General features: G+C 43.0%; 1 protein-coding gene and 1 long non-coding RNA gene across 8 annotated transcripts; one reads left to right on the forward strand and one right to left on the reverse strand.

The window, feature by feature from the left end:
- Positions 1–45,569: 45,569 nt before the first annotated feature.
- LOC118701480 (transportin-1-like) lies at positions 45,570–221,730 on the reverse strand. Of its 7 annotated transcripts, none has more exons than XM_036406109.1 (26): positions 221,652–221,730; positions 199,086–199,225; positions 198,768–198,881; positions 195,767–195,842; positions 188,043–188,192; positions 137,920–138,026; positions 137,258–137,391; positions 122,257–122,338; positions 121,422–121,544; positions 114,561–114,679; positions 109,502–109,562; positions 108,657–108,831; positions 105,078–105,230; positions 103,701–103,926; positions 102,591–102,762; positions 101,056–101,142; positions 100,193–100,300; positions 99,813–99,971; positions 99,629–99,716; positions 98,635–98,733; positions 98,330–98,425; positions 95,463–95,538; positions 94,578–94,677; positions 93,058–93,132; positions 86,402–86,544; positions 45,570–46,576 (listed from the first exon to the last, which is right to left on the reverse strand). In XM_036406109.1, the coding sequence occupies exons 3-25, from the start codon at positions 198,870–198,872 to the stop codon at positions 86,437–86,439; spliced, it is 2,679 nt and encodes an 892-aa protein (XP_036262002.1). In that variant the 5' UTR covers positions 198,873–198,881; positions 199,086–199,225; positions 221,652–221,730; the 3' UTR covers positions 45,570–46,576; positions 86,402–86,436. The 7 variants fall into 7 exon arrangements, with proteins under 7 accessions (XP_036262002.1, XP_054373723.1, XP_036262000.1 ...); XM_054517748.1 differs by having other exon boundaries at positions 45,570–47,187; XM_036406107.2 differs by lacking the exon at positions 45,570–46,576 and adding an exon at positions 60,585–62,169.
- A 39,875-nt stretch (positions 221,731–261,605) lies between these two features.
- On the forward strand, positions 261,606–269,891 carry LOC118701557 (uncharacterized). The gene is made up of 2 exons (XR_004982556.1): positions 261,606–261,848; positions 269,231–269,891. It is a non-coding gene; the product is annotated as an uncharacterized LOC118701557 (long non-coding RNA).
- Positions 269,892–288,358: the final 18,467 nt, after the last annotated feature.

Genomic DNA, 288,358 nt, shown 5'->3' on the forward strand with positions numbered 1-288,358 from the left:
AGGAAAATGAAAACTTCACAAATACATCTCCTCCTCCTCCCCACCAAATTCCCAATACAATACATCCCCCAAATCATCGACTCTCGGTCCGGCACCACCCTTCAGAATACTCAATCCTCAGTTCATCAAGAGGAGAAGGAGTCCTTCTTGTGCCAATGGTGACCTCTTCCTTTCATGTCCAGTGCTCTCACCACTGAACACAGACCAGAGCTGCTTCTAGGGTCGACTTTTAAGGATGCTTCGTCCCACTCCAAAAAGGCACAGTCTCAACTTTGGGACATCTGTCCCCCCATATTTTTCACCCCCTGGGGCCGAGGGGTACCCACACCGAACCCTCTTGGTCCTGAGGCATTGCCTTCCCCTAGAATGCAGTCCCTGTATCACAAGGAAACATGGCTCTGTCCATGGCTACACAAAAAGAGTCCAGCATAAGCTACTCCATCATCTCTTCCACCTGCGCTCTTCTCTATTTGTCTCGTGGCCCATTTCCTCTTATCTCATCTCTATCTCTCTTCTCATTCAGCTCCAGGAGGATTAGAATTGTAAGGTTTCCATCATCCAAGAAAAGGGTAAAAAAATCTGAGGCTCTGTCTGTCCGGAACTCCCACAGCTGCCCAGCCGGCAACCTTCTCGCACCCCTCCTGGGGGGGGTGGCTGCCCGATGCCTCTCAGTGCTCCTCCACCCTTCCTTCCTGCAAGGGCCTTCACCTCCCTTCTGTCCAGGGCCCTGGCCTACCTCACCCAGCCGCATGGCTTCCCCTCCCCCTGCCCAGCCCGCAGCCGGGCAGGGGAGATCTGAACCTTTCACTGACCAGAACCCAAGAGAGCCTCCCAGGGGAGAGCCCTGCTTTTAACCCCGTGTTCTCAGAGGCGGATCCAATGTCCCAATGGCCACATTAGGTGACAATATTAAAATCTGAGCATCCATTGGCCTAACCACAGCATCCCAGAAAACATATTTCCTGTCAAACCACCACAAGAGGCATAGGTAAAATTGCTAAAGCAGAGTTTAATTTCGGTACGGATGGAAAAATCAGTAATGTCAAAATGTGATATCTGCTTGAAAAACAACCCAGTGGCTAGACGAAAGGCACAGCTAGGAAGAATTCGGATAGGAATAGAGCAAGGAGACTATTGGCAGGTAGATTTTGTAGAATTGCCAGGAACTCGAGGATACAAATACCTGTTAGTGGGGGTTGACACATTTTCTGGATGGCCAGAAGCCCTTCCCTGTTGCACAAACCAAGCAAAGGAAAACGTTGAGTGGTTACTACAGGAGATTATTCCCAGGTTTGGGGTACCCCTAGGGGTATCATCAGATAGGGGACCCCATTTCATAGCTACAATAGTAAGAGAGGTAAGTAGATTGCTGGGCATAACCTGGGACCTCCACACACCGTGGAGACCCCAGTTGAGTGGACAGGTAGAGAGGATGAATCAGACACTAAAAAGGCAAATCAGTAAAATATGCCAAGAAGCCAAATTGCAGTGGCCCCAGGCTTTGCCAATAGCACTGTTGAGGATTCGGATAAAGCCATGGAGTGGGATGTCAGTCAGTCCTTATGAGATATTGTATGGGAAACCATATGAATCTCCTGAGCCTAACCCTAATGTACATGTCACAGGAAAGAAGGAAGCGTATAATTATGTTCTGTCTCTCGGGAAAACTTTAGCTCGGCTCTGGAGCATCCTCGTGTGGAATAGACCACTGACTTTCGAGAACCCAGTTCATAACATACATCCAGGAGACGAGGTGTCTATTAAAAACTGGAACGAAGAACCGCTGAAAGAAAAGTGGAGTGGACCCCATCAGGTACTACCGACCACCTTTACAGCAGTCAAAGTAGCCGGTGTGGACCCCTGGATTCACTATACCCAAGTGAAGAAAATTCATCCTGGATCACGGACTGTGTAAACTGTGGAACCAACAAGGCTGCAGATAAGATGTGTTTAATTACTTTGAGAATGCTATCAGTAATTGTGCTAACGTTATGGTCATTAATGTCTTTGGGATGTGGAATGCAAAATGATCAACTAACCACTCTTCATTCTAGAATGAAGAGAGAGGTACAAGCAGAAACACAGGTGATAAAGGTTTCTAATGCAGTTCAGGCTGAGAATGTAATGATCGGATTAGTCAAAGATTTTGCCAAAATGCAAAACACCAGTAGAATAACTGCCTGTCTGCCGATACCAAAGGCAGCAGGAGACCCAGTAAATTGGGGAATCATAACATCAAAACTACCTGAAATACAAAAGAACAAAACAATTACATGTAAACAGGTACCCGAATCGAGGCAAGTAATCAAGGAAACTTGGGAGAAAATAGGAACATGGATGAGACCCATGGACCAGAAAGACTGTATTCTAAGTGATGGCATAGTAGGAACCCCTATGGGAGAATCAGGAGGCATCACACAATGACAATGCTATTTACCACACTATAAAAAGATTATAGAAAATGTTACAGTAACCACTCTGGTATGGAAGTGTGAGGCCAAGGATCAAAAAGATCAGAGAGAGCCTTGGGACAGTGCGTGGTCTGTGAGTATTCTTCAAGGATTCCAATATATGGCAAACACCCCTTGGTGTATTAAGTGGGAAGGCTCCGAGAATGAAACAGATCTAACAGTAACAAACACTGCCACTAGTAGCAGAATGAGGGCAGACAAAGTAAGTTGGTGGGCATGTAATAAAACTTATGACTGCACTTCTGATGATGCAGAGATAAAACAGATGCCACCCCTGTCAATAGCCCTACAAATTGGTTGTGCTTGCAGAGGGATCAAACATAAACAAGGCAGAGTGAATTATAAAGCAGTTATAGGATGTACCAGGAGTACAGTCCAAAGTCCAGGACAATTTGTATGGGCAGCAAGCAATGGTACCTGGACAACACATCTGCCTGTAGATGGGAAAGTAAAGGAAATTACTTTGGGCCTCCCAACCTTATGTCCAATTTGGAAAAAGTCCCCATTTAACGGAAAACATGAACTTCTGCAGATAAGAGCAAGACGGGATGTTCTAGACAATGAAAATCCAGATGACACTTGGCAAGAACCGTCTGGTGGAGTGAAATTTGGGTGGGCCCTAGAGTCATTACTTGGTCCTATAGCAAACTATCAGAGTAGAGAGATGCTGTACAAACTTACAGGTCAGGTAGATAGACTGGCAAGAGTCACCCGGGAAGGATTTAAAGAATTAAACCTACAATTACAAGCCACCACAAAAATGACTTTACAAAATCGATTGGCCTTAGATTTGTTACTCCTGAAAGAGCATGGAGTATGTGGATTTTTAAAGGGACAAGTTGATCCTTGCTTCGTCCACATCCCAAATGTAACTGCAGATGTAGAATATGACATCAATCAGTTGAGACAAATAGAGCATGAAGCACAAGAAGAGCAAAAGGACTTGACTACAAGATGGCTAGGCAAAATCTTTAAAGGGTTAGGGTGGAATGTGAGTTCATGGATTAAATCTATCATTGGGAGTGTGATAATCTTACTAATTGTATTCTCAGCAATTTGGTTAGTTTACAGCATCTTAAAGGGAGAGATACAGAAGAAAACGTCCTGGAACCAGAAAATAATAAAGGCACTGGCACGAGATCCACGCCCACCATCTTCTGCTTCTCCAGTTCCTGATAGCATCCATGACAACGTTTACATCAACCATGGATTTGAACAACATCAAGTATAAATTGAGAAATAAAAGGACTGTATCAAGTGAAAACATTTACACCTATAGTGAAGTGAAAATGCTTTCAAAAGGGGGAGAATGATAGTGGGGCCCTGGAAAATGTTAAAGATAGACTTTGAAAATGTTAGGCTTTGTGTTTTGCCAGATCATTGCACCTGCGTAAGCAGTATGATAAATGATATAATTGTTAGATGTGATTATTGTTTAGTAATTAAATATAATCATTGTATAATCATAAAAAGAATCATGAGAAACTTTGTTAGAAATTTAAGGGGGGCCACGAGGAGCCATGCTTGACTGAAATCTATGTATACAATAGAACAATATAAGTTTAATAATTAACATGAAAGTTATATAATATAAAAACATGTTCATCCCGAACCCATGTCGGAGTCAGATTTGGGTTGATACCCCTTGACACCCAGAGTTCTTCAATAAAAGTACCTACATATAACATATAACATAACATAACATAACATAACATAACATAACATAACATAACATAATTATATGTTTCTGAATGCTAACAGAAGCAGAGCTACCAATCTATTTCCTTTCAACATATCCCTAAAACTCATTCCCTTTTATTCATAACTAATGTATAGCCACCAGTGCAATCATGAAAAGATGAAACTTACTGATGTCAGCAAGGGAAAGATTTGAAAGAACTATTCCCATTAATCATCATCTAGACAGTAACTCTAACATTAAAATCGGAGCCCTTTTAGTAAGTATCCCTTGTGTGAAACTCAGGACTCCTGGACAACGGACCAAGAGGATTAAGCAGAAGCCGTTTATTGTTGACATGATGCACTTACACATTCTGACTCTCTGCACACGCTAGTCCCGCATTTCTTATTAGTGCCTTTGTCTTGTCCACACATTCTGCGTGCACCTCTCAGAAGATGTGTTTGGTTACCATCCAGGCGCTTTGCTGCCCCCCATTATCAAGTTCTTGTGCTCTTGGAATTTGGTTTCTCAGCTTCTTCTTTCTTATTTTGGCACGGCTTATGTCTTAGTAACCTTGATGAATTCCAGAAGGTCCGGAGAAAATTCTGATAAGAACAGTTCCAAGCTGGATGGCTGGTGCACCCTGTAGTCTAAGTGGTTCAGATACATTGCTACAATTCCCCCTTCTTCTTCTTGCACCATCCAGATCCTTTCCACCGTATTTTCTTCCAAGAGGCTCACCAGTTTCATGATGCATGGAATAACACAAAGCAATATAATATTGACTACAAGTGATAACAAAGCGCCCTTTACGAGATCTTTCAACCATCCAGTTCTTTCCAATCCCTCAAACCATTCATGCATACCCCACTTATTTCCAGTCAATTTCTTCGTTATCTTGTCGTTGTTTGAGTTTGCTGTGAATGACTGCAGAATGGACACAGAGGTTCATACAACACATTCCTTCAAAAACCTAACACTCGTGCCCATGTGCTAACAACAATAAATAGATAGAAGATCTATTTTGCAGGGTGCCATGTCTAATGGTATGTACGCCAGTGAGAATCTGATGTAAAATAGCTGACCTTACCTTTAATTGTTTGACCATCCAGCATCCCAACTTATTAAGTGCAGTCAAAGCTTGACCAGCAGCGACACCTGCCGTAAGGACTGGCACTATTAATCCAGATGGAGTGCCCAAACCACTACACAATTGTGGCAATCCGGTCTTAAGCTTGTGCTTCTTCTTTAAGTACCCTGGAGACAAAAAAGCAGCTTCTTCCCACACAGAGCATTGTGCTGGTCGCGTTGCTCTCCAGAGGGAAGCTTCTGCCAAAAGACGCCTGGGACTGGTGCTTAGCTTCGGAAAGCGCCGTGTCTCCGTATTTAGCGCCTCTTGTCGCCTACATCTTTGCAAAAAGCTTTTCCACAGTGTCTCGCAAGGAGAAACTGTGCCAGTACAGAAAACATCCCCCGATCTCGCCCTAGAAGTTGCAAGGAGGTCTGCATAGTGTTTAGAAAGAAGCAAAAGAAAGTTGTCCAAAACTCCTTCCATTTGAATGTTAATGTGAATGGAAAAGGCAGGAGAGTGGTAAAGCACTGTCCTCTCTCAGTTTGAAAGCTGTGCACAGAATGCCGGTGTTGTGCGGCTTCCTTCTTCGCCTTTCAAAAGCTGCCGCTCTCTCTGTCTCCCGAAGGTGAAGAAGCGGCTTCTTAGTGCACAGAGCATTGTGCTGGTCGTGGTGCGTTCCGGAGCGCAGCTTCTGCAGAAAGAGGCCCGGGACCAGCGCTTGGCGTCGGAGAGCTCCATAACTCCGTCTTTAGCGTGTCTTGTTGCCTACATCTTAGAAAAAAGCTTTTCCCCTATGTCTCGCTCGGAGAAATTGTGCCAGTACAGAAAACATCCCCCGATCTTGCGCTAGAATTTCCACAGAGTGCTGCATAGTGTTTAGGAAGAAGAAAAAAAATTGTCCAAAACTCCTCCTCTTCGAATGATAATGTGAATTGAAAAGGCACGAGAGTGGTAAGGTTCTGTCCTCTGTCAGTTTAAAAGCTGCGCGCACAATCCTGGTGTTGTGCAGCTTTGTTTTTCGCATTTTGGAAGCTGCTGCTCTCTCCGCCTCCCGGAGGTGAACAAGTGGTTTTTTGGCGCCCAGAGCTTTGTGCTGGTCACAGTGCGCTCCGGAGCACAGCTTCTGCTGAAAGATGCCCAGGACCGGTGCTTAGCTTTGGAGAGCTCCGTATCTCCGTCTTTAGTGTGTCTTGTCGCCTGCATCTTATCAGAAAGCTTTTCCACTATGTCTCGCAAGGAGAAACTGTGCCAGTACAGAAAACATCTCCTCATCTTGCCCTAGAATTTCCACAGAGGGCTGCATAGTGTTTAGCAAGAAGGAAAAGAAAATTGTCCGAAATTTCGTCCATTCGAATGTTAATTTGAATGGAAAAGGCAGGAGAGAGGTAAGGTACTCTTTGCTTTCAGTTTGAAAGCCGCGCACACAATCCCGGTGTTGTGCGGCATCATTCTTCGCCTTTCAAAAGCTGCCACTCTCTCCGTCTCCCGGAGGCAAAGAAGAGGCTTCTTTGCGGACAGAGCATTGTGCCGGTCGCGGCACGCTCCGGAGTGCGGCTTCTGCCGAAAGACACCTGGGACCAGCGCTTAGCTTCAGAGAGCTCTGTATCTCTATCTTTAGCATCTCTTGGCACCTGCATGTTTTAGCCAAAACTAAAGCTGCCAGCAATTAGGACCCTGAACGAATTTAGAGCCCTAAAAGCCACCTTTCATCCGATCCCAGGACCCTCATGAAATGACTACTTTTTCCTGTAGAAAATGGCCTCTCTTTGGGGTCAATTTCCCTGGTTGACAGGGCGGTGCCAAGCTAGAAATTGGCAAACTTTGCTGGGTTTGTACAAAGTAAAGCTGCCAGCAACTAGGACCCTGCATTCCTTAGAGCCCCAAAGGCCACCTTTCATCTGATCCCCAGTACATGGGGAAATGACTTCTTTTTCCCATGTAAAATGGCCTCTGTTTGCGGTCTCTTGCCTTGGTCGACAGGGCGGTTCCAACATAGAAATTGGCAAACTGTGCTGGATTTCTCCAAAACTACAAGTGCCAGCAACTAGGACCCTGCAATCTGTAGAGCCCCAAAGGACACCTGGCATCTGATCTCCAGACCCTGGGGAAATGATTTCTTTTTCCTATAGAAAATGGCCACTGTTTGTGGCCCCGCACTGCGGCCGAAAGGGTGGTTTTAGGCTCAAAATTGGAAAACTTTGCTGGGTCTCTAAAACTAAAGAGGCCAGCAACTAGGGCCCTGCATTCCTTAGAGCCCCAAAGGCCACCATTCATCTGATCTCCCGACTGTGGGGAAATTACTTCTTTTTCCCATGGAAAATGGCCTCTGTTTGCAGCCACGTGCCCTGGTTGACAGCGCAGCGCCAGGTTAGAAATAGGCAGACTTTTCTGGATTTCTCTGAAACTAAAGCTGCCAGCAACTAGGACCCTGCAAGTCCTACAGCCGCAAAGGCCACCTTCCATCTGATCCCCAGACCCTGGGAAAATGACTTCTTTTTCCCATGGAAAATTGCCTCCCTTTGTGGCCCCTCGCAATGGCCAACAGGTGGTTTTCAGCCTAGAAAATGGCTAACTTTGCAGGATTCCTCCAAAACTGAAGCTGCCAGCTACTAGGGACCATCAAGTCCCTAGAGCACCAAACGCCACCTTTCATCTGATCCCCTGACCCTGGGGAGAAGACTTCTTTTTCCCATGTTAAATGGACTCTGTTTGCACTCTCACCTTGGTCGAAAGAGCGGTTCCAAGAAAGAAATTGCCAAACTTTTCTGGGTTTCTTACAACTAAAGCTGCCAGCAACTAGGACCCTGCATTCCTTAGAGCGCCAAAGGCCACCTCTCAACTGATCCCCAGACCCTGGGGAAATTACTTCTTTTTCCTACGGAAAATGTCCTCCGATTTGGGCTACGGGCCCTTGCCGACAGGGCAGTGTCCTACTAGAAATTGGCAAACGTTGCTGGATTTCTCCAAAACTAAAGCTGCCAGCAACTAGGACCCTGTAAGTCTCTAGAGCCCCAAAGGCCGCCTTTCATCTGATCCCCTGATCCTGGGAAAATGACTTCTTTTTCCCATGTAAAATGGCCTCTGATTGCGGTCTCTCGCCTCGGTCGAAAGGCCGGTTCCAACCTTGAAATTGGCAGATTTTGCTGGATTATCTCCAAAACTAAAGCCGCCAGAACAAGGACCCTGCAAGTATTTGGAGGCCTAAAGGCGACCTTTATTCTGATCTCCCAACCCTGGGGAAATGACTTCTTTTTCCCGTGGAAAATTGCCTCTGTTTCAGTCACTCGTGTTGGTTGATATGGAGGGGCCAGATTAGAAATTGGAAAAACTTTGCAGGATTTGTCCAAAACTAAAGCTGCCAGCAACTAGGACCCTACATTCCTTAGAGCCCCAAACGCCACCTTTCATCTGATTCCCAGATGCTGGGGAAAAGACTTCTTTGTGCCATGGAAAATGGCCTCCATTTGTGGCCACTCGCTCTGCCCGACATGGCGGTGCCGGGCTCAAAATTGGTTTAACTTTGCTGGATTGCTCCAAACCTAACGCTGGCAGCAACTAAGACCCTGCAAGTATTTAGAGCCCCAAAAGCCACCTTTCATCTGATCCCCATACCCTGGGGAAATGACTACATTTTCCCATGGAAAATGGCTTTTTTTTTTTTTTTTGTGGTCGCACCACCCTGGCCGACAGGGTGGTGCCCTGCTTAAAATTGGCAAACTAAGCAGGATTTCTCCAAAACTAAAACTTCCAGCAACTAGGACCGTGCAAGTCCTTAGAGCCGCCAACGCCACCTTTCATCTGATCCAAAATCCTTTGGGAAATGGCTTCTTTTTCTCACGGAGAATGGCCTCGGTTTGTCCCCACTCAAACTGGCCAACCATGTGGTGCCAAGCTAGAAATTGGCAAACTTTTCTATTTCTCCAAAACTACAGCTGCCAGCAACTCGGACCCTCCAAATCTTTAGGGCCACAAAGGCCACCTTTCATCTGATCCCCAGATCCTGGGCAGAATGACTTCTATTTCCCATGGAAAGTGGCCTCCGTTTGCGGCCACTCACACTGGCCAGTAATAGTGTGACAACATAAATCTAGCAACCTTTTCTGGATTTCTCCAAAACTACATCTGCCAGCAACTAGGACCATGTCTGTCCTTGGAGCCCCAAATGCTGCCTCTGAGCTAATACCCCGACCCTAGGGAAATTACTTTTTTTTTCCCATGGAAAATGGCCTCCATTTGCAGCTATTCCCACTGGCCATTGATAGGGGCTAAACGAATGAATTTGCAAACTTTGGTGAATTTTTCCAAAACTACAGTTGCGCACTGTGGCCGCATTTCTCTACAGAGAAAATGCCGGGCCTAAGTTCCCAAGCATATTTCTGGGATCACATTTTTTAAACCTCCAAGAAAGAAAAAACAATTCTTATCTCATTTGTTCTCCTGTGTCACAGACATCCTTTTATGAAAATCCTTTCTTAGGATTTTTTCTTCCTGAGAAGCTGAGAGGCTCCAGGAACAAAATGTAAACATTGGTTATCGGCTGCTGTGGAATGCAACAGGTGGATCCGTGATTGGTCTCGTGTGGATGTTTGGATTTAGTGACCAGTCACGGCAGAGCTGGCTCTCTCTCTCTGTCCGAGCCAGCTGCATTATTATCATTCTTATCCTTTCTATTCTTAGCTTAGCTAGCCTTCTGAGATGAAACTTTTCCTTCTATTTTTTTAGTATAGTCTTAATGTAATATATATCATAAATAATAAATCAAGCCTTCTGAAACATGGAGTCAGATCTACGTCTCTTCCCTCATCCAAAGACCCCTGTGACCACGGTCACACTCCTGTGTTTGGGATCCATGGGGTCATGAGACAGCCTAGAAATTCTCCAGAGTATAAATCCATTTTGATTTAGGTGAAATGTACATCTTTGAGTCTGTGGTTAGAAAACATAGCTATGTAGCCTGACTGCAAAGCCTAGGCTCAGGGATACTGATTCAGTGAAGGACAGAGATAAGGAGGGGGAGACAGAGGGTGATAAAGAGAGACAGAGAGACTGCTGTGAAAGCAGGTCAACCTGACCTAAGAATTCTTTCTGATAAAGAAGAACTAGCGGCAAATGTCACGCGAAATTCATAAAAATGAATATGTATGAACCTATTGTGAAATTGTATGCATATGTATTTGAGAGGGGGATAAAAAGGGAGCTGAAGTTTCCAGAGGGACGCATGTCTTTTAAGGAGTGTAATCTCCACATGCGTCCGGTGCTGTAATAAACATACCGGCTTTACAACTTTCACAAAGTTGTGGAGTTTTTGGCTATCTCCGCAAAACATTCTGGCGAGCCAGACAGGAGGAACTGTCTATGCCCCTGCAGAGGCAGGGGAGAACAGACAGACTCCTAGGCACGTCCCGGGATTTTCCTGGAGGAGCTCCGGTCGTCTCGGCTTGCCTCCTGCGGAGACAGACAAGGACCTGCTGGTGTGTGGTGGATACGTGTCGCAGGCATCTTTCATGAAAAATCCTTTCTTAGGATTTTTCCTTGTGAGAAGCTGCAGTTGCAGCAACCAAAAGTAAACAATGGTTATCTGCTGCTGTGGAATGCAACAGGTAGACCCGTGATTGGTCTCCTGTGGATGTTTGGATTTCCTGACCACTCATGGCAGAGCTGGCTCTTGCTCTCTGTCTGAGACACAGATCTTTGTTATTCATTCTTGTCTATTCTTAGCTTAGCTAGCATCTGAAGAAACCTTTTCCTTTCTATTGCTTTTTAGTATAGTCTTAATGTAACATATATCATAAAATAATAAATCAAGCCTTCTGCATTGTGTAGTTAATGCATTGGGTTTGTAATCATGTGAGTGCATGGTGTACAAAAGAGAGTATATCTACAGTACGGGGGGGTTTCTACCCACAACTGAAGGGGCTGAGTGAAGCCTGAGGCACCGGCCAGGGCAGGCTGTGGGGGCAGGGAGCGCCTGGCAGAGAAGTAGAGCAAGTAGTGGAGAAGCATGGGTGAAGACGTTCATTGAGTAAAGGTGGTGAATTGTGGTGTAGATTGTGCACGCTTTTTCCATGGCTAGACGAACCCAAGGGGTTCCTCTGCCCCGGTGGTTTGGACTCGACCCCTGAGAGTTTGTGAATCCTGTGAATTATTGGATTGATAGAGGAGACAAACGAGTTCATTTAGAAGAGCTTTATCAGACTTCAGCTAGTACTATAGTAAGTCTAGACTGAGAACAACTTGCCATAGAAGATTTAGAGTTCCCTGTAATAAACAGAATAGCCTGCCTCTTTGGGCAATTCCTGAGAGCCTTTGGCGCATCAAGAAGCTGGCACGCTGCATAGGTATTATTGCATGCGGGGTTTGTGAGAGACGCTGGTATTGCTGTTCTAATAAGCATCAGGGCACATGCCCCGAGTGTAAATTAAAGTTTCCTGATCAAGCTGATTCAGAACCTAAGATCTTAAAGCTTGTGTGTGGGAAATCACATCTGATACCTGCCACCTGGAGCTGTGTGTGGGAGGAAGACTGGGAAACGACTGTGAAGCTCTGTGAAGAGAGGTTTGGGTGGAAGTGAGATAGAGCAAGGAGAAGGAGATAATAGGAACTAACCAGAGCAAGGAAGTTCCTCGGGCTAGCCCCTTGGGGTGCGTCGTGGCCCACTGGAAGGAAGTCACCAGTAGGGGGGGCTCTGAGAATAAAAAAAGATCTAATCCAATACTGCACGCGCTGGTGGCCATTATACAGGTTAGAGGATGGAGCGAAGTGGCCACCCACTGGAATTTAAGATTATAATCCCTTACTGCAGTTAATGTTGTTTTTAAGACGGGAAGGTAAATGAGATGAGGTTTCATATGCTGACATGTTTTTTGTTTTAAGAAATCACCAAGAATGGCAAAGGGACTCTGAAATCAGACTGCCCTCAAACCCACTGGTCTTGTCCCTTGAAAAGGAAAACAAGGCAAAGAGAGGGCAAATCTAACATTGTTGTTCAGCATGCAGTATAAGTCAGCAGTGTATGAGATCAGACAAGGTTTATCATTCTGAGGAGCAAGAACGAGATACATTTGAGTAGATGAAAGCTCCTCCTAGGAGGAGGGAGGTTGAAGATGAGAATGAAGAGGAAGGAGACTTCCCCAAAAAGGAGGAGGACTCAGGCTAAGAAGGCACATCCACTAGAATCCACCCCCCCTGATGGTCCAGTTGCATCTAGAACTAAGAGGCAAGCAGTGTTACAGGCCCTTCTGCAAGAGGGCATCTAGAACTAAGAGGCAAGCAGTGTTACAGGCCCTTCTGCAAGAGGCAGTGGGACCAGAAAGAGGGAGATTAATGATTAAAGTGCCATTTACCACTCTTGATTTAGACGCATGGGAAAGGATTGCTAAAAATTATTGTATTGATGGGATAGTTACTCCCAAACGTCTATGATATGTTATCAAGCAACACATTCCAGATTGGGCTGACATTCAGTTACTACTGGATGCTTTCACTGAAACAGAAAAACAGCTGATCTTAAAGACAGCAAGGACTTTGGCAGAGGATTACTGCAAGAGCAAACAGCTAGATGTAAAAGAATATTTCCCCCTCCAAGACCCAGAATGGGATCCTAATGTATCAGCAGAGGTAAAGAAATTAGCAGATTATCAAGAGTGGATAGCAACAGGAGTGGAAAGAGCTATTCCAAAAACCATAAATTGGTCTGCCTTATATTTCCTTAAGCAGGGGCCTTCCGAGACTCCGTCCGAGTGTCTAGAGCGTTTAAGGGATGCTATGCGTCATCATACATCATTGGATCCGGGGTGTGAGATAGGGATCAATCAACTAGTTAATTCATTTTTGGGGCAGTCTGCTAGAGATATTAGATGTAAACTTCATAAAATTTGGGGACCGGAAGAGAGAAATCTCGAAGTCTTGCTAGAGGAGGCCTGGAAAGTATTTAGTAACCAAGAAAAAAGATATAAACAAAGAATGAAAAAGTTGGTAGCAGTGGTACAGGAGGAAAGGCAAAGAAAACACAACCAGAGACCACCCAGACAAGGACCACCTCGGCTGGGCAGGAACCAGTGTGCAATCTGCAAAAGAACTGGTCACTAGAAAGATCAATGCCCAGAACAGAGACGAGGTGACCAAGAAGTGGCTGCACACGTACCAAACAACTGAGGAGGACCAAAGGATTCTGCCCCAGCAGATCCACTGGTTTTAACAATGAAGCTAGAAGAAGAAAAGGGTGGAATTTTTGGTTCATACAGGGGCTACATATTCAGTTTTAAATAAAGCTTTAGTACCTGTAGAAAATGATTATGTTGTAGTGCAGGGGGCAACTGGCCACTCTGAAAAGGAATATTTTTGCAAACCTTTAAGGTACAAATTGGGAAAACAATGGCGTATTCATAAATTCTTGTATATGCCCAATTCGCCAAAGGCACTTTTAGGGAGAGATTTATTGGAGCAGTTACAAGCAACCATTACATTAAAAAATTGAGAGGTTACTCTGGAGGTGAATGATCAAAAGTACATAGAGGTATTAAGTTTAACCTTAACAGCTATTGAAATCAAGGAGGAAATTGATGAAGAGATACTAAGTCAAGTATTTCCCAGGGTATGGGACTCTGATGTACCAGGGAGGGTGAAAAACACCTCCCCTATAGTAATTAAACTCAAGCAAGGGACACAACCAGTGAGAATTAAGCAGTACCCCCTAAAGAAAGAAGACAGGGAAGGAATCAGCCCAATAATTGAAAATTTTCTGTGGTTAGGGTTACTGAAAGAATGCCAATCTGATTTCAATACTCCCCTTTCACCTGTTCAGAAATCTGATAAGTCATACCAGATAGTACAAGATTTGAAGGCTGTCAAGAAAGTAACAGAAGATTTGTATCCTGTGGTAGCCAAACCATATACTTTATTAACTTGTCTAACACATGAGCTAACCTGGTTTACTGTTTTAAACCTAAAAGATGCCTTATTTTGCCTCCTCATCCATGAAGCCAGCCAGAAAATTTTTGCATTTGAATAAGAAAGCCCTAAAAGTGGGCACAAAACCCAGCTCACATGGTTGAGATTGCCCCAAGGCTTCAGAAATTCCCCCACTCTGTTTGGGGAGCAACTTGCAAAAGATCTGGAGTCCTGGGAAGTTCCACAGGAAGAAGGGAGGCTTTTGCAGTACGTGGATGATCTTCTAGTAGCCACTCAGACGAGGGAAGCATGTGTGGCCTGGACGGTAAGCCTTTTGAATTTCCTAAGACTCCAAGGATACAGAGTATCAAAGAAAAAGGCACAAGTAGTGAAACAGAAGGTAATCTACCTGGGGTACAAAGTGAGTGCTGGGCAACGGACCTTAGGGCAGTCTGGCAAGGAAGCCATATGCCAAACCTCAAAACCCCAGACAATAAAGGAACTCCGAACCTTCTTAGGCATGGCAGGGTGGTGCCGGCTGTGGGTTTATAATTATAGACTACTCGTCAGACCCCTCTATGCTCTTATTGCCAATGGAAACAGAGATCTCCAGTGGACAAAAGAAGCCACACAAGCCTTTCACCAGCTAAAGAGTGCCCTCATGTCAGCTCCAGCTTTGAGACTTCCAGATGTAAGTAAACCATTCTTTCTATTTTCCCATGAAAGACAGAGAATTTCCCTGAGAATACTGGCTCAGGACTTGGGTCCATATTGGAGAGCAGTTGCTTACTTCTCCAAGCAACTAGATGCAACAGCCAAGGGAGGCCAGGTTGCCTCAGAGCTGTAGCAGCAGTTGTGCTGAATATTCAAGAGGCACGCAAGTTTACCCTGGGACAAAAAATGACTGTGCTAGTGTCCCATACAGTATCTGCAGTACTGGAAGTAAAGGGTGGCCACTGGCTTTCACCACAGAGGTTTCTGAAATACCAGGCCATCATGGAGGAGCAAGATGATGTAGAGATAGTGGTGAAGATGATGTAGAGATAGTGGTGACTAACATTGTCAACCCAGCTTCCCTTCTCAGTAGAAATCAAGGAGAAGCAGTACACCACGATTGCCTAAAGACCATTGAAGCTACCTACTCCAGCTGCCCAAACTTAAAGGACACTCCTTTAGACGATGCAGAGACCTAGTTCACTGACAGGAGTAGCTATGATGCCAATGGAAAGCGACATGCTAGGTATGCAGTGACCACCTGCAGAGAAGTAATAGAATCTAGACCCTTACCAACAGGTACCTCTGCACAGAAGGCCGAGATAATTGCCCTGACCTGTGCCTTAGAAATGGCAAAAAGAAAGAGAATAAACATCTATACAGACTCGAAGTATGCATTCGGAGTCATACATGCACATGGAGCCATCTGGAAAGACAGGGGACTGCTGACCTCACAGGGAAAGAACATCAAACACGCACAAGAGATAATCCAGCTGCTAGAAGCAGTTCAGCTGCCTGAAAAAGTAGCAATTATGCATATTAAGGCACACCAAAGAGTAAGCTCAGAATTAGAAGAAGAAAACGAGCTAGCAGATAGAGAAGCAAAAGAAGCAGCAAAAGGTGAAGTAACTACTGAAGGAGCCCTAATTCCAGATGGACAAACTTCCCTTGAAAGTAAGCCAGAATATAATAGGAGAGATAGAAGATTAATTGAAGATCAAAGAGGGACGTATAACCAAGAAGGGTGGGCTACCATTGAAAAGAAGCTAGTAATCCCTTCCCATTTATTGTGGTCACTAGTAAGGGAAGAACACCAGAAAGCACACTGGGGAATAGATGCCCTATACAACTACTTGATTGAAAGAATCGTTGCTAAAAATTTATATGCCACTATTACTCAAGTGACCCGACAGTCTGATCTTTGCCTCCAGACTAACCCCAAAAATACCCCCAGGCCGAAACTCAGTCAGATTGGGAGAGGCCATAGGCCTGGACAGCAGTGGCAAATTGACTTTTCAGAACTCCCAAGGAAAGGGGGGTATTGGTATTTATTAGTATTGACAGATACATTTTCAAGGTAGCCAGAAGCATTCCCCACCAGAACTGTCAAAGCTCAAGAGGTAACCAGGGTATTATTACAAGAAATAATACCATGCTTCAGGGTTCCAGCCACAATATCCTCAGATAGAGGATCACATTTCATTTCCAAAATAGTGCAAGATTAGTAGCCACCTGGGCATAGATTGGGAACTTCACACTCCATACCGCCCCCAATCAAACGGCCAGGTGAAAAAAATGAATGATTTGATTAAGCAGCAAATTGTAAGACTAGAGCAAGAAGTTAATCTACCCTGGCCCCAAGCTCTTCCACTGGCACTATTGCGAATTCGAACTAAACCTCAGGCTAAAGTAAAGCTGAGTCCTTTTGAAATACTTTATGGAAGACCACATAGAATAAAAAGAGAATGTCCACCCACACTGAGGAGGTAACACTGGCCACCTACATGGTGGCTTTAAGCAAACAGCTCAGAGAAATTGAGAAACACGTAGCTAGAACTCGGAGCAAAGAGTTAAACGGGCCAGTACATAACATACAGCCTAGAGATTATGTATATGTTAAGTCTCTTACAGAAAAGACTTTAGAACCACAGTGGGAGAGACCATTCCAGGTGCTTCTCACCACCTTCACTGCAATCAAGATCAAAGAGCAGAATGCCTGGATCCATCACTCTCAAGTGAAGAAGGCCCCAGGAGCCCCTTGGAGAGTAACACCAAGAGACAATGAACTGAGATTAAAACTTACTCAAGCAAAATGAGTATATTGCAGTCAGGGGTGGTTCATACTTTGATTTACAGAATTGTTTTGTATGTAATTATAACTGAAGTTTTAGAACTAGAGAGTACCTCTATCCAAAGCGATGAAAAATGGCCTTGATCCCGAGCTTTTAATCAGTATACTGGATCCATGAGAAAACTTTCTGAAATAAAAAATTTAAACCTATCCACTGTAGTAATCCACAAGAATCAAGTATATGAGGAGCAAGAATAGCAAGAACAAGAACTGTAGACACTTCAAGAGATCAGAAGAGAAGAAATCAAAGTAAGGTGCCGAGTAGTCAATGGAACAGTTTATGAGAAACCAGATGCAATTAGTGTCTCAACCTCTCCTGGTGTATACAAACACCAGGAAGTTTATGATAGCCTAAGTGAATCAGACTGTTGGTGTAATTTCACCTTGATACAGCCTGTAGAAGTGACCTGCCTTTAGGCTCGAGATGCTATCAGACTCTCATTTAAATTTAAAATAGACACTGTACTTTTTACAACAGCAAGACCTTATACAACCCACACCAAGACTCAAATAGTTCAGACTCAACCCAAACTTAAACCTGAAGTGCATGAAATAGGCCCCTACGTAGTGAAGAATGTGAGTGAACAACAACTGTTGTTCAATCCAGAATAGTCTCTCAAACGTGTTGAGTTGCTAATGCAAATTAACATCTCAGAAATCAAACCAGCCTGCTCCTCTTTCCTAAGAACATCCTTTGAGGGCTGGACAATGTAGTTAGAAAGATAAGTATACCTCAAAAGCAGAATAAGAAAGGATCTAACTTAAATATTAGAGACAAGATAAGGAGTTTTAAACAGAATTGATTCAGAAATACTGATGAATAAACTGGCCACTGCAGCAGGTAGCCTAACAAAATTGAAGCGGCCTTTACAGTCATCTCTATTAGCATTAACAACTAGCCAGTGGCATATTTCAAAAGTACTGCCAAAGTGAGAAAAGACCAAAGACCAAGACCACAAATTAATAGTAGAAGCACTCAGTACAGTTCAAGATAACGTGTCTTTAGCATTCAGTTGTATACAAGCACAGTTATGGATGCAGGCAACAGAAGCTCTGATCATACGGGAAGGGGGTGAAAGTAATTTTCCAGCTGAAATTCAGAAAATTGTCTGAGATAATGCGATTGATTTTGAAAAGAAGTTTCAGTCCTGGTGGACTATGGTAAATTTCACCTATGATCCTGCTTCTAATGTGGCCACTGCCTTTGTGCTTACCATACATAATGCCACTGTTTATGTTATCCATCCCATCATTGCACTAGGATTAAATCATGAAAAAACGGTGCTCTACCCTTCAGAACATAGAGTGTGGGCACGAAAAGTGAATGAAAAGTGGCAAACAGTAAACTTAGAATCCTGCATTACTAGAGAACAGATAAGATTCATTTGTGAAAGCAATACTATTAATGCCCAGGATGTGTGTCTAGACACTGAACAGAGTATTTGTCACTTTGAAGTTCATCCAGTCACTGACCAGAAAACTGTGCTAGTATATACTAGAAAAGAGTGTGTGTGCCTGAGAACTGCCTGTGCTACTGTAAAAATTGATAGCATCGATGTTATTTTGTGTAGTAGAAATCATTCTAATTTTTGTATTTCTAATTTTGTTAAGATTATCGAGTGTGATTTTTCGTACTTCTTCCCAGTGACATCCCACCAGCTGATTAAAACTAATTATACAATGTATCACAAACTATCACCTACCCCTATTGAGATGGACCTTACATTGGTAAAACAATTAATTAAACACCAAGACCTACTAGAGATCTTGAAAGAAATCCAAGAAAGCAGAACGAAAACCTTAATTACTGTCCAACATGATACAAAAGAAATAACCAGAATTCTGCCAAGAATAAGACAAAATGCAGATGATCACTGGTAAGATGTGATCTTTAAGTAGTCACCAACTGCAAATGAAATCTTTAATAATTTGTGTCATCCCATTGTAGTTTTGTTAATATTAGTTGGAATAAGTTTAAGATTATCCATTATATTGCTAATTTGGAATTAGAAAATACGACAGTGAGTAGCTGTGTTAACCCCCTTATCAAAACATACATGGTAAAGCATGAAGAGACACTTATTGTCGTAAAAGTTTGCATTAAGTAAAAGAATTTACTTATTTTCTAGAAAAGGGGGGAAATGAGACAGAGTAGAAATTCTCTAGAGTAGAAATCCATTTTGATTTAGGTGAAATGTACATCTTTGAGTCTGTGGTTAGAAAACATAGCTATGTAGCCTGACTGCAAAGCCTAGGCTCAGGGATACTGATTCAGTGAAGGACAGAGATAAGGAGGGGGAGACAGAGGGTGATAAAGAGAGACAGAGACTGCTGTGAGAGCAGGTCAACCTTACCTAGGAATTCTTTCTGATAAAGAAGAACTAGCGGCAAATGTCACGCGAAATTCATAAAAATGAATATGTATGAACCTATTGTGAAATTGTATGCATATGTATTTGAGAGGGGGATAAAAAGGGAGCTGAAGTTTCCAGAGGGACGCATGTCTTTTAAGCAGAGTAATCTCCACATGCGTCCGGTGCTGTAATAAACATACCGGCTTTACAACTTTCACGAAGTTGTGGAGTTTTTGGCTATCTCCGCAAAACAGTCATATGGATAATTTCTCCCCCTTGTTGTGGGTTGGCTTGATTTCTGATGGCATGCAACTAGGACTGTGCTTGCCTTAAAATCCAAAATACCACTTCTGAGCTGACACCCAGAACCCTGGGGAAATGACTTCTTTTTCCCATGGAAAATGGCCTCCGTTTGTGGACACTTGCACAACCCCATAATAAAGTGCCCATGTAAAAATTTGTGAAATTTTCTGAATTCCTCTAAAACTAAAGCTGTCAGCAGCAACGACCATGCATGCCCTAGGAACCCAAATTGCCACCTCTGAGCTGATACCCAGACCCTGGGGAAATTACTTCTTTTTCCCAGAGAAAATGGCCTTTGTTTGCGGCCACTCACACAGGCTAATAATAGGCTGAAAACCTAAAAATCTGCAAACTTTGCTAGATTTCTACAAAACTAAAGCAGCCACCATCTAGGACCATGCCCTAGGAACACCAATCTCTACCTCTGAGTTGATACACAGACTCTGGGGAAATGACTCCTTTTTCTTATGGAAAATGACCTCCATTTGCAGCCATTTGCACTGGCCAACAGTGTGGTGCCAATTTAAAATTTGCAAACTGAGATTGTTTTTTTCAAAACTTAAGTTGTGTGTAACTAGGGATGTGCATACATTAAAATCCGAAATGCTACCTCCACACTGATACCCAGACCCTGGGGAAATGACATCTTTATCCCATGGAAAATGGCCTCTGTTTGCAGCCGCTCGCAATGGCCAATAATAGGGTGCCATCATAAAAATTTGCGAAGTTAGATGATGTTTTCCAAAGTTTAAGCTGATAGCACATAGGACCGTACATGCTTTTACAATCCAAAACACCACCTCTGAGTTGATACTCAGACTCTGGAGAAATTACTTCATTTCCCATGGAAAATGGCTTCCTTTTGCAGCCACCCGCAGTTGCAAAACTGGGGTGCCAAACTAAAAATTTGCAAACTCACCTGGATTTCTCCAAAACTAAAGCTGCCAGAAAGTAGGAACTAGCCCATACATAGATGTCCAAACTCCACCTCTGAGCTGATACTCAGACCCTGGCGAATTTGCTTCTTTTTCCCATTGCAAAGGGTCTCCATTTGTGGTGACTCGCACTGGCAGACAGTGGCATGCCAAGCTAAAATATTGCATTAACTTTACTGGATTTCTCCAAAACTAAAGCTGCCAGCACCAAGGACCATACATGCCCTAGGAGCCCCAAACGCCACCTCTGAGGCGATACCTAGACTGTGGGGAAATGACTTCTTTTTCCAGTGGAAAACGGGCTCCATTTGCAGCCACTCGCACTGGCCGACAGTGGGATGAAGACCTAAAAATTTATAAACTTTGCAGGATATCTCCAAAATGAAAGGTGCCTTCAAATTTGAATATGCATGCCCTTAGAGCCTCAAACATCACCTCTGAGCTTATACCCAGTCCCTGGGGAAATGACTTTTTTTTTCCATGGAAAATGGCCTCTGTTTGCAGCCACTTCCACTGGCGAATAATAGGGTGACAACCTAAAAATTTTCAGACGTGTCTGGATTTCTCGAAAACTTAAGCTTCCAGCAATGAGGACCCAGCAAGCCCTATAGCCCCAGACGCCACCTCTGAGCTGATACTCAGACCCTGGAGAAATGACTCCTTTTTCTCACAGATAATGGTCTCTGTTTGCGGCCACTTGCACTGGCCGACAATGTGGTGCCAACCTGAAAATTTTATACATTGCTGGATTTCTGAGAAACTAATGCTGACAGCGACTAGGACACTGAACACCCTAGGAGTTCCAAATGCCACATCTGAGCTGGCCTCCAGACCCTGGGGAAATGACTTCTTTTTCCCATGGAAAATGGCCTTTGTTTGAGGCCACTCCCACTGGCCCACGCTGGGGTGCCAAGCTAAAATATTTCAAACTTTGCTTGCTTTCTCCCAAAATAAAGCTTGAAGAAACTAGGACCAAGAGAAGACAATGAGACATGGAGAAATGACATTCCTTTAAAGTCCCAAATACCACCTCTGACCTGAAACCCAGAGCCTGGAGAATTGACTTCTTTTTCTGATGGAATATGGCCTCTGTGGCCACTCGCCCTGGCTTTCACGGGGGACCCAACCTAAAAACTTACAAATTTTGCGGGATTCCTCAAAAAGTAAAGCTGACTGTAATTATGACCCTGCAAATCCCTACAGCTTCGAACGCTTCCTCTTAGTTGATACCCAGACCCTGGGGAAATGACTTCTTTTTTCCATGGAAAATGGCCTTCATTTGGGGCCACTCACACTGGCTGACAGTGGGGTGCCAAGCTAAAAATTTGCAAGCAAATGCTGGATTTCTCCAAAACTAAAGCTCACAGAAACTAAGGCAAAGCATTTCCTTACAGCCCCCATCACCACCTTTCATCTGATACCCAGACCCTGGGGAAATGACTTCTTTTTCCCATGGAAAATGGCCTCCGTTTGCGGCCACTCACCCTGCCCGACAGTGGGGTGCCAAGCTGAAAATTTGCAAGCTTTGCTGGATTTCTCCAAAACTAATTCTGACAGAAACTAAGACCTTGAATTCCCTTTATTCTCCAAATGCCACCTCTGAGCTGATACCTGTGGGAATCCTTACAATTAGAGACTTTTTTGAAAGCTGCAAAAGGCAGGCCTCAGTGACAGCAGAACTGTGATTAGAGCTAAGCAGCAGCCATAAGATTTTTCAGCAGAAAAATTATATAAGAAGTAGAAAGTAAGGACAAATAGAACAATGGTCTGTGTCTTAACGCTTGGCTAGAATAACTCCCTATGCTACAGAAAAGTATATCTAGCAAGATATTAGGAAGTTCTAAACTTAATAATGGAGCTCTGTGCATTGTGTTTTAAGACTTGCAAGCAGTTATTGTATTCGAAATAAGCAAGTATTGTTTTAACAAAAGGTATGTGTTCTTATAGTGGTTGGATAGAACTACTGTCAGTATGTTTTTTGTTTGTGTGATTGGTAAAAAAACTTGTCAAGTAAGTTGTAACATTAAGTTCTTGGTCTGCTGCTGGGCATGTGAGGTGCTGGCATTTTCCCATTTTCATAACCACATAATGAGACTGATGCTAGACAATAAACAGCTTGAGATGTGTTCCTCAGCTGTCCTGTCCCTTTTGTGATTTGTACATAGACCCCCATTTGGCAATAGGATTTCTTTGTTTCCTTTTCAGACATAAACCTCTGACACAGAGGATTAGTTTTCCTAACAAAATGGGAACTCATTAAGGATCCTTTTCACCATCCAAGGGGCAGCAAGGGGAGCTGAAGGTGCCCCTCACTCAGTTTTGGTGACCAGTTCCTTTTGGTGGAGGCCAGCACTGGGCAATTGATTGGGTACCTGATAGTGTCCACTCACTCGAGACAGACAATTGATGGACCAGGGGCTCCATGAAGAGTTCACAGGGAAGGACCACTGAAAATCTCACCAGTCAATGGGATTTTCAGGGACTAAACCTGAGAGAGCACCCATGGAGGGTAGCACAGGTAAAGCCAGGTCCTGGCAAAAGGCATGCTGTTCCCAAAATATCTCCAAAGAATCCCTTGGGAGAATGTTGAGGTAGTTTGTACATTCTTGCAGAGGTAATTAAAGACAATCCACACCCGGGGAGGCAATAAGGAGAGTCAAGAAGGGGTCTCCACAACAGGGGTCAGATGGTCCTTGTATGTTGGGAAAGGATTGGTTGAAGTAGAATGTGTAGGAATATGTTTAAGGCAAGCAGCAGCAGAAGGCATTTATCCTCAGAATTTTCTAGCTGATCCAGGGCCATCTGCAAGGGGGCCATGTTTGGACACATGTTTGGCAGGATGGGGACTGGGTCTAGAATATAGTTTATGGTGAAAAGGGTGAGAACAAAGATGAGGAGCAAGAAATATCTGGGAAATTAGGATTATAAATGGAAGAGTTAGGATTTTCTTTTAAGGATTTGATTTGGGTCACTGGAGAAACAAATGATTTTGAGCTGTGCTAGAATGAGCACCCACAGGCAGTAGTGGGGCTGGGGGCTAAAGAAAGGGCAGAATAAAGCTCCTGGATGAACTGGTTAGGAAGATACAGCAAGTGTATGTAAGAAGGGATGAGGAAAAGGTGAAGGCAAAGGTGATAGCAGAGTTCTTACTGCTGTGGAAGGATACACCACAGGGCTCAAGGGGGCATCCAGGATAGAAGGGATGGGATTGCCCAAAAGAATGTGGCAGAGGCATTCCCTCCTCTGCAGAGAAGAGCCGATCCAAATAGCATCTTGGATGGAAACAGTTTACTATCTGCAGGGACACTGGAAGTGAGAATGTCTGCAGAAACAACTGAATCCTCAGGAGGATCAAGTCCAGCGATGAATGGAGATGGATTTTTAGGGGTGTCAGGGGTTCCCATTATACCAGGGACCCACCACACTGCAGCCTTTGATAACATTTAAGGTGAGTCTGGATCGGGAGGAGGTGTTTCCTGATAGACACAGGGGCCTCTCAATCCATTTCGAATTTTATCCCTAAAGGGAAAAATTGTCAAGAAGTTCTTTAATTCTTCAAGGGTTAAGTGGAAAAGAGGTGGGAATGTGTTTCATTCTACCACAATTAGTACATGGGGGGGGGGTTAGGTTTGAAATGCATGAATTTCTGTTTGTTCCTACTTGTAAGTTACTGGGAAGGGATTTGCTGGCTACATTTGGAATGCAAAATAACATTGTAAAAAGTGATACATAAACTAACACTATTGGAACTTTATGTCAAATGTCTGAGAAGGTCTATGCTGCAGTAAACCCACAAGTGTGGGCAGTCCCAGGGAAATCTGGAAAATTAACTCTGGAGCCTCTCCAAACTACTTTGAAGCAATCAGGACAAGTGGTGTCTAAAAAGCAATATCCTCTTTTCAAGGCAGGGAAAGAAGGGCTTACAGCCTGTTACTGAATCCCTGTTAAAGGCAGGTCTTCTGGAGCCATGCATGCCTGCATATAATACTCCTGTCCAGTCAGTTAAGAAACTGCATGAATGGACACCAGATAGAAAGCAGAATTTTAAAGAGTTAGAATATAAAAAAAGCAGATTAACTGAAGCTCCTGGTCTAGCCTTTCTGTACAGGGAAAAAGAATTTGAATTATATGTGGATTTCAAACAGGACCATATGAAAAGGATTTTAGTATGGGAACACAGGGGAACACTGCAGCCTCTTGCTTACTCTTCTAAGATGTTCGACCCAGTGGCCTGGAGGATGGCCTCATTGTCTGCAGAATTGTGCAACCATGGTAACCATGTGCTTTAATGATAACTGAAGCCTGAAAACTGATGACAAGCGATTGTTTTATTATAAAAGTCTCACACCAAATTAAAGTTTTGTGAAGCAAAAAAGCCTCTAAGTGGATGTTCAGTTAATACAATTTAAAACTTATTTAATGGAACAAAAAGGTTTAGGATTGAGAAGTGGGGAAGGGTTTAACCCAGCCTCCTGTTTAAATAGTGCTGGAGAGTGGGCCAGGAAGAAAACCATGACTACAGTCAAGTGACAGATCTCCAGACCTGGGCTACGGAATATTTACAAGACACTCCCTGGCCTAAGGGAGAAATGTGTTTATTACTGAGTCTTCAGGGGTAATAGAAGGGAAGTGAGTAACAGGAGACACTGTTATTAAGGGAAAGGAATTAGAAGAAGGGAGGATGTTGCTGCCCACATGTCCAGCTCAGACAGCACAGCTGTAGGTGCTCGTAAGAGCCTGGGAATTGACATTGTTACTGATTTTTAGTATGCATGTGGAGTAATTCATGCATTTAGAAAACTGTGGGAGGAAAGAAGTGTGGGGACCCTGGGGGGCATCACCTAGGTTAGGGAGACACAAGAAGCTTCCCTCAAAAAGCTGTTAAGATCCCATTAGCTTCTTCCCTTGTTCCTATGTCCCTGAGCCACTCCCTTCCTATTCCTTGATTTGCCTTCATCTTTGTACTGCCCCAAAACCAGGTTCACCCTGGGGTCCCTTGGGAGAGACAAACCTGGAGTCTCCCCTTGAGTGTGCCTGGGGATTCTGAACATCTGACCGTGCAGCTGAATTAAACATCTGTGGATACTACACAAAGGCCCTTTTTACTTCTTTACCCTGGACTTTACTAGCAGCAATTCAGGCTGCAACAAAGAGGTTTATTAACCTGCAGGGGAAAAACATTAGCTCATGAAAGCTTAATTACTTGTCTATCAGAGGTGGTGAATTTACCAGAAATGCTGGCAATATTGTATGTTAGGGGACATTAGGCAGGGTACTCGTAGGAGACAATAGGTAATTGATTGGCAGATGAAAAAACTCAGAAAGGAACACTTTTGCAAGATCCTCCCTTTGCTCCCAGTGACTCAATCACTGCCAGAGAAACTGTCTTTTCCACCAGGGGAGCTGGAGATAGTTAAAAATGGTGGGGCAAAGAAAAAAGGGATAATTGGTTTACAAGGGATGCCAAAGAATACATACCAGAAACTTTGGCCATACAGGTAGTGGAACAACTCCATGAAGGCAGTCATTGGAGTTCTTGAGGACTGGCAGAAGCCTTCTTCAAGATGTATGTTGCTGTGGGTCTTTTTAGTCTGGCAAAACCAGCTGTTGAAGGTTGCTTGATCTGTGCTAAAGCCAATAACAGGGTTACAAAGAAAGCTGCCAGGAGAGGGAGGCCTTGGGCTGTATGTCCCTTCTAAAGATGCCAAGTGGATTTTACTGAGATGCCCCAAGTGGGAAAGCTTAAATATCTTCTGATAATAGTATGTCAGCTAACAAGGTGGCCAGAAGCATTTCCATCTGCTTCAGCAACTACAGCATCAGTTATTAAGGTCTTTTGGAACAAAAAATTCCAAGACATAGGACTGTAGAAGCAATCGACTCAGATAGGGGAACCTGTTTTACAGGAAAGATCCTTCAAGGGGTTATGGCTACTTTATAAAAACAATGGATCTCTATACCCCTGGCACTTCCAGAGCTTGTATTCAGTAGGAAAAAAAAAAAAAAGAAAAGAATAACTAACAAAGAAATACCTTTTGAAGCTGGTAATAGGTAATAGAAACCAAGATGCCACAGGTAGCATTTTTGCCATTGGCTTTGGCAAGAATGAAGGCCAGACCCAGAAGAAAGAATCAGTTCTCTTCCTTTGAATGATTTTTTGGAATTCTTACCCAGGTAATTCTAAGCCTAGTGGGGTGTGGAGATAAGTGATGCATATTTAAAAGGATATGTGGCCAGGATACTCTCTCTTGTGAAATTTCCTTCAACAGGAAGCTCAGCCGGCACAGCCCCTGCCTTTGGACTTTGCTGTTCATAGCATCCAACCAAGGGATTTCATTCTGGTTAAGGAGTGGAAAGAAGCACCACTGGTGGCAAAGTGGCATCGGCTTTTCCAAGTGTTACTGACCACAGAAACGGCCATCAAGACAGCTGAGCACAGGTGGACCCATCACACTCTGGTCAAGGTCTCTAAGACCACTGAGATTTGGACATCTCAGCTGGAAGAGAAGGACAGGAGGCCGTGACTGACACTCTGCAGGAGTGGACTGGAGTAGCTGCCAGTTCATCGACACTGGGGGAAGCCCCATGTGCCTACCCACAGACTGTCTCCTGAAATAGAATCTCTACTCACAGGGGTACTACTACTTGCTGTCATTGTTTTCTTTATCTTAAGTGGTTTCTGTGCCATCACTTCCCACAGGTGGTGACAAGGTGAAAATTAGACTAGGCCATTAGAATACTATAAATATATTAGAATATTTTCCTTACTAATTCTACTTTTATATTGTCAGCTAAGTTTAGGCCAGGAGTGGTAGAATCAATTTGCAACTTTAGAAGAAGAAGCAGCAAGAGTTGCTAACCTTAGCTATTGTTGGGTTTGGGGAGAGCCAGGAGGATCTGAAGAGTTGCCATGGGTGCCTAGTCCAGTTGAAACTAAATGGTGGGTAAACACCCTAAGTGAGGTCTAAAGAGAGATAAAGGGAGCAGGGGGTGAGGGGGAGAAAGAGAGGGAGAGAGAGTAGCCCCCAGAATCAGAGATCAATCCTCATGAAGGTAATGATCAATGCTCGTTTATTGCAAATCTGAGGGTACATTTTATATGGTAATGCAGGGTTCAGCAACATGAGAACACGTGATTGGTTACAAAGTACTTTGTATAAGACAAAGAGCTAACATATCTTTGGTCACGTAGCATAGATTGGCAAAAGTGTCAGCAGAACATCTTGCCCCATATCTTCTCTTCACATCCTCAGAACATCCTGCTTCACATCCCTTTTCCTTGGGTACATCTTGGCAAAATTCCTTATATTGTTTACCCAGGAGCAGCATGTCCCTGCTATCAGGCACGCATGCAGGGTTGTGCAGCCTGCCTCTATCCAGTGTCTGCTCAAAATGCTCTCTACAGAGATCCATAATGGGATGGAATTTGGGGACAAAGGAAATCCATGGGAACTTCATTCTTCTGAAATAGGCACTTATAGCTTAAATAGGATGGGAGGATCTATGTAGGAAAAGCATTTGTAAAATGACTTCTCTTTGGGTTAAAACAATTGGGTTTGGATTCCCAATTACCCTCCTTACAATTGTTCCAAATATCAAGGCAAATGCAATCAAATGCCTGTTTAGCTCACTAATGCTAGCTGGGTATAGAATATTAATCCCAATATATTTCCGGGTGTGACGTGCCTGGCTTCTTCTGGCCCTCGCTGCTGGACCAAAGGCGGCAGCTGTGGCGTTTTACCTCAGAGATACCTTTGGCTGGCTGGGTGCTGCAGCTGGGCACTCGGAACAAATCCAGGCAAAGTAGGAACTCAGTTTACCTCTGGTGGAAAAGGTTCAGGCGACAGTGAAGAGAAAGGAGCCAATTCTATCGTAGAGTCTTAATCCAGAGTTTATTTCAGGATGGTAGACCTCTGAATGTTGTAAGAGCTCGCAATAGAATCCCAGCCGCATAGTCTCGTCTCCTTTTAAACCCCGGGCACAGGGGGAGGGGAAGGGACAGGTAAGGGCCAACCAGGTGGGAGGAGGGGAAGGCTCAAGGGATATAGATGCTTGGACAGGCCAATGAGCCCGGACCTGAGGGGAATCTTTTGAACTTCTGCCAACCACACGATGCCCTTGCTGGAATGTTAAGATTGATGGACAGCTCTTAGCAGGAGGGCAAAGGGGAGGGGAAAGGTTGGCACACCTGAGGGGCATCACACTGCAACAGCTGGGTAAGGTGTTTCTACGATAATTGATGAAAAGATTTTGAAGGCTGTAATGCAGTGGGGAGGGACAAGGGTTCTTTTGACCACCTGTTTTTAAGCTGCCCCTGAGAAAATTCCACAAGTAGAACACATGTTGTTTGCAATTATCAGTGGAAATGGCAACACCAGAATGGAACTTGAACTTTTTTTAGTGAGTTTTGCTCCAAAATCAACCAAACATCTTGCAGATGTAAATGTAGATGGGAACCCCAGGAGGGAGCTTGGAAATGGAAATATTGTGACTCTTATGGTAGGGCAACCGCTGTTGGAGGACTGTTAAGGCCAGGAAACAAGCTACATTTTGGCCCACCAATTGATGACAAAGGGTAGGAAGGCCCCTTTGCTAACAGAACGTGGGCTTTGAAAGGACATTATTGGGTTTGTGGCCTACATGCTTATTGCAGATTACCTCAAACTCCTCAGGGATATGTTATATGGGATGTATTAGACCATTGCTCTTTTTCCTACCACATGTTCAGGGAAATAACTTAGGAATCAAAATATATGATGATTTAACCAGAGAAAAGCAATTAATTGATGCAGCACTGGCTGTAGAGAGTACCCCAAATGGGGAAAAGATGAATGGCCACCAGAAAAAATCATACTGCACTATAGACCAGCCACTTGGAATCCTTATGAATTAATCAAGTGCCAGAGAACCCATTTATAATTTGAATGGGATAATTAGGTTACAAGCTGTCGTTGAAACAATAACCAACCAAACAGCTACAGTTCTTTACCTTCTTGCTGACTAATCCACTCAAATGAGGAATGCAATATTTTAACATTGGATAGTATTACATTATCTATTAACAGAAGAAGGAGTTTGTGAAAAATAAATTATTTAAACTGCTGTTTACAAAGAGCTGGCAACGGAAAAGTGGTCAAACAAATAACAAAGGAAATCAAGTCAGCTTGTGTACCAGTCCAAACATGAAAAAGATGGGAATGGGACATGTTTTGGTTCCCTGGCAATCTGTGGGTTAAATGAATACTATTTTTCCTCTTATGTGCTCTAGCAATTCTAATCTTTTTACCATGCATGACACCTTGCTGAGTGTAACTCTTTCAGCAGGTGTTCAAGGGGATGCAGGTAGTAGCTACACCTAATGGTGCAAAAATGATTAGAAAAGGATGGAAAATGATGTCACTGCAAATACTTGAAAAACCAAAGAAGACCTGGGAAGAAAAACTTAAATCAATGGTAATTAGGGTCCTTGAAGACAAATACAGAGAAAATAAAAAGAGGAGGATTGAATGCAATAAGAAGATGAATGAGTCTTTACAAACAGACTGTGTGAATCAGCTTGTAGACAAAGGCCGGGAACTTCTAGACAGTGAAGTAACAGTGAAGAGACACTCTAAAACTCAAAGACAAAATGAGTTTTAAAGTAGGTACATTTTTATTCAGCCAGACGCATGTGGGATATCTCCACAAAGGCATGTGTGCCCCTGTTCACTCATGTTGTCTTTTATCCCCTAGAATGTTACATATGCATCAAGTTTCACAATAGATCGTTTCCTGGCTCCCCTCCCTCTTCGCTTTGTAGGTTAATCATCTTCTCAGTCCTTTGTGCCTGCGCAGTTGTCTCTGGTGGTCGTCTTGGGGGTCCTTGGGGGTCATAAGGGATAAAGTAAAGTTGTCTTCCTCAGGGTTTACTTTCTGACCCTGCTGCCTTGTGCATGCTTACTGATCTTTTGGCCACTGTCCAAGCCAGGAGTCCAGATTCATCTGGTTTCAGGCGCCCAAGGACACTTGTTATCTCAGTATCCTTGCATACTGTATTCTATTCTTGATAAACATCCTTCCCCTTATTAGGCATTCTTGCATTCTTTCTTGCTGTTTTGAATGTAGTCCTTTCTCATGCAAATATTAAGCAATGTCCATCATTTATGTGCCTTTTCTTAATCAATGCCTTCTAATTTCTATGATGAATATATATCCTTGTTGGGAAGGATGAAAGTTTGACAAGAAAGTCTCACAGACATGTATGCTTAGCAGAAAGATTTTTAAATGTAGAGTCTGATGAAGGAATAGAGTTGGAAGCAAGTTTTGATTTAGAAGAAAAGAATTACTGAGCCAGTCTTACTGGATAACTAAGAAGGCAAAGTGTGACTGTGGTCACAAGGGTTTTCAGGATGAAGAAGAGACGAGAATGTTGACTCCATGATCAGAAGGCTTGATTTATTATTTTATGATATATGTTACATTAAGACTATACTAAAAAGCAATAGAAAGGAAAAGTTTCTTCAGCAGCTAGCTAAGCTAAGAATAGAAAAGAATGAATAACAAGGATCTGTGTCTCAGACAGAGCAAGAGCCAGCTCTGCCATGAGTGGTCAAGAAATCCAAACACCCACAGGAGACCAATCACCTGTTGCATTCCACAGCAGCAGATAACCATTGTTTACTTTGGTTGCTGAACTGCAGCTTGTCACAAGGAAAAATCCTAAGAAAGGATTTTTCATGAAAGATGTCTGCGACATGTCACCTTTTTTTATTTAGTTAAATTAAAAGGAAAAAGTGTTTGTAATTTTCTCTGCTGTACTCATGCCGAAGAAAAAGACAAACACTTGACAGGTTATCTGTTGCCAATCAAACTCCACTCAAGTGCTCCTGTGGAATGCACTGGGAATTTCTTCACCTGTAGAACATAAAATTCTATCATATTACTAAAACAATTCTATAATATAAGAAAATGCAAAAACAATGCAAAGAAAATTCATGTCCAAGCAGCTGAGTTTCAGGAAAAGTCCATGGCTTGAAGATGTTCCTCTTTGCCATATCTGAAAGTTTCTTTTGGTCCTGAAACAGGCTTGCTACAGAAAGGTCCATCAATATTTATCAAAAGTCCATTGACAGTCTTCAAACAATTTTGAGAAAATTAGAAAATTTTTGAAATGTCTTGCCACAGCCCTTCATTGAACAACTTGGGCTGAAGCCAATCCCTGGCTCCTCAATGCCTCTGAGCTGCTGCCAGCTCTTTCACCCTTTTTTATTCAATTTAATTTTTTTTTTTTTTTTTTTTTTTTTTTTTTTTTTTTTTTTTTTTTTTTGTCTTGTCGGAAAGAGCAGCAGCAGCAGCAGAGGAGCCAGAGAGAGGCCCTTGGGGGCCCTGGCCCATGTGGAAGGATCAGGAACCCCAGACCTGGCCCACTGAAAGGTGGCCCAGGACCAGAAGGGGGAAGCAAAGCCCCCAAACTCAACAGGAGGCTGGGAGGTGGCCCTGGCCCAAGCAACCAAGGCAGACAGCCCAGGCCCAGCCCCCGAGGGAGGCTCTGCATTGGCACAGACCCGCACCCTTTTGCCAGTACAATGGCAGAAGGGGTGACCAAACGCTTCCTTTCCCCAAAATCACCGAGGCATGCCGGCAATGGGAAGACAGAAGCTGTCCCGAGAAACTTCGTCTCGGGTCTGGGGATGTCCTTTCCCCACAGCAGACAAGCGATGCTCGCTTCCTGCTGTGCCCTCTGCCTCTGCAATGCAAATGCAACAGGTGTTCCTCCCATCTGCCTCACGGCACCACCGCCACCCGCTCTGGGCTGGGGACCAGGGGCAGAACTTTCGGGACCCACCTTCCCCTCGCCGCTGGGGCGCGCGAGGGGCGGCAGAGAGATTCGCATCCCCCAGGGGGAAACCCCGGACCAAACACCCCCCAACCCGCCAAGTATGCTGATCTTGAAAACAGGCAGTCGCGCTGCGCCCACAGCCAGCTGTCGGGCCATGCCTCCTCCACGGAAGGACAGGCTGACGCCCTCTTCCCCTGTCCCAGCTCCCCCCGTAGGGGCAGCCCCGGGACAACCCGAAAAACTCGGGGAGGAAGTCACACTGGATGCAGGAGGCGCCTCTGCTGCTGCCGCCGGCTCCAAGGCAGCCTCTGACGCGGACATGGAGAACGGAGTCCCCGCAGGGGCGGGCAGCGGGGCCGCCTGGGGAGGCGGCGGGGGCGGCGGGGGCGGCACGGGGTCGGCAGCTTCTTCTGCGCCGGACTCTGACATCGGCCGCGGAATCGCAGTCGCAGAAGGCGGCGGGACGGCCGGGGGGAGCGGTGGATCGCTGTTGCCCAGCAACATCGGCGCAGCCGCGGGAAGCGGTGTCTCTGAGATAGATGCAGGCAGGGAAGCCGGTGGAACCGCGGCTGGAGCGCCCACAGGCTCCCCCGGAGGGGCGGCCGCGGGACGGGCCGCGGGGGGAACCGCCCGCACCCGCGGGGCGGGTTGGGCCGGTGCCCGTGGCGCTGGCCGGGGCGGTGCCCGTGGCGCTGGCCGGGGTGGTGCTCGCGGCGCTGGCCGGGGCGGTGCCGCCCACTCCCATCCCCCCTGAGAGCAACGGGAGGGGGGAACAAACGGCTCCGTCTGAGCATGCTCCGAAGACGCGGTAAAAAAAACTTCGGCTGCGGGCGAAACTTCGCCCCCCCCCTGTGGTTCAGGGGGGCTGGAAAGCAGCAGAGCGTCCCCCTCCAAAGGGTCTTCCCCCGGAATTGGGGGGAACGGGGCTTTCCCCTTGCAGTTAGCAATCCAGGGAAAAACAGCTGCTCTCCGTTTCAAGACTAGAAAGAGCTTCAAAAAGGTTGGATAAATCGAGGGGCATCCGAACCCCCGGTATAAAAAGAATTGGAAAATGGAGCCCATACACTCCCAGACAAACATATCGAGGGCATATAGCACATTCGTAAAAAACCCAAAGAGCTTCGCCCATCGAAAAAACTCATAGAGATCTGTCTCCAACAGGAGAATTCTGTCCTCTTCACCCCATTTTTGCCAGAGGGCAATAAGTTTCTCCTCTGAAGGGGAGAATGGAACCTCATCCTCTAGGGGAGGAGTCCTCCAGATGAGCAGCCACAAACTGCGAATGACCTCATCTTTAGGAGGGGAAAAACCAACAGTACCTTGTGACAGTGTCCAGGACTCTCTGGCTATCTGCATGGTTCTGCTGAGCTTTCCGAACATCTTCCTGGAGGCTTTTCAGAAGGTTCTCTTTGTGGTCAGCCTTGCTGTGAACTCTGTCCAAATTCGGATCTTCAGTTCTTCAGCTCCTGGCTAGAATCCACTTCTGTGGTCACTTGTGAAGCAACCATCAATGCCACACATTCAGGGTTTACCCAGTGCAGCAATGCTCCTCTGGTGGTCTCACCAAGTGATGATTGTCCTCCTCAGTCGGGGGTCACCAATTGTGACTGTGGTCACAAGGGTTTTCATGATGAAGAAGAGACGAGAATGTTGACTCCATGATCAGAAGGCTTGATTTATTATTTTATGATATATGTTACATTAAGACTATACTAAAAAGCAATAGAAAGGAAAAGTTTCTTCAGCAGCTAGCTAAGCTAAGAATAGAAAAGAATGAATAACAAGGATCTGTGTCTCAGACAGAGCAAGAGCCAGCTCTGCCATGAGTGGTCAAGAAATCCAAACACCCACAGGAGACCAATCACCTGTTGCATTCCACAGCAGCAGATAACCATTGTTTACTTTGGTTGCTGAACTGCAGCTTGTCACAAGGAAAAATCCTAAGAAAGGATTTTTCATGAAAGATGTCTGCGACAGCAAAGGGTATGTTAGTTAGAAGGGGTTTTTATGACTTAGAGCAAAGGATAAACCCACCTCAAACAAGAAGATGTTTTTACCAAGCAGAAAGATAGCACAGGCAAACAAGCCTGCCGATGTTGCAAGCAGAAAAAAGGTCTCAGAATTTTCCACTGCAAGAAAACTGAAAAACAACTTCTAGCTTAAACTGTAATGTATTAACTTTTAGTGATTAGAGAATAGTAACATGAATATGGTAATTATAGTAGTTATGATAGGCTATAGATAATAGTTAAGGTATAGATTAGTTCTACTGTATTAGGATGCTCAGCAAAGAAAAGTATATAATGCATTGTAACCAAAACCAAAGGGTCTCCAGGCCTGCCTGCAGCTGGAGCTGACAGCTGTAGGCACAGGCTCTGTCGCCCACGACCCTGGACTGCTGTAATGTCTTGGATGTAATAAACTGTATTTTGGAGAGCCACCTGGAGTCCCGCATCCCTCATTTCAGCTCTTACATATCCTCTAGTTTCTGACCCCATGTTTCACTCTTAGTTCTAGAAACTGTTACTAAGAAACACGGACTGTTGCTCTGCAAGGCTGTTACATTCCTGAACCTAGAGCAAGAGAAGATAGACTTAACAGAATTAGGAAGAGTTTCTTTTTCTTTCTTACATATAACAAAAGTGGGAGTGCATATTAGAGTGCAGCATAGAGTAGGCTCTCAGAATTTCTGCTAGTCAGAGTGACCCCGAGATGCGTTAGAAAGTCTCTTTTCCCAACCTGGCAGTCGAAGAAGGAGTCAGAACTCTTCTATTCTTGTTCTCAAGGTTGTTTATTGTTTCTTATCTATAAAATTCTTTCTCCAACCCGCCGAGGTCTGTCTGGCAGGTTGGGTTGAGGCACACTGCCCGCCTCAGAGGCAGTGTTATCTTTTTATGCTAAAAACGACGTGTAGATTATTTACCATAACTTCCCAATACTTATCATCTATGTTAGACAGTGAGCTTCTACTCTAAACCAATCTAAAACCAACATTACCCAGAAGATGGAGGCTAGGAAGAAGAAGGAAAAAGGACAAGGCACGCCCAAATTCCTCCATCTTGGGACCCCGAGCCCCCATTCTAAAAACCTCAAAAATCTCTTTTTTACTCCATGACAAACTAACTATTATTCTACCTAAACTTTCTTGACTTGTAATTCTTCATATAAAGGTTGGTAACTGTTATAAACAAAAAATCTGCCAATTTTTTTGGGGGAAAAAAAGAGTTGCAGAACCAGTTGGACCAGTTGTTGCCAAGGTGGAGTTCTACCCGTTTGTTATTGTAATCACCAGTCCTTTTAGCTAATTGCTCCATTGCTCCTTTTGTATCAGTATGGCCCTGCCTGGGGCTAAGTTGTCCTCCCCGGTGAGAGGAGGGGACATGGCGGGGGGGGGGGCATCAGAGAGAATACAAAACAGCCTCGAGACCAGCATGCCATGGGAAGGAACTCCACCAAACTTACCGAAAAGACCCCAAAAACAACTAGCCAACACAGAATTAAGAGTTCAGAGTGATATCTGGACTTGAGGAACAAAGTACCAAGCCTCCAGAGATGCTGAAAACCTTTGTTGCCCCTTGCCCTAAGCACGAAGACTTCAGCTGAGGCCAAGACCCTGGATGGCAAACCCGGAAGTTGCGACATACGGGGTATAGCCCCACAGCTCTCGTGAGGAAGGCACCCCCAGCTCTGCCCCCTAGTGGACAAAGCTGCACATTCCTCCTCCTCCGAATCACCCTGGGAGTGGCGACAGCAAACTGCGGACCCTTTGCCCATCGAGCTTCCCAACCTTGAGCTGATCACTTTTAATAAAGGCAATAAAAGGACAAAAAGTCTCCTGCCCTCTTTAGTTCAGTAATTATTTTTTTCTAAGGGCTAAATCAAAGGCACAGGGGTTTTGGACTCTGTGCCAAGGTCTCTGAGCCCCCCCGGGCAGGGGCTTGAGCCCTCCAGGGCAGCCAGAGGAATTTCCTGGGTTCCCACAGTAGGCCATTCAGGAAGTCTGTACCTCCCAATTGCCTCATCCAGTGGGGAAAAAGAAGAGGGTGATGCAGTGAGAACTTAGGATAAAAAGGGGGCTGCGTCCACAAACCATTTCAGAGACCCTATGGGAAATGCCCCATGACCTCTTCCTTTATTTGAATAAATTTACAGGACTCCTCTGTCTCCTTTTTGGACATAAAAATTTGGCATCATGGATTGTCGCAGACATCTTTCATGAAAAATCCTTTCTTAGGATTTTTCCTTGTGAGAAGCTGCAGTTGCAGCAACCAAAAGTAAACAATGGTTATCTGCTGCTGTGGAATGCAACAGGTAGACCCGTGATTGGTCTCCTGTGGATGTTTGGATTTCCTGACCACTCATGGCAGAGCTGGCTCTTGCTCTCTGTCTGAGACACAGATCTTTGTTATTCATTCTTTTCTATTCTTAGCTTAGCTAGCTTCTGAAGAAACCTTTTCCTTTCTATTTCTTTTTAGTATAGTCTTAATGTAACATATATCATAAAATAATAAATCAAGCCTTCTGATCATGGAGTCAACATTCTCGTCTCTTCTTCATCATGAAAACCCTTGTGACCATGGTCACAATGGATGAATTTTTCTAACATCAGCAACTTGCTGTGGGGTCTCTGTGTGCCCCCGAAGCTCTGCGGGAGGTGTAAAATGGTTCCCAGTGGCTCCCCGTGTGGTACATACAGCTGTGGGGCCCCTGGGTTGCCTGCAGCACTCCATCGCCTGCCCAGGGCTGCCCGCAGTCTGTAGAGCCACCTTGCTACAGGCGCGGGCAGGGCTGGGGCCCCCTCTTATCAGCAGACGAGGGAGTGTGGAGTGGGCGGCTGCGGGACCATGAACTATTTTATGCTGTGTGGTGCTGCCTCCTCCATCTCTCCATCTCCCCTTCTTCTCACCCTTGGGTGCCCGCACACAGGCGTCCGCGCTCGCCGTCCACTCAGACTCATCAGGACCCCACCACTCCCATGGCCCTTCTGGCGGAGTCACGCCCCGGCTCCGCCCAGCTCTCGGCAGGGCCTGGCAGCATGTGTGCCACGCGGTGTGGAGCACACACATTGCACGGTAGGCCATGGGGCAGGCGGTACGGGCTGCACGGTCAAGGTAGTGTGAAGAGAGGACCCCCAATGCGGCACGGTGAGTGGTGCAGCGCTGTTCATTTCTGCCTTCGGTGGCTTGGTGGTCGCCCCCAACAGTGGTCCAGCAGGGGCCGTGTGACCCAGCAGAGCGGCACAGCAGGCAGGGCGGTGCACAGCCAGGTGTGCGGCCTGCAGCAGCTGCAGCAAGGGGCTGCTGACACTGCCAGTGCCGGTGGTGAGACAGGAAAGCCTAGGCAGGCGTTGCCAGGACAATGAGGGCTGGCGGCCTTTGCCAATGTGAGAGACAACTGCTCACTTAAAAAATTTTAAAGGGTTTATTAAACCTTAAGAAAAATACAACAGAAGGACTAAATAAGGAAAAAGTTGAAGAGCTGAACTCCCTTTGTGGCTGCCTACCACGTGGACGGTTTGTCTTCAAGATGGATGCTCAGTCTTTTATACTCCTGGGGGTTGCATCAGCCAAACTTGGTCCTTCCCAAAGTCTGTCAGTTAATTCTCCTTTGCTGTTTATTGGTGGAGACTGCCTTCTTGTAACTTGGTTGGAGGGTCAGGTGTTGTCATGCCACGCTCCCTTAGCAACACGCTTTTCTATTCCCAACTGCCCCATGTAAGGGACACATGTGCATGCCTTCTTTCTACTTGTCTTAGATAATGTTAAAAACACCAATCACTTGTTTTTAAAACTTTAAAAGTTTAATAGTAATAAAATGGTTATAAAAATAGTAATACAATTAGAGTAATAATAATTTGGACAATTTGAATTAGGACAATATGAGACAATAAAGACAAAGAGTTACGGACGTCCGGGTACCTTTTTCTGGGCAGCACGAGCCTGAAAAAGGACACCCGTTAACAAAGGATTAACCCTTAAAAACAATAGCCTGTTGCATATTCATACACTTCATACATGATGCATAAATCCCATTCAAATACAGGATTCTGTCTGGTCATCGTCAACTTCTTCCTCCAAATCCTAACAGTGCCTTCGAGGTGGGAAGAAGTTCATTTTTTCTGATAAGAGGGCCATAAATTCTTCTTCTCTGAAAGATTTAGATGTCCTGTGGCTGCTATCTCGCTGCGAGTCCTTTCTTTTAAAAAAAGTATCCTACATAGCCTCGTTTCTCTTTTAACAATTTTTATAACCTAAAACTATATTTAACACAGTACTTAAGAGAATTAATACAGCATTACTTTCTAACACAACACATATAATATTCATTTTAATATTTGCGAAAAGCCAATCATAAAATACATGAATTTTTCACAGATAACACAGGCTGTCTGATGGTAACAATACAGAGGAAGGGGAAAAGGGAACTATGGGGAGAACAGAGGACATGTAAACTACAATAACATAACTATACATCACTAAAGCTTCTCTTAATATTCACGCAATATTTATCCTTTAATTGCGAGAGCCAATCATCTCATTATCCATCTATAACACCGTAGTGTGGGCAAGTCACAGGTTCCTCTTTTCCTCACAGCTGAAAAATGAGACAGGGGAAGAAGAAATGTGGTGCCAGAGCTGTATCCCATCAGGTTGTGTTTCCCTCCTTCCTCTTTCTGTCTCTGTCTGTCGGAGTTTGCCTTAGAATCCCAAGGCCTTTTCCTGTGCAGGGTTTGGAGACAATGGTTGCTCTCAATCATTTTGGTGCCGAGTTAGTCTTTTGTATGTGTTCTGTGTCAATTTTCCCTCTTTCTTGTGTTGTCCCATGGCTCTGGTGGAGTGGGGGGTTTTTTGCTCCATACTGGGGGAATTGCCAGCTTGGGAATCTTTTCTAGAAATCAAAACTAGGCTGGCTTTTGGTGTTTCTGCAGGTGAGAGCAGGACTTGTACTCCCAGTGAGGAGTTGGGATTTGTTGGTCAGGGAAGGCACAGAGGCTTTCCTGCCTTCATTGCTCCACCCTTGAATCTGTGTTGTGTGTGGCTTAAGTTGGGGTCTGTGTTTGATACAGGAGTTGAGAAGTTGCATTCTCTTCAGGAGGTGTTGCTGGTCCTGCATCCCTGCCTGGAGCCGGGGTGGAGGGACACAAGAGTGTTTTTGTTATTTCAGGCTCCTCCATGGGGAAGGAAGTGACAAACTGAAATGCCTGCAGGGAAAGCTGTTTGAGCCCTGTGATGTGGTTACATGGTAAGATGAAGGCTATGGGAAAGTGGGAAAGTAGCTGGACTGCATGGGATGTTGAAGATGTTAATTAGCTTTTACCTTGAAAAAAACGGCAGGGAAAAAAGTCCTTTCATGTTTGCATTCTTGGCTGATTTATGCAAGGAGTTTAATACTAGAACTTCTGTGGAAGTTGCCATTGAGTTCATAAGAGCTACTTATGGGAAGTAGAGACAGCTTTTGAGAAGAGTGAATTTTTTTGTCCCACTTAAGCTTTCCTAATTTCAAGGCATTCAGGTAGCCTCTGGTTCCCTGTTTGATGTGTCTGGTTGATTAACTTTTTTCTGAGATGGTCCCCTTTAGCAAATAAAGAATTGCCTGGCTTAAAGGTTTGTTGGGAATTCTTTTGGCTGTGGAAGGCTGAAATGCAGGAATGCCGCTGTACTAGGCTCCTTGGTTGCTTTTTGTGGAGAACTTTAAAAGCATCATGTAAATTCCAGTGTTTTTTGGAGAGAGCAGGGCAGGAAGGTTGGTGACAGAATGGGCTTGTCTTCTGGGAGCTTTTAGCCATGTGAGCACATATGAGATGCAGCTATGTGTGAAGGCCAGGAGAGGGTTAAAAGTATCAGTGGGAAATGCCCTTTGGAGGTGGCTGCTGCTTGAGCTGCTGAGCCCTGTGGCAGGCTGTGGGGCCATGCTGCTGCTCAAAACAGATGTCAGGAGTGTGACCAGAGTTCAGCCCAGCCCAGCCTGGCTCCACTGGTGCTGGGTGATGGGGGCAGGGACCAGGGGATGCTGTCCTGGCGGAGGGGTGTCTGTGTGGGATGTCTGTGTGGGCTGATCCTGACCCAGGCCTGCCATGATCCCTCTGCCTCCAGCAGGAGTTAAAGCTGCCCAGCCCCAGGCAGGGCAGTGGTGCCTGAGGGGAAGGGAACTCACAGGGACAGAGGGGCTGGAAAGGGTGTGTGAGACCCTCCCTTAGACATCCCCTGTCGGGGAAGCTCCTGTATTACATTACAATCGTAGGATGGAAACAGACACACGACAGGACTCGCTGAGGATCATGTGGTAAACAACAAATATTTATTATGGCTGCCCCCTTTTATAGGGGGTTCAAAATTCCCACACCTGAACAACTGATTGGTCGGGGTCTCAGCACCGCCAAGGCCCCTGGCCAATGATATGTCTGCATTCAGGATTGAATGGGATTGGCTGGAGTCCCCTGTTTGAGTTCAAATCCATCCTATTGTTAGTGTTCAAAAACACATAATCACATAAGCGATTATATGTGGTGCTTTTTATTTAAGAGCTCTGGGAATCGGGGTAGTTTCCACCCAAATCTGATTCCAACCATACATTCGAGGTGAACGTGTTTTATACTCTATCATTACATAACTTTCATGTTAATTATTAAACTTATATTGTTCTATTGTATACACAGATTTCAGCTAAACATAGCCCCCTTTAAATTTCCAACATAGTTTCTCACGATTCTTCTTATGGTTATATAATAATTATATTTAATTACTAAACAATCATCACATCGAACAATTATATCTTTTATCATACTGCTTATGCAGGTGCAGTGATCTGAGAAAACACAAAGCCTAACATTTTCAAAGACTATTTTTAACATTTTCCAGAGCTCCACTATCACTCTCATTGCTCACTTAGGGACTTGTTTACTTCTTTTATACAACGAACTAGGCCTGCTGAATTGGATTTCTTTTTATAGCCAGATTTATCTGTCCAGCTACAGACCAGCTGTGCTATGACATTCCTGAACATCAAATGAAACTCAGGACATGCTGGAGTTTGTTTGTTTTTGATTTGGTGCTATGTTTTTGGGGTTTTTTTACTGGGACAAAGGCTAGTTAATTTTTCTTGCTAGGAGGAGCTTTTTTCCTTGTCTCAGATCAGTCATAAGATGTGATGGTTTTGCATCCAAAATTTTTCTGCTAGGTGCAGTATTTGATGCTTTTGTCAGACTCATGTAAATTGTAAATTCTATTGTAAATGTTGTTTTGAGTTCTTGGGAACTATGTTCAAAGGCACACAAGTATTTCCTAGTCTATGGAAGTTTCTTATGATTTTTCTTTCTGTTTGGTTTTGTGGAGCAAGATTGGTTTTTATTTCCATATTTTGTAGTTCAGCGCACACGGGAGGTGTATTGAGCCTTTGCACACCAAGCGGTGTGAGTGCACAGTGGTTCATTGGACTTAGTTGTTGTCTGAAGCATAGAGTATTAAATTTGTTTCAGCTTCTCTTGGTACTCTGTCAGAATTTGCTATTGCTATGTCTGTGTGGCTCTGTCCACGCTTGTGGAGACGTAAAAGAAGCCCTTGGATCATCACTCTGGATGCAGGATGTGAAACACGTGTCAGGAGAAGCCTGTCCCTGTGCATACACTGCCGTTCTCTTGCAGCTCCGCAGGGCTGCTAAGTTTGGCATAGTGGAGAAAGGACAAATGTGAGAGCAGAGCAGGGAAGGGCCAAATCAGCTCCAGCAGGGTGAGGAGTGTCTGCTGCTGTTTCTGGGAGGCTGCACCCACCAGTGAAGCCAAAGCCTTTGAAGGTCATAATCAGGGGTAACAGCTGTATCTTTTTTTCCTCTCAAGGTTTCTGGCAAGTGTGGGACAAGAAGGGAAACAAAACTTCAGGCCCTGGCAGAGGAGAAGCAGCACCACATGTTGGGAGAGTTTGGATCAATCTCTGTTTGCGAGTCTTGTTTGGTGCTGTCCCTCAGTCAGCTCTGGAGGTGCTCCTGGAGCACATTTGGGCTGTGCCACATCTGTGCCCAGCTGGCTGCAGGCGTTTGCCCCTTGGCAGCCCCGGTGGTTGAGAGCTGCAGCTGTCCTGCTGGTGGCAGAGGAGGCATCAGCCCTGGCATGGTCTGAGACTCCTGGTCTGGGAAAAGAGAGAGAAGAGAAGGGAGGATGAGAAACTTATGAATGTGAAAGGTGAACAGATTGATAACCAATAGGAAACCAAACAGTAAGGACTGTGTAACTTGTGATGGAGGAGCATTGAACCAATGAATTTCTCTGGGTTTTGACTGCATAAGTCTGTGAAAAAAACAGTAAAAAATCCTGTGCGATGGAATGATTTCCTCTGCACAAGCTGGGCAGTGTGTGGATGAAACAATTCCTGTTGCACATCCTGGCCAGAAGAAAGTCACACCTTGATTCTGTAACACTAAAAAAATGTTGCACTTTTTTGTTTTTCCTGCAGTTTTGGTGACACAAGCTGCCTTGTATTTTAGATTCAGCCTTTTTTTTAGTACACTTTACTGTTCAAAAGATCAAATACAGATTTCCAGGGATATAAATCAGCCCAACTGCCTGTTAGCCAGTGGTGACATAAAGCTGGTAGCAGAGAGGAGAGGTGGGAGAAATGTTCCCCAAGAGTTTTGAAATTGAAGAAGCTGCAGAGTTCTGTAACAGGGATGTGCTCATTTTCTTTTAAGAAAGAAATACTCAATGTTTATGGAATAAATGCTGCTCAATCCCTCTCCCTGTTCTCTGTCCTGCTTTTTCTCTCTGTCTCCCTCCCTGCCCACATCTGTCTTTCCTTCTTGCTTTCTCTCCGTTTTTCTTTGTCTTGCACCATGACTGTATTTCTTTGTCCCTCTCACTGTCCTTTTGCCTGTACCTGTCTGCACCTGCTGCCCAGTCCTCCTCCCTCATTGTACCCTTCTCTTGGTAAACCTCTGTCCTGCTGGCTGTGCCTCTCTGTCTCCATCCCCGTGCTGCGCCTTGCCCATCTTCCCCCACCGACCTGTATGTACCATGCTCATTTCTTCTCTCAGTCCTTGTTTCCCTCTTTGTCTCTGTAACCCTCTGTCCTTGGTGTGTGTTTGGCACTCTGTCTTTTTCTCTGTCCTTCTCCATGCCTCACTCATGTTCCTTTTTATTCTCTGTGGCTCTGTGGTGCTCCCTGTACCATTGTTTCTCACTGGATCCTTGCGTCCTGTTCCCTTTCCTGTCTTTCGTGTTCTTTTTTAATCCCTCTGTCGTGCTGTCGTGCTGCCCATCCCAGGTTTTCCTTTTTTTTTTTTTTTTCTTTTCAGTTTCATCCTGCACGCAGTTCTTCTTTCTCTTCCCGTGTCCTCTCTGCGGCCACTCCCTCTCTCTGCCTCTTGTTGTATGTCCCTGGTGCTCCCATCCCAGTGACAGACGGGTCTGTGAGTGCAGATCGGAATGCCTGTGCTGTAGTCTCCCAGAGGGCAGCAGCAGCGAGGTAGGGAAGGGAGGAGCCACCTGCTGCCAACGGCCGGAGCGGAGCGTGAGTGGGAGCCGCGACACCATCCCGGGCCCCGTTGCCCCTGTGCCGTGGGGAGGAATTTCAACACTTGTGGGGGCTGCTCCCCTTTCTTGTTTCAGCAGAGTCCCTTTTTAGGGGGATGTACATGTGGAAAGGGCTTGAATAAAGCACCGTGCTGCTGTCCAGGGCAGTTTGACTCATTCTGTGCCTTCTTTGGGGGTGAAGAAAAAGGCTGAGGGGGAGACGGTGCAGACTTGGGGGCTCTGATGTCATTTGGGGCACCCCAACAGCCCTAGGAGAGAGAGCCATGCTGCGGTGGAGGAGCAAGTGAGTGGGGAATGAGGGAGGGTCATGCTGGGTTCCCTCCCCCAGAGGGACCCATAGCTGCCAGAAAATTCACAGGGAGGGGTGGGTGTAGAAAACTAAAATCTGCCAAGTTTTTCGGATTTATATATATTGGCGAATAATAGAAATTTATCTCTAAATTCTTTTGGAAAGAAACTCTCTTTATCCACTCTATTGTACAGGAATGTAGGAAACTCTGACTCGAGATGGGTAGTAATTTTGAACATAATGCCATAATGTTTTTATCTAGGAGTGAACCAATCAAGTGCCCTGAAACCACAAGGACAGATGCCAGGGGATGCTGAAGGGAATAGAACGGGCTCTCTGGCAACTTTTGCCTCCGTTTTCTGCTTGTCCCCAAAGCTCATCGCAGCCTCAGGCTGAACTTGGAGGCAGTGCTGCTGCCTTATGGACAGAGAGCAGTACTGCCGCCCCCCAAGCCAGCACCCTGCCCCTAGCTGCTGGGTGATGCTGGATAGCGGCAGGGGCTCCACGGCTGCCGGGTGTGGGAAGGGTGAGGGGCGGCAGCAAGCAGCGAGTGGGGCAGTGTCTGTAGAGGGGAGGGGTGGAGGAGAGTTAGGAGTGCAAAGGGACACAGCCAGGCTTGAGTGGGGGGCCATGGCGCTGCAAGGAGTGGCCGCCATGTGGGGTGGTGACTGAGAAGAATGACGGGGGCAGGGGCAGCCCAGGGGGGTCAGTTTTGGTGGGCGGCGGAGGTGCAGTCACAGTGCACCATGGGCCAGGTGCGAGCAGGGTTGAAACAGAGCTGCCCATGCACGTACCCTTCCCAAGATGGTGGAAGTGACCACATGCCAGGACCCTGCAGGAGCCAGGTCAGGCTCCAGCTACACTCAACATAGCTGCCGCCACAAGACTATGGCAGAGGTGTGAATGCTGCCACCTGCTGCCACCCGGCTCCGGCATCACTGACCACACTGTCTGTTTCCTCACATCGGGAAAGGCAGTGGAAAATTGCACTCAGAGCATGAGATTGGCGTCAGGGCTGGGTTCAGGCGGCCAACTAGACGGACGCCTTTGTGAGGAGCAGGGGCTTGGCTTACGCCGGGCATCGGAGGGACCATTTGCAGGTTAACTCGGCAGGGGAGGAAAGCCGCGCCCCCTGCGGCTGAATGGCAGTCTGGTGAAGCACCTACCCAGATACCCTGCAAATGCCAAGAGCACTGAGCAGCTGAGGACAAGCACGCTGCTGCCGAGGAAGCAGAGGGAGACCAGGGCCATGGAGAACAGTGGCCTTGAGTCCTTGCACAGCAGCATCAAGAACATGAGGCCGGGGCCAGGGCCAGAGCTGCTAGGGACAGGGTGGGGCCAGCACGGCCGCAGGGTTCCAGGGTTGGCATGGACACATGAAACATCACAGATGAAACAAGATGTAACTGACAACTTTATTGAAATATATGATAAATATCAAAGTATCATGTCTATCCTTGTATAATAATATCAATAGTTTCTATCAGTTCCTATATTTATAGCTATTATATATTCTATGACATCTATGAAATGACATATGCCATTGACAATTTATAAGGTACAGATTCAAATATACTCTTCTGTATTATTGCTAAATTATACCATATTATACATCATACATAAAACATGTCCTATATTACATATAATACACTGCTGCATAATACATTTTTAAAGTATTAATTATAAAAAGGCATCATTCTGGACTAGTAAGTTTATATCCCCTCCCAAAGGATATTTTTAACATTTTTATGGCTTGTACTTATATTAATTTTTCATTCTTATTTATTAAAAATAGGTAATAATGTACTGTACAATTGTATTATTCTACAAAAAGTGAATTAAATATATTAATAAATATAGAATTATTTCTAAACTCTTTCTTTTTGAAATCCATGTACATCTGGCCAGACCAATTCTCCTTCAAAGGCATCCATCCTTGAGCAGCTGAAAGGCTTCTGCAGGGAAAATGTTGATAGATGCAACGAATATGGATACAATGAAGAAATCCAGTGAAGAGAACAGGGCCTGGCAGGAGTCCTGAGCCTCTGCCCCAGTGCAGGGCTGTGCTCAGCAGCAAGCACAGCTCTGTGCAGTGGCTGCTCACAAAGGTGTGTGGCTTGCCTTGCCCAGCCCAAAAAAGCATCTCCAGCAGCAAGTTTTCTTCATACAGGCCACTGTCTGGTCTCCAAAAGCCTGCCCAGCTTATCTTCACCCTTCTCCTCATCTTCTTATACGTTTGAATTCATCTGGCCATTGTCCTCTGCACCACTTTCATGGTCTTTGTAGTGGTGTTGGTTTGCCAATCTGAGATTTTCTGGCCAATGCATCAATTTAATGTAGTGGGTTCAGTGCTGGCCATATGCCCATTCACCCAGTAGAATTATTTGCCCATTTTCTGCTGCAAGATAGGATTAGGAGAAAAGCAAAGCAGGCTCAAACTTTAAAAGGTATAAAGAAAACATTATTAACAGAACTAAAAGAAAGAATAATGAGGATCAGAATAAAACCTTCAGAATACCTCTTCTCCCCCCATACCCTCTTTCCTTTTCCACTGACAATATAAAGAGACAAAACCTGGGATTTTCAATCAGTTTACCACTTCTAGAATTGTCTTTTTTCAGTCCACTTAGGGAGAGGAGTCTTTCTTGCCATTCCATGGAGATTTCTTCACAAGAAACTGTTCTCTTGTGGCTTTTAATTTCCATGGATAACAGCTACCTGGAAATCTGCTATCATGAAGTACCTCCCATCTTTTGCAGCCTTCCCACAGCTGCATTTATGGGCCCTGTCAAGCTTATGGGTTACTGTTTTAAGGATGAGCTGTTCAAAAGCATATGTTCTTTTTATCTATCTCTGAGATCATCTTCATGTCTAGGAACAGAAGTTTTTTTCTTCTTCCCTGGGAGCAACGGGTCTTCATCACTTTTGTCTCTCTCTGTTCAAACTTCTCATTTGGATCCCAGCTATGACAGCATCTGTTTGCTTCAGCATGGATGCCTTTGCTCATGTCTACAGTGTGAAAAATTCATGTATTTTATGATTGGCTTTTCGCAAATATTAAAATGAATATTATATGTGTTGTGTTAGAAAGTAATGCTGCATTAATTCTCTTAAGTACTGTGTTAAATATAGTTTTAGGTTATAAAAATTGTTAAAAGAGAAACGAGGCTATGTAGGATACTTTTTTTAAAAGAAAGGACTCGCAGCGAGATAGCAGCCACAGGACATCTAAATCTTTCAGAGAAGAATTTATGGCCCTCTTATCAGAAGAAACAAACTTCTTCCCGCCTCGAAGGCACTGTTAGGATTAAGAGGAAGAAGTTGACAATGGCCAGACAGAATCCTGTATTTGAATGGAATTTATGCATCATGTATGAAGTGTATGAATATGCAACAGGCTACTGTTTTTAAAGGTTAATCCTTTGTTAACAGGTGTCCTTTTTCGGGCTCGTGCTGCCCAGAAAAAGGTACCTGGATGTCCGTAACTCCTTGTCTTTATTGTCTCATATTGTCCTAATTCAAATTGTCCAAATTATTACTTCTCTAATTGTATTACTATTTTTATAACCATTTTATTACTATTAAACTTTTAAAGTTTTAAAAACAAGTGATTGGCGTTTTTAACAATTTTGGTAGCAGAGGATGGTTACTAACACCTTGCTGCCGGTGCTTTAGGAGAGTCAGGGTGAGGAAGGCGTTCCCTGCCCTCTTTGGCAGCCTCGCTCTGTCTCCCCTGAAGTGACTGACAGATGCAGGTTACGGTCTATGGACAAAAGGAGGCAATAAAACAAAGAGAAGGGAAAAAGGCTCCCTCCAACCGCGGTAATTGGCCCCCTAAGACTAGTAGTGCGCACGAAGAACCCGGGAAGGAAAAAGGATTGGTAAGTATTTCTCGGGGGGGCAGGTACGGGGGGATGAATGTGTGTGAATGAGAGGCGGGCTGGTTGTCCCTGACCTGCCAAGTGAGTGCTGGAGTCTCCCATGCTGTGTTTCTGTCTTCTCGCAAGAAAAGCAGCCAGTAAAGAGACGAAGCGAGTGATAAGAGAGTGAAAGAATCCCCTGGGGTTACTGGGGCTGGGTCTCAGGGAGGGGTTGGACCCCTTGGAGATAGGGAGCAAGGTTTCCTAGCCCAATCCACTAGGAAACAGGACAGCAGGGGCCCCTAAAAACCTGCTGTGTTGAGGGATTTATATTCCAAGAGTATCCAAGAGCAGGATTGAGCAGAATTCTGTCGGAGTGAGGATATGCCCAAGAACACTCAGGGTGGGACAACACAGCTAGACCGAGGGATGAAAATTTTCCCCCAACAGTATCCGGGGTTGGACAACACAGCCAGATTGAGGGATAAAAAAATGCCCAAGAATATCCAGGGTTGGACAACACAGCAAAACAAATTAAATGCCCAAGAGCATCTGTAGTTGTATCACACCGCTGGGTTGAGGGACAGAAAATGCCCAAGAGCATCTGGGGTTGAACAACACAGCTGGATTGAGGGATATCCAATAGCACCGGGACTGGCCAGTAACACCTAAACTTGTAATAGGTGATGTGAAAGTAAAAGGTACCTTATTGTTGTTTTGTGGTGTGTGAGAGTGAGTCACACACAAAGTCAGCCTCAACTTCCCGGGTGGGTGGGAAGGGGGAGGCAGTGGAAAGAAGAGTGAGTGACCTGCACATCAGGCTATTGTTCCCGGGTAGGTGGGAACTTTTAGGCCGAAGAGAGTGAGTGACCTGCAAACCAAGCTAGTGTTCCCCGGGCGTGTGAGGGGGCCATAGCTGAAGAGTGTGAGTGACGCACAGACAGACTCACAGGTGAACGGGCACCAGAGGTGACCAGTCAGGGCCCTTCCAGGAGGCCCGGAGATACTGAGACCTAGAGGCCAACCCCAAGGCCCGGGGGGCCACAGGGACCCGTGATTTTCTGGCGACAGGGATCCACTTTGTGTCTTGAGGGTGTGAAGGAATGTGTGAATGAGAAATAAAAGTGAGTGAATGTAGATGAACGAAAGTATAGGTAATGTGGATTGTGCATTTTAAGCTTTACCATATCTCCTTGGAGGGAGGTGTATTGTATTGAAAAGCAGTGTGAGAGAAGGGGTTTTTTGGGTGTAAGTAGTTGAAAGAAAAGTGGTATTTAAGTTGTTAGTAAAAAGTGAAAAACAGAAGCAGAGGACGAATAGATAGAATATGGAAAAATGAGACAGAAATCCAGTAAGGTGGATACAGGAAAGAAAAGCAGGAAAAAATTACCAACAGAAATACCCCAAGATAGCCCATTGGGAGTTATGTTAGCTAACAGAAATACAACTCCTTGCAAAATACAGGGTATGCAGAAGTTAATGAGAAAAAACATACAAACTTGTGAATTACATACTTTAAAAAGAGCATTAGAATATTTAACAAAAAAGAAAGGAGTTATATATTGATTCAAGGTATGCCTTAGAGTAGCACATACCTTAAGAAAAATTTAAGAAGGGAGATTACTTAATTCAAGAGGAAAAGGATTAGTACATGAGAAACTTATCTTAGAGGTTTTAGAGGCATTAAAATTACCTAAGAGAGATAGCTATAGTACATATTAAGGGACACCAAAAGGTAAAGACCCCAGAAATAAGGGGAATTAATTTGGCAGATCAGGAAGCTAAAGACACAGCAGAAAATGTAGCTGAAAGACTTAATATTACCTCCAAATGAGGAAAAATTGGAAATTCCAAATTTTAGGGAAGCAAAAAAAGGGGAATTAAAACAAGATAGGTGGTGAACAAGATAAATTGGGGAAATAGAAACATCTTGATGGAAGACAGTTAATATAATGCTTACTAGGTAATATTAGAAGACATCCATCAGAAAACCCATTGGGGTACTCAGGCTTTGTCTGATCATTTTATTTAAGGAACTATGGGTGCATTGGGATTTTTTGGAGTAGAAAAACAAATAACTGAAAGATGTATAATTTGCCAAAGGATAAATAAAAGGGTGATGAGAAAAACAGCATGAGAAGGTCGTGAGTTAGCTCGTCGACCATTTCGAAGTATCCAAGCAGAAGTTTGGATTTGTTCAGCTCTGGATTTATTTGTAAAAACCGTTTAATCCAGAAGAAAAAGAGTATACCACATGATGGGGAGGGGGGAGGTTGTAAGAAAATAACATATTTGAAAGGCAATAAAAGAAAAACGTTGAAATTATAGGGCTGGGAACAAAATATTACCTCATCCATTCCCGTTTGTTCCCCCACTCGTTCGCAGCTGCACCACCCCCCCAGCCCCTGTGCCGGCTCCGGCACAGTCCGTCTGTCCCAGTCCGTCTGTCCCAGTCCGGCCGCCTGGCCTGCGGCCGCTCCGCTGGCCGTGCCGGCGGGGGTGGGGGTCTGTCCTGCCGTGTAGACCGTGGTCACCGCGCCGACCGCACCGAGGGGGGTCCCGTCTGTCCTGTCTGTCCCATCCCCGGCTGCCCTGACTCTGGTCGGCTACCACCGCTGCAGCCGGGGTCTGTCGCCTGTTTTGTCTTTGCCGGATCACCTGCCATTAGCCATGTGCCGGCTATCCACGCTCCAGCTCGGTCTGCACCGGATGATCCCCCTCGGGCGATTCCGCCTGCAGACCCCGCCTTTGGAGGACCGAGACTCGGCACTATGCCGAATCCCACCCGTCCTGCCCCGTGCTCCGTTCCCTTGGTAACCACAGCTCCGGCTGGTCAGGGGAACTCTCTAAAGGAATCACCTTATCGAAACACTAAAAGTTCAGTTAAAAGAAAGCCCTCTCCTGATTCTTCCTAAAAATCCGGGAGAAAGGCTATAGAAGATAAAAATCCAAAAAGAATGGGATAAAGGGATTGGTCTATTTCCATTAAGAGAGGTTCCCATAGGAGGGAGTGGACCGAGGTTTGTAAATGCCCCTTTGACTTCGTCTGAGGTCCAGAAATTTTAAGAAATAAATAAAAGGGATATTTGGAGGATCCCATAGGCATAGCTGAACAATTAGACCAACTTTTAGGTCCAAACATTTATACTTGAGAAGAGATGCGGTCTATAATGAAAATAATATTATGTCAGGAAGAAAGGCAATTAATGAGAGCAGCTGGAATAAAAGCTTGGGAAAAAAGATAATCCGCAGGGACCCCCAGAGAAGACAAAATGCCAACTGTACCTCCCCTCCTGAGTGGGATCAAAATAATGAGGAGGGGAGTAAACACATGAATAATTATCGTAATTACATAATCAAGGGAATAAATGGGACAGTATATCAAAGGCGAAATGAAAAAATAAAAAAGGTTTTTAAGGACAGCTTTTTAGAGGGAAAAGAAGAAACTCCAACTAAATAGATAAACAAACTTAAGAGAAATAGGAAAATGGTCCTAAGCAAGCGGAAGATCTGAAAATGTTTAAAGAGATGGGCACAGAGTAGGAATAGGGAGGTCATAGGCTCTGTTTTTTTTAGGGGACAAATACCATCTGGAGCCTGTGATAACCTTAAAAGTGGATCCCCAAGAAGAAGAATTGGAATTTGTAATAGACACAGGAGCAGAAAGAATCTGCCTGTTACATATTCCAAAAGGTTATAGTGTGAGCAAACATATAGTGAAAGTAACAGGGGCAAAAAGAGAGAAAGTTTTACATTTCTGGTCATTAAAGATGTGGTAATTGAGGGAAGAAACTAAAATTTAGATGGGAGATGTTTTATTGGTCTCAGGGGCAGGTAGCAATTTATTGGGGAGAGTCTTACAAGTGCAATTAAGAATAGGAGTTATACCAGAAAATGGGAAAATGACAGCTAGCTTTAAAATTAGGGCAAGAAGATGAAGAAAAAAAAATCAACAAAGAAGAATGGGTTTGATTAAATATCGACCCCATAAGGGTTACAGTTGAGAGAGAAGATTGTCCCATACGTGTACGTCAGTATCCTATATCTTTAGAAGGACGGGAAGGTTTGAAGCCAGTAATAGAAGGACTAATAAAGGATGAGACATTAGAACCTTGTATGTCTCCTCATAATATCCCTATTCCCCCAGTAAAGAAGTCCAATGAGAGTTATAGACTAGTACAAGATTTAAGGGAGGTTAATAAAAGAACTCAGACTCACTACCCAGTGGTAAAATATCTTAGACAATAAATAAAAGTAGCTGGTAACCCAACCATGAGAAAATGGCAAGAATTTTATTCCTTCTTCCTCCCTCTTCAAAGAGGGAGAACAGAAAATTACCTAGATTATTGAAATATTATTGATTATAGATTGAGGGGTACACACAAGCAGCAAAATTTGTGTATGAAAAATTGACAGAAGGAGATGATATAAAACAGACCAAGGAAGATATTGTTAAATTAAAAAAGTTGAAGTGAAAACTAGCCTAAGTACCAGCTTTAAGCTTACCCTTGTTAGAAAAATCCTTTATCATTTATACATAAATACAGAAAATGGAGTAGTTCAGAAAATTTTAATTCAGGAGTGAGGAAGAGTAAAAAAATATCTAGTAGCTAATATATCAAAGATGTTAGGCCCAGTAAGCCACAGCTAGCCAGTACATATTTAAGTTATAACAGCTACTGCAATCCTAGCAAAAGAAAGTTGTAAGCTTACTTTTGGAAGTAAATTGGTTAGGTTCACCTTGTACTGTCTGAGGTGTGTTGAATCAAAAAAAAAAAAAACAACAAGTAAGAAGAGAAGAAAGAGAGAAGTTGAAGTAGGGGGGTGGTTAGCAAACTCTGAGATGTTGGAATGTGGAGTGATGACATCTTGGTGCTAGAAGAGAGCAGAAGTGTGAATGCGGGATTTTTGCATGAAAGGCAGGGAAGTGTCTTTACACATGGTTGTTCGGAGGTTATTCAATGCCGAACTGGGGTCCAGAAAGGGTTTAGCAGAACGGGCCCTCCTTGAAGAGAAAAGAGGATAAGTTGACTAGAGAAAGAAAAAGAATGTCAGGAGCACTTGAGGACTCCAAGTTTGGGGTTGTCAAGGTTGAGAGGTGTCTGACCACTCCCTACAAGCGGCAGGGTCTCGGGGGCTGCGGCAGGGACCGATTCATGGAGGTGACCCAGCGGCGGTGCTGGGAGCAGAGGACACAGGTTTGCCGGGCAGGAGCGGGCTGGCTCCGTGGCGGAACTGCCAGGGTGGCTCCCAGACTGCCGGGGTCCCGAGTCGAAGATGGCAGAGTCGGCCCCGGTAAGTAGGCCGAGAGAGAGAGAGAAGGAAAGAGAAAGAGAGAGGAGAGAGAGAGGGGGCAAAAGAGCCCCAAGGCATGCCCCCAGGGTCCCCATGCCCGTGGCTGTTCTCCCCTGCTCCAGCCCTGCAGCGAAGTGGCAGCACCGGGGGAAGGGCGAAGAACTGCATTGACAGCAAGGCTGTGAAGAGAGGGGGAGGGGGGCTAGCACTGAAAGATAGAATCAAAGCAGAGATTGATGACTCTCCAAACCTCACAAAGTGGTTTAATTTTCTTAAGTAATAAGTTTTTTTGTTTTGTTTGCTGTTAAAAAAAAAGAAGTTTTTTCCTGAAAAATGGGTTTGTAAGGCTAAAACAATTAAATGCTGCCCAAAAAGTAAAAAGCAATAGATTGTGATACATCTCGTGTTAAAATCGGTCTAGCCTTTTTTATTTAACTAACTGTAACTCACAGAAAGAAGAATTTGCCTCTGCAGCTATTAGCACAGCTGGATAGAAGAAGAAGAGGCTGCTGTGGAGAAAGCTTTCAGCTAAACCCAGAAAGTTTGGAAGAAAAGCGAATGGTAAAAGTTAATGCAGTATTATCTTTCATTTATTACTATGCTATTAAGAAGTCCTTTCCAGGTACTACTGAAGCAACAATCAGAATCACGGAAAGAGGTTGAATTCATGCCAGCAGAATCAAAGGACTTGTGAAAGAACCTGAGGAATGGACTATCACATGTAAACCAGGTGATACCAACCTGACTTTCCAATGGGGACTGGGTGGTAATGGTTTGGGAAAACCCAAATGATCCAAGAAATGTACAAAGAATAACACTGAATTAAGAAGTAAGACAACGCTTATATCACTGGTTTCAAGCACTGCCTGAATAAAACATCTCCTTGGGGGAGGAATACTTCAGACAGAGGAGTCAAGATTGTTTTTGTATTCTGACCTTAGCCAGTGAATTGTACAGGGGAGAAGGGGAATTACCATTTCCATCAGTACCATACTGTAAACTTCATTTGATTAATTCCCACACTGGACATGCTAGCTGAGTTATAAGTGAATGTTTGAATTGTGGGAATAATTAGTATTGTAGTTCACAAAATTTATGCTCTTCTTGCAAGAAGTGTTAAAGTAATAACTTGGTTTTGTGGATGGGAATTATTAGTGCCTGTTGAATGAGAGATACCTGAGGAACGGTAAGAGACCACAGTTAAAGAGTGTCAAAAACAATTTGCCTAGAAACTAGTTAAGAGAAAGTGACAAGGAAATAGAGGGCAAGACCAGATTGGCCTCTGTATTTTGCCACCGAGAAGATCAAACACACCTGCTGTGGGTTGCAACCTCACAGGCATGGGAGGTGGGAGTATAAGCCATACTGGACCTCTGTTATTCCTGTTTCTGGCACTTATTTGTTGTCTTTTCCCTTTCGGGATAACAGCAAGATCATGTCACAAATGCTACGGAAAGCATCACATAGAAAGAAACCAAAGTTCCTCTTTTATTACACACACCTATGTCAACAGCCACTGTTATAACCCATCCTAATTAAGAACCTGTAGGCAAAGTGGAGAAAATTATTGGATTAGAAGAAATTTAGGAAAAAGTGGTAATAGATTTGGAATTGAATGTCCAAAAGGAGAGAGATGGATTTGTTTTACATTTAATCTTAAAGATACGGTTCAAGATTCGGTAAAAAAACAAATAGTAAACAAAAAGGTAAAACCAGCACAGCAATTTAACTCTATATTGACCCCAAATTATAGGTTGAATTGTATTACAGGACTCCAAGCAGTTATAGAAATGGTCGCAAATAAAGCCGCCCAGGCATTAGAGTTAATATCAAGTCAGCTAAGCCAAACAAAAACTGTAGCGTATCAGAATAGGTTGGCTTTAGACTATTTATTGGCAAAAGAAGGGGGTGTTTGTGGAAAGTTTAATATATCATATTGTTGAAGATTGATGACCACAGAAAAGTCATTCTAGCAAAAGCAAAAGAAATCAAAGAAGAAATATATATATATATGCATATAATAACCCAGGTACCAGTCCAAAAATTAGAAAACAATGTTAAAACCTAGCTGGTGGTGCAATGTATTAGAAGAAATTAAGATCTTTCATTTTATGTGTTACAACTGTTTTGATATTTCTTCCTTGTGTAATCCCCTGTTTTATTTTGCCAGCATAGTCGAGAAGATGCAAGTAGACATGAGATATTGCTCAAGCCAAATGATTTGCAAGTAATAAGAGTGGGGATTGTGAAAAGTTCATGTATTTTGATTGGCTTTTCGCAAATATTAAAATGAATACTATATGTGCTGTGTTAAAAAGTAATGCTGTATTAATTCTCTTAAGTAGTGTGGTAAATATAGAGTTTTAGGTTATAACAAAATGTTAAAATAGAAACGATGCTATGTAGGATACTTTTTTTAAAGAAAGGACTTGCAGTGAGATAGCAGCCACAGGACACCTAAATCTTTCAGAGAAGAAGAATTTATTGCCCTCTTATCAGAAGAAACCAACTTCTTCCCGCCTCGAAGGTGCTGGTAGGATTCGGAGGAAGAAGTTGATGATGACCAGACAGAATCCTGTATTTGAATGGAATTTATGCATCATGTATGAAGTGTATGAATATGCAACAGGCTATTGTTTTTAAGGGTTAATCCTTTGTTAACGGGTGTCCTTTTTCGGGCTTGTGCTGCCCAGAAAAAGGTACCTGGACGTCTGTAACTCTTTGTCTTTATTGTCTCATATTGTCCTAATTCAAATTGTCCAAATTATTACTTCTCTAATTGTATTACTATTTTTATAACCATTTTATTACTATTAAACTTTTAAATTTTAAAAACAAGTGATTGGTGTTTTTAACATTCCTCATGCAAAATCATGACACCAATGAATGTAGTTTTAGATTGTTGTATATATTGGAGGTTATGATCTTTCAATGTTTGAAATTTATGGAAGCGGGTAACAAGCATACTGAAGGTGAGCCAGCTTTGTGGATTCATCTCCCTGCACCCATCTCTGTGCAGACATGAATTAAACAAATACCTTGACTGTGTGTGGATTGGCTTCTTGCACACTGGGTAGAATCTGCATTTGGGACAACATCCTCATTTGGCCAGATTTAGCTAGCTAGTCTCAGCTGTTTCAAACAAAAATATAGGCAATGTAACATTTCTCAGTAGTAGAGCAGTTACCAGTATCACCCCATGAACATTAATTTCAGTTCAGGTAAACCTCCTATGTCTACATTTATTGGCCCCCAAGCAGCATAAAACATCTAAACTTAACTGACCTTAACTTATCCAAAGATTATTTTCATTCACAAAAAATTAAAATCCTCCTTATTCAAGAGACTCCTGAACTTACATGTGTAAATCAGAAGAGTACCTACTGAGTCAGACAAAACACAAGCTGAACATGACATTTTCATCTTTCATTAAAAATTGGAATGCAACACATATATTATAACAACTTTATTAACATAGTCAAGCAGTGATTGGCATCCACATCTATTATGTCACATCATACAAATGTAGATACAAAATTGCTACAGTATAATATATATTCTCTGCATGATTCAAAATATTTGGTGGCCCCAAAAACTCTAAAATCCAGCAGCTTATCAAAAATTAAAATAATATTCTATTTAAATGAAGTTTTGTTAGCAAATAGGCAGACTTCAAGAAATATCACTCAATTAGTACAGTTTGAAAGGTTGCAAGAGGATATGTTTGAAGGATACATTCCAACATTGTTGCAGACACAGAAACATCAGTTTTAAAGCTTTCAAGCAAAACTCATACAACCTAAGTTGTCAGCAGAAAGATCAGTCATCTTTAATTTTAAATTATTTTCTATACTGCATCCAATTGAAAATTTTAGAAATGCTCAGTATTAGTAAGTCAGCAATACATAGCTACCTATTTCTTCCCATGAAAAAAAAAAAGTATTACAATGAAGATTTCAACAGCCAGAGAAACCTGCTTTTACCCATCTTTTTTTTTCTAATCACTTTCCCACAAAGATCACCTAGGCCTTCTCAGTTTTGTTGTTCACCCAAATTAAGGAATTAGATACCTTAGGTCAAAGTAGCAGAATGGAATCAGCTTATAGAAAAGTGATATACTATTAGCACTGAATTCTTTGAGATGCAGACTTGACTTATTTAAAAAGCATAGTCTAACACCAGACAGGGATCCACCTTTTAGAGACATTTTAACTGCCCTCACAAATACATTCAAGTAAGTATCCTTATTATTTTAGGATAATATGCTCTACAAGGCAAGCAACAAGAGTATTCACCTCAGAGTTTTCCATTTAAACTAATTTTCCAAAACTGGCTTGCTCCAACCATTACGTGCAAAGAGCAAGCATCAGTGTCAGACCAAACAAAGTAGACTGATGGTGCGAGTCATTCTGGTGAACGCATAGGTGAGTGAAATACACAGCTACTGATCAAGCTTTACTTACTCTAAATGAGGTTACTGGAAATACGTAATATATCACAAATATGTATGCAAACCACATCAGCATCTACCTGAAGTAACTGCAGGATATTTTGCAATTTGCAACAGTCATTTCACTGTAGAGCTTAACCTTTATCTAAGATAAAAAGTTACTCTTTAGACCCTATGTAGAAGCTTTATGCATTTATGCTCATAAAAGAGAGAGCATCAAAGCAATTTGTCTTAATTTGCAACTTCTTTCCTTGACAAAATCTGAAAGAAAAGATTTCTAACACAATGTTACTTAAAAGCATTTTTCAAGAAATATTTCAATTGTTTGAATATGGATGCATTCTCCTCAAGGGAAGAAGATTTTTGCACTTTTATCTGTTAATACATTCAATATGAATAAAATAGGTGAAGCAAAAGTCATTATTGTCCAGCAGTAGAAGGTTAATTTAGAGTAAGTTTAAGACAGAAGAGATCCATAATATGCAATACATAAACTGATATAATTAACACATTTTTATAAGCATGTGTTCTCAACAAAAAGGGTACAAGAGTATTCACCTGAGATAAAGCTAGTATTTGAATATTTCTAAGTAGCAATGAGTTTCACTTGAGTAAAACTATTGAAGCTTTAAAATATACATTTTATTATTATACAATATATGCAGTATAAGTAAATAAAATTGATGTTTACATAAAAGCCTGAAAAAACCCCCACCAAATCCACAGTGTATCACTAATTCTAGTTACAAAACTTATGCTGTTTCATAACTTTTAAAAATTATAATTATTATAAATTTTAAACTCATTCTTCCAAAACTGATCTTTTGAGTATAAGCTTTAAGGAGCAATAAACAAAAGCATAAGAGTTAGCTCATTACAATTTAAATATATACATATTCACCAATTTAGAAAATAATCAAGCTTTGGAAAAAAATTATAAAGTTGATTATATTTTCTTGTCCTGCTTAGAATAATGAACCATTCTAACAAGTTTTTCCTAAATGAAAATAGTTGTTTCCTGAATGTATAAAGAAAAAAAAAATAGTATTGAATGTATAATTATACAGCAATTTAGAACTGCCAAAAAGATGCATTTTATAAGGATTTTAAATACCCTTTCTGTTATCAACTTAGGTTGATCAGCAGCTTTTCTTCACTCTGAATCCTTCAAAAAAGTAAACTTAAAACAGGAAAAAGACATATATGAAAAACAGTAAACACTGACCTCCTGAGGCTCCTACAACAAAACTATTCAAGTAGAAAATCTACATCATTACTTAGCATCTGCTATTTTTGTAGCTTAGCAGACTAACAGCACTTTATGCAGTGTGTAAGGAGCAAATGAAGCCACACTTTTAGCATGCCAAGAGGCAGAAACACTGGAATGTAACAAACTCACAATTCTACCAATATAAACATTCAGTCAACATTCAAGAACTGTCAAACCTACACTACAAGAATTGAAATGCTTTTTCTTTATCCCATGATGTAATTATTGAATTATAACTGTTAATGCTGATTCAGAACTTTTCTTGCCTCAGATTAGACCCTAAATGGTTTCTGCAAATCTCTGCACTATATTATGCATTAGGAATATAGTTTATTTGCTTTAAAATATACCACAAGGGAACTTACTGATACAACAGACTATTTTGTCAGTACTGTTTATTTCTGCCTTAATTATTTTCTTTGTTGTTATACCAGACCAGTTCATATCTGTACGAATACCTATTAAAATACTATGTACAAAAGCGGTATCCTAAGGTAATATGAAGTGGGCTTATTTGGTTAAAGAAGCTTTCTGAAATTTAAGCAGTTTAGTTAAACCCAGATTCTAGCTGTAATGCTACAGTATTATTTAGGTAGCTTTTCTATTCTACAGTTTGTTTTAATGTCATTTCTCTAAAACTCTTCCCTAATGTTCAAATGCACTCAAAACTATAGCAAATTTGTGTCTAAAATAGTATCCTACTGGTTTTTTTTCTTCTTCCAAAATTGATTTAAAAGTGTTTTTGGTGACTAAAACTCTTACAAATTTTCTTCAGTGCCACTAGTTAAGAAAGAATTTTGTATTTGCTACCAAAGCAATGTAATTTGAAAGGAAGTTATCACATGCAAATTTGACCAATTTGAATAAATACTATGTACTAGCATTAGTGAATGTACTTCATACCATACATGTTCAAACTATTCTTCAGGCATAATCCATTCATATTTGCAAAGCCACAAAAACCAAAAAAGGATGAGGTGGAGAGTGGGACACATTTAAAATGTGCATGTAAACACCCCCACCTCCCCCCCCCAAACTCTTAAAACAGCATAACAGCATTTATAAGTCCACAGTCATACAGCTCAAACTTCAGTGCAATGGCTAAATCATTTAACACTCAAAGAACAGAACCATGCAAAGAGTAGCAAGTTCTTAAAAAATACCACACAACAACTGCAAACAAAACAAAAAATCACCCACAAACAAACCACAAAACACCAAAAATACCCAAACCACAAACTGTTATCCAATAACCAGTTTTGCAATGCAAAGGTGAGAAAAGAAATCTATAAAAAGGCTGTTATGGCTTAGTTTTGTTTTGCAGGTTAATTATGCAGCACTTGAAAAAATGAAAGCTGCGGTTTGACCTCTGACCAGCACAGTTAAGTCTCTCCATTTTCCTTTAACATCATGGGATACTCTTTAGGCAATCTAAATAGAGACTTGCCATTTTCAGATAAACACAAGATCAAGTTTACCAGTTAGGATTTCATGTTCACAGTACATAAGAAAAAACACATTGAAAAAAAAGTAAAGGATTACCTTAACAAAGATTTATTCACAGGAATACATGTAAGTAGAGAAAAAAAGAAAAAAAAAACACAAACAGAAAAGCTAAACAAATGAAATGAAGAGGATCCAAACCAACATTCACTCTTTAGCTTTAAACTTGCACCCTTGTGCATTTAATTATATCACAAAGGGCCACCAACACGTGCCAATACATTATAGATACCCTGCATTACATCCACTAACTTAAACATCTCTAAGATCATGCTGTGAACAAAAATTAAGAATAAAAGGTAATACATTGAGTGGGAATAAACACAAATATAGCAATTGTCATCAACTTCTACAATTGTCTTTATGTGCGAATTAACATTTATGCAGCCTTTAACGGGTCTTACCATGTAAATAATTTTTAGAGATTCTGCTAAAAATCACTAGCATATAACCATGCAGAAAGCACGTCACACTAACAGCACAGAGGCGAATATTTTGCACAGTTATATCAGCTTTCCACATTGTGCAGGTTACACACAATACGATATGAATCTTAATCTTAACAGATCCTAAAAAGGTATTTCAAGGCCTAATTGTTAACTACAGTACTTTAAACCTATATTCTTAATAAAAATATGATCCACAGAATCTCAGAAAAAGAATTTTAACTGCAGGGCTATATTGAATTGGTAAACTGCAACATAAGACTGATGCCACATTTAAATGTATACCAATTTCATTCTATGTGATGCAAGCATGGCACTTTCCCACTAATTTAAATTACCTCTGATTACTATGAGCCAGAATGCATGCCTGAACTTTAAACTGCATGTTAAGAATAATGCCTTACTCTAGAAATTAAAGCTAATTAATTACATTAACCAAATTATGTTACTTTAATTTTTTTAAATGCAAAAATTAAGATGTGAATCTTTCCTTTGATTTATCCCTCCCCTTACCCCAAAAATGAAAGGAGTGACTCATTTGCAGCTTGCAGGTTACTTCATTTTGTCCAGCTTAACCTCTATTAATTTTCAACAGGGTTTCTATATTGTACACTGCAAGTGCCTGCTCCTAATACTGACAAAAGCTGTATTTTAACTGTACTAATTTAATTTGAGTTATTCATTAACATGCAAATTATCTAGGAGTCCCATTAAGCAGGATGAAATAATGTAGAAAATCCTTACTTTAAAAAAACATTAAAAAAAAAGAAAAGCCTTTTACTGTCTGTGACCTCAATTTGTAGGTTTCCTTTATTGTGCGTAAAATAGTTTTTCTCTTTATGTATCCCTATGGTTCAATTATATGGTTCTTATTTTGGTACAATTCCCCACAATAATCCAGAATGTGCTGTTTTGTTAATAGACTTTTTTTCTTCTTCACATCCAGTGCAGAGTTGTAATAGGAGACTATTTCCACCGATAAAGGCTCCAGATGTTAAAACATTTCCCAATATCGACTTAATACAGTGACAGCAACACCTCCCTCCCACCCCTCCCAGTAGGGTTGGGACTGTACTGTATTCCCTACTGGTTTACCCTTCCCCCCAGTAAAGGGTAACATTTTCCCTGGGTGCAGAGTCTCCCTCATAGTCTCCCAGACTGAAGGACCTGTAAAAGGATAAGATAGAGGTATAGTTACATCTTATCTTGAACCTTAACTGACAGATCAGTGCATAAACAAAAAGCTTTTTGCCTTTTTTAAGGGATGGGTGCCAACCTTTAATGCAAAAACAAATTTAAGCCTAGATTTTCCATTTTAAGAAAAGAGCCCATTTGTACCAAATAAATTCATTAAACAACACCATTTACTTTAAAGCTAGACTGACAATTCCACTATTGTGGCTTAGATTTAAGATAAAAGCAGTCCTATATATTCTAACAAGCTTGTGCCTTTTTAGTACAAGATTATGAAGTAATGTGGTGGTTTTGTATGAGAGAAGTGATGCAAAGCTTGCTGCCACAAGGAAGCTGTACACGCCTCTGTGAAAAACACATGTTAAAGACGAAAGAAACCCAAGAACGTTCTCTTTCCCTTCCATCCGGCAAGCAGGTAATACGGCCAGCCCAGCCCCTATCTCGGCCAGGCTGAGGCCGGACGACCCCTGCCCTGGGGTGCCCGCTGGGCCCCGCCTCCCCAACAGCTGCCGGACTGGGCCGGGCCATGGCTCTGATTTCTAACTTCTTGCTGCTGCTGGGCCCTGCCCCGCCGCCAGCCCGGGGCCAAGCTGAGTCTGCCGGCCCCCAGGAACAGCCCCGGACCAGGCCAGCTCGGCCAAAATTCTAACACCGTTGAGACTCATCCACAATGTGAAAAATGCATATCTTATGATTGACTTTTTGCAAATATTAAAATGAATATTATATGTCTTGTGTTCGAAAGTAATGCTGTATTAATTCTCTTAAGTACTGTGTTAAATATAGTTTTAGGTTATAAAAATTGTTAAAATAGAAACTATGCTATGTAGGATACTTTTTTTAAAGAAAGGACTTGCAGCCAGATAGCCACCACAGGACACCTAAAATCTTTCAGAGAAAAAGAATTTATTGCCCTCTTATCAGAAGAAACGAACTTCTTCGAAGGCGCTGTTAGGATTAAGAGGAAGAAGCTGACGATGACCAGACAGAATCCTGTATTTGAATGGAATTTATGCATCATGTATGAAGTGTATGAATATGCAACAGGCTATTGTTTTTAAGGGTTAATCCTTTGTTAACGGGTGTCCTTTTTCGGGCTTGTGCTGCCCAGAAAAAGGTACCCGGACGTCCGTAACTCTTTGTCTCAATTGTCTCATAATGTCCTAATTCAAATTGTCCAAATTATTATTACTCTAATGGTATTACTATTTTTATAACCATTTTATTACTATTAAACTTTTAAAATTTTAAAAACAAATGATTGGCGTTTTTAACAATTTTGGTAGCAGAGGATGGTTACTAACACCTTGCTGCCGGTGCTTTAGGAGAGTCAGAGTGGGGAGGCACGCCCTGCCCTATTTGTCAGCCTTGCTCTGTTTCCCCTGAGGTGACCGACAGATGCAGATTACGATCCGTGGACAAAGAGAGGCAATAGAACAAAGAGAAGGGAAAAAAGCTCCCTACAACCGCAGTAACTGGCCCACCAAGGCTAGTAGTGCGCCCGAAGAACCCGGGAAGGAAAAGGGATCGGTAAGTATTTCTCGGGAAGGCAGGTACGGGAGGATGAATGTGTGTGAATGAGAGGCGGGCTGGTTGTCCCTGACCTGCCATGTGAGTGCGGAAGTCTCCCATGCAGCATTTCCGGCTTTCCGCGAGGAAAGCGGCCAGTAAAGAGATGAAGTGAGTGATAAAAGGAGTGAAAGAATCCCCCGGGGTAACTGGGACTGGGTCTCAGGGAGGGGTTGGACCCCTCGGAGGAAGTGAGCAAGGTTTCCTAGCCCAATCCACTAGGAAACGGGACAGGAGGGGCCCCTAAAAAACCTGCTGGGTTGAGGGCTTTACATTCCAATAGCATCCAGGGTTGAGCAGAATTCTGCCGGAGTGAGGATATGCTCAAGAACATCCAGGGTTGGACAACACAGCTAGATTGAGGGATAAAAAAATGCCCAAGAAGATGCAGGGTTGGACAACTCAGCTGGATTGAAGGAAAAATGCCCAAGAGCATCTGGGGTTGGACAACACAGCTGGGTTGAGGGATATCCAATAGCACCAGGACTGGCCAGTAACACCTAAATTTGTAATAGGTGATGTGAAAGTAAAACGTACCTTATTGTTGTCTTGTTGTGTGTGTGTGAGAGTGAGTCACACACAAAATCAGCCTCAACTTCCCGGGGCAGGTGGGAAGGGGGGGGCAATGGCAAAGGAGTGCGTGACCACCAAATAAGCCATTGTTTTCCCCAGGCGGGTGTGGGCTGTGGCAGAACGTGTGTGTGACCCCCAAAACAGGCTAGTGTTCCCCGGGCGTGTGAGGGGGCCGTGGCTGAAGAGTGTGAGTGACACACAGACAACCTCACAGGTGAACGGGCACCAGAGGCAACCAGAGTCAGGGCCCTTTCTGGAGGCCTGGCGATACTGAAACCAGGAGGCCAACACCAATGCGAGGGGGAGGGGCACGGGGACCTGTGATTTTCTGGCGACAGGGATCCGCTTCTCGTCCTGGGGGTGTGAAGGAATGTGTGGAAGTGAATAAGAAATAAAAGTGAGTGAATGTAGACGAATGAAAGTATAGTTAATGTGGATTGTGCATTTTAAGCTTTACCATATCTCCTTGGAGGGAGGTGTATTGTATTGGAAAGTAGTGTGAGAAAAAGGTTTTTTATTTTTGGGTGTGAGTAGTTGAAAGAAAAGTGGTATTTAAGCTGTTAGTGAAAGTGAGAAACAGAGGCAGGGGATGAATAGATAAGATCTTGAAAATGGAACAGAAAACCAGTAACTTGGAAACAGGGAAAAAAGGGGGAATAAAAGCATACTAGAAGAGATACCCCCAAGATAGCCCTTTGGGAGTTACGTTAGCTAACAGAAATACAATTCCTTGCAAAATACAGGGTATGCAGAAGTTGATGAGAAAAACATGCAAACTATGGAAAAAGGGAAATTGACCTTAAACTAGAAGGCTCAAATTTGTGAATTATATACGTTAAAAAGAGCACTAGAATATTTAACACAAAAGAAAGGAGTTATATATTGATTCAAGGTATGTGTGAAAAATGCATGTATTTTATGATTGGCTTTTCGCAAATATTAAAATGAATATTATATGTGTTGTGTTAGAAAGTAATGCTGCATTAATTCTCTTAAGTACTGTGTTAAATATAGTTTTAGGTTATAAAAATTGTTAAAAGAGAAACGAGGCTATGTAGGATACTTTTTTTAAAAGAAAGGACTCGCAGCGAGATAGCAGCCACAGGACATCTAAATCTTTCAGAGAAGAAGAATTTATGGCCCTCTTATCAGAAGAAACAAACTTCTTCCCGCCTCGAAGGCACTGTTAGGATTAAGAGGAAGAAGTTGACAATGGCCAGACAGAATCCTGTATTTGAATGGAATTTATGCATCATGTATGAAGTGTATGAATATGCAACAGGCTACTGTTTTTAAAGGTTAATCCTTTGTTAACAGGTGTCCTTTTTCGGGCTCGTGCTGCCCAGAAAAAGGTACCTGGATGTCCGTAACTCCTTGTCTTTATTGTCTCATATTGTCCTAATTCAAATTGTCCAAATTATTACTTCTCTAATTGTATTACTATTTTTATAACCATTTTATTACTATTAAACTTTTAAAGTTTTAAAAACAAGTGATTGGCGTTTTTAACAATTTTGGTAGCAGAGGATGGTTACTAACACCTTGCTGCCGGTGCTTTAGGAGAGTCAGGGTGAGGAAGGCGTTCCCTGCCCTCTTTGGCAGCCTCGCTCTGTCTCCCCTGAAGTGACTGACAGATGCAGGTTACGGTCTATGGACAAAAGGAGGCAATAAAACAAAGAGAAGGGAAAAAGGCTCCCTCCAACCGCGGTAATTGGCCCCCTAAGACTAGTAGTGCGCACGAAGAACCCGGGAAGGAAAAAGGATTGGTAAGTATTTCTCGGGGGGGCAGGTACGGGGGGATGAATGTGTGTGAATGAGAGGCGGGCTGGTTGTCCCTGACCTGCCAAGTGAGTGCTGGAGTCTCCCATGCTGTGTTTCTGTCTTCTCGCAAGAAAAGCAGCCAGTAAAGAGACGAAGCGAGTGATAAGAGAGTGAAAGAATCCCCTGGGGTTACTGGGGCTGGGTCTCAGGGAGGGGTTGGACCCCTTGGAGATAGGGAGCAAGGTTTCCTAGCCCAATCCACTAGGAAACAGGACAGCAGGGGCCCCTAAAAACCTGCTGTGTTGAGGGATTTATATTCCAAGAGTATCCAAGAGCAGGATTGAGCAGAATTCTGTCGGAGTGAGGATATGCCCAAGAACACTCAGGGTGGGACAACACAGCTAGACCGAGGGATGAAAATTTTCCCCCAACAGTATCCGGGGTTGGACAACACAGCTAGATTGAGGGAAAAAAATTTTTGCCCAACAGGATCCAGGGTTGAACAACACAGCCAGATTGAGGGATAAAAAAATGCCCAAGAATATCCAGGGTTGGACAACACAGCAAAACAAATTAAATGCCCAAGAGCATCTGTAGTTGTATCACACCGCTGGGTTGAGGGACAGAAAATGCCCAAGAGCATCTGGGGTTGAACAACACAGCTGGATTGAGGGATATCCAATAGCACCGGGACTGGCCAGTAACACCTAAACTTGTAATAGGTGATGTGAAAGTAAAAGGTACCTTATTGTTGTTTTGTGGTGTGTGAGAGTGAGTCACACACAAAGTCAGCCTCAACTTCCCGGGTGGGTGGGAAGGGGGAGGCAGTGGAAAGAAGAGTGAGTGACCTGCACATCAGGCTATTGTTCCCGGGTAGGTGGGAACTTTTAGGCCGAAGAGAGTGAGTGACCTGCAAACCAAGCTAGTGTTCCCCGGGCGTGTGAGGGGGCCATAGCTGAAGAGTGTGAGTGACGCACAGACAGACTCACAGGTGAACGGGCACCAGAGGTGACCAGTCAGGGCCCTTCCAGGAGGCCCGGAGATACTGAGACCTAGAGGCCAACCCCAAGGCCCGGGGGGCCACAGGGACCCGTGATTTTCTGGCGACAGGGATCCACTTTGTGTCTTGAGGGTGTGAAGGAATGTGTGAATGAGAAATAAAAGTGAGTGAATGTAGATGAACGAAAGTATAGGTAATGTGGATTGTGCATTTTAAGCTTTACCATATCTCCTTGGAGGGAGGTGTATTGTATTGAAAAGCAGTGTGAGAGAAGGGGTTTTTTGGGTGTAAGTAGTTGAAAGAAAAGTGGTATTTAAGTTGTTAGTAAAAAGTGAAAAACAGAAGCAGAGGACGAATAGATAGAATATGGAAAAATGAGACAGAAATCCAGTAAGGTGGATACAGGAAAGAAAAGCAGGAAAAAATTACCAACAGAAATACCCCAAGATAGCCCATTGGGAGTTATGTTAGCTAACAGAAATACAACTCCTTGCAAAATACAGGGTATGCAGAAGTTAATGAGAAAAAACATACAAACTTGTGAATTACATACTTTAAAAAGAGCATTAGAATATTTAACAAAAAAGAAAGGAGTTATATATTGATTCAAGGTATGCCTTAGAGTAGCACATACCTTAAGAAAAATTTAAGAAGGGAGATTACTTAATTCAAGAGGAAAAGGATTAGTACATGAGAAACTTATCTTAGAGGTTTTAGAGGCATTAAAATTACCTAAGAGAGATAGCTATAGTACATATTAAGGGACACCAAAAGGTAAAGACCCCAGAAATAAGGGGAATTAATTTGGCAGATCAGGAAGCTAAAGACACAGCAGAAAATGTAGCTGAAAGACTTAATATTACCTCCAAATGAGGAAAAATTGGAAATTCCAAATTTTAGGGAAGCAAAAAAAGGGGAATTAAAACAAGATAGGTGGTGAACAAGATAAATTGGGGAAATAGAAACATCTTGATGGAAGACAGTTAATATAATGCTTACTAGGTAATATTAGAAGACATCCATCAGAAAACCCATTGGGGTACTCAGGCTTTGTCTGATCATTTTATTTAAGGAACTATGGGTGCATTGGGATTTTTTGGAGTAGAAAAACAAATAACTGAAAGATGTATAATTTGCCAAAGGATAAATAAAAGGGTGATGAGAAAAACAGCATGAGAAGGTCGTGAGTTAGCTCGTCGACCATTTCGAAGTATCCAAGCAGAAGTTTGGATTTGTTCAGCTCTGGATTTATTTGTAAAAACCGTTTAATCCAGAAGAAAAAGAGTATACCACATGATGGGGAGGGGGGAGGTTGTAAGAAAATAACATATTTGAAAGGCAATAAAAGAAAAACGTTGAAATTATAGGGCTGGGAACAAAATATTACCTCATCCATTCCCGTTTGTTCCCCCACTCGTTCGCAGCTGCACCACCCCCCCAGCCCCTGTGCCGGCTCCGGCACAGTCCGTCTGTCCCAGTCCGTCTGTCCCAGTCCGGCCGCCTGGCCTGCGGCCGCTCCGCTGGCCGTGCCGGCGGGGGTGGGGGTCTGTCCTGCCGTGTAGACCGTGGTCACCGCGCCGACCGCACCGAGGGGGGTCCCGTCTGTCCTGTCTGTCCCATCCCCGGCTGCCCTGACTCTGGTCGGCTACCACCGCTGCAGCCGGGGTCTGTCGCCTGTTTTGTCTTTGCCGGATCACCTGCCATTAGCCATGTGCCGGCTATCCACGCTCCAGCTCGGTCTGCACCGGATGATCCCCCTCGGGCGATTCCGCCTGCAGACCCCGCCTTTGGAGGACCGAGACTCGGCACTATGCCGAATCCCACCCGTCCTGCCCCGTGCTCCGTTCCCTTGGTAACCACAGCTCCGGCTGGTCAGGGGAACTCTCTAAAGGAATCACCTTATCGAAACACTAAAAGTTCAGTTAAAAGAAAGCCCTCTCCTGATTCTTCCTAAAAATCCGGGAGAAAGGCTATAGAAGATAAAAATCCAAAAAGAATGGGATAAAGGGATTGGTCTATTTCCATTAAGAGAGGTTCCCATAGGAGGGAGTGGACCGAGGTTTGTAAATGCCCCTTTGACTTCGTCTGAGGTCCAGAAATTTTAAGAAATAAATAAAAGGGATATTTGGAGGATCCCATAGGCATAGCTGAACAATTAGACCAACTTTTAGGTCCAAACATTTATACTTGAGAAGAGATGCGGTCTATAATGAAAATAATATTATGTCAGGAAGAAAGGCAATTAATGAGAGCAGCTGGAATAAAAGCTTGGGAAAAAAGATAATCCGCAGGGACCCCCAGAGAAGACAAAATGCCAACTGTACCTCCCCTCCTGAGTGGGATCAAAATAATGAGGAGGGGAGTAAACACATGAATAATTATCGTAATTACATAATCAAGGGAATAAATGGGACAGTATATCAAAGGCGAAATGAAAAAATAAAAAAGGTTTTTAAGGACAGCTTTTTAGAGGGAAAAGAAGAAACTCCAACTAAATAGATAAACAAACTTAAGAGAAATAGGAAAATGGTCCTAAGCAAGCGGAAGATCTGAAAATGTTTAAAGAGATGGGCACAGAGTAGGAATAGGGAGGTCATAGGCTCTGTTTTTTTTAGGGGACAAATACCATCTGGAGCCTGTGATAACCTTAAAAGTGGATCCCCAAGAAGAAGAATTGGAATTTGTAATAGACACAGGAGCAGAAAGAATCTGCCTGTTACATATTCCAAAAGGTTATAGTGTGAGCAAACATATAGTGAAAGTAACAGGGGCAAAAAGAGAGAAAGTTTTACATTTCTGGTCATTAAAGATGTGGTAATTGAGGGAAGAAACTAAAATTTAGATGGGAGATGTTTTATTGGTCTCAGGGGCAGGTAGCAATTTATTGGGGAGAGTCTTACAAGTGCAATTAAGAATAGGAGTTATACCAGAAAATGGGAAAATGACAGCTAGCTTTAAAATTAGGGCAAGAAGATGAAGAAAAAAAAATCAACAAAGAAGAATGGGTTTGATTAAATATCGACCCCATAAGGGTTACAGTTGAGAGAGAAGATTGTCCCATACGTGTACGTCAGTATCCTATATCTTTAGAAGGACGGGAAGGTTTGAAGCCAGTAATAGAAGGACTAATAAAGGATGAGACATTAGAACCTTGTATGTCTCCTCATAATATCCCTATTCCCCCAGTAAAGAAGTCCAATGAGAGTTATAGACTAGTACAAGATTTAAGGGAGGTTAATAAAAGAACTCAGACTCACTACCCAGTGGTAAAATATCTTAGACAATAAATAAAAGTAGCTGGTAACCCAACCATGAGAAAATGGCAAGAATTTTATTCCTTCTTCCTCCCTCTTCAAAGAGGGAGAACAGAAAATTACCTAGATTATTGAAATATTATTGATTATAGATTGAGGGGTACACACAAGCAGCAAAATTTGTGTATGAAAAATTGACAGAAGGAGATGATATAAAACAGACCAAGGAAGATATTGTTAAATTAAAAAAGTTGAAGTGAAAACTAGCCTAAGTACCAGCTTTAAGCTTACCCTTGTTAGAAAAATCCTTTATCATTTATACATAAATACAGAAAATGGAGTAGTTCAGAAAATTTTAATTCAGGAGTGAGGAAGAGTAAAAAAATATCTAGTAGCTAATATATCAAAGATGTTAGGCCCAGTAAGCCACAGCTAGCCAGTACATATTTAAGTTATAACAGCTACTGCAATCCTAGCAAAAGAAAGTTGTAAGCTTACTTTTGGAAGTAAATTGGTTAGGTTCACCTTGTACTGTCTGAGGTGTGTTGAATCAAAAAAAAAAAAAACAACAAGTAAGAAGAGAAGAAAGAGAGAAGTTGAAGTAGGGGGGTGGTTAGCAAACTCTGAGATGTTGGAATGTGGAGTGATGACATCTTGGTGCTAGAAGAGAGCAGAAGTGTGAATGCGGATTTTTTGCATGAAAGGCAGGGAAGTGTCTTTACACATGGTTGTTCGGAGGTTATTCAATGCCGGACTGAGGTCCAGAAAGGGTTTAGCAGAACGGGCCCTCCTTGAAGAGAAAAGAGGATAAGTTGACTAGAGAAAGAAAAAGAATGTCAGGAGCACTTGAGGACTCCAAGTTTGGGGTTGTCAAGGTTGAGAGGTGTCTGACCACTCCCTACAAGCGGCAGGGTCTCGGGGGCTGCGGCAGGGACCGATTCATGGAGGTGACCCAGCGGCGGTGCTGGGAGCAGAGGACACAGGTTTGCCGGGCAGGAGCGGGCTGGCTCCGTGGCGGAACTGCCAGGGTGGCTCCCAGACTGCCGGGGTCCCGAGTCGAAGATGGCAGAGTCGGCCCCGGTAAGTAGGCCGAGAGAGAGAGAGAAGGAAAGAGAAAGAGAGAGGAGAGAGAGAGGGGGCAAAAGAGCCCCAAGGCATGCCCCCAGGGTCCCCATGCCCGTGGCTGTTCTCCCCTGCTCCAGCCCTGCAGCGAAGTGGCAGCACCGGGGGAAGGGCGAAGAACTGCATTGACAGCAAGGCTGTGAAGAGAGGGGGAGGGGGGCTAGCACTGAAAGATAGAATCAAAGCAGGTTGCTGACTCTCCAAACCTCACAAAGTGGTTTAATTTTCTTAAGTAATAAGTTTTTTTGTTTTGTTTGCTGTTAAAAAAAAAGAAGTTTTTTCCTGAAAAATGGGTTTGTAAGGCTAAAACAATTAAATGCTGCCCAAAAAGTAAAAAGCAATAGATTGTGATACATCTCGTGTTAAAATCGGTCTAGCCTTTTTTATTTAACTAACTGTAACTCACAGAAAGAAGAATTTGCCTCTGCAGCTATTAGCACAGCTGGATAGAAGAAGAAGAGGCTGCTGTGGAGAAAGCTTTCAGCTAAACCCAGAAAGTTTGGAAGAAAAGCGAATGGTAAAAGTTAATGCAGTATTATCTTTCATTTATTACTATGCTATTAAGAAGTCCTTTCCAGGTACTACTGAAGCAACAATCAGAATCACGGAAAGAGGTTGAATTCATGCCAGCAGAATCAAAGGACTTGTGAAAGAACCTGAGGAATGGACTATCACATGTAAACCAGGTGATACCAACCTGACTTTCCAATGGGGACTGGGTGGTAATGGTTTGGGAAAACCCAAATGATCCAAGAAATGTACAAAGAATAACACTGAATTAAGAAGTAAGACAACGCTTATATCACTGGTTTCAAGCACTGCCTGAATAAAACATCTCCTTGGGGGAGGAATACTTCAGACAGAGGAGTCAAGATTGTTTTTGTATTCTGACCTTAGCCAGTGAATTGTACAGGGGAGAAGGGGAATTACCATTTCCATCAGTACCATACTGTAAACTTCATTTGATTAATTCCCACACTGGACATGCTAGCTGAGTTATAAGTGAATGTTTGAATTGTGGGAATAATTAGTATTGTAGTTCACAAAATTTATGCTCTTCTTGCAAGAAGTGTTAAAGTAATAACTTGGTTTTGTGGATGGGAATTATTAGTGCCTGTTGAATGAGAGATACCTGAGGAACGGTAAGAGACCACAGTTAAAGAGTGTCAAAAACAATTTGCCTAGAAACTAGTTAAGAGAAAGTGACAAGGAAATAGAGGGCAAGACCAGATTGGCCTCTGTATTTTGCCACCGAGAAGATCAAACACACCTGCTGTGGGTTGCAACCTCACAGGCATGGGAGGTGGGAGTATAAGCCATACTGGACCTCTGTTATTCCTGTTTCTGGCACTTATTTGTTGTCTTTTCCCTTTCGGGATAACAGCAAGATCATGTCACAAATGCTACGGAAAGCATCACATAGAAAGAAACCAAAGTTCCTCTTTTATTACACACACCTATGTCAACAGCCACTGTTATAACCCATCCTAATTAAGAACCTGTAGGCAAAGTGGAGAAAATTATTGGATTAGAAGAAATTTAGGAAAAAGTGGTAATAGATTTGGAATTGAATGTCCAAAAGGAGAGAGATGGATTTGTTTTACATTTAATCTTAAAGATACGGTTCAAGATTCGGTAAAAAAACAAATAGTAAACAAAAAGGTAAAACCAGCACAGCAATTTAACTCTATATTGACCCCAAATTATAGGTTGAATTGTATTACAGGACTCCAAGCAGTTATAGAAATGGTCGCAAATAAAGCCGCCCAGGCATTAGAGTTAATATCAAGTCAGCTAAGCCAAACAAAAACTGTAGCGTATCAGAATAGGTTGGCTTTAGACTATTTATTGGCAAAAGAAGGGGGTGTTTGTGGAAAGTTTAATATATCATATTGTTGAAGATTGATGACCACAGAAAAGTCATTCTAGCAAAAGCAAAAGAAATCAAAGAAGAAATATATATATATATGCATATAATAACCCAGGTACCAGTCCAAAAATTAGAAAACAATGTTAAAACCTAGCTGGTGGTGCAATGTATTAGAAGAAATTAAGATCTTTCATTTTATGTGTTACAACTGTTTTGATATTTCTTCCTTGTGTAATCCCCTGTTTTATTTTGCCAGCATAGTCGAGAAGATGCAAGTAGACAAGAGATATTGCTCAAGCCAAATGATTTGCAAGTAATAAGAGTGGGGATTGTGAAAAGTTCATGTATTTTGATTGGCTTTTCGCAAATATTAAAATGAATACTATATGTGCTGTGTTAAAAAGTAATGCTGTATTAATTCTCTTAAGTAGTGTGGTAAATATAGTTATAGAGTTTTAGGTTATAACAAAATGTTAAAATAGAAACGATGCTATGTAGGATACTTTTTTTCTAAAGAAAAGACTCGCACTGAGATAGCAGCCACAGGACACCTAAATCTTTCAGAGAAAGGGAATTTATTGCTCCATTATCAGGAGAAATGAACTTCTTCCTGCCCTGCACAGTCAGGATGACGCCGCACAGCCAGGATGATGCCGTTAGGCTTAAAGGAAGATGTTGTCACTGCCCAGACAGAATCCTGTAATTGAATGGAATTTATGCATCATGTATGAGGGGTATGAATATGCAACAGGCTATTGTTTTTAAGGGTTAATCCTTTGTTAACGGGTGTCCTTTTTTGGGCTCGTGCTGCCCAGAAAAAGGTACCTGGACATCTGTAACTCTTTATTTTTATCGTCTCATATTGTCCTAATTCAAATTGTCCAAATTATTATTACTCTAATGGTATTACTATTTTTATAACCATTATTGTTTATTATTAAACTTTTAAAATTTTAAAAACAAGTGATTGGCGTTTTTCACAAACCATAAACACAACTATGAGAAAAACTTGTAGAAAATGAGAGGGATTTCACGATTGCAAATTTCCCTGGACGGCTGCTATTCATGAGAATTGAAAGCCACAAAACTGTTGTCTTGTGGAGAAGTCTCCATAACATTAACAAAAGAGACTTCTCACCCTAAGTAAACTAATGAAAGACTATTCTGAAAGAGATTAACTGAAATTTTAAGTTTTGTTTCTTTACATAGTCATAGAAAAAGAAAAATTTGTAGGTGGAAGTATCCTGAAAGCTTTGTTTTGATTCTTATTACCTTTTCTTTTAGTTAATAAATTTCTTGTTTTACTCTTTTATAGTTTTGAGCCTACTTTACCTTTGTCTGTTGAAAAAACCCAATTGTTATGAGTAAAAAAAGGTTACCCATTTTTTTTTTTGTAAAAAGGTTGCAAAGTGAACAGGCTGGATCAGTTGCTGCCAAGGTGGAGTTCTACCTGTTTGTTATTGTAATCACTGGTCGTTTTCGTTAACTACTCCTTTTGTATCAGGACCCGTCCTGCCTAAAAGCCAGGTTGGTAGCCCTTCTCACAGTGAAAGGAGGGTACATGAAGGGGACACATCAGAGGGCATGCAAATTAACCTCGGAACCAGCATGCCATGAGAAGCCACCCCACCAAACTTACCGAAAAGACCCCAAAAACAACGAGCCAACACAGAATTAAGAGATCAAAGTGATGTCTGGACGTGAGGAACAAAGTACCGAGCCTGCAGAGATGCTGAGAACCTTTGTTGCCCCTCGCCCTGAGCAAAGACTTCAGCTGGAGCAAAGACCCCGAGATGGCAAGTCTGAAAAGTTGTACCATGGGGTATACCCCCACTGCTCTTGTGTGGATGGGACCCCCAGCTCTGCCCCCTAGGGGAAAAAGCTGCACATTACTCCTCATCCGAGTCACCCTGGGAGCGATGACGGATGACGGAGAAGCTGCAGACCCATCGAGCCTCCCAGCCTTGAGCTGATCACTTGTAATAAAAGCATTAAAAGGAGAAAAAGTCTCCTTCCCTGTTTATTTCACCAATCACTTGTTTTTAAAATTTTAAAAGTTTAATAGTAATAAAATGGTTATAAAAATAGTAATATAAATGGAGTAATAAAAATTTGGACAATTAGGATTTAGGACAATATGAGACAATAAAAATAAAGTTACAGACAGTCTGGGTACCTTTTTCTGGGCAGCATAAGCCTGAAAAAGGACACCTGTTAACAGAGGATTAACCCTTAAAAACAATAGCCTGTTGCATATTCATACATCTCATACATGATGCATAAATTCCTTTCAAACAAAGGATTCTGTCTGGGCAGTGTCAGCTTCTTCCTCTTAATCCTAACGGCATCTCAGGGCTGAGCAAAGCAGGAAGTAGTTCGTTTCTTCTGATATGAGAGCAATAAATTCTTTTTTCTCTGAAAGATTTAGGTGTCCTGTGGCTGCTATCTCGGTGCAAGTCCTTTCTTTAAAAAAAGTATCTTACATAGCATAGTTTCTATTTTAACATTATGTTATAACCTAAAACTATATTTAACACACTACTTAAGAAAATTAATACAGTGTAACTTTCTAACATAACACATATAGTATTCATTTTAATATTTGCAAAAAGCCAATCATAAAATACACATTTTTCACACTCCTAATCCTATATCACAACAGAAAATAAGTAAGCACATTCTAATAAATACACTAGTAATTAACCATCACTGAACCCACCACAGGTAGTTAGAGAAAGAATATTAAACATACCTTATACTAACCTAACAATTTCACTTTTAGGTGGATTAAACAAGATGTTTGGTACTGAGGAGATGCTATGGATGAAACTAAGTGCCAATTTTACCACTTTGGAATCCTCTCCAATATTTATCCATTGTTCAGATAAAAATGTAATTCGATTTCTTATGTCGCTAACTGACAAATCTTAGGCTGACTTTTAAATAGTTTTCCATTCAACAATAAAGCAGAATTGCATGATTCACTCACATAATTTCAGCATAAAAATTCTAGAGCAAGTATCAAATTTATATAAAGAATGAATGAATAAACTTAATTTGCCCTCTTTTTCTGGGTAGTATAATAATCTCTTCACAGTACCACACTACATGTGGAAAGCTTGATTTATACACTGTGAACAAACAGCATACAAAGCAAGGTGGTATAAGAATAAAAGTATTCTAGAGTGCACAATCACTGTTCTTTTCTGAAGTTGAATCATTTTCCAGACAGAACTATAACAATTGTGAATTAGTACATAAAGTGGAACATGGAAATATTAAACACATCAGCATGCACACAACATCAGTGTCTACAGTCAGAAAAGTTACAGATTACATACAACACCAGCCCTCTTACACCTGACAGGATGCATTTTTCTGAGGGGAAAAAGGATTTTTGCACTGGAGTTAGTGGGGCTCATTGATAGAGCTTTAACTAGACGGAAATGGGGAAAGGGACAAAACCAGGCTTGCCAGAGATGATCAGTGGGATGGCACACCCGAATCTGAAGGACTGAGTGCCAGTGAAATTCTTCAATCTGCCACACAAGGTATCAGCTACAGTGAACCACACTTGAAATGTTTCTGTACCAATGAGCACAGCATGAGGAACAAACAAGAGGCGCTCAAAGCCCTGGCCCAGTCCCTGAGGTATGGCATCAATGTGTCCTAGTTTTGGCCAGGACGGGGTAATTTTTTACAGTAGATGTCAGGGGGGCATGGCCAGACCCTAATGTTATTTGATATCATCTCACCTCACTTGTGAGGGGAGTTGTGGTAGGCATAGGGACAGGCGTTCGGAAGATTTCGGGCTGTGACGGAAAATTACAGGAATCCTTCTACCCCTCTCCCCATAGATAAGGATCACCCTTGGAATGTAGCCAAACGTGTAGCCCCCCTAACCTATGCATGCCAGTAACTTTCCACTCCATACTAACCCTAGAAAGTATAGCCAAACCCCTTTCTGACGTAGAGAAACCCCTTAGTCCATAAATACCCTTGAGACCCCTCAATAAAGGCCTTTAACCGTCCACCACATTGGTGTCAGCGTTCGTTATTGGCCACGAGGGATCCCAAGGAGGAGATCGCAGTGCTGGACTCCGATACCAGGTCATCGCGGCCTTCACAAGAAGGCAACAGGGAGTAGGGACTCTCTCCTTTCCAGCAGCACTCTCTCCTTTCCAGTGGCAGGTGAAATGGTCCAGTAGTTTGACTTCCTATGTAAATAATTTCTTTGCCTTATACCTTTTGTTATTAATATTGTTGGTGTTACTGTTTCCTTATCTCATTGCTGTTTCCAGTAAATTGTTCTTATCTCGACCTGTGATTTTCACATTTTTGTGCCTCCAATTCTCAACTCCCTCCCTGGAATGGGAAGAGGAAGGTGACAGGGGAGTGAGTGAGTGGCATCTACTTTGGAAGAGCCTTGGTGGAGGTCCTGTGATGTACTTTGGACCTGATTAGCATAAGAGATCTGATAATTAGGATGCCTTAGCAAGAACAAACAGATCTTTGAAGACTGAATCAAGACAGGCTGACAGGAAAAGAAGAATCAACTTCTGCAAGCAAGAGATGTTGCAAAATGTATAATTTTGTTTATGTGATGATTAACCCAATCATTGTAGTAAAAAATTACTAGCCTTCCTAAAATAGTATATAAGCATAGGTAGTCCACAATAAATTCAGATTCCGATCAACAGTCAGTCTCCCCGTCTCTCTCCATCACCGATAATTGGTTCCCCATGTGAGGAGCAAGGAACAGCCGATCTGGCTCCAATCAGTGAGTTCCCCCGGAACTGAAAGTGCTGGTGTGAGAACCAGGAGTGGGCCCAAAACAATCCCTCCAAAACTGCCAGTATTTACCCTCAGTGCTGTAAGGGGAGGCAATATGCTAATCAATGTCGGTTCAAGTATGATTTTGAATGGCACCGGATATCAGGAAACCAGAGCCAAAGCACGGAGCAGCACCACACAAAGACACAGATGCCCCAGCCAATACCTCAGAGAAGACCACCACAAGCCTCAGCCCAGCCACCGCCCCAAGCAGCCTTTGCTGGACCACAAGCAGCCCCCACCAGTCTGTCACCAACCTATATGTAGCCACCCCAGGCACTGCAGGACTGGACATATCAACCAATAACACAGTAAAGTTGTCTGATTGCTCAGATTTTTGTCCCCCTACAGGAATCTATGGACACTTGAAACCTGGTAACCACATTTTGGTTATAGGTAGATCATCTACCTCGATAACAGGGTTGTTTGTGCTGCCAGGAGTCATTGACTCTGACTCGGTTGGGGAAATAATGATCATGGCTTGGATCCCCCAGCCACCCTGTGTAGTCCCGGCTGGGAACAATATAGTCCAACTCATGCTTGTCCCGGCAGCACCCCTATCTGCACCCCTGACAGCTGAACAGAGGGGAGGGGGGTTTGGTTCCATAGGGGTCTCATAGATTTTTTGGACACAACTGTATTACATCTCAGCATCCCACATGCCAATGAAAAGTGACTCTGAAAGGCAGGGACATAATTTTAACAGGACTCATTGATACTGGTGCAGATGTGACTGTTATCTCAAAAAGCCAAGGGCCCAGTGATTGGCCATTAATGACTGTGCCTCAGGTACTCTCGGGTGTGGATGGGAATAGTCAAAGCTTGCAAAGCCAACACTTGGTGCAAATAACAGAGCCTGATGGGCAGATAGCCACAGTTAAACCTTTTGTGCTGTCTGTCCCTCAGGTTTTGTGGGAGAGGGATGTGTGAACACAGTGGGGAATTTTTATGCATTCAAATTTTGTATAGGAGTCATTGGGACACCCCCACAATGGTCCCTTGCTGAAGTGCCTCAGGCACTTTCAAGCATTGGAAGGAGCAGCTCAGCTATCAAAGTGACACTTGATACAAATTTAAAGCCCTGAGTGACATCTCACCTTAGTCAAAATGTTTCTGCTACCAGTTACTTGCCTTATTAACAAAGTAATTTTATTGTGAATCTTTTGGTACAGCTATTTAGTACTATATAACTAAATTTTTATTGTTTTAGACTTCAATATTTATATCCCATTACTTTTATTAAGCCCAACTTAAAGCTATCCTACAAGCAATCATTAAAAGCTGCTGCAGGGGGTGTGCCCCCCTCCCCCCCCCCCTCCCAGCACCAGCCAGTGTTAAACTTTACCTTCTAATTTTAGTAACTTTTGATTTGTGATTTTTAACAGGATTGTTACTAGAAAAATTTGAAGGTGTTTGTGTAAAAGTGGTGTCTTCCAACATATTAGTAACATAGCAAAACTGCATAGTTCACTGAGAGTTATAAGTCGTAAATTCAAGATTCTTTAGCTCACATATGTGAGAGACAACTACTCACTTAAAATATTTAAAAGGTTTATTAAACCTTAACAAAAATTCAACAAAGGACTAAATAAGGAAAAATTGTAGCGCTAGGAACTGCCCTCATGGCTGCCTACCACGGGGCCAGTTTGTCTTCGAGATGGGTGCTCAGTCTTTTTATACTCCTGGGGGTTGCATCAGCCAACCCTGGCTCCTCCCAAAGTCTGTCAGTCAACTCTTCTTTGCCATTTATTGGTGGAGACTGCTTTCTTGCAACTTGATTGGAAGGTCAGGTGTTGTCATGCCGTGCCCCCCTAGCAACAAGCTTTTCCATTCCCAACTGCCCCATGGAAGGGGCACATGTGCACGCCTTCTTTCTAGTTGTCCTAGGCAACCCAGGCTGTCTGATGGCACCAATATGGGGGGTGGGGGGGTGAGGTGGGAAGGGAACTATGGGGAGAACAGAGGAACAGAGGACATCTAAACTACAATAACATAACTATACATCAATAAAGCTTCTCTTAATATTCACACAATATTCATCCCTTAATTGCGACAGCCAATCATCTCATTATCCATCTATAACACATACAAGACAAATTTTGAACTTTATTTGTAGTAGTTATTTGAGACTTAACTATAATTAGTATATAAACTCTACTGTCAGCTTTATTAGTTGCTTACTTCTACTCCACAGTTTTAATAAAGTAATTTTATTGCAAATTTTTCAGAACAGTTGTTGTTTACCTTGATGTTTAATTGTTATATGACAAATTTTCAGTACCCTTTTTGCAATAATAGAGTTTAAATGTATTAATTCTTCTTAAGATTAATTTTGTTTAGTCTCAGTGATGTTAGCTATAAGTTCTTTGAAGTATATTTTTGTTATGTTTTACTGAAGTTAAGTTTTAGTGAAGCTGATTTTAAGTTTTGCTGAAATATACCTGTTTGAACAATAAGATATAAATTCTTTGTTATACAAGTGAATGACATAAAGCCTAAATGAATTTATACAAATTTGCTCATTTAAATTAAAAGATACAGCTATTTCGTTATAGAAATAAGAACAACTTTTGCTTTTTATTTTTATAAGTACTACTAAAGAATGAGTAACAATTTTATATTATGGCTGCTATCAGTTGTAAGCTGTTTAATGCCTTTTTTGTTTTACTACTATTTAGCTAAAGATAAATGACAAAGCCATCTGCTTTACAAACCTTCACATATTGTTGCACAGCTATTTATAAGACATATTATTTTAAAGAACTTTCCTAACTACTATTACAAAGAGGTTTTCAAAATATATTAAAGAGCCTCTTCCAGTTAAGGCCTGGGCCCTGGCCAAGTCCTAGTCTTAACTAGTGGAGAAACATACCAATAAAGCCAAGCGTTTTCTACACCAAAACTATACTTAAGTCATTCTGACTTGCCAAATTTGGACATATAATAGCTAAACCTCCTATTAAATATCTGGGAATAGTTCTCCAAGCCCTCACTTTAAAATGAAGCTTGCCAATTACTACAGACTCTAAGTAATAGTACAATATTTAAGAAATTGATAATGCATTGTTTTAAATCACCAATGTATTTTGCATGTACTACTAATTATACATATTATCTGATTTATTTTTACTTAGTATAAGTTTATTGTTTTGTCACATATTTTGCTTTTATGTTGCCTTCATGTTCATAACGAGAAACACACGCTATTAAAAAAAGGCAGAAAAACAGAGTATAGCTGCTCAAGAACTTTACACTAATATTTACACTAAAAATGTTGAAATCAAATCAAATCAAATCAAATTTAATCCCTTACCCTCCTGAAGCACCCTTGGAGCCCCAGGAATTAGAGCTCCGGGGTTCTGTGAAAAGGGATTTTTGAGTTAATTTTAAATACATGTGAAAGAATCAGTCTAAAACTTAAGATGTTTTTCCCTATCACGCTGTGTATAAGAATCAAACCTTTTGGTACAATTACACTTCTGGCAGCCCTTCTAAATCCAGTAATGTCCCCCCTGCAGCGGCCATTGCGAATATTTTTGGTTTGTGGAGATCAGGCCTGATCCTTTAGTGGCTGGGGTTTAGCATCTTAGCTAAAAGATTTTTTTAAGATAAGTATGCATGTGATGATTTTGATAATAATTGTATTAATCATGATACCTTGCTTGCTTCAATGTATGCAGAGAATAATTAATAAAGCCATTAAATGAGTGGTTTTGGTTGAAAAGAGAAGGGAGAGATGATGTACTTTGGACCTGATTAGCGTAAGAGATCTGATAATTAGGATGCCTTGGCAAGAACAAACAGATCTTTGAAGACTGAATCAAGACTGGCTGACAGGAAAAGAATCAACTTCTGCAAGCAAGAGATGTTGCAAAATGTATAATTTTGTTTATGTGATGATTAACCCAATCATTGTAGTAAAAAATTACTAGCCTTCCTAAAATAGTATATAAGCATAGGTAGTCCACAATAAATTCGGATTCTGATCAACAGTCTCCCCGTCTCTCTCCATCGCCGATAGCGCTGAACTGGGGAGTACTATTCCTAAACCACAACACAGTGGCATAAGTGAAATGTGGTGGGATGAGTCCTGTGACTGGAGTGCCATGTTGGATGGTTGCAGGCTCTTCAGGGGGAATAGGCAGGGCAGGCAAGGTGGGGAATGGCACTGTATGCAATGGACAGGTGAATGTAGGGAGCTTGCAGTTGGCAATAGCATGGTTGAGAACCTCTGGGTAAGGATTAAGGGACAATCAAATAATGTGGATGTCATCAAGGGAATCTACTACAGACTACACAGCCAGGACAATGACACCAATCATACAATCATAGAATGTTAAGGGGTTGGAATGGACATATTAAAAATCCTTTAGTCTCAACCTCCCCTTCCATGGGCAGGGACACCTCCCACTAGACCAGGTTGCTCAAGGCCTTATCCAGCCTGGCTTTGAACACTGCCAGGGTTGGGGCATCCACAACCTCTCTGGGCAACCTGTTCCAGTCTCACCACCCTCACAGTAAAAAATTTCTTTTTGAAATCCAGTCTAAACTTCCGCTTTCAATTTGTACCCATTGCTCCTTGTCCAATCATTACAGTTCCTGACAAAGAGTCCCTCTTTGGCTTCCCTGTAGCCCCTTTCAGATACTGGAAGTTTGCTATGACGTCTCCCCACAACCTTCTCCAGGTTTAACAGCCCCAACTTTTTCAGCCTGTCTCCATAGGCAAGGTGCTTGAATCCTTTTATCAAATTAGTGGCCTCTTCTGGACTTGCTACAACAGTTCTATGTCCTTATGTTGAGGACAACAGAACTGTATGCAAGGGAGGGTCTCACAAGAGCAGAGTAGAAGGGGAAGATCATTTCCTTCAACCTGCTGGTCATGCTCTGTAGCAGGCACAGGGTCTGCAAGGGCCCCATGGTGTGCACAAGCCTAAGATAGGAAATGCCAAGTCATGGTGAATGGGCTAGAAGCCCCTCTTCTGCCTTTTGAAACCCCTGTATATCTCTCTGTAACACTATAGGTCACTTTCCTTTAACCCTTGCCATTGGACAACTTCTGATTTCCCTGTACCCTATATAAAGGGCTGTTTTAGCCCAGTTCTGGCTAGAAGAGCTGTCACTGGGACCCTTCACAGAAAAACCAATAAAGACATCGCTGTGGAACCCCACACAGCCTACTCTCTCTCCCTGCGTCTGCCTGCCTAGGCACCTAGCAAGCTGAAGGGACGAAATCACAATGAGCTGATTATTACTAAAGAGTTGATCTCACTTAAGCTTGCTAAGGTTGCCTGCGTCTGAGAACTGCTTGGGAACTCGGACAGTCTGTCCTAAATAGGACTGCGCTATCTGGGACCCTGCAGACTGCTGGGGACACCCTGAAACCCAGCAAAGGTGCTTCAATGCTCCTTTGAATGCAGCTCAGGATTCTGTTGGTTTTCTGTGCTGCGAGCACACATTGGCAGCTCAACCATCACCCCCAAATCCTCTGCAGGGCTGCTGGGCTGCTCTCATTCACTTTGCCCAACATGTAGATGTCTCTGGAATTGCCACAATCCAGGTGTAAGACCTTGAACTTGGCCGTGTTGCATTTCATGAGGTTTGCACAGACCCACATCTCAAGCCTGTCCAGGTCCCCCTGGATGCCATCCCTTCCCTCCAGTGTGTTGACCACACCACACAGCTTGATGTCATCAGCAAATTTGCTGAGGGTGGCCTCAATCCCACTGTCTATGTCACCAACAAAGATGTTGAATGGTATCAGCCCCAGTACCGACTCCTGAGGGACACCACTCATCACCGGTCTCCACATAGACAATCAGCTGTTGACCAAAACTCTTTGCGTGTAGCCATCCAGCCAGTTCTTTATCCACTGAGTGGTCCGTCCATCAAATCCATGTCTCTCCAATTTGGAGACAAGGATGTCATACAGGACAGTATCAAATGCTTTGCATAAGTCCAGGTAGATGATGTCATTTGCTCTGCCCCATTCACCAATGCTGCAGCATTATTCTGGGAGTTAAGGAAAAACACCTCAAGGACAACAGTCATGGGTCACAGCCAGCACAACGTCATGAAGGGAAAGTCCTGCTTGTCAAACTTAATTTCCTCTTTCGACAAGATAATCCACCTAGTTGATCAAGAGAAGTCTGTTTGGAATTTCTGTAAAGCTTTCAATATTCTCTCACAGTATCTCTCTGGACAAAATGTCCAGCACACAGCTGGATAAACATATCATGCAATGGGTGAGCAACTGGCTCATGGGTCAGGCACAAAGAATTATAGTAAATGGGATTACATCAGGCTGCCAACCAGCAACTAGTGAGGTTCTGCATGGCTTCATCTTAGGCTCATTTCTCTTCAACATCTTGATAAATGACTTGGATGCAGGACTTGAAGGGATACTAAGAAAGATTGATGATGACACTAAACTGGCAGAACCTATTGACTCCCTTGAGGGCAGAGAGGCTCAGCAGAGAGACCTTGACAAATGAGAGGGCTAGGTAATCACCAATCATATGGAGTTTCACAAAGAAAAGTGCCACATTCTGCACCTGGGATGGGGCAACCCTACATGTACAGACAAATAGGAGAACAAGAGGCTGAAGAGCAGTGCTGCAGGAAGGGACCTGGGGGTCCTGGTCAGTGGGTAGTTGGATTTGAATCAGCAGTGCCCTGGCAGCCAGGAGGGCCAACCATATCCTGGGGTGTATGTAGCAGGCACAGGGCCTGCAATGCCTCCATGGCATTCAGCAGCCTAAGACAGGAAATGCCTAGTCATGATGACTGGACCTAAGAAGCCCGTCTTCTGCCTTCGGACCCTTGCTTATTTCTCTGTATGACTATAGGTCACTTTCGCCTTGACCCTTACTATTGGACAATTTCTAAAACTCCTGTATCCTATAAAAACCCCTACTTTTGCCCAGTTTGGCAGAAGGGCTGTCCCTGAGAACCTTTGCAGAAGACATCAATAACGACATCTCTGTGGAACCTCATACGGCTCTTCTCCTCTCTCTCCCTGCGTCTGCCAAAGGCACTTATCAGCAAAGAGCTGAAATCACAAATGAGCTGATAATCACTAAAGAGCTGATCTCACTTAAGAGCTGAGCTTGCTAAGGTTGCCTGCAGCTGGGAGCTGCTTGGGAGCCCAGGCAGGCTGTGCTGAACAGGACTGCGCTATCCAGACCTGTGGCAGCCAGCTGGGGAATACCCCGAAACCCGGCCAAGGCGCACATTACTCGGGTGCATCAGGCACAGCATTGCCAGCCAGTCAAGAGAGGGGATTGTTCCGCTCTGCTCTGCACTGGTGTGGCCTCACCTCTAGTCCTGTGTGCAGTTTTGGGCACCACAATATAAGAAAGATATAAAGCTATTAGAGAGAGACCAAAGGATGGCAACAAAAGATGGTAAAGGGTCTAGAGGGGAAGCCATACAAGGAGTGGCTGAGGTAACTTGTCTTGTTCAGCCTGGAGGAGACTGAGGGTAGACCTCATTGCAGTCTACAGCTTCCTCATGAGGGGAAGAGGAGGGGCAGGCACTGATCTCTTCTCTCTAGTGACCAGTGACAGAACCTGAGGGAATGGCATGAAGCTGCGTCAGGGGAGGTTTAGGTTGGGTATTTGGGAAAGGTTCTTCACCCAGAGGGTGGTTGGGCTCCCCAGGGAAGTGGTCACAGCACCAAGCCTGCCAGAGTTCAAGAAGTGTTTGGACAATGCTCTCAGGCACATGGTATGATTCTTGGGGTGTCCTGTGCAGGGCCAGGACGTGGACTTGATCCTGATAGGTCCCTTCCAACTCAGGATATTCTATTGTTCTATGATTAACATAACATTCTTTATTCAATGCCAAGGTAATATAGTATGTGGTTATGAATGCATTTAACTTGTCATTGCTAAAGTGTCTTAACAAACTTGCTTTCATATCCTAGGGAAATATCCCTGCCTTAGACTACATCAGTCATCTACTAATTCATAAGTCATAAGGGAGCCTGTTACTTTAGCATGATGGCTTGAGGATTATAATAATCACTTTGCTTATTAAACAGGCACTTTTTTACACCTACATTTCCAACCTTATCTTGATACACTACTTTGTGTAGGGAAAGGTAGCTGTTCCAACATATCTGTAAAAGTTTATTCTAGTGAATTAATTATGTTTCATATAATATAAACAGGGAGGAAGACTTGTTATACAGCTCTGTTTAGCAAGGAAGGTTTGTGTGCTTACCTCTAATTGTGGGACTGCAGCCACAGTGCATGAGGTTAAACTCCATAGTAAGCTGCAAGGCGCTCTTTTAAGGGAAGAGGAAACTGGTCAGAGAAACGCCTCCAATTCTCATCCCCAACTTGATTTTTAAATCCATGAAGAATCTACAAATGAGAGAGGGGAGGGACATCAAGATAATCATTAAACAGTAGATACACGATCATTATTTACTAGCAGCATATGCAGTAAGCCATAAACTGCTGGATTCTGCATCTGTCCATTTGAATTTCTCAGCTTAATATTTAAATGTTACTAAGAGAAAAAGGAAGTCCAGGAAACTTCCTAGCCTGGTTCAGCTTTTGGACTACTATTCATTGCTTGTCCTCCATGTGAGTGGCAATGAAGTCACAAAGCGTAGGTCAAGGGTGATCAAAAGAGACTTTAAACCCTTGGGATGGTTAGTGAGGGAAGCAGGAGCACAGGTTATTTTTTCCTCTGTTCTTCTAGGTGCAGACAGTAACATTGCAAAAAGCAGATGGACCCTGGCTACTAATGCATGGCTCCATGACTGGTGTTACCGCAAAAATTTTGGTTTCTTTGATAACGGGAGGCCTACATGGCACCGGGCTTGCTGGATTCAGATGAGATTCATCTTTCTCAAAGGAGGAAGAGGGTCTTGGGTCAAGAGCTAGCAGAGCTTATTGACAGGGCTTTAACCTAGATATGATGGGGGAGGGGGACATCATCAGGTTTAACAGTGATAAGGTGTGGGATGGCATGCCATCTCACTCATAGTAGATAGATGCCGGAGCCAGCAAGAGATGCCCAGAGCCTGAAGAAGGATCAAAGGTCAGCAGGAGAGAACCTGAAGGGCAGCACAAAGGAATTCCAGCCACTCCAGACATAAAGTCAGCTTCATCCGGGGCCCAACATAAATGCCTCTATGCCAATGCATGCAGCATGGGGAACCAACAGGAGGAGAAAGACTATAATCTTATTGGCATCACAGAGACATGGTGGGATGATTCCTATGACTGGAGTGCTGGAATGGAAGGATACAGTCTCTTTAGGAAGGATAGCCCAGGGGAGATGAAGAGGGTGTGTTGCCCTCTGTGTCAATGACCATCTAGAGTGCATGGAGCTCTGCCTGGGGATGGATGAGGAGTTGACTGAGAGCTTGTGAGTCAGGATTAAAGGGAGGGCAAGGACAAGTGACATTATAGTGGGGGGTCTGCTACAGGCCACTCAACCAGGAAGACTGAGTTGATGAGATTTCTGCAGACAGATAGGAGTGGTCTCACGTTCACAAGCCCTGGTCCTCATGGGGGACTTCAACCACCCTGACATCTGTTGGAGGGATGACACAGCAGAGCACAGGCAATCTATAAGGTTCCTGGAATGTGCTGATGACAACTTCCTTCTCCAAGTGAAAGAGGAGTCCATGAGTAGAGGTGCTATGCTGGACTTTGTTCTCACCAACAAGGAGGTGTTGGGGAATGTGAAGCTCAAGGGCAGCCTTGGCTGCAGTGACCATGGAATGGTGGAGTTCAAGACCCTTGAGGGAGCAAGGAGGGTGGACAACAAGCTCACTGCCCTGGATTTCAGGACAGCTGACTTTGGCCTCTTCAGGGATCTGCTTCATAGAATGCTGTGGGATAGAGCCCTGGAGGGAAGAGGGTCCCAAGAGAGCTGGATGATATTCAAGGATTGTCTCCTCCAGACCCAAGTATTCTAACAGAGGAAATGAGGGAAGAACACCTGTGTGGATGAACAAGGAGCTCCTGGACAAACTTAAACACAAACAGGTAGCTTACAGAGGATGAAAGCAGGGAAAGGTAGCCTGGGAGGAATACAGAGAGATTGTCCAAACAGTCAGGGATCAGGTTAGGATAGCTAAAGCCCTGATAGAATTAAACCTGGCCAAGGACATCAAGGGTAAGAAAAAAAGCTTCTTTAGGTACATCAGAGATAAAGGAAAAGCCAGGGAAAGTGTGGGTCCTCTCAGGAAGGATATGGGAGACCTGGTTACCCAGGACATGGAGAAGGCTGAGGTACTCAATGACTTTTTTGCCTCAGTCTTCACCAACAAGTGTTCCAGATACACTGTTCAAGTTGCAAAAGATGAAAGCAGGGACTGAGACCGGGTTTGAAACCATTTAGGGTACCTGAAGGTGCACAAATCCATGGGATCTGACAAGATACATCCACTGGTCCTGAGGGAACTGGCCAAGGATATCCATCATATTTAAGAAGTCATGGCAGTCCAGTGAAGCTTCCCCTGACTGGAAAAGGGGACACAATAAACCCCATTTTTAAAAAGGGAAATAAGGAAGTCCCAGGGAACTACAGGCCAGTCAGCCTCACCTCACTGCCAGGCAGGGTCATGGAGCAGATCCTCCTGGAAACTATGCTAAGGCACATGAAAAACAAGGTGGTGATTGCTGAAAGCCACCATGGCTTCACCAAAGGCAAAACAAGCCTAAAAAACTTGATGGCCTTATATGATGAAGTTATGGTAGTGGTGGATGAGGGAAGAGCAAATGACATCATCTACCTGGACTTGTGCAAAGCATTTGACACTGTTCCGCATGACATCTTGGGCTCTAAACTGAAGAGATGTGGATTTGATGGGTGGACCACTCAGTGGATAAGGAATTGGCTGGATGGTCACACTCAAATTATGGTCAACAGCTCAATGTCCAAGTGGAGACCAGTGACAAGTGGTGTCCTCAGGAGTCAATGTTGGGACCAGCACTGTTTAACATCTGTGTCAGTGACATGGACAGTGGAATTGAGTGCACTCTCAGCAAGTTTGTCAATGACACCGAGCTGTGTGGTGGGGTAGACACACTGGAGGGAAGGGATGGCATCCAGAGGGACCTGGAGAGGCTTAAGAGGTGGGTCTGTGTGAATCTCATGAAATTCAACAAGTCCAAGTCGCATTGCCCACGGGAATCACATGAGGTTTAATAAGAACAAGTGCTGGTGCTACACCTGGGTCAGGTCAACCCTTGGTATCAACACAGGCTGGGGGATGAACAGATTGAGAGCAGCCCTGCTAAGAAGGACTTGGGGGTGCTTTTGGATGAGAGGCTGGACATGAGCTGGCAATGTGTGCTTGCAGCACAAAAAGCAAATTGTATTCTGGGCTACATTAAGAGGTGTGAAAAGCAGGTCAAGGGTAGGGATTCTGCCCCTCTGCTCTGGTGAGACCCCACCTGGAGTATTGCATCCAACTCTGGGGTCCCCGGCACAGAAAGGACATGGACCTGTTGGAGCGAGTTCAGAGGAGGCCATCAGGATGATGAGAGGGATGGAGCACCTGTCCTACAAAGACATGCTGAGAGAGTTAGGGTTGTTCAGCCTGAAAAAGAGAAGGCTTTTGGGTGACCTAATTGCAGCCTTCTGGTACCTGAAGAAAGATGGAGAGGGACTTCATACAAGTTGTGTTTGTGGACAAAAAGCATGACATGACTCAGCAATATGCACGTGCAGCCCAGATACCAACTGCATCCTGGGCTACATCCAAAGCAGAATGGCCAGCAGATGGAGAGAGGGGATTCTCCCCTTCTACTTCGCTCTCCTGAGACCCCACCTGAGTATTGCATGTAGCTCTGGGGTCCTCAACACAAGGAAGATGTCTACCTGTTTGAGTGAGTCCAGAGGAAGCCACTAAGCTGATCAGAGGGCTGGAGGCCCTCTTCTATGAAGACAGGCTGAGAGAGTTGGGGTTGTTCAGCCTGGAGAAGTGAAGGCTTCAAGGAGACCTTAGAGCACCTTCCAGTACCTAAAGGGGGCTTATAAGAGCTGGGGAGGGACTTTTCACAAGGGCATGGAGTGATAGGACAAGGGGGAATGACTTCAAATTGAAAGAGGGCAGGTTTAGATTAGATGCTGTGAAGGTGGTGAGACACTGGAACAGGTTGCCCAGAGAGGCTGAGAACTCCTTATCCCTGGAGTTGTTCGAGGCCAGGTTGGATGGAGCACTGAGCAACCCGGTCTAGTGAAAGGTGTTTCTAGCAGTGGCAGTGGATTGGAACTAGATGATCTTAAAGGTCCCTTCCAACACAAACCTTTTTGTGATTCTATGATTCTAATGTCTTTCTTAAAGGAAAAAACCCCAACATTTCAGTTAAGGGTGACATATACAATATCGCTACGCACACAGATTAGCATAAAGTATATAAATATATATTTTATATAAATTTAAATATACATATGTGTGCGTATGTAGTTTTAATGACTATGGTGACAGCCTAGAGTTAGGCTGAACATTTTGTCAATTGATACAGTTTATATGTTAAGATTACTGCGTTCACATTCATTTTTTTAAACCTATATGTTCTGGGAGGAAAGCTGAGCCAGAACCACCACCAGCATTTGACAGAATGAATGCCTGTCAATTTCTTGCAAAAAACAAAAGTATCCTGTGAGAGCTGTGTTTTTTCCATGGAACCTGTAGAAAAACTGTTACTAAAAAGGAAGCTATTAAAATCTTTTTTGTTTTGAAAGAACAGAGATCCACAACATAAGAGGGGGGAAAAAAAAATCAAATCTACAGGTTTCAGTCTGGACCCTCCAATGTAATAAATTAACTGAAGGCTACAAAAATTGAATGACACTGTCAAAAAGGTCGTAGTATTTTAGCTCCTCTTAATAGAAAATAATGCGGTCTCTAAAGTTTTGGTTTGTTTTTCTTTTCTAAACTCAAAGGTACATAATTGTGGAACAGTCTATCATGAAAACATCCTCACAAAAAAAGCAATGTCAAAGTTAAAGCTCATGATACTGAGTTCACCCTCAACACAACTTTCTCAAGCAGAGCTGTTTTTAAACAGCATGTAGCAATAATATTACAGTGTCACAAGTTAATTTACTGCTTTTCTCCCTGAAAGAGACCTTCCACAGATTCACCTCTCTTTCCTAACCCAAAGAGTCTGATTTGGCAGCTGCCAAGAAGCTACCAAAAAAAAAATCGAAGAATGTTCAGGTACAACAAAAGGAGCACTTTTAAAAAAATATCTTACAGGACAATTTTAACAATTGAGCTTCAGTTACAGTATTCAGATATCTTGCTTTTATAAAACATGATACAATTAGGGTATATATCAGATCTCAACACTGGCAGCTCATGCACCTTTGCTCTTGGAAGGAGTATTTTCTCTCTTAGCTCTAGTGCTCCAAAACCAACAAACCAACCAACCCATCCCCCCAAAACCCAAATGCTATCCACTATCAAGAGAAAGACCTTGGGGGACTACAAAATTTTTTTCTCATTATTTCTAAAAGGCATAATTATCATTGGAAAATATGTAACTAGACTACAATAATCATGTATTCAACTAACAAAAACTCATTCCAATGAGGAAGCAATCTAAAAAAATTGTATGCCATCACTTGAAGAAAGCTTTGTCTCTGTCCTTGCTTGGCAAAAACCACAAAAAATACACTTTAAAAAGCAAGGATGTCTTTATGCCAAGTGACCAAGAAACACTGTGTCTACTTTGAATGCATTAGCTCCCACGTGGATATCCTGGAAAGAATCTGAAAAAGAGGAGCATAGCTTATTGAAGTAAGTATTGAATGCTGAAGGAGCAGGACAGAAACATGTACTGAAACTGCTTTGGACAACCATCACAGACAGCATCCTTGACTTTCTTTTAAGCTTGTATTTCTTGTTTCCTTATGCTGATGCTAGAATACTCAGAGCCATGCATTTCCTGACCTTGATATTCCTTTGAAGCTTCTCAGATATTTGGTCTCCTAACGAGGACAGTGAGATTTTTTTGTCTTTGATACTCAAGACAGGATTCCAATGTTCTAGTTCATTCTGATGCACACACTTGGCATTACTTGAAGAGGAAGTGCCAATATTGGCCCATAATTCAAGTATGTACTTAGAAATATGTTCCATTTTATCTTTAAGAAGACCATTAACTTTTGAACATACATCCTTCCTAAAACTAGAGATTTCACTTTACAACATACAAGAAAAGCCACACTACTGAACAATAACAGTATCTGTGCATGAAACTGAAATAAGTTTATTTTGTTCTGGTTTTTAACTGAAGACACTAGTGCATAAACACAGTATATTATTTTCTGTCTCTGTGTGTGTTTTGTTTATTTCACACAAGGCAAACAGTCCTTTTGATTAAATTCTATTGACAATTTGTCTAGGGATGCATTCTTGGCTATATGTGTACATAAGTTTCTTGAAGACTTGCTTATCCAAGAGGAACTCTGAGGAGGGTTAAGCAGTCCCAAAAATTTATTTTCATCTGGAGCAAGATAAACAGATCAGGATACTACTGGAAGATTTTCCATTTTCAATTTTCTAGATATTTAAAAAAAAAAATTCTTGGGGGGATGGGTCTTAAACCACACAGATCTCATTTTCTAGAAAATAAAAAAAAAAGGGGAAAAAAGTTTTCTATCTGGTATAAAACCCACTGTTCTTCCAAATGCAGCCAAAACATAGCAGGCTGGACATTATAAAAATATAGGTTAAAAAAAATCAGATTTTTTTAATGTTTTGTTTGAAAGTTTATGACTTTGCAAGAAAGCCTTCATGACCACAAATACAGTAAGTGTTAATAATGGAAATAAAAAACAAAAAAAAAAAAGGATCCAAAAATAACTACAGTTCAGATATACTGTCATACTAGAAACATTACCTTACAGAACATGTCTCGGAGATCATCTTTTGGGTTAATCCACGATGCAACAGCATCACAAAAAAAAATAAAGTCCTATAAGATTAAACAATCACATAGGTTAGGAACCTCACATTTATAGGTCTGAAAACAATGTCCAATGTTTGTTCTATGAACTATGCAGGGTATCTGATCCTAACTCACAACTGCTTTTAGTTTTATGCCTTTATTTTCTAGTTAATTCAGACAATAATGGTAAGCTATTGTATGTTTAAGTATATGGAAATAGAAATAGCTGAGTGTAGGAATACCTTTGTTTCATAGGATTTTTTATTAAATTAAACCACAGTTAAAAACACCCCAAACCAACAAACACCTCTTCCCTCCCACACACCACACTTGTCTAACTAATCCTTTCAGTACACATTATAAGTTTGAGAACCAATCATCTCAATAACAATCAACAAACTTGGGATCACACTTGCAACTTACTCTCATGTATTTTCAGTTGGGAAAAAAGCTGTTGTATTTTTTTAAGCAGAGACAGAAGTTGTTTCTGGGATACACAGAATGTGTACATGTTCAAAACTAAAGCCACCCCAAAATCACTATTTTGCTTTACCTCTGACTATACCATTAAACATCAGTCTTAATGATTAAGTTGATAATGCATGTTTTTGGATAGGAACTGAGGATAACAACTACATAGGAGGAGAGCTTGGATAATGAAGAGAGTCCTTAATTGCTCCCTCCATTTAAACTGTGTGAAAGAACAAACAGACAGCAGAAGAGGAAAATGCTAAGTACAAGATAAGGGATACGTGAAATGAACTGAAAAATTCAAAACAAGATTAAGGTTCAATTCTTGCATTTCAGGGAGAAGGATTCCAGGCAGAGGAGAGGGAAATTCACCTTTATTTTCCCCTTAGAAAATATTACCTTCATACAGCTTTACCTTGGAACTGCACAGACTAAAGAGCAAATCATATTCTAGAGATGTACAATTTATTTTAAAGGGATGCATCTTCCTTGTCATGTTGACTATTTAAGCAATATATCCAAAGCTGAAAGAGAATCTTCCCTGACCCAGTTTTAAGAATGAAGAGGTGGCTATTGTTTTTGTTTTGTTTCTTTTTTTAAAAGCCTAGATTGTATCTGAAAAACAGGTTTCAATATGTCAGCTTTTGTCTTGTATTTTCATACATATCATCAACATAAAAAAGACTGGTAGAAGTATCAGAATACAGTTAATCAAAGTTCATTATTGACATATTCCTTGTAAGTAAAAGACAAAAATGAATTTAACAATGCTGTCTTCCTTTCCATAAGTGATAATTACTGAAGCAGAAATCCTGAAGTATCATGATATGTATAATTTGAAATATAAACATTTTGGTCTCCTTGATGCCTAAAAAGAAGTTACAGCACATACTACTGGGAATCGACTTCAAGCTAAATATTTTTCATACTCCGTATACAGCTTTCACTAAATTTCACATCAGCAAAGAAAAAAGAAGTTAAGATCTATTTATGTATCTTACTTGGACTACTCCACTGGGGTTGACTGAGATCATGGTACATATCCCACGGAATGCTGAATCCTTTTCCTCATTGTCTCTTATGTTTCGCAGAGAAGTGCACCTAGTAAGTTGGAGAGCAAAACTTAACTAATTCTATTACTTTTTGATTCAATCAAGTCAGGACTAGATGACAGCATTTGATGGAATAAGTCACACTGATAAGATTATCTGAAACACTATTTTGAACACTTAGAAAGTTACTTGTTGCACACAGTATTTACTAGTATATTCCCATTAGGTATCATCTACAGAATCTTGCTTTCCTGTTGTACTATATAGTTAGAAAGTGTGACCTGTATTCCATTAAATACAAAAGAAACACATATAAAAATAATTATAATTATAGAAACTATCATTATTAGAAGCAGAACATATAATACTATTGCAATATGAATTGTCAGATATCACTTAAAGAACAATTATTTAACCTTTACAGCAGCAAGCAAGCTATTTTATACATAACAAGTATAGAAATAGATTACTTACAGCAATTAAAGCCTCAGACTGAATTTAAGTAAAGTAATGCACAGTTTAAATTTTAGAGTATTTGCATGCATTGTATTATCATTCTCATGGATTTTAAAATGCTCTTTCATAGTCAAGCTTTAACACGCAAGCATGTGACAATCTTATCCCATGCATAAATTAGTCGTTAGCCACAACATAAAGAATACATGACAGTGCTACTAAAAACTCACAAACCTGATAGGACAAGATTAGTCACATGGTTGGCAATGATTAAGGATTGAGATTTTGTAACCAACTGAAAATATATCTAAAAGTGAGATAGAAGAAAGAAAGAAAGTGAAGAAAAATGAATTAAAAAAATTTTTGAATAATACACACCAGGGTCTTATAAACTGCTGTAGCATGGGGGCCACCTCTTGAGGACAAACGTAACCAAGACGACCAATTGTTATTGCTAAGGTAATGCAATCACGGTTATACATCACCAAACGCCAACCAAGACATGAGCAAATGAGGGGGGAGGAGAAAAAATAAAGAAAAAACAACAAATAACTCAGAAACAGAAGCAAACAGAATCTGTATATGATAGTAAACATAAGATTTCACCAGTGCTGTTTATTACAACCCCTTGAATAAGAGGCAGCAACATATATGGTATAGTCTCCAGGGTAAAAGAAAAATTAAAGAAGTAAATGAGAGAACACCAAAAAACACAATTTGAAATACAAAGGCTTTCTGATGTAAGTAGTCATTCTGCTCTCTTCAGAATCACCTCTTACAGTAAATTTACCTACTATACACTTCAAAGTTTTTAATAAAAAGTACTATTATGGATACTATTGATAGAAAGGAATTAACCATTTTTGGTTTTAGTATCAAGTAGTCCTAAATATTTTATTTTTTCAATATTTAAAATTCAAGATTTTGATAGGCCTACTATCAGTAAAAATACATTTATAAACACTTTTACATGGAATACATTGTGGTCTATCTAATAAACACTAAATAGATTAAACACTCTCAAAGAGACCCAAATATTTGCTTTCTTCATAATCTTGTAGAAAAATTAAAGTGGTTGCTAGTTCATAGCAAGTGACTGGATAAAATTAATTTTTTAATCCAAATATTTTTCCTGTTTAGAAAAACTTCCTCATAAAAGTTGTATAAAAATCTGACTTTTGATACAAAAGCATAAAGACAAAAAAAAGTAAAACTGCTTCTCTGAATGATTCGGTATTGTGGTCCTTTGTTCTGAGGGCCAGACTGAAGATAATATCATCATGAAAGTGTGTTTTAATGGTGTTTGCTCAACTCACAAAAGATTAATCTTCAGAAAAAAGAGAAGGTGGGAAATAATGTATCAGAATTACTTGAAGCAAAATACATGAATAATACTAAAATCCAGCAGATTTATATGAAGCAAAGAAACCTATGTTCAAGGGACATACTATGCAACACTAATTAACAGGCGTTTGTGAACAGTTTCATGAAACATGCAATAAAGCAGATGATGCTTTGTCCAGTAAAAGTTGAGTGTAGGATACACTAGCAGTTTTAAATGTACCCATTCCATGAAAGCTACATGTCGCTGGTAATGTACTATTTTGCCCAGACATTATTGATTTCAAATTTTCAGCAGATCTAACACAAAACTGCATTTGAAGTGATACTTTCAAATGAAAGTGCACTTTTAAGTTTTATCTGTAAATTCTCACAGCTAGAGTCTGTATGAGGAATAGTAATTTTTGTCAAAGGGTAACTTTTGGCATGTACTCATTATTTTCTATGCAACTATTTTACTTAAGCTGATCTCATATGTTTCCATAACAGAAATGTTTTCATAGCTCATTACATAACAACCTACAATAGAAAACATTAATACTCTTGCACATACCAATGGCATGTAGTACAATATCCCACAAGAAACTTATCATTACACCACACTCAACATTTATTTACAGCTTTGCATCTGCATTTAAAGTAACTATTAAGATACTAAAAAAAGTCAGTGTTTGGATGCCTAAAAAAATTCTCTGCCAGTGATGGAAGCAAACTTTTAGGTACTGGATGTTTCTCAGATACAGATATTACATATCCATCAATACAGACAAAGGGGCTTGGGGGCAAGGGGTAAGAAAATTTATTTTGCTATACTATTCCATGGTGCATTTCATAACAAGCAATTAGAATGAAAATTATCTTTTCAAAAAGCAGTACCTATAATATGCCAGACAACTAGGCAATTTTTCTTTCACATTCACCTTCCATACTAAATGAGGGGATGGGGTGTGGAGAATACTGAAGGAAAAATATGCATAGAAAGAAATCCCAATTTATCTCATACTTAGCTCAAGCCCAAATGTAACTAGCACTGAAGTTGCATAATTTTCAATTATGTTCAGTATAATGACTAAGCTATCATTTTTCTTACAAGACAGTTTTCAAACAGAAAAAAAATCAAAATATTCTAAATTAGTAAAACAGTAAACCTGAAACGTGTTAAATTATTAATAAAGTTTTGCTGAAGTATGGAAGGTGTTCCTCATACCAGAACATGCCTTCTATAAATGCAAAAAACCAAGCCTCAGAAATTTCAGTTCAATAAGGCATTTGGGGACTGCTTCCAATTTGGAAGGCAAAGCAGATGTCCAGAACATAGAAACATACATGCCACTGTTAAGACTTCTTTTCAGAAATTTGTCATTAAGTGACCAGGTAATAAAAATTATACATAATTTCAGTTATGTAGAGGTAAAACTGCCATCACAGATCTAGATTTTTGTGCATATTGCTACAAAGTAATGTTTTAAAAAAAGTGCATTATTGTAAATCCAAAGAGTTCATTATTTTTTATATATATGCCAATTACATTTGTTTCACACTAGACATGTACATACAGTACACATGAAAGGACATGCATATATTAAAATGAGTGTAAAGCCACTAAGTCTTTAAGTGTTACTGCATACATTTGTCATATTGTATACATAAATAAAATTGGAAGAATACTTTAATAGATGATAAATATAAAATGCTATAAAGGTGAGAAAGCAATAACTTTAATAATCTAGATATATGATAGATGTTTTTCTGCAAGACTGAGACGTAAGAGTTTCTCCAAAACAGTTGTTTTTGCTTATAAAAGCCAAACATATAGCAATAAAATAAGTTCTATTCAATTTTTTAAAAACATTGTAGAAAAAAAATTAATTCCCTTAAACATAAATTATTCAGTTTTTGGATACCTGTGTTCTCTAACAATGTCTTTGGAGTGTTGGGTCTGTTAATTATTTCTACAAGCTGGTGCAACACCATTGGAATATAATGCTGCATCTCTATTCCTGAAACAGCCAAAAAAAAACATTCAGAAGAAAATGACCATTAATATATATAATATATTTAGATCTGGTACATTGAACTTACTGTCAAAGACAAGAATTTAAAACTGAATTTAAATTTTTAACATGAAAGCATCACTAGAAATGAAAAACAATCCAGAACCCAAACAAACTATTCTAAATATGCGAATATTCAAAGAAAAAAATCTTACCCATTTGGATGGAGATTTCTCCAATTGCCCAGGTGGCATTGTTACACACAGAAATGAATTCAGGGTTTAGGTTTGTTCCCAAAATGGGCATGAAATCAGCTAGAAGGAACATTTTAAAATCTCATCACACAATACAAGCAACCATCTTGTTCTATTACTGTAAGATCACAAGGAGAGGGAGTTTAAAAAATCATATAAGTGTATTTAAATTCTTGTAAAGCATTACACTTGAATTAACAAGAGCTATATTTTTGCTATATATCAGATTAGTCTGGAAGATACAACCTAAGCAGATCAATGCAAATCCTTTCAAACTATGATTTAAAAATATTTCTAATAGATTTTACATTGATGTAACTCTAGAAACCTTTTTTATCCCCTTCCTGGGAGTAGGGAAAGAAAAGCACACCCGGATAGCTATGTATTCAGCTGTGCTAAAAAAGAAAATTACCAAACACCTCTCCCCAAAACAAACACCCTCTTCAGCAACAAAAACAAAAAACCACCAAACACAACACCAAGCCCCCCACAAAACCCCAACAGCCAACAACAATGAAGCCTAGAAAGCAAATCCCAGCTTTGATTAAAATGACAGATGTTATAATCTATCTTTGTGACTAATATTTCACTAAAATTAAAATTCCAAGCCTATCCAAGTATTCATAGATTCTAGTAGAGTAAAAATCCTACAAAGCAACTGTTCTAATTGAAGTGTAAGTACATCTGTTTTTCTGTATTCCAGCAAAACAGGAAGCATGCTACATAATAGAAATCAAGCAACAAGATGAATTTTTGCACTGTCTACAAAAAGAACAACATGTCTTAAAACACACAGTTTAAAGGAGAAAAGACTACAGACCCTTGCTGATAAAGAAAAACTAAAATCTACACCATGACAAGGTAACCCACAGAAAAGGGAACTTAACAATGGCTAAACCATCCTCCTATCAGTTTATAAAACAAATTAATTATTTAATATGCAAAAGAAACATACCGATGCAAGGCTTAACATGCTGAAAACATGCCTTTGTCAGATCACCTAACAATGCAAAAGAACTCTGCCGCACCTCAGGCATTTTATCCTAAAGAGAGGAAGAAAAAAAACCTGACAATTCTAGAAGTGTTTCTGATTCTCTTTAGAAAGAAAATTCTTGGATTAAACAGATTACTCATCTCACCTGCATACATTGGTACATTAGTGTCAGGATATTGCTGCAAGCCACTAGCTGTTCAATGTTGCCTCCAAGTCCTTCAGCTAAACCACTGAGTAAATCAAGAGCTACAATCATGAAATCTTTATCTGGAGCCTCATATTGGTCTGGCTGAGCATTGTGCAACTGCAACAAATAATTATGCATTTTCAAAATGAGTATTAGATTTTCTCAGGGGCATGCATAAAAGTAAAAACAATCAAACAATTAAGTTTCAGAACTGCAGCTTCATTTAAATATTCAATAATTAATAGTACAAATCTCCCTGCAAACCCCTAACTTTACATAGTTAATACATTGGTTTAAGGAGATATTCTGAAAACATTGGAATAGCAATAGAAAAATACCATGGCTTGTGCAAGAGTCTTCTGCACCAGATTGACACAACGCTGGTACACAGGCTCACAGTATGGAAGAAATCCAGATTGCAAGGCAGTAGCAACTGATGACAGGCACTGAAATAAAATAAAGAAGAAGGAACAAAAGTGAGACACTTTCTTCACCTCCCCCAAGTACCCTTTACTTGTGTGTAGTAAATTAAAAGCATTTTAAGTATACTCACAAGTAACTGTTTAAGTAAAAACAACCTGGAAAGGTAGTACTGATTAGCTGAGCCAAGGCAACCATCAGCTAATTGTTATTCTCTCCTATGTATGTCAGTTGAGAAAATTTCTCAGGAGCAGCATCTTCTTCAAGGTGCCAAGACAGTTCATATGAAGACAATTACCATAATTCAGCTAGCATTTTCCCTAAACTCCACTATGCTGACAATGTACAAGCCCTAACATTACCCAAGAGTTATGAAACTAATTTCTCTAGAAGTGTTTTCCTGCTTCACACTTGGAAAGTACAGAGAACAGACTACATTGTCTGGTTCATACCTTCAGCCTGTTGGTAATTTTTTTAATTAAAGGACGAAAGGAAAGCAGGGAGAGAAGACAAGAACAACAGGGATGGAACAATTTTTTAAAAACAAAGAATCCCAAAGAAAACACCCAAGAATGGCAGGGAAAAAAATAATTCTAAAAGATTTCTGCTAAACTTAATAACATTTCCTCAGTTAAAAAAAATTCTCACTATTTTAATAATATTTTCTCCATAATGGGAAATACCTAACACTGACAGCATTTATAGTCACACTTCCTAGTAGGAACATCCTTAGTAGAAGAGGCAATTCCCAAAAGACACATACTCAAATTTTAACATTTACCTCCAATAAAGGGAAGAGATCTTTATCTTCATCTTTCAACATGTTCCACTTCTGGATTAATGGAGGCATTAGCATCTGAATATATTCCTGTTTAAGATGAAAATGCATCAGGTACTGAAGCATTTAATTGCATAGTAGTTTATTTCAAAGCTAGAAAATTTATATATTCTACTTTTTCAGGAGAAAAAAAATATACTGCAATTCAACCTTTGTTGAAATATATAGTAGTTGAATATTAGAACTTAAATTTTATGTCTTAAGATTTTTTGCTGAGGCACATAAGTACCTTTGCAAAACAAATATTTTCCTCCAGGTTTGGCTTCAGTCTAGCAACTTTTAATAGCTGCCTGGGTTGTTACATATCTACAGGATTGACTCAGGGGCTACAGAAAATGTTTTTACCAGCAATACAATCTAGCTGTGCATCTGCCACCTGCTTTTCTCAATCATCTTCCATTGCCTTGATGCTTCAACTCTATCCCCAGAAGTTCCTGAAACCTGTTCTTCATTCAATTACTCATCCACGAAGAAAGTAATTTTCTATCCCTCCAGAAATGCGCACTTACCAATTCTGTATAAAATGTTGCATCTTCTCGGCCACTGCTGTCACAGTCACAAGGACATTAAGCAAGGCATCCCTGTAGTACTGTTGCTCCCAGAAAGTATCGAAAGAGACAACAGATGCTGCCAGCTAATGCTATGTCCAAAGATACAATATTTTAAGCAACTGAAGAAAGTACCACCATTACCAGGAGCTCCCATTTAGCTTCCTCCTGGTGCTGTCAGAAGTCAAGCTGGCCAGGGCCAGAGAGAGATTGGAAAATATGTCCTTTGACAGTGTGGAGTCTTGAATGGCAAATAAAATGCCATGGCAACAACCCAAATTGTTTTATTCTAGTTTGTCTATGTCATGTGAAGCACTATAGAGAAATAAACCAAATTTCAACAGCATGCATGTGACATATATGTATATCCTATTAATGAACATGTATACGACAAAAACCCCACTACACTTGCCTGTGCTCTCTGTGATTTACTCAAAGGATTCTGTGTTTTTAGATATAAAATGCACATCTATCCCACTCTTGGATAAAGCAATCTCTAATGATGATGTGCATTGATGCATTGGAAAGACACTCAGAGCAGTTTAGCTATACTGAAAGTGGTTACAAGCAACAAAAAAGTCATTAGAAATTAGCACACACATTCTACCAATTTCTTTAAAATCCCATTTCATATCTATATATATATATCTATATATATCTCCTTTGAGCTGAAAAATTCTGAGAGTAAGAAAAAGTCACAATAATGAAAAGTACATTTTGCAAGCCACCAAACACACAATTATTTATTCAAAATGGGGAGTATTTGTGTAGTGTGAAAATTACATACAGTCTATGTATATTACATGCAAATATTTATTATTAATGAATCCAAGATTTTTGTTTAAAAACATATAAAGCACACTACAAAAGCCACTCAACCAGTTTTTCAATATATGATGAGTGTTTCTACAGAACATAAAGTATACTCACAGGTTTATTTAGATGATGTCCTACAGAATCTGCTAGAGTTCCTATAGCATCATAAAGAATGAGCAGGTTTTTATGCTGATATTTACTAAATGCGAAGACCAAAGTGTCAAGTATATATGCAAGATAAGGAACAAGCTCTGTACAAGCCTCCTCTTCTAGAGTAGCAAAGGCACTGATGGACAAAAAAACCCACCCCAAATAGGTCAGTCAATAGCTGGTAAAAAACAAAACACGACCACCCCAAAATGCCCTAAACTACCCATTCCTGGTTAAACACAGAACTGTATTTAGTCTTTAAATTCATCCAAGGTATGTTTTTACAATGGTATTATTGAGACAAACTCAATCTATTTTGATTGAACACAAAGATTCAGCTCAAACTGTGATGAGCAAAATTAAAAAAAATTATGGTAAAAACCTTTTATGTATACGTGTTACAGATCTAATCCTGCTTTATGAAGAAACTTTCTTGGCAGTCTGCTGTGCACTCCTCCCCTACACAAACTGACATGTAAAAGCTTTACTTGCTGAGCTTCCTGCACAAGTGGTATACCCATTCTATTAATGGTGTGTCCATTCTTTTTTTTTTTTTTTAAATATCGGCAGACAAGGGACAGAAGGGAATCTTACCTCCAAGGATCTCCTTTCAAGAGAAAGGGAATATCCCTTGAAATAGTTGTAACCCAAATTTTTTTGTAATCCTGAGCTAAATATAAACATTGCTAATGCAATGATGGGATAGTTTTCCCGTATTGACCTTGCTCGTAGGCCTATAAAAGCCAGATTCCTAGACAATGAAATTTCAAATATTGAAAATAAACAGGTGTGACATACAGATAATTTCTTTTTACAGCAATAGATTGTTTAGTTTGCTTTTCATATATTCTAAAAACAAACTGGACAAGAGAAAGACAAATTATCTGGTTTTGTTTTACCACAACTCAGCTGTGATGATTTCAGAAGAAGCCGAACCCACCCCAATTTAAAAGGAAAAAAAAATACATTAGGAGCTAGAAATGGAGTTATAGAATAATCAATTAAGGCATTAAAATATTTTCCCATGAAAAAGCAGTGTCATGGATAGCACTTTTTGTTTAAGCTTTGGCTCACCTGCAGGCAGCTTCTTGTACTCTCTTGTTGCTATCCAGAATGCGCTTTAGCAACTCGGTCATTAATGGCTTCAAGTATGTGTCTGGGGGTTGACTAACTACCCAGTGTGCATAGCGACTAAGAGTCCAGCAAGTGATGGAGCGCACAAGAGCCTTTTTATTAGAGAGGCACTGAATAAGGTGAGGGATCAGCTCAGGAAGATATGGAATCATACCCTGCATGCAGCCTAGAAGGAAAAATATAGCTATTACAGTATGAGAATTAGAAAACATAATAGAGCTTTTTGTTATTTCCTAGAAGGGATATATTTTCTTCCTCTATCATGTAGTAATACATTTTGCCAATATACAAAGCAAGTCTACCTAATTTATGTTGTCCTAAAATGAAACCACACCATAAACAGTAATTAAAATCCTCAATCGAATTTACATTCATTCCAACTACATTTCTACTTCAGTGCTTCTCCAATCTCCATAAATTCTGCTTTATTAAAGGGAGTATAGCAAGAACATCCAAATAAAATTGGTTTACAAAGCTTGGAAGTCTTATGCCAGTCTACTCAGAGTGACCAAGACAACAAGCAGAGAAAGATTAGGCCTTGATAACTAATCACCATATCATTAAAAAAGATTTCTTTAAAAATTTAATTTTCTTCTTGTTTTCTCTTAATATAACACAAATACTGACCAACAATAAAAGCTGCACACTTCGAGTCAGCAAGGGCAGTAATATACTAAGATTTGCAAGAAGTACTAACTTTTACCTTGCTTGACTTGAAATCAAAACCAACAAAAATGCTTTCTAGCTACAAAGAAAATATATGTTCACTAGGCACTGTAGGAAAAGATAGATAATCCAGGCATGGACCCAAACATATTCCTTCAATTTCCAAAACAGACAGAGATTATGGAAATATAGGCAAAAAGCCAAGACTGTAAGTAAATACAAAGAAATGGAAGTTAACACATTTAAATCAGAGAGCCATCCATGAAAAGCAGCTCAGGGCACTGAAGTCGTGGGACTTGTCTTCTCCATTTCTGAAAACACTGAATGAAATGTAGATATTCCTGTTGTATCAAATCAAGGTAGTATTTAATGAGAGACCAAGAAATATATGCTACAGAGTTAAAAAGGGGAGGAATAAAAGAAATTATCTAAGTTTTTGAAGCCTCAAAAAAATGCACAGATTTGAAAATGAAAAATTAAACAAGTAACTGCAGTCATCAACCAGTAGATGTAGAGATTATTCACTTAAAAACAAAACCAAACAGCTAAGGATGCATACTTGCTTGCACAAGTAAATTCATCTAGAAGGAAACCCAGAACTGCTTTAGAACCAATAAAAATTCAGTAACCTGATATGCACTGTTGCCTTACCTTCAGCAATTGCTCCAAGAACAAGGATACCAGATTCTTTAACTACCCATTCATGATGGAAAAGCAATTCCTTCAAAAGGGGCAAGATGTGTGGCAGAAGTTCATCACGAAATACATTAGCCAGGACATCTAGAGCAGCAGCAGAACATTTCCCTGAGGGGAATTAACAATGTTAATCTTCTTATTATACAAGCAGTTGTAGTTAAAAAGTATGATCCTCATTTTAACTTCGAGCTGCCAGTGATGCCTTAAGTTCTTAAGTTTTATCTTTCATATTTTTCAGATTCTGTACTGCCTTAGTGTGTAACTCTGAATTTCATATTAAGTGTTAGCAAGTTCTCGTCACAGTTTAGTTAGACAAAACAATCCTTTTCCAGCCTGAGAACCAAGGACACCATTGCAGCTTCGGGCACAAAAAGCATAAACAATGGTGAATTGAAGAGAGCAAAGCAAGAGGATGGGACTTCATAACCTGAAGCTGTAATTGGACAATTAACCCAAATATAAATGAACCAAAACTTATAAAAGTGTGAAAACTCATGACTGGTCGTCCCTCTTGTGACCATCTTGGGTGTAGCCCTGGCCAGGCTCTTGTACTGTGCCCAAGGTGTATCCATTATGGCCTTTTAATAAATACCTACTTTATTCTTTAACTCTGCCTAGTCTCTGTTCTAGGTCAGCCTCTTTAGGCATCACAAGGGTATCAGGAGGAAAGATACTTTAATTTCATTACAATACACAGGGATCCATTGTGCTCTGGTACAAAGCCATAGCTTTTAGGGAGCCATTTTTGCAGCATTTTTATAGCCACTAAAAGGACTTATACACTAGGGATATTAAAACACTCACTGACAGGTGATGTACTTTGGACCTGATTAGCATAAGAGATTTTGATAATCAGGATGCCTTGGCAAGAACAAACAGAGCAAGAAGATTGAATCAAGAGAGAAGATTGAATCAAGTTCTACAAACAAGAGATGTTGCAAAATGTATGTTTGTTTATATGATGATTAACCCAATCATTGTAGTAAAAAATTACTAGCCTTCCTAGAATAGTATATAAGCATATGTAGTCCACAATAAATTTGGATTCTGACCACCACCACTCAGTCTCCCTGCCTCTCTCCATCGCCAATAGACAGGAACCACACCATTATATTGCAACATTATATACACTACATAATTTCAGGATGGTGTAACACTACAAAAGAGGGAAGGTCTGTGACATGAATGCAACATACTGAAGCAATTAAGGAGAAATAGCCAAAAAATAATAGCAAGTGATTAAAAAGAAAATGTTTGACCATGACCTATGTCTCAAAGCAAAAAAAAGTCAAAATCATCAATCTCTAGAGACTGAAAGAAATTTACTGACTTTTGCTCTGAGCTAGCTCCTAATTCTGTGATGTACCTATACAAAGAACACTACTTTGAAATTTGTTTGAAAGTTTTTAAACTCATATTTTAGCACACAAAAGCTCATAAAAGAACAGCTTCAAAACATGATTCAAAAATCCTTACTCTGGTTTTCTGCTGTGGGGCTGACATGTCTAGAAAAATAATGCTAAGATGGATTTATAAAGAATGCTCATATTACAGAACTTATACAGTATTTTTTTCCAGCATATTATGATCTCAGTTCCTTGATTCAACTGAAACAAAAGTATATACAAAACAGGTAATCAGGCAAAATATACATAGCAAATGTAACATGCAAAATTCCTAAACTGGATCTAAACTGCTAGTGGGCCCAAGCAAGACACAGACAGTTTTTCACTTGGGAGGTAGCAACTACTAGAACAGATAATAAATACAAAATTTTTTCTACTCTGCTTCTAGATGATGTCCAACAGGTTTGAATAAAACCAAACATGAGCCCTCAACTCAGAGCAGATCTCCACTAAAAAACAATAATAGACACCACAGACTCCCCAAGACCAGCACCTGCTGGTTCAGCTTAGACTGTTTTAGCTTTCTACTAGAGGAAAAAAACGGTGGACTCCCATATTTAATTACCAGGTCTCATTACTAACCAATGCTGCTGTGTCAGGCTGTGCTGACATTACCTCTCTGTTCAAATTGGAAGTCAAATATAGAACACTGGATAAGAAATAGGGCATACAATTCTGAAATTCAGATAATCCAAATTCTGTCAATTACAGATAACATATATCAAAACAGATTTCTTAACTGTTCTGTTCTCTCTCTTTCCTAGAGAGCTTTAGCTTCCTCATCTTCTTAACCATAACTGTGGACCACACAGCACCCTGTCATTTCAGTTATGTTTTCCACGAAATATTGATTTAATTCTGCAATCTCTACACACGACTAAAAGAATAGCATTATGAATTTAAAACTATAAAAAAGATACTTTACAAAGGAAATTATATTTGTGCTTTTTGTCTTCTAAATTATAATAATAATAACAGTATTATCAGTGTTAGTATTATTTTAAAATTTAGATATGTCTCAAAATTGTTTGATCCATAAGCTTCAAGGCACATTCATCTGTACTACATCTGAACTACTGGTAATAATGGTCAGTAGTAGCATGTAGGTGGAAGAAAAAAAATCAAACACAAACCAGATATAGAGGGAAGACTGAACTAAAAGAAAGCATTATTAAGCTAAGAACAATGTGTAAGATTGTATTGGATCTGGCTGAGCTGGAGTTCATTTCCCCATAGCAGCCCTCACAGCACTGTGCTTTGCATTTGGAGCTGGTAAAGTGTTGTTTACACACCAGTGTTTTGGTTACTGCTGAGCAGTGCTGACATAGCATCAGCACTGTCTCAACATTCCACCCCCCATCAGTAGGGTAGGGATGGGCAAGATCCTTGGAGGGGACACAGCCAGGCCAGATGACCCAAACTGACCCAAGGGATATCCCATACCATATGATGTCAGCTCAGATATAAAAGCTAAGGGAGGGAGGAGGAAGGGGATGGCATTCATTATTTATAATGTTTGCCTTCTGGAGCAACCCCTACAAGTGCTGAAGCCCTGCTTCCGGGAAGGTGCTGAACATCGGTCACTGATGGGAAGGAGAAAATAAACCTATTTTGCTTTCCTCTTTCTTTGTGTGCACATTAACTTTCACTTTTGCTTTAGTAAACTGCCTTATCTCAATCTACTAGTTGTTTTCAATTTTCTCTCCTCTGTCCAGCTGGTAAAGGGAGTGATAGAGTGGCTTGGCGGGCACCTGGCATCCAGCCAAGATCAACTCACCACAAAGACTTTTACTAAAGTAAACAGTAATACATGTTTTTTATTACCTTGTAGAACTAAAATTCAAACCCCAAAGCTTCTGTTGAATTGCATCTAGTAGATGTTTGCAGATCTATTGGCCATATTCAAAATATGTTTAGAGGTGGCTAGATTTTTCAATAGTTATATAGTCAAAACATCACCTGAAAGACTCCCCTCTGCCCAAAACATCAATTATATCAGCAGATAGTTCATTTTCTATTCAAAAGCAAAGCCTCAGTATTCTTATACAAAAACTCCTTTGTTTACTGTGGTTCTTGTATTATGCAAGTAGATATATTTTAAAACATTTTACACATTACTTTGACATACTTAAATTCCAGTCAGAAATAGTATCATCATCATCAAGATCATTGTCATCATCATCATCATCATCATCTTCAATACGATCTTCTTCATGTGGCTGAGCTACTGTCCGCGAACGATGAAAACGAGGTCTTATGTCCTGTTCACTATCTGGAATAGCTTCATCTTCTTCAACATCCCCCTGTCAAAAAATGTTTTATCAGATAAACCAGTGCAACCATATTGCTCAAGGAAGTTAAGAATGTAGTGCAAATTTTAGTTCAATATTTTATAAACGTGTGAAATTCACATCCCACTTGTGCTGCCTAGCTAACTAAAAATGCCATTGTTCCTGCATTGTGATACAGTATTTACCAGAAAAAATTCAGGAAAACAGAAGCAACAGAGGTAATCTCACAGAAAAGCACAAAGTACTCTTCTTGTTAAGAAATTACTCTTGATGGGAAGGAATTAGAAAGAAGAAGAGATAGAGAAATTCTAGTACACAGACACATTCTAAAATGTTGTGATGGAAAAAGCTGTGTAGTGCAAGCTAGAAGGGCATTAAAATTAATTCTGATAATTTCTTTATAGGCTGCTTTGCTGCAGTCATTCATGGGTAAAAGTATCCCAGCTCTGCCAAAATTTGGTGGAAGGGGAGAGGAGCAAAGCAGGAAAACCCACAGATTATTTTCCAACAAACATGGCAGCAGTCGTATTCAGTTTTTGGAACAGCACACCTTGCCCCAGAAAGGTAAATCTCCATTGAATAGATGGCAGACCAGATCTGGTCTACCAGCTCAACCATTCTGATTTACAAGTCAGAAGCTAACCAGATATTCTTACTGAGTATAAAAGAAAGGAATGCTTACCTTTAACAGAATAATATCAATCTCTGAATATTTCATACCATTTACCAGCACAGGTATCAGTCTACAAAGAAATATTGATACATGTCAAGAAGGAAGACCCTGGTAACTACAGGCCTGTCAGTCTCACTTCAGCACCTGATAAAATTATGGGGAAATTTATTCTGGGACTTATTGAAAAACACTTGAGAGACAACGCAGTCATTGGTCACAGCCAGCATGGGTTCACGAGAGGGAAGTCCTGCTTAACCAACTTAGTTTCCTTTTACAAGGTCACCCATCTAGCTGACAAAGGGACACCAGTAGATGTGAGGATTTTTGGATTTTTAGCAAAGCTTTCAATACTGTTTCTCACAGTATCCTTCTGCACAAAATGTCCAGCACACAGCTAGAAAGGTTTATAATAGATTGAGTGAACAACTGGCTGACAAATCAGGCTCAAAGGGTTATAGCAAATGGGGTCACATCAGACTGGCAACTGGTTATCCATATATTCCCCAGGGTTCAATTTTAGGGCCAGTGCTCTTTAATGTTTTTATAAATGATCTGGAAGCAGGAATCAAATGTACATTAAGTAAGTTTGCTGATGATACTGAAGTAGGAGGAGCTGTGGACTCCCTGGAGGCAGAAGCACCCTGCAGAGAGACAGACAAATGAGAGGGCTGGGCAATCACCAACCATATGGAGTTTCACAAAGAAAAGTGCCGGATTCTGCACCTGGGATGGGGCAACCCTGGATGTACAGACAAACAGGAGAACAAGAGACTGGAGAGCAGCACTACAGAAAGGGACCTGGGGGTTCTGGTCGATGGCAAGTTGAATGTGAGTCAGCAGTGCTCTGGCAGCCAGGAGGGCCAACCATATCCTAAGGTGCATCAGGCACAGCATCAACAGCTGGGCAAGGGAGGTGATTGTTCCACTCTGCTCTGCACTGGTGCAGCCTCACCTTGAGTGCTGTGTGCAGTTTTGGGCACCACAATATAAGAAAGATATAAAGCTATTAGAGAGCATCCAAAGAAGATGGTGAAGGGTGGCAAGGGCAAGACTAAGGAGGAGTGGGTGAGATCACTTGGTCTGTTCAGCCTGGAGAAGAGAAGGCTGAGGGGTGACCTCATTGCAATCTACAACTTCCTCAACGGGGCCAGCGGAGGGGGAGGTGCTGATCTCCTCTGTCTAGTGACCAGTGACAGGACCCAAGGGTATGGAATGAAGCCACATCAGGGCAAGTTCAGATGGGACATTAGGAAAAGGTTCTTCACTGAGAGGGTGGTCAAGTCACTGGAACAAGCTCCCAAGAGAAGTGGTCATGGCACCAAGCCTGACAAGAGTTCAAGGAGCATCTGGACAACACTCTTAGTCATATGATTTAGTGTTAGATAGTCCTGCAAGCAGCAGGGAGTTGGATTTGATGATCCTTATGGGTCCCTTCCAACTTAAGAGATTCTATAATTCTATGTCAAAATAACACATAAATAAAGCAAGCTGGTTTTCAGTTAGCTGGTCCATAATTTTGGCTGTAACCACATTTCCTCCCCCCAACAACAACAAAAGAAAACCAACACAAAAAACCCCAGACAAAAACTTAGCCTAATAACAAGTCAGCACCTTAACCATACTCCATTTCATGCAGTTCATTAATACTTTGTAATATGAAAAAGTGTTAGTTTCTAACTAGATGTAGCCAGATGGCACAATTGAGTTTTACACTTTAAAAATAGGATATTCTTCCACATGATGAAATCTATTTTGAAGTACCTTTCAGAAATTAAGTCAAAAGCTTTTAAGTAAGAATTCACACTTCCAAAATATGTTTGATAAACAAGTTAGTACGTTGGCTCTCCTGTATACCATTTGTCACTTTACTTACCTGTGGCTGAAAATTCTACCTCGCTACTCTTAAGGATGGGAGTCTAACTACATCGAGCCCTCCTATCCTTTTGTGATTACTTCAAGTATCACTTCTTAAGACAAGTCCCTGACTTTGCAGAGATCTTGACATTAGTCATCATTAGTCCTTATTAGAACTTTACTTAGTTATTAAACTGGTTATGGCCATGGGTCCCCAATGGTAATGTTGTATGGCAAAAAAAAGGACTAGGGAAAAAAAAGTCAAGTATTTCACATATAAACACATTCACTACAAAAATTAATCCGTAAAAATAAATATATGTATTACATGCCAAATCAAGTGAATACTAAAATCACCATGGACTGACCAAGCAACAGCAACAGACTCAGTCTCTCTATATTCTGCAGCTGAGGAGTATTGTTTCTGAAGGTATTCAGACCAGCAATAATAGTCATGCATCTCAATGGCGATATGAACTAAACAAAAATTTCCCTCAAATTACAACTGGAACATGGCATTAACCTGTGTATAGGCACAGTGGCAAGAGGCAACCACACCACTGCTCTGTGGAGCAAGAGAGATTGATTTTAGTCATGAGGGCTTTGTGGTGGTGCATCCCCCCCATCCTTGGGCCTGCCCTATGACCTCAGAAACTCCGGACAAATCTTGACTGAACCAGCTGAGCGGTGAAGCATCCCTTGACCGTACCACTTGGGCACTGAAGTGTCTCTGACTGTGCCAGGAGCTCTTGCATGATATAGGTGGGAACAACACTGACCATGACAGGAACATCATCTGACTGACCAAAGTGAAGAACAAGGATATGCAGTTATCCTTGTTAGCCTTGGTAAATAATTTACCTGATTCATAGCCCAAGTGAAGTGGTACCATTGTTACTGGACTTTCTAGGAAAAAAGCCCAGTAGTTACCAACTTGGGTCAGTGAGGCCCTTTGAGTTCTCCTGGACTGCAGTGGGCTGAGTCAGCACCTCCCTCTGAGTGGGGCCTCTCAGAGCTCGCAAACCCTCAAGTTTGTGATACTCAAAGGACCATCACTGATGATGAGGCCTAGGCTGATATTTCCCCCCCATTTCCATGCTCCTCCAGGTGCAACCCTTGCCTGTTGGGAAACGCAAAGGAAATGGACGTATTTCACTGAACCTGAGGGGAGTTTTTGATAGGTACATTTACACACATAGAAATAGGTGTAGACATGAGTTTACCTGTACATGTGTAAATTGATTATGGTATGAATGTTTTTTAGAGTGAATCTATAATTTAGTCACTGTTATAACTGTAATAAATCCTACTGAATAACTTTTCAAACGTTAAATTAGTCAATGATTAAGTGCTGCTAAAGTCTTCTGCACCATTATATTTTGTATCCATATCCTTTGCACCCTTACCCCCTTTTGCATTCCTGGTCTCCATGCAAATCATTCTAAATTGATTCTAATCCAATTTTCCTATGTATGCTTCTTCTATGTAGTAATAGAGTGAGCCTTGCCATCAAACTCTGTAAAGTCACACTTTCACAAATACATATTAAAATTTGCTTTTTGCCAGTACCTTTGATGGTGAGTCTGAGAAGCTGAAACCACTTGTTCACAACAATTACCTTCTGAACTTTCAATGAAAGAACACTAAGTATTCAGATTAACACCCATTACTTGGCATTTCTGCAGCATACTTCATGAAGCATGCAGGAGGTATAAATTTTATAAAAAACCTACAGGAGCAAAATGGAACAAGATATTGAACAGGTTTCTAGAAGATCTTGTCCCACTTAATCTAATATAAAAAACCCCCTATGGTTATAATCAAGTATTGTCAAATTTATATAGCTCCCTAATCAAAAAGACTCGCCAACAAACAAGTTGCTTTCAACAAAAATGACATTGAAAGATAAAAGATATGTAATGTTACTCTTATCTGTTTTACTAGAAATTTAAAAGCTTCTTAAAAAAAGCCCAAAAACCAAGGATGAAGCTGTTGTAATGTCAATGTTCATGTAGGACAGAAGAGGTTTACAATTTATACTGAGAAGGTGACTAGTGTCACCTTCACACTATGTGTGTTGGGAAGGAGGTAGGTAGAATCAAGAACTGTGCTATCATTCTTTTGTATTTTTAGCTATAAGGAAAGGATTTAAGTAAAAACATTTTAAAACTGAAAAGTGATTTTTCGTAACATTGTTCTTCTCTTTTCAAATCCTATTCCTGTACTGCTACAGGATCTGCTTTAATCTCCATTCTGTTTTCTAAATGCTTATGAAAAATGAAATTTGGAAAGTCCCTCCCTTTTTTTAAAAATTGCTTTACATCTAAAATGGTCATTTTTGCTGAAAATAATGCATCTCTTCTCTCCACACTTTCACTGGAAGAGCAGAATCACAGACAGAACTGCGTTAGCATTTTCAAAAACCTTCCAAGCATATATCAAAAATTGGGTCTTCATTTACTGGGAACACTGAAGAATCTGTTTCCTATTGAAAAAGTCTTTAGTCTGGATATAGGTTATTAGCACAGTTGAAGACATGCAGATGTTCAAATCTCAAGCATGGGTGTTCAATTCCCGTTCAATCAAGGATCTACATTTTAAAGCTTATGATAATTTTTGAAACTTACAAAAAAGTTTTTGGAGCTTAAAAAACTACTGTCAGTCTGAAGAAGCATGAAAAACACATTATACATGCTTTCAAGCTTAAATTGCTCTGGCAATTGATATGAAATTGATTCCTAAATCTAAATGATCTTGTCATTTTGTTATGTCTTCATAAAGATGGGAAACCCCTGGCATGACTATTCACATAGAAGCATTGCACAGAAATGCTCACAATAGCAGTTGTCAAGAAAACATGTTCATGGTACACCAGATATAATAGGTAATGTCACATGGAAATGTTTGTTTAAGCTTAAGCACATGTTAGTATACCTTTGCCTCCATCTGATACTTAACAGGATGTTAGGCTTGAGATAAAGCACCAGTGACACAGTTTACGTTGCCTCAGGAGCCAAGTCTGAAATCCTCAAAAGTCTTTTCAGTGACCTCTGTGATACAGCCATTTTTAATATGTACAAGAACTAGCTAGAAGAAACTCCTCCCAAGCATACAGCAAGCTAGATACAGTCTCCAAAAGAGTAACCAGGAAAAAGTTAACTGAAGTTTAAGGATGACTATTTCAAAATGACTAGTTCTAATTCTTAATACTTACTTAGCAAGATGCCGACATAATACATCTTTACAAATTGGCTGTTCAGCCAAAGTCAGCCAAAACTCACAAGCCTCCAAAGCAACATTTTCATCTTGGTCCTGGGTCCTTTGAAGCATATACTACACAAAAAAAAAACCACAATCTTGTATAAGTTTTAAGTGAAGAAGCTATCAACAACATTGCAAAGTGTGTTTGCAAAAATAAACTATGCTCCCAGAGTAATTTTGTTTCTTTGGGGCAATGGGAAGAAACAGATATAAAAAACTACTTAAGGCTATAGTGAGAATAAGCTGAGACTTATTTCTCAATGCTAGATGATTCAGATTCTAAGTTTTTTCCCAGTTTAAGTGAGAACATTATTACCAAGAAACTATAGACAGAGACCCAAGATAATAAACAGTTTCCTGAGAATAGCGGGGGGATTTAAAAATTATTTTAACACTCCCCCCCTTCTCCTTTTGAATAAAAGAGTACAATTACACACTTAGTAAGATGGAAATACTTTTTATATCCAGTACCATAAAAAAGCCTCTCTTTCAAATATTGATTATCTGACAGGATGCAATTAAGTAGAACTCACAACAGGGGAAAAAAAAGTCTCACTTTTTCCAAGTATGAATGGTAATTCAGAGATTCAGTGTCAAATCTTTAAGCTTGCTGTTAAAATTTAAACCCCCTTAAAAAAAAATTAAATACCTGCATAAGCAGAAAGGCTAAATACACCATGGCTACATCAGTTTCTTGTACATGACTTCCAAAGCAATTTAGAGAAAGTGCTTGCAACTTCCAAAACAGTAAGTTTTGCATTCTTCCATGCAGCTCATTTCTGAAACAATTGGTCCTTCCACTCATTTTAGAAGCCTCATGGAAGTCCATGCAGCTACCTTTCATCACACATTGATTTAAAATTAAGAAAATAAATTCTCCTTCAGAATACCATTTTGTTCTCAAAATTAAATAGAATGGGGCAACCTATATTATCCTTATGCATTTCAGGGATGCAAGATTTGCAACAAACATCCCTTTCTACAGAACTGCATTACTACAGGGCTGCATCCAAAGCAGCATGGGCAGAAGGTGGAGAGAGGTGATTCTCCCCTTCTATTCCGCTCTCTTGAGACCCCACCTGAAAAACTGTGTCCAGCACTGGGGTCCCAACACAAGAAAGACATGGACCTGTTGGAGCAAGCCCAGGGGAGGCCACAAAGATGCTCAGAGGGCTGGAGCTCCTCTTCTATGAAGACAGGCAGAGAGAGTTGGGGCTATTCAAACTGGAGAAGTGAAGGATTCGAGACCTTCGAGCACCTTCCAGTACTTAAAGGGGCTCCAAGAGAGCTCAAGAAGGACTTTTTACAAGGGCATAGAGTGATAAGAACAGGAGGAATGGTATTATGCTGAAGGAGGGTAGGTTTAGATTAGATATTTGGAAGAAATTCTTTACCTTGAGGGTGGTGAGGGCCTGGCACAGGTTTCCCAGAGAGGTTATAGACTCCTCTCCCCATTTCTGGCAGTGTTCAAGACCAGTCTGGATGGGGCTCCAACCAACCTGGTCTAGCAGAAGGTGTTCTTGCCCATGTGGGGGAGGTTGGAACTAGGTGATTTTTAAGGTTCTTTCCAATCCAAACCATTCTGTGATTCTATGAAATGCACTAAATTGCAAGTGTTTCCTAAAAGGTCATTATTGTGATTAAGAACTGATGGCAACAAAAATACTGCTCTATTCTGAGTTATGAACAGATTACAGCTTGGAAAATTTGAAAAATGTCCTATCCATTTGTCTGTAAACTGCACACTGCTTCTCCCCCTGCTTCACCCTCTCTCTCTCTGGGCCTAGCTTAAAGCTACAAGACCCATTTCTGGGCAAGAGAACAGATGATGGGGATACCAGCATCATAAAGTCATCCCAGGACACCATTGCAAGCAAGGTTAATTAATAGAACTGAAGTGATTTGGCATTTTTCCCTAGAGGGTTTGAAAATCAACACTTTTGTTGTATTCAGTTATTTGCCACAAAGACAAAACCAGAATGACAAAAAGTAATGTCTGTTTGAAGGTCACACTATCATTTCGTCTTTAAGCACATATTATAATATATGCTCCATGAAGTTAGATAGCAGTAGATGGAAAAGGCTACTTACACTCAGTGGTATAAGAGCCATATACACAGTCTGGAAATCATAGAATGGTTTGGGTTGGTGTCCTGGTTTGAAAAGGAAGTGAGTTTTTTGGGATGCTATGGTCAAACCAATAGGTGCTCAGATTTGAATATTGGCACCTGGTGTGGCAACTGAGGACATGGATACGCCTCTGAGAACACGAGGGGTTAAAAGCAGAGAACTCCCAGGAAAACTTTCTCTTGGGTTCCATCTGTGAAAGAGGTCAGGCCTCCCCTGCCCAGCTGCAGGCTGGGCGGGGGAGGGGAAGCCATGCGGCCCGGTGAGGTAGGCCGGGCCTTGGACAGAGAAGGGAGGTGAAGGCCCCTGCAGGATGGAAGGGTGGAGGAACACTGAGAGGCATCGGGCAGCCACGCCACCCCCCCCCCAGGAGAGAGAGGGAGAGAGAGAGAGAGAGAGAGAGAGAGAGAGAGAGAGAGAGAGAGAGAGAGAGAGAGAGAGAGAGAGAGAGAGAGAGAGAGAGCTGGTGCCTGTGCTGTGCCACCTTGAAATTTGATAGCACAGCCAGCTGAGAAGGAGAGGGGGGGTGTGGCGAGAAGGTGCCCGGCAGGGCAGCCATGGGAGTTCTAGACAAGCAGAGCCTGAGATTTTTTACCCTTTTCTTGAATAATGGAAACGTTTCAAATACTGATCCTCCTGGAGCTGAATGAGAAGAGAGATAGAGATGAGATAAGAGGAAATGGGCCACGAGAGAAATTGAGAAGAATCTTGGGTGGGAGGGATGATGGAGTGGCCTTTGGCTGGGCTTTTCTTGTATAGCCATGGACAGAACCATTTTTCCTGTGACACAGAGACTTCATTTAGGGGGAGGCAATGGCTTGGAGCCAAGAGAGTGCAGTGATGTTATGTGAAGGAGTGTGTGAACAGAGACGATGGGTGAGGAGGGTGGTGGTGCCCTCGATCTTCAGGGAAGAAGAAGACCTCTCTTCTCAAGACCCCTCGGCCCCAGGGGGTGAATTTGGTGGGGACAGGTGTCCCAAAAGTGAGAGACTGTGCTTCTTTTTGGAACTGGGCAAAGCATCCTTAAAAGGGGAACCCTAGAAGCAGCTCTGGTCCATGTGCAGTGGTGAGAGCACTGTACATGGAAGGGAGATGTCACAATGGCAAATGTTCTCCAGGTGGTGCCACGTGTGACATGGAAACACAAGAGGTCTCAACTGTGTTTCCTGGGGAAGCCTATGGTACAAGAGGAACTCCTCTCTCCGTGATGAACTGAGAACTGATTATCTAATGGGGGTGATGGACTGAGAGTTGATGATCTGAGGGGTGGATGTATTGGAAATTTGGTGGGGGGAGGAGGAATTTTTTTTGGAAGGTTTTCATTCTGAGTTCTGTGTGCGTTTCTTTTTATATAGAGTTGTAGGTTAATAAAGTTTTTCTTCTATATTCCTAAGTTGGAGCCTGCTTTGCTCTAGTCCTAAACACATCTCACAGCAGACACCAGGGAGCATATATTTTCATGGGGGCACTGGCATTGTGCCAGCATCAAACCATGACAGTTGGAAAGGACCATAAAGATTATCCAGTTCCAATCCACCACCATGGACAGAAACACCTTTCACTAGACCAGGTCGCTCAAAGCCCCATCTAACCTGGCCTTAAACACTTCCAGGGATGGGGCAGCCACAACATTGCTGGGCAACCTGTGCCAGGGCCTCATCACCCTCACAGGGAAGAATTTCTTTCTAATATCCAATCTAACCCTGTTCTCTAACAGTTTAAAACCATTGTCCCTTGTTCTGTCACTACACTCACTGATAGAATCCTTCCCCATATTTCTTGTAGGCCCCCATAGTAAAAACAGTGATACTAGTATCAAAGCAAAGTATGGGAAGAGTATTTGAAGGCTTTTAGGTTTTTTTAGCATTCTTGTGCCATACTTTAATGAGTACTTTTAATGATAAGCTAAAAAAGTGGCTTTAGGCAATGGAAATAGTTGCTTCCTGACAAAAAATTACAAAATAGCATAGGAACATTATTCAGAACTGGTTTGCATACTCTGTAACAGTGTTGTGTTAGTCTTGCTATGTCAAACCATCAAGAAAAGAACGATGCACAATGCATTAAGAAAAATTCTTTCAGCAGTAAAAGATGTCTATCTGAAAGCAACAGGATGCAAACAATCTTATTTCTTTAGCAACAAGCTGAGTTTCTGTGTTATAACTTCATATTATCAACACCCTTCAAGTAATCTCATTATGCATTGTAAAATAAAAAGTCAGGACTTCTATTAAAAAAGATCTTAGGCACCACATGCCTGGCTAAATATGCTATATGAATATACAAGTGCAATCTAATAACTGAAATCTATTAGGTCAGTCTACTTCTGATATATCCTGTTGTCATGTTCTCAGACAAAAGAAGGAGAAAAAAAAACCCACAGAGAAATACATATCTGCTTCTGATCACCTGGAAGTACATGCTCAAAAAACCCACTGAAATTGAAATTCAACCATCCCTGTTCCTCCAGGAACTTGGCAAAACAGTTAATATTAAACCTGTCTAGTTTAAAAGCATGACACTGGCCAAGACCTTCTGTCTTAGAATCACTACCAAATTATTAATATTCTTAACTACTTTAAATGTAATTCTCCATAAGCATAAAAAACCCTATCATGTGGATACCAGTTTCTTTCTTTTTAAGAATTCCTTCACTTTGAGCAGCTGCTATTAGAAGCATTCAACTTGGAGGTAGTCAAGTTTCAAAAGGGCAAAACCAGACTCATTTGAATGAAAAATAGTCAGTTCTCAGATATTACACTGTCACATATTAATATGTGTGTATACAGAACTGGGCAAATCAGTAACAGTACACAATAGTCCCAAAACTGTGGAGGAAGGGGAGGAAGTCTGATCTTCAGAAAAAATTCACTACTGCTGTCTTTTGTAGAGAAGATGCCTAGTAATAGTTTTCCCAAAAAAAAAAAAAGGGATACAATGAGAATACAATCTTGGATCTTCTGGTTGCTGACGTAATTTCTACCTGCAAAGTCCAGAAGTTCCTTACTGATTTGTTTGCTGACAACCCCAAGTTATGTGGTGCGGTCGACATGCTGGAGGAAAGGAATGGCATCCAGAGGGACCTGTACAGGCTCAAGAGGTGGGTCTGTGCAAACTTCATAAAGTTCAACAAGGCCAAGTGCAAGGTCCTGCACCTGGTCAAGGCAATCCCAAGCACAAGTACAGGCTGGGCAGAGAATGCATTGGGAGCAGCCCTGCCGAGAAGGACTTGGGAACAGTAGTTGACAAGAAACTCAACATGAGCTAGCAATCTACACTCGCAGCCCAGAAACCAACTGTGTCCTAGGCTGCATCCAAAGCAGTGTGGCCAGCAGGTCAAGGGCGGGGGGGGGGGTGTGTGTGTGTGTGGATTCTCCTCCTCTACTCCACTCTTGTGAATATAAGGAGGATGTGGAGCTGCTGGAGTAAGTCCAGCAGAGGCCATGAAGATGCTCAGAGGGCCTGAAGCACCTCTGCCATGAGGACAGACTGAGAGAGTTGGGAGTGTTCAGTCTGTTTCCAGTTCAGAAACCTGTTCAGAAAAGAAGGCAGATTGTAGAGCACCTTCCAGTAATGGAAGAGGGGTTGGAACTAGATGATCTTTAAGGTTCCTTCCAACCCAAACCATTCTAGGATTCTATGATTGCAGGAGGGTGAAGAGTCAGAGAAGTTATCACTTGTTGACAATATAATCTTCAAAGCTTTATTCTCTCTCTCTCCAAAAAAAAAAACCAACCCCAAACCAGAACAAACAAAAGAAAAAAAAACTATCTCAAGTACCAACAATGCCTACTTGTCCTGTGTTAGATGAGAAGATATGTGCCAGGCTTGGTGTCATGGAATTCCAGACAACACTAGACAAATACTACAAGTCACCTCAATTTTATGCCTCTCTAATGACTTTGTCCAGAAGCACAAAAAAAACCCAAACCTGCTTCATATTATCTGGACTTGGCACTTATGGAATTTGACACTGGATTATGACCCATTTGTTCTTATATGTGCATGAGAAATATTCTGATCTGTGTTCTATTTCCAGTCTAGCAAGTAGTGTATATAAAGGCTATCTAGAAACTGCCAGTGTTTCCCAGAAACATGGAAATTACAACTCAGTTGAGCAAACAAGTACCAGTTGATTGGTCTTCTGGTAGGCAAGTCTGCACTAATCTAGAATAATCAAGGAACTATCCAAGGACACCCACCTATAAAACTGAATGCAATGGCAGGCAGTTTTGTTAATAGCTCAAAGAGCATCTCAGATATTTAAAATTACATTCCTTATCCTTGCTGTGGCAAAAGAGCCAAAAAGGTGGCAGCTTCACTGTGTAAACTGTAATAATATCAGCACCAGAAGGAAGATTTTTAACATGATCTCACTTGTAGTCAGGCAATGCCTGGCTGCTCCATGGTATAGCTGATCCTGGCCATTTCAGGATCAATTAATTTAAAGAAGAATGAAGAACTGCCATATGCACTGTCAAATACAATGTCATGTTGGCAATTAGCTAAAAAGAAACTTTTGAAACTTCAGTCTTGAAGGAAAATAAAGAGTAGGCAAGCACAAATGGAAAACAAAGAGTAAGCAAGCACAAAAATAACACACTTATTCTGATGTATGCTTTTAATTTGCTATTATTTCTGCAATTCCAAACATGTTTCAGCATACAATCGGAGAAATAAGACTCACCTCAACTATACTAATCATATGAGGAAGCAGGCGATCCATTCGAACTTCTAGCAACATTACCAGAGCACGACAAACATTTTTGCGTACTTCAGGCTCCTCATCACCAGCCAGTGCAAAAAGATTCTGTTGGAAAGTAATACCAGTAAAAAAGCCTCAATTCATCTAGTTCAACTTGTATTAAAATTTACATTATTGGAAAACCAAAGTATGCAAACATGTACTTCTGTACCATCCCACCCCACACTTCAGAAAACTGTAATATTTCCTAAAGACATGGTCTAGCAAATGAACTCTTCAGATTTTAATGAGTAATGTTACTCAGTGTTTTGGTCATGTGTACATTAGACACAAGAACAGTATTCCCTGATTTTTTTTTCCTTAAACATTAATTAAGTTCTGAAGCTAGAAAATGCCTTCAGAACAAAACAGCAGCAAATAAAATACACCCTGGATAAGCCAAAATCTCATCCTTCTAATCCACATTCAGTAGTAGTATTCAGAGAGACCCATAATCTACTCAGTGACATGATGATCGCTGTACCGAACTCTCCATCACACATGACAGACTGCTGCCAGTACCTCTATGCAAGAAGAGTTTCCCGTATTTATTAAAAGAAAGCATTTTCAAAACACTATTTCCTTGGGCTGGGAGAGTTCTTAGACTAATTTAAGCATAAGCATGCAGAATGCCTTTCAACCCATGGGGACTGAAGCTAGGAATGGGAAGCCATCAATGTGGAGTTTAGGGGTAGTGGAGGTTGTAAAACATCATTTAAAGCTCTTGATAAATTAGATATGTTATTCGACTTACCCCTCCAAGAAAAAATGCACTCACCTCAATAAAAGAATCTATGTGCAACATAAGAGCTTGAGTTCTGCTGATGATAAATTGATTGACACACGCAACAGCATGAGACCTACAAATTGAACAGTTAAAATATATATATTCTTCATGTCTTAAACATTTTCTAAACTGTACAAAGGCATCACAGACATTAGGAAGTAAATAACACCATGTCTTAGGTTGCAAATGCAAGATGTGGCTGGGGGGTGTGCGTTCTATTGCCATCTGTTAGAGGTGGGGCAGTTATCGTCTGTTAATTAGGCCTCCTGTTAAAACCAGGTGGAGCAGTTTTCTTTATCTCTTCCACAACCAATCCTCCCTCTGGGGAGATATCTTCTGTTAATGGGCCATTGAGTGTCACTGCATGACTGATAAAATTACATCATCCCATTGTGAGATGCTCTGCCCAGAGGGAGGAGCCAAGCATTCCTACCTGGATATAATCGAAGATTTGGAACAACACCATAGGCAGCCTTTTCTCACTGGATTCCCAGAGGAAGGTCAGGCCCATCTATACTACCACTGGACTACAGCCTTTCTACAGGCTCACTGTTTCAACAGAACTGCATCTATCAGTCCAGGAGGACTGCAGACACTATTTACTCGGACTGCTACCAACACCCTGACCAACAGGGTGTCAGGTTGTATTCTGACTCTGTAAGTGTTGTTTTGTATTACTGCATTTTTATTTTTTCCTAAAAAGGAACTGTTATTTCTACTCCCATATCTTTGTCTGAGAGCCCCTTAATTTCAAAATTATAATACTTTGGAGGGAGGGGGTTTGCATTTTCCATTTGAAGAGAGATTCCTGCCTTCCTTGGCAGACACCTGTCTTTTCAAACCAAGACACACTGTCCAAGCATATTCTAGAGGCGGGGGGATTAAATCTGAACATCTATATTTTTGATAGTGGAGCCCTGGAAAATGCTAAAGATAGACTTTGAAAATGTTAGGCTTTGTGTTTTCTCAGATCACTGCACCTGTGTAAGCAGTATGATAAATGATATGATTGTTAGATGTGGTGATTGTTTAGTAACTAATAATAATTATTGTATACTCATAAGAAGAATCATGAGAAATTATGTTAGAAATTTAAGGGGGAACCATGAGAAGCTATGTTTAGCTGAAATCTGTGTATACAATAGAACAATAAGAGTTTAGTAATTAACATGAAAGTTATATAACAATAGAGTATAAAACACGCTCACCTCGAATGTATGGTCGGAATCAGATTTGGGTGGAAACTACCCCGATTCCCAGAGCTCTTAAATAAAAAGCACCGCATATAATCGCTTATGTGATTATGTGTTTTTGAATGCTAACATTTTGGCGACCCCAGATGGGACCCTGCGGGTGCTGCTGAAGTGAGTTTCGCGACTCGACCACGCTCCAGCCGGCACCAAGGGATTCTCAGGGAGCTCGATCGGCCGCGACCGCTTCTGCCGCTTGCAACGTCCCCGGGAGAAAGGTAAGGTGCTTTTTACTTTGGTTTGGGTGCCTGCCAATAAGACGCAGCGAAAGCTACGCTTGGTTGGGCTAAAGGAATTCCTGGTGGTACAAGCCTAGGCGCCGTTCCATAAGACAATCGTGAAAGCGTTGCGGGTTCGGCAATTTGTGGTATATTTGGAATGGAGAAACTTTAGGGGTTTTGGGCGGCAACACCTCTATCCCTGAAACTTCTCCTTTGGGGTGCTTATTAGCACATTGGAAACAGGGTAATTTTGGGGAAGAATTACGTAAAGCTAAGTTGATTAATTATTGTAATACATGGTGGCCAGAATGTGCCTTGGACAATGGTGAAAAATGGCCAAAATACGGTACTCTGCAATATAACACTATTTCGCAGGTAATGTCGTTTTGTAAACAAGAAGGAAAATGGGATGAGGTTCCGTATGTTGATTTGTTTTTCTATTTACGGGGAAAGCCAGAATGGCAGAATGAATGTGGATTAATGATGGTTAAAACATCTGCAAGCAATAAGTGTGGGGTTTGTGAGGAACGTTGTTTAGAACACTTGGCGTTGAAAGAAAGCCTGAGTAGGGAAAATTATACAGATATTGATTTACAGGTAGGTCCAATAGGAACAAGAGAACCTAACCCGATCCCACCTGTTTCATCTGTCCCTATCCCACTGCCTGCTCCTACCCCACCTAGTCCTGAACCTGTCTCATCTAGTACACCCTTCCCTCTTTATCCTCCTCTTCCATCGTCACCTGATCCCTCTTCCTCGGAAGATGAGCAAAACCTAACTGTGGTAGAAAGGAGAGAGAGAGAATCAGAGAATCAATGACCCCGGTAGCCCACAGAACCAGGAGTCGGTCTAACCTTGCCCCAGTTATGGATAGAAAAGACATAGGCAGACAAAAATGGACTGTAATTGCCCCCTTACGGCAAGGTGTAGGAGTGGAAGGGCCAGTATTTATAAAAGTGCCTTTCTCTCCTGCAGATTTAGTTATTTGGAAACAATCAGCCGGAACTTATAGAGAAAATCCTGATAAAATGGCATGAGTAGTAAAAATGGTTATAAAAACTCAAAATCCTGACTGGGATGATATACAAGTAATATTAGATACTTTGATGGATTCTACTGAGAAAGAGATGGTACTTAAGGCAGCCAAAGAAAGGGCAAGGGACTCTATAAGAAACGGGCTCGTAACAGGAACTCTAGATGAAAATTTTCCAATTGAGGATCCAAAATGGGACCCTAATTTATCTTGGGGTATGAGGAGACTACAGAGATATCGGGAGTGGATCCAAATAGGAGTTCAGAATGCTGTGCCCAAAACTATAAATTGGTCTAAACTATATGAGGTTGGACAGGAAAAGAAGGAATCTCCCACTGCATTTTTGGAGAGGCTTAAGGAGGTAGCAAGAAAATATACAGATCTCGAAATGAACACAGAACAAGCAAAGGTTCAGCTCGCTCTCATATTCTTGGGCCAGTCACAGGACAATATTCGTAGAAAACTGCAAAAATTAGAAGGGGAAGAACTAAGGAATTTGGATAAGCTACTTGAGGTAGCCTGGAAGGTATATTACAATCGCAAAAGAGAAGCTAGTTAAAGGGAGCAGCAGAATCTTTTGGCAGTAATACAAGGAAAAGGGAACCCAAATTTCAGGGGATGTAACAGGAATGGTCGAGGTAGGAGACCAGTTACGCAGGGGTTAAACCTAAATCAATGTGCATATTGCAATCGGGAGGGCCATTGGAAGAGACAATGCCCAGACTTGAACAACCAGTTTCACCAGGACAATCAGTTCCAGCAGGTTACCAAGGAGATGGTCCTGGGGGAGTATACCAGCTGACTAGACATAGAGCTGGTAGAAGAAGTTAAGGAACCTGTTATAAATATACAATTAGGACATAAAGAGGTCAAATTTCTAATAGATACAGGAGCTACTTACTCGGTATTTAATGATTTGCAAGGACAAATTGGGGACAAGTAAACATCAATAGTCGGCGCTACAGGGAAAGAGGAAAAATGGCCATTTGTGTTTTGGGAACAAAGTTATAACACACGAATTCCTATATGTACCTGAGTGTCCAATTCTGCTTTTAGGGAGAGATTTGCTAGCGAAACTTGAGTGTCCAATTCTGCTTTTAGGGAGAGATTTGCTAGCGAAACTTGATGCAGTAATAACCTTTGAAAATGGGGAGCTTATAATGAAAATACCTGAATCAAAGATGGGACAGATTTTAATGATCAAAGAAAAACCTGTTCCCTCTATCCCTAGGGAGGTGGAAGATGCAGTGATTCCTTCTGTATGGGAGACAGATATACCAGGGAAATCTAAATTGGCATAACCAGTGCATGCAGAGTTAAAAGAAGGGGCGAGGGCTGTACATGTCAAACAGTATCCCATAAAACCAGAAGCACAGCAAGGAATAGTAAAGATTATTGAGAAATTCTTGAAATACCGAATTTTAGAAGAATGTGAATCAGAATTTAATACACCAATATTTCCAGTAAAGAAGCCAAATGGTGAATATAGATTACTGCAGGATTTGAGAGCAATAAATAAGATAACAAAGGACATTTATCCAGTGGTAACAAATCCTTACACATTGCTAACATCCATAAAGGAGATATATAAGTGGTTTACTGTAATTGATTTAAAAGATGCCTTTTTCTGCATCCCCCTTGACACTGAAAGTAGGAAACTGTTTGCCTGTGAGTGGGAAAACCCAGGGAATGGGAGAAAGACCCAGCTCACCTAGACACGATATAAGAACTCGCCAACCCTATTCGGAAACCAACTGGCAAAGGAGCTGGAGATTTGGACCAAAAATGGGCAAGTACCAAGACACCAACACCTGTTGTTGCAGTATGTTGATGATATACTAATAGCTACAGAAGAAAAAGCAACCTGTATAAAGGTAACCATTGAGATTTTAAATTCACTGGGAATGGGAGGTTATAAAGTATCCAGAGGAAAGGCACAAATTGCCCAACAGACTGTGATCTACCTGGGATATAAAATTTCACATGGGCAATGAAAACTAGGCACTAACCGTATCCAAGCTATTTGTGCTATTCCAGAGCCCCAGAATTTACATGAGCTGCGAGTCTTCCTCAGGATGGCAGGATGGCGTCACCTGTGGATCATGGACTATGGACTGATTGCGAAACCCCTGTATGAAGCTCAGAAGACGCAGCCATTCACCTGGGGCAAGCCACAGAAAGAAGCCTTCCTAAAATTAAAGGAAGCACTGACAACTACTCCAGCATTAGGATTACCTGATCTGTCTGAAGATTTTCAGCTGTTTGTACATGAAAGGCTGCGCCTAGCACTAGGAGTCCTGACCCAATGTCTGGGAAGTTGGAAAAGGCCGGTGGGCTACTTCTCCAAACAACTTGACAACATAAGTGCCGGGTGGCCTTCATGTCTGTGGGCAGTCGCAGCCACTGTGATGCTGATACAAAAAGCCAGGAAGCTTACTATGGGAAGACACATAGATGTCTATGTACCACACATGGTAACCACTGTCTTAGAGCAGAAGGGGGACCATTGGCTATCCCCAAGCGAGGATGATGAAATTCCAGGTAGTCCTGACTGAGCAGGATGATGTCACATTAAAAACAACTAACCTTTTGAATCCAGCTCTGTTCCTAGGTACCACAACTGAACAAGGCCCATTAGAGCATGACTGTGTGGAGGTAAGAGTACAGCTATTCAGCAAGAGAAGACCTGAAAGATGTCCCACTAGAGCAGCCAGAGTGGGAGCTATTTACAGATGGGAGCAGCTTCATGGAAAACGGAACCAGATACGCTGGATATGCGGTAACAACAGTCAGTACAGTAGTGGAGGCAAAGGCATTACCACCAAATACATCTGCCCAGAAGGCAGAACTGGTTGCTTTAACCAGGGCACTAGAATTAAGTTAAGGGAAAAAGGTAAATATCTGGACTGACTCAAAATATGCTTTTGGAGTGGTGCATGTACACGGAGCACTGTGGAAAGAAAGAGGATTACTATCTTCTCGAGGTACGCGCATTAAACATCAGGATGCAGTCCTGCAATTGATTAAAGCAGTACAAAAACCTGAACAAGTGGCAATTATACACTGTAAAGCACACCAATCAGGAAACTCCAAAATCTGTGAGGGAAATCGAAAAGCAGACTGGACAGTCCGACAGGTTGCTCAAGAGGTGCAAACAACAATGGCATTGATACCTTTAAAGCTTAATGTATCCCAATTCAATTTGCCTCCAAAACCAAAATATTCAGTAGAAGATGAGAGACTGGCACGTTTGCTAAATGCACAAAAGAATTCAGAGGGATGGTATGTGACTGCACAAGGACAAATAGTGGTACCCCCCTTGATAATGAGAGAAGTTCTACAAATTAAACATAACGAATGTCACTGGGGAGCAGAGGCATTGGTAAAATTGCTAAAGCAAAATTTAATTTCAGTATGGATGTTAACAATGGCAAAATCAGTATTGTCAAAATGTGATATCTGCTTGAAAAACAACCCAGTGGCTAGGCGACAGGCACAGCTAGGAAGAATTCGGATAGGAATAGAGCCAGGAGACTATTGGCAGGTAGATTTTGTAGAATTGCCAGGAACTCGAGGATACAAATACCTGTTAGTGGGGGTTGACACATTCTCTGGGTGGCCAGAAGCCCTTCCCTGTTGCAGGAACCAAGCAAAGGAAACAGTTAAGTGGTTACTACAGGAGATTATTCCCAGATTCGGGGTACCCATAGGGGTATCATCAGATAGGGGGTCCCATTTCATAGCTACAGTAGTAAGAGAGGTAAGTAGATTGCTGGGGATAACTTGGGACCTCCACACACCATGGAGACCCCAGTTGAGTGGACAGGTAGAGAGGATGAGTCAGACACTAAAAAGGCAAATCAATAAAATATGCCAAGAAGCCAAATTGCAGTGGCCCCAGGCTTTGCCAATAGCACTGTTGAGGATTCGGATAAAGCCTAGGAGTGGGATGTCAGTCAGTCCTTATGAGATATTATATGGGAAACCATATGAATCTCCTGAGCCCAACCCTAATGTACATGTCACAGGAAAGAAGGAAGTGTATAATTATGTTCTGTCTCTCGGAAAAGCTTTAGCTCGGCTCCAGAGCATCCTCGTGTGGAATAGACCGCTGACTCTCGAGAACCCAGTTCATAACATACATCCAGGAGACGAGGTGTACATCAAGAACTGGAACGAAGAACCGCTGAAAGAAAAGTGGAGTGGACCCCATCAGGTACTACCGACCACCTTTACAGCAGTCAAAGTAGCTGGCGTGGACCCCTGGATTCATTATACCTGAGTGAAGAAAATCCATCCTGGATCACGGACTGTGTAAACTGTGGAACCAGCAAGGCTGCAGATAAGATGTGTTTAATTACTCTGAGAATGCTATCAGTAATTGTGCTAACGTTATAGTCATTAACGTCTTTGGGATGTGGAATGCAAAAAGATCAACAAACCACTCTTCATTCTAGAATGAAGAGAGAGGTACAAGCAGAAACACAGGTGATAAAGGTTTCTAATGCAGTTCAGGCTGAGAATGTAATGATCGGATTAGTCAAAGATTTTGCCAAAATGCAAAACACCAGTAGAATAACTGCCTGTCTGCCAATACCAAAGGCAGCAGGAGACCCAGTAAATTGGGGGATCATAACATCAAAACTACCTGAAATACAAAAGAACAAAACAATTGCATGTAAACAGGTACCCGAATCGAGGCAAGTAATCAAGGAAACTTGGGAGAAAATATGAACATGGATGAGACCCATGGACCAGAAAGACTGTATTCTAAGTGATGGCATACTAGGAACCCCTATGGGAGAATCAGGAGGCATCACACAATGGCAATGCTATGTACCACACTATAAAAAGATTATAGAAAATGTTACAGAAACCACTCTGGTATGGAAGTGTGAGGCCAAGGATCAGAAAGATCAGACAGAGCCTTGGGACAGTGCGTGATCTGTGAGTATTCTTCAAGGATTCCAATATATGGCAAACACCCCTTGGTGTATTAAGTGGGAAGGCTCCGAGAATGAAACAGATCCAGCAATAACGAACACTGCCACTAGTAGCAGAACGAGGGCAGACAAAGTAAGTTGGTGGGCATGTAACAAAACTTATGACTGCACTTCTGATGATGCAGAGATAAAACAGATACCTCCCCTGGCAATAGCCCTACAAATTGGTTATGCTTGCAGAGGGATCAAACATAAACAAGGCAGAGTGAATTATAAAGCAGTTATAGGATGTACCAGGAGTACAGTCCGAAGTCCAGGACAATTTGTATGGGCAACAAGCGATGGCACCTGGACAACACATCTGCCTGTAGATGGGAAAGTAAAGGAAATTACTTTAGGCCTTCCAACCTCATGTCCAATTTGGAAAAGTCCCCATTTAATGGAAAACACGAACTTCTGCAGATAAGAGCAAGACGAGAAGTTCTAGACAATGAAAATCCAGATGACACTTGGCAAGAACCGTCTGGTGGAGTGAAATTTGGGTGGGCCCTAGAGTCATTACTTGGTCCTATAGCAAACTATCAGAGTAGGGAGATGCTGTACAAACTTACAGGTCAGGTAGATAGAATGGCAAGAGTCACCTGGGAAGGATTTAAAGAATTAAACGTACAATTACAAGCCACCACAAAAAAAAAAAAAAAAGACTACAAAATCGATTAGCCTTAGATTTGTTACTCCTGAAAGAGCATGGAGTATGTGGATTTTTAAAGGGACAAGTTGATCATTGCTGCGTTCATATCCCAAATGTAACTGCAGATGTAGAATATGACATCAATCAGTTGAAACAAATAGAGCATGAAGCAAAGGAAGAGCAAAAGGACTTGACTACAAGCTGGTTGGGAAAAAAACCTTTAAAGGGTTAGGGTGGAATGTGAGTTCATGGATTAAATCTATCACTGAGAGTGTGATACTCTTACTAACTGTATTCTTTGCAATTTGGTTAGTGTACAGCATCTTAAAGGGAGAGATACAGAAGAAAACGTCCTGGAACCAGAAAATAATAAAGGCACTGACACAAGATCCACGTCCACCATCTTCTGGTTCTCCAGTTTGTGATAGCATCCACATCAACCCTGGATTTGAAGAACGCCAAGTATAAATTGATGAATAAAGGACTGTATCAAGTAAAAACATATAGTGAAGTGAAAATGCTTTCAAAGGGGGGAGAATGATAGTGGAGCCCTGGAAAATGCTAAAGATAGACTTTGAAAATGTTAGGCTTTGTGTTTTCTCAGATCACTGCACCTGTGTAAGCAGTATGATAAATGATATGATTGTTAGATGTGGCGATTGTTTAGTAACTAAATATAATTATTGTATACTCATAAGAAGAATCATGAGAAACTATGTTAGAAATTTAAGGGGGAACCATGAGAAGCTATGTTTAGCTGAAATCTGTGTATACAATAGAACAATATAAGTTTAATAATTAACATGAAAGTTATATAACAATAGAGTATAAAACACGTTCACCTCGAATGTATGGTCGGAATCAGATTTGGGTGGAAACCACCCCGATTCCCAGAGCTCTTAAATAAAAAGCACCGCATATAATCGGTTATGTGATTATGTGTTTTTGAACGCTAATATTGTTACCAATAAAAATTAGTAAACCACGTTTTTAAATACTACCATATACTCCAATATATCCAATAGATAATTTTAAATTAGGTATTCAGTAAATAAGAACCATAGCATGATGACTACCTGGCACATTTGTTCCAAATAGTATGTAAGGATGGTCTTTTTAAGTATATTATGATTATCAATTTTCTCTGATATTGTTGCCAGATGAAGACTCATTTGCACCTGGTGAGCTAACACAATACTTATTCTTCAAGGACCACTAGCCTATGGAACCACACAACGTTTTCTGTAGGAAGAAGAACTGGAAATCAGCCAGCCCAGTTATGCCAACTTTTACCAGTTAAATAGGAGGTCAGGGATGACTTTGGGGTTGCCAACCACCAGGGACCACCAAAAAGAACCTCAGGACAGAAAAACACATGTGTAAAAGGGAGGGAAAATATGTTAATTACTTTGGGGAAATTATTATAATACGTATGTTTCTCCTGGGAAAGCCTATGTATATGTATGTAAAATATACCATATAAACAGGAGGTGTTTCTGTAGTCAGGATGCACAATATTTCGGAGGAGCTATCCCCCTGTGCATTTGGCTAAATAAAGAATGCCTGCTTCTTAATGCTACATTAGTGTGAAGGAGTTTTATTTTCACTGATCTTTGGTAACAATGTTAACAATTCCATGCAAGTTAACATGGTGAAATTTTAGCATGCCCTTCTGTTGTAGCGTGTTTTTATACTTTGTAATAGTTTTGTTTTTGTATCCCCGTATTTTTCCCAAATGGTTTACCCCAGATTGTACCCCCCTCCCTTTACCTGTGTAATCCCTTTCCTTTGCTGAGATCATCCCCAAATCCCCACCCTGGCTCTCTGTCAATCACTCAGCATCCTATCCCCTCTATCTAGAAGTTTTGGTCCAGGATGTCGAGTGATTAACCAGAGGCTAGGAGTCAACCCCCCAAGTGTTACCCCATACACTGTTCTAAATGTCTATCCCCCAGTATCCATCCCTCAGGGTCACTTATTGGTTAGTAAAATGTTATCTACTTTCGGTTTCCACCTCCCTTTAAATGTAATCTTGGCACATCTCCCAGGGCTCTCAGCAGGAGGCCTTCTGAGGTGTAGGGGCTCCTCCAGAGCTCCTAGAATAAAACCTTGGATTAACCCCTGCTAAGTCGGCCCTTTTATCTTCTACCGATGTCTCTAGCGTCTCTTCTGCTGCAAAGGCGACTAGCCTAATTGCCTTCAGTGCCCTTGGGGCACAAGAGAGTGTGTCCCCGCTTTCGGCTGTGTTGGGGTTGCCCCCCCGGTGTCTGCTGACTTGGGACTGGCTGGGGTTCCTGAGAGGCTCCCAGAGAGACAGAGACAGCCTTCTTCATTGCTAAGTATCCAACTTTGCAAGATTTTTACCATTTAATGAGACCAATATGCATCAGTAATATAGTTGTAACTTAGAACAAATACACACTTGCATTAGGATACATAATAAAACAATTGTGGTAGAAACAAACTTAAAGTGAAGAGCTGATTCTTTATTCCATTCCATGCAAAGCCATTGCTTACAAGTCTTTTTCATTCTCGGAGACTCAAAAGCCAAATTATATAAGTAGAGGCACAATATAAAGCTACCTTTAAAAGCCTCTGAAGATCCATTAATGTATTTTTACTAATCTAACTCCAAACATCTAGTCTCTTCAGACATTTCTTTGAAGAGAGTCTCATAAAACAGGGTTCAAAAGTTCTCTCTTCACAGATTTAAATACTGATAATATTTAAATACTATTAAGTACTAATAATATTTTACTGACACAACTAATATTCTTCATACTTCAGTACTATGTACTGAAACCAGGCAACAGGTCGGCAGATGATCTGCTTTAAAGTTGAAACTGGTTTACCTATTTCAAAGCAAAAGCTTATCTTCCTATAAGTGCCAGTTCATGCTTTGTTATATATTTTTCTTAGTGTGCATCTATTTTAGGGGAGTTTCTAAATCTTATTAAATCCCATCAAGATTTATTCCTAGTTATACGCTTCCTTTTACTCTTCACCATCTATACTAGTGCTGGCAATAACTGAGCCCTCCAAGTTGTAGAATCTTTTGATATAATTTTCAAAGAGGAGTCCAAAAACACATTTCAGAGAATCACTCAGAATGATTGAGGTTGGAAGGGACCTCTGTAGATCATTTGCTCAAGTAGGGCCACCAACAGCTGGTTGCACAGGACCACATCACAACAGTGTGAGAGACTGGAAGGATTGCTGTCTTGAAACATTTCGGGTGCATGTGTGGGGGAAGGGGCAGGTTGGGCCTTGCTCTGGTGAGGCAATGCCGTGTTCCACACACCCCACACCCCCCGGGGCGTGTATCCCAGCCCCTGCAGGGGCCAACAATCACTGGCACACTGGAGGCAATGCTCCACACCCTGCTCCTGGAGCCCCAATCTAGCCCCAGAGTGTAGCCACATTTCTCTTCACAGAGAAAAGCAAGGCACAATTCTTCCCAGGAATATTTCTGGGTTTCACATTCTCTGAACATCGGAGAATGATCAAAACAATTCCTATCTTATTTGCTGTGACTGTGTTGTGCCAAAGTAGAATGCAATATGGAGATTGTTTACCCAAAGTGATGGTGTTTTGTTTCCTTGGCCTATCAGGGCCAAGTGTGTGTGTGTGTCAGGACCGTCGGCTGACAGTCACGAGATTCTGTGCAGGTGTGTGCAGAATTGAGTGCTTGGCAGATTCAGTTTAGATGTAATGTAATATAGATGTAATATAGTATAGAATAATATAGTATAATAAAGCAATTAATTAGCCTCCTGATAAGATGGAGTCCTCCTCATCATTCCTCCCTGCCAAGGGGGTCAGCCTGTTTTGATACCAGAGTGGTCAGATGACTGGAAGTCCCACCTAGGGGAAGGACCCAGGAAAGCCAAAGAGTATTTAACCAAGGACATGAGGTGAGCACATGTTTTGACCCTACTTCTTGGAATTTCTATCAGCTGAACATTGTGGAACCAGGAGTGGTAGCTGTATTTGTTCTTTTATATAACTTTTTTTGTCTCTCTCCTTCTTCTAATTCCCTCTTCTTGGAGTTTTGAGTAATTTAAAGTTGGATGGGCTAAGTTAATGCTTTGAGAAGTGTTTTATGTTGATTGAATGCTGCTCTAAACTTTTGCCAAAATTCTCTGATTTTACAAAGTTGACAATAATTTTTTTTTTGTTTTGACCCCTTGAGAATATCTTGTCAGTATTTCTCCAGTGTGTCAAACTCAGAGTACATGAACAACCATAAGCCCTTTTAAGAGTCTCATCGAGCAAGTTTTCTGGGGCCTTACAGATGGCTTTTGAATATTTCCAATGATGGGGACTCTACCACCTCTCTGGGTAACCTGTACCAGTTCTTGGTCACCCTCACAGTAAAAAAAGTGCTTCCCAATGTTCAGAGGGAACTTCCTGTGTCTCAGTCTGTGCCCACTGCCACATGTCCTGTCACTGGACACAACTGAAAAGAACCTGGCTCTGTCTTCTTTGCACCCTCCCTTCAGGTATTCATATACATGGATGATGTCACCCCTGAACCTCCTCTTCTCCAGGCTAAACAGTCCCAGCTTTCTCAGTCTTTCCTCATAGGAGAGATGCTCCAGTCCCTTTATCATCATTGCGGCCCTTTACTAGATCCACGTCTCTCTTGTACTGGGGAACCCAGAACTGGGCACAGTAGTTCAGGTGTGGCCTCATCTGGAGAGCGAGGGGAAGGATCACCTCCCATGCTGGCAACACTCCAGCCCAGGATGAGATTCAGCTTCTTTGTGGCAAGGGCACATTGCTGACTCATTTCAGGGTGTCATGGTTTGACATGAGAGACATTTATGGAAGTGATGTAAAGCTTCCAACCACTAGAAAGCTGGACATGCCTCTGTGAAAAACACATGTTAAAGATGAAAGAAACCCAGGAACAACTTCTTTTGCTTCCGGCCTGGGGACAGGTAACAGGGCCCGCCGCCCCCCCCCATCCCCAGGGGGCCGGGCCCTTCTCTGGGGGGGGGGGGGGGGTCCAGGGGACTCCAAGCCCCGTTCTGGCCAGGCCAGGCCCCAGCAGCTGCCAGGCAGGAAGTGGGGCAAGGCTGCGGAGCCCTGGCTGGAGCAGGGCCGGCCTCGGTTGTTAAGATCTTGCTGTCAGGTCCCCTCCCCCCAGCACAGCTGAGACCAGAGGCAGCCCTGCAGCTGGAATTGAACACAGAGAAAGACCAACCATGAAGCCGATCCTGACACAGCTGCAGCTCCTGCCACAAGTTACTGGCAGGTCAGATGATCATTTGCAGGGCCCAGGCTGTTAACCCTTTCAGTGCTTGAATCCTCCCTCGAGTGAGAGAAAGGAAAAAGATGCAAGCATGTAAAGGAACAACATGAAGACATTGAGGTCAGTGAAAAAGAAGTCAAGTCCCAGATGGGAGGGATGAGGAGATGCCTTGATTTTGGGGCTGAAATCCTCTTGTAAGCTATGGAGAAAGGACTCTTTTTCCTTATAATGCAGGAAACTATGGGGAGATGAAGGGTTCAAATTGATATTGAGCAAAGGCCTCCATGTTAAAGTAAGCAGATGTTAAAATAGCTGTGATCCCATGAGAAGTTTGAACAGAGAGAGAGAAGAGTAGTCCTGTGTCCCCAGGAGAAGAATATCTCTGTTCCCAGGGATCAAGATGATTTTAGAAATATATAATGAGAACTTTTGCCTTTGAACAGCTCATCTTTAAAACAATACCCCATAAGTTGACATGGCCCATAGACAAGCTGTGGGAAGGCTTGTGGAAAATGGGAGGGACTTCATGACTGCAGATTTCCCCGGGCGGTTGCTTGTCATGGAAATTGAGAGCCACGAGAGTACTGTTTTTTCCTCTTGTGGAGAAGTCTCCATAACATTAACAAGAGGGACTTCCCTCCCTAAGTGAACTGAAGAAAGACTATTTTAGAGGTGGCAAACTGACTGGAAATTTTAGGTTTTGTTTCTTTACATTGTCAGTGGGAAGAAAAGGTTGTGGGCAGAGGAGAAGAAGTGTTCTGAAGGGTTTGTTTTGATTCCTACTACTTTTTTTCCTTTTAGTTAGTTAATAAAATTTTCTTTATACCCTCTTAAAGTTTTGAGCCTGCTTTGCCTTTCTCCTAATCCTATCTCACAGCAGGAAGTGAGTGCATTGGTGATTGGCCAGCACCGAAACCTGCCACACTCTCTGGTGCATTGGGCCAAGAAATCTTAAAATTGGGGAAATCTTAAATTGGTGAACCAAAACCCCTACACAGGGTAAAAGCTACTGTTCTTGTTGATAAATATTAGCAATAACAAATTAATTTTGGAATTTTTTTCTATACTTCTGTTACTTTGGAGAGATTAATACTGTATTAAAGTAAAAGGATTTTGAACTGATTTAATTTGATATATCTGAAAGATAAAGAGCTTTATAAGTTTTCTTGGAGTTAAAGCAGAAAAATACTTTTCTGCAAGAACTCAGAAACCATTATCAGCAAATGCTTTTTTACTCTCATTGCTGGAGTCATAACAAAACAAATGCAAGATAGTTCTTTCTAATCAGAATTTGAAATTTTAACCACAGCATTGAAACTTTCATAATAATATGCAAATTCTTAAAAAATAATTTGATTTTCAAAGTCAGACAGATTTTTGATTTGGAAGATGTATAAAGAGGTGAGGCTGATCTAATAACTAAACAGATAAGCATGGAAATGACCAATGCATGAAATTGCTGTGCCTTCTCACATTTGCATATGCAGGATCATTTTAAAAAACTAAGTATGTTTTAAACTGATCTACAAAATATCAACCTTGCTGCTCATGTAAATAAATTTTTAACAGATAACTTTAGTATAACACCTAAACCTACCTTATTTTTGCACTGCTGTGTTTGAAGAACTGCAAGAATTTAGGTATCATGATATTGAGTGGTCGGTCCAATACATCACTATCTAAAATTTCAGCAGAATCTTCGCATATCTTCTGAAGAGCACCAAATGCACCCTGTTTAAAAACAAAATCAAACAAACAAACAACAACAACAACCAAAAAAAAAAAACCAAAGCAAAAGAAAATCTGTTACTTTACATTTTGAAGTTGAAGAAAGCAACATTTCAGGGTTTTTACAGAACAGGTAATTTTAGCAAAAGATCGCAGTAAATGTAAGTCAAATTAAAATAGCCTTAAGGACTTTTTATTTAAGCACTTTATATTGTCATCTGTAAGATCTCAAGCTGGATGAGTCTATAATAGCTAAGTGGTAATTTTAATTTTAACATTCATTTATTTAATCATATTTTTAAAAATGCTTAAAAGCAAGATTTTTTTAAAAATCAGACAAGATTTTTCTCCTTATAGCTTAAAACAGTTGAGCTGGTATTTATTTATTTTCCTTCATGAATACTGGAAAAAAAAAGATTATATATGTGCATACACCCACACAAAGTACTATACATATATATAGTATCTATGAAGAAAGGCAAAAAAAAATCAAATTTACATGATAACACATTTCAAAATAAGCCTCCTTACTTCACAGGTATTGTAATCTTCAGAATCCAACAGTCTGCAAAGCTTTGGTAAGAGGTCAGGCCAATTCTGCAATTCCCCTTTTGAAGCAATGGTTGTTATCAGAATGCCTAAGTGAATCAGAGGAATAAAGGAAATGAGATCTCATATATCTTCACAGGTTTCACACCCTTTTTTCTCATTTTACTCTTCTCAAAGATCTAAGGAGTTAAGAAATTTCTTGTTTTATTAAGAGCTGTCAAGCATAAAAAGAGGAAGTACATTTAATTACAAAGGTTATTTGAAGGGCTTTGAAATGCAAAGGCAGGTTGCCCCTTCCTGCTATCATGAATGGCTCAGATGTGAGACATCAAGCACAAAGTAATTCCAGTTAAGGTAATAATCGTGTCCAAACACTGCAGGGCAGGTTCTGCTCTAGAGTTTACTAAAAACTGTACAAATCTTGACCTCCAGTAGAGTATCCATCTCAAGTCACTCCCTCTTTATTATGATACAAAGGTATGAACACTGGAAGCTGTCATTCAATAAAATGATAACTCATTACTAAATTATGTGTTCATAACTTTACTATGTTTACACAAAACATTAAGGGCACATGCTGATGTCCAGGTGTTAGAAATATAAATTACTTGTTGGTAGAATTGCCTTGGTGAGGTTTAGGGCTTGACATGCTTCACTGATCTCAGACCTAGAGGGAGGTTACCAAAGCTTGGGGAGAAGGATGTATCCCTGATAGTGGACACAAAGAATGCAGAATTTACAGGCCATAAGGATATTTGGCAGAACTCCCAAGAAAAGGAAGAAACTAATAAAGCCAGCTCAGCAACTGTGTTGAAATCAGCTCTGACTGGGTAAAAGGTAATTCTGGCAGGGGGAGATTGTGACCACTGACTCACAGACCACTGACCCAAGAAACCCACAGACCCAAAAGAAGAGGAAGACTGAGCATATGGACTAAATAGCATGAGAAGCAAGAGAATCATTAACCAATAGATGGTAGAATACTAATTAATAAAAGAACTGGGTAGCTTGTAGACAATGAACATTAATGCCACTGTTTGCTAAAAATGTATAAATAACATAAAGCTTTGATGATTGGGGAGCCAACCTTTTGTGGGCTGCCACCCAGCTCCCTACTTTGTGCCTACTACAACAAAGAAATAGAAGTACCTCGTCCTCGGTGTGTGAATTGGTGCTGTGCACAGGGCAGAAGGCCCATGTTCAGGACAAAAATTTTAAGACAGATACCTACTAACAGCTTACACACTATGGCAGGTCATCCAGTGATCAGCTGTAGGGGTTGGCTGATTCAGATCCAGCAGAGAGGATGGCCGAAAGAGTCACTTCCATTTTTAACACATACAGAAATGCCAGGAAAAACTAATTAGGTGACAGGAATGGGGAAGGCTGCTTATAAACTAGGACTTACTATGAGTCCATTTTTCCTCAACTAATAATCTCCCAAATGAAAAGTGATGAAAAAAAATTTCCTAAGCTTTTTCATTGAGCTAATCACCATATATCCTCTTTTTTTTGAAATAAAATGTTCAAATTGTTATTAAATATACAAGAATACAGAACAATATTACACAGAAACCTCCTAAATAGATGCATTTATTTCCTGGTAAGTTTGTGGGTCCTAAACATATGCAACTGTATTTTTTCAACTTGAATCCATATTTCAATGTTGGCACAAGGTTTTTTAAAACCTGTACCACACAGCACAAAGAAGTTTCACAATGTTAGTCATTTCAGAGTTTAAAAAAAAGAAAACCTAAGTAAGGATACAACAATGTGTAGTTATCATTTCATCTCCAATCACAGTCCTAAAATAGACTCTATTGCCATCTTTATCATCCTCAGTGAGGTGACTTCTGAGAATGGGATTAATCAGTTTGCTTCCATCTTGATCAAAAGGTATCAGCTTTTGTTTGGGTAACATCAGATACTAAAGACTACACATGCTGCATTACTTCTTCCCTGATGCTATTTTGATGTAGTTGCTCATCCTCCTCTCAGAACTCCAGAGATCTTATTTGTGATTGGCTCATGAGGTTGTCAGTGCTTGAACAGCAAAAATATGTATGCATCTGTGGTGATTTGGCCCTGTCTGGATGCCAGGTACCCACCAAAGCTACTCTATCACTCCCCTCCTCAACTGGACAGGGGAGAGAAAATATAATAAAAGGTTCATGAGTTAAGGATGGGGAGAGATCACCCACTGATTACCATCATAGGCAAAACAGACTCGACTTAGGGAAATGAGTTGAATGTATTAACAGTCAAAACCAGGGCAGGATAATGAAAAGTAAAACAAATCCTAAAAAACACCTTCCTCCTTCCCAGGCTTAACTTTATTCCTGATTCTCTATCTCCTTCCCCCCACAGCAGGGCAGGGAGATGGAGCATGAGGGTTATGATCAGTTCATCACATGTTTCTGCCACTGTTTCCTCCTCAGGTAAAGGAGTCCTTCCCCTGCTCCAGCATGGGGTCCTTCCTACAGGAGGCAGTCCTCCACAAACTTCTCCAGCACGAGTCCTTCCCATAGGCTTCAGCCCTTCACAAACTGCTCCAGTGTGGGTCCTTTCCATGGGGTGCTGTCCTTAAGGAACAGGCTGCTCCAGTGTGGATCCTCCATGGGATCACAAGTCCCGCCAACAAACCTGCTCCAGCATGGGCACCCCTTCCCACAAGGCCCAGGTCCTGCCAGGAGCCGTCTCCAGCATGGGATTTCCACAGGGTCACAACCTTCTTTCAGGCATCCACATGCTCCAACATGGGCGTCCTCCATAGTCTGCAGGTAGATCTCTGCCATGGGCTGCAGGGGCACAGCTGCTTCACCATGGTCTTCACTATGTGTCAGAGACTGAAATAGTTCATGCCTCAAATGCTGATATAAAGTTTTGCCCATTATAGCAAAACTGTATGAAGAAGCCCACCCCTGCCTAAAAGATGTCTGACTGGGACTTGAGACTGAAAGTCAAACTGATGATTAGAAACCCATTCTTCAGTCATCTCAGGCCCAGGGAGAAGGAAACAAATAAACTAGGAAAAGAATGAGAGCCAAACCCAGCAGCCATGCTGAGAGTCACCTCTGGCTGGGTTTGGGGTGGGGGAGACCACAGCCCACAGAAGCCAGGTTTACACAGCCTCCCCCCCAAAATGAAGAGGAAGACGGTTTCAGGTGTGTGGGTGTAACCTCTGGTCAGAGGCAGTGAATACCCACCCTCCCTTACACAAACTGGCCCAGCTGTGGAACCCCCAACCCCACAGGCCACATCCACGGGACATTCACGTGAGAGGTAGCTGAGGGGGTGTCATAATCCATCAAAGACATTCCAAAGCACTACCCAGAGGCTTTGCACCACAGGATTGCACATGATGCAACAAATCCAGAGTCTGCTGCAAGAAACTGTTCCCCCCTCCAGGGGAAGTACCTGGACATTGCCACCTGGCCCGAGTGTATATTAACCCATTGGATTCTATGCTTTTCAGGGGGACCTTCACCCTCAAGAAGACCAGAAGAAGAGGATCAACAGGATGCCATCAGGATTTATGGAGTGGTGATACTTTCTACTTTGTCTCCACCTTACTCTCTCCCCCCCCCCCCCAAGCTCCTCTTTCCCTATTTCTTTCTCTTCCCTTTACTTTCCCTCATATTTACTATCAAATAAAATCCATACTATTGTCACTGGCATATGGTCTCGTTTGCACCTTAATTTGGACTGAGGAAGACCTAAATAATTTTAATAACCAGACCCTAAGACTATGGGCTGCAGGGGAATCTCAGCTCCAGTGCCTGGAGCACTTCCTCCCCCTCCTTCTGCACTGACCTTGGTGTCTGCAGAGTTGTTTCTCTTACATATTCTCACTCCGCTCTTCTCTGACTGCAATTACATCTGTGCCATAACTCTTTTCCTTCTTAAATGTTACTCCAGAGGCATTACTACCATCACTGATTGACTCAGCACTGGCCAGCAGCAGGTCCATCTTGGAGCCACTTGGCATGGGCTCTGTCAGACATGAGGGTCAAAGAAGTCACCCCTGTAACTCCACTCGCTACTAAAACATGGCCATGCAAACCCATTACAGCATCTGAAAGAACAGCTATGCCAACTTATATGCTAACAAGGAAGCCTAGGCAGGTAGCAATATTTTTACACCTAGATAGTATGAAGAGACGAGTGAGTACTGGACCAACCTCACTATTGGGACACAAACCTACAAGGATTCAATACTTAATTACTTCACACAGCAGGGTAAAAAATAGTAAATAGCAATTCTTATAATGTAAGCTTACAGTTAATCAGTTGGTACACATCTTCAGAGTTCATATATGCTTGAATAATCCTTGCCAAGACCACTTGAAGCTCAACTGTAATAGAGCTACTAATCCACAAATGTTTCCTCAAATCAAACAGTAAAATTATCAAAATGAAAATGCTCAGAATAGATATGCTTAAAATACAGTCCCTCCCCCAGCTGTCACCACCATCAAACGACCCTAAAGGTGCAATCCAAACACAGCTGTAATATATTCTCCTGAGAGACCTGTCTGATGTAGTTGCCAAGCATCTCTCCATGATATTTGAAAAGTCATGGCTGTCAGGTGAAGTCCACGGAGACTGAAAAAGGGAAATATTGTACCCATCTTTAAAAAGGGTTAAAAGGAGGACCCTGGAAACTACTGACCTGTCAGTCTCCCCTCTGTGCATAGGAAGATCCTGGAACAGATTTTCCTAGAAACTCTGCTAAGGCACATGAAGGAGAGGGAGGTGATTCGGAACAGCCAGGACAGCTCCAAAGGGCAAAACCTCCCTCACCAACCGGTGGCCTTCTACAATGGAGTGACTCCATCAGTGGACAAGGGAAGGGCTACGGATGTCATTTATCTAGACTTGTGTAAAGCCTTTGACACGGTCCCCCACAAGATCCTTCTCGCTAAATTGGAGAGGGATGGATAGGAATTGGTTAGACAGTCGCACTGAGAGAGTATTGGTCAATGGGTCAGTCCCAATGGACATCAGTGACAAGTGGTGTCCCTCAGGGTCCATTTTGGGACCAGGGCTATTCAACATCTCTGTCAATGACATAGTAGGATTGAGTGCACCCTCACCAAGTTTGCAGATGACACCAAACTGAGTGGTGCTGTTGACACACCTGAAGGACAGGATGCCATCCAGAGGGACCTGGACAAGTCAAGAAGTCAGCTCATGAGAACCTCATGAGGTTTAAAAAGACCAAGTGCTGGTGCTGCACCTGGGTCAGGGCACACCCCGGTATCAATACAGGCTGGGGGATGAACGGATTGAGAGCAGTCCTGCCAAGAAAGACTTGAAGGTGCTGGTGGATGAGAGGCTGGACATGATTTGGCAATGTGCACTTGCAGCCTAGAAAGCCAATCATGTCCTGTTCTGCATTCAAAGCAGCGTGGCCAGCAGGTTGAGGGAGAGGATTCTGCCCCTCTGCTCTGGTAAGACCTCTCCTGGAGTACCGCATCCAGCTCTGGAAGCCACAGCACAGGAAGGACATGGGTCTGTTGGAGCAAGTCCAGAGGAGGCCACCAAGTTAATTAGAGGGATGGAGCACCTGTCCTATGTGGAAAGGCTGGAAGAATTGGGATTGTTCAGCCTGGAGAAGACAAGGATCCAGGGTGACCTTACAGAAGCCTTACAATACCTGAAGGAAGCCTACTAGAGAGATGGAGAAAGACTATACAAGGACATGTAGTGACAGGACAAGGGGAATGGCTTTAAAATGAAAGAGGGAAAGGTTAGATTGGAGATTAGGAAGAAATTTTTTATTGTGAGGGTGGTGAGGTCCTGGCATAGGTTGCTGAGAGAAGCTGTGGATGTCCCATCCCTGGAAGCATTCAAGGCCAGGCTGGATGGAGCACTGAGCAACCTGGTCTAGTGGAAGGTGTTTCTGCCCATGGCAGAGGGGTTGGAACCAGATGATCTTTATGGTCTTGTCTAACCCAAACCATTCTTTAATTCTATTATATTCTTCTATTCTTTAGATATCTCCATTGTACTCCCCTGACAACTCATTTTGATACCAAAAAGGTTATTTCAATTTCTACTGTGACTGTGAGTGTTTAGCAGAGAAACAAGGCCTGCAGAAACTGCTCTGCAAGCAAGGAGATTGGAAGATAAAGAAGAGACATCTGGCTCAGAAATCCAGCTACAGCCAAAACAAGGACTGAGTTTAGGAACTTGGGAAACATGGGAAGGGTTTTATGGTAATGGTCAAATTATAATATGCATGTAGTAACTGTATATTACCAACACACTTGTAGGAACCAGGGGGCACATTAGGATGAGTTATCTCCTGTATCACTCCAGGTGCCTGAATAAATGATGCCATCTTTAACACTAAATTGGTGTTAAGGGGTGTGGTGGTTTGACAGGAAATGTGTTTTTTGAGATGCTGTGTTTTTGGCTAATAGATATTCAGACTTTAATATTGGCATTTAATTTGGCTATTGAGACATGGACACGCTTCTGAGAACACGGGGTTAAAAGCAGAGTTTTCTCTTGAGAGGGCTTTCTTGGGTTTTTGGCGGGAAAGAGTTCGGGTCTCTCTCCCGGCTCAGCTGCTGGCTGGGCAGGGGGAGGGGAAAGCCATGTGGCCGGGAGAGGTAGGCTTGAGCCCGGGGGTGGAAGGGTGGAAGAGAGAGAGAGAGAGAGACACTGGGAGCTATCGGGCAGCTCTTTTTGAGAGATACAGAGAGTGAAAGAGTCGGTGCTTGGGACTGTAACTTTGAAGTTTGATAAACATGGGCTTGCGCCGGCAGCACAGCTGGGACGGAGAAGAGGGGGGGGTTCAGCCGGCTGCTTGTAAGAGCTTTTAACTTTTTTTTAGAGAATGAGAACTTTACAGAACATTGACTTTTCTTAGAAGATAGAGTAGAAGATGAAGAAAGAAATGGGCTAGTGTGAGAAAAGTCTGGGCGAGTGAGAGATAGTAGAAGAATAGAGAAGAATCTTAGTAAGAAGAGATGATAGAGTAGCTTTTGCTGGACTCTTTTTGTATAGCTATAGACAGAACTATGTTCTTTGTGATACAGAGACTGCATTCTAGAGGGAGGCAATGGCTTCAGAACTAAGAGGGTTTAGTGTTGATGTTTCTCGGCTTCAGGGAGTGAAAATATGGGGGGGACAGGTGTCTCAAAAGAGAGATTGTGGGGACAGGTGTCTCAAAGGAGAGATGGACAGACTCATGTTCTTTGTGATACAGAGACTGCTCAGTGTTGATGCTTCTCGGCTCTAGGGGGTGAAAAAATATGGGGGGGACAGGTGTCTCAAAGGAGAGATTGTGGGGACAGGTGTCTCAAAAGAGAGACTGTGCTTTTTTTAGATCGAGACAGAGCATCTTTAAAAGACAACTTTAGAAGCAGTTCTGGTCCGTGTTCAGTAGTGAGAGCACTGAACATGAAAAAGAAGAAGTCACGATAGCAGATGTTCTCTGAGCAGTGCCACGAGTGACACAGAAACACACGAAGCTTCAGCTGTGTTTCTAAGGGAAGCTCATAGCACAAGAAAGACTCTTCTCTTCTTGATGAACTGAAGATTGATTGTCTAAAAAGTAGTGTTAGACCGAGAGTTAGTGATTTGAAAAACCAAATGTATTGTGTTAGAAATTTGGTGGGAAGAGGAAGAAATGCACTTGTGAAGTTTTCATTTTCCCTGTGTGTGTGTTCCTTTTTATCTGTAGTTGTAGAGTAATTAATAAAGTTCTAGTTCTTTTTCCCTAAGTAAGAGCCTGCTTTGCTTATTCCTAGTCACATCTCACAGCAGAAACCAGAGAGAAAGTATCTTCATAAAGGCACTGGCATTGTGCCAGTGTCAAACCATGACATTTTTGGTTCCCTGACCGGGAATCGAATTTTAGAAGAATGATAAGATAAAGTTGTGAATAAAGCTGTAAGATGAGACCAAAAAAAAATAAGAACAAAGCATGTATTGAGTTAAAATAGATGCATAGTAAAATCTGAAGATGAAAGTTTTCTTGTTTTGTAGAAGTGTTGAAGTGTTTTGTAATTTTGTTAATAATTTTAGAAAGTGTGTTCTCAGAAGCGAAGAGTAGAATGTGGTGGTTTGACAGGAAATGTGTTTTTTGAGATGCTGTGTTTTTGGCCAATAGATATTCAGACTTTAATATTGGCATTTAACCTGGCCATTGAGACATGGACACGCCTCTGAGAACACGGGGTTAAAAGCAGAGCTCTCCCCTGAGAGGGCTCTCTTGGGTTTCCGGCGGGAAAGAGTTCAGGTCTCTCCCCCGGCCCAGCTGCTGGCTGGGCAGGGGGAGGGGAAAGCCATGTGGCCGGGAGAGGTAGGCCTGAGCCCGGGGGTGGAAGGGTGGAAGAGAGAGAGAGAGAGAGACACCGGGAGACATCGGGCAGCCCCCCCTGACAGACACAGAGAGTGAAAGAGCCGGTGCCTGGGACTGTAACCTTGAAGCTTGATAAACATGGGCCTGCGCCGGCAGCACAGCTGGGACGGAGAAGAGGGGGGGGTTCAGCCGGCCGCTTGTAGGAGCTTTTAACCCCTTTTTAGAGAATGAGAACTTTACAGAACATTGACCTTTCCTAGAAGATAGAGTAGAAGATGAGGAAGGAAATGGGCCAGTGTGAGAAAAGTCTGGGCGAGTGAGAGATAGTAGAAGAATAGAGAAGAATCCTAGTGGGAAGAGATGATGGAGTGGCTTTTGCTGGACTCTTTTTGTATAGCCATAGACAGAACCATGTTCCTTGTGATACAGAGACTGCATTCTAGAGGGAGGCAATGGCCTCAGAACCAAGAGGGTTCAGTGTTGATGCCCCTCGGCCCCAGGGAGTGAAAATATGGGGGGGACAGGTGTCCCAAAGGAGAGATTGTGGGGACAGGTGTCCCAAAAGAGAGACTGTGCCTTTTTTAGATCGAGACAGAGCATCCTTAAAAGACAACCCTAGAAGCAGTTCTGGTCCGTGTTCAGTAGTGAGAGCACTGAACATGAAAAAGAAGTCACGATAGCAGATGTTCTCCAGGCAGTGCCACGAGTGACACAGAAACACACGAAGCTTCAGCTGTGTTTCCAAGGGAAGCCCATAGCACAAGAAAGACTCCTCTCCTCTTGATGAACTGAAGATTGATTGTCTAAAAAGTAGTGCTAGACCGAGAGTTAGTGATTTGAAAAACCAAATGTATTGTGTTAGAAATTTGGTGGGAAGAGGAAGAAATGCACTTGTGAAGTTTTCATTTTCCCTGTGTGTGTGTTCCTTTTTATCTGTAGTTGTAGAGTAATTAATAAAGTTCTAGTTCTTTTTCCCTAAGTAAGAGCCTGCTTTGCTTATTCCTAGTCACATCTCACAGCAAAAACCAGAAAAAAAGTATCTTCATAAAAGCACTGGCATTGTGCCAGTGTCAAACCATAACAAGGGGTCTTATTCAACCATTTTTGGTAATTTGGTGACACTTTGAACAATCAATTAAGCACAAACTTAAATCATTACTGTCATTAAGAAAATGGAGCATTAATAAAGTTCACATTAAAGCAAATTCACAAAGGGATGAGACAGTAGGAAAAGCAAAGAGATGGACATTTTCCAAAGTCCTTAACCCAGATGTCTGGAGAAGGAATCCTATACAGAAAGCAAGGGATTCTGAAGGTAGATTATTTGTCCTGATTTCATCTGGGATAAGAGCTCATTTTCTTCTCAGTAGCTGATACAGTGCTGTGTTTTGGATTCAGTATGAGAATAATGGTGATAATACACTCATGTTTTGGTTGTTGCTGAGCAGTGCTTACCCTGAGACAAGGGCTTTTCAGTGTCTCATGCTCTGCTAGTGAGGACCTGCACAAGAAGCTGGGAGTGAGCATAGCTGGGACAGCTGACCTAAACTGGCCAAAGGGATATCCCACACCATAGAACATCATGCCCAGTATATAAACTGGAGATGGGAGGCTTGGCCAGGAGCTGCTGATCACTGCTTGGGGACAGGCTGGGCATTGGTCACTGGGTGATGAGCAACTGTATTGTGCATCACTTGTTTCTTTTGGGTTCTGTTACTCTCTCTCTGTCTCCCTCCCCCTCCCCAAAATTACAAATATTATTATCAGTAGTATTATTAGTTTAATAATAACAACAAGAACAATAATAATTTGTTTAGATTATTAAATTGTTCTTATCTCAACCCATGAGATTTACCTTTTCAATTCTCCTCCCAACTTGGGGGAAGATGGGTGTGGAGGGGGTGTGAGTGAATGGCTGCGTGGTTATAAGTTGCTAAGTGGAGTTAAACCGCAACAGTCTTTTTTGGCACCCAATATAGGGCACAAAGGATTAAAATACCAGATCTTAACCAGAGCCTGTTAAAACAAATTTGTTATAAGTATTTATTCTATTAGTTAAGTAGTTGCTGATCACAATGTTTTTTCATTTGCTGTTAGAGTTCCTGAGCTTTTACTCATGGGCACATTATATAATACTGTGTCATGGTTTGACCCTGGCTAGATGCCAGGCACCCATGACAGCTGCTTGCTCACCCCCCACTGCAGCTGTACAGAGAGGAGAAAATAAAATGAAGGGCTCATGAGTTGAGATAAGGATCAGGAGAGATTGCTCACTAAATACCATCAAGGGCAAAACAGGCTCACCTTAGAGATCCAAAGTAAATTTATTGCTAACAAGATCAGAGCAGAATAATGAGAAGTAAAATGAACCCTTAAAAGCACCTTCCCCCCATCCCTCCCTCCTTCCCAGTTCTACCTCCTACCCCAGCAGTGCAAGGAGGCAGGGAATGGGGGTTATGGTCAGTTTATCACCCGTAGCGTCTCCTGCTGCTCAGGGAGAGGAGTCCTCCCCCTGCTGCACTGTGGGGTCCCTCTCACAGGAGACAGTTCTCTGCAAACTTCTCTGATGTGGCTCCATCTTGCATGCAGCAGCTCTCTGCGAACTGCTGCAGTGCAAGTCCCTCCCATGGACAGTAGTACCCCTCGAACTGCTGCAGCATAGGTCACTCTTCCATGGGGTGCAGTCCTTCAAGGACAGGCTGCTCCAGCATGGGAGCAGGGCCTCTCTTTCCACAGGTCTCCCACAGGATGACAGCCTCCTCTAGGCATCCACCTGCTCTGGTGTGGGCTCCTCCATGGGCTACAGGTGGATCTCTGCATCCCTTGTGGATCCCCATGGGCTGCAGGGGGACACCACCATGGTCCTCACCACGGCTTGCAGAGGAATCTCGTTTCTGGTACCTGGAGCACCTCCTCCCCCCCTTCACTGACCTTGGTGTCTGCATGTTTTCATATTCTCACTCCTACTCCTCTCTAGCTGGTATTAAAACTGCACCCCAAACTCTGTTTTGATTTCTTCTTAAATATGTTATCACAGAGGGGTTACCACCATCTCTAATTGGCCCAGCCTTGGCCAGCAGCATGTCCATCTTCAGAGCCATCAGGGTTTGGCTCTGCCAGACATGGTGGAAGCTTCTAGCAGCTTATCACAGAAGCCACTTCTGGGGCCCCCCCTGCTACCAGGAACCAGGCTATGCAAAACCAATACATACTGGTTTTGGTGTATGTGTTCCCTGTGAAGTAGTGGTTTCTGATATGAAAGAATCAGTGGTCATGAACCTAATCTGGTATGTGTAATCAGAATTGGGGTCCCCTATGTAACTTGGGAGATATCTTGTGGGGAAGATCAATAATTACACCTTTTATCTTTTTTCCTTGGGGATCCAACATATGGGATGAATATCTTAAAACTTTTCCTATCTTTTACCTTCAGAAGCCCTCTGGCCCTCCAGGTTGAATATACTGATTACAGTAGCATTTCAGAATTTTAAAGATTTTTATTATCCTTTGAATACCCTTGAATCCAATGTGTTCCTTTTCCTAGAAACAAGCATGGGCTTGCTTATGGTTCACATCTTGTTTAGGGTTAAGCAACAAACTGTGGTCACCCCAACCCCTGTGACAAGCACTGCAGATTGAGGAAGAAGGAGAGGGACTGTAGCTATTCAAATCTTGGCAACAAGCATTGTGGCTACTTCAATTCCCGTGACAAGCAGTGCAGCCACTAAAACTCCAGTGATGGGCACTACAGCTCCTTCTGTCGCTGCAAGATGCATTGCAGCTATTAAAAATCTGGTGATAAGCATTGGGGCCACTCAAGCTACTTTAACCCTTGCGACAAGTATTGTGACTGCTCAAATCCCAGTGATGGATGCTACAGCCAGACTTCAACAATGGGAAGTGCAGCTGAACCAGAGAACCAACCTACACTGGTATCAGTCACCCCTATACACAAGAAGAAATGCACAAAAAAATCATCTTGTTTAGTAAAGTGCAAGGACGGCAAAGCAGGGCCATCACAGGAACAGGAGGAGGTAGAAAAATACCACTTCATCCCTATCCCCAAGTGAGCTGCAGAAGATGAGAAAATATTTCAGCCATCATCCCAGTGAGCGGATTACCACCTGGCTACTCTGATGCTGGGATAATGGGGTTAGCAGTTTGAAATAAGAGGGTAAGGAAGGCATGCAGCTGGGATCACTTTCTATGGAAGCAAGCACTGACCTTTTTGCTGTGGGTTTGCTGAAGGCCAAAGAACAACAGGTGCTGATTGCTACCACAAAAGTGCACCAGAAGCTATATGGCACTAAGACTGTAACTCCCATCCATAAGCTGATTAGTGAACTGGAGAGCCAAGGAGTGATCAGCAGGACCCTCTCACCCTTTAACAGCCCCATATGGCCAGTGCGAAACTCTAACAGAGAATGGAGGCCAAGAATAGACTACTGTGGCCTAAATGAAGTCATGCTGCCTTTGAGTGCTGCTGTGCTGGACATGTTAGAATTACAATATGAGCTAGAGTCAAAGGCAGCCCAGTGCTGCCACAACTGGTATTGCTAATATATTTTCATCAATTCCTCTGGCAACAGAGTATAGGCCACAGTTCCCTTTCACTTAGAGGGGTGTCCAGTATACCTGGAATCAACTGTGCCAGGGGTGGAGACACAGCCCCATTATTTGTCATGGACTGATCCAGACTGCACAGGGTGAAGCTCTGGAACACCTGCAATACATTGATGACATTGAGTGGGGCAACACAGCAGAAGAAGTTTTCGAGAAAGGGAAGAAAATAATCAAAATTCTTGTGAAAGTGGGTTTTGCCATAAAACAAAGCAAGGTAAAGGAACATGCACAGGACATCCAGCTTTTAGGAATAAAATGGCAAGTTGGACATCGTCAGATCCCAGTGGAAGTGATTAACAAGATAACAGCGATGTCTCCACCAACTAACAAGAAACACAAGCTTTTTTAGGTGTTATGGGATTTTGGAGAATGCATATCCCAAATTACAGCCTGTTGTCAGCCCTCTCTATCATGTGACCCAGAAGAATGATTTCCAATAGGGCCCTGAGCCAGGACAAGCCTTTGAACAAATCAAGCAGGAGATAGTGCATGCTGTAGCCCTCAGGCCAGTCAAAACAGGGCAAGATGTAAAAAATGTGCTTTATGTGGAGATTCTCAGTTCAGTCGAAGAAAGAACAGAGATAATTTCTCCCAGGCTGAGCCTGGGAATCTTAAGAGGAAAGAATTAAAACAATTATTATCTCTCTTTCTGAAACCATTGTTTATAGTTATGGTTTTCCACAGTGTGCTATTCATAGCGCACCAATAGTGTGAGATGTTTCTACTTTGAAACCAATCAAGTATCACCTTAGCAAGTCACATTATAAAAAGACCCACTACTTTCAAAAAGTTAGCCTTCAGATCCACCTGAAGACTGGAGTCTTTCTTTCCATCCCTGACTCAACAGCGTCACTTTATACTGCAGCTGGGGAGAATGGCCCTACCTGGAACCTCAGGCCGAGGGCACCAGGAGACACTCAAGATTGACCCCTATTATTTTAGGGTTGGGGATACAGAGAATCTGAAGCCCACTATACTCCAACTGAAAAGGAGATGCTGGCAGCTTATGAAGGTATCCAAATCACTTTGGAGGTGATTGGCACTGAAGCACAGCTCCTCCTGGCACCCCGATTGCCAGTGCTGGGCTGGATGTTCAAAGGGAGGGTCTTCTCTACACATCATACAACAGATGCTACATGGAGTAAACGGGTTGCACTAATCACACAAGCTCACATATGAAACCCCAGTTTTGTATTTGCTGGGAGTATCCCAACGAAGGCAGGAATGATGCATCTGACTTCATGTTCTCAGAAGGCTAATTTATTATTTTATAATACTATATTATAGTAAAGAATACTATACTAAACTATACTAAAGAATATAGAAAGGATATTTACTAAATGCTAAAAAGCTAATAATAAAAAACTCATTACTCTTTCCAGAGTCTCGACACAGCTTGGCCCTGATTGGCCAAAGAGTCAAAACAACTCACACCAGAATGCAATGAAACTATCACCGGTGGGTAAACAATCTCCAAACACATTCCAAAGGAGCAAAACACAGGAGAAGCAAATGAGATAAGAATTGTTTTCCTTTTCTCTGAGGCATCTCAGCTTCCCAGGAGAAAATCCTGGGTGAAGGGATTTTTTCAAAGAATGTGAATGCCACACCCTAGTGATCCAGGAATTTTAGAAGTGATCATGGACTGGCCAGAAGGCAAAGATTTTGGAATGTCACCAGAGAAGGAGATAATACATGCTGAAGAGGCCCTATTGTATAATAAATTAACAGAAAGTGAGAGGCAATATGCCTTGTTTACTGATGGATCCTGCCATCTTGTGGAAAAGCATCAGAAATGGAAAGCAGATGTATGGAGACCCCTACATCAAGTCTGAAAACTGCTGAAGGAGAAGGTGAATTGAGTCACTGCAGAGGTGAAAGCCATCCAGGTGGCCATAGACATTGCTGAATGAGAAAAACGGCCAATACTTTATACTGACTCCTGGATGGTGACAAATGCCCTCTGGGGGTGGTTGCAACAATGGAAGCAGAATAACTGGCAGTGCAGAGATAAAGCCATCTGGGCTGCTGCACCATGGCAAGATACTGCTGCTTAGGTAGAAAGAACCTGGTTGTGAAGGTGCATCATGTAGATGCACCAGGAGTCCAGCCACTGTAGACCCAAGAGTCTGGCCACTGAAAAACATAAGAACAACTAGAAGGTGGATCAGGCTGCTAGGATTGAAGTGGCTCAGGTGGATTTGGATTGGCAACATAAGGGTGAATTACTTCTGGCTTGGTGGGCCCATGACACCTTGGGACATCGAGGAAGAGATGCAACATATAGCTGGGTTCATGATCAAGGGGCGGACTTAACCATGGACACTATTGCACAGAGTATCCATGACTGTGAAACACATTGCAATTAAGCAAATCAAGCAGGTAAAGTCCCTCTGGTATGGAGGATGATGGCAGAAATATAAATATGGGGAGGCCTGGCAGACTGACTCTATCACACTCCCCCAAACCCGTACAGCAAGCACCATGTGCTTACAGTGACTGAGGTAAGTCCAGGGGTGATTTTAAGATCAGGCTGAACAGGGGGGTTCCAGAACTCAGGGACACTTGAGCAGCAGCCCAGAGCCCCATCAGGACCCAGAAGTGCATGACAGCCAATCAGAGGAGGAGGGGGCAGAGACAGGATCACCATGGGAGTTTTAAATGGGAGCAGGAATGACCTGGAGCAGGCAAACAGGGGTGTGGCACAGCAGTTTGTGCAGGCAGGGCAAGCAGGTGGGATGTGCAGGAAGGGCTCCTCTCCAACCATTTGGGAGCAGCCAACAGAGGCAACAAACAGACTCAGTAGCTAGTGAAGAAGAGCACAAGAGATCCTTTCAGCCCCAGCCTTATTAGCGTACTAGTGTAAGCTTCCTCAGTTATGGCATTGACACACTGCAGCACTCATTCCCCTGTAGCTGCTGGACTCACTGAACCAGCCATGTCAGAGGCCTCCAGACAGACACACCTGCTGATGGTAGACATAGCTCTCCAGGTCACAGGTTGCTAGGAGTGCCTGATCTCTTTGTGCGAGGCTGGGGCCAACAATCATTCCTTTTGCAGAAAGTATGCTGCAGTTGACGAGCTGAGTCACCAGGTCAAGGAGCTACAGGAGGAACTGAGTAGGCTATGTAGTATTCAAGCAAACAAGCAGGAGACTGACCAGTTATTTTCAAAGACACTACAGTCTCATGACTCTTGGGACTCTTGAACCTCCACTGAAGTGGAGAAGCAGATGGACTCAGAACCCTGCAGGATAATTAGTCAAGGGTCAGTTGAAGGTTTGGAAGCAGGTCACTGCACATACCAGGAGGAAGGTTCCTCTTCCTCCTGAAAATTTAACAAGTAGGACTGGCATCTTCTACAACAGGCATGAGGCTCTGGAACTAGAAGGCCAGTCAACTGATAAGGTGGACAAAGGTCCTTCTGGGATAGAGGGACCTCCTAAAAAAGCACCACCTGTACCCTGCATCATGACCTCTGTTAAGAGGAAAAGAAGGGTGGTTGTAATAGGAGACTCCTAAGGGGAATGGAGGGCCTGATATGCAGACTGGACCCAACTCACAAGGAAGTCTGCTGTCTCCCAGGGGCTTGGGTAAGGGACATTACTGGAAAACTCTCCAGTCTAGTAAGACACTGATTATTATTGGTTGTTCAAGCCAGCAGCAATGAAATAACAAAGAGAAGTCCAAGGGCAATCAAAAAAGACTTCAGGGCCTTGGGAAGATTGGTTAAAGGATCAGGAGCACAGGTAGTGATTTCCTTGATCCTTCTAGTAACAAGGAATAGCATTGATAGGAATAGACAGATCCATTAGGTCAATGCATGGCTCCAAGGCTGGTGTTGTTGGAAAATTTTGGGGTTTTTTGACCATGGGATGATCTATTCAACACCAGGTCTACTGACACCTGATAGGATGTAGTAAACCCCATAGATTTAGGAAAAGCACCATGGAGGATATGAACAATAGGAATGCTGAAACAGCAAAAGAAAATTCCTGTTTTCTTGTCCTCCACCCCTTAACCTACCTCTGTAACCCTATAAGGCAATGTCATGTTAACCCCTTACCCATTGGTCAAGCTTGGATCCTTTCCAACCCTATAAAAGAAGCATACTGTACCCCATTAGGGGAGAAAGAAGAAGAGCAGAGACCCTTCACGGACCTCCCCAAATAAAGCCATCTTCGTGGAACAGCCTGCGCCTTCTCCTTCTCCTCTCTCTCCGTCTGCTGCAGCCTCAAGCCCAGGGCACCACTACCTAGCAAGCAGAGCTGAAATCCTGAGAGCTTGCAATCACTATAGAGCTGATAATCACCATGCTTGCTAGATGGTAGCCCTGCGGCCTTGGCATGAGCGAGCTAGCTTTGGGCACCTGGTCCCTACCCAGGGACTGAGCTCCTGAGCCCTAGTGCTCTGCATTATGATAAGGCCAAATAAGAGGCTTTATTAAAGTGGCATCCCAACGACTTCGGATTCGGACCCCCCCCCAGAGGCGATATCCGTCGGTTGAGCAACGAAGCCCCCCTGGGGTTTTCTGTGATTGCCTGTTCGGGAAGCCGCTCCTTCTGTGAAGGGACTTTTCGTTTTAGAAAATCCTTTCCCCAGGAGGGTCAGTTCGACACTCAAAACTTACATCTGAACGAGAGAAAGTTCCGAGGAGAACTGACGCAGCAGACCCCTTCCACAGATCTTGGACCCCAGGAACTGTAAGTATTAGCTAATATTGCGCGCATAACTTTGGGGCTCTAAAACTTTTTTTTCGGGTTTTTTTTTCTTTTTTTTTCACGTTTTTTCTGCTGGAAGGGCTAACCATTAACATGGGTAAAATTTTTAGTACTTTAAAACTAAGTAAAACCGAGAGAGAGATATATTCAACTATTTTAGAAATCTTATCTGCTAACAACTTCTCCTTTTCTACAGGCAAGCTCTCAAAAACTAATCTTAAAAAATTTGTAACTTGGATTATTTTGCAATAGCCTGATACTGATAAGAAAGCAGTCATTGAAAATTCGTTTTGGGATATGATCGGGAACACAATATATATCTCCCAAACAAACCAGGATTTCTCTGCAACTAACTATTTGCCTTTATTCCATATAATAACTAAAACCGTTGAAAGATTTAACGGAGAAAAAATCTTGCAGGGCTTAACAGATACTTCCTCTTCAAATAGTAACAAGATCGATAAGGACTCAGAGGAATGTCACTTGCATATCTCACACCACCCCTTCATTTCTAAAGTCCCTCTCGCCTCCGTTACTCCTTAAGCAGAGGTTACGCTGCCCACCCCAGTTCCCCCCCCCACATCCTCCACCCTTGCGGGACCTGCGCTGCCCAACTCCGCGAATCCTCTTTTATCTGTAACTCCACACATCCCCCCTACCCCTGGCTCGGCTTCCTCCTTGCTTCCGGTCCCGGGGGTCCCTTTTCCTGCCTCTGCCGCCCCCTCCACCCCTGCGTCGGCTCTTCCCCCCTCTGCTGCGTACCCCCCCACCCCCGCGCTGATGTCCCCCACCGTCCCTCCCGCCGCCGCGCCCGCCCCCGCTCCCCCCGCCCCGGCTCCGACCGGCCCGGCCCCTCCCGAGGGCTCCCCGAGCCACACCCCCGCCGCTCCCGAGCCCGTGTCCATCTCCACCGCCTCCTCCTGCTCCCTGCCTGCCACAGCAGGGACACCTCACACAAGCACAGTCCCAGACACCCCCCACGGTGCTACCCCCCCCACCCGGTCCTGTGCGTGCTGTGCTGCCATCCCAGCTCCAGTGGCACCTCCCCCCGGCCAGGTCATGCCATGTCTCCCCCCCCAGCCATTGAAACCTTTGAAAAACGCTTCTAAACGAAAAAAGCGCAAGTCACGGATAGCAACCCTCCTTCAGTCCTCCTCAGAGGATCAGAGCTCTTGCAGTGAATCTGATTCTGATACGATCCACACGGATCCATGGGCTCTTATTAAAGTAGAAGCGACAAAGGCTGGAGACTGGGAGCTGGCACAGAAGATTAATGCTTTCCCAGTAGAATATAAGCAAGGACGGAATGGTGGCGAGTCCGCTATAAAGACGTGGAAAGCTAACTCCAATAAGGAACTAGTGCAATTAAGAAATATAGCCAAAGAACATGGGCGAAGCTCACATATTTTTAGAAATTTCTTAGAAGCCATGTTCTCAGCACATGTCTTACTTCCCCACGATGTAAAAAATATTTCACACTGCCTCCTGTCCCCAGCAGAATATTTGTTATGGGACAGGCATTGGAAAAGACATTTAAAAACGTTATCAGATTCATATTCTGCAGATGCTAATAAGACGAATTTTACAGTAGCCCAACTAGCTGGTGAAGGTGACTTACAGAAACCAGCAGACCAATTGGAAACCTTGAATAAAGAGGCACTGCAGGACATCGCTCTTGCAGCAAAAACCTCTTTACTTCTTGTGCATGATGAGTCAATGCCAACAATGCATTTTTCTGCTATTAAACAAGGGACAGATGAAAGTTTTATCAAATTTGTGGACAGACTTAGAGATGCTTTGGAGAAACAGATCGAGAGCACAGAGGCAAAGAAGGAACTCTTATGTAAACTTGCCTTGTGTAACTCTAATGAAAAATGCAAAGCCATTTTGAGGTCTCTACCCATGGATATAGACCCCACCATAGAGCAAATGCTGGAATGCTGTACACGTCACACGTCCACGGAAAATACAGTGGCCCAAGCAGTTGCTAAAGGTATTGCTGAAGGAGTTTCTGGTGCATATGCAGTAATAGCTTCTAAAGACCAAGCTAAATGCTATCACTGTGGAGATCTTGGACATTATATAAAGGACTGCCCAGAGAGATCACACCCCCGATACCACCGTAACAATTACCAAAGACCCCAGAATCAGCAGCGCTACCAGCAGCATTCGGGAAACTTCTTGCGCCGCCCGGTCGAGCCCCGGGCGCTGACAACAAATCAAAGGCCACCCAGACCCAACCCCGCACCAGCCCAGGATGTTCCGGACCACAAGAAGAGGATCCAACCCACGGGGCAACCCAGATGGGAACCCGCCGTCAACTGGTAACTGCTTTGTCCATTGACTTTAATAATGAGAATGTTCACCGTGTTCCCACAGGCAAATATGGGCCAAAAGGTGGTCCTTCGCACATTTTAATTATAGGTGACTCTCTTAATAGCCCAAAGGAGATCTTCGTTGTTCCAGAAGTGCCGACAGTGCAGCCAGGACAAGAGATTCTCGTCCAGGTATACTGCATAGACTCACCATTTTTTCTTTCAAAGGGAACTCCAATAGCACAAGCCTTTTTACTCCCAAAGGATCACAGGGAACAGATTCCTCTCAACCCTACAGCTATGTGGGCACAAGTTGTGGGACCATCCAAGCCTACTATTGAGTGCAGCCTCACCTGCAAAGGCGAGAAGACCCACCTACCAGGGATGCTGGACACCGGTGCTGATGTGACCATCATCGCCCGCTCAGAATGGCCAGCACACTGGGATCTACAACCTGTTGCAGGCATGATTTCAGGGATTGGTGGAGCCACAGTGTCCATGAGAAGCAAGAACAACATCCTTGTGGAAGGGCCTGAAGGCAAGCTGGCAACCATTCGTCCATTTGTGGTAAGGGCCCCCATCACCCTTTGGGGCAGAGACGTTCTATCCCAGTGGGGAGCTTCCCTACATATTCCCACTCAGGATTTCTAATTGGGGTCACTGAAGTAAGCGCGCTGCCAGAAACACCTCGTCTCACCTGGAAAAGTCACAAGCCACTCTGGATTGAACAGTGGCCCCTCAATAAAGTCAAACTGCGCGCCCTAAACACCCTCGTGGAAGAACAGCTCGCAAAAGGCCACATAGTGGAGTCCAACAGCCCTTGGAACTCTCCAGTCTTCGTTCTACCAAAGCCTGGGACAAACAGGTGGAGGCTTCTCCACGACCTTCGCAGAATCAACGAGGTCATCGAGGACATGGGCCCCCTCCAGCCTGGCCTGCCCTCCCCATCGATGCTGCCTAGAGACTGGACACTTGCTATCATAGACATTAAGGACTGTTTCTTCAGCATTCCTCTGCACCCTGAGGATGCTCCACGATTTGCTTTTTCCGTTCCCTCTCTTAACAAGGAGGCCCCGCTCAAAAGATATCATTGGCGTTATCTTCCTCAAGGACTAAAAAACAGCCCCACTATTTGCCAGTGGTACGTGGCTCACATCCTGTCTCCCATTCGGAAATCATTCCCCGATGCTATCATCCATCACTACATGGATGACATCCTGGTGTGTGCTTCAGACAAAGCTTACTTGGACAATACAGTTAAAAAGACTATTGAAACCATAGAAAAGGCAGGAATGGAGATTCGTGAGGATAAAATCCAGTACACCAAGCCATGGACTTACCTTGGAGTCCAGATCCGGGAAAGGACCATCGTACCTCAGCAGCTCACCATAAATGACGACCCAAAAACCCTCAGGGACTTACACAGCCTGTGCGGATCCATCAACTGGGTACGTCCACTGCTAGGAATTACAACAGAAGACCTTGCTCCCTTGTTCAACCTTCTTCGCGGACCTAAGGACCTGGACTCTCCCTGCACTCTCACAGAAGAAGCCAGAGGTGCCATCACTAAAGTCCAGGAAGCCCTGTCTTCATGCAAAGCCCATCGCTTCGAGCCCAGTCTGCCTTTCAAGTTCATCATCCTGGGAAAAGCACCTCGATTCCATGGACTGATATTCCAATGGGATTCACAGCTTCGAGACCCTTTGTTGATACTGGAATGGATCTTTACAAATAGCCAGCCCACAAAGACACTCACCACCTACCAGGAGGTCATAGCACATTTAATAAAAGAGGCAAGGACTCGCCTTCGATCTCTTTCAGGTTGTGAGTTCGAATGCATATACTTACCAATAACTCTTACAGACTTTGAGGATTTGATCCAGACCAATGAAAGCCTCCAGTTTGCCCTGGGTAGCTACACGGGCCAAATTTCAGTTAAGATCCCAAAACACAAACTTTTTAACCCTGATGTAACCTTCCATTTGATTCCAAAACAAATCCAAAGTAGAAAACCTCTCAAGGCTCTAACACTCTTTACAGATGGCTCAGGGTCTTCCCACAAGTCGGTGGTTACATGGAGAGACCCCCAAACACAAGATTGGCACTCTGACATACAAATAGTGGAGGGATCTCCACAGATCGCAGAATTAGCAGCTGTTGTCAGAGCCTTTGAAAAGTTTGAAAACGAGCCTTTCAATCTGGTTACAGATTCAGCTTATGTCGCTGGGATAGCGATGAGAGCAGAACATGCTCTTCTCAAAGAGGTCTCTAATCCAAAGTTGTACCAACTGCTCTCTAAATTAATATACCTAATCTCCCACAGAAAGCAACCTTACCATATAATGCATGTGAGGTCACACACAGACCTCCCAGGTTTTGTTGCAGAAGGCAACAGAAAAGTGGATGCATTAGCAATGGCAGCAGAAACTGCTAATGTTCCTAACATCTTTGCCCAGGCAAAGTTGTCACACGCGTTTTTTCATCAAAATATACCTGCCCTTATGAGAATGTTTAAGCTCTCAAAGGATCAGGCAAAGGCTATCGTGGCTACGTGTCCGAACTGTGAGAACTATCAGATACCATCCATGGGGATGGGAGTCAATCCTCGAGGTCTGAATAGCTGCCAGCTGTGGCAGACAGATGTAACTCACTTCGCACCTTTTGGAAGATCAAAATACGTGCATGTATCGGTCGACACGTTTTCAGGAGCAGTATTTGCATCATCACATGCAGGAGAAAATACCATGCACACAATAAAACACTTTCTCCTCGCTTTTGCCGCCCTGGGTGTACCAAAAGAGATTAAAACAGATAATGGACCAGCCTACACTTCCCGCAAGTTAAAGGAGTTCTTCAGTGAATGGGGAATAGCACACAAGACCGGGATACCTGTAAACCCCACAGGACAATCCATCGTGGAAAGGACACATCAAACCCTCAAAAGAGTCCTTGATCAACAGAACAGAGACATGAGAATCACATCTCCAGTGGAAAGACTTTGCAAGGGTCTCTACGTCATCAACTTCCTGAACTGTACAGCATCAGAGCCTGACCCACCAATACTTCGCCACTTTGCAAATACCACCCAAGCAAAGCTCACTGAGAAACCACCTGTGCTCGTGAAGGACCCTGAAACACACCAAATTTCTGGGCCTCACCAGTTGATTACCTGGGGTAGAGGATATGCGTGCGTGCTACTACCATCCGGTCCGAGGTGGTACCCCGGAAAAAACATAAAGCCATACCTAGGCACTGAGAACACTACTCCTGCAAACGGGGACAAGAATGCTCCTGAGGCAAACACAAGACCACCTCAAAACCAAACCAGCTCTGCCTGGAGACGAAGACGTCGCCGAATACCCACAAACACAAGAACAGACCACCCCATTACAAGACAGCAGACAAAACTGAAAAGCTAAACAACAGTCTGCTGCATCAGACCATAGATAGCCTTAACACAAAAGTGTTCTCTGAACTATATGTTGTTACACTGTTTTTTTGGGGTTTTTTTTTGTATTTAAAGAAAGAAAAAAGAAAAAAAAAAAAAAAGAAACACTGTTATTCCCCCTCCCTAATCTTTTAAAACCCCTTAACCCTCTACCCACTCCTCCTCCCATAGTGTAGCTTAGAAATTAAAAGAAAAAGGGGGGGAGGAGGGGAACAAGAAAAGAACAAGGCAGAAAACCCTCTCATCATAAAGATAACAAATTCTGCTTATATTCCCTATCAGAAGCCCTATTCCTGCCCAAAGATGAAAAATATCTCCGTCGCTGCTGTCCTCATTGCTGCCTGGATGTTCTTCACCGTACCGTGTGCCTTCGGCTGGATTAGCCCACAGCCTAGCCATAATGTTTGGGTAACCTTAGCAAAAACATTAAAACAGGACAACATGTGCTTGTCCATGGGAAGCATTGATAATCCACTTTCCACATGTCTAGTAGGAATTCCCTTTGTAGCAGATGACTGGCCTGTCTATAACTCAGAGCTTCTCCGCACCACAGGTAAGAGACCCAATGTGGTTGATACTTGGGACGAGTGGACAAAAATTCTGCCAGATGCTCGAGAGGAACCCCAAGAATTAGATCTGTTGGGGTCCTCCAAGGCCACATACTGTGTCAAATTTTACTTTAGACGTCCAAAGAACAATTGGCCAGAAATTGACCAGAACAAAAACACATATCGAAAAGAGATATCACCAATTAACAAAGCCTATAACTCTCACGATTGGTGCAATTACACGGCTCGTGTGATTTCTGTGTCCTCTCTCCATCCCAAAGTATTACCCAAGGGAATGTTTCTCATCTGTGGTGACAGAGTATGGGCTGGGATCCCCTCCCGACTCCAGGGAGGTCCCTGTACCCTTGGAAAACTTTCTACCCTTACACCAAACATCACCCTGTTACATAATTGGAAAAAAGAAAGCGAATCAAAACGACAAAAAAGGTCCTACACTGAATTTGATGAAAATTGTGATCCTAAATTATACGATTGGAACAAACCAAAAAAGATTGCTGTCTCCCTGTTTTTACCCTGGGTAGCTGCAGCTAAAGCCCTCGGTGAAATCAATCACCTTGGGTGCTGGCTCAGTAAACAAGCTAACGCTACATCTGCAGCCTTGAGTGATCTCTTAAAGGAAGAAGAAACCACAAGACAGGCTTCGCTCCAAAATCGAGCAGCAATCGACTTCCTGCTGCTTGCCCATGGACACGGCTGTGAAGACTTCGAAGGGATGTGCTGCTTCAACCTCTCTTCACGCTCGGAATCCATCCATGCGAACATCCAGAAACTGAAAGATCTCGTGAAGGACTTGAAAGTAGAAAGAATCCCAGACTGGGTCAATGAACTTTTTGGGCAATGGGGATTAACAGGATGGGCTGCATCCTTGATTAAGGGAATGTTGTTGATTCTCCTTGTAGTTGTTATTGTGTTAGCTATGTTCTCGTGCCTTGTTCACTGTTTCAAAAGAACTATAACGAACGCCTTTTTTGTAAAAACAGAAAGTGGAGTTGTAGTAAACCCCATAGATTTAGGAAAAGCACCATGGAGGATATGAACAATAGGAATGCTGAAACAGCAAAAGAAAATTCCTGTTTTCTTGTCCTCCACCCCTTAACCTACCTCTGTAACCCTATAAGGCAATGTCATGTTAACCCCTTACCCATTGGTCAAGCTTGGATCCTTTCCAACCCTATAAAAGAAGCATACTGTACCCCATTAGGGGAGAAAGAAGAAGAGCAGAGACCCTTCACGGACCTCCCCAAATAAAGCCATCTTCGTGGAACAGCCTGCGCCTTCTCCTTCTCCTCTCTCTCCGTCTGCTGCAGCCTCCAGCCCAGGGCACCACTACCTAGCAAGCAGAGCTGAAATCCTGAGAGCTTGCAATCACTATAGAGCTGATAATCACCATGCTTGCTAGATGGTAGCCCTGCGGTCTTGGCATGAGCGAGCTAGCTTTGGGCACCTGGTCCCTACCCAGGGACTGAGCTCCTGAGCCCTAGTGCTCTGCATTATGATAAGGCCAAATAAGAGGCTTTATTAGACCCCCACCTCTGAGAAGACCAGAAGAAGGAAGGCCAGTGGGATGCTGCAGGGGCCCATGTTGTGGTGACTATCTTTCTACCTAATCTGTCTCTCTCTTTCTCCCCTCCTCTTTCTTTCTCTACCTCACATTTACTCTTAAATAAAATCTGTACTATTGACTTTGGCATACAGTCTCATCTGCACCTGAATTCAGGCAGAGGCCTCTAAATAATTGGACCCTAACATTATTTCAGGAGTGGGATCATAACAGTGACTCAAAGAGAATTTGATTTTGGATGAGAATAGCCAATGAATTAAATTCTATTATGGTAATTTCTGTATAACACTGTGTATTATCACCTCTGTGGCAGCTGTACGTGCATCACCACATTGAACATGTCACAGCATAGATCTTCACCACTCCAAATTTGGGGATCTGAACCCTACTTCCCTTCAATCACCACATTAATGAAGAATGAACTTGGAGAAAACTGAATGAGCACAGCGGTGGTGGGAACAGAACTGGCTTAAAGACGCAACAATCCAACACCACACATGATCTTCCCTACCTCAAAGACTGTTAAGTCAGATAGAGGCCAAGGTCATGGACTAAATCATAGAATTATAGAATCGTTAAGGTTGGAAAAGATATTATAGATCATCAACTCCAACCATTAACCCAACACCACCACCATGTTCACCACTAAACCATGTCCTCAAGTGCCATATCCACATATTTTTTAACACTTCCAGGGATGGTGACTCCATCATTTGTCTGGGCAGCCCGTTCCAATTCTTTACAACCATTTCAGTGAAAAAATGTTTCCTAATATCCAATCTAAACCTCCCCTAGCACAACTTGAGGCCATTTCCTCTCATCCTGTCACTTGTTACCTGGAAGAAGAGACTGACCCCCACCTGGCTACAATCTTCTTTCAGGTAGTCGTAGAGAGCAATAAGGTCCCCCCTCAGTCTCCTTTTTTTCTAGGCTGAGACCCCAAGCTCCCTCAGCTTCTCCTCATCAGACTTGTGCTCCAGACCCTTCTCCAGCTCCGATGAAACAATTGAACTGCTAGCTCCTAAAGTGGAAGAGGTTCCAGAATTAAAAATGAGACCCATAATTAAGACCAAAGTGTCTGAAGGATCTCAAGGTCAGGAGGAACATGGTCAGAACTACTCCTTGGGACCTCCTGCAATTGGCAAATCTACAGGAAAAATATGGACAATAACCAGGGGTGTCAGAAACTAAGTATTTATGGAGACTGAGCCTCTCGGGGGGAGACAGAATATTGCTGGATGGAAATGAAGCTGACAGATACTGGGGGCCAAGAGTCTTATTATATCTAGGACCTGAGCCTACCAATCAACCCCATTTCATAATCAGCAGGGTTGCATGTTGGGCAGGAGGAACAGATGTTATGGAAAGAGGAGAATCAGCTTCCATACCCAGACAGTCAGCTAATGAAATTGCCACCACTGGTACAAAGGCAGGTTTGCCTCTGGGAAGTGTACAGTTGTGCAAATGGAGACACCAATCTCTGCAGAGGTGTATCCTAATATATTAAGACCTCTGTTGAGAGGAGCCTCAACATTGTTAAAAACTTATTTAGTGGGGCAATGAGATGAAATTAGAAGAGATGTAATGCATAATGAAGCATTGCAAGATCCCCAAGCCCTGAGATGACCTATCCCCATGTGGGCAGGACTCTTGCATGATATAAACCACACAAAGAAAATAGGCTAGGAAACTCATCACGGAGAACAAACTCAGGCTATTGAGAGGAGCTCAACAACTGAAATGTGAACATACCCCACCCAAGATAATAGAAAGATCAAAAACCCCAGTTCACTTCTGGGAAGAGTGAAATGAGCGGTGGAGGATGGCATTGACTTTAGGTATTTCCTTTGCAGCTCTGAGGGGACAACCCACTGCAGTAATAGCAGACTTAGTCAAAGTAGTACAACAAGGGGGAAACACAAAAAATAAAAACCTTCCACAGGAAAACCACTGTCCATTCCCCCCCAACCCTTCTGAGACAACAGAAACACAAAAAGGAAACAACTCTTGGGCCTCATCAGTGGCTCATTATAACCTATCAATGGTCTTATAAGGATGGGCCCCATATCTACTTACTAGTAGGACCTAGAAAAGAAACTTTGAATTTTCTAATTGATATAGGAGCCCAAATATGTCTAATCACCTCCACAGATGCTGAAAAACTAAACTTAAGTTTTGAAAGAAATAGGGTCCATCTACCAGGATTTAATGGACAAAGTATTATATGTTATACTGCCAAATTACACTTATGGTTACCTGGGGAAAACTGATGACCTCACACACATTTGCAATTTCAGACCATGAAGAAAATATTTTAGGACACAATATTCTTAAAGGAAAAGTTTGGCAATTGCCAAATGTGAATGTTTGGTTATTTGGGCCTGCAAAAACTCCAAATAGTAAATTTTCTGGAGAAAATAGGAAAATGAATCTATTAAAAATGTCTCCATTTTTACCTGGTTCTACTGCAACTAATATCAAACAGTACCCTGTTTCCCCTGCAGCCAGAGAAGGGATAAATTAAGTAATTAGGGATATAGAATACAGGGGTATTTTATTTAGGACACACTCCCCATACAATTCTCCTGTTAGGCCAGTAAGGAAATGGGAGCTGATGCTTAACTACTGATTATTGGTGGCTGAATGCCAACACAGGACCATTCCCTGCAGTAGTCACAAACATTGCTAGTCTCACTGCTACCCTGCAAGTAGCTGCACCTAAATGGATGGCAGTTTTAGATGTAAAAGACATGTTCTGCATGGTTCCAGTTCAGGAAGAAGAAAAGCCCAAATTTGCATTTACTTGGGAGGGGACATAATATACCTTTAATTGCCTACCCCAAGGCTATAAGCATTCACCCACAATAGCACACAATGCTCTAGTTAAATTCTTTCAATAAATAGAAATCCTGGGAGGGGTACAAAATTATCAATACATCGATGATGTGTTGATAGGGGGTGAAGGGGAAGGTTAGGTAAGATCAACAGCACAGGATATATGGAATAAATTAAATGATGAGGGGATAGAAGTGCTCTCTGCTCAATGCCAAGGCCCCTCTAAGGAGGTAAAATTCCAGGGAGCCTGGTAGATTTCTGGTCAGGCTGTAATCCCAGAGAAAACCATTACAAAATGGGATGCTAAACCCACCCTGACTACTAAAAAGGAACTTCAAAAGATCATGGGTAGTTTAGGATATTGGATAAAACATGTACCTGGATTTTCTATAATAGTGAGGCCATTGTACTCAGTAATGAGGAAAAACCAGACCACGGGAGTGGCTTGATAGTCACAAACAGGCTAATAGAAGAATTAAAAGCATATCAATCACTAGGACCAGTTCATCCCAGTGATCCTATAACAGTTGAATGGGGTTTTGCTGAACATGGGACTTAATATGTTCCAGAAAGGCTCTCATGGACCCAAATAACCAAAAGGGTTCAGTTTCACAGCATTAAAAGATACTGAAAAGAGATCCGCTGTCTGGGAAAAGGGATTATTGTCTCTGACCCGAGCCCTCAAACAGGTAGAGAAAATTCAACAGCTCCAACCTGTGCAAATCCGAGGACCTTTTAACTTGTTAGCCAGTATTGAAAAAGGCAATGGTCTGCCTAATGGGATTACACAAAAAACAATGGTACACAAATGGTATGTGTATTTCTCAGGACTCACAGATCAGATGGATATAACTAAAGGACTGAAAAAACCTACAAAATTGCAGATACCTGTGACCCCAGATATGCTGGCTTTGCAACAGCCATATAAGCCTAGTCCTATACAGGATGCTCCCCCATTAACTTCAGACTCTGAAGTTAGATACCTGGTTCACTGATGCCTCAGCCAAACATATTGATGGCAAATGAAAGTACAGCGCAGTTGCTCTTAACTTTCAGACAGGAATGGAAGTAGAATAATAAGATATGGGAAATGCACATGTGGAAGAATTAAAGGCTGAGCTACTTGCAGTAAATGAGAAAGAAAGGACAATATAAGTATGACAATATGGATGAGATGAAAGGTTACCCTCTGTATTATATGAGATAAATAACTGATATGAACCAATGGGTAGTCCTGTTTCATGAGCTTTCTTGAGCACCATATCTCTTGAATCAAGTTCAAATGATAAAATTGAAGCCTTTTAGGAGAATTTAAAATTAGGCCAACCAGTCATGGTCAAATTACCCCAAACTGGAATTGTACCTATGACTCTAAGGGACACTCAAGCACCACTAGCCTGGGTGGCTACTGACTCTAATGGTCACCAACACAGAATCAGTTCCAGATGGGTATTTACCACATTTTCAACTAAGGAAACTAACCTGTCCCATCTGGTACATCTGCTGAGATATACATTATTTTATTTTACAGGTCAATGGCTGCTATTGGTCATCATCCTGATAGTAACACCAGGAACGCTACAGTAGATACTAATATCCTCCAATACACTTGGAGGCCTGCTTAAGCATGAACTTGCAGCAAACAAGACAGATCCCACGGGCCAGTATGTATCTGTCTACAAAGGTCCCCCTACAACTGGTACATGGTGGTGTCATGCATTAGTAGAAGTCCTTTGAAAGTCTACTAAAGACACAGCCAAATAGAAACACAAAACATGGAACATCACCAGCTTGTCTCACCCGAAATCTAAAGGACTGCAAAGTGAAACAGAAAAACACAGTTTTAATTCATTATGACATAGAAGCTGAGTATATATCCTGGAGTGTAAAAGGGTGCCTAGCATTCCTTCCACGAGTGCCACCAAAATTATCAAAAAGCCTGTAAAACTGACCCCAAACATCTCACTGGTTGGGCCCTATGCAGTCAAATTGGTAGGACAACACATATTGTCTAATCCCTCTTGCTCTTGTCCTGGGTAACCCAAAATTATTGTATTCCATATCTATCTGTGCCCAAAATTGTAAGTGTTTCTTTAAGACCTGGCAACACTTCTATTACCAAAAGAAAATCCATCCTTAGATGAAATGATTGATGCATGTACTAAAGTTAGAACTGAATCATATAGCATGGCTTTGTTAGCCAACTCTTTTGCAACTGCTGTGAGGTTGTCACGCCAATGTTATAGATGTAGGCAACAAGGCCACATTCCCTGCAAGTCCAACTCATTGGAGACACACCAAAAACAAGGAACTGTGCCTACAGTAGGAAACTGTAACTGATGTAGAAAACCCGGTCACTTTGCCAAAGACTGTAGGTCTAAATTCCACATTGACGGACAACCTCTCAGGGAACAGGGAAACAAGAACAAGAGTGTGACGGGAAAGTGTGCACAGACACAAGCACCTTTCTGTCCCCCAGTGCAAGCCTATGTGACCAGCTCACAGGGAGAACAAGATGCTCAGCTGGAATAGATATTTCCACAAACTGCAATTACTATAGACTCGTTAAAAGTGCATAAAGTTCCCCTTGAGACCCATGGGCCTATAGGGAGAGGGTTGAGTGCACGATTGTTAAGAAGATCAAGTGCAACGTTGCAAGGTATTTTTGTTCACCCAGGTGTTATAGATGCAGACTAGACGGGACAGATATGTGCCATGGTATCAACACCTAGTCCTCCTGTGACCATCCCAGCAAAAACTCGCATTGCCCAACTCATTCCTTTTAAGTCTTGTGTTCCTAAAACAGACCCAAAGCTGCGAGGAGACGAAGGCTTCGGATCGACAGGAAAACCTCAAGTGTACTAGACTCAAGTAATTTCCAATCGAAGACCAAACATAGTTTGTACACTTCAAATGCCTCAGACAAATCCGTCTCACATCAAAATTTGTGAGATGATAAATACTAGAACAGATGTTACCATCATATCTGCCAACACATAGCCTCAATCATGGCCTACCACAGCTGTGAGGTCTGTTGTTGAAGGCCTCGAGGATACCACACAAAGTTACTTAAGTAGTAAACCTCTGTTAAGAATTCAGAAAGACAGCCACAATTCGTCCCTATGTTACTGCTGTGCCACTGAACTTGTAGAGAAGAGATGTCTTAGTGTGAAGAATTCAGGTAGGAACAGATTTTTAACAGGGGCCACTGTGCTGAAGAGCGTAAAGCATCCTACATTGGCCTTGAAGTGGCTCACTGAACAGCCCATGTGAGTTTATCAGTGGCCCCTCGAAACAGAAAAATTAAATGCCCTTAAATTCCTAGTTCAGGAACAATTAAATCAAGGACATATTGAGCCATCAAGAAGTCCATGGAGCACCCCTGTGTTTGTAATTAAAAAGAAAACAGGTAAATGGAGATTACTCCATGAGTTAAGGAAAATTAATGCAGTTATAGAAAGTATGTGTGCTTTACATCCTGGAATGCCATCCCCAGCTATGATACCTGCTGCCTGAGACATTTTGATTGTCGATTTGAAAGATTGTTTTTTCACTATTCCCTTACATCCTGATAATATCCTAAAGTTTGCATTTACAGTGCCCCCCATCAATCATGCAGCACCAGTCGAGCGATATCAATGGAAGATGCTGACATAGGGTATGAAAAATAGCCCAATAATTTGTCAATGGTATCTTGCACAGGCACTCTCAATAGTGAGAGAACAATTCCCAGGAGCATACTGTTATCATTATATGGATGACATCTTGATAGCAACCCCAACCAAAGAAGGCCTTGTGCAGATTCAGCCAAGTTTGAAGCAAGCACTGCAAGAGTTACGGTTGCAAATTGCACCAGAAAAGCTGCAGCAGCAACCCTCATGGAAGTACCTGGGAGTTAAAATAGTAGATTAAACAATATAGCCGCAAACAATTCAATTTTAAACCAAAGTTCGAACCTTAAATGATGCACAAAAACTTTTGGGTATCATCAACTGGGTAAGACCTTACTTAGGGTTAACCACCCCACAATTATCACCTTTGTTTAATGTGACTGCGGTCACAAGGGTTTTCAGGATGAAGAAGAGATGAGAATGTTGACTCCATGATCAGAAGGCTTGATTTATTATTTTATGATATATGTTACATTAGGACTATACTAAAAAGCAATAGAAAGGAAAAGGTTTCTTCAGCAGCTAGCTAAGCTAAGAATAGAAAAGAATGAATAACAAGGATCTGTGTCTCAGACAGAGCAAGAGCCAGCTCTGCCATGAGTGGTCAAGAAATCCAAACACCCACAGGAGACCAATCACGGCTCTACCTGTTGCATTCCACAGCAGCAGATAACCATTGTTTACTTTGGTTACTGAAACTGCAACTTCTCACAAGGAAAAATCCTAAGAAAGGATTTTTCATGAAAGATGTCTGCGACAGTTTAATATTCTCAAAGGTGAGCCTGAGTTAACCTGTCTAAGGAAATTATTCCAGAGGTGAAAACCGCACTTGAAACAGTAGAGTGGGCCATAACGAACAGACAAGTTTATCAAATATGTCCTGAAGTTTGTATTACAGTGTTTATTGTCATTGTTAATTTACATCCTACAGGAATCAGTGGTCAATGGGACACTCAGTGGTCTGACCCACTACACATTTTAGAAAGGATCTTTTTGCCCCATCAACCTAAAAAGACATCACCTACTATTTTTTAATTAATTGCACAACTAATTATTAAATGCCGTCAAAGGTGTTTGCAGCTGAATGCTAAAGATCCCTCAAAAATTATTACACCAGTACAAGAGGAATATTTTGAATGGTGCTTTGCAAATAGCACAGCGCTACAAAGTGCTTTACAAAACTTTACAAAGCAAATTACTCTTGAGGTTTGACTCTTGAGGTCACACTTATCACCCAGTCACAAACTCTTGCAATTAAGTGAGACCACTGCATTGTCTCTGAAACCACTAAACCATCGCACACCCCTGAAAGGTCTCATGGTTTTTACTGATAAGTCTGAGAAAACAGGAAAAGCCATCCTGACCTGGGAAGATAACAATGAATGGCAAACACTAGAGGGTCGCGATGGTAGATCACCTCAGCTACTTGAATTACGTGCTGTAGCCATGGCTTTTCAACGTTTTCCTCATGTTCCTTTAAATATTGCAACTGATTCTGCTTATGTTGCAGACATCACACAACAATTGGACCGAGCACTGTTAAAAGAAATTGATAATGCTGCACTATTTGAATTGTTAAAAAATTTGTGGCATACAATCCAAGTCAGAACATGTCCCTATTATATATTGCATATTCGGAGTCATACAAACTTGCCGGGCTTTATTGCAGAAGGTAATGCCCGAGCTGATTAGCTATCTAGCCCTGCCTGGACAGCGCCACAACCAGATATGCTAGCACAAGCAAGAGCATCACATGCCTTTTTCCATCAAGGTGTTCGAGCCCTACAATGACAATTCCTGTTAACAAATACAGAGGCATGCAATATTGTTAATACTTGTGCTGACTGTCAAGGCCACATTGCGCCACTGCAGATGAGAGTTAACCCCCGTAGTCTGCAAGTCTTACAAGTTTAGCAAACAGATGTCACACACGTCTAGGAATTTGGTCGCCTAAAATACATGCATGTTTTAATAGACACTTTTTCATCTGCCATATGAACCTCAGACCACACTGGAGAAAGAAGCCGCGATGCTATCGCACATTAGCGATTAGCCTTTGCTGCCCTAGGCATCCCTAACACTATAAAAACTGACAATGGCCCTACATATGTCTCAAAGAACACTTGACAATTTCTACAACTTTGAGGTGTGTCACACCACACTGGTATTCCTCATTCCCCTACAAGACAAGCCATTGTTGAGCATGCCCATAGCACTTTAAAGCGTATCTTTGGAAAACAAAAAGAGGCAATGTGTGGTGAAACCCTGCAGAGTAGGGTGGCCGAAGCTTTGTATATGCTGAATCATCTCACGATATTGCCAAACTCCCAAAACCCTGTTATTTTAAATAATTTTTTATCATTACAGTCCTCTAGTGATGTCGAGTTGCTCAAATCTAAGGTACTGGTAAGGGACCTCATTACCAATAAATGGGAAGGTCCTCGGGACCTTGTCACTTGGGGGTGCAGGTATGTCTCTATATCCACAGATTCATTCAACAGGTACCTGCTCGGTGCATGCATCCTGCTCTACCCTCTGCTCTGGATCACAACCAACAATGCCTCCCTGATGGCCCCACAGCAGACGCCGTAGAACAGTAACCAGAACAACCTTTTGCACCTGCTGTATGGAAATATGGAACCTTAATGTGGTGGTTTGACGGGAAATGTGTTTTCTGGGATGTTGTGGTCAGGCCAATGGATGTTCAGATTTTAATAGTGGCATCTAGTCTGGCCATTGGGACATTGGATCTGCCTCTGAGAACACGAGGTTAAAAGCAGAGCTCTCCCCTGGGAGGCTCTCTTGGGTTTCCGGCGGGAAAGAGTTTGGGTCTCTCCCCCGGCCCAGCTGCTGGCTGGGCGGGGGGAGGGGAAAAGCCATGTGGATGGGAGAGGTAGGCCTGACCCCGGGGGTCGAAGGGTGGAAGAGAGAGAGAGAGAGAGACACCGTGAGCCATCGGGCAGCCCCCCCTGGGAGACAGAGAGAGAGAGAGAGAGCCGGTGCCCAAGACTGTTACCTTGAAACTTGATAAACATGGGCCTGTGCCTGCAGCACGGCTGAGAAGGAGATGAAGGGGGGGGTGCAGCCGGCCACTTGTAGGAGCTTTTAACCCCTTTTCGGACAATGAAAACTTTACAGAACATTAACCTTTCCTAGAAGAGAGATAGAGGGGAAGATGAAGAAGGAAATGGGCAAGTGTGAGAGAGGTCTGGGCGAGTGAGGAATAGTGGAAGAATAGAGAAGAATCCTAGTGGGAAGAGATGATGGAGTGGCTTTTGCTGGACTCTTTTTGTATAGCCATGGACAGAACCATGTTTCTTGTGATACAGAGACTGCATCTAGGGGGAGGCAATGCCTCAGAACCAAGAGGGTTCAGTGTTGGTGCCCCTCGGCCCCAGGGGGTGAAAAAATATGGGGGGGACAGGTGTCCCAAAGGAGAGATTGTGGGGACAGGTGTCCCAAAGGAGAGACTGTGCCTTTTTTGGATCGGGACAAAGCATCCTTAAAAAGACAACCCTAGAAGCAGCTCTGGTCCATGTTCAGTGGTGAGAGCACTGGACATGAAAGGAAGAGGTCACGATGGCAGATGTACTCCGGGCGGTGCCACGAGTGACACGGAAACACACGAGGCTTCAACTGTGTTTCCAGGGGAAGCCCATGGTACAAGAAGGACTCCTCTCCTCTTGATGAACTGAGGATTGATTGTCTGAAGGGTGGTGCTGGACCAAGAGTTGGTGATTTGGGGAACAGATGTATTGTATTGGAAATTTGGTGGGGGGAGGAGGAAATGTATTTGTAAGGTTTTCATTTTTCCTGTGTGTGTTCCTTTTTATATATATTTGTAGTGTAGTTAATAAAGTTTTGTTTTCTTATCTTTCCTAAGTGGGAGCCTGCTTTGCTTATTCCTGGTCACATCTCACAGCAGAAACCAGGGAGAGGGTATCCTCATGGGGGTACTGGCATTGTGCTAGTGTCAAACCATGACACTTTGGAATGACAATTTACCTATGACTTCACTTAAACCTCAAGAGTCAAACAACTAAAAGACATTAGTAGCAGAAAGACGTGAAACTTTTAATTATACACCTGGAAGACCAAACTGAAACAAGAAAGCAAAGTGTTTCCTCTGATAGTTTTTTTAATTGACTTGTTTAAAACAAAAAATTAATGAAACTTCCTTAAGTTTGAGTGATTCAGTTATAGATGTAAATAGCCTGCAGCATGCCACCCAGTGAAATTGTGCTCTTACTGATCTTTTTTCATTAGCTCCTGGACATGGTTTTAAAAAATTTGGTGACGTGTGTTGTGGGAGAGATTTTAGATCAATGGCTGGAAAGGTTAGGCTTCTCAAGTTGGGTGAAGAGCCTCATTCAAACTGGGCTAATCACCTTTGTGTTATCATAATTGTTTTACTGATTGTGCCGTGTTTGTCGTCCTGTCTGCGAAGGGCCCCGTAGAGGATGACAAGGACTGCCTCTGTAGTTGAAAAACAAAAAGGGGGAACTGTGACAGCTATCAGCTGGCCTGAAAGCCTCACAGGCACAAGTAACCCTGACCTTAACTCAATCAACCTATACCTGTGATAGAAAGGAAACATCTTTGGGAGAGAAGGCACTGAGAGGCAAAGGGACTTGGCTGCAGAGAACAGACGCCAGCCAATCCCTGATGAGCATGTACACAGGCAGCTATTGGTCAGTGAACTGGGTGGCACCAAGATTCTAGCCAAACGGGGTCAACCATATAAATGCAAGTGGTGAACAATAAAGTTTTGCTCTTGCCACATGAACCTCAGAGCATCGTGTCGTTTCTGTCTCAACTGCGACATTGTCTCTCCACACATGGTTGACTGAGGGTGCCATCTTGGGGGGAAGGGTTTGTCTGCCATTTTCCCTTTGTCTTTCAAGCCACGGCGCCATTTTGAGGGAGGGGTTTCGCCACCATTTTGTTTCTCTTTGATCCCAGGGAGTTAATGAGATTTCGCAATTTTGTATATAGTGATCATTTACTGTTATTTTTTGCCTGTTGCTATTTCATTTTTTAGTAAAATGTTATTTTTTCATTTATATCTACTTGTATTCATTTCTCCTTATTGGTGGAAAGGAAATGGTTAAAAATAAATGGGAGGTTACTAATTTTGGAGTGTTTGTCCCCTTAAATTGTCTTAAACCAAGACAGGTCTTTAAAAAAAGTAGAAATGTCCATGCAAACTGATGTTACAGCTATCAGACCAAAGTGTTTGCCTTTTATACATACCTCTTCTCTTCGACAGTATGCCAGGCTGAACAAGAGGACATTAACTTCTTTTAGGAAGGATGTAACTGGTATATTTTGAACTGGGATGGGGGTATTAAACAGCATTGATCTTGAAACCCTGGCTAAAAAGTTAGTTACAACCATTAGTGATTTGAGTACTATAGAGCAATCTTTAGAGTCCTCCTTATCTACTTTAGGAAACACTAAGAGGTTCACTTCAACTTTCTTTTCTGAGACAGAAAAATATTGAAATGCTGATAATGAATTACTGGCTGATGCTTCAGGAATTACTCAATGTAATGTGTCTAACACTAAGCTGCATCCAAGCTCACTTATGGCTACAAACTACCAGTGCTGCAATAATTAGAGAATGAGGAAATGGATTTTTTACTTATTGAAATTTGAAAGGTAATTTGGGACAATGTAACTAAATTTCAGAGGGAATTTCAATCCTGGTGGTCTTCAATCAGATGTTACTATGACCCAGTCGCTAATAAGTCCACAGCTTTTTTATGGACAATAAGAAATGCTTCAGTGTATACCTAGCTTACTTCTGGCCAGGACAGAGTTAATTTTTTGCAGTAGCAGGGAGGGGGCATGGTTAGTGCTCAGAGGTTATTCTATACCACCTCTGGTCATTGCTAGGGGAGGGGAGAAAAAGACGTGCTTCAGAGGGGTTGAGAAAACATAGTGGGTGGAGCAGTCCAGTATTGTTTATTGTCAGGGGCTTTCTATGTAAATAGTTTCTTTTTCTTATACCTTTTATTATTAATATTGTTGCTGTTACTGTTGGTTTTCTTATCTCATTGCTGTTTCAAGTAAATTGTTCTTATCTCAGCCTGTGATCTTTGTCTTTTGTGCCTCAAATTGGTGAGGGAGGGAAGCAGCATGTGGTTTTAACAGGAGTATTACATTTGAAAATAACATTCCTAAACCACTACAATACCATATACCAAATCATTACACTGGGACTAAATCACAACAAAACCATACTCTATCCATTGCGACACTGAACATAGGCTTTCAAAAACAATCCCACACACACAGCAAACAATTGAGGTAGATGCTTGTATGGTGAGAGTGTGACAGGGACATAGATGTTAAAGTAACATTTAAAAAGCCCAAGATACCTGTTTAGAAGCAGAACAAAGCATTTGTCACTTTGAAATGTGCTCCGACAACGATCCTGAATCTGTCCAGGTATACATAGGACAAGGATGTGCATGTTTAAGAACCCCTTGTGCTAACAGTAAATAACACAAAGATCCAGCTTTCTAACCACTCCAATCTATGAATTTGTAACTTTATTAACATAGCAGGATGTGATGTCAACTATTTCCTACAAGAAACTGTGTTCTAGAACATATACAGCCACTTTATGTTATATGACACTTTGTCTCCAACACTTAATGGAATGGACATTACCCTGGTCAAAAAGCTGTTGGAACATCCTGATCTACACAAACTAGTAAAACAACTGAAAAGGGAAAGTTGGAAAACACTAATCACTGTCCCAAATGATGTGGAAAAAAATACATCATGTCCTAGAGCAAATAAAAAGGGATGGAGAACATAGCAAGTGGGACAACTTGTTTGGATGCTGTTGGGAGGAAACAGGTAAAAGCAGAAGAATGGTGAGGAGGATGGTAGATTTGCTCAAGGGACCTTGCAGCTGGGAATGCCAAGGCCCAGAGAATAACAGTGCAGGAAACTCCATGTATTATGCCTACTGCTGTTTATCCTCTGTCTGTTATGAGAAGTAGAATCTCTGTGTAGAGATAACATAGCTGTTTGGAGAGACTTGGAGACACTCTCACAGACATGCTTGAACTCACAGTCTTAATAGATGGAAGATCAAATCTCAGAGGTCATAAAAAGCACAGAGGAGATCACAGCATAGTGGCAAACTACATGTGTGTAGGTCCTTGATAAATGGGTGCAAACAGCAGCTCCATCACCCACTAGGAAGGACTGAGTCTGACGGTGCTGTGTTCCTACTTGTGTGTCTCCACCCAGGTGTTGCTTCAGGATCCTCCACTTAGTGAGATAATGAAATAAATTTATTTCTTGCATTTCAGCTGTTGTTTTGTGGTTGTTCTGGCCACTTCCCTGTGTCAACTCACACATTTGCTATAGTCAGCAAGATCCAGAAAAAAACATGCTATGGCTAAGGAAAAAGTCAGGCACTGGGGAGGCTGTGATGATGACTCTGCATGTTCATGCTCTTATTAAGAACCCATCATGGGATTCCAAGGAATGGGATGGAAATATTTGGACAGGGTCCTCAGACTCCAAGATTAAGTTTGAGCCAGACTCATAAAATCAGGAGGTCCTAGAAGCATGACCCCTTGTACAAATGGATCAGATGGATGGAGGGGTACAGGTCACACGGACCTATACCCCAAAAGAGTTATGGGAATTTTTAGAGACCTAACAGCAGAAGAGTGGGGAGACAACACTGGCATGAATTTTACAAGTTTGGGACAGTGGTTCTGTGTCTATTCACTCATTAGGTGGGTCAAAAAGATCTATTAACTCCTATAGCCACTGATAATAAAATCCAACAGGGGTATGCTCAACTACGGAATATCAGGGGTCCTGATGGATGGGATATTGTTGCAGCTACGTTGCATCAATGACTGTGTGCAGCGGTTTTAACAACACACGCAGACACTGCTGAGTTAGTGTCATGCCTCAGAAACTGGTGTACAATGGAAAAAGGTATTGGATCACTGCAGCAGGTGGGGGCAGCTCATGCACTGACCACAGGATCTAATCCTGACAAAGTAGCAGTAACGAGAAGAATTAAAATACCATTTGTGAAAGGGGCACTTGGTGAATTGAAACCCCTGATTGTATCAACAGTCATGAATGCTACTGGTAACATAAGTGCCTCAACAAATGCCTTGATGAATATTGGGGCTATGGTCTCAGAGCCAGCTGTGCAGGTAGTAAGAGAAAATAAGCCAGCAAAGCTGAAGAGTCACCTCACAGGTGACAAGGAAACAAATGTGGAACAATCTTGTCCAAGCCAATGTTCCACAGTGTCCTGGTTTGAGACTAATTTGGGAGGAAACTTCCCAACAGGGTTGTCTCCTCTAAAAGGCAGATGCCAGCAGATCAGGTGATGGGGGATACACAGCATCATAAAGTCACCCCAGGACACACAGTCAGAAATAGATGGAATTACAACATCAGAAATATTTCACCGTTGGCAAAAGTTAGCACCTACAAAAAGAAATAATCCCACCACCACCCCTCCTGCCACCTCAAAGCACTGCATCTGCTGACAAATGTCCCCCTACATTGCCCCTGCTGCAGCCTCTCACCAGGAGAGGGACCGATGCCCCTGTATTCTTCTCACTATAAAGTAGCATCTGGAGGGACTTTGCATGTGTCTGGTGGATACAGGCGCAGAAGTTACTGTATTACACGGTGATAGTGCTCCTAATGAAGCTACTTCCCAGATCTGTAGCTTGGGAGACAGTTCCACCCCTGCCCTCCAAGCTAAGGTTGCTTTAACAATAGATGTCACCCCATTTGTCATGAAGGTGTTAATTTCCCCAATTAAAGAATATATCTTGGGCAATGGTGTGCTAGCAGGCCACACTGTTGAAACACTGAATGATCATTTTTGTTTCGTGACTCCACAAGTGGCATTTGCCACTTGATCTATAACTGTCTTGTGTGGGGTCCTGAAGTGGGTTCCTGTTGCGCTGTCAGTGCCTGCCAAGGTGGTAAATGTAAAGCAGTATCCCATTCCAGGGGGGGAAGAGGAAATTACTCAAACAATTCAGGCCCTCCAACAAGTGGGAATCAGAGAAACCATGACTGCTTTAAACAACCCCATTTGGCCTGTTTGAAAATTGGATGGCACTTGGAGAGTGACTGCTGATTACAGAAAATTGAATAAAATCACCCCTCCCCACCGCTTGCAGTTATGGTACCAGATATAGAAAAAATCAGGAAAAATATACAGCCCTGAAAGGTGGTAATGGATCTTGCTAATGCTTTCTTTTCAATAGCTATTGTTTCAGAGACTCAGGATCAGTTGGTCTTTACCTGGCAACAAAAGCAATGTATACTTTTCAGGTATTGCCTCAGGGATGTAAACACAGTCCCTCCATTTGCCACCAGATGGTGGCAGCTGATGTAGCACTGTGGTCCGGTGCTGTCACTGTTCACCATTATATTGATGATCCATTGATTATGGTGCAGTCACAAGAAATTGAGGCAGATGCTGAATTGCTGAAAGCCTGCTTACAAGACCGAGGCTGGGCAATTAATCCATAGAAAATACAGGGCCCTAGTACAACTGTACAGTTTTGGGGACAGTTTGGCATGGGCAGCTTAGAGAAATACCAAACACAGTCCAGCAAACAGTCCAGCAATTCCCTGTACTGACCATGGTGAAACAACTGCAAGCTTTCCTGGGACTTTTAGGGTAGTGAAGAACATTTATTCCACATCTAGCGGTACTGATGCGCTTTCTGCAGAAATGGACTGGGAAGAAAGATGTTTGGCAATGGATCAAGAAACAACAAGAAGCCTTTGATGCCTGAAAGAATTCTTTGATTGAGCATGCCCAATTGTACACTCCTAGGCAAGGAAATCCTTTTGAACTAGAAGTAACAATTCTAGATGACCATCTTGTAAGGATTGTAGCAGACAGCTGGGCCAAAAAATCAGAAAGAACCCATAGGATTTTGGTCTAAAGTATTACAAGGCTCTGCTACACATTATGCCCCAATAAAAAACCAAATTCTAGCTGTAGTTTGGGCATTGCACGAAACGGAAAGGATCATAGGCCAAGATAATGTGACTGTACACACACCCATTCCCATTCATGGGTGGGTAACTGATAATTCTGTTGAGGCTCACATAGGGGTGGCCCAGGCAACCACACATTGGAAATGCAAACATTATTTACAGCAACGATTTTTACTGTGGAAACTGCATGTAACCACTCCACATGCCACCTTTCTGGGAACTGTGCCTGCCCTGGGGGAATCTTCCCCCCCCCTTCCCCCAGAGATCTCCCTGTATCTCCTGTGGACAAAGCACCCCCTTAGGACAAGTTAACAGAAGAGCACAGGAAAGATGCCTGGTTTACTGATAGAAGAGCAACATACACGGCCACTGGACAGAGACAATGGAGAGCAGTTACATGTGGTCCAGTTCCAGGACTCATACTATGGCAAATTAGTGTACAGGCATCTAGTCAATCGGCTGAGTTGGTCACAGTGTCCCTTGCCATCTTGGAAGGGCAAGTATATTACTTATACACTGACGGTTGGGTTGTATACAAAAGCCTCACAATGTTGTTACCCTGCTGGGCCTGAGACGATTGGCATGTACAGAAATACCCTGTAATGGGGGCAGATTTATGACAACAAATTTGGCAACATGTACAAGAACATCCCTCAAAAGTAAGACATGGTCTCAGCCAATTAGAAGGATTACTCGAGTCACAAAATAATAGGGAAGTAGATGATACAAGCTATGGATGCTTGTGGACATCAGTCAGCTCTTACAGCATGCACTTAGAATATTGTCCAGAACCAAACCCCTCTGCCATTACATGTATATTAGACATTTGAACATAACTGCACTTACTATTTGTAAATAGCTGCATTTAAGGCCATTATATAGGCCCTGGGGGAAAATAAAGCAGGGACAGTGGACTTTGACTACCTGGCAGGTTGCTTGCCCCCATCAAGGGGGTGGCAATATGTATTCACTGCTGTAGGTACAGTTAGGATTGCTCTTTGCTAATGCCATCAAATATATCAACCAACACAGCACAACTAAAGCATTAGAACAACTCCATCATCAATGCAGACCTCCTCATCAAATAGAGTGACCAAGAAACACACTAGAGGGGATGTAATGTCCAAGACGGTGCTCAAAGCCTGGGAATAGATTGGCTATTCCACATTGCCTATCAAACTCAAGATAATGGACTGATTGAAAGAATGAATGGGATGTTGGAAGGAACAACTGAAAAACTTAACCAGTACTAAAACTTTACAACAGTGGAGTGCACAACTTACAAAAGCAGTTTTTTTGTTAAACAACTGAAATATTCATAACCAAATGCCCTGTAACTGCATCAGGTCACCTCCAGTACTAAACATGGTGAGGATTGAGGTTCTTCCAGATGGTATCTCTCCCAAAATATCAACTACAGGGAAAATGGAATTGTTTGCACCAATGGATTGTGTGGTGGGACTAGAGTCTGTTAGTGTAGATATAAAAATTCATGTAATAACTGTCACAAATGAGTGTGTTTGAGATTGCTTAAACCCCTGACATTCCAGTATGGTTCTATACTCCAACTTCTCCCCTTATGCTACATCCTCTGTTAATATCAGATTCTCGAGTTTTGTATTTCAGATATCTTCAACAACTACCAGGGCTTTATCAGGAGGACAGCGCTGGAATTCTGTTATTGGTGCCGTGAACCCACCATCAAATTGAAGTTTGGTCTGAAAAAGCGTAAACCAAACCTCTTCAATCTGTGTGGGCAATCAGCCCATCTCAAGCTACCAGGCCTGGAGTAATTTTAGCTGAAGGAGCTGGGGCAACAGTATATGTATTACTGGAAGGAGATGACACTCCTATTTTCCTTCCTTACCACAGGTTGGTTTGTCGTGCTTTGAAGACTTGTATGACATGCACATACTCTGGATAGATTTCTGCAGGTTTACTATATGAAAAATTATGTGTGGTAACTTTTTTCCTTTTCCTTCTCCAAGTAACAAATATAGAGCACCTGGGGTATGCCTTCACCTAAGGTTTAAATTGGACATCAAAGGCAACTGTTGCCCTGTATGTGGAAGTAACGGCACTACAGCTGGTAAGCTCGCCAGCTCGCCAGATCAGTTGTTGATGACCTACCTCCTGTCTCAACACCACATACACTGTTCTGAGTTTGAGGGCATGTGCTGTTTCAACATGACTGCTGAATCAGCTGCATTGAGAGGAACATTTGACATCGACAGGACTTCATTCATTCACTAAGGCAACCTATTGGTGGTGCCTTGCAAGCTGAGTGGTTTAATTCTCCAGCAGGAGGACTGGGACATTTACCTTAGACCATTATTTATTCCTTTTTTTCTATTTGCTCCATTAAGTGCCTCTACAAATTACCCTTTTCTACACTTCCAGCCCCAGTGGCAGTAGTCTTTTGAGAGAGGGGGTAGGATGCTGTTGGGAGGAAACAGAAGCAGAAGAATGGTGAGGAGGATGGTAGATTTGCTCAAGGGACCTTGCAGCTGGGAATGCCAAGGCCCAGAGAATAACAGTGCAGGAAACTCCATGTATTATGCCTACTGCTGTTTATCCTCTGTCTGTTATGAGAAGTAGAATCTCTGTGTAGAGATAACATAGCTGTTTGGAGAGACTTGGAGACACTCTCACAGACATGCTTGAACTCACAGTCTTAATAGATGGAGGATCAAATCTCAGAGGTCATAAAAAGCACAGAGGAGATCACAGCATAGTGGCAAACTACGTGTGTGTAGGTCCTTGATAAATGGGTGCAAACAGCAGCTCCATCACCCACTAGGAAGGACTGAGTCTAATGGTGCTGTGTTCCTACTTGTGTGTCTCCACCCAGGTGTTGCTTCAGGATCCTCCACTTAGTGAGGTAATGAAATAAATTTATTTCTTGCATTTCAGCCGTTGTTTTGTGGTTGTTTTGGCCACCTGTCTGCATCAACTCACACAGATGGTCTCCAACCACAATGGGCATTCTGGACTTAATGTTACAACTTGTTATTGTAATATTGTTATTAATCGGAATCTGGTTTTTATTAGTAATCAGTGTATATATGTGTCATGGTTTTGCCTGAGAGACATTTAAGGAAGTAATGCAAAGCTTCCAACCACTAGTAAACTAGACACGTCTCTGTGAAAAACACATGTTAAAAGACTAAAGAAGCCCGGGAACTTCCTCTTTCCCTTCCTGCTGGGAGCGAAGTAACACAAGTGGGCGACCCTTACCACGGGGCCAGGCCGGACAGCCCTGCTCCGGGGCTGGACTCCCTTCCCCTGGGCCCCGGATAGAGCTGGCCTTGCTAACATCTAGCTGCTTGCTACACCCCCCCCCCCAGCCTGGGACCCAGCCAAACCCACTGGACCCCAGGAGCAGCCCCGGGTTGGCGCTGGGATTTTACCCCCGTAGAAGTTGCCCACAACAGTCAGGTAGGGGGAAGGAGAAACCACTACCTCCCCCCCTCCAAGAGTACTGCCGCTGCTGAGTTCTAGCCTGGCTGATTAAATCTGAGCCACCCCTCCAGCCACAGCTCCTACAGTCTATAGCAGCCAGCCCAACAAGTCAGGTTGACCATCTGCAGGCTCCAGGCGACATGTTAACCCTTTCAGTAGTTCAATCCTCCCTCGAGTGAGAGAAAGGAACAAAATACAAGCATATAAAGGAACAACATGAAAACATCATGGTCAGTGAGGATGAAATTAAATCCCAGATGGGAGGGATGAGGAGATGCCTTAATTTTAGAGCTAAAATCCTCTTGTAAGCTATGGAGAAAAATACTCTTTTCCCTATAACACATAAAACTATGGGGAGATGAAGGGTTCAAATTGATATTGAGCAAAAACCTCTATGCTAAAGTAAATAGATATTAAAGTAGCTCTGATCCCATGAAAAGTTTGAACACAGAAAGAGAGAAGAGTAGTCCTGTGTCCCCAGGAGAAGATGATTTCTGTTCCCAGGGATGAAGATGATTTTAGAGATAGATAATGAGAACGTTTGCCGTTAACCAACTCATCTTTAAAACAATACCCCATAAGTCAACATAGCCCATGAACAAGCTGTGGGAAGGCTTGTGGAAAATGAGAGGGGCTTCACAATAGCAGATTTCCCCTGGGAGGCTGCTATTCGTGACCAAATTAAGAACCGTGAGAGAACTGTTTTTCCTCTTGTGGAGAAGTCTCCATAACATTAACAAGAAGAACATCTCTCCCTAAGTAAACTGAAGAAAGACTATTTTAGAGGTAGTAAAAAGTTTTGTTTCTTTACATTGTCAATGGAAAAGAAAAAGTTGTAGGGAAAAGTGTTCTGAAGGGTTTGCTTTGATTCTTACTACTTTTTTTTCTTTTAGTTACTATTAATAAAATTTTTATTATACCCTCTTAAAATTTTGAGCCTACTTTGCATTTCTCCTAATCCTATCTCACAACAGGAAGTAAGTACGTATGTAATTGACCAGTACCAAAACCTACCACACTCTTTAATGCATTAACCAGAAAATCTTAAAATTAGGGAAATCTTAAGTTGGCAAACCAAAACCACTACAATAGGTGTGGTACCTAATCCAACAAATAAGGATACTTCCAGAAGTATATAAATTGAAATAACAAGTGTTTCTTTTGCCAAAATCGATACCTAACTCTGTATTATGCTCTGTTTAATATTTCTGAATAAATTCTAACTGATTTTGATAATAACTTTGTGTGTAAACATGTAATGTATAATTATAAAATAGCTAATACTATCAAACCACATGAGTTAAAATAGTAAACCTTAGGGGATTGATGTACCTAAACATATTTAAGGATAATGTACATATATGCAGTGGATGCTTTTATAGCATGAAGGCAAGAGATACCTGCATTACTATTTAAAGAGACAACAATTGACTGAAGTCACATGGTAGAGTGTAGCAGGATGCTCTGCCTGGAATGGGGAAAACAACTTGAGCAATGTCTTATTTGCAAAGTTATCAGAGATAAATGAAGGAGGGGGAGTCCTGCTGCTTTTGGTGTTGAACAATGCTGAAACCAGTGTGACTCATCAATCCCAAAGTTTAACACCCTGATAGTGAGATGAAGATGTGGTAGACCTGGTAAAATACCCAGATAAAGGAACAAATTATACTACTGATAATTTATCTAAAGCTGCTGAGCTGACAAAGCTGGTCTGGAGACATATGACTGACAGTCAATCACTTTATACTATAAAAGTCCAGTCCCAAATTTTAATGCCAGGGTCTTTTAACATACCTCTCCTTGACGTGTATCTGTGGAGATTCCTCCCTTAAATGGGGACACCTCTCAAGGTTGCTCCTCGAGGCCAAGTAAAAGAGATTTGTTCACAATCATTGGTATGAGTGAGTAACATCAATCTCTACTTAACTGTTTTAACTAGCTTTAATATTGCTTCAAAATAGTACACTATACTATACTAGACGTTATAACTCCTATACTGTGCAGTAAATAATTCTGATTAAGATATTTTTATCTAATCATTACCATAATAAGTCATATATATATTTATATAAATACATCTGGTTTGTCAGCCTTAATCCTGCAGGATAAAGTTCTATAAAGGTTCATTTACACCTATATAATCCTTTAGACGAAAACTGTTAACCAAGTCTGGGGCTAAGACTGGATCCAGCTGCACCTAGGCTCCTCTCTCTGAGGAGTTTTAGAAAGCAAGGCGGTCTTTTCTGCACCTCATTACTCAACCAGAGGGCTTCTCTAATAAACTTTGTCTGAAACTGTCCTACTTTGCCACAAAACAGCCACTCTGCCCCAAGCCTGTAGCACTGCATGGAGTTGCAGGACCTGGCACTTGGAGTGAATGAACTCAACAGACTTACAGGGCCCATAGTCCATAGACTAAGGGAGTATATGTGTGTGTATATCTATCAAAAGACAGGTGATGGGGAACTGGGAACTGTGTGACCTGGCATGATGTAAATGGTATGGAATTAGAGGAGGAAAATGTTCTGGTTTCTGCTGGGAGAGCTCGTTTTCTTCTCAGTAGCTGGTACATTGCTGTGTTTTGGATTCAGTATGAGAATAATACTGATAACACACTGATATTTTGGTTGTTGCTGAGCAGTGCTTACCCTGAGACAAGGGCTTGTCAGTGTCTCATGTTTTGCCAGTGAGGAGCTGCACAAAAGAAACCAGGAGGAAGCATAGCTGGGACAGTTGATCTTATAATATATATTATAAAGTAATTCATGCTTAAGGGGAAAATGTATGAAATAAAAATTGTAAACGGAATCTAACATCCAACGAGCCTCTGACCATGAGCAACCCGGAGACAGATTACCACATTGGAATTACAAAACTCCTGGTGGCAGCAGGAGAACAATGCCTCATTTACTAATAAAAGAACGTGGCCAGCATGGAGATGGGCTTCCTCCGGAGCCATCAGGGAACACCCAACGACGATCATCACTTGGTAGATATCATCAATCAAGATAACCGAAGGCGCCAAGGAACATACATCTGAATACACGACTTCCCCTGACATGATCAGCGCCTGCCACTACCCAGGAAACAGCAATTGTCCAGTCCTGCACAGTGAAAAGAAACCTTCATACATATGTGGGGTTACAAAAGAAATCGGGACACCTCTGCCTCAGGCATAAAAAACTGTACAAAACAGCCCCGCTGGAAACAGCATTCGTGAACAGAGGGGGATCCGATGATAGAGGTTGGATATAGGTTCACCCAGCGCTGACCCCGGGCTCAATGCTGTCTCATTGACTGTGGTTTTTGAGGACTGTATTTTGGTCGCAAAAATAAAATCGTTTGCATTTATTGATTTGGCTTTCTTGTTGATCATTTATAACAATCTGAACTGGCTAAGGGGATATTCCACACCATAGAACATCATGTCCAGTATATAAACTGGGGGGAGTTGGCTATGAGGGGCCAAATGCTGCTCAGGGATGTGCTGGGCATCAGTTAGTGGGTGGTGAGCAACTGTATTGCGCATCACTTGTTTCTCTTGGCTTCTGTAACTCTATGTCTTTCTTGTGACAATTATTAGTAATATTATTTGTATAATTTTATTATTGAAATTATTATTTTGTTTCAATTATTAAATTGTTCTTATCTCAACCTGATTCTCCTCCCCACTGGGGGGACAGATGGGGGAGTGAGCAGGCATCTGTGTGGTACTTAGTTACTTAGGGGTGAAACTATGACATTATTTTATAACAGAAATCAGCTGACACAGGCTGAATGCCTTTCTGAACTTGCATCCAATCCCTGTTTTTCTCTACTGTACTTAAATATACATTAATTTCACTTTTTCTTCTAGTTTTTGGGGTGGACAAGGACAATTACAATTGCAATAATTGGGGGAAATCATATTCTCAAAGAGCAGACAGAAAATCAACATTACCTAGAAATAAGTAAAAATAACAAATATTCATGTTATGGAAGAGATGTACTAAACCACAGGATTTAGGAAATAAAAAAAAACCAACCATACAACAAAAACACTTGTAGCTGGTGTTCTGATCACCACACATTATCTACTGTTTTCTGACAGAAGCTATTTAAAAAACATAAACTCATTATGTTAATGTATGTAACATCTGGTGTAATGATTCCCTGAAGAGGTGTGCATATGGGGAAGCAAAGAGGAAATCCACAAACAGAAGTGTTTTACTAATGCAAGTGGATTGCTGAAATAATTCTGAACTCAGAACCTTTACCTTACTCCTGTTTTTGGTATAAAAATTGGCAGCAAGCTGAATTTTAGAAGATTCAAGTAAACTTATGTTCAGTCACATTTCAAGAGATACGAACAGAATTGCTAATTCAGTTTTAAGAAAATAGGAAAGAAAAATATATTTGTATATCCACACTGAAGATTAATATCAGAATCAAATCATGATGTAGTTGTGACAATTATCAGAAGCAAATAGGTTTAGGAGTTTAATAACTCTCACTAGCACAGCTCTCACTTATATCAGTAACATTTTCAGTGAGCAGAATACAGTAATAAGAGTAAACTTACCTACAGTAGCTCTAATTAAGGGGGAGGAATCACCAATATTGTTCAAACATTCACTTTTAATGAAGTCAGTTACTCCATTTGGAAAGTTGTGAAAATGTGCTTTTACATTATTCTTCAAGATGAGACCACTCAAGGAACGTGTTGGCTCATCTGCAAGAGAAAATAATTGTGTTTATAACTTCCATCAGTTCTTAGGATAAAGTAGATTTGCAGAACAATGCAACAAGATCAAAGCTTACAGTGATAAATATTAATCTTTATTTCCTTATCCCTCCTTCCAAATACAACCATCAATTTACATAGCAAAGTTTTTTAGTTTTAGAGTTCACTTGTGAGCAGATTCATGTTTAGTTCTTCAACCAAGGGCATAAGTAACTTGGTATTATTTCTGAAGCATGCTGAAAGTGAGATGTGGATGTTCTACATAGAAAGGATTATAGTATAAGGAAATTAAAATTTAAAGTTTACAACAATCCAAATCAGCCTATAAAGCTAATTTTAATCAGCATTTTAGCTTTTGGTCAGTTGTGCACCCCCAGCCTACCTACTGGTGGGTTGGCGTGAGAAGCAGAAAAGGCCTTGGCTCTGTGTAAGCCCTGCTCAGCAGTAACTAAAACATCCCTGTGTTATCATCGTTTCCAGTACAAATCTAAAACACAGTCCCATATCAGCCACTGTGAAAAAATTAACTCTACCTCAGCCCAAACCAGAAGAGAAGCCCTGATTTTGGCAAAAAGTAAGGATGTTTAAAGTTCATTTGCACCGAGTTACAGTTTACACACATCTATTATAGGCCTTCAAAACTATTAACTGCCCAAAGAAATATAAGAAAAATAAGAGATATAACTTTCAAATATAAAATATTTTAAAACCAAGTTAGTGCATCATAACACAAGGACTCTTATCATACCCATGATGACTGACTGAGGGCCATTAAAAATACTTTTGAGTGCAACCGTTGCTAGTTGAACAAAAATGGCACTTTTAAAAAGAGGGGTTATTGCTAAAATTAATTTTAATCAACTGATTATGAGTTCCAAAACCAGAATGCTGTATACGAGTATTAGAACAAGATTTAAAAATATATTTCAGTCTTCCTGTCTTAGGTTGGAAATGGGGGTGTGTATTCTATTCCTATCTGTTAGAGGTGGGGCAGTTATCTTCTGTTAATTGGGCAGTTTCTTGATCTCTTCCACAATCAATCCTCCCTCCGGAGAGATATCTTCGGTTAATGGGCCATTGAGTGTCACTGCATGACTGATAAAATTACATCATCCCATTGCAAGAAGCTCTGCCCAGAGGGAGGAGCCAAGCATTCCTATCTGGATGTAATCAGAGATTTGGAACATCACAGGGAGCCTTTTCCCACTGGATTCCCCAGAGAAGCAGCTTTCCTCTCCACTGGATTTCCAGAGGAAGACCAAGCCCATCTACACCACCACTGAACCTTCAGAGGAAAACTACACCCTCCTACAGGATCACTGCTTCAACAGAACCACATTTGTCACTTCAGGAGGACTGCAGCCACCATTTAATTGGACTGCTACCAACACCCTGACCAACAGGGTGTCAGGTTGTATTCTGACTCTGTCAGTGGTTTGTTTTCTTGTTTGTACTATTGCATTTGCGGTTTTAATTTTCCTAGTAAAGAACTGTTATTCCTATTCCCATATCTTTGCCTGAAAGCCCCTTAATTTCAAAATTACAATAATTCCGAGGGAAGGGGTTTACATTTTCCATTTCAAGGAAGGCTCCTGCCTTCCTTAGAAGATACCTGTCTTTTCAAACCAAGACACTTCCTCAAGAAGCACTAATTTTCATTCTCTGTAACTATAAATATTGATTTACAAGCATCACTCTTACATAGAATTCAGTAACTTCATAAACTAGGAATCCACCTGATGCATATATATTTAAAAGACTTCTATAACTTTGCCTATACTACAGGTTTTAAATACCTACCAACTTCTAAACAATGTAAAAGTTCTTGCAAGGCACTGCATTTCAAGGGCCAAAAAGTTTACTAGGAGAACGGATTTACAATTTTAAATAAAAATACCAAAAACTAGATGAGCAGACATACCTCTGTCAACTACAGAATGTGGTTATGAGATGTGACAAGTATTATTATCATTATTATTATTACTTAGGAAGTCAAATAAAGTAATTTTATAATTTTGCTTAAAATTTTGAAGACGTCAATAACAAAGATCAGGTGGAGAATATCCTAAAGGAGGACATTCTTACTTGAACTCTTGATCAGTCTCAGGTTCACCTGAAATGCTCTCTGAATTCAAGGTAAAATCTCTCCAATTATTATTACACTAATTTAATATGTCCAATTATTATTTCCTTGCATATCTATAATCCACTGATTGGTATGCTCATATCCAAGTAATCCAGTCTTCCATAAGCAGTTATTCAGAATTAATGTTGTGTCTGGCCAGGAAGTAAGCCAAAGGCATTTTCCTTTCATTTACACACTATTTACAGCCCTTGCAAGCCACAATGAAAGCATTATTTTTAGCAGCCACAGTTAGACACAGAATCATTTAGGATGGAAAGGACCTTTAAAATCATCAAGTCTAACCATTAACCCAGTACTGCCAAGTCCACCACCAAACCATGTTTTCAAGTGCCACATCCACAGAGCTTTCAAATCCCTCCAAGGATGGTGACTTCATCACTGTCTTGGGAAGCCTATGTCAGGGCTTGACAACCCTTTCATAGCAGAAATTTTCCTTAATACCCAACCTAAACCTCCCCTGGTGCAACTTGAGGCCATTTCCTCTTCTCCAGTCACATGTTAACTGGGAGAAGAGGCCAATCCCCACCTGGCTACAACTTCCTTTCAGGTAGCTGTAGAGAGTGACAAGGTCTCTCCTGAGCATCCTTTTCCCCAGGCTGAGCCCCCTGAGTTCCCTCAGCTGCTCCTCATCAGACTTGTGCTCCAGACTCTTCCCCTGCTCCATTGCCCTTCTCTGGACATGCTCCAGAACCTCAATGTCTTTCTTGTTGTGAGAGGCCCAAAACTGAACACAGTACTTGAGGTGCAGCCTCACCAGTGCCACGTAAAGGGGAACAATCACTGCCCTGGTCCTGCTGGCCACACTATTTCTGATACAAGCTAGGATGCCATTGGCCTTCTTGGCCACCTGGGCACACTGCTGGCTCAAGTTCAGCCACTGTCAACCAGCACCTCCAGGTCCTTTTCCACAGGGCCACTTTCCAGCCACTCTTCCCAAGCCTGTAGTGCTGCAGGGGGTTGTTGTGTCCCAATGGCAGGACCTGAAGTGTGGCCAGGATGAAAAATTATGGCCAAAGCCCTCTCTTGCAACCCTATAAACAGCAGTCCAAAATAAGACCCTTTGAGCTCTCTTGGCCCACAGCAGCTGCAACCAGCAACCTCCCTGAGTGAGACCTCTGAGACACAGCGAACTCTTAAGTTTGCTATTCTCGGAGGATTGCCAAAAAACAATAAATCCTGGGCTGATGTGGATGTGACAGCCTGGTCAGAGAGCAAGAAAACGAGATAAGTTTTCTCACAGCGGACTTGTGAGACTTTTAGGGAGTTGTAGAGAAAGGATGATAACTTGTTATTATAAACGACCTGCAGGTGGTGTTTTCCTATTCTCTGTTTTTCTGCTCTCATCAAGGATTGTTTGGGAGAAAAGTGCTTTTGTTAATTAGCCAATCAAGTGGAATGCATCTGAACTGTCTATAAAAGAGAAGAGTTTTTCACATTAAAGCTGTTTTTGTGCAAACCAGCCTGCTTGGAGTCTGTGCCACTTTCTTACTCGATAGTGACAGGCTGATACCCTCCACTCCTCAAGGCTTGACCCTTTGCCATTGAGAAGATGCAAAGGCATCTGAAGTGAGTGTTTCAATACCTTTGAGAGGAATTTTTCACAGATGCCTTGTACAGACTTGTCATGGTTTGACACTAGCGCAATGCCAGTGCCCCCATGAAAATATATTCTCCTTAATGGCTGCTGTGAGATGTGACCAGGAATAAAGCAGAGCAGGCTCAAACTTAGAAATAAAGAAAAAAAAAACTTTATTAACCTACAACTATAATAAAAGGAACACACACAAAATTCAGAATGAAAAAACTTCCAAAATATTCCTCCTCCCCCCCCCCCAGTTTCCACCCAGGCACAGTGAGACAAAATCTTAGATTCTCAGTCAAGTTACCATCCCTTAGATAATCAACTCTCAGTTCATCAAGGAGAGAGGAGTCCCTCTTGTACCATAGGCTTCCCCAGGAAACACAGTTGAAACCTCCTGTGTTTCCATGTCACATGTGGCACCGCCCAGAGAACATTTGCCATCGTGACATCTTCCTTCCTTCCATGTACAGTGCTCTCACCACCGTTCATGGACCAAAACTGCTTATAGGGTTCCCTTTAAGGATGCTTTGCCAAGTACCAAAAAAGCAACAGTTTCTCACTTTTGGGACAAAGGTCTCCCCCATTTTCACTCCCCCTGGGGCCGAGGGTCTTGAGAACAGAGATCTTCTTCCCTGAAGACAGAGGGTACTACCACACCCTCCTCATCTTTCTCTGTTCTCTCCACTCCTGCACTTGGCATCACTGCAGCAGGTCACTCTCCTGCACTGGCAATCACTACAGCAGGTCACTCTCTTGGCTCCAAGCCATTGCCTCCCCGTAAATGCAGTCTCTGTGTTACAGGAAATTGGTTCCGTCTATGGCTATGCAAGAAAAGTCCAGCCAAAGGCCACTCCATCATCTCCTCCCACCTAGGATTCTTCCCCATCTTCTTCTGACATCCTTCACTTGCTCAGACCTTCACCACACTTGCCCATTTCCTTCTATTTCATGTCTGTCTCTCTTCTCGTTCAAATCAAGGAGGACTAGTGTTTCGTAAAGTTTTCACTGTCCAAGAAAAGGGTTAAAATATCAGGCTCTGCCTGCCCAGAACTCCCATGGCAGCCGGGCACCCCTCCCCTTTCTCCTTCGGCAGTGCTGCCAGCACAAGATATCAAATTTCAAGGTGGCACAAGCACAGGCACAGGCTCTCTCCCTCTCTCTCTCTCTATCGGGCGGGGGGGGGGGGGGGGGGGGGCCTGCCCGATGCCTCTCAGTGCTCCTCCACCCTTCCATCTTGCAGGGGCCTTCACACCCCTTCTCTGTCCAAGGCCCGGCCTACCTCACCGGGCCGCATGGCTTCCCCTCCCCCACTCAGCCCGCAGCTGGGCAGGGGAAGGTCTGACCTCTTTCACCAACCCAGAACCAAGAGAGAGTTCCCCTGGAAGTTCTCTGCTTTTTAACCCCCTGTGTTCTCAGAGGCATATCCATGTTTTCAGTGGCCACATCAGGTGCCAATATTCAAATCTGAGCACTGATTGGTTTGACCACAACCTCCCAAAAAACTCACTTCCTTATCAACCTAGGACAAGACTCTTTATATCTGTGTCCATATGCTATAGCAAATGTGGAGGAAACACTGCTCTCTGAGATTCTCAAGTACTTTGGATTTGTAAATTACACCTGTAAGAAAGTTACTGTTGTGCTACAGTAAATCCTATATGAATCCTTTGTTAAATTGTTTAAGTTATAAATAAAGTTAAATGCTGTTAAGGTGCTGTCAAGTTTAAGTTAGGGTAAGTACTGATAAGTTTAAGAACTGTTAAGTTTAAGTGCTGTTGGGCCTTTAGGCCATATTAGTTTTTATCCTTACCCTTTTTATCCTTTCATCTCTCCCCCACCCCACCCTGATAATTTTGGATTTATTTCAGTTTGGATTGATTGACTGGATTTTTTTTTTGTTTGCTTTTCCTCTGTGTGCCCTAATCATCTAGTTAGTAGAATGAACCTTGCCAATGAAGGTTGTTGTGCTTTTGCTTTTATTTTAAACTTGTTTTTACTGATACCTTTGCCAGTGATTCTTTAAGCAATATTAAAACACTCATTCAATTCATGACACAGTGGGAGCACTAAATTGGAGAGTACCATTCCTAAGCCATGACAGCCTTATTTGGTGCCCAATGTGCAGCACAAAGGCTTGAGATAACAACAGATCTGACAAGAGAAGGTTGGAAACTAATTTGATCTAACCATTTGTTGTATTAGGTGTGGAGCCACTGGTCACAATGTTGCTTGGTCTGTTTATGTGGGTGTGGTGCCGAATCCTGTGTATGTTCTCGTATATGCTCCTTGTGGTGCTTTTTCAGAGCAGGGAGAGGGATCAGGATTGCATTGTTGCTGTACCATAGGATATCAGTTTATGACATGATAACATCAAGTGCAATGAAGATCAATTGGGATGTGTATTCAGTGTTGCTCTCCTGCCCCGGCCTTGGTGCTACCTTTGGGAGTCCATTAATAATTGTACCCATCCTCTAGGGGGAACAGGGGAGGATGATTTTCCCCAGACTTTACCCCCTTTTCCTCCTTCAGGCCTGTTACATCAATTTTGGGGAATTTTGAATTCCCTTTGGATGTTAAGGAAAGCATGTTCTTGCTGCTACATCTGCCAGGTCTCCTCAATGCAGTCCACACCATGTTTAGAGTTAAGAAAAAGGTTTCTAGGGAGGTTATTAAAAGATCTGCCCTGAGGGTGGATAGTCATTACTGATCATTACCAAGGAATTGCCTGAATTTTCCAACTGGGAGAGGCTACACTATGCCATAAACAGTTTGTACAAATGTCCATAAAAATAAGCCAACAGTAAGAAACTACATTATTTTTAGAATTAAGGCTTCAGAATGAAAATTCTACAGACATTATATTTGGACAACTCTAGGATGTGATTGTGTGGTTTCAGATAGGGTAGAGTTAATTTATTCTCAGTAGCTGTTACAGTGCTGTGTTTTAGATTTAAAATGAGAATGGTGTTGATAACATGCTGATATTTTCATTTTTTGCTAACTCATGTTTATCCTAAGTCAAGGAATTTTTTCTTGTCTCATGTTCTGCAAGTGAGGAGGTTCACAAAAGAAACTGGGAGGGAGCACAGCTGGGACAGGTGACCCAAACTGACCAAAGGGATATTCCACACCACAGAATGTCATGCCCAGTATATAAATTGGTGGGAGTTACCCAGAAGGGTGGCCGATCTGGGTTTGGGAAGGGGGGTCTGGCATCAGTCAGCAGATGGTGAGCAATTGCATTGTGCATCACTTGTTTCTCCCTTTTATGATTATTATTATCATCAACCATTATTACTGTATTTTACTTTAATTTCAATTACTAAACTGTTCTTATCTCAACATATAAGTTTTACTTTTGATTCTCCTCCCCATTCCACCAGGGTGTGGGGGAGAGATGGGGATTGAGCAAGCAGCTGCAACAGTAATCTTCTAAATATTTAATAGATTGATTACTAGGGAGATCACAATCACAACTGGATTTAGCAGCATGTTTTATAATGTGTATAGTCATAATTCATCACCATGACATGCAAAGTTATTCCACAGTTTCACTGTAGTCTGATAGAAGAATGATGCTCCCACATTTTTTTAAGATTTCATTGGAATTTTAGAATGGTATCTCTTTCAAGATTGAGACTACAAGCACCATGTTATCAGATCTTTTTCCACAAAGATTCCCAAGAGGATAAAAAATTCTTCTATGTGACTATGGAGATCAACCCACCAGCACACTGAGTATAAAAATCAGTTTCCTTTTTCTTTCAAGCTAAATAAAATAATTTTTAAAATAAAAAAAAATAGAATAAACCAGTCAATATCCCAAGAACTTACCTTCAGACTTCAGCTTTGTAAGAACAAAAATCAGGTAGTTGTTGAAATCTGGATACTGATTGAGTTGTTCTAGTTTCTGAAGAGAAAAACTGTTAAGGAAATTAAAATCTTCACACACAGCATTTATAGCTTTCTGAATACTATGATTAAGTGAGCTATGTACTACTGCATCATTTAAAAATGCTATGACTATAAACTCACAACATACAGGCTATGAACACTTTAAAAACAATTTCTGTAATTTTCATACTGAAGCAGTAGCTCTTTAGTTATGCTGAAATCTGAGAAAAGAATCCAGGAACACAGAAATTCCTGCCCTCCCCAAATCCCCTACATTCCTCTGCACAGTTTTAGATTTCAAAATTTGCACTTAAAAGTCAACAAAACCTAAGGAATCCACTGAGGCACAATCATATAATACATCATTTTTTACTCCACAATAAATAAAAGCATTTCAGCATTAAAATACAACTATGATGATTTTTATAAGCTAGTCACTTTAATATTAGTCATATACATTTTGATGATGCTAACTAGCCAGTCTGAGCTTTCAACTGCGAGAAGCTGTTTCATTGTAAATGCCCAGATATTTGTACAAAGGAGTTCATGTTTATCCATGGTCTCTTTAAAAAAAATCCTGTACACAAAACAATTTTCTAGTGACACCTCTCTGAAAAAGCATCTTACTAGCAATACCAACCTCTTTACTATGTTCTCTGGGGCAACTGCAAGAAGAATTATTATGTTTCTGAACAATTAGAAGGTACATAGCTGTTTTTCTAAAATTTGTCATTACTTTTGCCTCAAATTTCCAAGTATTCTGCCACTGCTTGCCTAGAACAGCATTCTGGCATTCTCCTTGTATCTTGTTCTCACACCCTGGTATTAATTACTAGCATGCTCAACAATATTTTATGTCATAAGCATGCAGTTACCAAATATACTAGATATCATCAGTATGGCAAACAATGAAGACATTTAGCAAAAAAATTATTTTTTAGAATTAGTAGGATTATTTGCTTCATAGGCATTTATTTTACTTGCTGTACAGCTAAAGCTCTAAATATTCAAAGTTGCTAAACCCTGACCATACATAATGATGTTGACATTGATGGGCCTTGCACTGATCAAAAGCCAGATACCATTATTTGAAGCAGACCTTTAAAATGCAATTTTACATGAAAGCTACATTATAATCACTGCTGCTATAATCACCTTTGTATTTGAAATACTAAAGAGCACCTGTTTAAATCTGGGGCATTATCAGAAGATATCACCGAAGGGGTATAGGGGACAGACAAAGGTGACACAGAGACTCCATCGTCAGAAGGCATGAAAAGGCACTTTTTATTAGAAATTCACAGTTCTTATAGAAACAATGGTGGACCTAAGACCTGATTGGCCTTTAGGAAACTTCTCTCACCTATTGGTCAAGAAGGGACAAGTCCTTCTTGTAAACATTTTTGACAAACAGAGATTGCCTACCAGGTGCAGAGATTGAGATAGAAATTAAAACAATTACTTTCTCTGAGCTTTCTCACAGCTTCTCAGGAAAATCCTGGGAGAGCTGTGTCTCTCTCTGTTCAGAGAATATGTGATTACCACAAGAACACTTAGCGACTTCTGTATAGTATTTTTCATAGGACTCAATACCATCTTAGGAATCTGAAATACAGCTGCAAAAACAAGGTGAAATCTACCTTCACCTTTCAGGTAAGAACAGAAGCCTTCCAAGGTTTGACCATATCTACTAGGAAAAAGCCAAGAAGTCGAGCAAATTTGGCTTCAAGCTAAACTCCTAACACAACATACATACGTATTCTTACCTACATAAATGTTTTGTTGCCTTTTGTGAAGACTTTCAAGCAAATGCCTTAAATAAAAAGAGATCAAGATGCTAAACTCATATTCTTCATAGGAGGATATCCTTTCAGGACTTCTAGATATTTTAAAGCACCTCTATAGTTAGCTTAAGGAACAGGAGACAGTAGATGAGAGCTTTATTTTTCAAGACTTATGCTTCTACTAGACTTAATGTGAAATTTTCCTCTTTCAGTCTTTGGTCCTTAAAACCTTGCTATTTCATCACTTCTACAGTCAAGAGAGACCTGAGGGGGGAACAAACAACTCCACACCCAAACAACAAACCAAGAATCCACAACACTAATGCAAAATGCACTGCAAAGCTGCACAAGCCACATAGGGTAGATTTCACTCTTCCTGTAAGATGTAAAAAGTGTAACGAACAGTATTTCAGGCTCAGGATTCTAGGCAGAAACATCCTCACAACACAGCAAAACACGGTCAGAGCCAGCAGGTCACGGAGAGCGTGCAGTCGGCTCCACCAGGAACGCTCCTCCCACCAGCTCTGGCTTTTGCCGTGAATCCTAGCGCTGGATTAGTTTAGGAAGCCCCTGCTCACCCCTGCTTTGCTGCAGGGGCGACAGATACCCCGCGCCACATCATCAACTCTGCCTGGCGAGCAGAGGACCCCCCCCCCCCCCACCCCCCGCTCCGGCCTTCTCGGTGGGATATGCAGAGAATAAGGGCTAGGTGCTGGCAGCGGCCCAGCATGGAGTAATCTGGAAAGGTAGCAGATACCAAAGCAGCCACAAAGGAGCCAGGGCTTTAAAAATTAAAAAAAAAAAAAAAAAAAAACAAAAACAAAACCAAACAAACAAACAAACAAAAAAAAAACAACCAAAAAAAAACCCAAAAAAACCCAAAAAAACGAACCTTGGCTCAGGGCTCGCAACAGTAGGCCGCCTTAGCGGTTCAAATGCCGCGCCACGGCCACCCGCTCAAGCGGAGGCTCAGCCCACAGAGTTCGCTGTGGCGGCTCCCCGGAAAGGCCCGGCCGCCACCTGCCTACCACAGCACTGGTCTGTGGCCGCGCTGCCCCCTACCCAGAGTCCCCAGCCTCCCTAGCGCTCGCCCGGACGGCCGCAGCCCCGCTCTGCCTGCTCCGCCCGCCCGCGGTGTAGGCCTCGACCAAGGATACTTGTTGAACGGCTCTCTGCGTGGTGGTGTCCGGAGACTGCGATTCCTTGAGCAGCTGCAGGATCTGTAGAAGCCCCTGTTCATCAGGCTTCCACTCATACTCCATCTTGGCTTGCTGAAAAAAACATCAAACAAGAGGGCGCGATTAGCGGAGCGGCAGGCCCCAGGAAGGAAGGGAGGAAGGGAGGAAGGAAGGGAGGAAGGGAGGAAGGGAGGGAGGAAGGGAGGGAGGGAGGAAGCAAGCACGCTAGCTAGCTGGCTGGCGGCATGATGCCCGGCCTGCTCTCACCCGAGCCTGGCCCCACAGGACAGCACTAACCTGCTCCAGTACACGGACTGAGTCACGGCGATCTCGCTCTAAGAGCCGCCTTGCGTCCTCCTGGGTCCTAGCGCCACGCACGCCCCGCCCGCCAGCGCCGCCGTCAGCCTTTCCCCTGTGCGTTCCAGACCGTCAGGAGCCTGGGCGCGACAAAAGGCGAGCACCTCAATTCTGGGCGGGGAAAAACGGGGTACCTCATCCACAGCCCTTCCCCACCACCACCCGAAACCAGAGAGAACGCTCCGGAAGCCCCAACAAGCAAAGGGTGAAGCAGAGCCTCCGCCCGGCCTCCTCGGGACAGCTGCGGCCACGCACCCGCAATACCTGTCAGAGACCTAGGAGGCTGCAGCCCACGACGAAGTGGGGATGCGAATGCAGACCGAAGAGTTAAGAACGTGGTACCTGCTTTGCTGTCTGCTTTACTTCCACATGATTTAGTTTAATGATGGATAGATTTCATAAATTCTCAATATCACGTGTAAAGAGGAAATAAGACCAACTACACAAGAAGGGGGGAAAGAAAATACTTTGAATACCTAGTGTATCTTATCCTTAGCGTCAAAATATATCAGAGGAAATTTCAGGTCAAAATTAGCAATTTTTGTGTATATAGAATAGAATAGTTCAGTTGGAAGGGACCTACAATGGTTTTAGGAAAAAAAACTTCACAGAAAGTGTTGACAAGTATTGGAACAGGCTGCCCAGGGAAGTGGTAGAATCACCATCCCTGGAGGGATTTAAAATACATTTAAAATACATTTGTGTTATGTACATATTATATATATATATATATATATAAAATACATATGCTACTGGGCAAAATAAGAACATACACTGATTAAAACTGGTCTAAAATATGAAAATCAAAACCAGTAATTACTTATCCTTTTACAATCTTATTTTTAGTCATTGTGTTTGTAATCATCCTGCTAACATTCCCCTTTCAGTGAAAACTTTCTGCTTGCTCTCCTGTGGCACAGTACTCAATATGAGTGTCACACACATGCTGCACATCACAGCCTTAACAATTGTTCAGAGGCACCGAGGACAGGAAACATTAGTGGTTCCTAAGTGTGGCCCTGGTAATGTTGTGTGGTTCCTAATCTCACCTCACCAATGCTTTCAATTAAATCCATATTTAAGTTACAGTCAGCTGTCCAGTCTCATGCACTAAGAAGTGTCCCGGAGACAAGTATCTCTAGGTGCTAAGAAGTCTCCTGGGTGAGTAAAGGCTTACCAGTTATTAAGAAAGGATGGACACAAAGGTTTATATGAAATTTTTGTGAGCAGTCCCTCTAGTACAGAAAAGTGTCAAGCAAAGAATCTAGGTTAGCCAGACTCAGGCCATTAAAACCTATGCTTGTGTCTCACAACCATATGAGCAGGAGAGTTCTCTGTAGTGATGCTTGCATAGATGGAACAGATGAAAGGTGAGGTCCAGCAAAACAAGGAAGTGCTAATTTGGGTCTCATTACCTTGACTGCTGCCTTGCCAGGCAGGCTGTAGAAATTCAATGATCTTTGACTTTTGGACCCCTATCAAATTTGGTTGAAATTGATTAGAGCTTCAAAAGTTACTATTCAGAAATGATGACACAATAATTACATCTGTCAAATTTTACCAGGAAACCAAGTGCACTCGAGAAAAAGAAGATTAAATATGGAAAACAAGAACCAGAAAGGAAGGTTGAGAGACAGAACAGGAAAAAGCAGGAAGAGATGCAGGCCATGGATCCATACCTAAGAAAAACTGACATAGGTCTTCTTTCCATTAACATGACCAGACTTAAATCTTAATAAGATCTTTCTGCAGTGGAAGATAAAAAAGCCTACAAATCAGAGTATGAATGTGAGCCTCTACTATTAGTGGGGACATCAAAAAGCTTTAGACAATCATCCTCCAGGGTAGGTTTCTCCTTAGGCTACATACAGGATCCTTTACCACTGGGTGCTACTCAACATATATAGAAATCAAAGCAGGTTCCAGCCAAGATCAGCATGAGGGGGTGTGGCCAAGACATTGTGTTATTCATTAACACCTTACAACATTGCTAGAGGTAGGCAAAAGGGACTCTCTCAACTTTTGAGAAGGGCGTCCCTTTCAAATAGAACAAAGCATGGTGGGATGGGGAACTAGTCAGCCATTGTTCATTGTCTCAGGCTCTATGGTGAACATTTTTGCATGTGAATCATTCCCTTTTTGCATACTTTAGTTATTAACATTGTTGCTGTTACTTTTCAGTTTTTTATCTCATTGTTTTTTCTGGTAAATTGTTCATATCTCAACCTGTGACCTTTGACTTTTGTGCCTCTAATTCTCCTCTCCGGCCACCTGCAGGGAGAAGGGGGGAAGAGGGGAGAGGAAGCCAGCAGCAGTGTGGTTTGGAAAGTCTCGGTGTGAGAACTTAATTGGGGAGTACCATTCCTAAGCCATGACAGCCTTATTTGGTGCCCAATGTGCAGCACAAAGGGTTGAGATAGATTGGGCATTGTAATGGGCTGCCCAGGGAGGTGGCAGTCACCGTCCCTGGAGATGTTTAAGAAAAGACTGGATATGGCACTTAGTCCCATGGTCTAGTTGACAAGGTGGTGTTAGGTCATAGGTTGGACCCAATGATCTCAAAGGTCTTTTCCAACTTATTGATTTGTGATTCTATAAATTATCCTTGGAATAGAGGGTGATGGCTGGGTTTTTGATATAGTGAGGCCTGGCAAATTGACTACATTGGACCACTGCCACGAACACTCCAAGGCAAGAGCTACATACCATGGTAGAGGCAACAACTGCCTGGCTGGAAACACACCCTGTAAACCATGCCACTGCTCAAAACACTATCTTAGGCCTTGAGAAACATTTTGTGGTGACATGGTACCCCAGAGAAAATCGAATCAGACAATGGGACTCATTTTCAAAATAACTTTATAAACTCTTGGGCAAAGAAACATGGTATTGAGTGGATATATCCCATCCCTTATCACCCACAAGCCTCTGAAAAGATTGAGAGGTATAATGGATTGTTGAAGACTATGTTAAGAGCATTAAGTAATGGGGTGTGGAAGCACTGGGATACAAATTTAGCAAAGCCACTTGGCTGGTCAACACTAGGGGATCTGCTAACTGCCCTGGTCCTGCCCAAACAAAACCCCTACACACTGGGAGAAGATAAGGACCCCATACTATGCATATGGAAGTGGCTGAGGAAGTTGGTGTGGATTTCTACTCCCATGACAAATGGCAAACCCATTTGTGGGATTGTCTTTGCCCAAGGACCAGGGCGTAATTTGCTGGGTAATGCAGAAGGATGGGAAGACCTGGTGTGTGCCTCAAGGCAATTTAACCTTGGGGGGAAAATAATCTGTGTGAGTTTTATGCTGCAGGAAGTAAAGTAGCAGGGATGACATGAACTGATGAAGAATTAATTTTGTAAGGAGCAAGGAGAATGTGATACCAACCCAAACCGGGCTGGTGCTAGTGCCCAATGATCAATTGTGGTGCTTCTCCTGTCCTGACCACCCATCCTGATGGACTGGAGCCCAAGTCATGGATCTGGAGGGGTGCAAGAAGCCCATGAAAAAGGAAAATAATATCTATCTGTGAAAGAACAGAGGATAGTAGTTAATGAAAATGTACAAACCTCTATGTTGGATACAGAGATGGTTTAAGGATGTAGTTTAAGTTGTATGTGTAGGTAAGAAGGGATTCCAGTAATGAGAAATAAATACAAAGGATCAGCTAGACAATAAATGTATATATATAAAATTATGTGAGTTCTAAGTATGATGCAAATGCTATGGAATAATGGGTAGAGATTGTATTGGGTCCTGCTGAGCTGGAGTTCACTTCCCCCTAGCAGCCCTCACAGGCTGTGCTTTGCATTAAGAGCTGTAAAGGTGTTGATAACACACCAGTGTTTTGGCTACTGCTGAGCAGCACTGGCATCAGCACTGTCTCTCAGCATTCCCTCCCCATCAAGGGGCTGGGGTAGGCAAAATCCTAGGGTGGGGACACAACTAGGCCAGCTGACCCAAACTGACCAAAGGGTATTCCATACCATATGATGTCAGCTCAGATATAAAAGCTAAGGGAGAGAGGAGGAACCAGGGGGTATTCGTTATTCTACAACATTTACATTCCAGAGCAACCACTACACATGCTGAAGCCCTGTTTCCTGGGAAGTGTCTGAATATTGCTCACTAATGGGAAATAGAGAATAAACCTTTTTTTCCCTTTGCTTATGTGTGTGCAAATTTTCACTTCATTTGCTTTAGTAAACTGCCTTATCTCAACCTACAAGTTGTTTTCTATCTTATTTTCTCTCCCCTGTCTCACTGGGGAGTAATAGAGCAGCTTGGTGGGCACCTGGCTTCCAGCCAAGGTCAACCCACTAAACTACTAAAGGCCACGTCTTCAAGGGGAGGCTAGTGATGAAGTCTTCTTGCTCCAGTTACAGGAGGCATTGCACTTGCAGGCTCTTGTCCTACTGAGAGACTTCACCCTGACATCTGCTGGGAAATGAGCACGGAGAGCTGTAGGCAATCCAAGAGACTCCTGGAATGCATGGAGGATAACTTCTTGAACCAAGTAATAGACAGCCCTACCAGAGGAGATCCGATACTGGATCTCATGGTCACCAATGTAAGTGAACTAATTGGGGATGTCATGACTAGAGGCAGCCTGGGCTGCAGTGATCATGCACTGGTGGAGTTCGTAGTCCTGAGGGACAAGGGTCACATAAGGAGGAAAGTTAGGCCCCTGAACTTTAGGAAAGCAAATTTCCAGCTCTTCAAGGAGAAAGTCAGTAGGATCCCCTGGGAGACTGCCCTCAGAGACAAGGGAGTGTAACAGGGCTACCAGATTTTCAAGGACATCTTCCATGGAGTAAAAGACCTAGTGAACCCCAGGGACAAGAAATCAGGCAAGGAAAGCAAGATGCCAGCATGGCTGAGTTGACTTGCTGGTCAAAGAGCAAGAAGTAAATGCACAGGCAGTGGAAGAAGAGACAGGTACAATCAGAAGGGTCTAGGGATGCAATCCAGTTGTGAAGGGATGTAGTGAGGAAGGCCAAGGCAAACCTGGAGCTGAACTTGGAAAGGGACAAGGCCAGCAAACTGATAACTACAGACAAGAAGGCTGACGTACTCAACAACTTTTGCCTCAGTCTTCAATGGCAACCTCTCTTCCCACACCTCTCGAGTGCATGGACAGAAAAATGGAAACTGGGGAAGCAAAGTCCCTCCAACTGTAAGTGAAGATCAGGTTCATGTCCACCTGAGGAACCATTACATACATGTCTATGGGATCCAATGAGATGCATCCCAGAGTTCTGAGGGAACTGGCTAATACAGTTGCCAAGCCACTCTCCATGAAAAGTCATGGCTTCCTCTCTGTGCCTGAGAAGATCATGGAACAGATCCTCCTAGAAGCTCTGCTAAGGCATATGGAGGACAGGGTGATTCGGGACAGCCAGTACAGCTTCACCAAGGTCAAACCTCCCTCACCAACGTGTGGCCTTCTACAACAGAGTGACTACATCAGTGGACAAGGAAAGGGCTATGGATGTAATTTATCTGAACTTCTGTAAAGCCTTTGACACGGTCCCCCACAACATCCTTCTTGCTAAATTGGAGAGAGACATGGATTTGATGGATGGACTGTTTGGTGGATGAGGAATTTGTTAGACAGTCACATCCAGAGGGTAGTGATCAATGGCTCAGAGTCCCAATGGACATTGTTGACAAGTGGTGTCCCTCAGGGGTCCATATTGGGACCAGTGCTATTCAATGTCTTCATCAATGACAGACAGTGGGATTGAGTGTATCCTCAGCAAGTCTGCAGATGACACCAAGCTGAGTGGTGCAATTGACACACCCAAAGGACAGGATGCCATCCAGAGGGACCTGGACAAGCTTGAGAAGTGGGCCCATGGGAACCTCATCAGGTTCAACAAGGCCAAGTGCAAGGTACTGCACCTGGGTTGGGGCAACCCTCAGTATCAGTACAGGCAGAGTGATGAACGGATTGAGAGCAGCACTGAGGAAAATGACTTGGAGATGCTGGTGGATAAGAGGCTGGACATGATTTGGCAATATGCACTGGCGGCCCAGAAAGGCAATCGTATCCTGGGCTGCATTCAAAACAGCGTGGCCAGCCATACGAGGGAGGGGATTTTTGCCCCTCTGATTTTCAGACCCCTCCTGGAGTATTGCATCCAGCTCTGGGGCCCCCAACACAGGAAGGACATGGACCTGTTGGAGCAAGTCCGGATGAGCCCACCAAGTTGATTAGAGGGATAGAGCACCTTTCCTATGTGGAAAGGCTGAGGGAGTTGGTGTCGTTTAGCCTGGGAAGAAAAAGCTTCATAGTGACCTTACTGCAGTCTTCAAGTACCTAAAAGGGCAACAAGAAACCGGGAAAGGACTTTTTACAAGGGTATGGAGTGATAGGATAAGGAAGAATGGCTCCAAACTGAAAGAGGGTAGGTTTACACTGGAGATTAGTAAGAAATTCTTTACTGTGAGGGTGGTGAGGCCCTGCCACAGGTTGCCCAGAGATGCTGTGGCTGCCCCATCCCTGGAAGTGTTTAACACCAGGATGGATTGGGCTTTGAGCAATGTGGTTTAGTGAAAGTTGTCCTTGCCCATGTGGGGGAGGTTGGAGCTAGATGATCTTTATAGTCCCTTCCAACCCAAACCCTTCTATGATTCTATACATTTACAGTGTCTGGTTAAAAAAAAAAAAAAAAAGTAGTACATGAGAGTATAATTCTTACTGTGTTCTTAGTTTTCACTTTCTTCACTCATTTCTACCAATTTTCTTTGAAAAAGCAGTCTTACAACTACATCTATAATACCAGCTTTGAAGCAGTATTGAATGAGCGTAAAGGAACGCACAAAGTAAAGCTATGTTACTTTTTCTACACAGAGAGATTGCTGTTGTGTAGATGAACAATCAGGTAAAATTTCTTGGTGACTAATGCAGCCTTAAATAGACATTACAAGCATTACCAGTCCCCATAGCAATTATTTTATCTCATTTTATGTCAAATGCAGCATTTTATGTGATGCCTAAAGATTTTTTCCTTTATATCTGTAGCTTTATATATTTTAGTATATAGCTGTATAATTTCTAACTCTTTGTCACTTTAGCATAGTAGCTGCACTTTCTCACATATTATGCTAGCTTATTGGAATTCTGTTTAGTCTTGCTTTTTAGGCTAGCAAGGACGCTGTTTTCCACTAGAACTTAGAAGACATAACAAGAAAGCCCCTGGAATAACTCCAATGGGGAAGAACCTGGGGGGAATTTACCTAACCAACTCCTCTTCTAATTGGATAATATTTGCTAGATATACTAATTACCTAATCTTATAAAATTGTACTAATGTAATTCCAGGTGCAGTTTTCTCCATATTGTGTACTGGAAAGCTTTCAAGTAAAGGCTTGCTTTTATATTATCATTTTAACACTGTTTGGAAAAGTTCTGTGTTCTTTCCAGGCAACATACACCAAAAGAAGAAATGTTAAAAACCAAAAATTAAATTAAAAGTAATTATTAATTCAGTTTTGAAAATCCACATAAACCTAAGGAATTTGAACACATGAAAATATATTTTAATGAGGAATTTCAATGTAATTTTTACTTGAGTTGTAAGTTTTCAATATTCTAGGCATTTAAATACTCTAATGTAGGTTTGTGAAATATATCAGAATTGTATTTGAATCAGAGAGGATCCCTAACTGTGACTATAGTCTAAATAGCTAGAGATGTTAAATAATTTCCTTCAAATGTGACCAGTAATGCAACTAATAAAGAACAAATGTTTCAAAGTTTTTAAACGGTTGTGGTTTATTTCTTCCCCAAAGGTAAAATAAATATAAATAGTGGGAAAAATCTAATTTTAAATAATTAAATTTACTTTAAATGCACAGGTCATTTAAGAACTTTAAGGCTATTTTAATAAAAACCTGTTGCAAATACCTTTACCATCTCTACTAAACCAATTTGATGGCATTTCACACATTATCTTAGTGTTAAAATAATAGTGAAACCACTACATGAAACTTAAAGCTATGAAGAGTTGAAATCACATTGACAGCTTAAATCATCCACAGAGAAGAGAACAAATTATTTTTCAGTCCTATATAACAGTTGTTATATATTATCATGATTCAGAATCTGAGCTTTTTTTCCCTGCTAATGATTCTACAGTCTTCACCTCAAGGCTAAATTTACTGACGAGCAGCATTATAACATACTTTCTGCCCTTTCTCAGATTTTATGTAGAAATTCTCCTTTGGTGCAATGTTCACCGATGCCTTGAGTCTCTCTCATAGTTCTCATTCTCCTTCCATCTGCCTCTTGTAGACCATTTATCTTTTATTTTGTAATTCAGTTGTAAGCCATATGCAAAAAAGACTGATGCGTTTTTACACTTGCCTAATGTGTTAGAGCTTTAATTCAGATGTAGAGCTTCTGGGTACTACTGCAATTTAAATATTAACTAAAAAAATATTATACTCAATTGCAAAAAGGTTTGGGCTATTTTCTGCATGACATGGCAGCCAATCTTTTTTAGTTCTTGGGGGCTTTATTTTTCTATTTTTTAATTCTTTTAAATCATCTTCAATAATAATTTTGAGAATTTGACAATGCACTAGATTAAAAATTACACCCCTAAATTAAAAATCTCTTTTGTAAAACTTGGTCTTACCATCATTGCATACCAGTACAAATAATATCAAAGTTTTAGGAGACTCCCTTCTGAAGGGAACAGAAGGTACCATATGCAGATCAGACCCACTCCTTAAGGATGTCCGCTGCCTCCCTGGGGCATGAAAGATGTGAAGAGAGAGCTTCCTACCCAGTACAGCCCTCAGATTATTATCCAGTATTGATTTTTCAGGTAGGCAGCAATGAGGTTGCAACAAGAAGTCAGGGCAATCAAGAGAGACTTCAGGGCATTGGGACGACTGGTTAAGGGATCAAAGGCACAAGTAGTGTTCTCCTCTATCCTTCCAGTCACAAGGAATGATGAAGGAAGAATCAGGAAGAGGCAGCAACTCAATACCTGGCACTGAGTGTGGTGTCACTGGCAGAACTTTGGGGTCCTTGATCATGGGTCAGTCTATACAACACCAGGCCTGCTGGGTTCACCTGTCTCAAAGGGAGAAAAGGATCTTTGCACAGGAGTTAGCAGGGCTCATTAAAAGAGCTTTACACTGTCTTTGAAGGAGAAAAGGGATAAAACCAAGCTTGCTACAGGTAAGCTGGGGGAAGGGGTGGGGGGAGGCATGTGACTGAGGGGTGTGCTAGCAAGGTCCTTTGCTCTGCCATCTCAGTGGAGGTAGGGAATGGAGATCTATGTGGCAGCAAAGACACAGGGGTTATTGATTTATCAGAAACTATGGAAGTGCCTGAAAAGAATCACATGGGAATGAGGGCTTCTCCCCCTAAAAAGATGGCCAGATCAACAGCCCAGCTGAAGTGCATCTACACCAATGCATGTAGCATGGACAACAAACAAGAGGAGCAACAAACATTGCACAGCTGGAAAACACTATGATATAGCTGCCATCATGGAGACATGGTAGGATGACTTACACAACTGGAATGCTACAATGGATGGCTATAAACTCTTCAGAAGGGACGGGCAAGGCAAGAGAGGCAGCAGAGTAGCCCCTGTATGTTAGGGAGCATTTTGACTGTCTAGAGCTTGCCAGTGGTGATGAAAGGGTCACGTGTTTATGGGTAAGGATCAGGGGTGAAGCCAACAAGACAGATATCCTGGTGGGAGTTTGTTACAGACCACTCAACCACCATCAGGAGGCAGATGAAATATTCTATAAGCAGCTGGGAGATTCCAACTTACCAGACATCTGCTGGAAATACAACACATCAAAGAGAAAACAGTCCAGGAGGTTCCTGGAGTGTGCAGAACATAACCTCTTGACACAATGAGAGCCAACTAGGGAACTGCCACCTTGGACTTCCAAAGGACAGACTTCGGCCTGTTTAAGGGCCTGGTTGACTGAGTCCCTTGTGAGGAAGCCCTGAAGGGCAGAGGGGTCCAGGAAATGGTTACTGACCTGCTACGCCACTTATACTCACAAGTCTATGGGGCCAGATGGGATCCACCCAAGAGTACTGAGGGAGCTGGCAGAAGGGATCACCAAGTCACCTGCAATAATTTACCAGCAGTCCTGGTTAACCAGGGGGGTTTCAGGTGACTAGAGGTGAGCAAATATGATGCCCATATACAAGGTTAGCCAAAAGGAGGATCTGGGGAACAACAAGCCTGTCAGCCTGACCTCAGTGCCAGGGAAGGTCATGGAGCAGATCATCTTGAGTGCCATCATTCAACACGTACAGGACAATCAGGGGATCAGTCCCAGCCAGCGTGGGTTTAGGAGGGGCAGGTCATGCTTGACCAACCTGATCTCCTTCTATGACCAGGTGACCCACTTAGTGGATGAGGGAAAGACTGGGGATGTGGTCTATCAGCTTCAGTAAAGCCTTTGACACTGTCTCCCACAGCATCCTCCTGCACAAGCTGCAGCACATAGTTTGGATGGGAATACTGTTTGCTGGGTTAAGAACTGGCTGGATGGCCAGGCCCAGTGTGGTGGTTTGACAGTAAATGTGTTTTTTGGGATGCTGTGGTTGGGCCAATGGATATTCAGATTTTAATATTGGCATCTAATATGGCCATTAGGACATGGATCCGCCTCTGAGAACACGGGGTTAAAAGCAGAGCTCTCCCCTGGGAGGCTCTCTTGGGTTCTGGTGAGGGAAGAGTTCGGATCTCTCCCCCTTCCAGCTGCTGCTGCTGGGTGGGGGAGGGGAGCCATGCAGCTGGGTGAGGTAGGCTGAGGCTTGGACCGAGAGGGGAGGTGAAGAGGCCCCCGAGGATGGAAGGGTGGGAGAAGTACCAGGAGGCATCGGGCAGCCCCCCCAAGAGAGAGAGAGAGTACAGCCTGTGCTTGAGACTATGCTACCTTGAAACTTGATAACATGTGCCGGCAGCACGGCTGAGAAGGAGAAGCGGAGGGGGGGTGGAGGATGCATCGAGAAGGTGTCCGGCCGCTGTGGGAGTTCCTGAGAAGGCAGAGTCTGAGTTTTTAACCCTTTTTTTGGACAATGAAAACTTTGCAGAACATTAACCTTTCCTAGAAGAGAGATAGAGATGAAATGGAAGAAGGAAATGGGCAAGTGTGAGAGAGGTCTGGGCGAGTGAGAAATAGTGGAAGAATAGAGAAGAATCCTAGTGGGAAGAGATGATGGAGTAGCTTTTGCTGGACTCTTTTTGTATAGCCATGGACAGAACCATGTTCCTTGTGATACAGAGACTGCATCTAGGGGGAGGCAATGCCTCAGAACCAAGAGGGTTCAGTGTTGGTACCCCTCGGCCCCAGGGGGTGAAAAAATATGGGGGGACAGGTGTCCCAAAGGAGAGACTGTGCTCTTTTTGGAACGGGACAAAGCATCCTTAAAAAGACAACCCTAGAAGCAGCTCTGGTCCGTGTTCAGTGGTGAGAGCACTGGACATGAAAAGGAAGAAGTCACAACGGCAGATGTTCTCTGGGCCGTGCCACGTGTGACATGGAAACACACGAGGCTTCAACTGCGTTTCCAGGGGAAGCCCATGGTACAAGAAGGACTCCTCTCCTCTTGATGAACTGAGGATTGATTGTCTGAAGGGTGGTGCTGGACCAAGAGTTGGTGATTTGGGGAACAGATGTATTGTATTGGAATTTGGTGGGGGGAGGAGGAAATGTATTTGTAAGGTTTTCATTTTTCCTGTGTGTGTTCCTTTTTATATATAGTTGTAGTGTAGTTAATAAAGTTTTGTTTTCTTTCTTTCTAAGTGGAAGCCTGCTTTGCTTATTCCTGGTCACATCTCACAGCAGAAACCAGGGAGAGGGTATCCTCATGGGGGCACTGGCATTGTTCCAGTGTCAAACCATGACACCCAGAAAGCAGTGGTGAACAGTGCTACATCCAGCTGGAGCCAGTCACTAGTGGGGTCTCCCAGGGCTCAGTACTGGGGCCAGTTCTGTTTAATATCTTTATCAATGATCTTGATTAGGGGATTGAATGCACCCTCAGTAAGTTTGCAGACAATACCAAGTTGAGCTGGAAAAAGAGGTTGTAGTCAGGTAGGGGGTTGATCTGTTCTCTTAAGCAAGTGAAAGGACAAGAGGAAACAGTCTCAAGTTGTGCCGGGGAGGTTTACACTGGTGTTCTGGTTTTGCATGGGAGACATTTATGGAAGTGATGCAAAGCTTTTACCCACTAGAAAACTACATGCCTTTGTGAAAAACACATGTTAAAGACAAAAGAAACCCGAAAAGTTCCTCTTTCTCTTCTGGCTGGCAGAGAGGTAACACGGCTGGGTGGCCCCTGCCGCGGGGCCGGGGCCCCTTTCCCGGGGCACCCGCCGGACCCCCCCCCATCGGTGGCCAGGCAGGAGAGGGGAAGCCACAGAGCCGGGCCAGGCTATGACGGCAATTGCTAACATCTGGCTGCTTGCTACAGCCCTGCCCCTCCCGGCCCAGGGCCAGCTGGGCCCGCTGGGCCCCAGGAGCAGCCCCGGGCCGGGGCCAGCTCCCGAATCCCACCACCATGGAGATGGATTCGCCCACAACCACCGGGCAGGGGGAAGGAGAAACCACTCCCGCACCTCCCCCCCCACTTCCTGGAGTGCTGCCGCTGAGTTCTGGCTTGGCTGATTAGATCCTAGCCGCCCCTCCCAGCCACAGCCGTTTCGCTGCAAGCTGCCAGACAGTCAGGTGACCATCTGCAGGCCCCAGGCGACATGTTAACCCTTTCAATCCTTCAATCCTCCCTCGAGTGAGAGAAAGGAACAAGATGCAAGCATGTAAAGGAGCAACATGAAGACATTGAAGTCAGTGAAGAAGTCAAGTCCCAGATGGGAGGGATGAAGAGATGCCTTGATCTTGGACCTGAAATCCTCTTGTAAAGCTATGGAGAAAGACTCTTTTTCCCTATGTAATATATGATAGAGACAATTCATGCTATTAATGTATAAAATATTGTAAGATCCAAACTATGTCTTTTGACCACCCCAGCCGGGAGCAGTGTCTTATTCATATTCATCTAGTTTCCTGACACGTTAAGATAACATCGGGTTCTTTAACGTAAGAATGGAACCTTCCTGGGTGATAATCACCGGCTTCCCTGGGTTGCCAGGACCACTCAAGAGTGATTTTCGCCTCGAAGATTATATCTACCACGATGATTAACGGCGCCACCCTGTTACATGTGAATACTGACTTCTCCGAAGTTCTCTGACAACATCTAGACACCTGGATTGGACTTTTGTCTAACTCTGCACATGTAAAGCCCCGGTTCTGCATGTGAAGGGACACAAAAGAACATTCGGTCATCTCTGCCTCAGGCGGAATAAACTGTATAAGAACTCACTGCGCGAAGCAGCATTTGTGAACAGGGAGAGACTCTGACATTCGGGAGTCAGATCGGTGTGTTCACCAAGTGCCGATCCCGGGTTCGACGCTGCCCTTGGCTGTGGTGGTTTTTGCCAATCGAAATTCGGTCTCGCTGACAATTTAATAAATCATTGCTAAATTTTCTTATAACTTTGGCTTTCAATTTGATCATTTATAACACCTATAATGCATGAAGGTATGGGGAGATGAAAGTGTTCAAATTGTAGATATCAAGCAATGGCCTCCATGCTAAAGTAAACAGATGCTAAAGTAGCTGTAATCTACGAGAAGAGTGAAGACCCTGTGCCCCCAGAGAGAGAAGAAGACCTCTGTTCCCAGAGATCAAGATGATTTTAGAGATAGATAATGAGAACTTTTGCCTTTGAACAGCTCATCTTCAAAACTGTACCCCATAAGTTGACATAGCCCATAAACACAGCTGTGGGAAAAGCTTGTGGAAAATGGGAGGGACTTCACAATTGCAGATTTCCCCGGGTGGCAACTATTTGTGACAGAGCCATGAGAGAACTGTTTTTTCTTGGGAAGTCTCCATAACATGAACAAGAGGGACGTCTCTCCCTAAGTGAACTGAAGAAAGACTATTTTAGAGGTGGTAAACTGACTGAAATTTTAGGTTTTGTTTCTTTACATTGTCAGTGGGAAGAAAAGGTTGAAGTTTTGTTCTGATTTTTATTACTCTTTCTTTTAGTTACTGTTAATAAATTTTTCTTTATCCTGATTTAAAGTTTTGAGCCTGCTTTGCTTTTCTCCTAATCCTACCTCACAGCAGGAAATGAGTGCACTGGTGATTGGCCAGCACTGAAACCCACCACACTCATTGGTGTACCTCCCAGGAAATCTCAAAATTGGTGAAATCTCAAACTGGCAAACAAAAACCACTACAATTGGATATTAGGAAAAAGGGTTATCAGGCATTGGAACAGGCTGCCCAGTAGAGTGGTGGAGTCACCACCCCTGGAGGGATTCAAAGATGTGTAGATGTGACACTTAGGGACACAGTTTAGTGGTAGGCTTGGCAGTGTTAGGTTTACAGTTGAACTTGATGACCTTAAAAGGTCTTTTCCAACTTAAATGAATCCATGATTCTAAGAAAGTTGTTCAGCATGGTTAAGACCAACACTGAGTTTTAGTATTTCTTCAGAATTTCCAAATTGAACTTCAAAGTGTAACTGAGGAAAGCAGAGTTCAGTCCCACACATACTCATGACTAAATTAGCACAATATCAAAGAACACATGTATAATAACCAGTTTTCCCTAATATACACTTACCTAGTATAAACAGGACAGACTTCACTCAAGTTCAAAATACAAATAAAATTGCTTGCCTTCATTCAGGTTTTCCCAGATGCAATGCTGCAGTAACTTCATCTATACAAAAGTGTGACAACAGTGTTATGAATTTTATTACCTTAAATTAATATCCTCCTTTGGAGGACCCAAGGATTAAATTGCAATGAAAACATTACACTGCATATGACCACTTTGTTAAATTTCCTTTGACCTTGAGGTATCTCTTGTAATCTGCACAGAAGATGCTACAAGGGATGTTCCAGGGCCCAAAATCACATACTATAGCATATTTTCTATAATTTCTTCTAATAGATGTCATGTTTTATCACAGATATCAAATTCTTCTATACTGGGCAATTTCTGAAATGAACATCTCACTTCCTTATTTATCACTTTATCACCAAATCTCTCAATTCTAACACTTCATTCTTTCTGCTATAAACCTTAGATAAAACAAGAGCATCAAGAAAACTGGATGAAAAATATAAATTTGTCACCCTTGAGCCAAGAATGATACAAGAACAGACGAGAGACCAAATTGCAAGAGGATAAAAAGAAGCTTTAATACAAAGGACTCTCCGGCTTATATAGACCGATACGATACATTCTGCTTGATTGGCTAGTTAAATAAAAACATCTTTCTCACACACCGTCCTTGAGAAGAACAAAAAAAACAAAGTGGAAAAACACCACCTGCAGATTGTTTATACTAACAAGTTATCACATTTCTACAACTCCCTAAAATTCTCACGAGCCACTGTGAGAAATGATTGCCATTTCTCTCTCCCTGACAAGGCTGGCATCCACATAAATTAATTCTCACTGCTGCCAAATTGATAAATCTTATTTTCTATTATTGTTTTCTCTATATGTAAAAATCTAAGTATCATCTGTTTTTTTGTGAAAATACAAACTCCGATAATGAATAACTCACAGGCCAACTTTCAAAATTTCTATCATAGTATAAACTCAACCTGTATAACCTCAGATAATTTATGATATAGTTATTTGTTTTCAAGGGTATTCTCTTTCTCCAAAAGTTCAAGAAATAAGTGTGGCAAAGAAAGTTTTAAAGAACCCTTATGTCCAATTAAATCTGCATTACTGCTGAATTTGGAAACATCCTGAAATATTGTTAAGGGTTAGAATTTTTCCCTTTTTTTTTTTTCTCCCGTTTGTTGCCTAGGAGATGGTGGCGATGGGTGCTTAAGAGGAACAGGAGATATGCTGGGGGAAGGAGCGGGGCAGGGGTGTGGTTGGTTTCCCTCCAGGTTGTGAAATGGACTGTAGCAGGAACTTCGGAGCAGCAGGCTAGAAGAGCAGATGCAGGCACAATTTTCTCTTGGGAGGGGCAGGGATGCTGCAAGATTTTGGCTAGGGGGTGAGGGGATGGGCTCGGCTCCTCACTCTCTCGCTCTCAGATTGGAGAGGAGACAGCCAGGCTACAGTTGCTATGGGAAGAATTCGCTGCCACCGCAGAGCTCTGTCTTTTACTGCTTCTCCTACCATGAGCGAGGCTTTGCTCATAAGAGTGGCCGTTGAACTGGGATCTTATCAACACCCGATCTTACTGGAAAGGACCCTCGGCATCTACTCAGATGTCTCAGGGGAAAACCTGGGACCCCTCTCTCCTCCACAGGGCTGTCTCAGTGCCTCCCGGCTGTTTGCGGGATCCCAGCTGCCGCTGCCCAGCCCCGCTGATTTTCTGCTACTGCTTTGGGTTTCTTGCAACACTTTAACCCTACACCCCGTGTCCGCTTAACCCTCACGGCTCTTGCTGCAGCTGCGGAGTTTCTGCTACATTTTGTTTGCCACCCCAGGTGTGCCCACATCTGCTGTTCCGGCCTGCTGCTCCGAAGTTCCTGCTACAGTCTATTTCACGACCTGGAGGGGCACTGAGACCAGGTCCCTGTCCCCCATTCCCCCCCCTCCCCCACGAGTTTGCAAAGGAAGCCCCTTTTCTCTCTCTCCCGCCAACTGATTCACCATTACCCATGTGGAGAGGAGACTGCGCTCACGCCACAGCGCCCCCTGCAGCTAAAGGGGGAATCATCACACTTGCCCTGCCGAGTTGGGAGCCAACATCGCCCCTGCTGGCCGTGACCGTAACTACACCAAAAGGAAAAGCACTTGGCAGCCCAGAGAAGGCTGTTGTCAGGTCTGTTTTTTTTGTTTGTTGTTGCCATTTGTTTGCCTTGCTATACATACATACATATATATACACTAGTAAAGAACTGTTATTTGTTTTCCCATATCTTTTCCTGAAAGCCCTGTAATTTCAAAGTTATAATAATTCAGAGGGAAGGGGGTCACATTTTCCATTCCAAGGGAGATTCCCACCTTCCTTGGCAGACACCTGTCCTTTAAACCAGGACAAATATGCTTATCCAAAGCAAGACCTACAAAAAGACCCTAAAAAGACAGCCTCTGCTATCTTATTTGCTTTTTTTTTAAAAACAGGGAGAGTTCCACCCCAGTGGATCTAAGGTTATCCAAGCCTCACTATGCTCCATTTGCCCTCTTACATAGCATAAAAGAAACAAAGCAACAGCAGTAATCTCAATGCCTGCCAATTTTTAATCTCATGTCCAGAGATAAAAGTCCATAATTTTAAATGGAAAACTATTAAAGCATGGAACTTCATATATTATATTCATTTTTTTCTTATCTAAAAGAAAGCTGTCTTATTTTTGAAACACATTTTACAACTATTAATGAGAGATTGAACTCAGTAGTGGTTACATGCAAGATTCTCCTCTGTCTCAAAATTCCCTTCTCAGTATCATCTTTTCCAATCCACATTTTAAAGGATTGCAAATGTAAGTAGCAAACAAATCAAGCATGTCTTGAAATATACATTCTAAATGAAGGAAGCTGTGAAAATACTGCCAATTGTGCTTTATTTAATTTTCGTTTGTTATTTTGATTCTGTGCAATCACCAAGAAATTAAGAGAATCATTAGAATGGAGAGTGCCTAACTTAAAATATGCTTCCTTGCTAAACTGAAAGATATATTATAAATTGCAAAATATATTACAAGTACTCATTGGCTCAGAGAACAACTTTAATAGGGTATTCTCCAGAAGCAAAACATTGTGTGAAATTACAGTGCATTACCCAGTTTTTAGTCAAGAAATACAAGACTTTTTATAGTATTTTCTACAGATAGGAGGACTTTGGAAGGGAAGATGTCAGAAGATGTTTGGTAATGTGACCAAATGACCAACTGGATTTTTACACATCAAAGGTTAAAGGATTTTTAAATAAACAGATATTTGAAGATGTGACACCCAAATACACACATTTGCACTGTGCAAGAGAAAAACACAAAACCCTAATTTTTTTAACCAATCATTTCCTCTCATCACTTTGTCTACCTTAATTCCTTTTCCATGGAGCTCCAATAGCATGTCTCTTCAGACTCGTGTTTACACCTAGTGCTGACTAGTCTCTCACATAAGAGTGAAGAACGTAATTACATGATTAGAGTGTTCTTGTTAATGCAATTGGTTCCCATGTGCTCAAACGGTTCATTCAAACCCGATCTTCTTTGTTTTTAACTACTTATGGACCTGAGTCAACAACTGAAACTTTCACCTCTTATGTCAACTCCACTTGCCTACATTACATCTAACAGAATGCAGTAAAATCCCTCCTGATTTTCAGGCAGCTAGCTCAGGGCTTGATGCACAAGAAAGTTATATCAGTTTAGCTTAAACTTGCTTATATGTCAATTTTCAAGATCCCGTGTGGAACGATTTCTTTAAATTTAAGGCTGCCTTATGTTTGGGGTTTTTTTTTAAGGAATGGACTCAAGCTCAGCTGATGTGAAGCAGACTGAAATAAAGGCGTCTATTTGGACTTCTGCATTGATTTAGCTTATTTGGTTTAAAAATCAGACCTGTGCTTTTTATTCTCCAATGAGAACTACTCTTGTCTCTCCACAGTTGTCTGCTACTGACTTTCCTTGTTTCTCTATAAGAAAGGTGGCCAAACTATAGTGCACATACCACTCATGTTTGCTTTGTGATATGCTCAATCCTGAAATGAGCCATGGCTCTTGGCTCTCACTGCATTTACACAGAGTAACTACCTACTAAGTCCTATAAAGGAAGGCTCTGTAAACACAGGAACTACTGCAGCCACCATCTGCATTCAACAACAATGAACAGCTCTGCTGCCTCCCGGCAGACCTGCACTTCTAGTTCAGGATATAGAAAGAGGATTGAAACATGGTGAAGGAGGAAGACCAGGATTAGGGTGATGGCATACACACAGGGGTAACTAAGGTTCCACTTTGTACTTGCTGGAAGTAAAGATTCAGGATTTGAACATGTGCAAGGGGAAAGAACGTGGCTGAAGTGAAAAATTAGAGTAAACTTCTGCAGGTGCATGAATGGATGGGGAAGGTGAGTATGAGCATTGGACTGCAATCCTAGATTGCAAGACAAGAACATCCAGTAGGAAAGCTGGGAGCAGAAAAGCCATAGATGAGATTCTGGTTTTGTGTGGTTAGAAAGACATGTTACTCTGGATGCCAGAAGTTACTAATGATGATCATATACCTCCTAACTAGGTTTGGAAGCCCCTGGTCTGTGCTACCTCACCATAATTTCTGCAAGTATTTCCTTTTTGGTTTTTAATAGAGTAACAGTTTCCTTGCATCTTTGTACCTACTTACATACTATTTCATATTCTCCAAAAAACATTTTATCTTGCCTTTTCCTCTGCCGTTATATTTAACATCAATCAATTATTTAAATCAATGCCCTTAATGGCAGCTTCTACATAAGCAGCATATTTTGAATGTTTAAGGGATTGCAGAATGACTTGTAGAAAATGTTATATAAAATTAATTTAACAGAGGACTAATTTAACAGTAACTTTATCCTCAAGGCTCAAAACCCCCAAGTTTTCTTAACATGTTAATTTTGTTTGACTAAAAATGTACATATACACAAACAAAATTTCAAAGCATTCAGTACGCAGAAAATCAACAGTGGTTTTTTTAAATTGATTAAGTTACACTCTGGAATCTGGTCTGGAAAGGGAAACCTGAAGGCTAAAAGTGATGTTTGGAAATTTATTTCTATAGCATTAAAAAATGCCACATTCCATGGTCTCCATGTGCACATTCATAAACAGATTATTATGTACACTGATTTATCATGTATATGATAGATCTCATATATAAACCAAACAACACTGGGTCTACACAAATATATATCTACCAATTAAATATTTTTAAAATAAAATTTCAATACTAATTACAGTCTTGATCCTGAGCCCCTATAGCTTCTGTATATTATACACATAAATACATATTCGTTTTTTCAATCATCATATAGATATGAAATCTATCAAAATATATAGAAAACCTATCTGAGCTATCCAAGTCAAGCTATAAAATAATTTAAAGAAGTGGAATAGGTAACAAAAATATTCTGTTACATGTACTTGAATGTTCAAAGAATCTGCAACTGAATTAACTAGTAAAATTCATTTATCTGGTCAAATCTACTCAAAGTTACAACATGATTAACACATGAAAATGATGGTAAAAACAGTCCTAGCCCTTTCAAAAAAAAAGCCAAGAAAAATCCTCCCCCTGTTGCATATCACTGACACAATTCTACTGACAATGCTTTGATTGGTGCAGAAGTTTCACAAACCTGTGATCCAAACTTTTATGACAGTGACAATGCAGAGTCTACAAAAGGTCTTTATCAATGAAACACTTCAAAAATAAAATCTCAGTATTCATTTTAGCCCTGATCTTCAGACCATACAGATTCTGAATATCAGCTTTTATGAAGGAGGATTATACTTGGTCTTCTGCCACTCTCCTTTGTAGCTATAGCATCTTGGTGTGCCCAAAGTGGGAATAGGAATTAAATTTGATGGAATTAAACTCTATTCCAGATCTGCCAAACTGCTGGACAGCTCTGTGTGTACCTATCACCTGATTATAAGATAATTCAGTCCCTGGTGTTGCTCTGATTTACAACATGAACCTAAAATTAAGCACATATATCGGTTCTCTTGAATATCTGCATACAAGCACTCCCTAAACTGAAATCTAAATAAATATACTAGAAAAAAACATATGCCAGATAATCCAATAAGTCTACATTCATAAACCCACCAATAATGTTATTTTTACCTTCTTGCCACAAGGCATGCTTAGCTCAATTTAGCAGTTGTGCTTACTTTTATATCAATTTCAGAAGTCTCTGAAGTCTGTTTGACTGCCTATATCCAATGGTAAAAATGGTCCTTAGTCAATATTAATTCTAACCAGAGCCTTCCACCTTTAAGACAGAGTAAACGGCTTTTTAACCCTGTTTTTACAGGATCATAATTATCCCTTTTCATTATAGTGCTTTGAGCATAAGCTAACTAGATATTTTCACAGAATGGATCAGGTTGGAAGGGACCACAGTGGGTAATCTAGTCCCACCCCCCTGCTCAAGCAGAGTCATCCTAGAGCACATGGCACAGGATTGCATCCAGACAGTTCTTGAAGATCTCCAGTGAGGGAGACTCCACAGCTTCTCCAGGCAATCTGTTCCAGTACACGGTCACCCACACAGTAAAGAAGTTCTTCCTCAAGAAAAATTTTGAACAAATACACTCTAAAGTAATAATGATGATATAAAAACTATTCTTCCCAACTGTGAGCAGCTTTCCTCCAACCTCCCACATATAATGCCAAAATAACTACAGTTCACGCAGCAGATGCAAAGTGAAGACTTTTAGAAGCAGACCACAAACAGTTATTTTTACACACATGAGATTCTTCATTAGAATCATAGGCTCAACTTCGCAATTCTAACAAAGGCTCCTTGTATGATCTTGGACATGCAATTATTTTTTCTGTTTGATTACTCACAAATTAATGTTTTGTTCAATTACTGTTGTAAGGATTTACTAATATCTGGGAAATATTTAAATACCACATTAAGGACTACTTAAACAGCCAAGAAGGCAAGCAAACAAGTTATGAACCTGTGGTGGCCAGAGTACATAGCAGAACAAGCCTCACAGTAGGAAGATCTCTTGGGTCCTGAGCGCAAATTCAAGGGAGTGGAATTACCTTCACAGCAAGGAAATAAAGAGCTTGAAGACTGAGCAAACCATTTATGCCAACCCCAAAATCTATTTGTGCCTTTTGTACAGTCACTCCACAAAGGCTTTACGAATTCCATCAGCTATTTCCATTAAGCACCTAAACTAACAAGCTCCCCAAGGAAGCAAACAAACAAAAGTACAAAATAATTACGGAATTTCACTCCTTTCGAATATTTCTTAAGAAAAAAGAAAACAAAAAACAACAACACCAAAAAACCCGAAAACCCACCTAGCCAGACCTGGTTAGCAGAGGCCCTCTACAGCGCAGGAAAAAAAAAAAAAAGGCAGGAAATAGGGACACTTTCTATATTCCCCGGGTGACTTTCACCGCAAGGCTGCGGGGACGACACCAGCTGTAGCACTGAGAGGAGCCGAGGGAGCTGGAGAGGTGGGTGGATGCCCGGTCCTCCCCCATCATCCAATCCATCCGGACGAGACGACACAGCCCGCCAACGACAGCGGGTAGAGAGGGAGCAGCCTAGGTCCGGGTCCGCATGGCTCCCCTCCCAGCGGCGGCGCGAAAACCCATAACGGCTGCCGGGCCCACGGCTAGCTGCCCAGCTATCCAACCGGCCAGACTGCCGCCCGTAGGCATGCAGGCAGTGGCTGCCGGAGATGGGACGTCCCAGCCCGCCCCTAGTAGCCCAAACACCTACCCACACCATCCCAGACCCCGACGGCAGAGAAGTAGCGAGGGAACGAAGCAGACAATCCTCTGCCTCCACAGCTCAGTGCCAAAACCCACTAACGCCTCTAAAATGGCTGAACAAAGGGAACCTCGCTCCGTTGCCACCACCCCTCCGATTGGCCGGGGCGGGGCTCGGCGCGCGATGCAGGGCGGGGCGCCACTGGCCGGTCACCGTAGCAACGGCGGCCTAGTCTAGGGTCCGTGGCCTCGGGTGTGATAGAGACGGCAGTGAAATGGCCGCCCGGCCCCACCCAGACTTTCAGCTCCGGTCCCCGACCTCAACTTCTCCCGGGCTCCCACTTGAGAGGAAAACCACGCTATGAAAAACTGGTGTTCATAAAGGAGACAGAGGAGTCCTGCAACTTTATTCGAATAAAGGGAGAATCCACTGGGGCATACCCCCGTGGGGTTTCTCTCTCGAGGCTTCAGAGAACGCAGCCTCCTTTTATTTTAAACTCCCGGCCGCATGTTGCCCTCTTCCTTTCCCCATTGCTGAGGTACAAGGAGGAAGGTACAGCCTTTCCGAACCGCCTACTGATGCCCAAAACTAGGCAAGTAAATAAAACTCTACAGACAGCTACAGAGCAGGTATTTGTTTATTCAGCGCTGGTAGTGAGGGGAATCTCTCCACCAAAAACTCATTCAATCTTCTTTAGCCTTAAGTTACATTGTAAAAGTCCTTCCACACAACGTCATGGGAAAAACGAGGTTCACTTTCCTGGTAAAATTTTAAAAGTTTAATAAAAAGACAGTAGGAGACAGAAATAAAGCAAAGGGTTAAAAACGGCCAGGTGCTTGTCATTCAGCTGTGAAAAATGCCAATCACTTGTTTTTAAAATTTTAAACGTTTAATAATAATAAAATGGTAATTAAAATAGCAATATAATTAGAGTAATAAAAATTTCAACAATTTGGATTAGGACAATATGAGTCAATAGAAACAAAGAGTTACGGACCTCTGGGCAACATAAGCCTGAAAAAGGACACGCTAACAGAGGGTTAACCCTTAAAAACAACAGTCTGTTGCATATTCATACACCTCATACATGATGCATAAATTCCATTCAAATAAAGGATTCTGTCTGGTCAGTGTCAGCTTCTTCCTCTTAATCCTAACGGCGTCTTCCGAGATGAGTGAGGTGGGAAGAAGTTAGTTTCTTCTGACAAGAGAGCAATAAATTCTTTTTCTCTGAAAGATTTAGGTGTCCTGTGGCTGCTATCTTGGTGTGAGTCCTTTCTTTAAAAAAAGTATCTTACATAGCATAGTTTCTATTTTAACATTATGTTATAATCTAAAACTATATTTGACACACTACTTAAGAAAATTAATACAGCATAACTTTCTAACATAACACATAATATTCATTTTAATATTTGCAAAAAGCCAATCATAAAATACACATTTTTCACACAGCCAAGAGCACACGGTTATCTTCGGAGATACCTCTTAAATACCTTTTCCCTTACATCAGCCTGTTGCATATTCATAGACCCTTATGCATAGGAAACTTTTCCCCAAACTAGTTTACATGTTCCAAGAACTGTTTAGCATATCTTCTTCTTGGGTCCACCATTTTAGAGCATGCGTATTCCTTGGTTGTGGTTTTAGTCCATTCTTATCACCTCCAGTTTTTGGGCCTTGGTCCACACTGTCTTCAGACGGTGAGTGCTGATAGTTGGCATATCTGTAGCAGGTGTCCTCATCATATGTTCGTTGGATGTTATCCCATCCAAACAGGCATTTTAACACAAGCATACTTATATCATCTATTTCACTACAATGTCTAAACTTAATTAACAACAGAAATAAAAACTATATCTTTATAAAAAAGTTACTTTAACACCACACATATAAAAACCATTTTAATATTTGCAAAAAGCCAATATTACAATATGTATCTATAACAGTCACAATTACAACATAGCATACTCATATTTGCATAAAGCTGTGTCATGGTTTTACAAGTTTGTTGTTTCTGTGGTGATAGTCAGTCTTCTGGTGGTCTTTTGATGAAGGCTTCTGTAGTCTTCCTCATGTTTGAACTTTTTGCCTTCAGTGCATGCCTGTCACTTCTTGTTTTTCAGTCTAACTTGTTTTTAGCTAATTTTGCAAGTTCCTTTAAATCTTGCTATCTTTCTCTTGGTTGGTGCTTGTTATCTCACTGGCTTTGCTATCTTGCTTGTTTTACCTGCACATCTTGTTACAGTATTACTTGTGATTAACCTTTTGTTGCATACCACTTAGGATTCAATACCACATATTCACCGCCTTGAACATGTATCATCATTTTCCCACAAAGTTCAGAAGTTCAGGTTATCTGAGTTCTGCGGATCCACCCGAAGTTTAAACCGTCTGGGCTCTGCAGTAGACTTTACATGGACTCATTTGTCTACCACCTTAAAGTTCAGGAGTTCAAACTGTAGTCAAACTGTCTGGGTTCTCTAACAAACTTGGGCAGCCCTAGGTTGGCAGATGAAGCTGTGGCTGTTTTTAAGGGGGGCCCGGCTGAAGGGATTTAGAGAGACCAGCCACCTTCAGTTACACCGGCACTCCCCTGGCACGAAGCCAGAGGCATGTGCCGACCGTGGGTGGGGCGAGAGGAAACAGTCACCGATATTAAAGCAACCGCGCCGCAGGAGTGAAGAAAAGAGACGGCCCTCCTCTGCTGGGTGAAATAACTTGGTTTAATCCAGGGTAGGGGAAGTGCAGGGTGGCCACCCAAAGGTGGTGAGCGGAGGAGGAGCCCCGAGCCCCTCCGGGGACCGGGTTTTAGAGGGAAGGGGTGGGTACACAAGAAACCAATCATAGAACGAAAATTTGGATACATTGAAGACTGATGGGTGGTGTGTATCAATGGGGATAGGTCAGGGGAGGAGCCCAGGCCTACCAGCCAATCACTCGACACCCTAGCTGGAAGATTCTGGAACTTGGGGTGGGGTGCCGGTGACTGGCAGAAGGCCTGGGGAGGGGATACAAGGACAAATAAGGGATAATGAGGGAAAATAGGGAGGGGAAAACCGTGATTGACATAACTGGGGGTTTGAGCCAGACCAACTTGCCAAGCTAGGAGAGGGGAGAACGGAACAAACCAAACACAAACCACAACATCTCCCCCTTTTTTGTTTTAAAAAGAAAAGGAAGGGAGAAAACAAACAGTCCCTTATAATCAGGCGGCAGTTGTCTCTTGTGCTGTTTTTAAAGTCCAGGCTTCCACCGCTCACGCTTTCAGAGTCTGAAGTCGAGGCAGGGTCCTCCTCGATATCTGAAAGCTCCAGATGGTTTATGTTGGCCGCTGAGGCATTCAGCAGAAGTCTCTTAACCAATCCCCACAATAGGGAGCAGGCGATGACAATTACGAATATAACTAAAACAAAATATAAGACGGACCGAACTATGGACCCGGCCCATCCTGACAGTCCCCAGCCCTTGAACAGGTTCCCCAGCCAGTCCGATGTCTCACTCTTAACCTCGTGGACGAGCTCTTTCATCTTGCGTATGGAGACCCTCGCATCTTCTGCCTTGGATGACAGATTTAAACAGCACAGGCCCTCGAATTCCTCACAGCTGTGGTGGTGGAGTAGCAGGAGGAAGTCGATGGCCGCCCGATTTTGCAAGGTCGCCTTCCTAGTTGTTTCCTCGTCTGCGAGGAGGTCAGTCAAGGCAGCCGAGGTAAAATTTGCTTGCTTTGCCACCCAACACTCCAGGCGGCCCAATTCACCCAGAGACTTCGCGATCGACACCCACGGCAAAAAGAGAGTGAGCGCGACCGATTTTGGTTTGGCCCAATGTTCAATTTTGGAGTCGCAGTCCGGGTCAAAATCACGAAGATCTCTTTTGGATATTGCCAATTTAGACTGCAATCTCTTATATTTCCAATCCCTAATTTGAGTGACGTTGGGGTTAAGCAGCGTCAGCTTGCCAAACGTACAGACGCCTCCGGCCAGACGAGGGGGGATGCCAGCCCACGCCTGGTCTCCGCAAATGAAAAATGTTCCTCGGGGCAGCGCCAGTGGTTTGGTGCCTGAGGTAGATGCAAATGGCAACCGGATGGTGAAATTGCACCACCGTGCTGCTTGGTACTCCGGGCTAGGCGGCCCGATGTTGGAGTACCTCGAGGAACCGAAAAGGGGGGAATACTGAAACCAGATACAAGCCGATGCTCTAGCGGAGCCGACTAGATGGAGCTCTGGGGGGTCGGACTGCAGGGGGGTCAATTTCCTGATCCCGTCCCTCCAGGCGTTCTGGGCGTCTACCATGAGGGGCGGATTGTAAGTAACATTAAAGGGGTAGAGAAACTCAAAAAGAGGGAGAGGGATCCCCACTAGGCAGGAGGACATCGGGTCTTCAGCAGAGCCAAGGTCCAGGCAGATGTGCTCCTGCCCCATGGCTTGAGCGAGGGTCCTCCACACGTTCGCCTTTGGCTGGGGAACTATCCAGGGGTTCGCAGGTGGTGGTAGAGTCTCGATAAGGAGGACTGTCAGGAGGGTAATGATGGTCATCGGGTCCATGCAGGCGGGAGATCAACTAAAAAGAAACAGAAATGTAAATTAAGAAGGTCTGGCTCGAGAGGGGGGGGGGGGTCAGGACCGTGGTCAATGGTGGCTCGCCCACCAGTTCCTCCGTTTCCGCCGCCAACACGCCTCTGCTACCTGTGGGACCGGTTCTGGTTTTGCACCCCGCTTAGGGCGGAAGGGCTTGACCCACTTTGATGGAATCCATCTCGGACCTGAGGGAGTGGACACGCAAGCGTATCCCCTACCCCAGGTCACGAGATCAAATGGCCCTTCCGTTTTCCAGGTCTCCGGATCCTTAATGAGGACCGGGGGCCTGGCCCTAGGTCGCAGCTCCTCGTGCTTCCCGAAGTGTCGCACTATGGGCGGGTTGAGATTTTCAAAGGAGCAATTTAGAAAGTTGATAGTATACAACGCCCGTGCGAGACGGATGTGAGGGGACTCCACCTTCACTGCCGAATGCTGTTGCTCCAAAACCCTTTTAAGGCTCTGGTGGGTCCTCTCCACCACGGCTTGGCCTGTCGGGGAATAGGGGATGCCGGTCTTGTGTTCTATTCCCCATTGCTGCAGGAAGCTCCGCAGTTCCTTGGATTTGTAAGCTGGGCCGTTATCTGTTTTGATTACCTTAGGGATGCCCAGGACCGCAAATGCCTGAAGCATATGCTTCCTGCAATCCGCAGCCCTCTCACCTGTGTGGGCAGAGGCAAAGACAGCACCAGAGAAAGTGTCCACAGAGACATGTACAAACTTAAAACGGCCGAATGACGGATAGTGGGTCACGTCCATCTGCCACACCTCGCAGCTGGACAAACCACGGGGGTTAGCTCCGAGAGGGACGGAAGGGAGCTGGTGGGACTGGCAGTGAGGACATGTAGCCACAATGGCCTTGGCCTGTTCGCGCGTCAGATGGAACTGCCGAACCAGGCCAGGCGCATTCTGATGGAACAACTGGTGGCTGATTTTGGCTTGACTGAAGAGATCAGGGAGCGGGGCCGCTTGAACAGGGGCGGCAAGGGCATCGGCACGCCGGTTGCCCTCCGCTATGAACCCCGTCAAATCGGTGTGTGATCTCACGTGCATGACATAAAAGGGTTGCTCTCGGTGGGAGACCAATTGAACCAATTTGGAGAGCAAGTCGTACAATTTTGGGTTTGACACCTCCTGCAGCACAGCATTTTCAGCTCTGGACACTACACCCGCTACATAGGCCGAATCCGTAACTAGATTGAAAGGTCCAGGGAACCTCTCAAAGGCTCTGACGACTGCGTCCAACTCGGCAATTTGAGGTGAACCTTCAACCTCGGTGACATCGGACTCCCACTCCCGAGTTTGGGGATTCCTCCAAGTCATGACTGACTTGTGGGATCTTCCGGACGCGTCAGTAAAAATGGTCATTGCCTTTAGAGGGGTTCTACTCTGGATCGATTTCGTAGATAACACAAATTCCTGATTGAATAATTTGTGGGCCGGCCGATCAACACTAATTTGGCCGGGGTAGCTGTCTAGAGCGAACTGCAAAGATGTATTTGTTTGCAGCAGGCTGTCAATTACCCTTTGTTTTAGGTGGCCCGAATTTAATTTAAGAGGAATATGTATGCACGCAAGATCAACACCTGCCAGCTCTCTGATCCTCAGCCTAGCCTTCCGGATCAACTCTGCCACCAGTTCAGCGGGCTGTGTCATTCTTTTGGACCGATGGTGGCTGAGGAACACCCACTCTATGATTAAGAGGGGGTCACTCGAGCCTCGGTCCCTGCCTTTGGTAGCGTTGTCCCACTGAAAGATCACCCCGTGGAGGTGTGGTAGTTTGCCGCAAATAATGAGCTTAAATGGCAGGCCCGGATGACAACGGTGGGCCTGCCTAGCCGAAATGAGTCTCTGGATTTTCTCTAGTGCAACCCTTGCCTCTGGGGTAAGGGTCCTGGGAGAACTTAGCTCCTCTCCCCCTTTCAATAAATTGAAAAGGGGGGCCAGGTCTTCTGTTGGTATGCCCAGCCAAGGTCTTACCCAATTCAAAGATCCACACAGCTGGTGGACATCCACCAAGGTTTTAATAGTTGTTACAATAGCCAATTTCTGAGGAACGATGGTCCTCTTAGTAATCTCCAGGCCCAGATACTTCCAAGGCGGCACCCTTTGAATTTTTTCCTGCTGGAGCTCGAACCCTGCAGCAACCAGCGCATCGACTGTCAGGTCAAGGGCGTGGCCAAGTATGTCGGCGGTCGGGGCACACACCAGGATGTCGTCCATGTAATGGTAAATGATGGCATCGTTTACCACTGCACGTATTGGGGACAGCAAGGAAGCGACGTACCATTGGCAGATCACTGGGCTGCACTTTAGGCCTTGTGGAAGGACCCGCCAATGATAGCGCTTGCTTGGGGCTTCACGGTTGATGGCAGGAACCGTGAACGCAAAACGCGGGGCATCGTCTGGGTGGAGGGGAATTTGGAAAAAGCAATCCTTTATATCGATTACCGCCAATTCCCAATTTTGTGGGAGCATCGTTGGGGAGGGCATCCCTGGTTGGAGAGGCCCCATATCTTCTATAATGTTGTTGATCTGGCGGAGGTCGTGGAGAAGCCGCCACCTGTCCTTATTGGGCTTTTTGATGACAAACACAGGAGAATTCCACGGTGACGTGGTCTCCACGATATTGCCCTTAAGTAGCTGCTCCTCGACGAGCCCCTTGAGCGCCGCCAATTTCTGTTTGTTGAGCGGCCACTGCACTACCTGGACAGGCTTATCTGATTTCCAATTGAGCTTCCAGGTAGGGCGCTCATCAGTGGCCGCCGCCCGAAAAACCTGGGGAGCCGCTGGAAGGTCAATTCGGGCTCCCCACTGGGCTAGGAGTTCTCTCCCCCACAGGGGCTCCGTATAATCTAAAACGAATGGGCGTATAGAAGCCAATTGCCCATCCGGCCCCGTAATTTGCACAATGCTCTTAGATTGTCTCGCCAATTGTAAACCCCCAACCCCACGGACGTGTCCAGGGGCGGTTTGCAACTCCCAATGCGACGGCCACTCCCGAGAAGGAATGACCGTGACATCCGCCCCAGTGTCCAACAGGCCTTTTAGCTGTTTGCCTTCCCCCCCTTTTGTAATATAGCAGTCGAGGCGAGGTCTTTCATGCCCCAAAACCTGGGCCCAAGCGATGGTTGGCGTGGTGTCTCCTGGTGTCTGATGTAACTCCCAGGTTATTTCAGGCACTGGTATTGCCTGCGCTACAATCTGCCCTTTAGGCAAAAAGATGGGGGGCTGGACACAGTGCAGGCCGACGGCGAACACCCCCGGGTCCGATGGTAAGAGGCCCGGGATAATGTTCACCGTCGGTGGTGTGTGCTTAGTGTCACCGACCACAACATACTTGCTGCGAATCCGTCCCCAGTTACCTGGGCACTCCGGGTCGACAGCAACGAGTTGAAAGTCGGAGGTACTCAGGTGGAGAGCCTCCAAGAGCCGCAACCTATAGGGTGCAAAAGTAGAAGCGGTCGTTAGTACAGGTATTGTCTGGATAGGAAATGCAGAAGTCGGGTCAGATTGATATGAGTCATGTCCGGTTGGCGGCGGTCCCTGGTCTCCCTTCCCCCTACGCGACGGTGGTAAGCGGCCCGCCTGATTTTTGTCAGCGCGCAGGGGGGCACTGCGCTCCGATTTTAGTTTTTTGGGGGGTTGGCCCCCAACTGTCCCTGCTCCCTTTTAAATTTGTAAAATTCTGCCCGTAGGGGGCAGTCCGGCATCCAATGTCCAGTCCTCCCACACAAGTGGCAAGGTGCGGAGGACTTCGACGAAACAGCTGCTGCAACACCCTGCTCGGTGGAGGGCTCTTCTGCCGCGGCGACCCGGGGAGGTTGAGTCCTCCTCTTTTCGCTGTCCCTGGTGGTCAATAGTGGGACCTTGCGCGTGCACACTTCCAACATATCAGCCATCTGCGGTGCCGGGTGGAGGGGCAGGCTGAGGATGGCATCCCTGCATGCCTGGTTGGCATTTGAGGACGCCACCTCCCGCAAGATGGTGCTTCTAGCTCCTTCGTCCGACACCTGATGTTCAATGGCCTTCCTCAACTTCTCCACGAAGTCAAGGAAGGTCTCGTCTGGACCCTGAAAGATTCTAGAAAAGGCAGTTGGGGGCGCGCCCCCCGGCAGCAACAAAAAGGCTTTTTCTGCGGCAGCTGCCGACGCTTTAAGAGCCTCCCGGGGAAGGGTACTCGCCTGGGAGTACCCATCTTCCCAGTCCCCGGTCCCCAGGAGCTGGTCGATGGCCAAAGGGCGACCCATGAAATCAACTCCCGATTGGGGTTGACTCCACAGGCACGGGAGGGCTTCAGTCACCCCCCTCCTCCAGGCGGCTTCCCACATTACCCGCTCGGATGGATTCAGCAGGCAAGTGAAAAGCCGCCGGACATCGAAGGGGGTGATTTCTGCTTCGGAGAGTGTCGCTTCCAACACTCCCCGGAAGTATTCACTCTCCCGGCCGTACTCCTTTTGGGCTTTGACCAGCTCCTTAATTTGTGAATGACTCAATGGGACCCATTGGCGACGCACTCCCCCACCCGCTTCTGGCTGGTAAACAACCGGAGCCGCCGATGGTACAATGGCCGGCTCCGGTTCCCGGCCCTCGACCCCCCCCCCCCCCCCCCCGACCCCGAACCGTGGGAACCGGAGGGAGGGGTGTGGGAACCGGAAGAAGGGGAGGAGGGGGCGTGGCGGGAGACTGGGTGGCCCGATGACGAGGGGCCGTCCCCGGAGGCGGGAGCAGGAGGCGGGGCACAGTGCCAAGCGGTGGGCGGGGAAAGGGGCGGGATTGTGGGAGGAACGATGGGAGGAGCTATCATGGGAAAGGGAGGAGAGGAAACTAGATGGGAGGGGTCAGATAGAGGGTGGAGCTGGGGGGAGGTCGGGAGGGAAGGGGCGGGGAAAGGGGAGTGGCCGAGAGGCAGGAAGGGGTTGGAACTTGGAAGAAAAGGATTCTGAGATGAGGATGGGGGTTTTCCCGCCATCTCGACCATGCGGTCGCCTCCATTTTGGGCCGCGCCGCGGCCATCTTGTGAAACCAGAGGCGACCCGGGGCAAACTGGGGATTCAACGAACTGGGGTACATAACTCTGGGGTTTGGGGACAGGAGCAGGGGAGGCAGGACAAGTCGAGGAGCCCCCGAGAGTTTGGCCAGAACTCTCGGGGCGGGGGGACCGGGTATTCTGGAGAGGGCCAGGGGATGATGGAACGCCCTGCGCCTGGCTGGTCTGGTGGGGTGCCCCCTTCAGAATCCCGGTTTTAAGTTTGGGCGTACGGGAAGGGGTATTCGCTACAGAGGGTGAGGAAACCGAACTGGGGTGCGAAACCGAACTGGGGCAACGTTTAACTCGAACTGTGGCCTGTTCTGAGCTCCCTTCTTCTTTTAATATTTTTCTAATTTGGGCAACAAGCCTGGCCAATTGTATGAGGGAAGCGTCGCCTGGCCTGATCAACTCCGAGAGTCGAGTTTTGACCCTCCGCCAAAAGGCCGGATCTTTGATCAGGTCAGGCGAAACCTCCGGGAACTCAGAAGAGACCCATTTTATTAACTTTTTAACAACAGATTTTTCATAAACAATTCCCCCCCCAACAAGGATTCCCTCAACTTGGATTTTAAGTCTCTTTTGGGCAGTAGACAGCCTAGCACCCATGGCTCTAAAAGACTTCCCACGAACTTCGCGCCCAAGCCGCTGCGCAAAAGGGAAAACAAAACTAAAAGGTGGCCACCCACCGGCCCCCGCCTGTAAAGCTGAGGGAGGGCGACGAAACACCCTGGGGATGGGGGAGAGCGGCAGGGAGAATGGCGGAACACTCACGTGTCCGGTGGATGGTCAACGAAAAGCGAGGCGGAGTGGGTCCTGCGGCCGGACGGCTCCGGGTGCTCGAGTTCCCGTCCGGTCCCCGGGGAGCGCTGCCTCAGAGGGCCTGCTCACCTCGGGGTGCTGCTGCGTCCAAAGGACGGAGTCCAAAATCCGTAGGGTCCTTGCGAAGATTGTAAGTCCAGGCTCTACTGGTCCCGAATCCGGCCGACCAGGAGCAGGCAATCGATGCAGAGGGGCCCGACGTTGGGCGCCAGCAACTGAAGCTGTGGCTGTTTTTAAGGGGGGCCCGGCTGAAGGGATTTAGAGAGACCAGCCACCTTCAGTTACACCGGCACTCCCCTGGCACGAAGCCAGAGGCATGTGCCGACCGTGGGTGGGGCGAGAGGAAACAGTCACCGATATTAAAGCAACCGCGCCGCAGGAGTGAAGAAAAGAGACGGCCCTCCTCTGCTGGGTGAAATAACTTGGTTTAATCCAGGGTAGGGGAAGTGCAGGGTGGCCACCCAAAGGTGGCGAGCGGAGGAGGAGCCCCGAGCCCCTCCGGGGACCGGGTTTTAGAGGGAAGGGGTGGGTACACAAGAAACCAATCATAGAACGAAAATTTGGATACATTGAAGACTGATGGGTGGTGTGTATCAATGGGGATAGGTCAGGGGAGGAGCCCAGGCCTACCAGCCAATCACTCGACACCCTAGCTGGAAGATTCTGGAACTTGGGGTGGGGTGCCGGTGACTGGCAGAAGGCCTGGGGAGGGGATACAAGGACAAATAAGGGATAATGAGGGAAAATAGGGAGGGGAAAACCGTGATTGACATAACTGGGGGTTTGAGCCAGACCAACTTGCCAAGCTAGGAGAGGGGAGAACGGAACAAACCAAACACAAACCACAACAGGCAGAGACATTAAGACCCATTTCAAAGACATTAACACCCATTTCTCCTAAAGACCCTCACCCATCCAGTTTTTTGTAAAGACATTAGCACTCATCTTTCCTATTGCTACAGGAATGCTCTTTACCCTTCCGGTCCTCTGCTTCCACATGGCTCACTGCTGGACACATGCACACCGGCCTCACAACCAGGTGTTGCCTCATGCCTGGAGATGGGGGGTAGATTATGGTGCTAATAACACCAAGGTTGTGGGTTCAATCCCCATATGGGCCATTCACTTAAGAGTTGGATTAGATGATCTTTGTGGGTCCCTTTCAACTCAGAAAATTCTGTGATTTGTCCCCCTCAGGGGCACCCACACACAGTCAGTCCCGTCTCCCAACATGTCACCACCTCTCTCAGAGGCACTAGCGTGAAGGGTCACCAACCACTCAGGAAGCACGTTCCTGCTGCAAAATGTGTAACATGTAAAATTTTCTTTAAAAAAGATGTTCTTTATTCTTTGAATATTTTCAAGCCTAATCAACAAGAAGGGAGATTTAATCTGTGAAACAGAGATCAGCTAACAAGCTCTAAGTGATGCCCATGTGTTTAAAAAACAAATTGCTTGTTGGTAGAATTGCCTTGTTGAGGTTCAGGGCTTGACATGCTTCACTGATCTCAGACCTAGAGGGAGGTTACCAAAGCTTGGGGAGAAGGATGTATCCCTGATAGTGGACACAAAGAATGCAGAATTTACAGGCCATAAGGATATTTGACAGAACTCCCAAGAAAAGGAAGGAACTAATAAAGCCAGCTCAGCAACTGTGTTGAAATCAGCTCCAACTGGGTAAAAGGTGTTATAGATGGATAATGAGATGATTGTCTCTTGCAATTAAGGGATGAATATTGTCTGAATATTAAGAGAAGCTTTATTGATGTATAATTATGTTACTATAGTTTGTTGTTTAGATGTCCTCTGTTCTCCTCATAGTCCCCTTTTTCCCCCTCTGTATTGTTGCCATCAGACAGCCTGAGTCATCTAGGACAGGTAGAAAGAATGCGTGTACAAAAGCTTGTTGCTGGGGGAAGGGGGGGGGCACAGCATGACAACACCTGACCATCCAATCAAGTTGCAAGAAAGCAGTCTCCACCAATAAACATCAAATAAGAGTTGACTGACAGACTTTGGGATGGGCCAGGGGGAGGGGCCACGGTTGGCTGATGCAACCCCCAGGGGTATAAAACACAAAGCATTAATCTTGAAGATGAGCTAGTGACGTGGTAGGCAGCTGTGAGGGGAGCTCCCATATTGTAAAAGCAGGCAACCCCAATGTCTGGGAAGAATGATGCATCTGACTCCATGATATCAGAAGGCTAATTAATTACTTTATTATACTATATTATTCTATACTATATTACACTATATTACTCTGCATCTAAACTGAAACTGCACAAGAACTCAACTGCACAAAATCTCGTGACGGTCTCCTGACCGACCGTCAGGACACAGCTTCCAGAGATTGGTCAAGAAAACAAAACACTCATACCAGAATCCAATTACCAAACCCCTTCGGGTAAACAATCTTCCATAATGCATTCCACTTGTGCACAAACACAGGCGCAGCAAATGAGATAAGAATTGTTTTGATCATTCTCTTCTCTGCTTCTCTCACTGCTTCTCTCAGGTTCAGAGAATGTGAATCCCACACTCCCAGGCCTGTTTTTCCTTATTTAGTCCTTTTGCTGTAATTTTTGTTAAGGTTGAATAAACCTTTTAATTTTTTTAAAGTGAGTAGTCATTTCTCTCAAAGGTAATTCTGGCAGGGGGAGATTGTGACCACTGACTCACAGACCACTGACCCAAAAGAAGAGGAAGACTGAGCATATGGCCTAATTAGCATGAGAAGTGAGAGAATTATTAACCAACAGAGGGTAGAATACTAATTAATAAGAGAAATGTGTAACTTGTAGCCAATGAACACCAATTCCTTTGTGTGCTAAAATGTATAAATAGTAAAAAGTTCTTATAGCTGGTGTGCTTGATTTGTGGAATACCACCAGGCACCCAGGCTTGCACAACTCTGAAATAAATAATCAATGTCTCTCTGTCTTAGGTTGCAAATGTGGGATGTAGCTGGGGGTGTGTATTCTGTTAAAAATGACCAGATAATATTGGCTTTTGCATTTATGGATTAGCTTTTGCATGTTATTGATCATAAGTATCTAGATATGGTACAAATTATAACTTTTTAGCTGCTTGTTAATGTAATATAGAAGCACAGACAGATGACTCTTCAACTAATTATAGTTGAAAAGAGGGTATATTTATTGCAGCGCTGGACACATGCAGAATATTTTCCAAAGGCATGCACGAAGAGTCACAGGCTCTGGCTCTCTACTTATCCAAAAAGGTTTTACATATTCAGATGGTTTCCAAGATGCCTAATACATTATTATTATCTGTCCCCACTTCGTATTATAATTAGCTGAATGTCTATCATGGCTGCACAATTGTCCTCTTTAATTGGGTCAGTGGGCTCTGAAATGGGTCAGTGGGTTCTTTGAAGAGGAAGTAAGACGTTTTCCTCATGGTAAACTCTTCACCCATGTCAAGTAGGCAGGGCTTCTTGACCTGCTGGTCACAGTCCAAACCTCCCCTCATAGTTCGATTATTCTTAGAAGCCAGTTGTATTTATAGTTCCTGCCCTTTTACAATACTTCATGTATCCCCTGTCACGCCTAACTTTGCTTCAGTTATCCCCACCTGGTATCAATTAATCTCCTTGTTAAGCTCTAATCAAAATGTATGATCTTTGCTAACTACATTTCTTACTTAACCCCTTAATTCATTTAAGCTCCTAATTAAAATATATTGTTTTCACTATCTTAGCTGCATTCCTAGCTCAACCCCTTGACTCGGTATAATACATCAGCTTAAGTATGTACTGTATTGCTCATAGAAATAGTAGTGTGATGAACGTATTGTACTATAGACCTTATCAAAACATAAGATGTGAAAAAGCTTTTGTGTAACTAAGAAAACAGTGCAAGACCATCCACTGATTGACCCATCCAAGTGATAAGATAACAGTAACACAAGACAGAGCACTGGAGGAGACTGGGGAAGAGCTTGTTAACTCCTCTTATCAGAAAAGTGAGAAACAACAGGGATGAAATCACGGGAAGGAATAAAATTTATTGACTTGATCTCAGGATGTCATACAGATAAGTCAAGATGGAAAACCTAAACACAAAGTAGACCCTGCAACATCAAAAGCTCTTGGGAATGTTTAAATAATGTATAAGCTAATGAATATACATGTAACCCCAACAATGTAATCATATATAAAGAACATGATTTTAAGAGGGTTTTTTGTGCTCTTTGGCCGTTTGTCAAAAGCACGCCAGTGCTGGAAATATTGTCTTTCTTTTATCCTATTATTATTAAAATTTTAAAAATTCTAAGGAGTGAACTCTGTTTTTCACAATTGTATTGCCATCTGTTAGAGGTGGGGCAGTTATCTTCTGTTAATTAAGCCACCTTTTAAAACCAGGTATTGTGGTAGTGAGGGTTTGATGTTATTCTCTCCCTGAAGTTGTTTACCACCTGTTTTCCCACCTTTTCCCCGTGGCAGTTATGATAATTCCAGATTCTTCCCTGTCTATCCTCCAAAATCCTGCCCCTACAGCCTGTCATAATTTGCTACACCCATTTATCCAGAAGATTTGCTGTCAGTTATGATATTTCCCTTCTTTCATTGGTATGTACCTTTCCCTTTCCATTTTTTATTGGTATTATCTTTACATTTGTTCCCCCAGACCCCTCCTATCTAGCCCTTGATTTGTTAGACGGTCTCCTCCTGGGAATCCACCCCCCCTCCATAAAAGCCGCTGTTTTTCTTTGTTTCCCGCTCTTTGCTGCTGCCCCACCCGCACCCGCACGGTGCTGCATCACCTGCCCTGCTTCTGTGCTGCGTTGCAGCCTCCGTGCTACTCCCACCACAGGAAAGAATAAAGGTAGCTCAGAGAAGCAAGCAGACCTTCCTTTTTCCTTTGCCCCGGTCCTTCAACGTGGGTCCACATTTATCAGCCGCTCCTGGCAGTCCAGGATCCCAGCCACTGGCCGAACCACGATTCTGCCTGCCAGCGGCAGAGGTGGGGCACGGCCACTCCTGGTGCGCATGCTGAAAGCGAAAGGAGATCGGGGCGTGCGAGCACCTGTCCCTCCCGCAATCGGGACGCAACATCAAGGTGGGGTGGTTTTTCTTTATCTCCTCCACAACCAATCCTCCCTCCGGGAAATATCTTCTTTTGATGGGCCATTGAGTGTCACTGCATGACTGATAAAATTACATCATCCCATTGTGAGATGCTCTGCCCAGAGGGAGGAGCCAAGCATTCCTACCTGGATACAATCGGAGATTTGGAACACCATAGGCAGCCTTTCCCACTGGATTCCCAGAGGAAGACCAGGCCCATCTACACCACCACTAGACCTTCAGAGGAAAACTACACCCTTCTACAGGATCACTGCTTCAACAGAACCACATTTGTCACTCCAGGAGGACTGCAGCCACCATTTAATCGGACTGCTACCAACACCCTGACCAACGGGGTGTCAGGTTGTCAGATTGTATTCTGACTCTGTCAGTGTTGTTTTGTATTACTCCATCATTACTTTTTCTAATAAAAGAACTGTTATTTCTACTTCCATATCTTTGCCTGAGAACCCCTTAATTTCAAAATTATAATAATTTGGAGGGAGGGGGTTTACATTTTCCATTTCTGTGGGAACTCAGCACATCACTCCAGATGTCCAGAGTTACCGAGAGAACCCTTGGGGGGGGCCCGGAAATCCTGGAATGTTGCCAGGAGCATCTGGTGGCTTGATTTTGATCCTTCTAAGGATGTGACACCTGTTTGAGGACGTGAGAGTCACTTGGGAGTCAATGGTGCAAGAAAGATATATTTACAGAGTGAAATACGGATTTTAGGGTTCTTGGTACAGGGGGGTTATGGAGACAAGATGGAGGGATCAGGGCGTGTCTCGTCCTTCTTCTTTCTTCTTCTTGTCTTCCATCGTCTGTGGTGATGTTGGCACTTGGGGATTGGTTCATGGTGAAGGTGCACTTGCTAATATGGGTGAAAGGTATTGGGAAATAAAGTTAAATATGATATACGTAGTTTTTAGTATAAAAAGACACGACCACCCCGTGGGTGGTCAGAGTGCCCTTGGCTGCCTTGCAGGTCAGACCTCTGTTGGGCAGAAAGAAAATTCTGTAGATAAGAAATAATAAACAATCTGAAGACTGAAAAACTGAAGAGTCCAGACTCGTCCTTTGAAGCGCGGGCCGCCCCAGAACCACCCTACGCGTGTCTGGGCAGAGACAGACAGTCGACTGGACACCTGGTGTCCCTGGGTGGGCACCCGGCGGGCACCCGCTGAGCCCCGGTGGGCTCTGGTGTGCACCTCTCGCAGAGGGGCAACCTCGAAGCTCCGAGTGGGCAGCTCCCGAGCTGGACTTGTTCCCAGGAGAGCGCTGATAACTCCTTGGGAAAGCAGCCAGAGGAGTCTGAAGAAGCAGCAGCCACTGAGAACATCGCACTCCACTTCTGCCGAAGAAGGTTCGTAGCAGAACAGCCCAGATCGGAATCAGAAAGGCACCTCTGAATCCATCTCCTGTGACCTGCGGGCCGGTGACCAGGAGCCTTTGGACTGCTCTGATGACAAATTCAGTGAGAAGGTCAAAATATAAGACCATGGGGGGTGTACTCTCCCAGGAACAATTAGAGATTTTGTCTGACTTACAAAGCGTGGCAGACACACATACTATAGGGATCCCAAAGAAAAAGCTTAAAGATCTGTTGGTATGGGTGCAGTGTAATTACCCGTACTCAGAGGCGCATCTGTTGTTTGAAGTGGGTTTTTGGCAGGAAATTAATAGGCACCTCTATCTCTTAGCTACGAAGGATGATAAGACGGCCTTGAAACTGCTGTCTTCTGCAAGAATTATGTTAGAAGCGACCTCAGCTCAGTCTAGGGGATTGGCCAGGCAACAACTTGCTATAAATCCCACCGGGGCAGAGGGAGGAGAGCAAGTCTCGAAACGGAGATTGGCTCTGATCCCAATTGGCCCGGGGGAAACAGCTCCCGAGGAAGGGGAGCAGGGAGAAATGTCATTGCCTTCAGTCCCACCATCCCGAAAACCCAAGGGACCTCCAAAACGTCCTGAGACCCCAGAGAGTACAGGGGCTTCAGGCTCCGACTCAGGCACAGACGACACCATTCCAATCCCAGACGAGTTAAGGTTTTCTCGCTGCGAGATCGAGGAGACGGGTTGCTCCTTAGGACGCTAGCTGGTGGGAGAGGCACGGAGGCAATGGGGGACACGGGTTCTGGTGTGGCTTTTGCGAGTGCAGCACCGAGGGCAGCAGCAATCTCGGCTGGCGCAGTGCCAAAAGTGCACGCAAAGGGCAAGGCTCGCGGGACATCCGGGGAGGGCTCTCAAACCGATGCGGCAGCGTCAAACACGGGCAGTGAGCATGGGGCAGCTGCAGGGCTCCAGCCGGCTACCGTAGGGAGACGCGAGGAACGCGCGGTGATGATGTCAAACCCAGAAGTTGGGATGTGGAGATCATCCCGAATCGCGGCGCGAATGGGAGTACCGCCAGGGGGAGGGCTGCACGCTCCAGCAGGGGGTTTGGATACAGCGTCAGAGGAGGAGGAGAGAGGGTCAGGAACGGATCCTAGGGAGGAGACTTCAGAGGCGGAGCAGGACAGAGACAGTGACGTTAGTTCAGGGGAGGCAGGAGGCGTTCCCGAGGGCGTGCGTGCGCGCGCAAAAAGTGCAGGCAGAGCGCGGTCGGAGGCGGGTCCGATCCCCTGTGATGTCTCGGGAGAGGAGGAGGGGCCATGCTCAGGGTTCAACATCCCGGGGCTCCACCCCCTCTCCGATCCCAATGCCTTCGGTTTGAATCCCTGTGGTCCAAACCTCTTCCAACCAAGGGAGACATTCACGTATTCAACCTCCACTGTCAGCTCAGTCAACAGCCATGCAGACTCGGTCTCAAACACGATCGCAAGCATTGCAGTCTGTTGAACAGGAGTCGATCGAGTTCGTGCCACCTCATGGGGGGATGACCGCAGTGCAGGACATGCCAGGCCTGTTCGACAGCTCCACAACGCCACCTGCTGGCGAGACTGCAACAATGCAGCGATTTTTTTCAACAACGTATAAAAAGAAAACTACATCGAAGAAAACAACAACAACAAAACAACAAATGGACAATCCTTCGTCAACTTCGGGATCTCACGAAGTTGAAGACAATTCAGATGGAGCGCAATCACAAGGAGAAGACATGATACGAATCACAGCATCAGAAGGAATTCCGGCATGGATGTTTTCAGCAGCAGAAGCAGCAAAAAGCCTTCTGCATTCTTTTGATACAGCAAGAAGAACACAATCACGAGAACCTCAAGTTTCTTTTTCAGATTTGGGAGCGAGACCAAAAACCTCAAAACAAAGAATGTGGAACAAAGAATCACCAAGGACCTCCACGATTCCACTGTGCATGCAACTACATGGGGTTTTCAGAGGAGGAAGAACAGCCAGTGGAAACAACGAACTGGAAAAAAATTAGAAAAATGTTGGCAAAAGTAAAGGATTTGTTTAAAGGATCAGGAGATATAATAATGCCAGTGACATATGATGCACAAGGTCAAAATCCGAGGTGGGAAATGTTGGGTCATGAAGTAGTCAAAGACTTAGCAAAGGCCATTCAGAATAATGGGCTGAATTCACAATTCTTCAAACAACTCCTGAGGGGGACATTCAATATGTATGACCTCACACCATATGATATCCGAAGCCTTGTGTCAATGATTCTCACAGACACACAGAGTCTCATCTGGGAAAGAAGATGGCGAAGGTATCTCACAGAGTTGAGAACCAGCTATCAAGCTGGGCCAAACGCAAATCTCACAGAGGCACAGTTGGCAGGAGATCCTCCACATGACAATCCAGCAGAGCAAGCAGCACGACTTCCACGACGAGTGTTGAATGACATCAAAGAAGTAGCATGCAGAGCGATCTTGCAGATTGCTCCAGTGGGAGTTCCAGACATCCCATTCTCATGCATCAGGCAAGGTCCCACAGAACCATTCTCATCATTCATAGATCGACTCTCGCAAGCTGTGGACTGACAAGTGACTGATGAGGCAGTGAAGAGACCTCTCATGGAAAGTCTAGCCTTCGGCAATGCCAACCCGGATTGTCAACGGGTCATCAGTGCAATGCCAGGATGGCCATCCTTGGCAGAGCTGGTGGAGGCATGCAGCAAGGTGGGAACACCTCAGCATGTTGCGTCGATCGTGAGGGATGAGCTGAGAGGAGAATGGGAAGAACAGATAAAAAGACACTCGGAAAAAGAGTCAGAAGACAAGGTGTTGGAAAAAATGCTGGAAGAAGTACTTCAACAGCAGAGTAAAGTTCTTGCAACCATCCAGAAAAAGAACAATCCGTCACGAGGACAATGCTACAAGTGTGGAGCGTTTGGGCACATGAAGAAGAATTGTCCACAAGCGCACGCACAAGTGCAGACACAAAAACCTGCAAAGCCACTTTGTGCACGATGCGGAAGAGGAAGACACTCTGTGAAAGAATGTTATTCTCAGACGGATGTGGAAGGGAATCCTTTACCGTATCCGGGAAACAGGAAAAGGAGCGTGCCCACAAACCGTCAGCGTACGGTGACACAAGTGATGGCGGTGACACCACAGCAAACGGGACAGTCATTGGAGAACATCAAGCAGACACCCTCAGCAAAATCTTCAGCTGATTCCTCAGCGACCCAGACCTCCTTCCACCAGGAGCACAGTGCACACTGGCAGCCTCAAAATTAGTATGCTTTCTGGATGAAAGTCATGGGGAGATTCCAACAGGTATCCGCGGAGATTCATATAAGAGACGATTTTCTAATAGTAGGACAAGATAAAAGCAGCATCCTTGGACTCATTGTTTATCCAACAGTTGTTTCAGCGGACAAAAATACGGAGTTGACAGTTCTAGCAAAAGCTCTTCATCCACCGTTGACCGTGGCAGAAAACACTCAGATCGCGAGAGCTTTCGCCTTGCCACCACACGCCATGGAAGAAGTCATGTCAATCTTCGATGAAGAAGGGCTTCCTTTGAAGGAGCATGTTGAAATACACACTACATGGATAAAGCACATAGGTCGAGACCGACCCACACTCACTTGTCAATTGACTTGTGGAGACAGAAAAATAGCGGTCAGAGGCATGCTCGACACCGGAGGGATGTCACAGTAATATCTTACATCTTTTGGCCTCGCAATTGGAGCTTGATTGCCCCCTTGGGATCTCTCTCAGGCATAGGGGGAGTTTCTCTGTGTCTGCAGAGTGAGAATGCCATCGTTGTCACGGGACCAGGAAACAAGACGGCAATCATTCATCCTTTTGTTGTGCAAAAGCCAATCACAGTATGGGGGAGAGATCTCTTGGCACAATGGGGCACGAAGATCGAGGTGGATTTTTAGTCGGGGTCACTGCAGCACTCGCCACACTGAAGTTGACTTGGAAAACAGATGATCCAGTTTGGGTGGATCAGTGGCCCCTGGAGCGAAAAAAGTTGAGTGCACTGAAAAACCTGGTCCAAGAACAATTGCAGAAGGGACACATCAAGCCAACAAACAGCCCTTGGAACTCTCCAGTGTTCGTCATCAAAAAGAAGCTGTCAGGCAAATGGAGGCTGTTGCACGATCTCAGGAAGATCAACGAAGTTCTCGAAGACATGGGACCGCTTCAGCTGGGTCTTCCATCTGTTTCAATGATTCCCAGAGATTGGCCGCTTGTGGTCATTGACCTCAAGGACTGTTTTTTCAGTATTCCGCTTCATCCAGATGATGCTCCAAGGCTTGCCTTTTCAGTTCCAAGTATTAACAAGGAAACACCTCTGCAGCGGTACCATTGGGTGATTCTTCCTCAGGGTCTCAAGAACTCGCCGACAATCTGCCAAGGGTCCGTGGCACAAGCTTTGTCACCAGCGCGGAAGAAATTTCCAAAAGTGAAAATCATTCATTACATGGATGATTTGCTCATTGCGGCATCAACACAACAAGAGCTGCAAAAGGCTCGTGACTGTGTGATTGCAGAAGTGAAAAAAGCAGGTCTGGAAATCAGTGTTTCAAAGATTCAGGAGGTCGCGCCTTGGAAATATCTAGGGTGGAAGATCTCAGAGAAAATGATAAGACCTCAGAAAATGGAGATGAGCACAAAAGTCAACAATCTGCATGATTTACAACTACTTCTAGGAGAGATCAACTGGATGAGATCGATTTTGGGAATCATGAACAGCTACATTCCAGCGTTGCTCGATCTCTTGAGAGGAGACACAGATATTCGATCTCCCAGGACACTCACATGGGAAGCAAAGAAAGAATTGGAGAAAGTTACGGATGCTATTCAGAAAAGACAAGCACATCGATTCGTTGAATCGTTGCCTTTTCAGTTGGCAGTGCTGGGAAAGAAAACGCAATTCCATGGTTTGATCTTCCAATGGGATTCATCTCAAAGAGATTCTTTGATAATCATAGAGTGGATTTTCTTACCACACAGGCCTCCAAAAACAATTCTCACAGATCTGGAGATGGCAGCACAGATCATCATAAAGGCGAGATCAAGGTTGCTGACAATAGCAGGACGAGAATTCTCAATGATTCATTTACCTTTGAAGAAAGATTATTTGGATTGGGCGATGCAAAAATCGAAAGATTTGTTAATCGCATTGTTAGCCTTTCCAGGAACCTGCACAATCAATTTTCTGCAGCACAAAATGTGCAGTCACAGATATGTTACAGAGCAAAGCCAAGAATAAGTGAAGAACCTCTGGACGGGATCACAGTGTTCACTGATGGCTCAGGGAAGACACACAAGTCAGTGATCACGTGGATGAACTCAACGACAGGGGAATGGGACTCAGACTTGAAGACGGTTCAAGGCTCTCCACAAATTGTGGAGTTGGCAGCTGTTGTCCGAGCATTTCAGTTGTTCCAACAACCTCTCAATTTGGTCACGGATTCCGCATATGTTGCGGGTGTGGTCAGACAATTGGAAGGTTCGCTCTTGAAAGAAGTCAGCAGCGAAGTTTTATATTCATATCTGGCAAGCATGAAAACATTGCTAGAAAGCAGGGAACAAGAATATTTTATCACTCACATTAGAGTGCACACAACACTTCCAGGATTTCTAGCGGAAGGGAATGAATGCTCAGGCAGACAGGTTGACAATGCCCATTTCACAAACACTTCCGGACATTTTTGAGCAGGCAAGACTGAGTCATGCATTTTTTCATCAGAATGCACAGGCGCTGATGGAATCCTTTTGTCCCACAAAAACTCAGGCAAGGGAAATCATTAGTGCTTGTCCAGATTGTCAGCTTGTGCAGCCACCTGCTTCCACAGGAGCAGTCAACCCACGAGGACTGCAAAGTCTTCAACTGTGGCAAGCTGATGTCACAAAATATCCATCATTTGGGAAGCTCAAAAATGTTCATGTTTCAGTAGATACATTTTCTGGAGCAGTCTTTGCTTTAGCACATGCAGGGGAAACAACAGAACACACTTGTCAACATTTTCTGCAAGCATTTGCATCATTAGGTGTACCTCAAGAAATAAAAACAGACAATGGCCCAACATATACAGGCAGAGTGCTTGACAGATTCCTGAAAAGATGGGGTGTCAAACATACATTTGGTATTCCACATTCACCCACAGGTCAGGCAATCATTGAAAGAACACATCATACCCTGAAATCCCTTTTGGATAGGCAAAAAAGGGGGGAGCCAGAGGTGACACCACACATGAAGTTAAACAAAGCATTGTATGTGTTGAATTTTCTTAACAGCTCGTCTTCAGAACCCAATCCACCAATCGTGAGACATTTTTCAAACAGCTCTCAGGCAAAACTAAGGGAGAATCCTTTGGTTTTGATCAGAAACCCAGAGACAGGACAAATAGAGGGTCCTTTCAAACTAATCACTTGGGGCAAGGGTTTCGCTTATGTTTCCACAGGGCGAGGACCGAAGTGGGTGTCGGCACAACACGTGAAGCCATTTCGGACAAGAGAGCAAGAGAACACTGATCCCAAAAGCAGAGAAACGAGCACACAAACAGAAGAGGAGGCTCAAGTTGTGAACAACAACTCAGAGAAGAAACAAAAAGAATAAAGACTTTGGGGGTTTTTCTTTGGGGCTTTGAATGAAAACATGGCAATGCTTTTTCATAAGGGTGAAGTCATGAGCTTCATAATGCTCATGTGCCTCATTCTTTCATCTGTTGCTTTAAGCAATGGGGCGAATCTACCTATTGATCAGCCAAAACAAAATGTTTGGGAGACTTTAGCCCAAGCAGTGAATTTAGAATGTATCTGCCTGACACATTCAAGACCAGGGAAACCATTCTCAGCATGCATGGTTGGGTTGCCAGTGGACGAATGGCCAATTCCAGGACACTCTCCAGTTGAGATTTCTCAGGTCATTAAAGATCCTGTGAATGAATGGTGTGCTTGGACACATCTTTTACCTGTGGCTTCTACCGAACCGCAGGAATTGGAAATTTTCAGGTCCACGACAATGGAACTATGCATGAAATTTGAAATCCCAGATGTGACAAAGACAAATAAGACCACTGATGTCACTCCAAATCATGAATTTTACAGAAATGCATCAGCTTGATGCAATCACACCAAGACGACAGCCAGAGGATCAATCCAAGTTCCAGTGCAATTGCCACGTGGATTGTTTTTAATCTGTGGGGACAGAATTTGGCACGGCATTCCTGCAAATGCCAAGGGAGGTCCATGCAGCATTGGGAAGATTTCAATGTTGTCACCAGATTTGAAATTGTTGAGAGAGCAAAAACATAAAGAAAAAAGATCCTTGCAACATTATAGTGCAGATTGCGACAATGAAGTGTACACTTGGGACAAGGCAAGGGGAATTGCGACAGCAATTTTCTCACCTCAGACAGTGTCAGGGGTGGCCTTGACTCAACTGGACCACATGGGTTGTTGGTTGAGCAAACATGCTCAATCGGTCTCTCTTGCATTGAGCGACATGTTAAAAGACATAGACAGTGTAAGACAGGCAACTCTTCAAAATAGAGCGGCAATCGATTATCTGTTGCTCGCTCATGGACATGGATGTGAAGAATTTGAGGGAATGTGCTGCATGAATCTCTCTGACCATTCTAGGTCGATTCACAAAAGTATTCAAAAGATAAAAGACAGCATAAAGAAACTTGGTGAAGTCACTGGGTCATGGATTGATGACGTGGCGGGATTTTTTGATCTTTCTCCTTTATGGAGAGGGTTTTTAAAGATAGGGTTTTATGTTTTAATAGTGCTCTTAGTCCTCATGCTCATTGTTCCATGCATCTTTTTATGTGTACGGCATGTCATGAGTCAAGTTGCCAAAGAGGTGTTCTTGGTGCAAACAGAAGGCGGAGATGTGGGAACTCAGCACATCACTCCAGATGTCCAGAGTTACCGAGAGAACCCTTGGGGGGGGGGGGGGGGGCTCGGAAATCCTGGAATGTTGCCAGGAGCATCTGGTGGCTTGATTTTGATCCTTCTAAGGATGTGACACCTGTTTGAGGACGTGAGAGTCACTTGGGAGTCAATGGTGCAAGAAAGATATATTTACAGAGTGAAATACGGATTTTAGGGTTCTTGGTACAGGGGGGTTATGGAGACAAGATGGAGGGATCAGGGCGTGTCTCGTCCTTCTTCTTTCTTCTTCTTGTCTTCCATCGTCTGTGGTGATGTTGGCACTTGGGGATTGGTTCATGGTGAAGGTGCACTTGCTAATATGGGTGAAAGGTATTGGGAAATAAAGGTAAATATGATATGCATAGTTTTTAGTATAAAAAGACACGACCACCCCGTGGGTGGTCAGAGTGCCCTTGGCTGCCTTGCAGGTCAGACCTCTGTTGGGCAGAAAGAAAATTCTGTAGATAAGAAATAATAAACAATCTGAAGACCGAAAAACTGAAGAGTCCAGACTCGTCCTTTGAAGCGCGGGCCGCCCCAGAACCACCCTACGCATGTCTGGGCAGAGACAGACAGTCGACCGGGCACATTTCAAGAGAGGCTCCTGCCTTCCTTGGCAGACACCTTTCTTTTCAAACTGAGACTCTCTCAAGTGCATAATTATTGGCTTGTTGCACACGGGCCAAGGAATCTGATTTTTGTGGACAATATAACCACCCATAAGGAGCTCTCTTACCTCCTCAACAGTCCCTGTACCTCAGACCCATCAGCACAAATAGGCCCCTCACGGGTGCCCTTCCCTCAGGGCACTACCAGGCTCCCCAGGCCAGACTTCTCTTCCTGTACCTCACACACTAGGGGAGCAATGGCAGCAGCAGCCTTAAGCTGCAGGGGCTCCACGGGAGCTGTTTGACACATGTAAAAAGTCATAAAAATTAAAAACAAGCCTAAGGGCTAGAAATGATGCATCACCCCATATTTAATATTGAGTTCACAACATACGTGCATAGCCAGAATCTTTCTGGACTTCTTGAGGATGAACGTATTGACAGCAGCCCTGTAGAGGACTTGGGAATACTGGTAGATTAAAAACTGGACATGAGCTACCTATAGAATCGTTGAATTACAAAGGCAGGAAATGCCCTCTAAGATGATTGAGTCCAACTGTTAACCAAGCACCACCGTGTTTATCACTAAACCATGTCCCCAAATGCCACATACAGAGGCCTTTTGAATACTTCCAGTGATGGTGATTCCACCACTTCCCTGGGCAGTCTATTCCAATGCCCAAACACCCTTTTAGTGAATAAATGTTTCCTAATATCTAATCTAAACCTCCCCTGGAACAACTTGAGCCCTCCCCTGGTGTGAGAGTCTGTCTGAAATATCCTTCATTTGCCTCACGATTGTCATGGAGAGAGACCACCGAAAAATTAAAAACTCCTGTTTGTTGGACCAGTGGGGGAGAAAGTCATGTGCCTGAGGCTTGAAGGTATTGCTAGCTTACTGTTTCCACAGGTGTTGTTTGCTGTATGCTACACTGAGCTCAAAGGGGCATCCTGCCCTTTTTGCACAATAGCTTTGGAATCCTCCCCACCTCTCGGCCTGGCTGGTTTGAGCTTTGAGGGGGTCCCTCCTCCAAGAGAAGACCCCTCTCGCCTGTCCTTGACCATTGTGACAGACAAGTAGAGATGTAAGAAGCCTCTTCATCAAGGGACCGAGACATGAAATCCCTATGTGAGAAGGCCCCTTCTCACCTTCTTCCAGAGACTGGGACTGAAACCCTCAACTCAGGGGAGGTGTGCAGTGGGGCGGGAAGGAAAGCTGCCCAAAGCAAGATGGATGTCCCAGGTGCAGGCAGTGGACCACGAAAACAATGGCTCTCACCTGCTGCCTAGTTTGGACTTTGTGTACACCCCTTTCAAACGCTATTCTTCCCCCCTGAAGACCTTTGTTTTGGTTGCGAAGCTTATTCCCCCTTCCCCGAACGAAAAAGAGTATAATTGGGGTCCAGATGAACTGTGCCTCTGAGATCTCCCCGGACGTGACCTGGTGGACTCCATTGGCTGAACCCCGAAGGATAACGCAGCACCACGTTTGGTAGCTATAACCCATTCCTCTTCTTCCTCCCTCTTTTCCCTTATTTTCTTCTTTTTTCCCCGGTTCCCTCCCCAATGCATTTCTGTTGTGGTTATTTCAATAAAATTGCACTTGTTTGATTACTACTGCAAATCCCCTGTGCCGTGTCGATTTTTTGCACCCTGAGATCGCCCCACGAACCATCACAACACCTGTTCGTAAGGACGGATCGTGACACCTGGTGCAACTTGAGGCCATTTCCTCTTGTCCTGTCACTTGTTACCTGTGAGAAGAGACTGAATCCCACCTTGCTACAACCTCTTTTCAGGTAGTTGTAGAGAGCGATAAGGTTGCCCCTTAGCCTCCTTTTCTCAAGACTGAACACCCCCTGATCTCCCCCAGCTGCTCCTCATATAACTTGTGCTTCAGACCTTTCCCCAGCTCTGTTGTCCTTCTCTGGACATGCTACAGAACCTTCATGTCCTTCTTGCAGTGAGGAGCCCAAAACTGAACACAGGATTCAAGGTGCATCCTTACCAGTGCTGAGTACAGGGGACAATCACTGCCCTGGTCCTGATGGCCACACTAATTCTGATACAAGCCAGGATGCCATTGGCCTTCTTGGCCACCTAGGCACACTGCTGGCTCATATTCAGATAACAATGTACACTTGCAGCCCAGAAAGTGAACTGTATCCTGGGCTGCATCAAAAGAAGCATGGCCAGCAGGTCAAGGGAGATGATTCTGCCTCTCTACTGTGCTGGTGATACCCCACCTGGCGTACTGAGTCCAGCTCTGGGATCTTGTCTCGGTTTAAAAGAAAATGTCTTCCAAGGAAGGTGGGAACCTTCTTGGAATGGAAAAGAAGATCCCTCCCTCCAATTTATTATAACTCCAAAAAATTATGGGGCTTCCAGGCAAAAAATGTAGGAAAAGAAATAACAGTTCTTTACTAGAATATATATCTATAACAGAACAGACCAAACGACAATACAATAACAGAGGTTTCCCACCCATCAAGCATTTTCCCCTTTGATGTAGTTGCAACCACAACTGGCAGGGTGTGCTGGCAGCTCAGGTAAGGCAGGGAAGGTGCAGTAGTCCGATTGCAGCTAGCAGGGGGTGCTGGCGGGCTCTGGAGAGGCAGAAAAGGGTGCAACCCTTCCCCTGGCTGGTGCTGGTAAGGATGGAAGGAAATTGCTCCTTTTGCAAACTCATGGGCAGTGTTTGATCTCAGCACTCCCAAGTAGCAGCCAGCAGAAGCAAGGAAAAACAGGTTGATTTGGTCATAGTCTGAATTGCAGCTTAGCAAAAGTCCTGGAGCCAAATGCATAACTCCTGCAGCATGTGACCACTCTCCCTGATGCCACAATGGAAGGAAAGCAGGCAGCCCCCAACCCCCAGGAAGTCTTGGACCAGCCCCTATTATGTTAGGGTCGCAGTTTGGAGACAGGCACATGACTGAACACACTGAGGGTCATGCAGCAACAGCCAAGATTTATTATGGATGCCCCCTTTTATAGGGAGTTCAAAATTCCCCGGCTTGAACAACTGATTGGTCAGGATCTCAGCACCGCCCAGCTCACTTGCCAATGATATGTCTGCATTCAGGATTGAATGGAGTTGGCAGGGGTCCCCTGTTTGAGTTTGAATCCAACCTATTCTTACCATACCTGGGGACTTGTTTTACTTCTATTCTATAACAAACTAGGTTAGCCAAATTGGGTTTCTTATTATGGCCAAATTTATTTGTGCAGCTTCAGGCCGGCTGTGGCTGTGACAATTCCCCCTTTCTGTTTTAATAAATGGAAAGTGTTCTCTGTGATCTTCCTGCAAAGGCCCTTTTTAGACAGAATGACAGAGCATGAGACTAGTTCGAATAAGGCTTTCCACCCAATTCAACAAATATAGCCCCCCTCCCCAGCCAGTGATGCATCCCATGTATCACCGGAGCTGCAACACTCACATCCAGGAGCTGTCAGGTGAGATTACCAGGAACACAATCTTTCAGGCTAGCATGCCACAGGTTAACCGCTTAAAAGTTACAAACTACAACTTAACACTACAAACAAGAAACCATTCAACTTTTAGAACTGTCAGAAAAGCCAACTGACAGAAGAAAAAATTTATAAAACAAAATCCCCAAATAAATTTTCACTTCAAGAGCCCCAGATTTCCATGCAGTAGGTGCACAAGTTGTTTCAATCACTGCTCCACACATAGCTCCATGACATCTGCTGAGGAGCCATCAGAAATGTGTTGGTTGTGGTCCCAAGCAGGACGTAGTGCATGGCATACACTTCTGGAAGGTACCCAATGCATTCCAGTATCTGTGGAGACACAAACGTATCCACATCCCCAAGTAATAAGATCCCAAGGACCTTCTCACCTATTGGTGATAAGGTCTCGCACCATTACCTTGGGTTTGGGTGACTGGGCATCACTGGATGATTGTAGTGATAAGAAGTGATTTTAGATGACTGGATTCTGGGAATTTTCTAATATTGTCAAATGGTTTAGTGTATAGATAGCTTTAGCTATTCTACTCTGTGGGGTTTCACCACACATTCCCCCTTTCTGTTTATCAAGTATATGTTTTAAAGTGCCATGTGCATGTTCCATGATGGCTTGTCCTGTTGCTGAGTGGGGAATACCAGTGTGGTATGACACATCCCAGATCTGTAGGAATTGTCTTGTATTTTGTGAAATGTATGTAGGGCCATTGTCTGTTCTGATGGTATGGGAGATCCCTAAAGCAGCAAAGGCTGATCACCAGTGTGCGATGGTATCCCAACTCTTTTCTCCTGTGTGTACTGAGGCCCACATAGCTGATGAAGAGGTATCAATTGATATATGCACATATGCTAGACGGCCAAATTCAGGGATGTGTGTGACATCAGTTTGCCAGATTTGTAAAGCATGTAGACCACAAAGCTTTGCCCCCATCTGCAGTGGTGCAGTGTGGCCTTGGCAGTCAGCATAGGTGTTAACTATATTACTAGCCTCTGTGTTTGACAGCCAGAATTGTTGCTGTAGGGCTCAAACACCTTGGTGGAAAAAATCATGTGATGCCTTTGCTTGTGCAAGCATATCTGGCTGTGGAGCTGTCCAAGCAGGGCTAGCTAGCATATTTGCTCGAGTGTTGCCCTCTACAATGAAACCTGGTAAATTTGTGTGATTTCTGATGCGTAAGATGTAATAAGGGCAAGTTCTGGCTTGGATGGTATGGCACAGAGTTTTTAGTAAGTTAAATAGTGATGCATTGTCAATTTATCTTAATAGTGTTCGATCCAATCTCTGAGTAATATCAGCTACATAGGCAGAGTCAGTCACAACATTTAGAGGAATATGGGGAAATATTGGAAAGCCATAGCTACAGCACGTAGCTCCACCAGCTGAGGTGATCCACTCTCACAACCTTCCAACATTTGTCACCCACCTTCCTCTTTCCACGCTGCAATGGCTTTTCCTGTTTTCCCAGAACCATCAGTGAATACTGTAACACCTTTTAGGGGTATGTGGCTATTCAGAGGTCTTAGGGATAGTTCAGTGGCCCCACCTAACTGCAGTAATTTATGGCTTGGTAGATGGTAAGTAATTTGTCCTGAAAAATTTTGCAAGACACTTTGTAAAGCTGTGCTATTGGCAAAGCACCATTCAAATTGTTCTTGTGTCACAGGTATAATAATTTTGGAGGGATCTCTAGCATTCAATTGTAAACACCTCTGGCGGCATTTGAAAATTAATTGTGCAATCAGCTCAAAGATGGTAGGTGCCCTCTTTTTAGGTTGGTGAGGTAGGAACATCTGCTCTAGAATGTGCAAAGGGTATTCCACTGTCCAACAATACCAGAAGGGTGAAAATTAATGATGAGAATAAATACGGTGATGCACACCTCTGTGCATATCTGGTGGACTTGTCTGTTTGTTATGGCTTGCTCTACTATTTCGAGAGCAGCTTTTGCCTCTGGGGTTAATTTTCTAGGAGAATTTAGATCAGTGTCACTATTTAGGATGTTAAATAAGGGTGCCAATTGTGGGTTGGTTAATCCTAGATTGGATCTGAGCCAGTTTATGGTATCCAAAAGTTTTTGTGCATCATTTAGAGTTTGAATTTTGGTTGAAAGTTGAATCATCTGCAGCTGTATGGTCTGATCCATTATTTTGAGTCTTAGGTATTTCCAGGGTGGTTGCTGCTGCACCTTTTCCAGTGCCACCTGCAGCCCAAATGTTTTTAATGTTTGCATCAGGCTTGGCTGACTCTGTGAGAGTTCTTTTTTGGTTGGGGTTGCTATCAAGATATCATCCATGTAATGGTAACAGTACGCCCCTGGAAATTGTTGTCTCACTGATGAAAGTGCCTGTGCAACATACCACTGACAAATTGTGGGGCTGTTTTTCATCTCCTGCGGTAAAAGTTTCCATTGATAATGTTCGACTAGTGCAGCATTGTTAAAGGATGGTACTGTAAAAGCAAACTTTGGGGTATCAACAGGGTGGAGTAGAATAGTGAAAAAACAATCATTCAAGTCCAAAATCAGAATATCCCAGGTGGCAGGTATCATGGTAGGAGATGGCATACCAGGTTGCAAGGCACCCATGCTTTCCATGACAGCATTGATTTTTCTCAAGTCATGAAGCAACCTCCATTTACTGGACTTCTTTTTTGTAACAAATACCAGGGTGTTCCAAGGGCTCATAGATGGTTCTATGTACCCTTGAGCTAGTTGTTCTTGTACCAGGACTCTTAGGGCATCCAGTTTTTCCTTTTCAAGGGACCACTGTGGTACCCACACAGGCTGGGTAGTGAGCCATTTTAGAGCTATTGTGGGATACTTTATGCCCTCTAATACAGTGGCCTCCGTTAAAAATCCGTCCCCACCTGGACTCCCCATGTAGACAGAACATCCCTCCCCCACAGGTTCAGCGGTGCATCAGTGATGTATGGCCAAATTGTGGCTGTCTGACCCTCTGTATTTTTAACCAACACAGGTTTGCTACTCAAGAAGTTCTTTGTGGTCCCTCCGAGGCCAGCAATGCCAGGTCCCACAGGTGCAGTAGGCCACGATGAAGGCCAAGTGTTGGCAGAGATGATAGTGACGTCTTCCCCATGTCAATCATCCCACTGACCTTTATCTGCAAGGGCCTTGCCTGAGGCATTGTAACAGTACAAACCATATTGGGTCTTTGATCACTTATGACCCGAGTCCAATATACCTGGGGCTCTCCTGTTGATCCGAAGCCTCAGTCTTCTCACACCCTCAAATCTGTTTTGGGGACAGAAGACTTAAAAGGAATTAATTGAGCAATTCAAATTTTAGCAGGGATAGTCACAAGTGGAGTAGGGGTTGATACCTTAGCATGTATTTGTCCTATAAAATCAGTGTCTATGACGCCTGGGTGTACAAAGATACCTTGCAAAGTGGCGCTGGGTCTCCCAATTAGCAGAGCACTCAGTCGTTTCCCTATGGGCCTCTGGGCCTTGAGAGGGACTTTATGTACCTTTAATGAGCTTATAGTTATTGAGATTGAGGTGGAAACATCCATTCCAGCTGACCCTCTTGTCCTTCCTGTGAGCTGGTCGCACAGGCTTGCACTGGAGGGTGGGAAAATGCTTGTATCATCATGTGTTTCCCTTTCACGCTTGGTCTCCCATTTCCCTGGTCTTTGAGAAGTTGTCCATTAATATGAATTTTGGACTTGCATAGTTTGGTTGCATGACTGGATCTCCCACATCATTTGCAGCTTGTATTTACACTCTTCTGTCCTTGGGGACAGTTTACCTTCATGTGGCCTTGTTGTCCACATCTGTATCAATGGGGGTCAGTCTTACTGCAGCTGTAATAGAATTAGCTAACAAGTCCATGTTATATGATCCAGTTCCAACCTTAGCACAAGTATTAATCATGTCTTCTAAGGATGGATTCTCTTTGGGTAATGAATCTATAACTTTTCTTCAGTCTTCGTTTGCATTATCTCATGCTATTTGTAGTATTAATTGATTCCTTGCTTCGCTGTTTGCTATTTGCTTTTCCATAGCATCCTGCAAACATTCTATGAACTGCATGTAAAATTCATTGGGGCTTTGTCTTATACTTGAGTATCTTTGGGTTGGCACAGACATGTTTGTAATTTTCATCAGGGCCCACATTCCTAAGTCTTTTGCCTGAGCTAGTATTGAGGGATTCAGACGTGTTTGCATTTGTGGACTTTCCATGGGGGGGGCAGTCCCATGAGTTGAGAAATACCCGCCCCAAAGCATGGGTCCTGCTGTGAAGCTCCTGAATTTAGCAGTCCCTGTTCCTCTGCATAACACCTCCAGGCTGATTCAAACATCATATATTGCACTGGAGTACAGAGTAATTTAGTGATTTGCTTCATGTCAAAAGGAGTTAATTCACTTGCAGTTATAAATCAAAGCATATTTGCAACTGTGGGAGATCCCAGTCCATGCTTAGCAGCTAATTGGCATAGCTCAGAGAGGATTTGCCAGTTAAAAGGGACATGTTTATCAGATGTACTCCCATTACTTTGCAGAACTGGGAATGCTGCAATTGTCCTGCTCCCCGGCAGCCCCCCTCTGATGATAGCAAAGACATGGGCACAGAAATTAGTTCAGCCCCTTCTATATCCCAACTTGCAATCGCCATTCGTTTTACCTCCCACTAGAAGATCACTGGGTCATGAGTGGGGATGGCATCTGATTGGAACAGTGATGGAGCTGGAGCTGGTACCAGCAGTGTTGCAAGGGCTTCCTCTCCGGGGCTGGCAGTAGGATGGTGACTCGGGTTCCCTCTGTGGGGGTCTTGTGTATCCATCAGTGATATGGGTCCTTCGAGCTGTTCAAGCCTCAGCTGCAGGCACAGTTGGGCTGTAGTGGCAGTGGGAGCAGGGTCCAGTAGTGCGCCGCTGCTACTTCCTGGGTTTGGTGCATTTCCAGGTGTGACATTGCCTTGGCATCTGGGCATCCGCAGTGATGTATCCTCGGGGCCTGCCCACTAATTGCAGCGGCAAGTGGGCGTGGCCAATGAAGGTGGGACCGTAGGCATGGCTTCGGAGCCAAGCAAATCAGCTTCAGGGAGAGGCAGTCCAAGCATTTCCGTGGCAACTCGAGGACAGCCCTGGCACTAGCGGCTTGGGTAACCACACAGGCATGCTCAGTGTGTGGCTGCAGGGTGCCCGCCCGACATGGTGGGGCAGTCTGGTCCGGCCACAGCACCGCCAGCCACCGTGGCTCCTCCCGCCGTCACAGCATCATCTCATGGTGAGTCTCTGCTGCCTGCCAGGATTGTGCAATCCAGCATGGCAAGGCACGGTGCTGCCACAGGGTGCCCATTCAGCTCAGTGCAATGCGGAGGTGGTGCAGCCGTTTTGTCCGCCCACTTCTCCCCAATGTCTGACCTAGTGCCCTTGCCTCCTGCTGCCTTGTCAGGCACCCAGTCCTTGCCATGCATCTTGGTTTTTATCTGCCTCAACAAGTCCAAGATAAGCTACCTGGGCTTTATAACTTTAATGGCCCTTTCATCGCCTTTAGAAGCTGCTTCAATTATAAATCTGCCAGTCTGCACCCAAGTATTTAGATCAAGCATGGCTTCTTTGGTTGTGTCCAACCCTCAGTTCTTAGTCCACATCAGCAAGGCTAACAAAACCTGCTCTTCATATTCTACCCCCCATTCCAGTAAAAGGAGGGTCCATACCTTCATAACTGGGTGTTCCACCGAGATCCATCCACCCATATTTTAGGTGGCAGTTTTCTTCTATTTTCAGGAGTATTAACAAAGGAATCCGGATTCGGGCAGCTTTTTCACTGCAGATGGCTCTCCATGGCTCTCTTTTGGCAGCTTTTTCACTGCAGGCGGGTTCTACTCACCCACCCTCTGTCTCCCTGCTCTTCACATGGATGGCTGTGTCAATCACGTCGGGTTTCACCACTTATTATGTTAGGGTCACAGTTTGGAGACAGGCACATGACTGAACACACTGAGGGTCATGCAACAACAGCCATGATTTAATATGGATGCCCCCTTTTATAAGGAGTTCAAAATTCCCCAGCTTGAACACCCGACAAGATCTCAGCACCGCCCAGCTCACTTGCCAATGATATGTCTGCATTCAGGATTGAATGGAGTTGGCAGGGGTCCCCTGTTTGAGTTTGAATCCAACCTATTCTTACCATACCCGGGGACTTGTTTTACTTCTATTCTATAACAAACTAGGCTTGCCATAGTGGGTTTCTTATTATGGCCAAATTTATTTGTGCAGCTTCAGGCCAGCTGTGTCTGTCACAATTCTCCCCAACACCTCTCATAGCAATTCTATGCCGCGAGTCCTGAAAAACCTCCAGAGGAAGAGCCCACCCCCCAGACCAAACTCGCAAACTTGGAAAGGACTCCACTGGATTGCCAGGGTCATCAGCCTCTCTTGTAAACTCAATCGCCATCTATTCATCCCCCCGGTCATCACCCCCTTCTTCTCCCAGTGTCTTTTTTAGTTAACAGATGGCAAGAAATTCCCTGAGAAACCTAACCCACAACACATCTTCAGCACAGTAAAGACATGGACCTGTTTGAACAGGTCCACAGGGGTGCCACAAAAATTATCAGAGGCCTGGAACATCTCTCCTATGAAGAAAGGCTGAGAAAGTTGGGATTTGTGGTGGGTTGACCTTGGCTGGACACCAAGTGCCCACCAAGCTGCTCTATCACTCCCCCTCCTCAGCAGGACATGGGGAAGAAAATAAAATGAAAAAGCTTGTGGGTTGAGATAACGTCAATTTAATAAAGCAAAAGCAAATACAGTACATGTAAACAAAGGAAAACAAAAATATTTAAATATTTTGTTCATTACGGATGTCCTGACACTTCCTGGGAAGTAAGGCCTTGGTGCAAGTAGCAGTTGCTTCAGAAGACAAACACCTTAATGTAGGAGAGACATTCTGTGCTGTTCTTGTGAGCCAGCAAAGGCCTCCTGAAGATAAGGAAAGCCTCATATATCTCCTGAGGAAGACACCAAGGTTTTCACCATGGAGACGTGATGAAGGAGAGAAAGTTAAGAGATACAGACTCTAGCTGGCTCACAAAATGACATGGCTCCTTGGTCACCCACTGAGAACTTTGTTTCTTTCCTATAACCAATGGACAGTGAATGTGTATGTTAAGTGAATGTAAATATCTTAAAAGAATATAAAAGCAACATGTTGCTATAATAAATCTCTCTTGCAACCTTCTGATGGAGTTGTGGTACTTTGTGCTGTGTCATGCTCTATAATGACACCTTAATAGCAAATTCCCACCCTCCTTGCCTTCTCCCCCCTCCCTCCCCTCCACTACCTCCATTTGGGCTCTAATTTGGGCTCTATCTCTTCCCAACTTCTTGCTCATCCCTAGTCTTTGGGGGCAGGGGGATTGAAGAGACTGCATTTATGATATGGGAGCACTGGTCAGCAGTAGCCAAAACACTGGTGTGTTCTCAACACCTTTCCAGCTACCAATGCAAAGCACAGCACTGTGAGGGCTGCTATGGGGAAAGTTACTGTTGAGGAATCCACCTAGGTCTGGTAGCTGGGTGTGCAAGCTGCAAAGTGCGCCCTGAGTAGAGGGAAACCACTGGAGCCACAGGCAACAGTTGTGAATGAGTGCTGACCTTATTCCTAACAAAGGGCAAGCATATCTGTGGCTGTTTTGCCAGTCAATGGGGGCAATAGAACAGACACAGACACCAATAGGAAGAATGGTCTTCTTTTACTATTAATATTGAGGCAAAACAGAGGTGAAAGGATACATTTAGTAAAACAATAAGCTTATTACTTGCATGGCTTTAGCAACAAGTAAAAATAAGCAAGGTAATGAATCTAATCATTACTATACAAGAGAGAGAATAGTAATTGAGAAAGATATATGGTGGTGGTGTTCGCAGGGGTCCCAGGACAAGGAAAGAGATGAGAATCTTGACTCCATGTTTCAGAAGGCTGATTTATTTTATGATATATATTATATTAAAAGAAAATTATATACTAAAACTATACTAAAAGAATAGAAGAAAGGATTTCGTCAGAAGGCTAGCAAGGAAAGGAATGGAATGATAAAATCTTGTGACTGACCAGAGAGTCCGAGACAGCTGGACTGTGATTGGCCATTAAATAAAAACAACCACATGAGACCAATCAAAGATGCACCTGCCACATTCCTCAGCAGCAGATAATTATTGTTTACATTTTGTTTCTGAGGCCTCTCAGCTTCTCAGGAGAAAAATCCTAGCAAAAGTATTTTTCAGAAAATATGTCCATGACAATATATCACCAATAGTGTCCGGTTCGGCTGTCTGTCTCTGCCCCGACACGGGTAGGGTGGTTCTTGGGTGGCACGCGTTTCAAAGGACGAGTCTGGACTCTTTAGCTTTTCGATCTTCAGATTGTTTATTGTTTCTTATCTACAAAATTTTCTGTCTGCCCAACAGAGGTCTGACCTGCAAGGCAGCCAAAGGCACTCTGACCACCCACGGGGCGGTCATGTCTTTTTATACTAATATCTACGTACATAATATTTACCTTTATTTCCCAATGCTTTTCACCCATGTTAGCAAGTGCACCTTCACCATAAACCAATCCCCAAGTGCCAACATCACCACAGACGATGGAAGACAAGAAGAAGAAAGAAGAAGGACGAGACACGCCCTGATCCCTCCATCTTGTCTCCATAACCCCCCTGTACCAAAAACCTTAAAGTTTATATTTCACCCTATAAATGTGTCCCTTTTTACACCCTTCACTCTAAAGTGATTCTCATGTCCTCAAACTGCTGTCACTTCTGTGGATGGATCAAAATCAAGCCACCAAACACTCCTGGCAACATTCCAGGATTTCCGAGACCCCCAAGGGTTCTCTCGGTAACTCTGGACATCCGGAGTGATGTGCTGAGTTCCCACACAATAGCTTAAATACTTTACTATCATCCAGTGTCCGCAATTGCTGGGAAGCCCCGTTTTGCAGCGAGGACCTGGAGAACCCTGCCTGGCAATTGGGAAAATCCTACGCAGTGCTTCCACCTGTAGGTGAGATTTTCAGTTAGCCAAAAAAAAGGGGACCCAGCTTTTATAGGCCCAAAATGACAAGTCTAAATAACTTGTTTACCTTTTTGTGCAGAAAACATCTGGTCCTGATGGCCCACTTCCAGACCAGTTGAGACCAAGGCTTGGCCAGAGCCCAGGCCACGGCTGGGAGGGTTTTGCCTAAAATATTCTACTAACAAGTCTCTAGGGATATCTGTTGGATTTCTTGATATATCCTACACTAGGTTGTACAAATGTCTCTACAACAGCTGGTTTGGCATTAGGAACAACTAATATAAATGTTTTAATGATCTTTTTTTAACTAAAGAACCTTGATGGTATTAATAGCATCATGTTCAAGATTCATCTTGTAAGTCAACTCAGGCTCAGGCCTGCTGTTCAGGCCTTAGCATATCAGTGGCACCAGTTGGCCAGGGGCGGCTGGTCACCCTGAGACTCTGTAGGAGCCAATCAACAACGAGAAGTCCCCATATCAAAAATCACCATTGGACCATAAGGCACATAAAGAGTGCATGAAGAATGGATGCATAGACTGAGATTAAAAAGCCCAGGGACTCTTTTGTTCAGGGTCCCTCCCCAGAGGCACCAACTCAAGCTGTTTTTTTGTTGCTGCACCATGATTAAATTACTTAAAGGAACCAAAGGTCTGAGGCTCTGCTATGGGAAACCTGGGGCTGAGCCGGTGAGGGCAACTTGTCTGACTATGAGAGTGGTATGTAGGGAGTTGTTACAAATGAGAGGGGAGAGCCTTAGATGAGTCCCTGCCTTTGCCCAGATTTCTGGCAGTAGACAGCAGCTTTATTGAGGTGGCCAGCACCCCAAAATCTACTCTCACTCACAAGTTCTTAATAATGACCAATCAGGTCTATTACAGCATTAACTATTTATTGAATAGACACAAGGAAAACAGACATAAGACTTTAACAGATTTACTTACTACACAGGATAAACAAAAGAAACACTACTAGTAGGTTCATAAGACAGTGCACGATAATAAAGGTACCTATGTTAAAGCTAGTGAAGAAATAGTATCGATTAGGAGCCAGTGTCACTTATGAACAAATTACAGTGGTGTGCAAGGACTCTCCTTCCTCTCAATCCCCTGGGAAGTAACTCGTTACCAACATCTCAGCATCGAGGAGCTCTCCACACACTCAGAGAGTGTATAAGACATTTCTGATTTAATTAAAATTATAGTGTCTTTTTATAGTTTGTAAAAGTGCTTGGGTCTGTCAGTCACAATTTTTGCTTATCCTTTCCCATGCATTCAAGGCAGGATGTTTATTGCTGGCTAAGGTTGTTTTCAGACGAGATAATTAATTACAAGACAAACCATTAGGCCTTAGTGAGCCATGTGGCAGGAAGCAGAAAAGCTTCTGCTGTATCAGGGGTGAAAGGTCCTGTCACAGGAGTCAAGTGGGGCACCCATCAGTTCACTGAAGCTGCTTGCCACAAAGGGAATTTAGTCCCAGCAGTTAAAGACTTAAAAACACATGGCCGGACGAAATGGCTGCTGCGTGTAGCCATGCCATTCCCCGTGGCCGAACTGCCTTAAATGCACCCCTGGCACCAGCACTGTTCCCGAGAGAGCTGTCCCCCGCAGCCCCCCTGTATGGTGGGGCCCCTGCACGTAGCTGGATGGAGGGGAGCAGGGGGGTCCTGGCAACACCAGAGGGTCTGGTGCCGGCACCTCGCAGATGCTATCCCATGCCTGCCCCACAGAGCTGCTGCAGGGGCTTGTACCACACCGCCACTTTGGGGGGGCAGCCTGTGACCATGACTCAGTCTCATGCTGCTCCTGAGACCGCCTCCCCCACCGTTGGAGCCACGCACGCCCCTCATCACCATGGAAATGCCCAGACCGCCCCTGCCCAGAGCTGGTTGGCTCAGCCTACAAATTGCGCCCACGGCCCCTCCTCCGCTGGCCACGCCTGCCTGCCACTGCAACACGGGGGTGGAACCCAAGATGACGTCACTACAAATGCCCGGATGTTGCCACTACATCACTCCTGGAAATACACTGGAACTAGGAAACCTCAGCACTATGACACAGAGCCCTGCTCCCAGCTCTGGCCCCAGCCCTGCACCTGCCACTGCCGCAACACCATGGCATCTGCAGCCAAGGTTTCAACCAGCTGAGGAAGCCCCTGCAACCCTGATGACACCAGCTCAAGCCTCTTCGATGTTCCAAGCAGAAAACATTCCCACCTGAGACCCAGTAATCTTCTGAATGGAGGTAAAACAAAAGGCGATAGAATGTGGAGATATAGAGGGGGCTGAACCAATTTCTATACCTGTGTGTTCACCATCATCAAAGAACTGGCAGCAGGGTATGGGAAAAATTGCAGCATTCCCAGTCGTACGAGGTAATGGGACAACCCCTGACAAATACGTACCCTTTATTTGGCAAATCCTTTCAGAGCTACGCAAACTAGCTGCTAAACATGGGCTAGGGTCGCCTGCTGTTGTAAATATGCTTTGATTTATAACTGCTAGTGAATTATGATATGAAGCAGATTGCAAAATTACTCTGTACTCCAGTACAATATATGGCGTTTGCATCGAGCTGGAAATTTTATGCAGAAGATCAGGGACTGCTAAACTCAAGAGCTTCACAGCAGGACCCATGTTTTGGGGCAGGGATCTCTCAACTTACGGGACTGCTCACCATTGAAGACCCACAAACCCAAGCACATTTGAACCCCTTTATTCTAGCCCAAGCAAAGGATTAGGCAATGCAAGCTCTAACAAAAATCACAAATATGTCTGTACCTACCCAAAGTTATTTAAGTATGAGTCAAAAACCAGACAAATTATATATGCAGTTCATAGAACATTTGCAAGATGCTATGGAAAAACAGATATCAATCAGCAAAGCAAGGACCCAATTAATACTGCAGCTAGCACAAGATAATGCAAATGTAGACTGTAGAAAGATTATAGATGCCTTACCTAAAGAGAATCCCTCCCTAGAGGATATGATAAATGCATGTGCTAAGGTTGGGACTGGATCTCATAACATGGATATGTTAGCTAGTACTATTACAGTTGCTGTTAAACAAATTCCCCAGTGCTACAAATGTGGACAACAAGGCCATGTGAAAGCAAACTGTCCACACCAGTCCATACCACAGGGGACACTTCAAGGACAGAGGGGTATTGTTGGGAAGGATGAAAGTTTGACAAGAAAGTCTCACAGATATGTATGCTTGGCAGAAAGATTTTTGAATGTAGAATCTGAAGAAGAAATAGAAATGAATGCAAGTTTTGATATAGAATAAAAGAATTGCTGAACCAGTCTTGCTGGACAACTAAGGCAAAGGTTATGTCGAGATGGAAAGAGGTTTTATGACTTAGAGCAAAGGATAAGCTGACCATAAGCAAAAAGTGTTTTTAACAAGCAGAAAGATACCACAGGCAAACAAGACTGCTGATGTTGCAAGTAGAAAAAAGGTCTCAGAATTCTCCATTGCTAGAAAATTGAAAAACAACTTCTAGCTTAAACTGTAACATACTGTGGAAACCTAGGGCACCGGGAATATTTCTCTGTCTGCTCTGGGGTGCCCTGACCCCCAGGGGAGCACTGACTTTGACCCTCATTCATGGAGAAAGTTTCCTAAACTTCAAGATACACTAGAATCCACTAAAGTGTGAAGTAGATTGTAGAGAGTAGTGTAGGTGTATCACTTAGGTGAGAAATTTAGGTTTTGGGATTTTTAGTATGTTGTAGGTGGAAGAAAGATGGAGGGCACAGGGTGTCTTCCTGGGTTTCTTCTTCATGCTTCTTCTTCCTCCTTCTCTTTGAGTTTGGGTGGCATTTTGTAATTGGGTGGAAAAATCCGTATTGCAGGCTTTTAGGGATCAGGTATTGGGTTAAAAGGGGAAATAATCTAGGTGTTAGTTTTTAATTGGATAGTTTAGTCTTAAAAGACCTTGTAACAAGAGATTGTTAGCCATTTTTCCAGTGCTTTTTCAGTGCTCTGAGCCTGGCGTGGACAGCATGCAAAACTTTAGATAAGATAATAATAAACACGAACCTGAAGACTGAAAAAACCCAGTACATCTCTCTTTCCTGACACAAAACCACTCCAGGAGGGTCTCCCCCGACAGGGGACCCCCCTGGGAGGGCCCAGCCTGAGACCCAGAAGTCAAGGAAGCGGCAACAGGTACCCCGACACATACTAACTTTTTGTGATTGGAGAATAGTAACATGAATATGGTAATTATAGTAGTTATGATAGGCAATAGGTAAAAGTAAAGGTATAGATTGGTTCTTATGTATTAAGATGCTCAGCAAAGAAAAGTATATAATGCATTGTAACCAAAATGAAAGGGTCTTCAGGCTTGTCTGCAGCTGGAGCTGACAACTGTAGGCGTAGACTCTGTCACCCATGATCCTGGACTGCTGTAACATCTTGGATACAATAAACTGCATTTTGAAGGGCCGCCTGGAGTCCCACATCTCTCATTCAGGCCCTTACTGGGTATGAATGCAAACTGTCACGGATGTGGGAGATTAGGACATGCAACAAAAGAATGCTGATCCAAATTTCCTGTTAATGGTCAATCTCTCAAGGACCAGGGAAACATGTGACGACACAAGCATTTTACCACCCTCCAGTACAAGCCTGTGTGACCAACTCACAGCCAGGACAAGAGGGACAACTAGAATGGATGTATCCACCTCAATCCCAATAACCATAAACTCATTACAGGTACATGAAGTCCCTCTTGAGGCCCAGGAGCCCATAGGGAAAGGACAGAGTGCTCTTCTTATAGGGAGATCCAGTGCCATGCTACAAGGCATCGATGTGCACCCCAGTGTCATAGATGCCGATTTTACAGGACAAATACAAGCCATGGTATCAACCCCTGCTCCATCCGTAACTATCCCTGCTAAAACCAGAATCGCATCACACAACTTATTCCTTTTAAGTCTTCTGTCTTCTGTCAAAGCAGATTCTATGGAGCAAGGAGACATAGGCTTCGGATCAACAGGACAGCCCCAGGCGAACTGGACTCAGGTTGTGGGAGATCAATGACCTAACATGGATTGTACTGTTGTGATGCCTAAGGCACAGTCTTTGCAGATAAAGGTCAGTGGGATGATTGACAAAGAGGCAGATGTCACCATCATCTCTGCCAACATATGGCCTTCATCATGGCCTACTACACCTGTGGGATCTGCTGTTGCTGGCCTTGGAGGGACCACACAGAGCTGCTTGAGCAGCAATCCTGTGCTAATCAAAAATCCTGAGGGCCAAACAGCTACAATATGGCCATACATCACTGCTGCACCTCTTAACCTGTGGGGGAGGGATGTTTTATCTGCCCGGGGAGTTTGGGTAGGGACAGATTTTTAACAGGGGCCACTGTGTTAAAGGGTGTAAGGTGGCCCACACCAGATCTGAAATGGCTTACAGCTCAGCCTGTGTGTGTACTACAGTGGACTCACAAGAAAGAAAAGCTAGATGCCCTAAAATCATTAGTACAAGAACAACTAGCTCAAGGACACTTAGAGCCATCTATGAGTCCCTGGAACACCCCTGTATTTGTTGTAAAATAAATCTGGTCAATGGAGGTTGCTCCATGACCTAAGAAAGATCAGTTCAGTCATGGAGGGCATGTGTGGATGCCATGGGACAGAGAGAGAGAAACGGCAAGCGTTTCTCACAGCAGCTTGTAAGAACTTTCAGGGAGTTGTAAAGATGTGATAACTTGTTAGTATAAACAATCTGCAGGTGGTGTTTTTCTACTTCGTCTTTCTGTTCTTCTCAAGGATGGTGTATGAGGAAGGTGTTTTTGTTAACTAGCCAATCAAATAGAATGTATTGTATTACTCTATATAAACCGTGCAGTTCTCTTGAATAAAACCTTCTTTTGCTCTTTCTACAATACTGCCTCTCACCTGTTCCTGTGTCATTCTCAGTGCAAAAGTGACAGGCATGGGGGCCTTGCAAGCTGCTATGCCTTCTCCCACAATGATACCTGCCTCCTGGGACATCCTGATAGTGGACCTGAAGGATTGTTTTTTCACTATTCCACTGCACCCAGATGATACCCCAAAGTTTGCTTTTACAGTGCCTTCCATCAATAACACTGCACTAGTGCTATCAATGGCGTGTTCTTCTGCAAGGGATGTGAAACAGTACCACAATCTGTAAATCGTACATTGCACAGGCACTCTCATCTGTGAGAGAACAGTTTCCAGGGGTGTACTGTTATCACTACATGGATGACATTTTGATTGCAACCCAAAAAAAAGGAACTTTTGCAGATTCAGCCAAACCTGCTGCAAGCATTAAAATAATTTGGGCTGCAGGTAGCACCAGAGAAGGTGCAAAAGCAAGCTCCCTGGAAATATTTGGGACTCAAAATAATGAACCAAACAATACAGCCACAAGCAATTCAATTTTTGACCAAAATTGAAACTTTAAATGATGCATAGAAACTTTTGGGTACTATCAACTGAGTCAGATCATATCTAGGGATAACCAATTCACAATTAGCACCCTTATTCGACCTCCTGAGAGGGGCTCCTGACTTGACTTCCCCCAGAAAATTAAGCCCAGTGGCAAAAGCTGCTCTCCAAACAGTAGAGCAAGCTGTCACAAACAGACAAGCCCACTGAATATGCCCAGAGGTGTATATCACTGTATTCATTTTCATTGTTAATTCTCATATTACTGGTATTATTGGGCAGTGGAACACACACTGGCTTGTCCCTTTGCACATTCCAGAGTGGGTATTCTTACCTCACCAACCAAAAAAGACGGCACCTACTGTCTCTGAGCTAACCGCACCGTTAATCATCAAATGTCATCACAGGTGTCTGCAATTGAATGCCAAAGATCTTTCCCAAATTATTATTCTTACAACACGAGCAGTTTGAATGGTGTCTTGCTAACTGTACAGCTTTGCAATGTGCTTTGCAAAATTTTACTGGACAAATCACTTACCACTTACCAAGCCATAGACTGCTAAAGTTAAGCGGCAAAACCACACTATCTCTAAAACCCCTGAACAGCCGAACACCCTTAAAAGCTGTTACAGCGTTTACTGATAGTTCTGGAAAAATCAGAAAGGCCATTGTGACATGGAAAGAGGAAGGTGAGTGGCAAACGTTGGAGGGATATGAGAATGGATCACCTCAATTAGAGCTACGTGCTGTAGCTATGGCTTTCCAACGTTTTCCCCACACTCCTCTAAATGCTGTAACTGATTCTGCGTATGTGTCTGACATCATACAAAGATTAGACTGAACACTACTAAAGGAAATTAATAATGCACAACTATTTAATTTACTCAAAACTCTATGCCTCACCATCCAATCCAGAATTTGCCCATATTACATCCTACATATCAGGAGTCACTCAAATTTACCAGGCTTTATCTCAGAGGGCAATGCCAGAGCAGATATGCTAGCTAGCCCTGCTTGGATGGCACCACCACCAGATACACTGGCAGAAGCAAAGGCATCACATGATTTTTTTCCACCGAGGCGCTCGAGCCTTACAACGGCAATTTCAGCTGTCAAACACAGAGGCTTGCAATATTGTTTGCACCTGTGCAGACTGCCAAGGCTACGCTGCACCACTGCAGATGGGAATAAACCCTTGTGGACTGCATGCTTTACAAATCTGGCAAACTTATGTCACACACATCCCTGAATTTGGCCGTTTAAAATATGTGCATGTCTCAATTGATATCTTTTCATCAGCAACATGGGCTACAGTGCACACAAGAGAAAAAGGTCGGGATGCCATTGCATGCTGGCAATCAGCTTTTGCAGCTTTGGGCATCCCTCACACTATCAAAACTGACAATGGCCTGGCATACACCTCACAGAAAACTAGGAAATTTCTACAGATCTGGGGTGTGTCACACCAAACCGGTATTCCCCATTTAGCAACAGGACAAGCAATAGTGGAAAGAGCACATGGTGCTTAAATGGTATACTTAATAAACAAAAGGGAAGTATATGTGGTGAGACCCCACAGGATAGAATAGCTAAAGCCATATACACGCTAAATAATCTAACAGTATTGGAAAAGTCCTAGAACACAGTTATTCTGAATCATCTCTTATCACTACAATCATCTAGCGATGTCCAGATACCTAAACCCAAGGTAATGGTGAAAGACCTCCTTACCAATACATCAGGGGGTGAATGGACTGAATTAATACTGCGGAGTTTAAGTGATGTTAAGTTCTGTTAAGTTTCAGTGATGTTAGGTTTAGGTTCTGTTAATTTGAAGTTCAGTTAAGTTCTGTTAAGTTTAATTTCTGTCCAGTTTAAGTGTTGATAAGTTTAAGCGAAGTTAAGTGTTGTTCAGTTTAAGTTCTATTATTTTAAGTTCTGTTAAGTTGGATTAAGATTAATTTTTGTTCAGTTTTGGTGATGTTAATTTTAGGTTCTGTTAGGTTTACTTTCTGTCATGTTTAGGTGACGTTAGGTTTGACTGCAGTTAATTTTCTGTTGAAATATGCTCATTTAAATTGAAAGATACAGTTCTTTTGTTGTAGAGATAAGATGGAACCGACTGAAGCAATTGTGATGGGGAATTGGTAAGCATCTGTTTAAGAATATAAGGTAATAGGTTGTGTAAAGATATGTGCAGATGTGGTTTATTAGATCCTTAATTTTGTCAAAGAGTCCATGGGTGTAGATGTTCTACACTGGTCAACATAATTATTCATAAAAATCTTTGCTGCTTTATCTTCCATAGGTAGCACAGAAGAATGAGTAGCAATTCCAAAGTATGGATATTATTAATTGTAAGCTGTTTAGTGCTTTCTTTCTTGCTTTTATTTTGCTTTATTGTCATATATGCATAGATGTGTGGAGAAATATAATCTCATTTTTTTAGAACAGTTACTGTTGCTGTAATAATGATTCTGAATATGTTGTTAATGCCATAGTGTGATTTCACTGACCTTTTATAATGAGCAGTATCCATAAGATATTATTTGATGTTACACATATGCATTTCTTTGGGTTGTTTGCAGTTTGTTCATGGTACCATTGACTACTCAGCTAAAGGACAAAGCCAACTGCTTTACAAACTTTCACATACTGTTGTGTAGCTATCTGCAAGACATGTATAATTTTAAGAAACTTTCCCAACTGCTATCAATAGAGGCTTTTTTATAGGATATGTTAGGGAAACCAGTCCAGTTAAGGCCTTGGCTCTCACCAAGCCCTGGCCCTAGCTGGTCTGAAGTAAGCCAGCAGACCCAGGTGTTTCTGCACTAAAAATGTAATCAGGTCACTTTGCTTGCTGATTTGGGCTTATAAAAGCTGGACCCCCTTTCAAGGCAAACTTGGAAACCTTGTCCGGGAATGGATCTCCAGGTCCTTGCCAGCTATTGCAGACTCTGGGTGATGGTACAGTATTTAGGCAATTGATGATATATCGTTCTAAATCACTATCCTTTCTCTTGTGCGCTACTGAATACATGTATTGCCCTGCTTATTTTTACTTGGTGTGAGTTTATTGTTTTATTACATGTATTGTCTTACTTTAATGTTGTCGTCATGTTCATAGTAAGAGATGGAGGCAGCCTGCCAACTGCCTTGTGTCCCACTGCACTCACCATCATATTATTGTGTTCCAGCTGACCTTCTTTGGTTGTTCCCTGTTCCATGCTTCCAGAAGGACATTCAGTAATGTCAAAGTCAGCATTTCCAGCTAATGGACTTCCTCCTGCCTAAACAGCACAGCCCTTGAACTCCAGCCACATGAGCTTTGGAACAGTAGCCATTTAATTCCACTCCCTGTGGACATTGGATGCCATCTTTTTGTTCTCCTATGCTGCAGGTCTCTGTCAGTGGCATGGTTGTTTTTGATGGGTTTCTATTGACTGTGACCTGTATTCCATGTATCTTATCCTGTGTCCAGCAGATGACCAGTAATAGTCTTAATAAGATAATGGCTTTACAGGTGCAGACCGTTTTGGCATTAGAGTACATGAACCCTTTGCAGAAAAAACAAAGAAAGGGGAAGATGTTGCAGATAGGTAGAACCTTACAAAATTAAGGCCTTGTAAAATCATGGCTCACTCCTGTTACTTTCTCTAGGTAGAAAAGGACTATGGGAATGACTCAGCTGAATTAGAGGTAGAAAAAAAAGTTATATAACCATTACATGTTCACATCGTGGTGTATGGTGGTTGGTTGGATTATATTTGTTGTATTTTAAAGGTATGTAACTCATAAAGGCCTAACTGCTTAAAAAGACCTGTTTTTTTACAATAAAGGTTCTCTTTTGCACCTGCCTGTGGGGGGTCTGTGTCACTCTGTTTCGTTACACTGATGGACATCAGTGACAAGTGGTTTCCCTCAGGGGTCCATATTGGGACTAGTGCTATTCAATGTCTCTATCAATGACAGTGGAATTGAATGCACCCTCAGCAAGTTTGGAGAATGACACCAAGCTGAATGGTACAACTGACACATCTGAAGGACAGGATGCCATCCAGAGGGACCTGTACAAGCTTGAGAAGTAGGCCCATGGGAACCTCATCAGGTTTAAGAAAATCAAGTACAAGGTGATGCATCTGGGTTGGGGCAATCCCCAGGATCAATACAGGCTGAGGCATGAATGGATTGAGAGCAGCCCTGCTGAGAAGGACTTGGGGTTGCTGGTGGATTATTATGAACAAGTGTTTGAGATCACTTAAAAAATCACTGGCAAGGGTATTGATTTGTAGAAAGAAAAAGACTCCACAACTTTGTAAAAGTTTTAAAGTCGGTATGTTTATTACAGTGCTGGACACATGTGGGGATCGCTCCCCTTAAAAGATATGCATACCCCTAAGAACTCCCGATCCTTTTTCTATTTTCCTTACTAATCTATATGCATAGAATTTCACAATAGGTTCATACGTATTCATTTAACTGATTTCACATTACACTTGCAGCTAGTTACACTTGCAGCTAGTTACTCTTGCAGCTAGTTTTTTATTAGAAAGTACAGAAAGAACTCCTGGGTCACCCTGCCCTGTCTCCTGCAGCTTCTCCATCTGTCTCAAAGTTCAAGGGGCCCTTCTCTTATCTCTGTCTTTTGGCTGAAGCAGTTTCTTCGAGCATAGTTTTTTTTTTTTGCGAGAACAGGCAGTCAGACCAAACAGCTATGTTTGCAAGCTACAGACTTAATTCAAAGAGGTACATTTTACCTAAATTAGAAATGGATTTCTACTCTGTAAAATTTCTACTCTGTCTCAGTATAAGCAAAAGTTAGATTTAATATTAAACGTCAACGTACAACAAGTTCATTGACAAGATTCACTCTACTACTTACAGGACAGTTAAGGCACCACAAGGGAAAACAAGCAACAACAAAACCAAACAAAATCCAGACATTCAAAACAAAAATGAACTGAGAACTATCTAAGGGTGCGTGTGTGTGTGTGTGTGACAAAAGACAGTGTGGGCAAGGATGAAAAGGAACATGGCCTAAAAGCTTAAGAGCACTCAAATACCACAGTACTTAACTTATACTTTAAGCCTAACAATTTAATATAGGAAAAAGACTTCACTTATACCTAACTTAATTTATAGCTCAGCTGTAACAATTTAACAGAGGAATAACACTTAACAGCATTTAACCTAACTTATAGCTATAACTTTGAAGTTATACTTGGCAACTCAGCAGAAGAACAACACTTAGCAGCATTTTAGTAAGTTTATAACTTAACCTTACTTACAGGCCTAACTTACTTATATATCCAAGGTACTTAAACATCTAAGAAAGCAGTATTTATTTCAGATTTGCTATAGCATATGTGCATATTTATGCACCCAGACAGAAAGAATCAATGCAAGCAAAGTACCTGTGAAAAATTCTCCTCAGACATCAGTGAAATACTTCCGATGCTTTTGCATGTCCTGACCAGTGAAGGGTTGGGCATTGAGGAGTGAAGGTATCAGCCCAGGATATGTTGTTTTTTGCCGATCCTCCAAGTATAGCAAACCTGAGGGTTTGCTAGCTCTGAGAGACGTCCCCCCCTGCCAAGGGAGCTTGCTGGTCACAGCCTGTTGCAGTTCCAGGAGAGCTCCAAAGGGTCTCACTTTGCCCCACTATTTATAGAGTCACAAGAGAGTGGGCTTTAGACATAACAGTGTTTCATTCCAGCCACAGTTTGGGTCAGCACTTTCTTTGGAAGTGTGAAAATAGGAATGTTATGCCATTTGGGCAAGAAAAATAATTTCCAAGGCTGGTCATAAGGAAAACAGGAGCTCGTTAGACAGCAGTTCCTGGGAGCAAGAGTGTTTCTGATAAGCTCAGGAAGAGCTGAGCCCAGGTGCTGTTTTCAAGGCCTAACAAGCATTTCTCAGATCACACTGCGGCCTAGAAAGGAGGAAGGGGGAATGCATCACCACATGGATGAAAGGCTGGACATGAGCTGGCAATGTGTGCTTGCAGCCCAGAAACCAGCCATATCCTGGGCTGCATCAAAAGCAGTGTGGCCATCAGGTAGAGGGAGGTGATTCTCCCCATCTACTCTGCTCTGGTGAGACGCCTCATGAAGTACTGCGTCCAGCTCTTGGGTCCCAAACGCAGGAAGGACATGGACCTTTTGGAGTGAGTCCAGAAGAGGGCCAGGAAGATGATTACATGCCTGGAACACCTCTCCTATGAGGAAAAGTTGAGAGAATTGGGTATGTTCAGCCTAGAGAAGAGAAGGCTATGGAGAGACCTTATAGCAGCTTTTCGGTAGCTAAAGTGGCTACAAGAGACCTGGAGAGGGACTTTTTACAAGGGCATGGAGTGACATGACAAGAGGGAATTGTTTTACTTGGAGGGTGGTGAGGCACTGGCACAGGTTGCCCAGCAATGTTGTGGATGCCCCATCCCTGGAGGTGTTCAAGGCCAGGTGGGACAGTGCTCTGAGCAATCTGTTCAAGTGGAAGGTGTCCCTGCCCATGTCAGGGGGGTTGGAATTAGATGATTTTTAAGGTCCTTTCCAACTGTCCTGAGTTACAGAAGGACAGTGCTAATGTGGGGTGTAACCAACTGTGAGAGTCTGTCCGAAATATCCCTCATCTGCCTCATGATCATAATTTGGGGACCACTGAAGAGAAGACCCCCCCCCCCCCCCCGCCCGTCTAAAATCTCTGGCTCTGAAGGAGAAAGTCACATGCCAACAAGGCCCCGAGACCTGAGAGCATTGCTAAGTTATTGTTTTCACAGGTGTTGTTTGCTGTATGCTACACTGAGCCAAATGAGAAGAAGAAGGGGGCACTGTGCCCTTTTTGCAACAGTAGCCTCGGAAGCTGTCCCACCTCTTGGCCTGGCTGGACTTCTCCTGAGTTCTGGGTGGTTCCCCCACAGAAGACCCCTCTCACTCATTTGCAACCACTGTGACAGACAAACTGAGATGTAAGAAGCCTCTCCATCAAAGACCGAGACATGAAACCCCTATGTGAAAAGGCCTCCTCTCATACTTTCCAAGGACTGGGACTGAAACCCCCAACCCGGGGGAGGTGTGTGGGGGGAGGCAAGCTGACCAAAGCAAGATGGATGTTGCAGGTGTGAGCATTGGACCACGAAGACAATGGCTCTCACCTACCGCTGAGAACATAGACTGTGTGTACCCTTTCCAAATACCATTCTTTCCCTCGAAGATACAATAAACTACCTTTGATTCAGTTGCAAAATCCATTCCCCCTTCCTCTATCGAAAAAGAGTATAATTGGAGTCCAGATGAACTGCACCTCTGAGATCTCCCCGACGTAACAGGCGGATCCTTGACTGGACTGGACCAAAGGACTTTGTCTCTACGTTTGGTAGCTATATCCCCCTCTTTCTCTCTCTCTTTTCTCTCTCTTTCTCTATATTTCCCCCCCCCCCAATCTCTCTATCGCATTTTGCTGTGGTCATTCAATAAAGGTGCATTTGTTTTGATTATCACTGCAAACCCCCTGTGCTGTGTTGTTTTTTTGCACCCTGAGATCAATCCACGAACCATCACAAAACCCATCCATAAGGACGCATTGTGGCACCAACCTGCATTTACACTTCCAATTCTTTCCTCAATCCTGCTGGTGGGGGTGGGAACAAGCAGCTGCATGCTGCTGTCTGGGGTTAAATCAAGAGAGGAAGGGCACTGGAAAAAGGAGTCGCCCCAACACGCAAATGTAGAAAAGGGAGAATTAAAAGGGACAGGAATTATGGCAGAAATTAGGCTGAATTGAAGGGGACCAGAGCCATCCCTTATTATTTCCCCAGCTGATCCTCTGATTCCAATTAATCTGGGGAATGAAACAATAGTTTTTTCTAGTGGATACTAGAGCAACTCATTCTGTAGTTACCAGCTGTAAGGGACGTTTATGCAAAATAAAAGTAAATGTTGGTGCGACGGGGAGGAAATCCCTCGGACTGTTTACAACCAATGGAATTCACAAGTGGAAACACAACATTAAGAAATCAGTTTCTCTATATGGTAGACTGTTCTTTGCCATTGATTGAATGGGATTTGCCATGCAGGGTAAATGCACAATTTACTTTTTCTGATTACTCTGTCCAATTGCATATTCCTCTAGAAAATGTATTGAAAGTGCAGATCTGCCTACTTACCAAGGAAAATCCTGCAGAAGAGGAAATACCCAATGAAGTTGTAGATGCAGTTATACCATTGGTTTGGTCATTGGGAATCATGAATCTGTTAAATATTGAGCTGAAACTGAGTCCAACCAGTAAGGAAAAACCATAACCTATAAAATTGGAGGCTCAACGAGGATTGGAGCTGTCAATAAACTCTTTCTTAGAGTTCAGGTTATTAAGGGAAAGCCAATCAGAATTTAACACTCCAATCCTCCCAGTGAAAAGGCCTAAATCATCAGAATATAGACTAGCTGAAAATTTATGGGAAATTAATGCCTGGATAGATGATGTCCATCTGGTAGTCCTAAATCCCAATACCCTTCTTGCCTCAATACCAGAGACTAATTTGAAAGATGCCACCTTTTATATACCTGTGGATGAACAGAGTCAACTTGCCTTTGCTTTTGAATGGGAAAATCCAACTACAGGACAGAATACGTAGGTGTGTTGGACTGTCCTCCCGCAAGGATTCAAGAACAGTCCTATGATATTTGGTAATATCTTGCAAAGGAGCTGGAACAGTGGCACTGTGAGTATGAAACCATTTCAGTATTGCAGTATGTAGATGACATACTGATTGGATCAGGCACTCAGCAAGAATATTTGGAGGTGATGATAACCCTGCTCAACATTTTAGGCTTGGCAGGATTCTGAGTGTCCAGAAAGAAGGCTCAGATTGGGAAAGTCCACTGTATAGGCTTTGAAATAACAAAAGGACAGAGAGCACTGGGTTCTGACAGGAAAGAAGCAATATGTACGATTGCTGCTTCTACCTCAGAGACAGTTGCGAGGGTTTCTAGGGATAGCTGGATAGTGTCAGCTATGGTTTCAAATTTGGGCTTAATAGTTAAACCTTTATATACTGCCACAAAAGGCCCAGAAGCAGTATTAGAATGGGCTCCAGAATGCCGAAAAGTCTTTGATAAGATCAAGAAAAAGTTCATGGATGCCCCCACAGTGGAAATCCCTGACTTACAGAAACCATTCCAAGTGTATGTACATGAGAGACAACAGGTGGCATTGTGAGGGCTCACACAAAAATTAGGTAGCTGGAAAAGACTAGCAGGTACTTCTCCAAACAACAGGATGAAGTGAGTAAAGGATGGCCTGCTTGTTTGAGAGTAGTAGCTTCAGCTGTAATCCTTATTGAAGGATCATGAAAACTGACATCGGGCCAGACCCTTACTGTGTACATACCCTGTGCTGTAATCTCACTTCTTGAAAATAAGGGACATTATTGGATGTTCCCAAGTTGATTAGCTCAATATCAAGCAGTGTTGTTAGAACAAGGCAATGTGACCCTCTCTTGAACCTCCACTCAAATCAGACACTTTGCTTCTGGTCTCAGAGGCAGGAGAACTGCATCATGACTCTTTGGTAGCTATTGAACAAGTATATTCCAGTAGGCTAGATATCCGAGACAAGATGCTCCCCGAGGCAGAGATGGAGCTTTTTTCTGATGGGAGCAGTAACATGTTAAATGGACAGTGGAAATCTGATTACATGGTGGTAGCTATTGCAGAGTGAAAGTGAACCACTGCCTAGAAACACCTCTGCCCAGAAAGCTGAATTGGTAGTTCTCACTCGGGCCCTGGAATTGAGCCAAGGAAAGAAAATCAATATGTATACTGACTGAATATATGCCTTTGATGTTGAAGTACTAAGGCCTGAACAACAGGCCTAGAGCCAAAGTTGACCTCTAGATGAACCTTCCAACCAAACATTATATTTGTATCCGCTCATTAACAAAGTAATATTAGCAATATGATATATGTATTCATTCATTAGTGAAACATGTATTTAACTTTCCATATTTAGAAACAGGATAAGGCCATGAAATCAGACATCTGGCCTTGTTTAGGGGTGCATGATGAAAGACAACTCTGTTGGTTCCTCCTTGAGCCCTGGCCAGGCTTTGGGAGTAACCCAAGAGGAGGATGAAACCAGATGTACCCACACTAGAAGTTATGGTAGCTTGTTTATTAAACAATATATAAAGCTGGACTCTCTCACAGTGGAGTCGGAAGCCTTGATGCCTGTAGGTGGATGCACATGCAGGATTTCCCAGTTGCCAGGCATCGTTCTCCAGTCCTTCAATGTGACATCTTCCCCAGTTGATGTATGGACCTGGATGACAGTGAAGTATTTGGGTAACTAGTGGTGTATCTTTCTTAATCACTACAGACAATCTTTTGTAGTAAAGATTATGTGCATTGCTTAGCTTATCCTTTTGTGATTCTTTGCAGTTTTGCATTATATTAAATTACACTTATTCCTTAAGTTGGTGTCTGTGTCTTTTGTGCTGACCTGTCGGGTTCGGCTGTCTGTCTCTGCCCCGACACGGGTAGTGTGGTTCTTGGGTGGCACGCGTTTCAAAGGACGAGTCTGGACTCTTCAGCTTTTCGATCTTCAGATTGTTTATTATTTCTTATCTACAGAATTTTCTGTCTGCTCAACAGAGGTCTGATCTGCAAGCAGTCACAGGCACTCTCTGACCACCCACGGGGCGGTCATGTCTTTTTATACTAATATCTACGTACATAATATTTACCTTTGTTTCCCAATGCTTTTCACCCATGTTAGCAAGTGCACCTTCACCATAAACCAATCCCCAAGTGCCAACATCACCACAGGAGATGGAGGACAAGAAGAAGAAAGAAGAAGGACGAGACACGCCCTGATTCCTCCATCTTGTCTCCATAACCCCCCTGTACCAAAAACCTTAAAGTCTATATTTCACCTTCTAAATGTGTCTCTTTTACACCTTTTACTCTAAAGTGATTCTCTTGTCCTCAAACTCTTGTTATTTCTGTGGATGGATCAAAATCAAGCCACCAAACACTTCTGGCAACATTCCAGGATTTTCGAGACCCCCAAGGGTTCTCCTGGCATCTCTGGACATCGGGAACAATGTGCTGAGATCCCACACTGACCCTGCTCACTGGCATCACACAGATGTCCCAGCCAATGCCTTGGAGGGACCACTGCAAGCCTCAGCCCAGTCTCCCCAAGCAGCCTTCGCTGGACCCCAGACAGCCCTGGCCAGACCACCGTCACTGACATATGACCAGCCACACCAGGGAGCATAGGACTGAACATATCAACCTCCAACACAGTAACATTGCTTGATTCATCTGTTCATTTGATTCCCACAGGAGTTTTTGGACCACTTGGACAGCGTATACATACTTTGTTTGTTTGTTCTCCCTGGAGCTATTGACTCTGACTCATGGCATGGACCCCCCAGCCTCCCTGTGTAGTCCCGGCGGGGACCCATATAGCCCAACTCATATTTTCCCCAGCAGCACCTGTTATGAGTAGAAAAGCTGCCTGTTTTTTTAAAAGGTTGCAGAGTTCACAGGTTGGGCTAGTGGCTGCCAGGGTGGAGTTCTAACTGTTTGTTATTGTAATCACCTGTCGTTTTTGTTAACTACCTGTCATTGATGGTTAAGAATTCCCCGTTTTGTCCAGTGGCACCCGGCTGCTTCCTGGAGGATGGCACCCAGACTGGTGAAGGGATATTGAGTTGGCATGCAAATGATGTCGGATCCAGCATGCAACTGGAGAAACCCCTCTCCAAACCTAGCCAAAACCCCCTAAAAACAACGAGCCAACACAAAATTGACAGATTAAAGTGATGTCTAGATGTGAGCAACAGAATCCAGTATCCGCTAAGACCCTTTTTACCCCTCACTCTAACCTAAAAAGATGTCGGCTGGACAGAGGACCTCGAATGTCAAATCGAAAAATTGGGAATCTCCTGATGCTCTCGTGAGGACAGAACCCCCAGCTCTGCCTGCAAACCAGCGGACAAAGCTGCACTCTTTCTCCTCCTCCGTGCCACTCCTGGGAGCAGCGGTGACGTGAGTGTGGACCCTTCAGTTCTCCCCACCCGAGCTGATCACTTTTATTAAAGGCATTACAAAGGAGAAAGATCTCCTGCCCTTGTTTATTTCAGCACACCTATCTGCATCCCCGATAACTGAACAGAGGGAGGGGGATTTTTGGTTCCACAGGGGTCCCACAGATTTTATGGACACAACGTATTACATCTGAGCGTCCAACATGGCAATGCAAAGTGACTCTGAAAGGCAAAGACACTCCTAACAGGACTCATTGATACAGGAGCCGATGTGACTGTTATCTCAAGAAGCCAATAGCCCAATGAGTGGCCGCTGATGACTGTACCTCAGGTACTCCTGGGCATGGGTGGGAATTATGAAAGCCTAAAAAGCCAACACTCCGGTGCAAATAACAGGGCCTGATGGGCTGATCACCACAGTTACACTTTTTGTGCTGTCTGTCCCGCTGGTTTTGTGGGGGAGGGATGTGTTAACACAGTGGGGAATTTTTATGCATTCAGATTTTGTGCAGGAGTCATTGGAGACACTCCATACCCCCCCAATGGTCCCTGGCTGAAGCGCCCCAGGCCCTTTCAAGTATTGGAAAGAGCAGCCCAGCTATCAAAAGCCACAGTTTGTACAGATATAAAGCCCTGAAAGACACCTAGCCCTGGTCAAATTTCCAGTTACTTTCCTTTTTTTAACAATTTATTTTGTTGTGAATTTTTTTGGTACAACTATATCACTACATCTTTTTTTGGTTTAGCCTTCAATATTTATATGCCATTACTCTTACTAAGCCAAACTTAAATCCATCCTACAAGCAGTCTTTAAAGTTGCTTCAGGGGGTGCAGCCCCACCTGGCACCAGCCAGTGTTGAGATTTACCTTCTAACTTGTGATTTGTGATTTTTAACAGGTTTGTTACTAGAAAAATTCAAAGGTATTGGTATAGCGGTGGTGTCTTTTTACCTATTAATAACATAGCAAAACTACATATTTCACTGAGAGTAATTAGATAAGTCATAAATTCAATATTCTTTAGCTCACATTCAAGACAAACCTTGAACTTTATCTGCAGTAGTTATTTGAGACTTAACTATAATTAATATATAAACTCCAATGTCATGTTTATTAAGTGCTTGCTTTTTACTCCATAGTTCCAACAAAGTAATTTTATTGTAAAGATTTCAGTACAGTTGTTTACTTGCATGTTTACTTTTGATGTTTAACTGTTATATCACAAATTTTCAGTAAACTTTTTGTAATAATAGAGTTTAAATAAGTTAATTCTTGTTAAGATTGATTTTTGTTTAGTCTCAGTGAAGTTAACTTTAAGTTCTTTTAGAGATATATTTATTAAGGTTAAGTTTTAGTGAAGTTGATTTTAAATTTTGTTGAAGTATACCTGTTTGAGTTATAAGATATAATTCCTTTGCTATACAAGCGAATGACATAAAGTCTGAATGAATTTTTGTCATAATTTGCTCATTTAAATTACAAGATAATGCTATTTTGCTATAGAAATAAAAAGTTTTTTCTTTTTTTTTTTATAAGTAGCATTGAAGAATGAGTCTCCATATTATGAATGTAATTAGTTATGAGTTATTTAATGCTTTCTTTTACTTTTTTGCTTTAATGTCATATATGTCTAGGGAAATATAACCTTAATTTCTTAAGACAATTTCTACTGATATATTAAGTAACCCTGATTATACTGTTAATCTTATGATGTGAATTCACTGACTTTTTATAACAAGCATTACTTTATTAATTTGCTATTTGTCTATGGTACCATTGACTAACTAACGATAAATGAGAAAACCAGCTACTTTACAAATCTTCACTTATTGTTGTATAGCTATTTATAAGACATATATTATTTTTCTAACTACTATTACTAAGAGGTTTCTAAAATATATTAAAAAGACTCTTCCAGTTAAAAGCCTGGACCTTGGCCAAGTCCTGGCCCTAACTAGTAGAGAAAATTTTCTGCACCAAAATTATATTCAAGTAATTTTGACTTAGCAAATTTGGACCTATAATAGCTAAACCTCCTTTTAAGGTGAACTTGGAAATCTTATCCGGGAATGATTTTCCAAGCCCTCACTTTAAAAAATAAAGCTTGCCAATTACTACAGACTCAAAATAATAGTACAATATTAAAGAAATTGGTAATGCGTTGTTTTAAATCACCATTTTATTTTTCACATGCTACTAATTGTATCTATTATCTGATTTATTTTCACTTAGTATGTTTATTGTTTTATTACATGTTGTTATGCTTTTATGTTACCTTCATGTTGATAACGAGAAACACATGTTGTTAAAAAACAAAAATTAAGGGGGAATATAGCCCCTCCATAATTTTACACTAATATTTACACTAAATTTTTTTAAAGCAAACCAAATCATATTAAATTGGATCCCTTACCCTCCTGATACGCCATTGGCGGAACCCCAAGAACTAGAATTCCTGGGTTCTGTGAAATTGGATTTTTGTGCTAATTTTAAATACATGGGAAGGAATCAGTCTAAAAATGTTTCTCCCTATCACCCTGTGTATAAGAATCAAAACTTTTGATACAATTACACTTCTGGCATCCTTTCTAAATCCAGTAATGCGGCTGCCATCAGGAATGTTTTTAGTTTATAAAGATCAAGCCTGAGCCTTTTAGTGGCTGGAGTTTTTGACTAAAAGATTATTTTTAGGATAGGTATGTATGTGGTAATTTTGATAATAATTGTATTAATCATGATACCATTCAATATGTGCAGAGATTAATTAATAAGGCCATTAATTAATAAGGCCATTTAGTCAAAAGGAAATGGGGACGTTGGAATGTTGGGGGACACGAGACAGATGATGGACTTTGGACCTGGTTAACATAAGAGATATGATAACAGGTTGCCTTGGCAAAAGCAAACGGAACTTTGAAAATTAGACCTAGATTGCAAGAAGATTAAATCAAACAGGTTTACCAGAAAAAGAAAATCCCATTAAACTCTGCAAGCAAGAGATGTTGTTATATGCATAAGTTCGTGTATGTGATTTTAACCTAATCATTGTAATACACATTACTAGTCTCCCTGAAATAGTATATATGTGTTTGTATCCCACAATAAAATTGGACTCTGATCACCGAGTCAGTCTCCCCATCTCTCTCCATCGCCGACAGAAGTGTCTAAGTTTTTACAGATTAGTTGGGAATTACATACCCCATGGAGACCACTGTCTAGTGGAAAGGTAGAATGAATGAATCAGACAATAAAGAGGCAAATATCTAAGTTATGCCAAGAGGCTCAGTTGAAATGAGTGGAGGCCTTACCTTTGACTCATGAAAATTTGTATTACCCCCAGATTAAAAGGAGTGAGCACTTTTCAAATAATATATGGGAATGCCTACCAGTATAATCTTTTACCTGGGCAAGTAGATCACATGCATGTAAAGAGATAGGGAGATATAAAAGAATATTCAACTTCTCTTTTACAGACTTTATCTTAATTGTATAGTGTATTAGGTTTGTGTGGCCAGGTTTTGATGGGGGAGGACTACAGGGGTGGTTTCAGTGAGAAGCTGCTAGAAGCCTCCCCTGTGTCTGGCAGAGCCAATGCCACCCAGCTCCAAGATGGATCTGCCACTGGCCGAGGCCAAGGCAATCAGAAATGGTAGTAATGCCTTTGTAATAAAATATTTATGAAGGAAAAAAAAGTTATTGCACAGATGTAATTGCAGACAGAGAAGCGAGGAGTGAGAATATGTGAGAAGAACAACTCCGCAGACACCAAGTTCAGTGGAGAAGGAGAGAGAGGAGGTGCTTCAGTCACTGGAGCTGAGATTCCCATGCAGCCTGTGGTGACGACCATGGTAAAGCAGCTGTGCTCCAGCAGCCCGTGGAGGTCAGTGGGGGAGCAAAGATCCACCTGCAGCCTGTGGAGGAGACCCAAGAGAGAGCAGGTGGATGCCTGAAAAGAAGGATGTGACCCTGTGGGAAGCCTGTGCTGGAGCAGAGTCCTGGCAGGGACTTGTGGACCCATGGAGAGAGGATTCCATGCTAGAGCAGGTTTCCTGGTAGGACTTGTGATCCTGTGGGGGACTCACACTGGAGCAGCCCATTCCTGAAGGACTGCACCCTGTGGAAAGGGACCCATGTTGGAGCCCTTGGGAAGGACTCGTGTAGCGTATGAATGTGAGACTCACAAGCTGAGAGTAAAATGAACCTGTTTATTGCAGAGTTAAGATAGTACTGATACACTTTGTGTGAGAATCTTTGTTCAGTCCTTCGCATGCAACCCAGTTGCAGGCCTGTAATAAATCCATCAGCCTGACAGTTTGTTAGGTTCCTCAAGGTTTGCATGCTTTGAAGAAACAGGACACCTTTCCTGTTCTCATATAGTGTGTAATCTAAGTTCTTCCGTGCTTCCCAGGAATTTTCTGCACTGTCAGGCTTTGCTGTTTCCTTACATCTCCCCCTTTTTTTTTTTTTCTTTTTATTGAAATCATAAGATAAAGGTAAGGTAACCATAACTTAGTTTTGCATGCTTTTAACAGCTCTGATTATGTTAAAAAGGACAAGACAGAAGATTAGAAAAGATATCATTGCCAGACAACTCGGTCCAATGAAAACCCAAACCTGTAAATCTATCCCAGAAAACTAATTTTTTTGATTTAGCCAAGATAGATAATGTTTCAGATTTGTCAACACCTTTTGTTCCTGCAGAGTTTGTAACATTGAGTTGATCTTTTAATTCAGTGTGAAGTGACTGTATATTCTGTTGTAAGGATTTATCAAAGGCCCCTTGAAGGTGGTTTTTAACTGTCTCCCAATTCTGTTCTGTGTCATTCCACAGAAGAGGAGTAACACACAAGGAATTTTGGATATCTTCCCAATCACAGAGCAGGGATAGGTGAGTTTTTTGGGCCTCAACTCTCTCACCTACCCATATCAGAGCACTTTCCAAGGCATCTAATCTAGCCATTAGTTCTTTATCAATGTTTTCTTGTGTTTGTAATTCTTTTGTGATATTAGTTAAAGCCTGTCCCACGGTATGGGCAGTTTGAATGGAATGAGTTAAGGCAGTGACAGCCACAGAGGCTGTGGTTAATATTATTACAGCAGAAACAATAGCAAAGATTAATCAACCCAGAAATTTGTGAACTCATTTGGATTTCCTCTTGGACTATTCGAGCCAATTGTGAGAGACCATCCTGTCCTTCCCAAGTTTGAGTCAGATTTATAGGTACACAAATTTCAGATCTTCTTTTAAATGGAAGAAGGACAGAATAGTCATGCATATCTTCATAGGTTATACATGATTTGAAAACAAAAGAATCAGTGGATAAAAGATACAAACCATTTCTATGATCTATCAAAAAATCATTAGCTAAAGCAAAAATATAGGGGTGTGAAGTACAAGTCATTAGTAATTGTTCCTCTTGCAGTGTTAAATTAGCAATTGTAGCATTCTTATCTAATTTTACTTGGTACATCCTTTTACCAAAAGCAGGTAACATTTTCCACAATGGTGCACACGGGACTGATTATTACCTAAATAATATTGCATTAATGATCTGGCCATCCCACCATCATGCGAAACAATACAGTGGTTTGCCTTTTGGGACAGGTGAATGGTTGCATTTCTTTAAAGATAGTATATGATCCCAAATCAATTACCCTCTCATACTGTAAGAATTGTTGTTGTGGCCAGTGGCCTATACATCATGTCCATTCCAAATGCCATATATTGGAGATGGGTATAAAACAACACTTGGGGAAATTAGGTGGAGTGGCATCCACAGATTTGTTGGAGGTGGACAGAATGGCTGGCAATGTAATAGCAGTCAAATTTCTTGCATTGTCTGAGTGGATATATATTAAATGTCATTGCATTAAAAAGTTAGCATAAGGTAAAGAGGTACTTGTTTGATTCCGTGTTAAGCATATAGGTGGTAAATCAGTTACAAAAGTAGTGTTAATACTATATGTATCTACAATATCCTGATCTAGGGGAGGAAGCCAAGATCCTCCTACCCATTCTGTTCCATGATTGTTGAGGGGAGGCTCTGGTTCTCACCAGGTCAGAGGCCGAAAGAGTGGAGGTTGAATCATGTGGGCCCAGTAGATTCTCCCTTCCACCATTTGATGGCAGTATAGCAGAAGAAAGATGACAAGGTTCATTGTTGCTATCCTTGGCTGGATTTGATGTATCTTGCTGGGAGCCAATATGGTCCTGTAAGTAAACACACCCATAACCTCTTCCCCAAGCTAACAGTGGAACTGGACCTTTCCACTGACCACTATATACATCCTGTATGTAACTTCTGGGTAAACTCGTTCTCCATCAGCAGTCTGGCCCAGAAGCCTTTTATGTGCAGTTAAGTCATCTCTACTGGAGAGATTAAAAAAATTTAAAATATAGGTTGCTTTGTCAAGCTGCTCTTGAGGAAGTGTGCTGATCCGATTCCCCCTCTGTAGTAAACCCCATAGATTTAGGAAAAGCACCATGGAGAATATGAACAATAGGAATGCTGAAACAGCAAAAGAAAATTCCTGTTTCCCTGTCCTCTGCCCTTAACCTATCTCTGTAACCCTATAAGGCAATGTCATGTTAACCCCTTACCATTGGTCAAGCTTGGATCCTTTCCAACCCTATAAAAGAAGCATACTGTACCCCATTAGGGGAAAAAGAAGAAGAGCAGAGACCCTTCACGGACCTCCCCAAATAAAGCCATCTCTGTGGAACAGCCTGCGCCTTCTCCTTCTCCTCTCTCTCCGTCTGCTGCAGCCTCAAGCCCGGGGCACCACTACCTAGCAAGCGAAGCTGAAATCCTAAGAGCTTGCAATCACTATAGAGCTGATAATCACCATGCTTGCTAGATGGTAGCCCTGCGGCCTTGGCATGAGCGAGCTAGCTTCGGGCACCTGGTCCCTACCCAGGGACTGAGCTCCTGAGCCCTATTGCTCTGCTTTATGATAAGGCCAAATCAGAGAGGCTATTACCCCTCTTTTGTTTTTGTAGCATGTTTTTCAATGTGCAATGTGCCCTTTCGACTATGGCTTGCCCTGTTGGGGAATGGGCAATACCTGTGACGTGTTTGATACACCAAGTGTGGAAGAGTTCTTGTGTTTTATGAGATGTATATGCAGGTCCATTATCTGTTTTTGTCTGTTGAGGGACACTGTCCTGGTTTGAAAAGGAAGTGAGTTTTTTGGGAGTTTGGTGGTCAAACCAATAGGTGGTCAGATTTGAGAGAGAGAGCCTGTGCCTGTACTTGTGCCACCTTGAAATTTGATATCATGTGCTGGCAGCACAGCCAAGAAGGAGATGGGGGGGGGGAGGGCGAGAAGGTGCCTGGCAGGGCCATTGTGGGAGTTCTGGGCAGGCAGAGCCCGAGATTTTAACCCTTTTCTTGGATGATGGAAACCTTACAAATACTGATGCTCCTGGATCTGAATGAGAAGAGAAATAGAGATGAAATAGAAGGAAATGGGCGAGTGTGATGAAAGTCTGTGCAAGTGAAAGATGTCAGAAGAGTTGAGAAGAATCCTAGGTGGGAGGAGATGATGGAGGGGCCTTTGGCTGGACTTTTCTTGTAGAGCCATGGACAGAACCATTTTTTCCTGTGACACAGAGACTTCATTTAGGGGGAGGCAATGGCTTGGAGCCAAAAGAGTGCAGTGATGTTATGTGAAGGAGTGGCGTGAACAGAGATGACAGGTGAGGAGGGTGGTAGGGCCCTTGATCTTCAGTGAAGAAGAAGATCTCTGTTCTTGAGACCCCTTGGCCCCAGGGGGTGAATTTGGGGGAGACAGGTGTCCCAAAAGTGAGAAACTGTGCTTCTTTTTGGAACTGGGCAAAGCATCCTTAAAAGGGGAACCCTAGAAGCAGCTCTGGTCCATGTGCAGTGGTGAGAGCACTGTACATGGAAGGAAGATGTCACGATGGCAAATGTTCTCCGGGCGGTGCCACATGTGACATGGAAACACAAGAGGTTTCAACTGTGTTTCCTGGGGAAGCCTATGGTACAAGAGGGACTCCTCTCTTCTTGATGAACTGAGAATTGATTATCTGAAAGGTGGTGATGGACTGAGAGTTGGTGATCTGAGGGGTGGTAACTGAATTGAGAAATCATTTTGTCTTACTGTGATGTATTGGAAATTTGGTGGGGGGAGGAGGAATGTTTTGGAAGGTTTTAATTTTGAGTTCTGTGTGTTTCTTTTATATAGTGTAAGTTAATACTTTTTTTTTTTTCCTTTATTCCTAAGCTGGAGTCTGTTTTGCTCTATTTCTGGTCACATCTCACAGTAGACACCAGGGAGAATATATTTTCATGGGGGCACTGGCATTGCGCCAGCGCCAAACCATGACAGACACCCATTGTGCTGAAGGCACAGAGCTAATGTCAGATGGCATCTCTTGATTTCTCACCCTTGTGTGATGTTGCTACTATGAATCCTAAAAAGGTATTGTAGTGGTTTTGGTTTGTCAATCTGAGTTTTCCCAACCAATACACCAAATTAATGTAGTGGGTTTAGTCCTGGCCAAATGCTCATGCATCCACTAGAATTATTTACTCATTTTCTGCTGTGAAATAGGATTTAGGAGGAGCAAAGCAGGCTCAAACTTTAAAGGGCATAAAGAAAACTTTATTAACAAAACGGAAAGGAAAAATCCAATAAGAAAACAGAATAAACCTTCAGAACACTTCTCCTCCCCACACAACCTTCTTTTCTTTCTCACTGACAATGTACGGAGACAAAACCTGGGACTTTCAGTCAGTTTACCGCCTCTAGAATAGTCTTTCTTCAGTTCACTTAGGGAGAGGAGTCTCTCTTGCCATACCATGGAGACTTCTACACAAGAAACAGTTCTCTCGTGGCTTCAATGTCACAGTGAATCAGCTGCCTGGGAAAAAGGAAATCTGATCACTGTATGAAAGTCCCTCCCCTTGACTTACAGCTTTCCCCACAACTGTTTTTGAGGGCTCAGTCTTTGGCTAATGGGGTACACTTTTAAGGATGAGCTGTTCAAAAGCAAAGGTTCTCTTCATCTATCTCTGAGATCATCTTAATGTCTGAGAACAGAGGTCTTCTTCCCTGGGAGCAAAGGGTCTTCATCACTTTTGTCTCTCTCTATTCAACCTTATCATCTGGATCACAGCTACTTCAACATCTGCTTGCTTCAGCACAGATACCTTTGCTCATGTCTACAGTTTGAACACTCCATCCCCCCATGCTTTTTCATGAATCACTGGGATATTCTAGTTTATCATAGTCTGTCACCATGGCCTCACAAAAGAATTTCAGCCCAAGACTAAGGCATCTCCTCATTCTCCTCCTATCTGAGACTTGACTCCTTTACTGACCTCACTGTCTTCACTCCTGCCTTTTCTCTTACTCAAGAGAGGATTAATGCTTTCCAGTTTCATCTGTGCAGTGAAAGATTTAATATCCCGCCCAGGCCTGTGGATGGTCATGTGATCTCTGCCTGGCAGCGGCCAGAGCACTCACGGTGATGTATTTAAGGCCGTGCTCGAGGCTGTGCTAAGATCTCAGGGGTCTGGGCCAGAACGGTGGCAACCGTTCTGGCTGCATGGCTGTTTTCCAGCCCCTGCTGCGTTCAATTCCAGCCGTGGGACCACTTTCTGCACGGGCTGCAGAGCCGCCCCTGGTCTTAGCCACATGATCTCCCATGCTGTGGGGGGGGAAGTGGCTATGATCTCAGTAGCCAGACTATAGCTCAGAAGAGGGCCAATGGCCTCCCCTCCCCCTGCCCGGCAGCCGCTGGGGGCCCGGCCTGGCCAGTGCTGCAGCAGAGCAGGACCTGGCCCTGCCCGGACAGGGCCTGGCAGGCTCCCCGGGAAGGGGCCCAGCCCCACGGCAGAGCCTGCCTGGCCCGGCCCAGCTGCACGGGGAGGCTGGGCTGGCCTGTTACCTGTTCCCAGGCCAGAAGAAAGAGAGCTTTTCCCAGGCTTGCTGTCTTTAAAATGTGTGTCACAGAGGTGTATTTAACTTTTTTAAGTTGTTTAACCAGGTGTCAATCCTCAAAACTAGTCACTGATAGGTTTTCTCAGGCACAGAAGAAGCTCTTAGCAGCTCCTCTCAGAAAATCACTTCCGTAGGTGTCATCTTCCCTCCCCACTAAAAATCAATTAATGCAAAACCAGCACAGGTATCAATAAAAGCATGGACATATTTAAAAGTCCCAAAGCTCGATATGTGTTTTTCATCTGTTTACCAAATGTCATTAGGTTTCAACCCTTGTGGGTTTGTACCTAACATCTGTGGCAAAGA

The sequence above is a fragment of the Molothrus ater genome, chromosome W, assembly GCF_012460135.2.
Source record: "Molothrus ater isolate BHLD 08-10-18 breed brown headed cowbird chromosome W, BPBGC_Mater_1.1, whole genome shotgun sequence".
NCBI classification, from domain to species: Eukaryota; Metazoa; Chordata; class Aves; order Passeriformes; family Icteridae; genus Molothrus; species Molothrus ater.

What these genes read in the sequence shown, in the direction of transcription:
- LOC118701480 (XM_036406109.1), bottom strand. Translation starts at nt 198,872, where the DNA reads ATGGAGTATGAGTGGAAGCCTGATGAACAGGGGCTTCTACAGATCCTG. An exon ending in ATCTCTTCCCTTTATTGGAG is followed by an intron (nt 100,301 to 101,055) that starts GTAAATGTTAAA and finishes ATTTTATTTCAG; the next exon opens with TGCCTGTCATCAGTTGCTAC. An exon ending in AGACTCTTGCACAAGCCATG is followed by an intron (nt 99,972 to 100,192) that starts GTATTTTTCTAT and finishes TATTTGTTGCAG; the next exon opens with TTGCACAATGCTCAGCCAGA.